The sequence below is a fragment of the Diospyros lotus genome, chromosome 5 (assembly GCF_014633365.1).
Source record: "Diospyros lotus cultivar Yz01 chromosome 5, ASM1463336v1, whole genome shotgun sequence".
In the NCBI taxonomy this organism is placed as follows: Eukaryota; Viridiplantae; Streptophyta; class Magnoliopsida; order Ericales; family Ebenaceae; genus Diospyros; species Diospyros lotus.
In genome coordinates, this window is record NC_068342.1 from 9289609 (window position 1) to 9575427 (window position 285819).

General features: G+C 36.5%; 26 protein-coding genes across 63 annotated transcripts in view; 12 read left to right on the plus strand and 14 right to left on the minus strand.

Moving 5' to 3' along the window:
* Positions 1-1251: 1251 nt before the first annotated feature.
* LOC127801374 (UTP--glucose-1-phosphate uridylyltransferase-like) lies at positions 1252-18252 on the plus strand. 2 transcript variants are annotated; one of them, XM_052336408.1, is made up of 20 exons: positions 1252-2293; positions 2988-3079; positions 3184-3301; positions 4597-4657; positions 4745-4822; positions 4904-4954; positions 5042-5085; positions 13972-14041; positions 14186-14243; positions 14361-14407; positions 14480-14545; positions 15922-15954; positions 16125-16162; positions 16244-16319; positions 16404-16460; positions 16542-16625; positions 16744-16842; positions 16927-17031; positions 17654-17725; positions 17840-18252. In XM_052336408.1, the coding sequence occupies exons 1-20, from the start codon at positions 1626-1628 to the stop codon at positions 17864-17866; spliced, it is 1944 nt and encodes a 647-aa protein (XP_052192368.1). In that variant the 5' UTR covers positions 1252-1625; the 3' UTR covers positions 17867-18252. The 2 variants fall into 2 exon arrangements, with proteins under 2 accessions (XP_052192368.1, XP_052192369.1); XM_052336409.1 differs by having other exon boundaries at positions 1253-2293; positions 3211-3301.
* A 425-nt stretch (positions 18253-18677) lies between these two features.
* LOC127801375 (50S ribosomal protein L3, chloroplastic) lies at positions 18678-20280 on the plus strand. Of its 2 annotated transcripts, XM_052336411.1 has the most exons (3): positions 18678-18837; positions 18874-19396; positions 19920-20280. In XM_052336411.1, the coding sequence occupies exons 1-3, from the start codon at positions 18781-18783 to the stop codon at positions 20207-20209; spliced, it is 870 nt and encodes a 289-aa protein (XP_052192371.1). In that variant the 5' UTR covers positions 18678-18780; the 3' UTR covers positions 20210-20280. The 2 variants fall into 2 exon arrangements, with proteins under 2 accessions (XP_052192371.1, XP_052192370.1); XM_052336410.1 differs by having other exon boundaries at positions 18695-19396.
* Positions 20281-28098: 7818 nt separating this feature from the next.
* Positions 28099-82071, minus strand: LOC127801501 (chromo domain protein LHP1). Of its 2 annotated transcripts, none has more exons than XM_052336708.1 (6): positions 81626-82071; positions 81408-81433; positions 81214-81300; positions 80320-81081; positions 46768-46828; positions 28099-28205 (listed from the first exon to the last, which is right to left on the minus strand). In XM_052336708.1, the coding sequence occupies exons 1-6, from the start codon at positions 81959-81961 to the stop codon at positions 28155-28157; spliced, it is 1323 nt and encodes a 440-aa protein (XP_052192668.1). In that variant the 5' UTR covers positions 81962-82071; the 3' UTR covers positions 28099-28154. The 2 variants fall into 2 exon arrangements, with proteins under 2 accessions (XP_052192668.1, XP_052192667.1); XM_052336707.1 differs by lacking the exon at positions 28099-28205 and adding an exon at positions 45839-46294 and having other exon boundaries at positions 81626-82070.
* Positions 82072-89412: 7341 nt separating this feature from the next.
* Positions 89413-92769, plus strand: LOC127802325 (protein TRI1). The gene is made up of 2 exons (XM_052338069.1): positions 89413-89955; positions 92419-92769. Exons 1-2 carry the CDS (start codon positions 89671-89673, stop codon positions 92542-92544), a joined length of 411 nt encoding a protein of 136 aa, XP_052194029.1. The 5' UTR covers positions 89413-89670; the 3' UTR covers positions 92545-92769.
* A 683-nt stretch (positions 92770-93452) lies between these two features.
* Positions 93453-99205, minus strand: LOC127802324 (GPI inositol-deacylase). 2 transcript variants are annotated; one of them, XM_052338068.1, is made up of 7 exons: positions 98923-99205; positions 98531-98703; positions 98384-98436; positions 95502-95616; positions 95202-95324; positions 94005-94176; positions 93453-93842 (listed from the first exon to the last, which is right to left on the minus strand). In XM_052338068.1, the coding sequence occupies exons 1-7, from the start codon at positions 99082-99084 to the stop codon at positions 93810-93812; spliced, it is 831 nt and encodes a 276-aa protein (XP_052194028.1). In that variant the 5' UTR covers positions 99085-99205; the 3' UTR covers positions 93453-93809. The 2 variants fall into 2 exon arrangements, with proteins under 2 accessions (XP_052194028.1, XP_052194027.1); XM_052338067.1 differs by having other exon boundaries at positions 93453-93858; positions 98923-99203.
* An 8186-nt stretch (positions 99206-107391) lies between these two features.
* Positions 107392-115356, plus strand: LOC127801967 (uncharacterized). 2 transcript variants are annotated; one of them, XM_052337545.1, is made up of 8 exons: positions 107392-107781; positions 108529-108636; positions 108754-108829; positions 113054-113133; positions 113268-113317; positions 113425-113509; positions 113656-113754; positions 115030-115356. In XM_052337545.1, the coding sequence occupies exons 1-8, from the start codon at positions 107536-107538 to the stop codon at positions 115261-115263; spliced, it is 978 nt and encodes a 325-aa protein (XP_052193505.1). In that variant the 5' UTR covers positions 107392-107535; the 3' UTR covers positions 115264-115356. The 2 variants fall into 2 exon arrangements, with proteins under 2 accessions (XP_052193505.1, XP_052193506.1); XM_052337546.1 differs by having other exon boundaries at positions 108580-108636.
* A 1084-nt stretch (positions 115357-116440) lies between these two features.
* On the plus strand, positions 116441-122467 carry LOC127801968 (glycine-rich protein A3). Of its 2 annotated transcripts, none has more exons than XM_052337547.1 (3): positions 116441-116676; positions 120952-121292; positions 122035-122467. In XM_052337547.1, exons 2-3 carry the CDS (start codon positions 120977-120979, stop codon positions 122253-122255), a joined length of 537 nt encoding a protein of 178 aa, XP_052193507.1. In that variant the 5' UTR covers positions 116441-116676; positions 120952-120976; the 3' UTR covers positions 122256-122467. The 2 variants fall into 2 exon arrangements, with proteins under 2 accessions (XP_052193507.1, XP_052193508.1); XM_052337548.1 differs by having other exon boundaries at positions 116441-116667.
* A 1593-nt stretch (positions 122468-124060) lies between these two features.
* Positions 124061-128766, plus strand: LOC127802720 (uncharacterized). Of its 2 annotated transcripts, XM_052338705.1 has the most exons (4): positions 124061-124413; positions 125954-126621; positions 126965-127596; positions 128609-128766. In XM_052338705.1, exons 2-3 carry the CDS (start codon positions 126011-126013, stop codon positions 127593-127595), a joined length of 1242 nt encoding a protein of 413 aa, XP_052194665.1. In that variant the 5' UTR covers positions 124061-124413; positions 125954-126010; the 3' UTR covers position 127596; positions 128609-128766. The 2 variants fall into 2 exon arrangements, with proteins under 2 accessions (XP_052194665.1, XP_052194664.1); XM_052338704.1 differs by lacking the exon at positions 128609-128766 and having other exon boundaries at positions 124062-124413; positions 126965-127847.
* Positions 128767-140544: 11778 nt separating this feature from the next.
* Positions 140545-149257, minus strand: LOC127802730 (B3 domain-containing protein Os04g0386900-like). 8 transcript variants are annotated; one of them, XM_052338725.1, is made up of 5 exons: positions 148930-149167; positions 148707-148780; positions 142671-142928; positions 142158-142422; positions 140545-141832 (listed from the first exon to the last, which is right to left on the minus strand). In XM_052338725.1, the coding sequence occupies exons 3-5, from the start codon at positions 142926-142928 to the stop codon at positions 141810-141812; spliced, it is 546 nt and encodes a 181-aa protein (XP_052194685.1). In that variant the 5' UTR covers positions 148707-148780; positions 148930-149167; the 3' UTR covers positions 140545-141809. The 8 variants fall into 8 exon arrangements, with proteins under 8 accessions (XP_052194685.1, XP_052194680.1, XP_052194681.1 ...); XM_052338720.1 differs by lacking the exon at positions 140545-141832 and adding an exon at positions 149178-149257 and having other exon boundaries at positions 141879-142422; positions 148930-148977; XM_052338721.1 differs by lacking the exon at positions 140545-141832 and adding an exon at positions 149178-149253 and having other exon boundaries at positions 141879-142422; positions 148707-148784; positions 148930-148977.
* Positions 149258-156696: 7439 nt separating this feature from the next.
* Positions 156697-158131, minus strand: LOC127801099 (xylulose 5-phosphate/phosphate translocator, chloroplastic). The gene has a single exon (XM_052335955.1). The coding sequence runs from the start codon at positions 158059-158061 to the stop codon at positions 156817-156819; it is 1245 nt and encodes a 414-aa protein (XP_052191915.1). The 5' UTR covers positions 158062-158131; the 3' UTR covers positions 156697-156816.
* Positions 158132-166138: 8007 nt separating this feature from the next.
* On the plus strand, positions 166139-185367 carry LOC127801308 (pentatricopeptide repeat-containing protein At3g03580). 16 transcript variants are annotated; one of them, XM_052336287.1, is made up of 9 exons: positions 166139-169108; positions 169194-169259; positions 170716-170817; positions 179452-179589; positions 182642-182743; positions 183714-184074; positions 184636-184824; positions 184930-185060; positions 185220-185367. In XM_052336287.1, the coding sequence occupies exon 1, from the start codon at positions 166330-166332 to the stop codon at positions 169003-169005; it is 2676 nt and encodes an 891-aa protein (XP_052192247.1). In that variant the 5' UTR covers positions 166139-166329; the 3' UTR covers positions 169006-169108; positions 169194-169259; positions 170716-170817; positions 179452-179589; positions 182642-182743; positions 183714-184074; positions 184636-184824; positions 184930-185060; positions 185220-185367. The 16 variants fall into 16 exon arrangements, 14 of the variants coding, with proteins under 14 accessions (XP_052192247.1, XP_052192250.1, XP_052192248.1 ...); XM_052336290.1 differs by lacking the exon at positions 183714-184074; XM_052336288.1 differs by lacking the exon at positions 179452-179589.
* LOC127801312 (probable glutathione S-transferase) lies at positions 169915-171067 on the minus strand. Its single transcript, XM_052336299.1, has 2 exons — positions 170759-171067; positions 169915-170504 (listed from the first exon to the last, which is right to left on the minus strand). Exons 1-2 carry the CDS (start codon positions 171065-171067, stop codon positions 170142-170144), a joined length of 672 nt encoding a protein of 223 aa, XP_052192259.1. The 3' UTR covers positions 169915-170141.
* Positions 172424-173606, minus strand: LOC127801310 (glutathione transferase GST 23-like). The gene is made up of 2 exons (XM_052336297.1): positions 173292-173606; positions 172424-172944 (listed from the first exon to the last, which is right to left on the minus strand). Exons 1-2 carry the CDS (start codon positions 173604-173606, stop codon positions 172573-172575), a joined length of 687 nt encoding a protein of 228 aa, XP_052192257.1. The 3' UTR covers positions 172424-172572.
* LOC127801313 (probable glutathione S-transferase) lies at positions 181973-183006 on the minus strand. Its single transcript, XM_052336300.1, has 2 exons — positions 182685-183006; positions 181973-182430 (listed from the first exon to the last, which is right to left on the minus strand). The coding sequence occupies exons 1-2, from the start codon at positions 182991-182993 to the stop codon at positions 182068-182070; spliced, it is 672 nt and encodes a 223-aa protein (XP_052192260.1). The 5' UTR covers positions 182994-183006; the 3' UTR covers positions 181973-182067.
* Positions 185136-186318, minus strand: LOC127801311 (glutathione transferase GST 23-like). Its single transcript, XM_052336298.1, has 2 exons — positions 186004-186318; positions 185136-185656 (listed from the first exon to the last, which is right to left on the minus strand). Exons 1-2 carry the CDS (start codon positions 186316-186318, stop codon positions 185285-185287), a joined length of 687 nt encoding a protein of 228 aa, XP_052192258.1. The 3' UTR covers positions 185136-185284.
* Positions 186319-188152: 1834 nt separating this feature from the next.
* On the plus strand, positions 188153-193447 carry LOC127801194 (pentatricopeptide repeat-containing protein At4g02750-like). 3 transcript variants are annotated; one of them, XR_008022972.1, is made up of 4 exons: positions 188153-190368; positions 190452-190620; positions 191456-191558; positions 191907-193447. XR_008022972.1 is itself a non-coding variant. In XM_052336101.1 (1 exon), exon 1 carries the CDS (start codon positions 188438-188440, stop codon positions 190370-190372), a length of 1935 nt encoding a protein of 644 aa, XP_052192061.1. In that variant the 5' UTR covers positions 188153-188437; the 3' UTR covers positions 190373-191436. The 3 variants fall into 3 exon arrangements, 1 of the variants encoding a protein (XP_052192061.1); XR_008022973.1 differs by having other exon boundaries at positions 193124-193447; XM_052336101.1 differs by lacking the exons at positions 191456-191558; positions 191907-193447 and having other exon boundaries at positions 188153-191436.
* A 2558-nt stretch (positions 193448-196005) lies between these two features.
* On the minus strand, positions 196006-197638 carry LOC127801287 (F-box/kelch-repeat protein SKIP25-like). Its single transcript, XM_052336252.1, has one exon. The coding sequence runs from the start codon at positions 197421-197423 to the stop codon at positions 196260-196262; it is 1164 nt and encodes a 387-aa protein (XP_052192212.1). The 5' UTR covers positions 197424-197638; the 3' UTR covers positions 196006-196259.
* Positions 197639-204878: 7240 nt separating this feature from the next.
* Positions 204879-205319, minus strand: LOC127801591 (uncharacterized). The gene has a single exon (XM_052336838.1). It carries the CDS (start codon positions 205317-205319, stop codon positions 204879-204881), a length of 441 nt encoding a protein of 146 aa, XP_052192798.1.
* A 3916-nt stretch (positions 205320-209235) lies between these two features.
* Positions 209236-212224, plus strand: LOC127801828 (amino acid transporter AVT1H). Its single transcript, XM_052337263.1, has 3 exons — positions 209236-209575; positions 209894-210501; positions 211422-212224. The coding sequence occupies exons 1-3, from the start codon at positions 209320-209322 to the stop codon at positions 211956-211958; spliced, it is 1401 nt and encodes a 466-aa protein (XP_052193223.1). The 5' UTR covers positions 209236-209319; the 3' UTR covers positions 211959-212224.
* A 13864-nt stretch (positions 212225-226088) lies between these two features.
* LOC127801829 (uncharacterized) lies at positions 226089-234277 on the plus strand. 2 transcript variants are annotated; one of them, XM_052337265.1, is made up of 5 exons: positions 226089-226286; positions 226424-226473; positions 226598-226703; positions 226810-226868; positions 233929-234277. In XM_052337265.1, the coding sequence occupies exons 1-5, from the start codon at positions 226158-226160 to the stop codon at positions 233978-233980; spliced, it is 396 nt and encodes a 131-aa protein (XP_052193225.1). In that variant the 5' UTR covers positions 226089-226157; the 3' UTR covers positions 233981-234277. The 2 variants fall into 2 exon arrangements, with proteins under 2 accessions (XP_052193225.1, XP_052193226.1); XM_052337266.1 differs by having other exon boundaries at positions 226164-226286; positions 226414-226473.
* A 143-nt stretch (positions 234278-234420) lies between these two features.
* Positions 234421-237774, plus strand: LOC127801830 (uncharacterized). Of its 2 annotated transcripts, none has more exons than XM_052337267.1 (4): positions 234421-235035; positions 235135-235206; positions 237262-237331; positions 237442-237774. In XM_052337267.1, the coding sequence occupies exons 1-4, from the start codon at positions 234952-234954 to the stop codon at positions 237498-237500; spliced, it is 285 nt and encodes a 94-aa protein (XP_052193227.1). In that variant the 5' UTR covers positions 234421-234951; the 3' UTR covers positions 237501-237774. The 2 variants fall into 2 exon arrangements, with proteins under 2 accessions (XP_052193227.1, XP_052193228.1); XM_052337268.1 differs by having other exon boundaries at positions 235135-235188.
* A 1495-nt stretch (positions 237775-239269) lies between these two features.
* LOC127802808 (uncharacterized) lies at positions 239270-245406 on the minus strand. The gene is made up of 4 exons (XM_052338838.1): positions 245234-245406; positions 243096-243222; positions 242912-242984; positions 239270-239843 (listed from the first exon to the last, which is right to left on the minus strand). The coding sequence occupies exons 1-4, from the start codon at positions 245259-245261 to the stop codon at positions 239577-239579; spliced, it is 495 nt and encodes a 164-aa protein (XP_052194798.1). The 5' UTR covers positions 245262-245406; the 3' UTR covers positions 239270-239576.
* Positions 245407-247698: 2292 nt separating this feature from the next.
* On the plus strand, positions 247699-253728 carry LOC127801957 (DNA-directed RNA polymerases II, IV and V subunit 8B-like). Of its 2 annotated transcripts, none has more exons than XM_052337509.1 (5): positions 247699-247728; positions 249816-249926; positions 251263-251420; positions 253114-253208; positions 253486-253728. In XM_052337509.1, the coding sequence occupies exons 2-5, from the start codon at positions 249854-249856 to the stop codon at positions 253595-253597; spliced, it is 438 nt and encodes a 145-aa protein (XP_052193469.1). In that variant the 5' UTR covers positions 247699-247728; positions 249816-249853; the 3' UTR covers positions 253598-253728. The 2 variants fall into 2 exon arrangements, with proteins under 2 accessions (XP_052193469.1, XP_052193470.1); XM_052337510.1 differs by having other exon boundaries at positions 247714-247728; positions 251247-251420.
* A 66-nt stretch (positions 253729-253794) lies between these two features.
* LOC127801956 (BTB/POZ domain-containing protein At5g17580) lies at positions 253795-257971 on the minus strand. Its single transcript, XM_052337508.1, has 4 exons — positions 256370-257971; positions 255759-255874; positions 255599-255671; positions 253795-255512 (listed from the first exon to the last, which is right to left on the minus strand). The coding sequence occupies exons 2-4, from the start codon at positions 255797-255799 to the stop codon at positions 253905-253907; spliced, it is 1722 nt and encodes a 573-aa protein (XP_052193468.1). The 5' UTR covers positions 255800-255874; positions 256370-257971; the 3' UTR covers positions 253795-253904.
* A 146-nt stretch (positions 257972-258117) lies between these two features.
* Positions 258118-265096, minus strand: LOC127801955 (uncharacterized). Of its 4 annotated transcripts, XM_052337506.1 has the most exons (3): positions 264545-265096; positions 263609-264436; positions 258118-260517 (listed from the first exon to the last, which is right to left on the minus strand). In XM_052337506.1, the coding sequence occupies exon 3, from the start codon at positions 260494-260496 to the stop codon at positions 258319-258321; it is 2178 nt and encodes a 725-aa protein (XP_052193466.1). In that variant the 5' UTR covers positions 260497-260517; positions 263609-264436; positions 264545-265096; the 3' UTR covers positions 258118-258318. The 4 variants fall into 4 exon arrangements, with proteins under 4 accessions (XP_052193466.1, XP_052193467.1, XP_052193465.1 ...); XM_052337507.1 differs by lacking the exon at positions 263609-264436; XM_052337505.1 differs by lacking the exons at positions 263609-264436; positions 264545-265096 and adding an exon at positions 260952-263602.
* Positions 265097-284896: 19800 nt separating this feature from the next.
* Positions 284897-285819, minus strand: part of LOC127801592 (uncharacterized) — a 2038-nt gene continuing 1115 nt past the window's right edge. The window contains exons 2-3 of the mRNA XM_052336840.1: positions 285693-285819; positions 284897-285620 (exon numbers count right to left, since the gene is read on the minus strand). The exon at positions 285693-285819 is cut by the window's right edge and continues 435 nt beyond it. Coding sequence (XP_052192800.1) covers positions 285043-285620; positions 285693-285819 — 705 coding nt within the window. The 3' untranslated portion in view covers positions 284897-285042. The remainder of the gene's footprint in view (positions 285621-285692) is intronic.

Consider the following 285819-nt stretch of genomic DNA (forward strand, 5'->3'; position numbering starts at 1 on the left):
TGTAATTTTTAGTTTATAGCTTTAAAAAAGTGGGTATGTAGTGTTTGTTTTAGCTTTTAGAATTCTATTTTATAGATTCTACTAGATTTTAGAAGGGGTAGAAGATGGCTTTTTCAAAACTAGGGTACCCCAGCTTCTACAACTTCTGATTAAACAATTATATTTTTTTGACAATTTTGCCCCTATTTTTAACAAAGAATTACTCTTATATCCACGCAATCAAGGGTCTCTCTTCTCCATCGCCATCTCCATTTTCAAATCTCTTCTTTTCTCTCGCCATCTCCATTTCTCTCTATACACTAATTAATTTTTTTATAACACTTGAAACTTATACATATACACTAATTACTTTTTAAATTATCATTTTATAACTATTAAGGGTATTATGGACAATTATACAAAAATAAGTTATTTTACAGCTTATGATATCAAACACCATAACTGTTTAATTACAACTTCTGAGAAATTGTAACGAATAAGTTCACAACTTATTATAAGTTTTAGAAATTATAATCTAAGAACTTAGAAATTATAATTTCTTTAATTAAACTGCAACAAACAGGACCATTGTCTAAGTGCAATCCTTCTTATACCTAACTCAAAACCTCGTAGCCATCCATTTGACTACCTTTGCCTGTACATTAGGTAGGAAACTTATTTATACAAAGATAAAAGTGAAGTAAGTATAAAGTGAGATACAAAGTATTATAATTTTTTTTGTATAATATAAAGCATTCTCGTATTCTTGTTTTTATTCTTGCCTAAGAGTGATCCTTCTTGTACTTAAGTCCTAACCTTAAGGCCAAGTCGAATGCTGACTTAGCATAAAAATCATGAGGGACGAACGTTTGAAGACAGTAAGATTAAACGATATTTAAAAATCACCAAACTTGTGACATTTGGCTTTTAACACCTCCTTTTATTTTAAATTTAATAATAAATTAAACATTTTACTAATTTGACCAACCTAAATAACAAAAAAATATTATTAAAAAATAAAGGAAAAAATTTGGCTCCCAGTGTCTCAATTTGGAATGCCTTTCCTTGATATTGAAAAATGCTTGGTTACACTTGTAATATAAGTTAATATATTTAAGATTAAGATTTACATTTGACAGTATTGTATACAATACCGTCCACGTACAGTTTATGGTGAAGAAGGTAAAAAAGAAAAAAAAAAAAAAAAAATAATGATTGTTCTTCAAGTTTGAGTTATTTTCTTCCAATTTTTCGTGTAATTTTAATTTTAATTTGAATGGAGCAAAAACTTTCATCTTCTCGCTTTCTTCTGTAATCTCTCTGCAAAATAATTGGTTTTCACATTTTATACGAAATCCCGCTTTCTTTTTCATACGGATCCTTTCCATGCCCTTTCTTTCACCGCTGGCCCGTCGCTAGGTGAGGCAGCGCCGCCCAAGTCCGCCGCGCCTCCGCCTTCATTCGTCATTCGCCACTCAGCAGTCACAAACAGCCGCCGGAGTCTACGAACACACACAGCTTACATACTCACTAGCAGAAAGAAACAAACTTGACACAAGCATGGTGAAGAAATCCCAGAACTGAAGCAACAACAAGAGAATCAAATACTCCCAGAAACCTAGTTCGTTATTCGGTAGAGCAAAACAATGACTATACACTCGGTTATTATCCAAAAGCTCCTGAGCACGAACGGCCATTTGGGCCGCCGCGTCGCCGCCCACCACTTCAAGGTCTACACCTACGGCTCGCGCAACGCCATGACCATTATCGACTCCGACAAGACCCTGATCTGTCTCCGGAACGCCTGCCAGTTTATCGGCAATTTGGTCCGCCACAAGGGCCGGTTCCTGTTCGTCAACACCAACAACCTGTTCGACGAAATTATCGACCAAATGACGAAGCGAATTGGCTGCGGCAAAGACACCTCGTGGCGGCTCGGCGGCTTCTTGACCAACAGCGGCAGCCCCAAGAAGTTTCGCTCCCGGAACAAGAAGCTTCATCTCGGCGCCACCCAGCCTCCGGACTGTGTCGTGATCATGGATACTCAGAGGAAGTCATCGGTAATATATGAAGCGGATAAGCTGCAGATTCCGATTGTGGGTTTGGTGGATTCGAGCATGCCCTGGGACATATACAAGCGCATCACCTACCCGGTGCCGGCTAATGATTCGGTACAGTTTGTGTATTTGTTCTGTAATTTGATCACCAAGACTTTTCTGCTGGAGCAGAAAAGGTTTGCGGCCGCAATGGGAGCTGCTGCGAGAGAAGAGGAAGTGACTACTCAACAATTGGACCAATCAAAACCTGAAACTGAGTAATATTATATTTTACAATCTTGTTTTAGTATGTTAATCTAATAATTCAAGAATCATATGCCACTAAATTGTATGTCTTATGCAGCATTTTGCTCTTGCAATAGTTATGAATGCTATTTAGCGTTTCAGTCCCTGTTTGCTGTGCAGTTTCAATCGTGTAAAAAAAATCTTAGCAGTTTTGCATTATATATTTCTTATTGGACTATTTTCATCGTCTACTGTGATATTGTAGAATCAGTAACCTAGTCTAGTTAACTGAAATTGAACGTGTCATCCTAAAGCTCTGCATTGTACAATTACTGTCTTGTTTAACTGCATCCCTCGTCACATTCACAATATTGTATAAAGTAATTCATTTGAAGTCAGATGTTATACTATGAATGCAGTATTAGTTGGTCTTATTCCAGTCTTTTAATCCCTGACTTCCCAGATTCAGTTATGCGGCTCTTTTTGATTGTATTTTATTCTTGTAGAATGTAATGAACTTTGTCAGAAGTTAGTTTTACAGCATGTTTTACTTTTTCGCGATGTGAGGTTTGAAATATTTGTAACTTCGTTACAAGTTTCTTATTTCACTTGTTTCTTTTATTTAATCATACCAAGACCTTTTTCAGGCTGATTTTCTCTCCTTAGATTCTGTTGAAATGTTTTTCACTTTTAATTTTTCCGTTTTCATACAAAAATTAATTCCAGAGTTGAACCAGAGAAAATCAAGCAGAAGACCAGTAGCATGGAAAATGAAATCTTTGTTATTCCTTATGAAAGCCTAGCTATCACTCCTGATGGTAATATTTTTCTCTGTTGATATATTGCTTGCTCACTCATCTTCAATTTTCCTTTGCCTGTAAATCCACTTTCTTCTTATGTAATGCTTGAGTGCTCTTTTTAGGAGGCTGTTTTGACATTTACAATGCAGATCCCTTGGACACCAAGAAGTTCCTGGACAAGCTTGTTGTCTTAAAGCTCAACAGTGGCTTGGGGACAGAAATAGGTTTTGATGGTCCCAAGTATGTGATTGTCTGATTTAGTCTAGCAACTTTTCTTATTGTGTTATTCTGCAAAAACAATGAAGCCTCCAATGCTCAGTACTGACATTTGATTGCTTCTAATTTTGTCCATTTCAACCCCTTCCCCCCCGCCCCCCCCCCCCCCCCCCCCCCCCAAAAAAAAAGAAAAAAGAAAAAAAGGGAAACAGAAGAAAGAGAATAATAGAAGAGAAAACAGAATGACAGAAAATTAACCATTGGAAACTCTTACTTTAGTTGCTTGGTGAAAACTCTTATTTTTGAACATGCAGTTAAAATTGCAAGCCTCTAAGATCTAATATGGTAACTTATGAACTTGAACGGATTTTCTGCCAGTTGATTGGATTTGTTTTCTTTTTAATTTATTGTCTTACCTTGTAGTGACCCGCTTTGTGGAAGTTCTGGTCATGAAGAATTTACAGAAATAGAGGGAGTTGAGAAAAAGTTTCATCGTTATAGTTTTGCGAAGAATGGTTTGAAAATTATGTTTATGGCATGTTTCTATATCAATCCATGTGGAAGCTCAGTGAGATGAAAGTTGTTTGACAGTTAGACCAAATAATCTCCAAATGCACAGCTAGATATCTGGGCTCCATGGAAAGATTCCCATGGTTCCCTTCCCCCACAGATAAAAGAAGGTGGCAAAAATTGCACTATTACTATAGCTCATACCTTTTCTGAAAGTTGCTCGGGGTCCCTGAAGGAAAAGGTTCTGGATTTAGGTCTACATCGTTATTAATTTTCTCGTCATAGATCAAACAATTGGAAGAGCAATCTTTGAGTTATTAGGTTGTTTTTTGTTGTACATAATTAGGATACTTTCTTTGTCATTTTGTTTCTTACTTTTGTTTTCCTTTAAGCTAGATTACATTTTCCTGTAAAACAATAGATTATTGCTTCCTAGTGCTGAAACAGTACAATTCACACCCTTCCTTTGAGTGACATTTGTTTTTGGTGGATCATTTTATTGGTAGGTCTTCCTATGAAATAAGTGTGGATGATATAAGTTTAGTAAGAATATAAACCCTAAACCCTAAAGATGACCAACTATAATTATGCTTATAATTGTCAAACAAACTGAACGTTTAGTTAGCAAGCTAAACTAGCATATTGTTTGCATTGGCATGCTTAATATATTTTTGTTCAGATGCTATATCAAATTAAGCTTCATTAGAGTGAATTACCTGTTCAATACTTGTACGCTGTTTCTATTACTTTTTTTTAGGTGCTTTTACAGCGAGATACTGTATCTATCTGTGCTTTTATTTTATGTGCAGGTCTGTGATTGAAATTTGCAATGGACAAACGTTTCTAGACTTGATTGTTAATCAGATTGAGGTTTGCTTATGTCTGTCTGGTTGTAGAATATTTTAGTTTCTGGTCTTGGCTTTCTGACTTCCACCCCCCACCTTTATTTTCTTGCAGTCTATCAATTCTAAGCATGAATGCAATATTCCCTTGATCTTGTTGAACTCAATCAGGACACATGATGCCACGCTGAAGGTGACTGTTTTTGCCATTTACAATTGAACAATTGACTTAAAAGTGTTTGCAGAGCCTGATTGTTGAACCTGTTAAATGAAGGTGGTGGAGAAATATTCCAAGAGAAATATTGATATTAATACTCTTTGTGAGGTTTGTCATGCATTATGTGATTCTTGTGTTGTGTTCTAGATTTTGAAATTGAAACTTTATTTGAAACATTGATTTTGCTTCATACAGAGACAAAGTCACCCAGTTAACAAACAGGACAGCAAGAATGAACTGTAAGCCCCTCTTCAGATTTTTGGCATGTTTTTTTTTTATTCCTTGACCATATTACATAGCAGAGCAACTTCAGTGGGTATGTTGAGAAGTAATTGTACTTTTTTTTTTCTATTATCATTATTTTTTTCACAACAACAATCTAAAGCCTTAATCTCACTAGGTGGGGTTAGATATATCTTTATTTTTTGTATTTTTTACGATTATATTAGGTTTTCATTTTTTCCTACTTCCATTAGTGTTTAATGAGTTTTGTCCAATAAGTGAAGTGTCTATGTCTTGCTTTACATGATTGGCTCATACATGATATGAAGGCAATTGGCCTTTACTTTAGTAGTAACAGACCACAATTGTTGCAATCTGTTATGAACTAATTATCTAATGAAGACTCTTTTAGTATTACCTGAAATCCTGAAGTCATAACAGTTATCCTTCTATTCATTCATGCTTACTAGGATACACCTTTTAACAGTGATATTTGACCCCCGAATATCATTCCTATAGATGCTTTATGATGTGTGTGGCTTTCATTATGGGAGAAATAATATTTGCTTAATTTTCAAAGCCAGCTATATGAAGAATGCATGGGCCATTTACGTTAGAGAAACCTTGAGTGAGTAAGATATTCCTTAGTCACATGCTTTATCAATAGATATCCTATACAGGCTTTGTGTGCTATCTTCGAGAGGAGTATTCCTAATGCTTGTTATTGGGTTAATGGCTGGACTACATGCATAAGTACATTGCCTGCCTACAAGAATAGATGCCTGAGAGAGAATCTTTTGGTTTTGGTTTTTTTGTCTGTATGAAATGGTGTCTTGAGGTTGAGGTGAACAGTTATAGTGCTATATTTGGCTTTTTGGAAGTATAGTCTTGTTTGGTGTGCATCCTGTATCTTGTTCTCCATTATTCATTTGGTAAGTTGGTGTGGCATAGCCCTCATCAAGGAGGATGAGCCAAACACTTGACATAAGGCATGGATGGGCCATGTGTATGATTCTTAATAGCATTTAACTCACAAAATAATAATAACTGACATGTATGGTCATGTGTCTTTGTGTTCTTGCTTAAACTTTTGACTTAATGGCTTGTATAATAGGGGGTCTTGATTTGACTTCAAGTTCTTGTTCGAGGTCATCAATCCAAGCTTTAATGAAGTGATAAAATCTCAACAAGACAGAGGGATAAGTAATTTTATTATTATTATTATTATTATTATTATTATTATTTTTGTTAATGACGAGGAAAGTAGCCACTACCCTTTGGTTGCGCACTAGGTAAACCCTAGGTGCATGCAATAGTTCACAAACCATAAAAGCCAGGGTTGCAATACCACCCCTAGTATTGCAAATTGGGTTGAATGTCCCAATTCGTGGGTCAAAAGCAACCTAGGTCATGAATTGGATTGCCAAAAATGGCGAACCCGATTTTCAGCTTGGTTTTCAAAAGGTTTTGGGCTTGTAGCTTGATTTGTCATCAGAGGAGGTCTTTTTTTGTCAATATGGAAGCATACTCACATAGATCGAAGAGAGGTGAGCCTGCTGGTGGTCGGAAGTTTGTTGGACATGTCACACGTTGGCAACATTCTGTACATGACTCTCACTCACCGTTAAACAGACTGCACATGTTGGCACGTGGACTTGATCTCCAATGACCTGCTTTCACCGGCAGTGTTGCCAGAGGAAGGTGACCCACCTTTGGTGACTATTCTGTTTCTTGCAATCATTTGTTTGGCTTGTCACTGAGAACAGATTGTGCGAGGGGCTACATATTCTTTTTTGTTTTAGGTAAGTATGGGGGCAGTGTATTCTGCAAGTAAGAAGAGTTGTTTTGCAATGCTCTTTAATGCTTTGTTGTTTTTCAATGCTCCCTTAATGTTTTGTTTTTGTTGATTTCCATTAACTTTCTTTTACAATTACTTTAGTTTTTCTTTTACAATTCTTGCTATTTCTTTTGCTATTTTTCAATTACTAAAGTTATATCATATTAATATTAATTAATACAGTGAAGAACTCAATGACCACAACATTGACAAAGAAGATAAACATCAGCAGGATTATTTTATTTAAACAATTATAAGATTATATTAATTTAGCTAATACAAATTTAATATCAACCCTAGTTGATATTCAAAATGTACCACGACCCCAAATAGCATACCGACTATGGCTACCCCCTACATACTCTTATTATACTAAGTTGCATACCCCAACCTCCTGACCCCTATCATACTGCAATCCTGGCAATTATGCTGCAAACCATGCACGCCAGGTAAGCCAACCAAAGGTTGACGGACTCATTCAAGGAAGTTATTCCTCTTTTAACTTGACTCCCAATTGTAATGAGATTATGCATTTGACTTTCCCTTAACGTTTTCAAATGCTGCAGTGAGCTTATATGGAAATATGGTTAAATTCCAGCCAAAAACATTTTTATTGGATGGATCAAATGTGAAGGCTACCTAGATAATCTTCAATTCCCTGGCATTTGTTCATAAAATCTACTTGCTTTTGTCCAACAGCCCGTCCTTTCCTCATCCTGGCACAATTGCCTTGGACGATATTTCTTCATGAAACAGATCATAGGAATTGCTTTTATGATTTTTTTTCCAGCTATCACTAACTCGAGTGTCAATATAAAGTTGTTTAAGTTATTTTTCCACAAATTTCTGTAGCCATCCATTTTTCTTTCATATGTGTATATATAAGTTATTTCAGTTTGCTGTTGGTAGGAGTGGAGTGAGTTGGTTTCCACAGGGACAGGAGGGGTTGATTAGCTATTTCTTTCCAATGCTTTTGCTACTTTGTTCATTTCTTGCACTCTTGAGTTGTTTATCATTTGTGCCATTGGATAGCAGCCGGCGCTAGTAATCACGGTAGTCATGTTAGTAATTTTCTTTTCTTTTGACGCAGCATATAGTGCGTGTGTGAAGAAAACACACCAAAATAAACTCTTGAAAGAACAAACTTCAATGGCCGAAACTTGGCTTTCAAGAAGACGCAAAAACAAGACTGTTTTGCTAAGAAAAGCCAAATAAGTTGCTGAAATTTGATTAAGAAAAACTTGATTACAAACTCTAGATCCTAGGCATATTTATAGTATTTGGCTAATCAAACTCCAACTAGAATCCTAATAGAAATAAATCATAAATAAAAGTTAATTGGAATCCTAATAAAAATAAAACCCTAATCAAATATGAAGTAGAATCCTAAATTAAGTAGAAACATGAAGTAGAATCCTAAATCAAGTAGAATTCTAAAACTTAAGAAGTATTAAAGTAGAATCCTAAACCAAGTAGAATTCTAAAACTTAAGAAATATTAAAATATTGTTCTGGCGTGGTCGGGTCGGCTTTGGGCCGGGTCTTGATTGGTGACCGCATCATTCACCTCCACTTGAGAAGAATTCGTCCTCGAATTATGATCTGGGTATGACAACTCAATGTCCGGCAAATACAAAGAAAGATCGGCAACATTGAATGTTTTGGAAATACCCATATGATTTGGCAAATCCACAACATAAGTATTATCATTGATCTTCTTTGTAATCTTATAAGGATCATACTTTTTTGGCTTGAGCTTGTTCTGTTGTCTTGCAGGAATCCGTTTCTTCTTCAAGAATATCATGATTTCATCTCCAACCGCAAATACCTTGTGTTTCCTATGCTTGTCAGCTGCTGTCTTGTACTTCTTATTCGCCTCGTGCAACTTTTGCTTGACATCTTCCTGAACTGCTTGAACGTGTTCGGCTAAGTCACTAGTTGTAACACTGAAACCTGGTACCTTTGGCAATTTTACTAAATCCAATGCATGATTAGGAACTTTCATGTATATGATAGAGAATGGTGATCTTCTTGTTGAGCTATGCACGACGTTGTTGTAGGCAAATTCCGCTTGAGCTATGTCTAGGTCCCATTGTCTTGGCTTGTCTTTGCAAACACTGCGAATCAGATTTCCTAAGGTACGATTCACCACCTCTGCCTGTCCATCAGTCTGGGGATGTGCTGTGCTGCTGAAATTCAAAGATGAATCGAACATTCTCTACAAGGTAATCCATAAGTGACTCAAAAACCTTGTATCACGATCCGAAGTAATAGTTTTAGGGACTCCATGTAGTCTAACAATCTCCTTGAAAAACAATTTGGCTGTAGCTATTGCATTTGCCGTCTTCTTGCATGGGAGAAAGTGCACCATCTTGGAAAACCTGTCAACCACTACAAAAACAGAATCCATACCTTGTTGGGTTCGCGATAGACCCAACACGAAGTCCATAGACAAATCTTCCCAAATAGCATCGGGAACAGGCAATGGCATGTAGAGACCAACGTTAGAAGAGTGCCCCTTAGCTGTTTGACATATATAACACATTGCCACAATAATAGAAACATCTCTCCTTGCTCTTAGCCAATAATGCCTTCTCATAACAGCTTCAATAGTCTTGTCTCTGCCAAGATGCCCTGCTAAGCCACCACCATGTAAATCCCGAATAATTTTCTCACGAAGAGATGTGCAAGGGATGCACAACTGATTTCCCTTCATGAGAAACCCATCATGCACATAGAAATCTCTTGATGGTTGCTGAGACATGCATTGTTCCCACACATGTTTGAAATCCTCGTCTGTCGCATATAATTCTTTCAATCACTCAAACCCAACAATCTCAACACTAAGGGTCTTGATCAAATCCACACGCCTACTCAAAGCGTCCGCCACTCGATTATGCTGTCCCTACTTATGTACGATTTTATATGAAAATTTATCAATAAAAGCAGACCATCTAGCATGCATATCACTCCTCAATTGCCTTTGGCTACTCAAGTACTTAAGAGCTTGGTGGTCCGTGTAAAGAACAAATTCTTTGGCAATCAAGTAAGGTTCCCATGTCTTAAGAGCCCTCACCACTGCATAAAACTCCTTATCATAAGTAGACCACTTTCTTCTAGCTTCACACAACTTCTCACTGAAAAATGCAATTGGTCTCTTCTCTTGGGACAACACAACACCTATACCCACTCCACTCGCATCACACTCAACCTCAAACAATTTGTCAAAGCTTGGCAAAACTAAGACAGGAGCGGTACATAATTTCTCTTTTATCAAGGTGAAACTTTGCTCTTGTTCTTCACCCCAATGAAACTTTCCTTTCTTTAAACACTCAGTAATTAGAGCCACTATACTACTAAAGTGTTTGATAAACCGCCTATAGAAAGTCACTAACCCATGGAAACTTCGCACATCACTGACATTTTTAGGGGTTGACCACTCTCTAATAGCTCGCACTTTTTCCTCATCTACCTTTACGCCCTCTTTGCTTATAACAAAGCCCAAGAACAATAAGCTCTCACTCATAAAAGTACACTTCTTCAAATTAGTATAAAGTTTGTTTTCCCTCAACACACTCAACACCTCTTGAATATGCCCCTCATGCTCATTAATAGACTTATTGTATATCAAAATATCATCAAAATACACCATAACGAATTTACCAATGAAAGGGCGTAATACTTGGTTCATTAGTCTCATGAAAGTGCTTGGTGCATTGGTTAGTCCAAAGGGCATGACTAACTACTCAAACAACCCATCTCTCGTCTTGAAAGCTGTCTTTCACTCATCTTCAGGTCGAAATCTGATTTGATGATAACCACTTCTAAGATCAATTTTGGTAAAAATCACAGCCCCATCAAGTTGATCAAGCATGTCGTTGAGCCTAGGAATTGGAAATTTGTACCCAATAGTAATTTTGTTGATGGCTCTACTGTCAACACACATCCTCCAACTCCCATCTTTCTTTGGTGTCAATAATGCTGGCACTGCACATGGACTCATGCTAGTCTGAATGTGCCTTTTTCTCAATAATTCCTCTACCTGCTCACACAAAATCTCATTCTCCCTAGGACTCATCCTGTAGTGTGGTAGGTTAGGTAAGTTAGCACTAGGAACCAAGTCAATGTGGTGTTGAATATCTCTCATAGGAGGTAGCTCATTAGGCAACTCCTCAGGAATCACATCATGAAATTCCTCCAACAATCCTTGCACCTCCACCGGAATTTGATTCACTTTCAGTGGCTCACTCACACTCTCTCCCTTGATAACCAATAAGTGAACCTCTCGGGTATCCTTACACTCCCTCACAAACTCAGTGTGTTTATGTGTAATGGTAAGAAAATTTCGCCCCTTCACTTTAGAAGCTTTGGTTTGATTCTTTTCCACTATGGGTAACAAAGTATAACGCACACCTTCTTTCTCAAGCTGATATGTGTTCTTCCTACCCGAGTGCTTAGCATCCACATCAAATTGCCAAGGCCTCCCAAATAAAATATGGCAAGCATCCATATCAACAATATCACAATAGACTTCGTCGGAGTACTTACCAATAGAGAAAGGCACCCTGCAACGTTCATCCACATGTATGCCACCAACTTCTTTGATCCATCCAATCATGTAAGGGGTTGGATGTTTTTTAGGAGTTAACTGCATATTTGCCACCACGTCTCTTCCTATGATGTTCTCCTGACTTCCACTATCAATAATTAACTCAAAGATTTTTCCTTTCACTGTACACCTCGTGTGAAAAAGCTTATGCCTTTGAGTAGTATCTTCATTCTTTTGAGATAGCATTAACTTCCTCACTACACAGGTATATTCTCCATGTCCATAATCTTCTTCGTCATCCTCCCCATCAGGCCCGCAATATACTTCTTCTTCAGCAACATCTTCCTCTTCCTTTTCTACAATGTTAATTGTTTTACTCCTTGGACAATCACTAGATCGATGCCCAACCTCATTGCACTTGAAACATTTTAAAAGAATAGGCTTTCCATAAGGATTAGGGAATTTTGGAAGATTAGAAGTAGTACCTCGAATGTTTCCCCCCATTGTAGCCTTATTAGGGTTGACTGTATGGGGTGGATTGGAAGGTTGCGCTCCTTGAATCGATTAGCCTTTATCAAAAGTTGCTTGTTTATTTTCATTCCCACTATACCGACGATAGTTGTCATTACGAGATCTCTCACTCAACATTAACTCAGCCTTTAAAGCTAAGTTCCTTACTTCTTGCACACTCAGAACTATCTGAACCTCAATTTTATCACGAATAGCAGGCTTCAATCCATTCAAGTAACAAGCTGCTTATTGATTATCACTTTCTGACAATTGGTTTCTTTCCGCCAATCGCAGAAACTCAGAGGTATATTCATTCACACTCTTCATTCCCTGTGCACATCTTTGATAAGCTTCAAACATATATTGTTCATAGTCAGGGGGCAAAAACCTACCTCTTAACAGCTGCTTCATTCGTCTCCATGTCTAAACTGGTTGTCGGCCTTCCCTCAATCTCATTTCTCTTAATCGCTCCCACCAAACAGATGCACTGCCCTTCAACCTGTAAGCCACTAACTTTACTTGTCGTTCATCTGGGATCTCCATGTATAAGAAAAAACGGTCAACCTCAGCGATCCAATCCAGGAACCCCTCAATATCAAGATCTCCACTAAAGGTAGGAATATCAACTTTTAATTTATACGCATCGTTGCCCCAGTGGTTGTGTTGATGCACATTCCTCCTAACCCCTCTACCACAAGGGTTAGCTATTGCTCGACCAAAATCATCATCTTCATCGCTATCTTCAATCATTGGTCTTCTAGGATTAATAAGGACATGATTAATGGGTGGTTTTCCCGCTCCGGCTTGATTCACCCCATTATTTAGGTTCCTATCATCATCAACTCGTAGTAAGGTGCCCAATTGGTTGCTATGTTGCTCCAATCGTTGCTGGATAGTACGAGTTATTTTTCGCTGTTCATCAATTGCTCTCCAAATTGCGGACAACCCCTGATCACCGTCACGAGGCTGGTTGCTACCATTACCTTCAAGATTGGCCATCGGATTGGTTGATAAACCGTTCTAATACCACCTGACGCAGCGTGTAGCACTTGTGAAGAAAATATACCAAAATAAACTCTTGAAAGAACAAACTTCAATGGCCGAAGCTTGACTTTCAAGAAGACGCAAAAACAAGACTATTTTGCTAAGAAAACCCAAATAGGTTGCTGAAATTTGATCAAGAAAAACTTGATTACAAACTCTAGATGCTAGGCATATTTATAGTATTTGGCTAATCAAAATCCATCTAATATTTGGAAAACAAAATCCAACTAGAATCCTAATAGAAATAAATCATAAATAAAAGTTAATTAGAATCCTAATAAAAATAAAATCCTAATCAAACATGAAGTAGAATCCTAAATCAAGTAGAATTTTAAAACTTAAGAAGTATTAAAGTAGAATTCTAAACCAAGTAGAATTTTAAAACTTAAGAAGTATTAAAATATTGTTCCGGCGTGGTCGGGTTGGCTTTGGGCCGGATCTTGATTGGTGACCGCATCATCTTTAGTTTTACTTTCAGATTTAGTTTGGAAGGTGTTAGAAAACCTTATACACATTGTGGAGCCCTCAGCAAATTGAGATTACTCTTTAGAAGAATTGATAACATAGCTTCCAAGAGATCTTGGCTTAAGTCTTGGTAGTGTTGGTTCCCCTTTATTTATGTTTTTCCTGTACTCTTGTTTTGTTTATATTTGCAAACTATAGTTAAACCTGTCCATGTGCAACTACATGAGCTGAAGTGTTAAACAAGATTGTATAAATCATTGGGACTTTTTCCTAATAGTTTAAGCTTAAGTTTTTAATAAAAGTGGTGACTTAATGAAGAGAAAGATACTTTCTTTGGATATTTTACTCACCAAACGTCTGTTCTTCCCCTTGCCCCAACTTTTTGGGACATATCAGATGTCCATGTTGAGGAACCTCTCAATCTTATATGTTTCCATGTGGCAGTGCACAACTGACTCCCAGTCTGATATGTTAATCTAATTTATATTGGTGGAAATAGGGACTTTGATCACCAAGAGCTGTTCCTTTCCTTGAAGAATAGTGGTACACTTGATGCATTATTATTGCAGGTAGGCAGGCACTGTGTGCCATCTGTGATCTGACTGTGATATTTTGATTTATCCTTTCTTATTATAAAATGCATAATTATGAGAGAGACAATGTACAGTTATCTATTAATATCAGGGTTACTCACTTCTCTAATTTGTTTCCAGGGTAAGGAGTATATCCTTGTGGTGAAATCAGATAACTTTGGAGCAGTGATTGACTCAAGTATCCTTGTTTTTTAGGAGATATGGTTGGTTGTACTGACATAGTGTTGATATGAAAGAACATGAATTGCAAATGGTGACCCTTTTTGTTGTTGTCCTCCTTAATAAGATGTTTAAGAGATTCTAAATCATCTTATCCAGAACAGGATTCAATACTGTATGGAGGTACAATACAGGAACTGCTACCTATTTGCTTATTTGACTCAGTGTTGTTTGTAAATATTCATGATTTTTCAGGTGATTCCCAACATTTCCTCTGATTTTGAAGGGAGCATCCTTCATTCCCATGAAGGGGAGTTTCAGGTTGGTGCCTGTATTTTTTATTTCCAAATGTTTTATCTTCATAAACCTAAACAGCCCATTATTGCAAAATTTAGCTCCATCATATTCATGGCATAGTCAATGAAAATGTTTACTATAAAGTGGTTGGTTTACTTAATTGGAGATGATTCAAATTATTCCATCTTGTCTAACAACTAGAAGAAGTAATTTGATTCCTTACTGCTCATTATCCATCTTTTCAGTGAACTTATTTTGTTCTTTTCTGAATTGCTTGTCTTATCATAGAACTGGTTAAGTACTTTACCTCTTCCCCTGATAGTTTGCAAAAATAAAATTTTCACCATGACCGATCAATCTTACTAGCTTTATAGGGTTCACCACTCTTTGCAACTTTTTTATAATCTCTTGACAAAAAATATTGTAGTAGATGTATGGGAATGGGCTTCTTGTTGAGAACTTTGTTTTCTTCATCAACCAGCAGATAAGCAACTAGTGTTAGCCCCAAATTTTGGGGTAGTAATTATTCTTAGAGACTCCATCTGAGGACAATATTGGCGACCCACTTCTCAATGGACACTTACCTGTTCTGATCACATTTACTGTTTTGTTAGAAGACAGGCATTTGAACATGCTTAACATTATATTTCTTATCGAACTGCAGACTGCTGTATTTAGGTTTACTACCAATAACTATGCTTTGGCTTGAAAAATAACCAGTGCGTAAATAATCAAGACTTGAAGGAAAAATTTCTAACAGTTTTAATTTGCATGTCTTTTATTCTCAACTTTAAATACTTTTCTTTGCCCTACATGTTGCTTTCATGGAATTTTGTGTTGAGTTCTTATCTGTCAATTATGCAAATTTCTGATACCGTATAGAATTTGGGTACTGCCTAAGATAGGTTCTTAGTTGGATGTTCATGATCATTGCCTATGAATTATACTCCAAGTTATTGTGAAAATTTTAGTTGAACATACAAAATAAATAAATGGATAAAATAGCTGCTGCCACTTTGACAACTTGAACTTCCAACCTGAAATTGTTGAAAGCACATATATAATTCAGCCATGTATTATCAGCTGAATCAAAATATTTAAAGAAAGCTCCCACTCAGATGAAATAAGATTCAACCTGAAATTGGCTAAATCCTGATTTGAGTTCAATTTTATTAGGGATCTATTAGGGTAGCTATTTCTTTGAGACCCATTGTTGAACCTAGGCAGGCTGACTGGTTCAAAAATCCTAAACATTGGTCAGATTTATGATGTATATGAGGATCAATTGAAGTTGAATACACTGTTGAGTGGATCTGTAGTCAGGACATCATTAATTAGTTCTCTACTGCACATTTGATTCTAGCCTTGACTGATATTTTTCTTCTCGTTGTATGATGCAGCTCTCAGATATTGCACAGATGCCTCAGAAACATGTATGGCCTGACTAACTTGGCCCACTCCACTTCCTTGTGTTCTTTAAATTCTTTTTCTTTTGTTAGCTGGATTTATATGCGTTGAATGATTTTCCATGAGATTATTAGTCAATTTTTATGTCATCTAACTGGTCGTCACCCTCCATGTTGGTCCCGGCTAAAAATTCAAGTCTCTGGAGAAGTTCAAACTTCTTGATACTGGTAACTTGTAAGTGAAGTGTGTCCTCTTGTTCAATTGTTCTTATATCCTAAATATACTTGAAATCTAGATCAATGCTATTTTGTACAGGTGGATGAATCTGAAGGCTGTGAAAAGGCTTTTTGAAACTGATGCACTTACTGTGGAAAGTTATCCAGTTTCAAAGGTATCATTCCTTTGCCTTTTTTTGAGGTTGCAATACTAAAAGCTTATTGAAATATGATGGTTCCAAACTTATTCTTGTTCCCAGAAAGTGAGTGATGATGAAATTCTTTTGCAAGATAGACGTGCTACTTCAGCAATGCGGGTATTTATCATTACTGTGCTTAGTCTTCTTAAATATTCTACTATCCACTGCTGATTTTATTCTCTTTTATATTTGGGCCAGTTCTTTCATCGAACCATTGGTGTCAATGTCCCGCAATCTCGTTTCCAACCACTGATGGCAACGTCAGATTTACTGCTTGTCCAGGTTAGTCAGAGAGAGAGAAAAAAAAAAGGGGGGGGGGGGGGGTTGTGTCATTTTTGTATATTATGATCATGATTTCTGATTCAAGCCTTTTCTATGTAATCGTTGCTTTCCTGCACAGTCGGATCTATATACCTATGCTGAGGGCATTTTAACCCGAAACAATGCTAGAGTAAAACCTGCCAATCCTTCTATTGAATTAGGACGTGAATTTGAGAAGGTGAGAATAACTTGCAACCTTGCAACTTACCTTTTATCAATGTGGTGTGGTTTTAATTTTCCTTTTCTTCTTCTTTCTTCTCAGCTTAGTAACTTTCGGAGTCGTTTCAAGTCAATTCCTAGCATTATTGAGCTTGATAGCTTGAAGGTGACGGGTGATGTTTGGTTTGGGGCCGGCATAACTCTTAAGGTATCATATGTTAGCTAGTATCATTTCACATTGCTTTATTAGCAGTTTTACTCATTTTATTATTTGCTATTTGGGTGAGGCATAAGCTTTTCAAGCATGATACAATACAACTTTAAGACAAACTCTCTCTGTAATTTCTCGGTTTGGCCCCTTGAGGCAGTTCTTTGTGTCTTTCTTGATTGCTTTCACTTTAAAGAAAAAAAAGAAAAAAAAGAGAGACAGGCAGATGGGTTGCACGCCCTATGATTTTTTCAATATTTTTTCATTTTCCCACCAACAAATTGCATTCAGATTGTGGAAGCTCCTTTTAACCAAAATATTTTATGGTAATATAATTTCTCGTAGAGCTCTTGAGCCACTTGTGGCTAGTTCAATTTTCTGTTATTTCTCGGGGAAATGCATCTCCTCTGGTTTAGGCACACTGCATATATTTTCAATGGCATTGATGTGCTGCATTAATGTTCTGGAAAATACATGACAACCGTGCCGTGATAGTTAACGAGGAAGGTCGATTGAAGGAATGTTATATATTCCCCATCAGTCTTCTCATTGATGCAGAATTGGGTTAAATTCAATCTTCTTGAATTGTTCTCTTACATCTTTTGTCCTTTTGTTCTTGAAGGGAAAAGTCACCATCACTGCTAAACAAGGGATGAAACTAGAAATTCCTGATGGAGTGGTACTCGAAAATAAGGTAAACTGGTTCTGTTCTGTGTTGAATTTTTCATGGTAATTTCATTGCACTTTTATTTGGTCGAATTTAACATTGATGAACTCTAATTGACTTTTTCCCGTTTCCCATTTGCAGGATGTTACTGAGCCTGGTGATATATGAGAAGGATTTTTGAAACTTTTTCTTGTATACTAGCAAGAGAATCATTGGATGCTTGTAATGCATTTAGACAAGGTGGCTGATTCAATTCTTGTCTACTAAATTTTGTATCTAAATTATCAATTAGGCACATTCTTTTTGTATGGAATTAGGACATTGCTTTATAGAGAAACCTCCTAATAAACTTCTGTTATGTGCCTCATAACATGCCTTTTGAAGGCTATTGCTGTTTGGAGAGGTGGAATTTTTTGCTTGTGTTGATGGATGCAAGAATACGGAAGATCTGTGCTGTCTTACGTTATCTTTCTGGTTGATGAATAATATGTTTTTCTCAATTACTTGGATGAACAATATATAATTTTTATATATAGTGATTCAGAAGTTGATGCATGGCTCATGATGGCTTAGATTGAATGTTATGGATAAGAATATATAGTGTTTAAGGAGGAGGAGGAGGAGGATTGGATTGTTTCTTTTTATATATATAGCCTACATAACGTAGGTAGGTATTTCTTGGAATTTAAATTTATCTTTTTTTTTTTTCTAGTTATACTTAAAAAAAATGTTTTTAATGCATATTAACCCAAAAAATACATATTTTATATAAAAAATTGATTCAAGAAAATAGATTATAATTTTGTTAAAATAAAAGAGAGGCGAGTTTATTTACAAGGCTGAGTTTTATTGGTTTTTCATTGTTATTGAAGGGGATGCAAAGTAGACAAGAGAAGATGCAATTTCATTTTTCAGCTACAATAAGAGTGAATAACATTATGAACATATGTTATACATATATATATATATATATATATTTGTTGAGAGAGAGAAATTAATGTGAAATATGGTAATCCAGCCCCAGTGTGGATAAGAGAAAAACCCCATCTTCTCTTCTTCTTCTTTCACACTCCAACTCGAAGATGGCCACCGTTTGGCTATCATCCGCCGGAGCAATCTCCTCCTCCGCCAGAAACCACCTCCACCCTCCGCCACCCTCCTCCGCCAGAAACCACCTCCACCCTCCGCCACCATCTCTCCTCCTCCTGCCTCGCTCTCGCCGCACCTTCTCTCTGCATTCTTCCTCTTCCTCCCTCTTCGGCTTCACCACTAAACTCGCCAGGCCAGCCAAAATCAGCCCATTTTCCGCCACAATTTCCATGTCCATGGAGGCCGGTGTCGGCGTCATGGGCACCAAGCTGGGCATGATGACCTACTTCGAGACCGACGGCACCGTCGTCCCCGTCACCGTGGTGGGTTTCAAAGAGGGTAACATTGTGACCCAGGTCAAGACCGAGGCAACCGACGGCTACAACTCCGTTCAGGTCGGCTACCGGCGGGTCCGGGACCGGAAACTCACGAAGCCCGAGATGGGTCATCTCCAGAAGTCCGGCATTATCCCCTTGCGCCACCTCCAGGAGTTTCGATTGACGGCGGTGGACGGGTTCGAGCCCAACCAGCGGCTTGTCTTCGAGGAGCTGTTCAAGGAAGGAGACTTGGTTGATGTTTCCGGCACCACCATTGGCAAGGGCTTCCAAGGTCTGCTCTTTTTGCTTTCTACTTAGGAATTCAGAATATCAATCTTGTATTGCTATTGCTGCCGAATTAAATGTGCGCCTTGGAATCGTTCCTTTTTGATACATTACAATTGATCAGTATATCTTCATTCACCGCCAGCTCATGAAACTTTCCCATGGGAAAGTGTGTTGGAACTCTATCTCATCCTTCCCTCATTAGATGATTACATCAGGAAGGGCATCCAACATAAAATTTTGCCACAATATTCTTTTACATGGATTTGTAGTATCAATTTGACTTTTGAAAGTCCATTGACATTATGAATATCATGCCACCGACCCCAACTTGGTTAGAATAAGGTACAGTTGATTTTGATGATGATATCTTGAGAAAACTAGTTATACTTCTCATGTAGTCCATCTTGTTACTAAAATTTACATAATTGGTTATTGTCTCTCTGATTTGAGATCTAATTCTAATTATAAATATAGCTCTTTCCTTAGTGTGGAATCTTCTTTTCTGGTTTTTTTGATCTTCCTTTTAGGTGGTATCAAAAGACACAACTTTAAAAGAGGTCTTATGACTCATGGATCTAAAAGTCATAGAGCTCTTGGATCAATTGGTGCTGGGACAACTCCAGGGCGTGTTTATAAGGGTAAGAAGATGCCAGGAAGAATGGGAGGAACAAAGAGAAAGATCAGAAAGCTAAAGATCGTCAAAATTGATAATGATCTGCGTGTTGTGATGATCAAAGGAGCTGTTCCTGGTAAGCCAGGAAATCTTCTCCGCATAGCACCAGCAAAGATTGTTGGGAAGAATATTCCTAAAAGTTAGTCTGTGATTTTTTGGGTTGTATCCCTTTGTCTTTTGCACGATTGGTGATATATATTTACCTTTTGGTTAAACATGGTCTCCTCTTTAGTAATAGCTACTTAGATAGATCTGCGAGTTGATTCTTCTTTATGTTCAAAAAGATGCAGCTGTCTTTATGTTATGCCTTTTCTAAAGAATAATGATGTTGGTATGCTTGAGGCCTTTTAACTCAAATTAAGGGCCTTTGTCCTTATGGCACAATTGGATCTTGGCCTACAGTGCAGCAGTGGCATTTAACTGGAAACCTAGGTGTACAGACTGGGCATCAGAGTGCAATGAGCATCTGAGATACTGATCAGCTTTCATTTCTGATCACTGAATTCAAGTCAAGCTTCACGACCAGTTATCTTTTGGTCAGGTCATGTTAACTTTGTTGCATCTAATTGGTTGAACACAACGGGCATTGCTATCTTTCCTTGACTGGAATAGCAAATGAGTTCTTGATTTTTGAAATAAAAGTACTTCAGTACGCTGGTTGTCCTATAGACTATACATTATTCTGGTTGCTGTTTTCACTATATTGATTTTGTATGCATGTCTGGTCTGCCGTTCTGCTTGCTTATGTATAAAATATCTTTGAGTTTCAGAAACTTTTGCAGTATAGAGGTGTTTGTATGGCTTCTTCTTGAGCCTCTGTAAAGTATTCATGCAAATTACATTATAAACTCTGAACGCATGCATTGTTAGTGACTGAGTTACCTAATTCAGTGTTCAGTTGGCCTTCTTTTTGGTTATCTCATAACTAATCTTAGTTTGTTTTATGTGTTCTCTTTTTTCTTCCTCCTGATTTTTGGAAGCCAGTGAAAGTTGGAAAGGATTATGACTTGTGTGCACATGTGCAGAGGTGTTTCGCGTATATATTAATATTATGTTGATCTGACAAATATTCCTGTTTAAAATTTGTGTCATGACCTGTTTCATATACACTTATTATTGCACGCATGCATGCATCTCTAGTACCCTGACGTTCTGCTAAAGAGAGAATTATCTGGAACTGAAAGCAGTGATTTTTCCTGAGTCAATTTCAGAATTTCGTTTTGTGCATTTCTTTGGACTACACTTATTCTGCAAGATGTCAATTTCTGTTTTAGTTTTGACTTTTGAATCTTCATGCATCTACATGACAACACTTGGTTCACTTGTTTTTGAGAATTCAAGTAGTAGAGTCTTTTGATTGCGCTAATTCTCCAAGGAGTCTACTTTTTGCCTTTGAGTCTTAACTAATCTTCATGATGAGATGTGCTTTCAACCATTCATTTTGAGTAATTAACCTACTACTACTACATTTTGCAGTTTTTACTGCTAGTTACCTTTGTTCTTGAAGAAACAGAAGCAGAAAAAAAAAAAAAACATAAGGCTTGTGATGATGATGATGATCAAATACCCCCCTCCCCCCCCCCCCCCCCCAAAAAAAAAAAAAACAAAAAAATTCCACCTTGGAAATGTGAAATTGGGAGACCCAGACAAAAACTAAAAAAAATAAAAATAAAAGATAGCAATAGGTTCTTCCAGTTTCAGCTCCAGAATGATTAACCTATACTTGATTGCAGGAGATAGCAGTGATAGTAATATCATATTACCCACCATATGTTAGGAGTTGGAAGAGTTTTGGCTATTTGGATATAATTAAAAATCTGTTAAGTGTCTTTTTACAGGTAAGTGAAACAAATCTATTACTGTATAAACAAACACACTCCTACATGTACATATGGTTTCCTTGCTGCAGTGTTTAAAGGATGGAACTCTTAGGTTCTGCAGTCGGCATGTAAATATTCTTAATCTGTCAGTTGCCAATGCCGCTTGGAAGATCAGTCAGTTTCTTTGCGGTTGGTTCTCTCATGGCTCTGGGTTCAATGATTTACTAGAGATCAAGAGATTAAGATCTAACTCTGAAAATGTTGAGAACTGATAAGTTTTGGCATAGCAGAGGTATGCTCTGAGGCCTTATATTGTTATATTATTCTTTTCAATGACTATTTTTCTACTAGATTGGTTTTGTTCCATTCTTCCTACTCATAATATTGCCTTTAACTTCAAAAATCCATTCTATTTATTAAAGTATGTTATCTAGTTCTAAAAGTTCGATTTGAGTTGGAGTCCTCAGAGTCAGAGATACAATACTGTTCTATGCACAGAACAAATATCAACAAATGCCTCAAGCTAGGAGAATTATTTCATTTTGTTCCACCATGGAAATCCGGAAGTTCAAAAGGTGTGACCCCTTCTGTTGACCCCCTTTATATGACTGTTTTAATGTGTCCACAATCTTGTCCTGGAAGGATAAAATGAAACAGTAGGCTATTCTTTTCATGAATGATCAAGCCAAAATTTTGGGTAGCCACAAGAGGTATTCTTCCTTAGCCATCTTTTACACTTAAAAATGATTTATTCTCCGAAGTCACATCCACTGCCCCATATCACTTCTCTATACTCCTTTGCAGGCCTAACCTCTCTTCCCAAGTGACCACATCTCTCTGGCCTCGAAGCATTGTTCTTCTCTCATTGCAGAAATCATCTTTGTCCAAGGATGAAGCATCATTCTGAGGCCCCGCTGAACTCGTTGTCTTTCCAGGATTGTCTCCAGCTTATGAGGGTGCTAGAACAAGGCTAACCTCTGCAATCAAATGTCATAATATTGGTGTGTGACCTCATTTCATGTCTCTGGGCTGGTGTTGAATTACCTGACCTCCCGTGGATCTTTATTGCTGCCATACTCTCCTGCCCTTCAACATTTGCAAGTACTTTGGTGCAGATTGTGCAAAGATTATGCAAACTCCAACCAATTCCAGTCAATTTATGTATCAATCAAATACACCAAAGGGGATGGAGTATACAATTCAGAAGCATTTTCAGCAGTTTGGTGTTGTTTCACTTGTCATATGGGTTCTGCTTGCTTCATCTCTTACATCAACTTTCACTTTTTCTTGTCCTGATCATTTGGTTCCAAAAAAGAACAAGAAAATTTAGCCGCGATGATGGTAACATTTCCAGATTTAGGTATCCTCGGACAACTTGAGTCATTATTATAGGACAGTGTATGTACAAATCTTTGGTTTTCATCTGCAGGGATTCATGCAAAAGAAAGCAACCAGAAAAGTTTCATTTAGCTTCAAAGGAGGATAAAAGATAAATATCCTGTGACTGAATGCTAGCTTGAAAATGTGATTTCAAACTACTGTTTCAGCTTGAAGAGCTTCGGGTTAAGTATCTTCATCTCGTGTCTACTAGTTCAGGACTGATTCTGGAAATCAACTTTGATTTCCATTTAGTTTTTGCATCACTACGAGTTCCTTAATCCTATCCAAATCTATACTTGCATTACGAATTCTAGGTAAATTTTACATGGTTAGCAGCACAGTCAACTCATAAAAACTGCTAGAACAAGCTGCATCAAAGCCCTGTTTCATCAGCAGCTCACAGGAAATTATACAGAATGAAGAAGAGCACAACAAAAAGCAATGTTCCCAATCCAAACCCTTCACCATCGTAGCCAGAGCCATCGCCCCGCAGAGCCTGGGAACCGCAAAGGTTCAGCGTCGGGAAGAACACGGTGAGGAAATGTATCAGCAGCAACAACACAACCAGAAGAAACAGCACAATGAAGTTGATGCCACCTTCATCATCTCCCCCAAATAGCTCAATCAGAGGCTGAACAGTTTCAGCCAGCGATAGCATGAAGGGGCCGAAGACGACCAGGCTAAGGACCCCCACCATTAGAAGAGGAACCAGTGGCGATGGCCCTCTGCTTCTCATCTTCTTTGTTTTCTGGTAATGGTGGAAGAATTTAGGAGAGTAATTTACATATTGTGGTGTTGGTTGGAGGGGGCAGTGACTAAAGCAAGATTGGTGCTTTCACTTTGGACATACTGCTGAGTAGTTGATCCATAGCAACAACTTTTAAGCCCAAACAAAACCAACTTTGTTAAAATAATTGTAATGTCTATGAGTTGTTTTCTGAGCATTTGAACTGTTGTGCTTGTGGTTTATTGGGTTTGGAATAATCTTGTTTTTATGAAACGGTAATGGCGACCTTATTCATATATTTTAAGAAGATTTGAACATAGAGAATGTAGGAAATTTGTCACAAATCTGTGTCAATAAAAGGAAAGTTTGTCCTGAAATTTTGGAGTACCCCCCCCCCCAAAAAAAAGATCTTGAATTGAATAAAAAATCATGATTGGATTCTAAGGGGAAATCCAAAGCTGGGATTGAATGCAATTATGCAAAATGAACTAACCCCTTACAGTATTTTCATAAATTTTACAGATTTTGATTAACACTTGCATGCCCATGTACATGTTTAAGATACTCAATAGTGAAGGCTTTCATAATATATGTTAGAAAAATATGGCATACAAACACATAGGGTTTTAGGATCTAAAAGTGGAAGTGATTGATTTGTTTACTTTGTAAATAAAAGTTTTACTGTGGCACGCATTATTGTAAGAGTAATAATTACGATCAAAACTTAAGAATTAAAATAATCTTTCTAAATAGAGTATAGAAAGAAAATTTTAAAAATATCAAAAATTATGTCCATATTGCAAAATTACAAAGAAGAGAAGCCATATCTATAGATATTGGATTATTTTTTAATTACTTCATATAAAAAATCTAATTATTTGGCAATTTCCAATCCCCACACATTCTTATGTACAAGGCAGCAAATCTCCCATATTCATCATCTACTAAGTTGTGGATTTTGTCTGAATCCACGTGGTGGATGAATCAGACTCAAAGATATAATAAAATGAAATCTCTAAATATAATGTAAGATATTATGAATAAAAAGAGGGGTAAAATTAATGAATAGCCACTTAACTTAAAGTTGTAATTATTTGCTCATTTAACTTTAAATTGTAACCATTTACTCACTTAACTTTACTTATCGTTAACCATCCATCACTCGTTATAACTCTGTTAAATATTATAAACGAAAAATATTAACGGAATCTAACGTGACTAACGGAATCTAACGTGGCAAAAGTAAATTTAACAAACACTCATTGAACTTTAAAAATATAACTAATTACTCACTAAATTTTGCTCAGTGTTAACCACCTATCACCCCGTTACATCACCATTTGATCTTGAAAAACACCCGTTACATCACCGTTTAATCTTGAAACATATTAAAAAAAATTTATATGCTTTTAAGATCACTTACTTTTCAAATCAAAAGTCCAAAATTAAATTAATAATTTAAATTAAAAAAATTATTGATACAAATCAAAAGTAAACAAAAAATCAATTTAAATTTTTTTATCTTCATTACGAACAACAAAATTCACAAAAAAAAGTATTCAATAATGAGATCAAGAGCCAAAAACTAATTACAAAAATCGTATTTGTAAGAAAATGATATCATATGCATTTTTTTATATAGAAGAAATACGATTTTTGTAATTAATTTTTGGCTCTTGGTCTCATTATTGAATATTTTTTTTTGTGAATTTCGTTATTCGTAATGGAGGTAAAAAAAATTAAATAGATTTTTTTTTTTTACTTTTGATTTGCTTCAATAATTTTTTAAATTTAAATTATTAGTTTAGTTTTTGACTTTTGGTTTGAAAAGTAAGTGATCTTAAATGCATATAAAATTTTTTAATATATTTCAAGATCAAACGGTGATGTAACCAGTGTTTTTCAAGATCAAATGGTGATATAACGGGGTAATAAATGGTTAACGTTGAGCAAAATTCAGTGAGTAATTAGTTACATTTTTAAAGTTCAGTGAGTGTTTGTTAAATTTACTTTTGCCACGTCAGATTCCGTTAGTATTTTCCGTTTATAATATTTAACGGAATTATAAAGAGTGATGGATGGTTAACGATAAGTAAAGTTGAGTGAGTAAATGGTTACAATTTAAAGTTGAGTGAGCAAATAATTACAACTTTAAAGTTCAGTGACTATTTATTAATTTTACCCATAAAAAGAGACACAACGATATAATAAAAAAAATTATTTAAAAATTTTATATTTATAAATAAATATATTGGGATATAATTAGTTTATCAAAAATACTATTTTACCTTATTATCTTTAACTTTTTTACATCATACTTTGTAAATTATGGGTACATATATATTAATTTTAAGTTCTAATCTCTTGTTTGGCACATGATGTACTGAAGGGAAATAAAAAAAAAAAAAAAAAGCCAAAGTGTGGCAAGGCAAGGTTGTCGACTGTTGCCTACTGCCTCCTTCATGAGACATTTTTGTTTTCTAGATCACATGTCTCATGTATAAAAACTTATTATTTCAGCAGTCTAAAACCCTAAACCAACAACAAATGGTAGTGTTGTCATGTAACAAAATGGGACTCCAAAATGAGAATGAAAGCAATATACAATCACCATCACAAGAATAATATTATGGAAAAAGGTTCAAATCGACCACCAACTTTTTCACTTAGGATAATTAAGTCTAAAATAAAGTTTTAGTCCAAATAAAGCCAAATCTTTTATTTATTGACCAAAAAAAATCTAATTTTTGCTTGCTACCATGCGTTACTCACACGCTCTAAATGCAATGTATAAGAGGGGAAGAAGAACCCTTGTCAACCTATTTGTCAAAAGAGTCGACCATTTTTAGTCTTAGAGTAGAAACAATCAATCGTCCTTATGAAATGTCGATAGGGCATTTTCACATTGTAATTTTTGTGTAAACTCAAAAAATGTCGATCGCTATTGTAACATGTTAAAAGTTTCTCAAAATTGTTAACCTATTTGATAAAATAGTTGATCATTTACACGAAATTGTTGACACAAAACAAAATCTTTTTATTGAATTTTTAAAGAAACCAACCATTTTTCTAAAGATGTCAAAATTTTTCCCTAAGTCATAAAATTCTTGATGGAATCATTCAATTGATTTGAAAAATTACCACAGTTTCTACCTCATTTCAAGCAAAACCAACAATCACAAATATAATCCATGAACACAATAAATAGAAAATCAATACATAAACCCTTCACCTATATTTGCTACATTAATATTTTTCATATCGCACTATCAATACTTAACACGCTCCTTGTAGTTGAAGTCAGATTGATTGGCAATACTTAGCACACCTTTCATAGTTGAAATCAGACTGATTGTTATTGCAACGTCGTCTTGATGTAGTGGAAACACTTCAAGTCAATCTCCCCGATGGTCCATCAATTATGTAATCTTTGATTTTAAATGGAATATGAGAGAAGTTAAGGCTTTTGTTTGGATGAAAGATGACTTTTCTTTTCTTTATCTTTTTTTTCCTAAGGTTAGCAACATGTATAAGCTATGCATAAAAATAGGTAAAAAAAAAAAAGATTTATTTAACCTGTAAATAAAAGGTTTGGCTCTATTTAGCCCATAACTTAATTTTGGACTCAATTGACCTAAATGAAAAGGTTGAAGGGCAATTTGAACCTTTGAAACACCTAGATAACCTGAATTATATATGGAGGCATCTGTAACATGATCTTTTATATTGATAACCCTGAATCATGAATGCCTGAGAGAACTGAAACAGATGATCCAGCCCTGCATTTTCAGATATTACTGCAGAGCAAATGGAAGAATTGACAACACCTAGCCTAGAGGGAAACAAACGGTCACCATCATCTATGTGTTAAAGACACCATTTTCATGTGAGATTGCCCAAATAATACCATCAAAAAGTAGGTCAATAAGCCTGGCATTCATACCCATTCAGAAGAGGGGAGAGGGGAGGTGGGGCTGAAGACAAATAAACAAGAATTTTCTGCTGTACAAGTCAGCACTGTGCTATCTAACGCCTGGCCAAACTGCATCGGTTAACCTGTACTACTAGTATCCAGCTACTAACTACAACACTAAATGTGAAAGAAGCCACAGATAGCCCGATTTCAGCATCCACATATTCTCGTTCATAATGGTCTCTGTGCTCATGGCGCAGCGTTGTTGTAGCGGAGATGTTGCTCATAGAAGTTGATCAACTGATACCATAGAGAAGAAATGGTTACAAAGAAAACCTCATTAGCGAGAACATATGCGAGGAGCATCAACTGTCAGACAATTAATACAAAGAGAATAAACATAACAAGTGGGACTAGGGAAGAAAAGCCCCCAGCCCATGGAACCACTTGCGAAAGGCCTTCGAATTCCAGATGAGATCGGGCTGAGTGGGCAATACTCCAACAGAATCCCAACAGTATAACATTCCAAACAGACTGGTTAGCACTAGTCTTTTTTTTTTTTTTGGTCACCTGATCAACCACATAAAAAGTAATAACATTCCGAAAAATTCCTCTTTTTTCTTTTTCCTTGGGCAGGATGGCCACAATACTAATCTTGTAGGAGTACTAAAAGTTCTGGAGGAAAAGGAAAATAAATGTTCTTATGTGCATGTAAAAAAGGTATGCACATAAATTATTTCTTTTTTTTTATTTTCTTTTTTTATTGAAAAATCTTAATTCCAAACTATAACATCTCGCATCGAACGATAGGAAGGATCGGAACAATTTATCCTGATGGGCTTACGCAAACTTCCCAGGGGTCACTCATTCTTGGATTGCCCCGGGTCAAACACACTTAACCCTGGAGTTTTTTGTCTACATTCAGTCCAAAAGATATCCAGTTGGTGTTATTTTCTTTCTTATACTATCCTCGATATATACTAACTTTTATGGGCTCTCGAGATATTACAATCTCCCCCCTTAAGCACATGACATCCCCATCATGCGACCTTACAATTGGTCCCAGACCTTCTCCTCTTTGGAGGTTGCCATCCTAGAAGCCTGCCAAGAGCCGCTCCTTGATCAGGCCTCGCCCCCCGGCACCACTCCCCACCCTCATTGGACCGTTTTTTCCAAGGGTCGGCTCTGATACCACCTGTAACATCCTGCATCGAGCGATAGGAAAAACCGGAACAACTTACCAGATGAGCTTACGCAAACTTCCTAGGGGGTCACCCATCCTTGGATTTCCCCAGGTCAAACACACTTAATCTTGGAGTTCTTTGTCTGCATTCAGCTCAAAAGGTATCCAAGTGGTGTTATTTCCTTTCTTACACTATCCTCGATACGTACTAACTTTTATGGGCTCTCGGGATATTACACAAACAGATGATAAATGCCCAGTGCTAAAATGAGTTATCAAAATACAACAATAAAATCATTAAGAGAGCTAAAAAAAAAAGCTAGCACATGAATGAGCACTTAATGTTCTCTGGCATAAAAGAATATAAGCAAAGCTTTAGTACAAGCACCAAGTCTATTATGTACTCGATGAAATAAGAAAAGAAAGAACATACATATAAACTCCCATGTTTGGACCAAAAATCAGATAGGTGTAATCCAACTAATTTACACAAAATTCTTACCAGAAAAAGAAAGAAAGAAAGAAAGAAACACAAAATTTGGTGCATAAGCATTATATTCCTAGATGAAATATATAAAACTTACAAAGTCAACACAACAAACCAAATATGTATAACTTGATTTTGTAGGCAGTCAAATGTCTAAAGGCTAGTAAACTAAAATGCAAAACATGAGACTCTTAACCTTGACATGAATATCCTGTGTCCTGACAAACCTCAGCACACACCAATTTTTTTCCTTTTTCATTTTTCTCCTGTTCTCCAGAAAAAAGTGCTCTCTCAAGCACTGAATCACTATCTTGATAAGAAAAAAGATTGCTGGCTCCTTATCCAGATCTAACATAAAACTGAGTGCATACTACTAGCAGAATAAATTACCTTGATTAAAACAAATACATGGGGGTAGGACGGAATTGTTTCTAATATTAAGTGTTTAGTCATGCACTTCAACGAGTATATTGCCATAAATAATTTTGCAGCAAGCAATTACCAGTACAGTTCTTAGTCTCCAACACTTAGAGGATATTATGATATATACATATGGGATTCCAACCTTCTATGGTTTGGTTTTTTTTTTTCCACTGAGACCCACCATTATTTTTGTCCTTGAAGGTCTCTGTTATATACCTTTTTGGCTCAGACATCTGCTCTGTTAATCTTAAGCACAAACTAATTAAAGTCAAATTAAATTGAATTTAACCATCTTTCTGTAATTACAAAAGAATAATAATAATAATAATAAATCCAAGAATAGAACAGTGATGGATCTAGGACCACTGGAACCGTTCTGATGGTTCCAGACAAAAAAAAAAACCTGAAAATTTTGCCTCTTGCATCAATAATAGAATATGTATGATATTCTCCTTCCACCACAAGAGATCTTCAATATTCTCACCATCTTATTGTTTTGCAACCAAATAAGGATACTGGATTGAATAATAACTCACCGCAACAAAGCAAACAGAAACAACCAGTTACAGATGATTATGGTGAAAACTTTGTTGTTTCACTGATGGAGGTAGCTAGACAACCAGTAGAAGACATATCGCCTGAATGGACCAGATTGGGAGTGAGCTTTTGTCACCAGAAAAGATGCTTCTAGAAAGAAGAAGATTTTGATGGAGGAGGTGATGCACGACCAGATTGCTACCAAGCAGGAGACTCCCAAGTCTTGCTGGAAATTATTCTTCCTCAAAGAACAAGCCATGATGAAACATTGTGTTGGAGAAGATAATAAAATCACTTACCAGTAACAGAGGAGAAAGCTGATATGAAATGGAAGCATGGCTGGTTCCCTTGTCGATGTTCTGTTCTGTTTGTTTTTTGCTTCATTTTGGTTAAATTTAATTAATTCGATTTTAACTGATGCCTATGTGCTTAAAACTAACAAATGAGGTGTCTGAGCAAAAAGGACAAATCACAAAGAAGACAAAAATAAACCACAAAAGGTCTTCATGCAAATGACCCAAACTACAAGGGTTCTATGGTCAATTTACCATACAACTTGAGTCATTATTATAGGACGGTGTATGTACTTTCATCTGCAGGGATTCATGCAAAAGAAAGCAACCAGAAAAGTTTAAATTATTTAGCTTCAAAGGAGGATAAAAGGTAAATATCCTGTGACTGAATGCAAGCTTGAAAATGTGATTTCAAACTACTATTTCAGCTTGTAGAGCTTCGGGTTAAGTATCTTCATCTCGTGTTTTTGATCTACTAGTTCAGGACTGATTCTGGAAATCAACTTTGATCTCCATTTAGTTTTTGCATCACTACGAGTTCCTTAAAATTACAGTTCTTTCATCCTATCCAAATCCATACTTGCATTACGAATTCTAGGTAAATTTTACATGGTTAGCAGCACAGTCAACTCACAAAAACTGCTAGAACAAGCTGCATCAAAGCCCTGTTTCTGTTAGTATTTTATGGACTTCTTAAAGCTGTATTTTATTGATATGATAGTACTTATTTATATAACTTATTTAAAATAGAAAAAAAACATAAAAAGTGTAGTCAAATCTGTTGCACGTTACATAATAGAGACTTCCTAAAAAATAGTTGAAGACAAAATCAAGCCTAACAGACTTTTGACAACTTCAATTCCATGTCAGCAACTCTTGAGACATGTCATTCAACACTCCTCCTTAGCTCGGGAGATATAGACTCAAATTTTTAATTTTGGCATATCTTAGATATAAGCATATGAACATTTTATGGTTTATGGTTATGAGACATAAGTATGGTTATGGGGCATGGGGCATAGACATGAATATGATTTCGACTAGAGTTAAAATAACTCCTCCTCATCCGGTTGGCTATTCATCATTGTTGCTTTGGCTTTATTTTGTTGTTGATTTTTGCATACCTTCTCCATATGACCCAATTAACCACATTTATTGCATTTGACATCTGATCTCCACCAACATTTATTCTTTGGATGATTTGTCTTTTTACAGTAAGGACAAGTATGATGATTTTCACCATTGTTCTTCATAGACTTTGCTTGAAAAACCCCTTTAACATATCCTTCTTTCCTCATCAATCTTTTTTGTTCTTGAGCCTGTAAAGCATTAATTAACTCTGTCAAGGAAATGCTTGACAAATCTTTAGCATTTTCTGGAGAAGAGATGGTAGCTTCATACCCCTCTGGAAGTGTAACAAGTATTTTTTCAATGATTCTTTGATTAGGAAAATCCTTACCTAACAACCTCACTTTATTAGCAAGACAAAAAGTGTAACATCCCACGTTCTCGGGCATGTCATAACTTAAGAAATTTGATATATATATATATATATATATAGCAACATAATGTAACTTCCAAAATTTCTACCCATCTATCTAGCATGGAAAAACATTATATATCAAATAAGATAGACTAGGCATTCATAAATAGCGGAAGCAAAGATCAAACCTAACATCTCAACATTGGTCATAGATTAGTTTTTACACCATGGACTTTCAAAACGTTCAGAGTTCAAGTAGTAGAAACTTAAATAAATAATTTTCATAATCAATTACATTATGCACTTAACAAATGCCGTCACATGCATCTTCCGTATCTGCATCTACCACAACAACATCTAAGACGTTTGAATATTTCAGAGGCAAAGTCCAAATTAGATGATGAATCATCTAAGTAAGGGAACAATAAACATATCTTGTGCATGGATGCAATTATGCAAAATGTCTTATTTCTTTTCTTAGTTTGAGTCGACCGCACCCAACTGTGCTCCCCATTTCTACAACCTCCTTACCAGGCCGAGGTGTATGGGTACACCCATGGTAGAGCAGCAGTGCCAATCCACAATCCCAAACCTTCATGCAATGTATAATCAATAATATCATCGTGAACATATACACATTTTATCACAATATGTAAATGCAATCTACATGATCTATTCATGTTAATACATGATAAGATGTTAAAATCATTTACATTAAATTTGAGTTTGGTAATTAAATTCAGTTGAGAAGTACCCCTTACCTTTTACAAAGTTTAAAAAATCTTGAAAAGCGTGTACCACCTTGATTTTCGTGCCAAATCTCAAAAATAGTACCAACTACTTCACCTCAAGTCCTAAAGCACCTTATCCAAGATATTTATTTAAATAATCATCAAAACCTATTTTTTCATAATTTTCTTACCTTTTTCTCCAATTTTTTTCCCTAGTATTTCAAAATAAATGCCTAGATCAATATTTTTCCAAATATTTTTACATGAAAATTCCTAAAATTAAATTTGGAAAATATTAAAAAAAAAATTGAAAAAACTTGATTGGCCATGCACCCACACGCACTAGGGCGAGTGGCTACGCGTGAAAGTTGGAGCGTGAGCTTCACGCGCTGGTCATTTTCTCCGACGCTGGTACACTGGCGATGCTCAACTCCTACACTGGTCGATTCCTCTCCCTTAGTCGATCCAGATAGCATGCTTGGTTGCCCGAAAGAAGCACCGAAGATGCCTTAACCGAAGCTTCAAACTCTCGGCCAGACCACCGGCTTCCACTTTCCGACGACTCCTCAAAACCTTATCAAATGCACACGAAAACTCTCCATTTTTTCCAGAATTGATCCTCACTAACACAAAAACAAAATTCCTCTATTACTTGGTCTCGATTCGCTCCCAATCATGCCCGATTTCGAGCTTAAATTAAGAAATTTTTCAGCCACCATGGATCCCTTTTTATACACCGAATCGAGTCACAAAACGACTAATTTCTCATAACCCAATGCCACTAATGTCTCCACTTACCCTATATCCGTCCAAAACCCACCGAAAGCAACCCCAAATTCTCGATTTAAGTGACCAACTTTTCGGCCGAAAAGTTTGGCCATTTTCGACCATGCCAAGACCGATTATTGGCCAAGATCAGTCCTAGGGCCTTGCCCCGAGGTCCCTTGCCACTTTCTCAGGCCTCCCATGGCCGAATTTAGTGATGGGATGGAGCTTGGTCGGCCATGGCTTTCAAGCTCTTTTGAGAAGTTACACTATCACCTCCTCTCATTTTTTATTTGCATTTTGGCCCCTTTCCACAAGGCCCATGGGTTTTCCAATATTTTTTATGAGACCCTCATGTTTTAAATTTCTCGTTTGACCCCTGAGGTTCCAGGAAGCAAGTCATTTCGACCTCCCTCGGGTAATTTTAAAAATTACACTTTGGCCCGGACTTATGTTTTGCTTGCAAAATCTCTCTTGTTTTACCCCGAAACCCCATAAGCGTTGTTTATTAGGCCCAATTTGACTCTATTAAGAGTTTCATTAACTTTTTAGAAGCCTCCTACGACGACTCAATTTTTCTGTCTGATTTGAAGCTGTATCGAAAATCATTTCAAATCTGACTTTTCTCGGCACTAAAAATCTTATTTTAATATGCTTGCTACGAATATTTCTTTCCTTTAAAACATGTACGTTCTGGGTTACTCCCTTCTATCGATTCGGCTATTTTGTACTCTTAAACTGTCTCCTAGATTCCATTATTGCCACCAAATATGTTATATTTCATGAAATAATTATATATTTATTCATTTTTTACTCGGGACATTACATTCTCCCCACCTTACAAAAATTTCGTCCTCTAAATTTGCTCACTTACATCCATTCTACCTACTGATTCTTCGAACAAAAATGGAAAGTTACTTCTCATATCCACTTCTCGTTCCCACGTTAACTCCTTGCTTACTAGATTCCTCCACAGCACTTGAACTAGTGGAATTGACTTGTTCCTCTTAACTTGATCTTTTCAATTCAAATTTTTGACTGGTTTCTTGAGATAAAAGAGATTCTCCTATACTTCAGCGACTTCTGTTGGCATTACTTGAGATGGATCTGGCTCATACTTCAGGAGCTGCGATACGTGAAACACATCGTGTAGATTGGATAAGGTCATGGGCAAAGCGAGTCGATAAGCCACCGGCCCAATTCTTTCTATGATGTCGTATGATCCAATATATCGGGGACCTAACTTATTCTTCTTGTGGCTCCGAGTTGTCATCCTTAGAGGGGATAACTTTAAGTATACTTTGTCGCCGACTTGAAATTCTAAGTCTCTTTGTCTGACATTAGCATAAGACTTTTGACGGCTTTGAGCCTCTCTGATTCTGTCTTGAATGGTCTTTATCTTTTCGGTAGTTATTTGAACTATCTCGGAACCTAATACTTGTCGTTCTCCAACTTTAGTCCAGCATACCAAGGATCTACACTTGCCTCCACATAACGCTTCATAGGGAGCCATACCAATACTATTGTGATGGCTATTATTATAGATGAACTCCACTAATGGCAGTTGTTTTTCCCAACTTCTGGAAAAATGTAGAGCACATGTTATCAATATATCTTCTAAAGTTTGAATGGTTCTTTTTGATTGACCATCACTTTGGGGATGATAAGTCGTACTTAGCCTAAGCTGAGTGACTAAGCACTTTTGCAGACTACCCCAAAACCTTGAGGTGAACCTCAGATCACGGTCTGAGACAATGCTTACTGGTACGCCATGAAGTATAACAATTTCGTTGACGTATTGTTGGGCTAGCTTATTTATAGGTTGACTTACCTTCATAGCCAAAAAAAGAGCAGACTTGGTTAGTCTGTCTACAATCACTCATGTAGCATCATTTCCTTTGGGGCTTCTTAGTAAACCTGCCACGAAATCCATGGTGATGTGTTCCCATTTTCATTCTGGAATTTCTAATGGTTGTAAACTTTCGCGCGGTCTTTGATGCTCGATTTTAACCCTCTAACATATATCACATTGCCCAACGTATCTTACAATGCTCTTCTTCATTCCAGGCCACCAATACACGGTCTTTAAGTCTCTATACATCTTGGTACTTCCTGGGTGAATCGAATATCTAGATCGATGGGCTTCTTTTAAAATTGTTTCTCTTAGTTCCTTCATTCGTGGAACATATATTATTCCCTAAAATATGAGTATGTTGTCTCTTAATTCAAATTTTGAGGTCTTTACTTGGCCTTGCTAGTTAACCCATAATTTTACTCTGTGATCTTCAATGAGAGCTTGTCGTATATGTTCTATTATTTCTGACTGGACGGTGAGACTGGCTACGTAGGCTGAATTTCCTTTCGGAGCAACTCCTACTATCATTAGACTGAAAGCTTCAACAAACTCCCATTCGGACACCATCATTCTAACCATACACACCGGTTCCTTCTACTTAGGGCATCGGCCACTACGTTGGCTTTACCCGAATGATACTAAATGATACAATCATAATCCTTTAGGAATTCCATCCATCGACGTTGTCTCATGTTGAGATCTTTCTGGGAGAATATATATTTTAAACTCTTATGATCGGTGAAGATTTCAAATTTCTCGCCATATAAGTAGTGTCTCCAAACTTTCAAGGCGAACATTGCAACAACTAATTCTAAATCATGAGTCGGGTAGTTTTGTCCATGCCTTTTCAGTTGCTGAGACCCATAGGTGATTACTTTTTCGTACTGTATTAGCACGTATCCCAATCCATTCTTTATGGCGTCAGTGTACACCTTATAACCTCCAAACCCATTTAGCATGGCTAGAACTGGAGCGATTGTGAGTTTTTCTTTGAGCGTCTGAAAACTCCTTTCACATTACTCGTTCCTTTCAAACTTCACACCTTTTTGAGTTAGTTTCGTAAGGGGTGAGGCTATCTTCGAGAACCCCTCTATGAACTTTCTATAATACCCAGCCAACCCAAGGAAACTTTTGATTTCGATAACGATACTGGGCTGGTTCCATTTCCTTACTGTCGATACCTTTGTTGGGTCAACGGATATTCCTTCAGCTGATATGACATGCCATAAGAAAGCCAATTAACTTAGCCAAAATTCACACTTGGTAAACTTGGCGTACAACTTATGTTCTCTCAACGTTTGTAGTATAATCCTTAGGTTGTTTTCGAGTTCTTCCTCAGAAGATGAGTAAACCAAAATGTCGTCTATGAATACTATTACAAATTTGTCCAAATATGGCTTAAAAACTTGGTTCATCATGTCCATGAATGTCGCTGGTGCGTTAGTCAATCCTAATGGCATGACTAAGAATTCGTAATGACCATATCGAGATCAAAATGTTGTCTTGGGTACATCGTAAGCTTTGATCCTCAATTGATAGTACCCCAATCTCAGGTCTATCTTTGAAAAAACTTTCGCACCTTCCAACTGGTCAAATAATTCCTCAATTCTTGGAAGCAGGTATTTATTCTTGATGATCACCTTATTCAACTGCCGATAATCTATTCACATCCTTAAACTTCCATCTTTCTTCTTAACAAAAAGGATCGGCGCTCCCCAAGGTGACATACTGGGTCTAATGAATCCCTTATCCAACAATTTTTGAAGCTGGATCTTCGATTCCCTCAATTCTACAAGAGCCATCCTATAGGGTGGTATAGAGATGGGGTTAACACAATTTCTATTAAAAATTTAACGTCCCGCTGCGGGGGCAATCTTGGTAATTCCTCAGGAAACACATTTGCAAATTCTTTGACAATTAACACATCTGTTAGTTCTACAGGGACTTTTATATTTTCTTAAATGTGTGTTAGATACCCAAAGCTCCCTTTCGTAACATTTTATTTACCTTTAGGGTTGAGACCCATTTCTTTTCATTTATTTCACCTTGTCCCCGAAATTTAATAATCGAGATTCCATTCTTGAGACTAACTACCTTGGCCTTACAATCCAAGGTGGCATCGTACTTGGTTAAGAAATCCATCCCTAGAATTATATCGAAATCTCGAAATTCAAGGAGGATTAAATCTACCAAGAACACAGTTTCCCCTATCTGGATTCTCTTATTTTTATATCTTGACAAGGTTTCTAGAGGCTTCCCCATAGGGGTTGCTACTATCATTCAACAATTTAGATTTTTTGGTTCTTCCCCTAATACTTCAGATAATGCATGCGAAATAAATGAATAACTTGCTCATGAGTCTATCAAAACATGCATAGGAAAACCAGAGGTAAACATGGTACCTTGAATGACGATCGGGTCCTCATTCGTGTCCTATCGGGTCAAATTGAACACCATTCCTTGTTGGATTCTTGGGTTTTCCGTTGGTCCTTGCAGTTGCCCTATCTGCTTTGGCTTCGAACAATTACTTAACAAATGTCCCACCTAACCACAATTGTAGCAGATAGGTCCCTTCTTCGGGCAATTGTGGTTGAGATGACCTACTTCTCCACAATTGTAACAAATGTTCATCCCTTGCCTCCAGAGCCTTCCAGTGTGTAGTTTGCCGCATTTCACGCAGGGCTTGCCAAGTTTGAACTGAACTTTCTTGGGGTCCAATTTCTTTTCAAAACTTGACTTAGAATTGGGGGCTTGCTAGTTGGCTCCTTGAACAGAGTCAATTTGATCCCAATTAGCCTCGGTAGCCATTGATTACCATACCACCTCAGCATAGGACTCCGCACTTATATTACTAAGGGCCTTTTAAACCCTTAGCTTTAGCCCTCCTAGAAACTTCTGCGCCTTGATTCTCTTGTCCGTCTCATATATTGGCATGTATTTAATCAGTCGGGTAAAGGCGTTCTCATATTGAGCCACGTTCATGTCTCATGTCTGCTTCAGATCCATGAACTCTCTCTCATTCGCCATCCTCAAGCTAAGCGAAAAATATTTATTGTTGAATAGCTCCTTGAATTGCTCCCAGTTGACATAGGGTGAACCCGCTAGTGTCGGGGCAGCCATAGCTCTCTTCACTCCCTTTCACCATCGTTCAGCTTCGCCTTACAGCATGAAAGCCGCACAATTCACCTTCTCGTCCTCTCCATAGTAGAGGTGGTCGAGTAATTTCTCAGTCTGCTCGATACAAAACTCTCCCTCACTGGGATAGACTCCCAGTTTTCCTTGAAAAATGGGTGGATTTTGTCGGCGATATAGGTCCAACATGCAAGATGGACGTCAGCCTTGGTTCTGCATCCCTTGCATGACCCCTGCCGTGCTTCCCACGATTCTCTCGATTTGGTCCAAACGGTTTCCATTTGCTCTCTCTTCCTCCTGACTTGAGCTACCCTCAGGTATGCTATTGGTTTGTCCCTCAGTACCTCTTTGGTGATTTGGTGTCATAGATTGTATTGCTCGCCGAGTGTTTACCATCTAAAAAAAAAAAGACAATATCTCATTCCATGGAAATTTCTTTAAAAAAAAATTTCTTCATGTTCTTGAGTCCAGCATTCGACATTAGTTAAGGCAACAAGATAACAAAACACACAATCGATACACTATTAAATAAGAATCGTCCAAGGCTTCTTCTATGAACTGACTGGTTTCCAAATCCAAGAATCGTCATCCATTGCCTCATCTTCAGACTCGACTTCTGGTCCATTAGGATCATCGAGTACAGTCGCCCCTTCCTCCTCATCATTAGAGCTGAAGTTATCGATGCCCATCTCGTTGGCCAAGGTTGCCTCATTGGCGTCCCATTCCACATCTGAGTCTTCATCTTCTATTATGGCCTCCTCGTAAATGAGGGCGGCGGCCTCATGGAGTTGCTGACAGAAAAGATAGAAAGACACATGAGTGCTTTCGTGACGGATCCCTTCAGCTAAGGTTCTCCAATCACCCTCCAAGTGATTGATCAAGAATTCCATTTGGGCATGTATCAGGCTTGGTCGTGCGTAGCTGCTGGGTGGTATGTCCTTTAAGATATCCTCGAGGACATTTAGGCTGTCGAAGATGTCTTCTGCCACCGGTTTACTATCGACCCAACGACTGATCCAGTGAGTCACCCAAAACTACTCGAGGTAATCTCCTGCCATTTTGTCATTTCAACAATTATTCAGATTTCAAGGTTCTCCTAAACCTCGAGTTCATAGGTTCCTAATGATCTTTCTTAAGTTTTCATTAAAGTTCGCTCTTATACCAACTGTAACACCCCACGTTCTCAGGCATATAACGCAACATAATGTAACTCCCAAAATTTCTACCCATCTATCTAGCATGGAAAAGCATTATACATCAAATAAGATAGACTATGCATTCACAAATAGCGAAAGCAGAGATCGAACCTAACATCTCAACATTAATCATAGATTAGTTCTTACACCATGGACTTTCAAAACGTTCAGAGTTCAAGTAGCAGAAATTTAAATACATCACTTTGATAATCAATTACATTATGCACTTAACAAATGCCGTCACATTCATCTTTCGTATTTGCATCTGCCACAACAACATCTGGAATGTTTAAATATTCCAGAGGTAAAGCCCAAGTTAGATGATGAATCATCTAAGTAAGGGAACAATAAACATATCTCATGCATGGATGCAATTATACAAAATATCTTATTCATTTTCTTAGTTTGAGTCGACCGTACCCAACTGTTGCCCCTCATTTTTACAATCTCTTTACCAGATCGAGGTGTATGGGTGCACCCGTGGTAGAGCAGGGGTGCCAGTCTATAATCCCAAACCCTTATGTGATACATGATCAATAATATTATCGTGAACATATGCACATTTTATCATAATATGTAAATACAATCTACATGACATATTCACATCAATACATGACGTGTTAAAATCATTTACATTAAATTCGAGCTTGGTAATTAAATTCAGTTGAGAAGTATCCCTTACCTTTTACAAAGTTCAGAAAATCTCGAAAAGTGTGTACCATCTCGATTTTCATGCCAAATCTCGAAAAAAGTACCAATTACTTCACCTTAAGTACCAAAGCACCATATCCAAAATATTTATTTAAATAATCATCAAAACCTATTTTTTCATGATTTTCTTCCCTTTTTTCTCTAATTGTTTTCTCTAGTATTTCAAAATAAATGCCTAGGTCAATATTTTTCCAAATATTTTTAAATAAAAATTCTTAAAATTAAATTTTGAAAATATTAAAAAAAATCAAAAAAACCTGATTAGCCACGCGTCTGCACGCGTTAGGGCGAGTGGCTACGCGTGAAGGCTGGAGCATGAGCTTCACGCGCCGATCATCTTCTTCAGCACCGGTACACCGACGATGCTCAACTCCTAAATTGGCCAATTCCTCACCCTTAGTCGATGCAGATAGTGTGCTTGGGTGCCTGAAAGAAGCACCGGAGATGCCTCAACCGGAGCTTCAAACTCTTACCCTGACCACTTGTTTTTGCTTTCTGGCGACTCCTCAAAACCCTATCAAACGCACACGAAAACCCTCCATTTTTTTCCAGTATTGATCCTCACTAACACGAGAACAAAAACCCTCTATCATTAGTCTCGATTCACCCCTAATCATGCCCGATTTCAAGCTTAAATTCTGAAATTTTTCAACCACCATGGATCCCTTTTTATACATAAAATCAAGTCACAAAATGACTAATTTCTCATAACCCAATACCACTAATGTCTCCCCTTACCTTATATCCATCCAAAGCCTTACGAAAGGAACCCCAAATGTTCGATTTAAGTGGCCAACTTTTCAGCCACTTTTGACCGAAAAGTTTAGCCATTTTCGACCATGCCAAGGCCGATTGTCGGCCAAGATCAGTCTTAGGGCCTTGCCCCGAGGTCCCTTGCCACTTTCTAAGGCCTCTCATGGCCGAGTTCGGTGATGGGATGGAGTTTGGTCGGCCATGGCTTCCAAGCTCTTTTGGAAAATTACATTATCACCCATCTCATTTTTTATTTGCATTTTGGCCCCTTTCCACAAAGCCCCTGGATTTTCCAACATTTTTTATGAGACCCTTATTTTCTAAATTTCTCGTTTGACCCCTGAGGTTCCAGGAAACACATCATTTTGACCTCCCTCAAGTAATTTCAAAAATTACACTTTGACCCGAACTTATGCTTTGCTTGCAAAAACCCCTTTGTTTTACCTCGAAACCCCTTGAGGGTTGTTTATCAAGCCCAATTTGACTCTATTAAGGGTTTCGTTGACTTTTCGAAAGTCTCCTACGACGATTCGATTTTTCAGTCTGATTCGAAACTATACCGAAAATCGTTTCAAATATAACTCCTCTCGACACTAAAAATTTTATTTTAATATGCTTGCTACGGGTATTTCTTTCCTTTAAAACATGTGCATCCGGGTTACTCCCTTCTATCGATTCGGTTATTCTGTACACTTAAACTATCTCCTAGATTCCATTATCGCTACCAAATGTGCTATATTTCATGAAATAATTATATATTTATTCATTTTTTACTCGGGACATTACACTAAGCAACATATCAGTGTACTCCTTCACAGTTTCTGACTCCTTCATTCTTTGCATTTCAAACTCTCTGATCTAGTTTAACACTTGCATATTCTTTGCTCGTTCATTATCTTGATATTCTTCTTTGAGATATATAATACCAAATGGCTTTTGTTGAAGGCAAGTTCATGATTTTTGTGAAAATATTGGGAGAAACTGCAATATACAAGTCATGGCTTTAGCCTTCCTTGTCTTCCTCTCATTGTGAATCTTTATTTAGTTCACAGTTGGATTGGCTGGCAAATCAGCAACTACGTAATCTTCCTCAATTGTTTCCCAAAGATCATGTGTCTTGAGATGGACTTTCATTTTAATAACCCATACCTGATAGTTGTCGTCACCAAATATCGGTGATATCGACATTCCGTGACTTGATTCTGCTTCCATCTTTGCAGATTGTTGGCTTGAATTTGAGTGTTTGTGAATATGTTTTTTTGGTTTCTCTCAACTCACAAGTACCTCAAGATATACGCTCTGATACAATTTGTTAGTATTTTATGGACTTCTTAAATCTATATTTTATTGATAATCAAAGCACTTATTTAAAACAGAAAAAAATTTAAAAAGTGCAACAAAATTTGCTGCACGTTACATAACAAAGACTTCCTAAAAAATAGTTGAAAACTAAATCAAGTCAAACAGAACTTTGACAACTTCAATTCCATGTCAATAGCTCTTGAGACATGTCATTCATCAATTTCATCAGCAGCCCACAGGAAATAATACAGAATGAAGAAGAGCACAACAAAAAATAATGTTCCCAATCCAAACCCTTCACTATCGTAGTCAGAGCCATCGCCCCGCTGAGCCTGGGAACCGCCAAGGTTCAGCGTCGGGAAGAAGTCGGCGAGGAAATGTATCAGCAGCAACAACACAACCAGAAGAAACAGCATAATGAAGTTGCTGTCACCTTCATCATCTCCCCCAAATAGCTCCATCAGAGGCTCAACAGCTTCAGTCACAGATTGCATGAAGGGGCCGAAGACGACCAGGCTGAGGACCACCACCATTAGAAGGGGAACCAGTGGCGATGGCCCTCTGCTTCTCATCTTCTTTGTTTCCTGGTAATGGTGGAAGAATTTAGGAGAGTAATTTACATACTGTGGTGTTGGTTGGAGGGGGCAGTGACTAAAGCAAGATTGGTGCTTTCACTTCGGACATACTGCTGAGTTGTTGATCCATAGCAACAACTTTAAGCCCAAACAAAACCAACTTTGTTAAAATAATTGTAATGTCTATGAGTTGTTTTCTGAGCATTTGAACTCTTGTGCTTGTGGTTTATTTGGGTTTGGAATAATCTTGTTTTTACGAAACTGTAATGGCGACCTTATCCATATATTTAAAGAAGACTTGAACATAGAGAATGCAGGAAATTGTCACAAATCTGTGTCAAGAAAAGGAAAGTTTGTCCCGAATTGAATTGAATAAAAAATCATGATTGCATTCTAAGGGGAAATCCAAAGCTGGGATTGAATGCAATTATGCAACATGAACTAACCCCTTACAGTATTTTCATAAAGTTTACAGATTTTGATTACCACATGCATGCCCATGTACATGTTTACGATACTCAATAATATATTAGAAAAATATGGCATACAAACACGTAGGGTTTTGGGATCTAAAAGTGAAAGTGACTGATTTATTTACTTTGTAAATAAAAGTTTTACAGTGCCACGCATTATTGTAAGAGTTATAACTGATATTACAACTAAAACTTAAGAATTAAAATGATTTTTCTAAATATAGTATAGAGAGATTTTTAGAAATATCAAAAATTATGTTCTCATATCGATATTGCAAAATCACAAAGAAGAGAAGTCATATCTATAGATATTGGATTATTTTTTAATTACTTCATATAAAAAATCTAACTATTTGGCAATTTCCAATCCCCACACATTCTTTTCTACAAGGCAGCAAATCTTTCAGGTATTCATCATCTACTAAGTTGTGGATTTTGCCTAAATCCACGTGGTGGATGAATCAGAGATATAATAAAACGAAATCTCTAAATATAATGTAAGATGTTATAAATAAAAAGAGACACAATGATGTAATAAAAAAATATTTTATTTATAAATAAATATGTTGAAGTATAATTAGTTTATCAAAAATACTATTTCAGCTTATTATCTTTAATTTTTTTACATCATACTTTGTAAATTACGGATGTATATGTATTAATTTTAAGTTACAATCTCTTGTCTAGCACATGATGTAGTGAGGGGAAAAAAAATTGAAGTGTATCAATAAGGCAAGACTGTTGGCTATTGCCTGCTACCTCCTTCATGAGACATTTTTGTTTTCTAAATCATATGTATCATATACAAAAACTTATTATATATTTCAATCGTCTAAAACTCTAAACCAACACGAATGATAGTGTTGTTATGTAACAAAATGGGACTCTAAAATGAGATTAAAAGCAATATACGATCACCACCACAAGAATAACATTATAGAAAAAGATTCAAATCGACTACCAACTTTTTCAATTAGGACAATTAAGTCTAAAATGAAGTTATACCCCAAATAAAGTCAAATCTTTTATTTAATGGCCAAACAATTCTAATTTTTGCCTGCTCCCATGCATGACTCACGCACCTTGAATGCAGTGCATAAGAAGGGAAGAAAAAACCTTGTCAACCTATTTGTCAAAAGAGTCAAACCATTTTTAGCCTTAGAGCATAAACAATTGATCGCTCTTGTGAACTGTTGATAGGGCATCTTTACACTTTGTAATTTGTGTAAATTTAAAAAATGTCGACCACTATTGTAACATGTTGAAAATTTTTCAAAATTGTTAACTTATTTGATAAAATAATCGATCGTTTACATGAAACTGTCGAGATAATGCAAAATATTTAGACTGAATTTTAAAAAAAACAACCATTTTTCTAAAGATGTAAAAAGTTTTCCTTAAACCATAAAATTCTCGATTGAATCATTCAACCGAATTGAAAAATTACCACAACTTCTACCCTATTTCAAGCAAAACCAACGATCACAAATATAATCCATGAACACAATAAACAGAAAACCAATACATAAACTCTCCGCCTATATTTGTTACATTAATCTCTTTCACACCACAATGAGAATACTTAACACACCTCTTGTGGTCGAAGTCAGACAAATTGTTATTGTAGCATCGTCTTGATGCAATGAAAAAATTTCAACCCAATCTCGCCAATAAGTCTATCAATTATATGACCTTCAATTTTGGTTGGAAGATGAGAGAAGTTTAAACTTTAGTTTTGGATGAAAGATAAGAAATTTAGGACTTTTCTTTTCCTTATCTTTTTTTTTTTTTCTTAAGGTTAGCAACATGTGCAAGCCATGCACAAAAACAGGTAAAAAATTAGATTTATTTAACCTGAAAATAAAAGATCTGATTTTATTTAGCCCATAACTTAATTTTGGACTCAATTGACCTAAATGAAAAAGTTGAAGGGTAATTTGAACCTTTGAAACACCTAGATAACCTGAACTATGGAAGCATCTTAAACATGATCCTTTATATTGACAACCCTGAATCATGAATGCTTGAGAGAACTAAAACAGACGATCCAGCCCTGTATTTTTAGATATTACTGCAGAACAAATGGAAGAAAACTGGGAATATGACAACACCTAGCCTAGAGGGAAACAAATGGTCACCATCATGTCTGTGTTAAAGACACCATTTTCATGTGAGATTGCCCAAATAATACCATCAAAAAGTAGGTCAATAAGCCTGGCATTCATACTCATACAGAAGAGGGGAGGGGGGGCTGAAGACAAATAAACAAGAGTTTTCTGCTGTACAAGTCAGCACTGTGCTATCTAACGCCTGGCCAAACTGCATCGGTTAACCTGTACTACTAGCATCCAGCTACAAACTACAACACTAAATGTGAAAGAAGCCACAGATAGCCTGATTTCAGCATCCACATATTCTCGTTCATAATGGTCTCTGTGCTCATGGCGCAGCGTTGTTGTAGCGGAGATGTTGCTCATAGAAGTTGATCAACTGATACCATAGAGAAGAAATGGTTACAAAGAAAACCTCATTACTGAGAACATATGCGAGGAGTATCAACTGTCAGACAATTAATACAAAGAGAATAAACATAACAAGTGGGACTAAGAAAGAAAAGCCCCCAGCCCATGGAGGCACTTGCGAAAGGCCTTCGAATTCCAGATGAGATCGGGCTGAGTGGGCAATACTCCAACAGAATCCCAACAGTATAACATTCCAAACAGACTGGTTAGCACTAGTCTTTTTTCTTTTCTTTTTTTTGTCACCTGACAAACCACCTAATAAGTAGTCACATTCCGAAAAATAATAATAATAACCCCCCCCCCTCTTTTTTCTTTTTCCTTGGGCAGGATGGCCACAATACTAATCTTGTAGGATTACTAAAAAATCAGAAAACAAATTGACTAAACTCCAAGAATAATTATGAAGAAGAAAGAAATAAACTAGCCAGGATAAGTAGTTACCAGAAGTGGATAGTTAGCCTTCAGATATTTATTATCCACCATCACTTCTTTCCCATCCGACCTATAAAATATTAACACTGATTATAGTGCCATTTAACCAAATAAATGACTACACATTATTGTCCATAAGATCATGAAAAATCACCAGGCACAATGGATTAATATTACAGTGAAACAGCATTATTCAAATAGCTAACAAGCAGTCAACATTCCCTGATTGATACTGAAATTAGTAAACTTGGTGATTGATAAATGTTCATTAGCCAGGTTACTTTCAAAGCACTAAATTAACAGCATCGCTTCTAAAGGTTTTTGAGTTTTCAGGTTTTACTAAGAAAAGGATATACTATTATTGTTAATTATTACAATTTGGAAACAACCACATAGACAGAGACACGCAGTTTTAGGAGATGAAAATAAGATTGACAAGATATGATACAAAGCAATAACAAGAATATCAACAACTCAATAGCAAGTGGGCCACCAAAATTTTGTTCTCCTGACCATGCTTCAAACTAAAAGTTCTGGAAGAAAAGGAAAATAAATGTTCTTATGTGCATGTAAAAAGGGTATGCACATAAGTTATTTCCTTTTTTTTCATTTTCCTTTTTCATTGAAAAATCCTAATTCCAAACAGAGGGTAAATGCCCAGTGCTAAAATAAGTTATCAAAATATAAGAATAAAGTCATTAAGAGAGCTAAAAAAAAGGCTAGCACATGAATGAGCACTTAATGTTCTCTGGCATAAAAGAATATAAGTAAAGCTTTAGTACAAGCACCAAGTCTGTTATGTACTTGATGAAATAAGAAAAGAAAGAACGTACATATAAACTCCCATGTTTGGACCAAAAATCAGATAGGTGTAATCCAACTAATTTACACAAAATTCTTAGCAAAAAAAAGAAAGAAAAAAAGAAAGAAACACAAAATTTGGTGCATAAGCATTATATTCCTAGATGAATATATAAAACTTACAAAGTCAACACAACCAACCAAATATGTATAACTTGATTTTAAAGGCAGTCAAATGTCTAAAGGCTAGTAAACTAAAATGCAAAACATGAGATTCTTAACCTTGACATGAGTATCCTGTGTCCTGACAAACCTCAGCACACACCAATTTTTTTCTAACATTAAGTGTTTAGTCATGCACTTCAACGAGTATAACTTATTGCCATAAATAATTTTGCAGCAAGCAATTACCAGTACAGTTCTTAGTCTCCAACACTTAAGAGGATATTATGATATATACATAAGGGATTCCAACCCTCTATGGTTTGGGTTTTTTTCCACAGAGACCCACCATTATTTTTGTCCTTGAAGGTCTCTGTGATATACCTTTTTGGCTCAGACACCTTCTCTGTTAATCTTAAGCCCAAACTAATTAAAGTCAAATTAAATTGAATTTACAAAAGAATAATAATAATAATAATAATAATAATAATAATAATAATAATAATAATAATAATAATAATAATAATAATAAATCCAAGAATAGAACAGTGATGGATCTAGGACCACTGGAACCGTTCTGATGGTTCCAGCCAAAAAATAAAAAAAAAAGCTGAAAAAATTGCCCCTTGCATCAATAATAGAATATGTATGATATTCTCCTTCAACCATATGAGATCTTCAATATTCTCACTATCTTATCGTTTTGCAACCAAATAAGGATACTAGATTGAACAATAACTCACCGCAACAAATCAAACAGAAACAACCAGTTACAGATGATTATGGTGAAAACTTTGTTGTTTCGCTGATGGAGGTAGACAACCAGTAGAAGACATATCGCCTGAATGGACCAGATTGGAAGTGAGTTTTTGTCACCTGAAAAGATGCTTCTAGAAAGAAGAAGATTTTGATGGAGGAGGTGATGCACGACCAGATTGCTACCAAGCAGGAGACTCCCAAGTCTTGCTGGAAATTATTCTTCCTCAAAGAACAAGCCATGATGAAACATTGTGTTGGAGAAGATAATAAAATCACTTACCAGTAACAGAGGAGAAAGCAGATATGAAATGGAAGCATGGCTGGTTCCCTTGTCGATATTCTGTTCTGTTATTTTTTTGCTTCATTTTGGTTAAATTTAATTAATTTGATTTTAACTGATGCCTATGTGCTTAAAACTAACAAATGAGGTCTCTGAGCAAAAAGGAAAAATCACAAAGACCTCCAAAGACAAAAATAAACCACAAAAGGTCTTCATGCAAATGACCCAAACTGCAAGGGTTCTATGGTCAATTTACCATACATATAGATAAGTACATGTTCTGTGGCCATCAAGGTAAGAAACTAAAAAAACAGTTTGTTCAACTAAGCATGAAGTTTGAATAACAAATTTGGATTGCAACATCACAATCCTAAATCCACTATATGGGGGTGGCTACATGAATTCTGTCAAAAGTGGCTGAAAAATCAATCTCATTCCCCTTGTAGGGTTGCATGAATATATATACAAAATGTTCTACCACAATAGACAGTTTCCTAATCTAGATTTGAAAATATATACAATCTAGGATACAACTAGAACATATAATCAAGATATGATCTTCTAGGAGGTTTAGCACAAAAATATATAAAGATAGATCAAGCATATCAATCCCAAAATATAGACAAGAGTTCGTGGTAGTTTCCAACACACCCCCTCAAAATTGTGAGTGAATATCGTGCATTCCAATCTTGCTTAGTAATCTTTGACACACAGCTCCTGATAGACCTTTTTGTTAAGATATCTACAAGTTGATCACCCGTAGGTATAAATGGGGTGCAAATCAGTCCACTATCTAGTTTCTCTTTAATGAAGTGCTTATCCACTTCAACATGTTTTGTTCGGTCATGTTGAATTGGATTGTGAGCTATGCTAATAGCTGATTTATTGTCATAGTAAAATCTCATAGGTGCTGTCCACTTGATCTTTAGGTCATCCAATAGTATCTTAATCCATAGTAATTCACAAATTCCTAAGGCCATTGACCTGAACTCTACTTCAGCATTTGACCTAGCCACAACATTTTTCTTATTACTTCTCCAAATCACAAGATTACCTCCTAAGAATGTGCAATATCCTAATGTAGACCTTCTATCAACCACGGACCCTGTATAATCTACATCTGTATAGGTTTCAAGAGACAGCTCTTTCCCCCTTCTGAATAGTACACCATTTTCGGGAGTCCACATTAAATAATGCAAGATCCCGTATACTGCTTTTAAGTGAGTTTCCTTAGGGCTGTGCATGAACTGATTGACTACACTCACTACATAAGCAATATCTGGCCGAGTATATGCTAGATAAATGAGTCTCCCCACTAGCCTCTAATAGAACCTTTGTCTACCACCATCCTCTGGGACCTCTCCTAACCGACGATTAGGCTCAATAGGTGTGTCAACAGCCTTGCTTCCCAACATCACAATTTATGTCAATAGATCAAGTATGTATGTCTGTTGGGAAATAAAAATTTCTTCCATAGAATAAGCCACTTTTATTCCCAAAAAAAGTACTTCAATATGCCCAATTCTTTTATTTCAAACTCCTTGACAAGACATCCTCCCAATGTTTCCATTCCTTCCATATCATTACCGATTACAATCATTGTTATTAAACTCGCGAGTCAACTCGTATAAGTTTACAAGTCACGTAACTTTAAACAAGTCAACTTGCCCATAAACTCAGATTTTCATAGAATTGGAGTTGACTCGCGATTTAATATTGTAAACTTAGTACACTCAGTGGTAAACTCAACAAACTTTAAACAAGTGATAGCAAAGCCCCCCAACTTTATTCCCCATACGAGCTACCAAATCTGCCGGACTGCCCCATTAACTTCCAATATAAGGGTTGCTCACTCTTATGGTCTTCCTTGTCTATTTAATGAAATCATATTCTCCTAAATTAATCAGTTTCCAGTCCACATGAAGTTAGATGTTTAACAATTTATGTTATTTTTATTTATATTAGGTTAAAATTGACTTATGAGAATTTACATTATATATAAATTAATGTTTGAAATTTTGATTATGGATGAATGATGACAAATGATGGACTTAAGATTTAGAAATTTTATATTATTTAGTATTTTTGAAATTCACAAAAAGTTCAATAAAAGATGACACAACAATTAGCATCCGTGGTGAGCTTTTGGATGGACACAAGGTTTGCAAAAAGTGAAGCGACATGAAGAACATTTTTAAGGGTGAGATGCCTATTTATAAAGACATCTCCTTGGCAAACCACAGTGGTTAATGATCCATCTCCCATAGTTATTTTTCTTGAGCTAGAACATGGTGTACAAGATATGAATCGGTGTGAAGAACATGTCATATGGTCTGTAGCTCCAAAGTCAAGAATGGGTATTTGGAAGGGTTCTATCTAAAGCATGAAAGGTAAGAGAAGATGAAGATACACCAATGAACACTAGAGTGTATGCACTTGTCCCAAGTTCCTTTTCCAATGACTCCAACATATTCCTCGGCTTCTCAATCTCTTCCTGATTGAGCTCCATTGCATCTATCTGATCTAGAGCTTTTCCTTTAGTAGGTTGATGGCCACTGGCCATAAACACCTATCCTTGGCTCTTTGATTGTCCACTCTTGGGTGGCTTACCATGGAGTTTCCAACACTTCTCTATGGTATGTCGGGGCTTCTTGCAATAGGTGCACCACAGTGAGTCCCTATTGGTCATCTTGGACAAGTCTGACACCTTCCTTTCCTCTTTAGGCAATTTATCCAGGCTAGAACCCAAGGTTATGAGGGTTGAGCTATCTATAGGAGAAGCATAAAGCATCACTCCTTTCTGTCCTCCCTTTACACACACAATGGAGATTGCCTCATTTAAAAAGGGCAGATCTTTCTTTCCAAGGATCTAGACTCTCACTGCATCACACTTCAAGTTTAGTAAACCTGCAAGAAAGTCATAAGTTCTTTCTTTTTCGACAAACATTTTTTGTAAAGCCGCATCTTCGCTGCATTTCATCTGAATGCATTGGTAGTGATCCAACTCTTGCCACAATGTTTGCAAGAGATTTGCATACTCAATGATGGACCGAGAGCCTTGCTTGGTGCCTACTACTTTGGTCTTGATCTCATAGATCTTAGCAGCATCGTGTACTTTGAAGTAAGTGAGCTTCACAGCATCCCAAATCTCCTTAGTAGTCTTAACAAACATAACTATGTCACTAATCGCTGGCAGCATGGAGTTCCAAAGCTAGGACATGACAAAAGAGTCCTCTTCATCCCAAGCTACATACGTAAGATCATCCTCCTTAGGCCCGATTCCAAGTAGGTGATTTAGCTTCCCTCTACCCTTCAAAAACATTCAGATCAACTGAGACCACTTCAAGTAATTCCTTCCATTCAGTTTGTAGGCTGCTTGAATGTTTTGTAACCCCCCCCCCCCCCACAGAGGATTGCTTCCATTTAGCCAGTTCCATTTGTTTCATCTGGGTGTCGTCTGCCATCAGAAGTGAGATCATGATTGAGATCGTCGGCCAAGGACCTTGCTCTGATCAACTCTCCTAAAGATCGAACAACAATCGCCTAGGGTTACAAAGTTAATTCTCTACGGTCGCCTTCCTGAATCGCGACTGCAACAACCAAAGTCTGTCAGTTCTATCGCGTTAATAAAGTACGACGAAATCACAGTCAAAACTTGCTTGGCTTGCTTCTCCTTCAATTTTGAACAAGAATGAGCAAAATTTGTTGTTATGAATTGATTAAAGATCGCCTAACTCTGCTAGCTGTCGAGATCGCTGAATCGCCTAGCTCTGCTCCCTGAGGACCGCTTGCTCGGTTTCGATCTGTCTCTTCTATCTTCAAGTCAATTCGAAATTCACACCGAGAACCATTAGAAATTAACAGTCAAGGAACAACAACTTAGATATCAATTTGTCACATACCTAGGGTTTCAATAGGAAATTGGAAGAATCCGAGAGAAAACAGAAGGTAGGGAATAACTAGAAGAAACAAGGGAGATATCAGAAGAATAACGGAAGATATTCAAAAAAAACAACAAACGAGGGAGGGATTAGAGAGAAATGAGAAGGAAATCAAGAGAGAGAATTCCTACAGGGAAATGACTGAATTCAATTATCAATTCAAATATGACAATCTCTAGGTGATACAGCTTATTTATAGGTTGTTCCAACCTATCTAACTGAAAGGTACAACTATTCTCAGCAACCTAGAGTATAATATAGTAAATGCATGTAAACTAACTACTATTATAATGAACAATTATAGCCTTGGGATCCTTAGGGTCTTGACACTATACTTTGGTAAAGGTAATGTTTCACGCATCTATGATGTCAATAAGGAGTTTTTTTTTTTTTCTGTAAATATCTATACGGAGTTTTATCGGGCAAAAAAACAAGATAGGACTCTTAAAAAATATTTTATGCCTCCTTGATTTCTCTTCTAATTTACTCTATGTTAGCAAACTTACTCGTATCCTTAACTGTTGTGTCTCATTTTTTCCTACTCGTTGTGTCTTTCAAGATCTTATGACAAAGAAGATTATTAGTCATGGGTATGAATCCGAGGACCTGTATCTTCTTGACGCTACTTCTACACCATCAGTCCCACAACCAGTCGCTTGCTCCAGTGTCCTCTCCCCTCTTGATCTCCATTATCGTCTAGGACACCCTTATCAACTTTGAAGAAGTTGTCTCCCCATTTTCCTCCTCATCTCATTTAAAATGTGAGTCATGTCAGTTTGCTAAAAATCACCGTATGTCTTATTTCCCTAGCAACAAATAATCTTCAAATAAAAATTAAGGGGTAGAAAGGAATGGAATGGAGAAGGACAGACAAACCAAATGTGGAGGGAAATTGCTAATATCCTGAGAAGCACGGCAAAGGTAGCCCTTGGAGAGACAAATGGTAGAGCCCCAAACCTTAAGGAGTTTTAGTGGTGAAATGAAGAGATACAATTGAAAATTATAAATAAGAAAACTTGGTATAAGGCTATATATCAATGCAGCAATGAAAAATACCAAAAAAAATTATAAAGCCAAAAATGCAGCAAAAAGAGCTGTTAATAAAGGAATGTCAAAAGTATACGAGAATCTATATAAACGACTTGATACAAAAGAAAGAGAAAGGAATATATATAAATTAGCTAAAGCAAAAGAAAGAAAAACAGAGTATCTAAACCAAATGAAATGCATAAAAGATGAAAACCAAAATGCTTTAGTGAATGAAGGAGCGATTAAAGAGAGATGAAAGGAGTTGTCATGTCCCTAGGAAGATTAAAAAGGTAATACTATGATAGGGATATAATAAAGGGGTAATATTGTTATATGCTTATATTAGTTTGTTAGGAGATATTTGATTGTTTGTTAGGAGCACATGGATACTGTTAGAAATTAGTTAAAGAGCTACCTATGCCTATAAAAATGCCCATTGTAAAAAGAGATGATTATGCTTGAATTGATTAATGAAACTCTCATTTTCCTCTCTAAATTTCTCTTCATTCTCCCTCTCATTTCACTTAACTTTCTCCCTAATTTTGTTCAATCTCCCCCCTCATTTCTTCTCTGTTCTTCCCCAAATTCCTTCCAATTCCTTCTAAGACCCTAGCTAAATCCTAAGGTCATGACAAATGATATCAGAGCAGTCAATCCTTGGATGTGGATTTGATTCCAATTGAAGGTGAATTTCAGTGACGAGCTAGCCAGACGAATTCCGATTGGGTCGGGGCTATTGCTTCTAGACGTGGGTAATTTCCAAGGAAAGACTCACGGTGATGAAATCTGGTGAGTACGAAGGTGGTTGATCCATTACGTTAGGTGGTTTTGATCCGCAATTCAGTTGTAGATTAGAGACACTATTGTTCGATTTTTGAAGATGAAGCCGTCTCTTGAATCTCGAAATTGATTCCGACGCACGAGGAGGTGAGTGTCGGCTCAGATCTGAAGGAGTGACTTCAGCTAAGACTATGGTGGTTGAGTCTAAGGACAGTATCTAGCTAGTGATTCTCATATCCGACCGTGATAGAGGAGGTGACCAAAGGTCGACACTAATGGCCAGGAGGTGGCGACTGGTGCAGGAGTTCCAAGCGATCGCGGTCTGATCAGGCAAGGAAGTGGGTGTTGCAGCTGAGTTAATTGCAGTAGGTCTGGCGATTGTGCAGCGAGTTCCTCACAGTGGTGCAATGGGTGTCGCAGCCATTTTCAACGATCGGTGATTGGGCAGAACCAAAGGAAGGATCGGAGGTGATTCCAGCAGTCTGAGCGAACGGATTGAACACCTCCAATAGGAAATATCGCCCAATCGAGATTGGAAGGAGTTCCATTGACTCTCGACTGCAAATCTCGGTAATTCTTGCTCGTAACTGACGTGCAAAGTGGGTCAAGCGATTTCTGGCTTAAATCTGACAGTGTATCGACTGCATCAGAGTCGATCAGCATAGAAGATGAATTCCGTTGGGCGATTCTGAATTGGAAGGTGATTGAGTGGCGACCGGTGCAAGGAAGGCACTATCAGACTTGAAATTGAAAGGTGATAGAGATTGGGTCAAACGTGAAATGGGAGTCATAGCCCGTAGGGACGGTGATTGGGTTGGCGACTTCCCTGGGCAGTTAACGTGAAGCGATTGTCGTCTGTGAAGCTAGGCTCTCTTGTTCGAATCTTGAGAGGGGACACAGGTAGTAGCTTCGAAGCTGGAATTTCGACAATCGGAATAGATAGCAAGCAAGTCAGGACAATTGGTAGCTTTAGGCGACTCTAGAACCTGCAATTTGCCACCTCTTGGATCAGCTTCAGAGGTGACTGTTAGAGGTACATACTGAAGAGAAGTGAGGGATTTAGGATGTCCAAAACTCATGTTTATTGGCCTTCGAGTTGTCCTGCTCGTAAGAAGTTTGCTAGGGGCAGTAGTGCAAGCACAAGGACATTGGAGTCTCAATCGCAGCAGAAGGGTGCTGCATTTTTAGGGGGACAAACTAATCGTGAGGCCATTGGTAGCAGTGAGCCCTAAATTGCAACAAAAGAATGTTTCATTTTCAACTGGAATGGAGCCTTAATGGCAGCCAAAGAATGCTGCATTTTCAGTTGACAGTAACAAGGATAAGCAGCAGTGTAACTGGAAGAATCAAACATGGGGAAAGAAGTTTGAGAATGAGTCTAGCCGAAGGGACAAAGGAACAAGTAGTGGGATTCATGAAGAGTGCAAGAAATTTGGTCATATGTTCCACGAGAAGCTATAGGAGTTTGCAATGATACTAATCGAGAACTATCATTACAACTTTCCCATTGAATACTTCGATAATTATCGCAGGAGTTTTAACAAGGAGGAATTCCTTAAAGTGGAGCAGCTGAAGGAGGACAGCCTTACTGAAAGTAAATCCTTAGTGTACTCCAACTACCAGCAAGTAAAAGTATTTCCATTGGAGGAGGGCCCTACTGAGGATATGAAAGTGTCTAAACATACTACTCCCTTGGTCTTGGCTATGGAGAAGGCTGAGGAGTACATGGAAGAAAAGACTGGGGAGGAGAAAGTGGAGGATGACACTCAATCAATTAGCAGTCTCTCAAGCATTGCTACTAGTGCTGAGACTCCTGATGCCATTGATCTCCTGAAGCAGCAAGAGAAGAAGCCAGAAAAGCCACTTTACCAAGTACTTGAGGAGAAGGAACAAGGGATTGCATCGAGCACCTAGCTTGGAACATCTCACATGCATGTCATTGGCACGGGCACACAAGACAAAGCAAAGGTAACATTGCAGCAAGAAGAGTTGGAGGATGGGGTTGTAGGGCTGATGACACATTTGGAACCATTTTTAATGGCACTAACGAAGAGGCGAATGGCTGAAATTGGTGTGGCAGCAGGACATAATGATGTTGTTGCTAAAGAGAAAGAAAAGAGAAGGCAAAAGAAAAGGAAAAAACAAGATAAAAAGAAGAAAAAACGAAGAAGAAACTACTGAGTGAAGATGGGCATTGGAAAAAGACGCAACGGCTAGGTAGTAATAAGTTTCTTGGGGACAAGAAACATTTCAAGGGGGGGAAATTATCATGTCCCTAGGAGGATTAGATGGGTAACATTGTGATAGGGATATAATAAAGGGGTAATATTGTAATATGCTTATATTAGTTTGTTAGGAGATATTTGGTTGTTTGTTAGGAGCATATGGGTGCTAATAGAAATTAGTTAAGGAGCTACCTATGCTTATAAAAAGGTCAATTGTAAGAGGAGATGATTACGCTTGAATTGATTAATGAAACTCTCATTTTCCTCTCTAAATTTCTCTCCATTCTCCCTCTCATTTCTCCTAACTTTCTCCCTAATTTTGTTCAATCTCCCCCTTTATTTCTTCTCTGCTCTTCCCCAAATTCCTTCCAATTCCTTCTAAGACCCTAGCTAAATCCTAGGGTCAAGATAGGAGTATTTCACAAAATTATTCAATGATGGTGGGGACACAAGAGTTAGGTCGAGACATCTTAGTAACTCTGAAGAGAACGAGACCTATACATTTTATCAACGCATAAGCTCAAAATAAATAAGGCAAACATTAAAAAAGATGAAAAATCATAAGACGGTGGGACCGGATAATATATCAATAGAAGTATGGAAATACATGGGAGAAGAGGGCATCTCCTGGCTAACAAAATTATTTAACGAGATTCTTAAATCAAAAAATATGTCAAATGAGTGGAGGAATAGTACTTTGGTTCCTATATACAAAAACAAAAGAGATGTTCAAAACTGTGAAAATTACAGAGGAATTAAGTTAATAAGCCATACCATGAAACTCTGGGAGATATTAATAGAGCAGAGACTTAGAAAAGAAACAGACCTCTCAGAAAATCAGTTTGGTTTCATGCCTGGTAGGTCAACAATTGAAGCTATATACCTACTAAGACGCCTAATAGAAAAGTATCGGGATCATCAGAAGGACCTGCATATGGTGTTTATAGATCTAGAAAATGTCTATGGTAGGGTCCCTAGAGAAGTATTATGGAGGGTTTTAGAGAAAAAAAGAGTTTGAATAGCCTATATATAAGCTCTTAAAGACATGCATCACGATGCAGAGACAATGGTCAGAATATGCGGAGGGGATACTGAATTGTTTAAAATTACAATTGGATTGCATCAAAGTTCTGCACTAAATCCATATTTATTTGCTTTAGTAATTGATGAACTCACTAAACACATTCAGACATATGTGCCATGGTGTATGCTATTTGCAGATGACATAGTGTTGGTGAATGAAACCAAAGAAGGAGTGAATACTAAGCTTGAGTTGTGGAGAAACAATTTAGAATCTAAGGGATTTAAATTAAGTAGAAGGAAAACATAATATATGAAATGTAAATTTAGTAAGAATGTAAGAGTGAAGGATGTTATAATAAAATTGGAAGATCAAATCATACAGAGAAAAGATCATTTTCGATATTTGGGATCAGTGATTTAAAAAGATGGAGAAATTTACGAGGATGTCACGCATAAAATTAAAGCAGGTTGGCCAAAATAAAGAAATGCATTGGGGGTGTTATGTGATGGTAAAATCCCATTAAAACTGAAAGAAAAATTCTATAGAACAACTATAAGACTAGTTTTGTTGTATGACTCAGAATGTTGGGCAGTCAAATACCAGCATGAGCAAAAAACGAACGTAACGGACATGAGGATGCTAAGATGGATGTGTGGCCGGCCATACAAGAAAAAATAAAATTAGAAATGAGGTTATTCGTAATAAGGTATGAGTAGTGCCAATCAAAGAGAAGATGAGAGAGACTAGACTAAGATGGTTTGGTTATGTGAGAAGAAGACCAAGACACGCTCATGTGAGAAAAGTTGATGAAATGGAACAATTAGTCAAAAAAAGAGGTAGAGGTAGACCCTATAAGACTTTGGTAGAGACATTAAAATTTGATATGAAATGTATGGGCCTAAATAAAGATATGACAAAAGAGAGAAATACATGAAAGTCTAAAATTCATATAGCCAACCCACATAATGGGATAAAGGTTGGATATATTGTTGTTGTCGTCGTCTTATTTCCCTAGCATTAATAAGCACACTTTGTCTCCTTTTATGTTAATCCATTCTAATGTTTAGGGTCCATGGCCAAAACCTTCTAAGTCTGGATATCAGTATTTTGTAACCTTTGTTGACGATTACCTACCACATGGCTTTATTTAATGAAATCTCGCTCTAGATTATTCTCTATATTTTCTTCCTTCCTCGTTGAGATTTGAACAAATAAGAAACTTAGGTAGGAAGACTCTAAGTGAAACGGGAGGTGAACAAAATGAATTATTTTTCACACTTGTATTTGATCTCCTACGAGATATATAAACATGAGCAAACCTTAGTTTGCTCCTCAAATATAGGAATTCAAAAACAAATTTAAAATACAGTACAACAGATATTGTTGAGACTTGGATCTGATTTCTCACACAATTAAACCCTCTCTCACACCCAAATACTAACCTGATAGAGATAGAAACAAAAGAAATGTAAAACAGAACACAATAACAAGCAAAATCAGTAAAAGAACAAGAAGTCTTATCCTGGTTCGGGCAAGAAGTTGCCCTACATCCAGACTACTAGATGATGCCGACAGAATCCACTATCAAAGAAACAAGAATACAGCTCTTCCTCTCTGATCTCTTCCTCACACACACTTAGGCTAATAATCAATAGCCTCTCTCAAGAAAACAAGGATCGAGCACTAGCTCTCTCTCAATTCTTCAACTCCTATGTGTGAATACAATAGAAGGATTCTATCATCCCCTCAACAGAACCTATCCGCCACTATTTATAAAAGATAGAGGGGGTTACAACTTAAGGACTAAAAAGCAATAAAAGGAAATACAAGGCTTAATCGAAAATAACCTAAGAGATATTTCCGTTATATTCTAAACACATAAAACATAAGAATAAAAACATTTCCTAACTAACAAATCTGCCCTTTACAGAAACTAACAGCTATACTAATACAAATTCTAACAAATATGATAAGATTTAAACTTGAAAGGAAGTTTTCTCCTATCTTTATGGAACTACTTTATCTGTAGCTTTAAGTCCTTTCTTTATCTCCTCAATTGTCTTTAATTTCAAACTCTTCTCCTTATCATCTTGTCTATTTTATCATATTCCAATCTGCTCTTATCGTTATTCGGCCGGAATTCTTCTTCTCATTCCCAACTTGCCTTTAATTAATTCAAACACTTGTTTAGTCATGGCCTTGGTAAGAATATCAGCTTCTTGTGAACTAGTAGGGATATAAGTAAGGTTGACTCCACCATCTTCAATTTCTTGTTGAATGAAATGTTGATCAATTCTTAAATGTTTCATCCAGTCATGTTGAACTGGATTATTCACAATACTTATGGCTAATTTGTTATCGCCATATAGCCTTGTAGTGATAGTTATAGGTATGCAAGTCTTCCATTAACTTCCCAAGCCAAATTATCTCACATATACCTTGAGTTATAGCTCGGTACTCTACCTCGGCACTATTTTAAGCTACCACACTTTATATCTTGCTTCTCTATGTAACAAGATTGCCCCATAACTTAGTACAATAGCCGGATGTAGATCTGTTATCCTTAATAGATCCAACCCAATCAGCATCTACAAAACCCTTTATCCCTCGATCTTCATTTTTCCTAAACAACAGCCCCTTCCTAGGAGTTCCTTTAAGGTATCTCAAAATATAACAAGCAGCATTAAGGTGTTTGCTAGTGGGTGAATGCATAAAATGGCTCACTACACTCACTGCATATGCTATGTCAGGTCGTGTAAAAAATAAGTAGATCAATTTGCCTACTAACCTTTGTTATCTTCCTTTGTCTACTAGATTTCTTGTGCCATCATATTTAGTCTTCCAGTTTGGTTCCACTAGTGTGCTAGTTGGCTTACAGCCAAGCTTGCTCGTTTCCTTCAGTAGATCCAATGTGTATTTCCTCTAGGAGATAAAAATGTCACGACCCTAGGATTTAGCTAGGGTCTAGAAAGGAATTGGGAAGGATTCGGGAGGGAGATATACAACAGAAATCAAAAGAAATGAGAGAGAATTAGAAAGAATGAGAGGGGGAAAGTATGGAGGGAAAATATAAATTCACTATGTTATTTCAGCATACCTTTCTCTACATACTATGGCCTATTTATAGGTTGTTCAACTAGAAATAGAGTCTAGGAACAACACCATGTGCACTACAACAGAACTAATAGCATTTCCTAACCAACAATGTAACCAATTACAGCTTTAACCCTAAAATACCCCAAGGGTCGTGACAATTCCCCCTCCTTGAAAGGTTTCTTGTCCCCAAGAAACTTATTACAACCTACCCGATGTTACTTCATCCAATGCCTCTCTTTACCAATTGGTTTCTTCTTCGTCTTTTCTTGTTCTTCTCTAGTATTTCTCTTTGTTGTTGCTTTCTCTTTTCCTCTTTCTCAACAATAACAATATTATGACCTGCTGCAACACCAATCTCAACCAGACTTCTTCCTAATTGCCATTAAAAATGGTTTTGAATGAGCTGCCAATCTTGCAACCCTATCTTTTCCCATCGTAGAGATAATTGCAAACCTCTTTACATGCAGAAATCTGTACAATTCTTCTGGCTGCAATGTCACCTTTGTCTTGTCTTGTGTGCCCATGCCAATGACATTTGTATGAGATGTTCCAAGCAAGTTGCCCGGTACAATCCTCTCTTCTTCCACCTCCTCTTCTTCCTCTTCTTCTTCCTCCAGATCACCCCAACGTTTGGTCTTATTAACTGATACTTCCTCATAGTTGGGCTAGTCTTATCGCAGAACCCTAGAAACATCACTATCGAGCAGACTACCATATTCATCAGCAAGAGGTTTGCCCCAACCTCCTACTTGCTGATTGGTGAAGTATACCCTAGGCACACTTTCAGCAAGTATTTCCTCCTGTAGAACCTTAGTCTCTTCTTCAACAACTGCCTTTTCTTTCTTGTCGTTCAGAATTGCCTTATTCAGCTCAGGTTTTTCCTCATTCTTTGTAGCTACTATTCCCATTGTTATGACCTTGTCAATCTCATACTCCGCCTCAGCTAAATGTACATCATCTTCCTTTTCCACTGCTACTTTATCAACTTCTTGCACTACCTGATTAGTAGTCTTAGAAGCTCCATTAATAGCATAGGTATTGGTCCTTTCTCCAAACTGGTTACACAAGTCGATCACAAACTGTGGCCAGCTCAACTCCACCCTACCGTGGCTCCAATTCTTAAACCAAGCATCTGTAACGTCATCTAAATAAACTGCAGCCATGTGCACTTTCTCCCTTTCAGCTACTCGGTATTGGTAGAACACCCTCTCGCACCTCCTAATCCACCATTTAGGTCTATCTCTTTCAAACGCTGGAATCACCATCTGCAGTGCTGGGGATGTGGAAGGGCTTCCTCCAACTCTTCAGACCACATCTCCCTCCTCTGCCTCCAACCTCTCCCCTGCTTCCATAGCATCATTAGGCCCTTGCCGAGATCTTGGCATCGTTAGAATTAGCAACGATGAAGCCTTGGGAGTGAAATTTGTCGAAAGACTGGCATTAGGTTGTTGAACTAACCTGCTAAAGGCTACATGTAACTGCTGGCTGATTTGCTAGCTTAATCCAGCAATTTCCTCCTGGAGTCCGCTAAAGGCTCGATCCAAATGGGTCACACACTCCGATCGATAGCAACTTGCCTCCACTTGGAGCTGCTTGACACCAATTACTAGATTGTTTGTCTCGGTTTCCAATCGTTTCATTCCCATCCCCTCTGCCATGGCCAATTACCAGGTTGCCCAATCAGATTCTCCTCACCGAAGTGGCAGCCACCGCAATGCACCTAGATCTGAATCTCAACGCCTCAAATCTGAGTCCTCTCCTTAGATCGCCTGAATAGCTTGGCCTTGCTTGCTGCCAAAACTCACCACACCAGCCAACCACCTGCCTCTAATTTCCGATAAAAATAAATTGCTTGGTGATAGACCCAGCCCTCGCCTTCAATTAGGAACCTCTTACGATTGGGACAAGAGAGGCCGAAAGTCACGAAGTTGCTCCGTTGCAGTCCTATGAGGAATCGACTTGAATAACACCTCTCGTGTTACTTACTGCAATCCTTTCTCTTATTCTCCATCCAATTCCGAGCCTCAACCACATGCAGCAAGTTTGCCGAAATCAAAGTGATTCAAGGATCACCTCCGTCTCGCTCATTCACCGACCTCTGCTTAGGATTCCCCTGAATTCTTGAATCGACCACTGTCTCCAGAATTCCCGGAATTTGCTACTCTTGATTTGCCTCCTAATTCCACTTGATATCCCGTTGGAATTCTTTCGGCCTGCGTTGTCTTCACTCCTGGGCTGAAGTTGTTTTGTTCGGCTTCGCTTTTCAAATCCGAACTTGCTTTACTCAACTACGCCTTCCAATCCGTGTTCAATTCTGCCTTGCAACTGTTCGTCGGGGTTGGATTGCCTAGCCCGCTCAATTTTGGTTCATCTCTTCTACTTTCGAGTCGACTTCTCCAAATTGACAACATGAGAATCGCCGCTAGTGGAAATCCGCTTCTGGACAATTTCCGATCTCAAGGGCCTAAGGCTTTGCTTCTCATCACGACTTCCTTCTCGTTGGATTCGGTGCCTTCTTCTCTCACTCGATCACCGTCCAAGGCCTAGAGAACCACTAACTTTGCTGCAATCTTCTTGGAGTCACTATCGCCACCCAATCACCGACCAAAGCTCCGTAACCACCAAAATTCGTTACCTCTGCCTTGGCTCAAAATCGCAGCACTTCGCTTCCAGATTACAGCTCTCGACTGAATCAAGTCAAAGATCACCTGGCCACAATTTGCCCTTCCACCTTGAGCAAGACTTACCGAAATTTGCAGCCGGACGTCCTCCTCTTGCTTCGCCTTCCAAGATCGACCGATAGTTGCTTGCTCGCTTGGTTACAATCGACCCTTGGTTCCTTCGGAATCGGATCGGAAATGTTGGCCAATTTGATCTGTTGAAGCTCCTCGAGAGTTCGACTATATCACTGGCAATTCACGACTAAGGATTGATCAGCCTTCTTTGCCTTCGGTTCCGAGCCAACACTCACCTCCTCGTGTCTCGGAATCAAATTCCGAGATTCAACCGGAAGTCGAAATTGCCTAGCCAAGTCGCCTTCAAATCCCGAACTAGAATTACAGCCAATAGTCGATCAAAATTCACCAGTGGATCTCGATTTGGATCAATCCTTGTTTCCTTCCTACTTAGATCTGAAATGCAGACAAAATCGTTGCTCGAACTCGCCTGAACTACTGGTTCCATAATCGCCTCTGCCTCGTCTTCGCGTCTAGATTGATTGAAATCACAACCGAGGAACAACGGCTCTGATACCAAATGTCATGACCCTAGGATTTAGCTAGGGTCTAGGAAGGAATTGGGAAGGATTCGGGAGGGAAATGGAGAAGAATTGGAGGGAGATATACAGCAGAAATCATAAGAAATGAGAGAGAATTAGGAAGAATGAGATGGAGAAAGTAAGGAGGGAAAATATGAATTCACTATGTTATTTTCAGCATACCTTTCTCTACATACTATGCCCTATTTATAGGCTGTTCAACTAGAAGTATAAATAGGTTGTTCAACTAGAAGTAGAGTCTAGGAACAACACCATGTGCACTACAACAGAACTAATAGCATTTCTTAACCAACAATGTAACCAATTACAGCTTTAACCCTAAAATACCCCAAGGGTCGTGACAAAATTCCTTCCTTCCTTCTTGCCACTTCCATTCATAGGAAATACCTTAGTTGTCCTAGGTCTTTAACTTCAAATGCTTGTTGTAACTGCCCTTTTAAGTGCCTTTATTTCTTGAATATTATCACCAGTAATAATAATATCATCCACATACACTATTAGAATAGTTTTTCAGCCATCTATTGTATGTTTAGTAAACAATGTATGATCAGCCTACCCCTGCTTATACCCTAACTGGTTTAAAGTTCTACTAAACCGTTTAAACCACATCCTAGGGGATTGCTTAAGTTCATACAAGGACTTCTTCAACCTACAAACTTTTCCTTTCCTGCCTTCTATCTCAAATCCTGGAGGAATTCTTGTGCAGATTTCTACTTCTAAATCACCATTGAGGAATACATTTTAAATGTCCAGTTGGTGTAATTTCCAATCCAAATTAGCTACAAGAGACAGCAAGACATGTATAGAATTTACTTTTTGCAACCGAAGCACAGGTTTCTTCATAATCCAATCCTTGTGTTTAGGTGAAACCTTGGGCCACCAATCTTGCCATGTAGTCTGTAGAAAAATTGTGGTAGTATAATGACAAATATGTTGTAGTAACTCAGATTCCAAGGCACAAAAACTCGTTTTCCTTAAAACTTTGTTTGTCCCAAAATACAATGCACAAAGGATCCAAACGAGCCTCCAAGATACAATGGAATCAAGAATAATGTTTGTTGACGAATGTGCAATTTCCGACAACCCACCCGAGCACACAGAATTAATAACAAACACAAGAAGCTTTGTATTCTAATTCTGCAGTAAAAGAATACAAGGAATTGGTTTTTGTATGAACAAATATTATGAAGTTTTATGTAAGAATGTAGGAGAAGAATAAGGAGAGAGAAACCATATGAATTCTCAAGTGTGTTGATCCAACAACACACCAATCTATTTATAAATAATGTTACAACCCTTCACCAAAGGTACAACCATTCATATGTATTACAATCCTTCACAAAAGGATATAACTAATTCTTATGTGTTACAACCCTTTACCAAAGGTACACCCATTCACCAAAGGTTATAACCACTTAAATTAAATTTAAAACAAGTGAGACACAACCCTTTACTAAAGGTTATAACCATTCATGCGAGTAAATAGAATTTGAAAGATTAGAACCTCTAGTTCCTTGACTTTGATCTCTTCCCAAACAAGCGAAAGGTTACAACTATTCTTTTGAAAATCTCTCCAACATAGTCAAGACTTTTATCAGATTTATATTTAACAGTAAACATCCATTGGCTACCTACCACCTTCTTGTCTTTAGGTAATGTCACAATTTCCCATGTGCCATTTTTTTCCAATGCATTCATTTCCTCCATTATGACAATCCTCCAGTGTGCATTTTGTAATGCACCATGGATATTTGTAGGAATTTGAATATCATCAACCTTTGTAGTAAATGCCCCGAACTGTGAAGACAATCGGGAATATACCAAATGATAAGATATGAGATACTTTGTACATGATCTCACCCCTTTCCTCCAAGCTATTGGAATATCCAAATCATAGGTTTTTGCAATTTCTGTCCTTTGTTCTTCCTCAACAAGTATTGTCATCATCTCAGCTCCTTTAGGTTATAGTCTTCCATCCTTATCAAGTATTGGACCTTCCTCTTAAGGAGATAACTGGCCTTGCTTTGGGTCATAAGTCCTTCGAGAATAAACCTGCGGTGGTGGTTATTAGGAACTTGGACCGGTTGTTCTCCTCCTTGATCTGTTACATAACTAGGAGATGGTAACTGCTTCAGGACAAAACAAAGAATCCCAACCTTGCTCTGCACTAGAGGTCTCCCCCCCTCCCCCCAAGGCAAAGATATGGGAGAATGAAAGTAGTGATCCTCAAAAAAAGAGAAATCACAAGACACAATAAATTTCCTAGTGTTAGGACAATAACACTTGTAGCTTTGTTGTGTTGGGGAGTATCCCACAAACACACACTTCAAGGATTTAGGTTCCAATTTGGAGTGATAATTATGCACAAACGCCAAACAATGAATTAAGCATTCAGATAAGGAGGGGATAGCTACCAAGAAGAGTGCTCAAGGGAGTCTTAAAATTGAGAACTCGGGCAAGAAATCTATTGATGAGATAAGCAACTATAAGGATAGCCTCTCCCCAATAGGAATAGGAACCGAGCTTGTAAACATCAAGGATCGAGTAGTTTCAAGAAGACGTCGATTATTTCTCCCAGCCACTCCATTTTGTTGTGGGTTATAGGGACAAGTACTTTGATGAACAATCTCATTTTCACTCAAGTAGTAATCAAACTCATTTGAGAAGTATTCCCTTCCATTATCCGACCGAAGGATATGGATTGATGTTTGAAAAACATTGCATATTAAAATCTCCTCAATCAATTACAAGATCTTATCTCTCCCAATCTCGATGATTGCAATTTGTTCAACAAGAAGCTTGGCTTTGCTTCCAATGAAGCATGTGACTATGGAGGATTTTCGAATGGTTTGACAACATTGAGCAATAGTGATGGCAAATTCTTGTAGTGTGTTAGAAGTGGCGAGCAACGAAAATGTCATGCTCACTAATTCAATGGTTAAGATGATCGACAATAATAGAGGTTTCCATCTTTCAGGAATCAATGGTTAGGTTGCCTTCCTCAAGTTTGTAACTTTCACCAGTGGCAAAGATGGATGTTTGTAGTGACCCCTGTTCTAGATTTGGCATGGTTACATCTCTCTATTGCTTCTCCAGTGAGTACCAAATGTCATCTCTAACTCAAATAATGGGATTATCTCTAGCAAACTCTTATACCGTTGGTCATCATGGACAATGGTGATGGCTATCGACCATGGTTCCTCCTCCAACCAATGATGGAGACGACAATTGGGATGGGGTTTTGTTGGAGGAGAGAAGGGAGGAGAAACCCATCATTGTGGTGGGATTTCAAGAAAACTGATAAGATTCCAATTAAGTAAAGGAATTCACTACTAGTATTTCAACTCCAGATTACAAGGAAAAATGTAGACAAAGGAAAAGAATGGGCATTCGAGAGGTCCAGAACTCTCCTGTAGAATCTACTCAATTTCTTCACACTTTTCTCCAGATTATAGGCTGTTATTCTCCCTCCATAACCGCATCTGGTTATGCACATGCTGGTTTGTTACACAAACCAACCAAGTTCCAATTCTACCCTTGGTTCACATGCTAGCTATTATGCAAACCCAGTTGTGTTACCATCTTGCCCTTGACTTCTGAAGCGCCTTTGATAGGTCCACTGCACCGGAGGCCTATCATTACTCCCCTCCCCAACTTTCACCTTGTCCTCAAGGTGGAAAGTGGGAAATTGTTGTTGAATTAGGTTGTAGGGCTCCCAAGTAGCTTCCAACAGCGATAACCCCTTCCATTGAATTAGAACATCCAATCCACGTAAATTATTGCATGTTCCAGGCCGAACTCCCAACACCGCCTCTGGCTCTACCAGCATCACTAAATCTACACTCAATTGACTGGGAATCTCCACAGTGGCTTTCAATGCCCCTTTTGCTTCACGTAGTTGGGACACATGGAAGACAAGGTGAATGTTGCAATGTGACGGCCATGTTAACTTGTAGGCTACAGGCCCTACCTCATTTTCAATTTCAAATTGACCATAAAATCTAGGAGCCAACTTCTCATTTGAACAAGCAACCAATGTTTTTCTGCGATAAGGCCTTAGCTTCAAGTAAACTAAGTCCCCTACCTTGTATTTCACCTCTCTTCTTTTCATATATATCCCCTTCTTCATTACCACTTGGGCTCTTAGTAGTTGTGCCTTTAGTTCCTCCAAAATTTGATCTTTTTCAATCAACTGTTGCTCAACCACCGAAACAAGAGTGGATCCCTTTCAAACCTCAATACTGTTGGTGGTTCTCGCCCATACACTGCCTGGAATGGGGTTAGCCTCGAGGCTGTGTGGTATGAAGTGTTATACAATAGTTCAGCCCAAGGCAGCCACATGTACCAAGCTTTAGGTTTGGAGGAAGCAAAACAACACAGGTATGTTTCCAAGGTCCTATTAAGTACCTCCATTTGGCCATCTGTTTGTGGGTGGTAAGCTGTGCTGTGGTGGAGCTTTGTGCCTTGGAATCTACTAATGAAAATCTTATCCCTATCTGATACAATGGATCGTGGTAGACCATGAAGTCTCACAACTTCTTTGATAAAAACCCCTGCCAGCTCTCTTGCTATAAATGGATGCTTAAGTCTAATAAAATGTCCATACTTATTAAGTCTATCCACCACCACCAAGATTGAGTTCATTTTGCTCGACCTTGGTAAGCCCTCAATGAAGTCCATAGCAATGTCATCCCAAATTTGATTTGGGATAGGAAGGGGCTGCAAGAGTCCTTCTGGCGTTAGGGCCAGATATTTGTTGGCTGGCAAACATCACAATTACTCACATACTGGTGGATGTCACGCTTCATTCCCGACCAATAGACATAGCTACAATCCTCTTGTAAGTTTTCAAAAATCCCGAGTGTCCTCCCACACTTCCATCGTGTCCCTCATGTAGTAGCAACAGAATGAGAGAAGATCTCCTTAGTAGGTACAATCGACCCTTGTAAAGGAGGTGGCTGTCCGCCAATTGGAGATTGGGTCGAGAGGAAGGATCAAATTGGAGGTCCCTGACAACCCTTTGCAGCCTTTCATCTTTTTCTACTTCGCGAGCCAATTGATCAAGTTGGAGCACCTTAGGAACTATTAAGGCTAATAGGGTTGCAGAGTGGTTGAATCGAAACAAGCCATTTGTTGCGTTATTTTCTAATCCTGGTGGTATTGTATCTCAAACTGAAATCCCATTAATTTCACCATCCACTTCTGATATACTAGACTCACTAACCGTTGCTCCATCAAAAATTTGAGACTCTTTTGATCAATTCGAACCACAAACTTCCTTCCCGTCATGAACCTAGGGTTTATAACAAGGTTGGATTGGCAATCGGAATGATCTGATTGAGTAGAACTGATAATAGAACATTTAGAGGGAAATTTGGACAGAAATAGGGGAAGGATGTAAAGAGAAATGAGGGAGAGCAATAGAGAGAAACAAGAGAGAGAATGAAAAGAATTGTACGGAGAGAATCAAATTTTCATTCATTTAATTCAAGCATATCCTCTCCTCTTACAATTGGCCTTTTTATAGGCATAGTAACTAGTTGCTTAACTAATTTCTAACAGCATCCTGACAGCACTCATGTGCTTCTAACAACTTGTAAAAATATCCTAACAAACCATTGCAACCCTATTACAATGATGCCCTTCTATTATTCCTTGGGTCATGACAATTCCCCCCTCCTTGAGAGAGTTCTTGTCCCAAGAACTTGCAGCAACTATTCATTGCTTTTCATCCAATACCCGCTTTCTCAATCCGTTTCATTCTTCTTTCTTGCTTGCGTCTTTTAGGCCTCTTCTTCTTCGTTCTTAGGTTTCCAAGATCCATCCCAGGCATACTTTGGCCTAAAACTTCAATTGAAGAAATCTAATCGAGTTCAAGTTCGATGCCCCCACCTTCTGCAATAGCTGGCCGACCAAAATCGGTCTCCCTGTCCAATACAAGAATGGATAACAAATCTACAACCATAGCTGCCTTTACTGTATTCCCATTCAACCCATGGCCAAGCTCTATTGCAAAAATATCGACAACATCCTGGAAATATAGCGATGAAGAGTTGTAGAGTTGCCTTGGGTGCTCAGACCAGTGTTGTATGTGAGCATTAGAATTAGGGGCTGCTATGATTTCAATCCCAGCCACTAGCTCCTTAGTGGCTGCCATAAGGCCTTCATCCTGGCCTTCTTTCCCTACCTGATTTGCAGCCTAATTATCTGATGAAACAATATCCCTGCCCGGACTATCAGATATATGGAAGCCATCTATGTAGTAGTTCTTACCTCCAATTTGTTGTATAAACTGATTAGCACCCGATTTATCAGCGTCCAGCTCTTGTAAAGTGTGATCTATACAGATCTCCTCATCAAATCTACTTTCATGTTCTGAATCCTAAGTTACCATTGATAAATAGGCTTTGATTCCAGCAACAACTTCCTTAATATTGACTGATTTTTCAGTTGGTTCCTCTTGATTCCATGCAAATAATTCAACAGCTTCTTTTCCCCGCATTTGTCGAGATATTTCTCTACATGCACTTCTCCTTCAAAAAGATCCGTGGGCTCCTTTTGATTTGCTACCCTATCAACCTGATCAACATAATTTTCCTCGAGATTATACTTTTCACCACCAAAATTACTCCCAATATTGCAGCCATCCTTCTGGTCACTGCTGCCTCCATCATAATGCTTCTTTTTCTACCCAAAGTCTAGAGTAGGCAGTGAATCGGTCATCTGTAATCTTGCCTCATCCTTCGGCTGCTCCACTCCAAGGAATTCCTCCTTGTTTAAACTTCTGTGATAATTATCAAAATATTCCACCGAAAAGTTGTAATGATACTTCTTAATAAGTATCATCGCAAACTCTTGCAACTTCTCGTGTATCATAAGACCAAATTCCTTGCTCATATCATGTAACCCACTACTTGCTCTCTTGTCCCATTGGTTGATCTCATTCCATTGGTTGATCTCATTCTCAAACTTCTTTTCCCCTGTTTGTTGCTTCTGTCAATTGAAAATGCAGCACTCTTCTGCTGCAGTTGAGGCTCCATTTGTTTCATGTGCGCACCCATTCCCATGGCCGATTCCTCATGAACAAGACACTGCGAAGACCAAGGAGTAGGAGTTCTACACATACTGGATCCCACACTTCCCTAAGCTACTCAACCCTACATTAGAATCCCTCAATGTAATTTAATAGCCTAAAAGCACCTGCTCCTCTTCGTCTTGCCAATTTGAACAAGTTAACCAGATTTTCAAAGCCAAAATTTAGAGTTGCTCACTGTAGTGGTCTATTGTACCACTTCTAACTTAGCAATTGGTTGCTTGAATCCGATGTGTTGATTAACCAACCACGAAATTTACCATATCTGTTTTTCCTTTCCACAAATTTGAACTAAGAGCCGTCGAGAAGTAACAGTCTATGAACAACCAAAAATTAACCGTCAAAGAGCGTTGGAACCCCTTTCCAATCAAGGTGGGCAGCTCGCTTCACTCATACGGTCAGAATTGCTTCTCGGCCCAAAAATCGCAGCACCATCATGCCTTTCGATCTAGTGGCCACACCCATAGAATTCCGAATGGAATTCCCAATCAAAACTATAACACCACAGTCGCACCTGTAGAAAGCTTATCAGTATGGGTCGGAATGGTCTTTTGGTCTAGTCGCAACTCTCTAGGTCGTCCGCTTCACCTCTGGCGGACTCGCGCTCGCCTCAACCGTCGCATTTCAATGGTCGTAAACCACCCTCCCTTCATTGCCTTCCAGTCGAACCAAGAATCACCTTCAAGGATCAAATCTATCACCATCCAAAATCACTATCGAGGACCACTATTAACCTAAAGATCACCGTCGACTCTTCGTTGCCTCCCAAGGTCAAGGATCACCGACTTAGCGACCCAGACCCAGTCGCTCCAGAATCATTGTCAAAGTTGCCTTAGGTTAGTTTTGCCTTCACCCGCCTTCCTCAGTCAGTCTCCTTCTCCACTCAATCAATTGATGCTTTCGATCGAGTAGGGTGTTCAATTCATTCACCCGGAACTTTGTCTTAGGCTGATGACCGCCTGAGTTCCAACTGATCGCTAGGAATCACTGCACCCAACCACTATCAACTATTGTTCAAAATCCGCTTCACTATGGATCAGCAAACGAGGTTTGCACCCAGGTTGATTAACATGTTCAGAGTGGCAGAACCAATCGAAGAAGGTGCAGAGCTTGATCGATCAAGGAAGGCAATTGTGATGCAACCAGGGGAATTTTCCAAAATTGAGAATCGATGGCTGTGGTTTCTTCGAAATTCACCTGCAAACAGCTCCGAGGATAGGAAGGCCTTACTCGTCTAAGAATTCCAATCAACTGGAACTCCCCTAAGAGTCGCTTGAATTCGCTTTCCATGACTGATTTGCTCTACTTCGAATCTAGCTTGCTTACTTCAAATCTGATCAGACTAAATTGATTTTCCAAACTCACAGCCGAAAAATGACTGCTCTGATACCATTTGTCATGAACCTAGGGTTCATAACAGAGTTGGATTGGCAATCGGAATGATCCGATTAAATAGAACTGATAACAAAATGTTTAGAGGGAAATTTGGCCAGAAATAGGGGAAGGATGTAGAGAGAAATGAGGGAGAGCAATAGAAAGAAAATGGAGAGAATCAGATTTTCATTCATTGAATTCAAGCATATCCTCTCCTCTTACAATGGGCCTTTTTATAGGCATAGTAGCTAGTTGCTTAACTAATTTCTATCAACATCCTAACAACACCCATGTGATTCTAACTTGTAAAAATATCCTAACAAACCATTGCAACCCTATTACAATGATGTCCTTCTATTATTCCTTGGGTCATGACACTTCCCAACAAGTAATGTCTCCATTTTTGTATCGCAAACACAATGGCCATCAATTCTCGTTCATAAACCGATTTTCTCCTCCCTAACTGACTAAAAGCATGACTGAAATAAGCAATAGGTCTATGATCTCGCATTAATATTGCCCCCATGCCTTCTCCCGATGCATCCGCTTCAACCACAAATGGCTTGCCAAAATCCAACAAGGCTAAAACTGGTAGAGACATCATTGTAGCCTTAAGCCGTTGGAAGGCTTGCTCAGCTGCCTCATCCCAGAAAAAAATGTTCTTCCGTAGTCGCTCTGTGAGAGGCCATGCCAACCTGCCATAGTCCTTAACAAATCGTCAATAATACCTCGTAAGCCTGAGAAAGCCTTTCAATTCTTTTAACGTTGTAGGAGTGGGCCAATCTAACATAGCTTGCACCTTGCTATGATCAGCTGAACCCTGCTATGATATGATGTGACCCAAATATTCAATTTCTAGCTGTCCAAACAAGCACTTCTTCCTATTCGCAAACAACTGGTTATCTATCAGCACTCTCAAAACACAACATAAATGTTGTGTATGTGGTTCAAAATCCCTGCTAAAAACCAGTATATCATCAAAAAATAATAACACAAAATGCCTCAATTGCTCCCTGAAAATGTCATTCATCAGCAATTGAAACGTGGCTGGCGCGTTCGTCAACTCGAATGGCACAACAAGAAACCCATAATGGCCTTCATGCGTCCTAAAGGCAATCTTCAAAACATCCTCAGCTTTGACCCGAATCTAATGATAACCAGACTTAAGATCAAGTTTGGAGAAAACCGTGGCCCCACGTAGCTCATCCAGCAGCTCCTCGATTACAGAAATTGGAAATTTATCAAGGACTGTCACCTTGTTCAAAGCCCTATAGTCCACGCAAAAACGCCACCCCCCATCCTTCTTGACAAGCAACACCAGACTAGAAAAAGGGTTGGAACTCGGTTGTATAATCCCCATGGCTAACATTTCACCTACCATTTTCTCAATCTCATTTTTCTGAAGGTAAGGGTAACGATAAGGTTGTACACTGATCGATACAGTGCTTGGAAGTAGATTGATTGCATGGTCCTTTTTCCTAGGAGGTAGCCCTTTCGGTGTTGTAAACACCCCCTCAAACTCAGCCAACACCTCCTTTAGGAACAGAGGAACTTCTCCTTAAAGGCCTTCATCATAGCCTTCAAGTATACCAAGGTTTTGCTCAAGATGGGGTCTCCCTGCAAAGTCACGACCATTCCCCCAACCTGAAACTTCATAGTTAAGGCCTTCCAATCCACACTCATCTTTTCCATGATAGCTACCCACTTCATCCCAAGGATTACATCAGAGCTACCTATCACGAGACCAGGAACCAATTGTTTGTTGTTGTTAAATTTTGTGCTAGAATCAGATATTACCTATATGTACTGTCTTTTTATTTTTTATTCTCTTGCATGCATTTGCTTTCCACCTAGGTAGTTTATTATGGTTTACTTTCCAACTAGGAAGATTGTTATGGCAAAATCTGCCAGGTGTCCAAATGCTAGAGTAAGGACAAAATAGTTGGTTAGAGGTGGGTGTGATCCGCTGCGGCAGCACCCATAGCCACAGGCCAAGCTATATAAGCTTATTCTCTCTTCTGTAAAAGGCATTCAAGAATTCAATCAAAGATTCTATTATTCTCTCTCTCTTATTTCTCTTTCTCCCTTCATTTCTCTTCTATACTTCCCTCTCCCTTCTTCTTCCCTGTTCTAGCTGTTACCTCGATTCACGTTGAATCTAGGAAGTTGTTGATTGTCACAACACCGCCGTGACACTACCCAATTAAAGGGGCAGGAAATCTTCCACAATTTGCAAATTTTGGAGGGTAAGCTTCACCCCTTTGCAAATGCCCACCCCTTGCACTGCCATTCCGATCCCCAATATCACCCCATACCATGTTGTTTCCGTCCTATGCAGACCCAACTGCTGCACCAATTTTGTTGCAATGAAATTGTGGGTGGCTCCTCCATTAATGAGTACCACTACAGGCTGCCCTTCTATTTGTCCCCTAAGCTTCATTGTTTGTGGAGTAGTTAATCCCACAACCGAACTCATTGAAAGTTCAATTACCTCACCTCCATGTGCCACCTCTCTTTCCTCAGTCTCCAATGTCTCCTCCTCAACCCCTGTTTCTCCTAACTCTTCATCATAGATCATCATGACCTAGAGTTCCCGATTTTTACACTTGTGGCCTATAGAGTACTTCTAATCGCAGCGAAAACATAAGCCCTTTTCCCGCTTGGCTCTCCATTCAGCTTCACTAAGTCACTTAAAGGGGGGATTACCGCTACCACTCGCGACCTGTGGTCTATGTCCCGGTGGGGTAGCCAATTTGGGGGGAAAATAGGACCCCTCGCCTAAACCGAAGAGGGTCGAGTGGGGTTTGATGGGGAGATGAGAGGATACCTACCCCTTATTGATCCGACAGAACCAAAACATTGTTGGAGAGCTGCATTCTTATGCTCAATGTTTTTAAGTCGTAGTCATGATCTATTCCAATCCCAAGGACTATAATACTCGAATCTCAGCCCTTATCTCGATTTTGAGGCCATTGATGAAATGACCTTCCAAAAACGCATCAGAGACTTCTGCCACTGGCACGGCCAATGTCTCAAACAGCAATCGGTAGTCCCTAACAAACCCCTCTTGTTGGAGAGCCAAGAATCTCTCCTCCAACATCCCCACTTGTGTGGAGCGAAACTGGTTTAAGATCCCCTGTTTAAGCTCTTCCCAACTTAGAACTCCCTTCTGTCGAGTCTCCCATTGAAACCACGCCAAAGCCCCTGCTTCAAAACACAGAGCAACTAACTCGATTTCCTCCTCCTCAAACAACTAATTGATAGAGAAATATCTTTCGGCTCGAAAAATTCATTCATTCGGATTTTCCCCTTCAAAAATCGGCATCTCCAGCCTTCTTCCTCGCACTTCCGGCCACCAACTCCCTCCAATTCCACCCTCTAACTCCCTGCCTATTCTTATTCCAGGTGATACCTCGAAATTCTGGGTAAATTCTGAAAGTCTATCTTCCTCCTTTGCTTTGCTCTTCCTCTCCCGTTCTTGACCCCCCGACTTCGTCTTCAAGTATGCGAACTGGTTCAACATGATTGCTACATTCCTTTCCATCGATTGTACCTCCCCTCTTATGGCGTTGATTCCCTTCTGCATCCCCTTCATCTTCCCCTCTAACTCCCCAACTCTGTTCGACAAATTCACCATTGGGATCATTGGACTCTGATACCAAAATTGGTGGGATCTCAAGAAAACTGATAGGATTCCGATTAAGTAAAGGAATTCATTGCTGGTATTTCAACTCCAAATTACAAGGAAAAATGTAAACAACGGAAAAGAATGGGCATTCGAGAGGTCCAAAACTCTCCTGTAGAATCTACTCAATTTCTTTACACTTTTCTCTCTCTCTTCTATTCTCTATTTATAGGTTGTTATTCTCCCTCCATAACCGCATCTGGTTATGCACATGCTAGTTACACAAACCAGACAAGTTCGATTCTACCCTTGGTGCACATGCTGGCTGTTATGCAAACCCAATTGTGTTACCATTATGCCCTTGACTCCTAAAGAGCCTTTGATAGGTCCACTGCACCAGAGGCCTATCACGTTGCAACTCCCCCCCCCCCCCCCCCCAAGCTTGTTTGCTAAAGAAGCTAAAAGTTGTTTGTTTAACTAAATAAACGAGCTTAAACAAGCTTTAATGGAGCTGAGCTTTGAGTCATTTATGAACAGATTTGCTGCTTATGTAGCCCTAGATGAGAGAAAGAGGAAGGATTTTTAAATGTAAGGACATTTTAGTCATTTTAAAATATTTATCTAAGGTTAACCAATGGCAAGGGGGAAACTGCAACACGCTTTACAGAATAAGGGTACTCACTACATTTTCTCAAGTGGCATGGGTACTGCCTGCATTTACCCTAAACCTCAAGGGCATCAAGTGTATTTTTCCTTAACAAACTTCAGCTACTGCTGAGTTTCCCTAATTAAACATTTGTAAGCAAGTTAAGCATTTTTAGTCCTCTCAAAAATTAACATAATTAAAAAGTTAATTCATCAATTGTGAATTCAAGTACAAAACAATTTATTTTGAACAGTCTCCAATCCTCTCAATATACAGAGAACATAATAAGGAGAAACTGATTTAACATAATATATATTACAAGTAATCAACTCTAGCAAAAACATATTCTACATATACTATCTGAAAGCATTCCACACAAACATACATGACATTTTAAAATTGACTGCGCAAGATAAAAAGAAAAAATCTCGGTGCAAAAGTGAGAAAAACATTTAAAATTAACTCTAGGGGAATGAAGATTTTATATACTAAAATTGATATCATCACATTATAAGATATTGAAACATTGTGTTCAAGATCTGAATCTCATTCACACAACTCTATCAAAAGATTGGACATCTTTTTAATTAGTATAAACTACAATACAAACATAAAGGCAGCACAAAGAAGAGTAACAATACCAACCATATAACCTGGTAACTCCAAAATGTAAGTTATACCACTGACAATGTCATCGTTCAAAAAACACTTGACTAGATCCTTCATGTGATATGAAAACCATAGAGTAACTTAATTTTAAGGATTAAATCTATACAGATATCAAAATTAGCAAGAATATATTGTAACTCCAAAAAGAATAACACAAGGACATTAACAATTGATAAAAGGAAAATAAATGTGTTAAAGAGGGTAAACTCACATGCAAACATAAAGGTGTTACAAAGAATAGTAACAATCTCAGTGACTAAGTATTAGCTAGTAACTAAAAAGTATTAAGTCATATCACTAAAAATTATTTGCTCATACAACCACCTACTCTATTTTTCATCACTATGTACAACTTGAAATAACTTAACAATTAATTCCATCATAATTAATAAAACTTTTTTGCAGCTCAATGGAAGTATACATAGACATTAGTATAGTATTCCAAGGATGGTGGACTGAACAATCACAGTATTGTTGTCAAAAAACAGGAAAACATGCCTCATTCCTAGTGATACCACCATGAGCTCCAAGATAAATTTATGTGAGTCATGCAACTATCACGTCCTTGGCAATAGAATTAATAGAAAAAATTAATTCTAGAATTGCTTCCACCACATCTATATATATATAATGAATAGGAGATTGTAATGACACTGATCCATCTATATAAAGATGCATGAAGGAAACAATATACTAAACTTGGATAGAACTGCAAGAAACCCAATTCTTGAAATCACAAGATCCATGGACAACGTAGGAATTGTACAGTCAGAAGACTGCTTGGTGCCAAAATTCTGCAGTCAAGTTCCAAAAATACCTGAATTCCTTTCATTCATAACATGCATTGAGATGACCCTCCCTCTTGCTATGTGTGTGCTTGGGTTGGGTTTTGTTGTGGGGGTGGTGGGGGGGCCTTAATGACTACCCTCATATACCAAAGTAACCAAACCTGTGTTCTTGAATGAATATTTATATCTTGATTAAACCTTTGAGTAGTTGGTGGACCTCTAGACCTTGCCCCATACACCCAACCCCACCACAAGGACCAGATGTGAATGGTTAAACAAGCAATTCATACATGACAACCATTCCAGGCATGTTTACAGCTCTTCAAGTGAAAAACAAAAAAAAAAAAACAAAAACGAACAAGGGGATTTTCTTATTTAGTCTAAGTATGCAAAGGAGCTAGCTTTTAAATTTGCTTTAACAAACACTAAGCATGATGCTGATGCAAACTTAGCCTAACTTTGAGATGGTAAGCACTAGGCTCTGGCTGCTCTACTAGTTGGGGGCATGCTCAATAGAAGGATGTGCAATTAAATCCTATTTCAATTACACAATCCATTTGATATAAAGAAATCATCTATGATCCGTAAACTTTGCTTTCCAAATACTGGTTGTACTACATTCTTTGTTTCTTGACAAGATTCATACATCAAAAGTAGGACGCATATACAGTTAAGTGGTCATCCACCTCCAATGCACATTTTTACCAAGGTATGTATATTTCAGATTTCAAAGAAATACACTTCCACAAAGATGCTTGTTACAATACATAAAGCACAAAAAAAGGGGAAGAAAATTTTGAAACAACACCAAGCAGGTAAAATTGTTAAGAAAAAGGAAAAATAAGTTCCCCAAGGACAGGGTGATGAGTTTTCCTTTCTTCATTGATTAAAGGGGGTGGAGCAAATAAAAATATAAGAAAGAGGCACTCATTAAATTAGAATCTCCCTTTAATCTTCCTCATCTTCAGATTTGACTACATATATTAACAATAAAAAAAAGTCTACTAGATGCCTATCCACAATGCAATTCTTATATGAGATCAAAAGGTTTCAAAAACTTCTTTTTAAGTCTACGTCTCCTCAGCCCCACAAAAAATTCTATAGGTCTGTTCTACCGCATTCATAGTCCTCACCACAATACCATTAGTCTGTTACCCCACTCCACAACCATCAAATTCAAATTCAACCCTCACACAATATTGCATAGTTTGCTTTAAATTTGTAAAGCATCACAAACATTGTAAACAATAGTCATCAACAAAAAATATATATATATAAAGAAAAGCTGCTCAACAAGATTCTAATAAGTATATAAAGAGGCTAGTAAGTTATTTCCTTTAACATTACAGGGAACTAAATTCGTCTAAATGACCTAGGTGGCATTCAAATCTCAGCATATTTCATCATACAAGGATACCAAAGTTTCTAGGTTAGCCAGATAACCCTGCCATCTTCAATATGTGAAACTTGATACTGTTTAACACACCATTGTCATGTACGGTGACAACTTAAAGCAGGGCTCTTTTCACATTATAGGAACCTTTCAAGAAATCTGAAGAAAACATTATATGTTCTCTACCAATTTTTTCTGTACACATACAGATTTCTTTTATTCCACAATAGGTAATTGCTCTTACCTAGTACATATTCCTCTAAGATCATTTAGCATTAGCATGTCAATTGATTGTCGAATTACTGGTAATTTCACATTATTATTAAAGAATTTTTCATTTCTTTATATATTATATATTTTCAGCTACCTCCACTTTCTAGTTATCATTTCTCATGCTGACAAATAAGTAAAAGACGTGGACACTGATACTGTAGGACAATGAAGCTTATGATCACAAACCTTATAAGATATAGTTATGTATAGTTATCATCACCGTATGTCTACTCATCAAAGTTAAAGTTATGTATAGAGTGTAAACATAAAAGCATGAGGCTAATTTTAAAATTCTACAAGGTGAAAGTCAGAGTTAGATTACAAACCTCATGGCCATGAAAGTTACTGACACGTCAAGAACGTCGTTTGTCACAGAAGATGAATAGCTTATAGGCTTTATGATCTCAGTGATAGGGTATACATTTTTTGAGTTATCAAACTTGATTTTGTGACCCGAATCATTACCCACAAAGTCAGGATTTTGACTCCCCTGCCATCCAGCTTGACCGCAAGCACCATTACTGGTCTTCCCTGTTGGATTTCCTACCTCATCTGATACACATGGGGCTGAATCTTGTGTAAACCTCTTGACAGAACCAGACTTCCTCCTCCTAGATCCAGTGCAGCGTCCAGGTTGAACTTGTTCACCACTATCAACCTTCAATAGCCCATTAGAAGGACCATCACCTTCTAAAGCATGGGAATCTTGGTGGCTTCCTGCCCATTGATTTACATTTTCCACATAGATAGTTGATGCTCCTCTCAGTTCACTGAGCTTTAAGTTCAGTTCATTTTGCTCTTTCATTCCTTCAACTTGTGTGGACATCACTCCAAACCCATTCTCTTCAGCTTGCTCCGAGGATCCAACAACATTGAGAGGCCCCAAATATCTCTCCACCACATTGGATATCCTGGAGTCGTCAAGAGGAACTATGGGCGATGGTTCGTCAATAATCCTGACTTTAACAGCTGGTACATTATCGGTAGCTGCAGAAGGAGAATTTCGTTGCTTCTTCTTGGGTTGACTGTGAGTAGCCCCAAACTTGCGCTTGCGCCTCCTTGATGACCTATGTTTCCCAGACCGCAGACTTCAACCAAAGAAGAGAAACAAAGAACTTGGTGTCAAACAAAGATACGACGAGCAACTTGATACTCAACAATTCAATTGAAAAGAAATCATCACTGGGGGGGGGGGGGGGGGGGGGGGAATGAGGGGGAACCTCTCTTCAAATGCATCAATAACATCAGAACAGGACAAAAGATTCTCCAACGGCTCCCACGTGTTTGCCGTCTCAGGCCACCCACGCCTTCAATACAAACAAACACGTGCAATTATTAGAATCCGAAGTTCACAAACAACATCAAATCACCGTATAAATGCAAACAGATGGCGTTACTCGAATAGAAAACGCACCATTTGATGAGATACTGAACTTCGCCCTTTTTTGCAGCATTCCAGAAGCGTGGCAGAGACAAACACCCGCGAAATCAGGCAGAAGAAAACGTATAACGATATCATCATTAACCTAGCGGACAGAAGAATAAAATGCAAAAGAAGAGGAGGGAAGGGACAAGAAGAAAGAACAACAATTGAAAGCAGAATGATAGATAGCGATAGGGAGAAAGAGAGACCTTGCGAACCCTTTTCTTGCGCACGGCTTCAATCTCGTAAAATCCTTCGGCGAGCTTGGGCCTCTCGGCCTCAGCCTCTCCTCCTTCGATTTGGAGATGCTCGAATTTGTCGAAACCCTTGTCTCCCTCCTCCTCTTCTTCGTCGTCCTCCTCCTCTTCCTCCTCGGCGCCATCCCCTTCCTCTCGCCGTTGCACCTCGTCTCCCTCCACCGCCACCGCAGCAGCCTCGCCATCGCCACCATGATCCGCCACGGCATCAGGTTCTCCGCCGCCGTCCTCGGCGGAAGCCGGCTGCTCGGCGTCGATCGGAGGGCCTTTCTTCTTCACTGACTTCATCTCTCTCTCTCTGTCTCTCTCTCTCTGCCAGGGATTTTTTTCTTTTCCTTCTATCTGGCTCTTTTAGATCTCGCAATTAAGCTGCTGCTGCTGCTGCTGCTTCAAGGACGAGTGTTGTACTGTCTCGATTAAACCTGACACGTTTATAGGGGAAATATATTTGTGCATTTAAACTCATTCATTTATTAAATATATTTCTTCCTTTTCAAAATCTACGATGATTTTGGTGGCAACCCCTACCTCGCCATTTGTTTCTTTTTTTTTTTCTTAAATATTTGGTTGGCCGTACATGCATCTGCATGTCTACGGTTCGGCCAGTGATGGCAAAAACTATTGGGAATTAATGCTTCCATATATGACTATATATTCCCCTGCTTTTTCTTTGTCTTTTTATACCAAAAATCAAATTATTATTTAAAAATAATTAAATTAATATAAAATTTTAATAATAATTAACATAAAATTTTGATATCTTAAATAATATTAATGTGATAATTCAAATATAATAATTATTTAAGATCACTCATTTAATTCTTTCACCTAACTTAATAGGGTGAGATTTGTATTATTATATTTAAATTACATAAATATGTTAGTAAGTATAATGATTTGTTTTTTTTTTTATTTTTTTAATGACGGCATTATGGAAAACGCCCCAATCAGGTAGGTCCAAGTGTTTTGACACTCTTGGCCGTCGCTTCTAACATTGTCCTTTATTAAAATAATAATATAAATTTTGGTTTACTTAATTAGAAAATTAAAATATAAATTATATTTAACAATCACTTTAATTTGGCGGCAAAAATTCAAAATTAGTTATGTATTTTTTTAAAATGACAGTGGCATCCCCTGTCGTACCATCACTAATAAGTAAATTAATTATATTGCCCTTATTTTTTAAACATTATTCTCTTTCTTTCTCTCTCTCTTTATGAAATAACTTTTAGGTAAATTATATAGTTAATTTCAAAACTTTAAATTTTATAATAAAAGTATCACGATACATTTTCATTTTATTAAAATTCAATCTCTTTTTATTTTATTAATTTTTATTCATAAAAAATAACATAATATACATTAAGATGAATTTAAAAAATTACTTACACTAAAATTCACCTGAACCTCACAGTGAAGTAATTTGGGGAACCCCATCAATGAAATGATAAAGTTTCTTCATGTTTTCTCATTTGTTTTTATCTTTATATTTGTTTTATTTATATCCTCTCAATCAACAGTGAGTCCATATCAATAGATTCCCCTTCACCCATAACTTAAATTTAGTCATGGACAAATCCACCAAAATCTTTTTTCTATCTCTTTCTCGTTATTATATTTTTATTTACTATCTCTTTGCGTTCATTATCATTTTATTTTTCACCTATCGTTCAACTCTCTTTTTTTTATTATTATTTTTAAATACATAAACTTCGTCTGACTAATTTTCAAAAGTTAACAACATTCTCCTTGATGTGCTCTTAGTATATTCACACCCTCTTAGTATCAACAATTTCAACATATCCACGTTGTCTTCCCTAATAGTAATTAATCTTTTTAGGATGCTAGTGAAATTTGAACTCCCAACCCTTGCGTTAATCTCTTATTGCATTGTTGTTATATTATGCCCATAAGAGTTCCATCACTCTTAACTCTTTTTTTTTTTTTTTAATACGCCCCATCACTGGTATCCCTAACCACCCCACCCCAAGAATTATACTAGAGAGGTAAATCGTGGTGTGCCTCGTCGTGGCCAGTGCTTAATCTCTCAACCAATTGCGACCTAGAGCACAACACATAGCAATCTTTTTGTGGGATCTTCCTTTACCATACGAGTTATGTCCCAGGGGTTCTATCGCTCAATTGTTGAACTTATCTATAGTGGTAGAAGATGAATTTGGCCAACAATTTTTTTATTTTTTATGTTTTCATAATTACATAAAAGAATGAAAGAAACAATAAATATAAAATAATGGTGCAAGAATTTACCCAAAAACAAACTATTATCATTATAACCAACAATTTAACAATCAAATTAACCCAAATTTGATTAGTTTGGTTCAAATTTATTCACTTCAACATAAATTAGTCAACCTATAACTCGCCTTTTAATGGCTCTTTTAACTTTTGTTATCAATTTTACAAATTTGGGAAATAAAATAGAAAACGATAATTAGTGTGTTAGTTTTGTCTGTAGAAATTTGGAAAGAAAATCCCAAAATGACAATTTTATATTTACTTTTTGTTTTCATTTGATTAATTAGACAGTAGCCATCACCTTTATTAAACTCAACTTTCATTAACCGATCAAATATTGTAAGCACCCCCGCCCGGATATCCCCAACCACCAGGACTACCCGAACGGGAGCGCCTACGGGAGGAGAAAAGTAATAAACACAGAGACAAAGACCACCCCGGCATGCATACGCGAAAAAAGAACAGCGGAAGCAAAGCTCAAGACATGCATGCACTATGGGTAACCCCGCTAACACAGCGGTCTCAACATAAGTAAAAGAATACAAACTCCTGTGCCGACACACACGAGACTCGAGAAAACACCTGGCACAGTACGAAATAATAGAGTAAATTCTACTAGACATCAGAGTGGATAGGGATTAACGAGACTGCCTGTACACCACACCGACTCTGCCGTTAAAGCTGATTCCCTTGCTATGGCCCACGCCGCCACTACCTGGAATGATGGAAAGCAAAGTGAGTCGAGAGACTCAGCAAGCATAAAGAAAAGAAAGGCTGAAGGCTAAACATAACCAAAAACTCTCCCCAAAATAAACCCCCAGGTACACACAAGCCATGAGACGCTACAACACAACAGCTCAATAGCATCATAAAATAAAAGCACATACCGGTCCTTGGGGCCCACATAAGACACTTGGCACCCAAGTCCCATACTAACCTGCCGCTGCCCTGAAAGGCAACAAATATCTGCAACAAACCTGCGCGCGCTGTCCCAGGCCGGTACTCCCGTCACCTGTATCCGTCGGTACTCCCGACAACCGAGCCATAGGCTCCCTCGGAACGGTACTCCCGTCCGAGAACTAAATACTATCAGTATCCATGCAATACACATAGAAATGCAATGGCGTAGTGAGCATCAACGTGATACAAGGCGCCCATACATCCAGGCATCAGGCTATGCTCCGCCCACATAGTAAACCACACGCCATGCATATGCTCGCGGTGGATGCAACCTAACCAAACTAGAATGTCCGTGTCCAAGCATACTCAATAAATGAATATCCCAGCATGCATCCCGTACCCATGTGCATATCAAATCATGAACAGTAATACAATATATCTAATCATGCAGTAAATCACATACCGGCAGAGCTAGTCAGCAGTGTCCGGCACCGGTCAACGGCCAGTGACTAGGGGTGTCCACCCGACGGTCCACATCAAGGCCGTACCATAGTCTACCCCAACGTCACCAACAACCGACCCCTGCCCCACTGCTCAATAGCTCTAACCGAACCATAAATAAATCTGAGAAAAATTGTAAGTAAATCCAATAAAATCGTAAATAAACCCTCACGTCTAGGAACCTAGTCCCCAAACCGGTTCAGCATCATTCCCGAAAAGAGTGGGGGCGGTACAAACCCCCATAGGCTCACAACGAATAAAATTATAGAAGCCTCGGATTTAATTTAAATTAAAACAAATGAATAATAGTTCAACCAATAAGGCAAGGTGCCGAATTAAAGTAAGGGAGGTGATAAAATACAGAAAATTACGGGGTCTTCCACGGGAATTAAAGATCAGGAAGAGAGGGTTAAGAACTTGCCTTTACACGGCCGTTCCTTGCTTTTCTTACGCACCCGCTGCGAAGTAAAACGTTCGCTGGCAATAAATAAAATCGCAGTTTAATTAAATAAATCTACCGTGTAATATAAATAATTTAACCGTCTAAAATCCCTCGTAAGCGCACCACAATTAATATCTCAACGAGTCTCATATTTATTTTAAATTAAATCACGCTAATAAAGCCAGCTTAATAAATTAAATTTAAATCAAACGACTCCAAACGACTCCAAATTCCATAATTAATAAACGAGTCGAAACAGACGAAGGGAAGGTATAAAATACGAGAAATCACAGGGTTTCTCACGGGAATTAAAGAATACGAGGAAAGGGATTGGAACTTGCCTGAAATCAGCTGATTTCGACCTCACTCGAGCTCCCAATGCAAATTAAATCATTTTCTAGCAAATAACACAATCGGGACCCAAATTAATTAATTTTAATCGCGAAAAATTTATAATTAAAATATAACATGCTTCTATTAATTTTTACCCACGTACCTGATCACTTCCTATGACGACAAAATCCCAAAATCGCCCCATTTTCTATTCTTTTCTTCTTCTTTCCTTTTTCTTTTCTTTTATTTTCTCCTCTTCTTCTTCTTCTTCTTCTTCTTCTTCTTCTTCTTCTTCTTCTTCTTCTTCTCCGCGCCGCTGCTCCTGCTCCTGCACACCATTTTTCTTCTTCTTCTCCGCGCCGCTGCTCCTGCTCCTGCACACCATTTTTCTTCTTCTTCTCTTCTTCTTTCCTTTTCCTTCTTCTTCTCCCTTCCTTCTTCCTTTCCTCTTCTTCTTCTTCTTCTTCCGCGCAGCCGCGGCTTCTTTCTTCTTCCTGCAACAGCGCACCAGCGGTCTTCTGTCGCGGCCGAGCTCCACCAGTCGCCGCCTCTGGCCAGCGGCACCACCGGCCAGCCCCGCCTCCAGCTCTGCCTTCCACGACTGTGCGCGCCACCGCTGCTCCGTGCCGCCGCCGCTGCCGATTGCTCCGTGGCCGCGACTTCTTCAAGCCGCAGCTGCTCTTCGTCGGCCATGGCAGCGGCTGCCATGGCCGATTGGCCTTCTCTCTCTCTCTCTCTCTCTCTCTCGCGGCTGAGCTCTTCCCCTCACCTGATCTCTCCATCTCTCACTCTCTGCTCACTTCCTCTGTCTCTCTTCTGCTCTTCTTTGCTTTCCATTTGATAGAAATGGCGTAGCCTCCAAGCATCGCCCACAGCCACAAAATAATACATAATTTAATTAGTTAAATAAATTTAATTTAGATAAATTTAATTTACACTTATATTATTTTTGGGATATTACAAATATACTCTCTTTATTAACCATCATTCATTCATTATTCAGCAGTCAACCACTGGGACGAATGCAAAGTAGGGGAACTGCCTTTACCATTTAAAAGAAAAAAACTATAATATTTGATGAATTTTTAGATTTATCATTAATTTATCCCATACCTTTTGCAATCTTAAAAAAAAATTATAATATTTTGTTTAAATTCAAATATGCTATTAAGAAAGCTTTTAAATTAAATTTTTAATTTCACTCTCGTCTTTTATAACTGGGTTATTGATTCTGTCTCTTCGTATTCGATTTTTACATTATCATTTTACTTTATATTTATTTTTAATCTAATTTGACAATCGTCAACGTTTTTGAAATATAAAAAGGTCATAAAGAACAATTATAATATGATAACATGCATCTATTTTGTAAATATATCTTAATTATGAGATTAGTTTTTATTTTAAATTCATAGTTAATATTAAAATATCAATAAATTTTTATGATATGTTAATAGATATTTATTATAAAAATTTGCTCCCAATAAAATAAATTTTGAGATCTGTCCCCGGTCAACCATGAATATTTTTTTATAGGATGGTTCCTTCTGAAAATATATATAAATTTTGCACACATATTTAATTATTTGATATGTATACAATATTTTTTTATTCCAAAGAGTATACACATTTTTTATCAAATATTACTTTCAATTTGTATTTAAAAAGTTTGAAGAAATGATAATGTTGTAGTGATGATGAAACTTGTAAACTAGAAGTAAAATGGGTACATAAATAAGAGAGAGTTTTAATTATAAGAGTTACTATTTGGGTGTTTTCGGATTAAATCATTTAATGAACTCATTCAATAATGACCACCTACATACTTATATTAGTGTCACCACACAAATAATTAATAAAATTAACCGCGCTCTTGTGAGTATGCATAGTCTATATCGGTCCGATCTTACTTGTACTATAAATGGCCAATTCTATAATCTTATGATCAATAATAGTTCAAGAATGAAATACAACTCATTCGGTCTCGTTAATATGATTTTATCATGTCCAATTGATATCGCTACACTCTTTAAACTTTATTTTAAATAGGAAAACATAAAAAAAAAACACGTAATCAAATATTAAAATAAAAATTACTATTATTAATCAAAATTTGTATGACATTTATAAGAACTCAGGTTATACGTATATCAAGGCAAACATTTTTGTGTTGATTATAGCTTGGCTTCCTTTTTATACATAGAGTAAATTACCTAACTACATAATCAAGAATGGGATGGTCAATATATAATAAGTCACAAACAATCACCATATTTAATTATTGAATTATTTTTTCACCAAAATCATTTATGAAATAGTATCATCATAGAGACATTGTATTTATAATTATAAAATATTATATATATACATCTATTTAAAAATGTACAAACTTTTAAAATCTTAAATTCTCCTACATCTAATGTTTGTTACCATTCTTATAGCCCATACAACAATGACTTAAATAGTGAAAAATTTATCTCTAGATAGCTAGAAGCTCGACCACCACATGAAAAGCAAGAAATTGCTTTTCTATTATATAAGTTTAGTTAGCATATGTCAGAGCGTATAAGTTGAATGATTGGATGAATAATATATCGGTATTAATTCGATGAGTTGCGAGTTTAATTCTCATCATGCGTAAGGCCCAAAGACCCGACTTATGATTTACCTCCACTAACATAATTGATGATACAAATATTGAAAATCGAACAAAGATGACCATCTCAAATTTAATTGGCATGCCATAGATCTAACTAACAATAATTATCATTACAATGTTTAATTTATACTTTTTAACAAAAATAATAAACACAAAGCAAATAAAATACAACAATAAATACTAAATGTGAACGCATTAACACACAAAAAAAAAAATACAATAATTGCATAGACACTAAACCATATGTGTATCTTTTCCTTGTGCTAAGCTATTTGGAATTAAACGAAATTGAAGGGTAGTGGGGGGAGGCAATGATTTTGTGGATTAGGGTGTATTCGATTAGTTTAATCACTTAAAAATAGAATGCTAGATAAATAAAAATAAAAACAATTGGGAGAGAAAGAAATTGCCAAACGGATCCTATCGGCCGATGACGGCGAGGTTTCCGGTCTGCTAGCCCAGCCCTTCTCTGCATTTTGGGCCCGGCCCAGCCCATCCTAAATTGAGGTTATGTTCCAATTTCAAACTATTAGAATTGCCAAATGCATTGTGTATTATTATTTCTCACAAATAGAATTGAAATATACACACATTATTAAATTAAAACATATGTACTTCATTTTCTTTTCATTTCCGTCAATCACCTGCTGTCGGAAGTTGTACGGTGATTCATGTCTGTCACGGTGACAATAGCAAAGCCCCTCCCACGGGGAAGAAGAACCCGATGAAACCCTAATTCCTCCCTGGTTTCTCCCGATTTAACACGGGCACATTCGCTTTCTCCCTCTCAAGAACTCAAGGCAGTGAAGTCATCGCTCTGCGTCCACAGTTTAATCAGAGACACTACTACTTTCTCTGCTCCATTTAGAGAGAGAAACGAGGAGAGGGAGGCCAACTAAGCCAATGTCTTCCACAGCAAGGGGGTTTGTGAAGGGCTGCAGGGCTTTGATGGCCCCAGCCAAGGCCGCTGCCTCCAAATCGTCTTCCTCTAGCGCCGCAAAGCCCAAGCCTCGTTCATCCTCGTCACCGAAATCGCCTTCTACTGCTCGTAAATTGAGCGCGCCGGGCGGCATCCTCAAGGTCTCGCCTGTCTCGCCGGCGCTCCACCAGTTCCTCGGCGCGCCGGAGGCGTCTCGCACCGACGCTCTCAAGAAGATCTGGGCCTACATCAAGCTCCACAACCTCCAGGTCCACCCGCTCACCCCCTCTGTCTTTCTATATATAAATATGTGTATGGAAATGTTGATTTTGCGTCGTATCGGTAGTTTTCCTCGACCATAACATTCGATATGATACTGCTTGTTTGTCTGTGCGCGTGCTAAGCCCTACGAATTTCAATGTTTCAATCTCTCCTTGTCTGGTATGGATGCAAACGTTTCGAAGTTGAGTGCTTTTATCCCTTTCCCTCCAAAGATAACAGTATGTAGGAGTGTTTATTTCAACATACGCACATATACGTGCATAAATGCAAGCTATTCCCTCTCTGTTTTAAGCATAGGACGGAGTTGTGCCCCCGCATAATCACCATGTTAGCTTCTTAGGACTGAAGGATCTCTTACCTAGATCAAGGCCTTAGTGCATACTCAAAAATAGATTACTGTTAGAACTTTGAGTATGCATTCAGGCCTTTGTGATTGCTCCTTTAGCCAAGAACCCGTAAACAAATTTTTTTTTTTTGTCTGGCCCTTTTACTTTGGTGCGTCTATTTCTTCTTGTGCAGCATGAACACTTTGAAATAGGTGTTGCATATGCTTATTGGACTGGTGTACTTGTTGGACATAGCAATAAATTTTAGACACGCCAGATGAAGTATTCAATGGTGATAATTTACTGGACACCTAAACATTTTTCATGACTTTGTTGAAGTTGGGTTGTTTAAAGTCTAAATTTGGAGTGGTGGAATAGTTTTGTAGTATAAAAACATTCCTCTTGTGTCTGTTTTATCAATATTGGATGCTGAGCATTACTTTTTTGACCCGTGATCTTTTCTATTTTTGATGAATAATTTATAGACTATGATACATATTTTTAAACTTATCAAGATTATATCTTACAGTAGAGTTAGAATGGTATAAGATTTATAAATTGTTATTATTTTTTGTATTTTGATTAATGCTTAAATCTATTTAGTGAAATATAGATAAAGGCTACTGGTGAGCTCTCCATGTAGTCAATCCCTCCTAATGGGATTAAGGCTTGGTGGTGTTGTAGTGAAATGTGTTTCACCCCACAGTATGTTTATTGGTTTGGATATTGTTATAACAGGATATAACCAATTAATATAAACATATTTTTTTGGATGTATGCCTACCATATCTATTTCTTCAGTTTCTCCAAATCACCATTTCTTATGTTCATGCTATTATGTAATGCCTGACCTAAATTGTCTTGTTTCTATGCTTGTTGATTCTGCAACCCAAACTCTCTCTCTCTCCACACACACAAACACACATTTTGTTTTATTTTCTTTCCTTTTTCATCCTTTTTTTTGGAGGTTGGGTGTTAGCACAATATCATGTTCAATGGCTCAAAATACTTGCAAATATCATATTTGAAAGAAAGAAGCAGGAAATGGGAAGTCACATACATGGACATGAGATGCCATCATCTTATCACATGCTGCTCTGGCCCACCCATAGTGCACCTTTTGACATATTTTTGTGAATCATATGTGCTTACTAAAAATTAAAATGAACAAGCAGAAAGAATGAAACACAATGCTTTAACATGCATATATGTTCTGAAGAATGCAAGTTTACTCCATAAAGAAACCACCAGGCCTCACTAACAAGCGCAGGTGTTTATAAGAATGCTTTGCTGGAAAGTCAACATATTGCCAGTATGCTGCTGTTGGTCCTAAAGGATCAAGTTTATCAAACCCTTATTCTATCTATGGTTTCCCTATTCTAGTAGGACACTTGGAAGCATTAACTAAGTTGTGTTCCTCGTGAAATCTGATGCAAGCGGCATCGAATGGGTACAACTTGATGGGAACTAATGCTTATGACCAAAACCTGAGGGACAAGCAGATTACCCCCTGTAAAAGCCATTCCTTTTTCAAACTATTTGAAGTCTACAATAGGCATAACATGTTGACAAAATTTATACTGGCTAGTGGCTAGATTTATACTGGCTATTGGGGGCAGCAGCCACGAGGTTTGTGCTGGTGTGCTTGCACTTTGTACATGTGGATGTATCTTTGTAGGACATGTGCACATACCCCTATGTGTGTTGTGTGCCGTGTGTTCGTGATGGAGGTTAGCGTGGCTGCATTCTGCTTGTAACATTTTAGTGAATTCTTGCATTGTCTTTTTACTGTATTTTTTTTTTTATAGGAGCTGTCTGTACCTTGATGCTCAACTTTGTTTCAATTATACCAAGGCATGATTGGGTTCTCGGTGTTGTGGTGTGTTTGAACTGGTCTATTTGAGAGATTTTTAGAATGTTGCAGTGAATGAATGTTAATTTTTCTTCCTTCCTTCCTTTCTTTTTTAGCTTAGGTGTTGGCTGGTTGAATTGAATGTTATACTGTGAATGCTTACCTTGACTCATAGAGACACTTGAACCTCCAATGTTGATATGAATGCTGACAGTGGAAGGCCATGTATCATGATAAATTTTGCTTAAATATGTGGATGCTTTTGACTGCAGAATCCTGCAAATAAGAGGGAAATTAACTGTGACGACAAGCTGAAGGCAATATTTGAAGGGAAAGACAAAGTTGGTATGCTCGAGATTGGAAAGTTTCTGTCACGTCATTTCGTGAAGACTTCCTAATTGCCGGTCAACCTCTAGAACTTCAGCATCTTGTAAAAAGTAGGTAGAAAACAGGGAGGTTCATCTTGTTGGTGTTTGGTGGTCTTTATGCAAGATGTTTTGAAGTTGTACTGCTAACGATTTGGGTTGGAAACTGTTAGGCATGTAGGAAAGAAGTTGGGGAACTGTGGTTTATATATCCTCATTGAAGCAGTTGATGTCCACTTTTTTGCTGTTGCGTTTCAATTTTATTCGCTGAATGGTTGGACCAAGATGCATGTCTTGCAGGGAAAACATATCTGGGCTTGTCAGCTTCCAATTTAGGCGGCTTAATGGTGTGGAATTTGGTTATATTATACTGTTTCGGAGCATCTTTTATCTTAGCAGGAGGCAAAATTTGCTGACCCGCAATTATGGTGATTATGTCAGAAATATGATCGGGGAACTTATGTATTTAATCGATAGTCATCACAAAAGTGGAATGTATCCATTAGTTGCCCGCCCTCAGTCGCTCGGATGTTTCCAATAGAGTTTTTCTTCCTGTTTTTGGGCTTGAAGTTTCCAATTGATATTTTCCGTTCTTCGGAATACGGCAGAAAGGATCTTCTGTGCGCCCCTGCCCATTCTCAAAGATTTCTTGGGAACGTGTTTGCTTCTCGCTCATGATAACTTCTTTTTTGTTTGCTTGATTCATTTTGTCATGATAAATTAAGAGGGTAACTTTTTTTGTTGTTGTTAAAAGAGTCATTTGAGGAAACAACATAACTTGATTCATTTTTAAAGGTGTGGACTTTATTGTCATATCATTCTACGCTACACTCGTGAACATGGAGAATGAGAACGACCACCCAAGTCATTGTCGAAAACCATACTTTTAATTTGAGAGTTTTAACTTTCAAGGGATGTCATTAGCAAACATATATGGAAGGTGCTTGCTAATCAGAATCTCCATTGACAAGGAAGAAACGTGACAGCGGAAAAATGTCACAAATGATGAAACTAGAAGGGAGAGAACTTCAAAATAATTTGAGCACTTCATCTCTTGACCAAGTTGGTCAAATAAAAAGAACGCTTTGCACAATATGAATGTATCGAGACTCCTTATGAATTGCTCGGTTTCCTCTGCCCTCGTGTGCACCTAACAGGAAGTCACTCAAGGAGATGGTGTATCCATTGCTGCACGATGGCAGGAGAGCCATACCACGGTCTCGATTCATCGTCTGATCCAACCGGCGAGTGGTACACTCCATCAATGCTAATGTTGAGAGCACCTTCCAGATGGGCTGCTACTTCTGGCACGACTCCATCCCCCCATACATCTGCTTGACCACAAACCTGATGCATTACCATACAGATTAGAACTTCAAGGGGATCTCAAGCTTCTGAATCCTGGATTAACCAGGGAGATGAAGATAACCCGAATAATGTATTGATAGGTAACTCCTGAGAAAACGGTTCTAGGTGCCAAGAAAAAGTCATACCTGCTTGTACCCTTGACCGATTAAGCGAGCTCTAAAAGGGGTTGAAGCGGATGCTGATGTGCTTGTTGCATTTACTATAGTAGCCTCGGATTTTGACTGGTCAAGTTCTATACTGACTTCAGAGCTGGAATTCAGATTTGAATCACCGAAGAATTGAGCCCCTTGAACATACCTGCATCATATGGGATAGCTCAGATTCCAGATAGATTCATACATTTGGTGTCCCCTGCAAAGGAGAAGATCAAAAAATAGAACGATCCCATTATAAAAAGGAGACAGAAAAGTGACAAGTAATGGGAGACTATGCTTATCAAGAAAGAGTATTCCTCAGATGCATTCTCCTTCTAGCAGAGTATGGAAGAACTCCATGATACAATTTCTCTTTTCTCACAGAGTGGAAAAAGTAATTTTTCATTCTCTTGTTGGTTTTACTCTCAAACATACAAATGAGTTGGACCATGCACCTTAACTTAGCTACAAGTTTTCAGATTCTTCTTACAATTGGATGACTTACCTGTTACTGTTATAGTAGTGTTGGTCAATCCAAAACAGTGAATGTGAAAGTATTTTATCCTTGTCATTGATGTAAGCTATTTTTTTTTTTTTCGTTTTGAATTTTCCATATTTAGAACACTTCCAAGTAGTTTCTCCAAAATGGGTGAACTATTGCCTTCATCATCAGCAATATTCATTCTAATTAATCGAGGTCTTGGTTGGACACCTAACAAGTAAATAAGAACGGCTGTAGGGCAGATCAATCAAGATTGCTAGAAAGTTAATGTCTTTGGATTCTTTCACATTTGATGATGAAAATAATACAACTTAAAAAGAAGAATCTGTAGATTAGGTAATTTTTATCTTGTAGTGTCATCAATAAAGGGAGCCAATTTGGATATCTAATTAATTTGCCTAGAACATGGATACTCTGTGGATTTACTTTGATTAGACTTGAGAGAAGACCAATATCATGCATTCGAAATGACATCCAGATTTTATTAACTGTAGTATCTTAGGAGAGCTTCTTTTATGTATGTATAACCTAATTTCCTGTTAACTAAATGGGGATTTTGATGGTCCATATTTCTCTGGTATTTTGACATATAAACCATAATATTATTAAATCAACTAAATCACAACAAAAAAAGTCAAGTAATTGTAGTAGTAATAGGGAAGCGGGATACGCTTTTTTAGGCTTACCTCCCTGCTATGCATACATATCTTAGTTGTGGAGTATAGACAGCTTTTGAGCAATGTTTTTCAACATAATTCAGGAGGCCCCTTGTTTGATCAATAACACCGGATAAACCTTTTGGAGGTGGCCTGAAAGGTTATACTGTCGATGATATACAACATATACTTCAAATTAAGCTCTTTAAAGATAGGAGAACCAAGTTTCTAACAAATTCCATGACACATGCAGCTGCAACAAGAGTGACAAAGATATAATAAAGGGATTCAAAAGCTAACAACAAGGTTTCCAAATAAGAGAATACATACAGGTGGGGGGTTCCTAGAGTCAATAACAAGGAAATATCAGAAGGCCCAAATTCTTCCATATAGACGCGTGCTAGCCATCCTCCTGCTGAGTGTCCAATTAAAGATAAACTGCTACCTACAATAAAATTTGCTCGATTATCAAACTGCAACTTCTTTTTGCCATATTCACAGTTATGTTGCTCAAACACATGGCATAGATTTGCAATTGTGAGGGTTCAAAGAGTTCGGTTCTGGATAGGTTCAACCGTGTCACTTCTATTTTTCAGGAAACAATGAATGTCAAAATATGCAGCTCACAGAAAGGACATTCTTTTAATAAGCGGAGAGAATGATACTTTAAGAAACTGCTGGTAAAGGGTCACCCTTTATATATCCCAAAAACAAAAATGAAGCTTATGCATTTACAGGTAAATGAAATTTGTCCAAAAGATCAACAAAAGAGGAAAACAGGAAGAGAAGTTCTCTCTCTACCATAAAGAAGGGGAAAAAACAAAGGTTCTCCTAGGTTTCTTGCAGACAGAATACTAAGTAATACAAAATGGTGAAACTTCGTGAGCTCATATAGCCTTCCATCTGGGGGAGCTTCAGCCCTAGAAAGCCCCACTGGCGAAGCTGGGATAAGTGATTCCATCGAAAAAAAAAAAATCATGTAAAGGAAACTCTAGATTCAACTCAAAATGGTGCAATAGGAGATTCATCAACGCACCCTGCCCTAGCACTAATTGAAACAATCAGGGTCTCCTCTTCCTTAAAATACCAGTAGTGATACCTCAAAAGGTGCTATCAATGTGAAAGGCACTCTTGATCCTGCCCAGGAAGAGATCTACAGGAGTATACCAAAAAGGAACACGTCAGAGTCCTGCAAAACTCATTTATATTCCCCTCCACCACAATGGGATTGTCAAGGGGCATCCAAAAGGAGCTATAGCTGATTCTAGTCTCCTAATCCTGCCAATTCTGCAAGGGAGATGAGAACCACACAATGTCTCCCATGGAAAAACGTCCTCACTGAGACATCCTTACAAAAATGAATTCCAGGGAAATACATTGGCTGACTTTAAAAGCTCTTTAACTTCAAGGTTTAGGGATTTGGGAAAGCTGTGACACATTTGAAAGGCATCTGATGGGTAGTATCCCAGCTGCTATGGAATAATAAGGTGGGGGCAATGATTCACTCCAATACATCAAGTAAGGTTCTGTGCGCAGCAAGTGAATAAATCAATGAGCTGTCCTCCAGGGATTGAACATATATCCCTGAGCTCCCTCCCATATGATTGACCATATCTCCATGATATCTTCATTTTACAAGCTTGTCTCCATGGATCAGCCAATGATACTTGGCATCATACAACATGCATCACTTTTTAGACCAAGTATTGGGCACTCTGGAACATCCTGAGTTTGGCCAATGGAACTCTCTGCTTGGGTGCTCCAATTTGCCTGCTCTATGATGCTCACCTCATGTCACTTGCTCCATATTGCTTGTTTACATTATCTCTCACCGTAGGATGAGTTTGACATCACAAGTTAGGCACAACCTAGGATCTCTCTTGCTTGGAACCCTTGGGGGTGTTACGTGGAGGGTAGAGTTTAAGGATTCATTGAGGATGAATCAGCCTCCTGGATTCTTCATCTGAATCTCTGCCTTAACCAGTTCAACAAGAGAGGGTCACCATAAGGCATTGGAGACAGTACATATAATCTACTCCTTTGATCATGCATGATCAACAGCGCTAATGATGTGCTGCTCCATGCCACAAGATCACTTCCATTGCTGGAGTATTACCTACAGGATGCAAGAGATCAAGATTCACAGACAACTCCATGCCACAAGACCACCTATTTCAGTCTTCAATTCATAAACCCGTGTTAGGATTAAAGTCCTAGTCCTAAATAGTAGAAGAAAAATACTTAAAGCAAGCATGAAGAAGATACGAGATGTGTACTGGTTTACTCTCAATGTGAGATCTACGTCCACAAACGCTTTCTAACCAAATTGGAGATTACAAGAATGTACACAGACGCTTTCTAATAACCACCTTAATATAAGCAAAATTAGGACAACGAAATTACATGTGAAAACCCAAAACTGCTCTTATTATAAAATTGCATATAAATTTCGCCAATCCATGTATTGACTCTGTATAGGGGTAATATGCACCAAGGTGATAATTAAGCTCCACACTAACAACCCACTCTCTTAGAAATTGAATCTACCACTGGCAACACGACAAGTAACAAGCACATCAGATTTATGTAAGCTCTCTGCTTCTGCTCTCTCCAAACAACATGACAAGTAAATGAGGATTCCTCCAAGAGAACTAATAGCTTGAGGGTAAGGCGCAAAGCAAGTCATCGTGGTGCACCTTGGTGAAGGTTCCTAGGTCTAGCCAAAGGGATGTCCGGGATGATCCAAGCCTTGGCAAGGATGCCTACTGGAGACTTTGAGCAAGGGAGAAAAAGATCATGCACATCACCTTCCGCTAATGTAGATAGTACAGAAGCTTGAAATTGGTCCATCTGTCAGCTAGTGAGGCTGACATGTGCAGACATATACAAGAAGGTCAAGATAATGTGGCAAGTTGTAAGAAGGATGGTACAATGCCCACACTAGCACTAGCTCAAGCTTGTGCTTTTGTATGGTTTAGTACACAATTGTGATGTACAATAAGGAAATCTTGGCTCGTAACATTTGGACAAGTAGAGCTTCCGTGAATAATGAAGCCCAACATAATACCCACAGATTCAGAAAAACAAAAAAATTAGACCGTGTACTGATGTAAGAGCCTACTGATGGTTATAAAAGCAACTAATAAATAACCTGACCTAAAAATTGTATTTCAAAGTTTTAAGAAAAGAAGCTCCGGCTGGGGATCACAAACCTCCGGCAAGTTCCCTCGCTTCAGTAACAGCATCATCAACTCTCTTCAAATACCTGCCCACCAGGTGCTAGCTTAATGACTGTAAATCACTGCCAGCCCAGGAGAACAAATACAAATTATAGTAAGATGAAGATCACAGGGAATTACCAATCAAGAACAGGGCGAGGACGCAAAGTGCCACGCCAGTAATTCGGGTCCACCAAACCAGCAGCATTCCTCAGCCAATCAATCCTTGAAACCTTGGCAACTACCGTAGGCACGCCGTACTCATTCAAGGTAACATCTAACTTCTTATAATCACTTGTGTTATTTCCTAAGCCCTAAAACAAGGTTCCATTAGGCAAATTCACAAACACATGACACTAATATCCCAAATGCTGCAAACCCATCAATCTACCACAAAATTCAAGTCTCTCCTAGACCCCAAAAAAACTTTCCCTCTTAGACTAAACTGGTTATAATGGCCACCAGGAACAACGATAGCAGCAGAATTTGATGCATACACAAGCAAAAAACAAAGAGAGAAAAAGATACTTAACTGGGAGAATAACGGCCGGGCGGTAGTTGAAGGAAGTAAGTCGGGAAGAGGAATTTTCTTGTTGCAGAGAGAGAGCAGAGCGGGAGGAGTGGCAGCGGCAGATGGGTTTGAGCAGTGGTGCTGATGGCCAAGGCAACGGTGGCAATGGCAAAGCTGAAGCCATAGATAACCACCAACGCCACCAGTCAGCCCACACCGCTAAGCCAAAGCAGGAATCTATGAAGGATGTGGCTGGAAATAATGAGTTTTTTCAACTTCCAACATTTCTAATTGCGTCAGGAGAGGATGAGAAAGAAGAAATACTAGTCACAAAGTTCTTATAAAAAAACTCATTCTTATAGTTTGTTAATTAATATATAGATAAAAAAAATAAAATATAAAAACTATTTTAAATTTTTATTATTTTTAATATATTTGTTAAATTTATTTAGTAATCTTTGTACTTGACATTTTATATTATATTTTTTAAATATATTTATTTCTCTTTCATATGCTTATGTTATTTAGTGTATTTTAAAAAAATTAACAAATAACTTGATAAAAATCTTAAAATATTTTTCATTCTTATGTTGATCATTTTATATCTTGGTTTGAAAAGTATTTTAATTTTATTTTGACACAATCTTATTTTGAAGATTTTAACAAACTTTATCTAAGAAATTAATATTTATATAATAAGATAAAAGATTGATATATTATTATTTTTATCATTTATTATTCTTATCTTGCAAAGTTTGTCAACTGCATGTATATGCATTAATATTTTTTAGCAACCTAATTTAGTATAAATGACTTTTGACTTTAAAATCTTTAAATAATATTATTTAATATAAATTACTTTGGATTTTTTACTCAAATATTTCTTGTGATTTAGTTTTAGTTAAACGTTAACAATTTCTACACTTTACTTAAATGAAATCTCCAAAACACCTTTTGTGTGAATAATACCGTCAGCTAAATACAATTAAAAATAAAATTAAATCTAATTTCACTATAGTTAAAAGAAAAACTAAAAATATAAATATAAAAAAAAAACGCCTTGTCAATACTATCATCTTATAACATCTCCAACGGTGACAAAAAAGAAGACGATGCTTAGGGGTGTGCAATCAGTCGATATAGTTATCGAATTGATTGAAAATTACTAACTGACACTAATCAAATCAAGATATATATAATTGAATTGAATCATCAAAACTAACCGAAATAACTAAAATCGAACTAATTAAATTTTGAACCACATTAATCAAATCAAAAATAGAAATAAATCAACAAAACCTAATTGAAAATCGAAAAATGAAATAAGACAGATAATCGGAAAAAAAAAAAAAACTAAACCGATAAAAATTAGAAAAAAAATAGACAAGAGAACTTAGACCAAACTGAAAAAAAGCTTATTTCAGTTCACCGGTTCAGTTATTAATATCTAAAAAATCAAATTGAATAATCCAAATTATTTAGAGAAATAATTGAACCTAATAACCGAACAAACTTGAATAACCACAAATTTTGAGAAAAAATAACTAAACCAAATCGTTACTGGTGAAAAATTGAATCAAACTAACAAATTTAATCGATTCAGTTCAGTTTATCCGAACTCTTGCTCACCTTGACAACACCAAAGAGGTAAGATGAAATAGGCAATAATGAATGAGTTTTTGAGTGACATTATGTAATACCCCATGTTTGTATGAGGTTACCACGTAATTCTGATAAGTATAGAATACTGGAAAATTGTTTGATAGCAGTTATAAGTATCAAATCGACTGTAGGGAATGCTTAGGAGTGAAATTGTCTAAGGAAAATAATATGGTTTCGATGAGTATTCCGAGATAAAATTTATGGTATCGAAAGAAATCAAATCGGGAACAATTTTCGGTATAGCTAAAATGCAGCTACCATTTAGGCTGCAAAACCGAATCTTTGTAGGAGGCTCTCGAAAAATTAACGAAACCTTAGGGGGGCTCCGATTTTGCGTAAGATTCAACCCTTCAGTGGTTTCGGGATTAAACGATAGCCCGGTGAGAACACTGGGGCGAAATCGTCATTTTCAATTAAGATTTAGATTATTAATTGTGAATTTTCAATATTGTAATGCAAATTAATTTGAGGTTTAAAGCCGTAGTTGCAATTAGGGAATTGCACTATTGTAATAGGGATAAAATTTGGGGTTTAATGTATAATTTTTTAAATTAATTATGTAATTTTTATATATATTAATGTAGTATATAATTAGGCTAAAGACATATTCAGCCCCCTCACCTTTTCTTGTTTAACCAATTGGCCTCTTAAAAGAGCACGAAAAATTCTATTCATAGCGAAAACTTTATTCTTCGAAACCACTTTTTAATATTCCTAAAATATTCTTAAATAAAAATTTAATTTTACCCTTATCTTCAATACTCAACCACCCAACTGACATACTACTGTATTCCACCGGCGAATCTCTATTATTCCTCAAACTCAACCACCCACCTGACATTACATCACAAGCAAATTTATTTTCTCTTCAAATTTCTCATCCCTCTTATTTCATATTCACATCCATACTAATTCATTTTCACTTAAATCCATTTTCTCTTAAAATACAAGCGACTTAGCCATTTTATGATCCATCATGGATTACTACACTAAAATGGATAATTGGAAAGAGTTTGAGGAAGAATAAAACAACGATTCCGAAAAAGAATATCATGTATAGGTAAACACACAATTTGTGTTTGTATTTATAACAATATCTATGAGTAAATATGTATTTATTTTTTTAAAAAATTAAATTATTTAAGTCCAAACTTATATAAAAAAAATTAAGTATAAAAAAATATGTTAATATAGAATATATTATATTAAAAAAATATGTTAATATAATTTCATAAAATATAAAAAAATAAAAGATGTGTTCCCCGAACCCATGAGTTCGGGGAATTATGGATTTCTCGAACCCACAAGTTCAGGAAATCATACTTAGATAAAAAAAAAATTAAGTAAAAAATTATATATTTATTTTTTTAAAAATTAAATTATTTGAATCCAATACTTAAATAAAAAATTAAGTATAAAAAAATATGTTAATATAAAATATGTTATATAAAAAATATGTTAATACAATTATATAAAATATAAAATATAAAAAAATCCATTATTGATATGTTCCCCAAACCCTAGACTTTGGGGAACTACGGATTTTTCGAACCCACGGGTTCGAAAAATCCATTATTAGATTAAAAAAATTAAGTAAAAAAATATGTATTTGTTTGTATTAAAAATTAAATTATTTTAGTGTAATGCTTAAATAAAAAATTAAGTATAAAAAAATGTTAATTAGCACTATTTAATTAAAAATTAAGTTTTTCAAATGTTTGTATAAAAAATAAAATATAAAAAAATTAAAGCCTCCAAACCCTAGGGTTCAGAGGCTTGGCCGCCTCCGAACTCCAGGGTTCGGAGGCAGCGCATGCCTCCGAAACCCAGGTTTCAGAGGCGGCGCCTTTGATTGCCTCCCTTCGATAGCAGTGATCGATCAAACCCAAGGTTTGGAGACTGCCGCCACCATCTCCGAACCTAGGCGGCCACCACCTTCGCCCATCCAACCTCTTCCTTTCTAGCCTCTAAGTTCAATCTTCCAACCAAAAAAATTAAAAAATGTAAGTAAAAATTACCTCACCAAGCACACAGCAGAGAGACGCGGCTTTAGGGAAAGCGATGGCTACGAGTGCGGCTGTAGGGAAGTGATGATGGCGAGTGGAGGTTGCAGAGAAGCAACAAATGCTGTAAAGAACAACGACGAGTCGCGATAGAGATGTATGGATATATAAGGGCAATTTTAGAATATAAATGGCTGTAACAAGTAATAATTCTAACTATGAAAAGTAATTATTAAATTTATTTTAATTATATCTACGAAAAATAAAAAGTGAGCTGAATAGAATTTTCCAAAGAGCACCTATTTCCCCCCCCAGCTTCTAATTTTAGACCGATCAGCTCTCTCATAATCTAATTAGCAATTCGTGTGGAATAACACACAATTGAGGCGCGTGAGAGATGAAAGTGATCTCTCCAACTCAATTTTGCCCTCATACTATTTCTTAATTTACAAAATTATCCTCTCCTTCATCTGGGCAGCTTGCTCGTTAATGGCGGACGAAGGGCTAGATGGGCAGCGATTGACGGCGACGAGGGACAGACGGCAGGCGAGTATGAGGCCCAGAAGATTGCGATGCGAGATCCACCGACGGCGGGAGGGGAAGCGATAGTCGTCGGTGACTGGCAGAGGGGGCTGCTGCGACAACCGAAGAAGACGAAGGGTCGCCCAGATCTCGCTGAAGAAGACGACCAGAGGCAGTGACAGCGAGGATAATGGCGGCGTCGGCGACTAATGGAGGTGGGGTCGACGGCGATGGCGATGATAGAAGTCGGTCGTCTTCCTCGTGCAGCCGTCGCCACCAATCAGTCGATCGGTCTTCCTTGCCATGGCCGGTCTGGTTCCCTCTTCGCTGCCATGTTGATTGTCGTAAAGTTTTGTTAGGCCGCAAAATTGATGTGTCTAAAGTTACCATGGTCAAGGGACACAAATAATTTCCATCAGCAAACCATTTCTCTATGGCACTTCTCTCAAATGTGTGCCCAGAAGAAATCTCAATGGGATACACCATAACTTTAGTGATCATTGGGCAAATAAATGAATGGAGAGGATCAAGTGGCTGGTTGCCCAAAGAATCTCGCTTGGCAATGTACCTGACTTCTCTCTCATTTGGGGAAGAGGTAGCATCTGCTCTTTCGAGCAAAGAAATAATTTGATCCATTTGTATAGCTTCCGCTTGGTCTTTCCTCAGTTTTTCATTTTCTGCCTCTCTCTTGAATTCTTCAAATTCTTTCTTCAATGCTGAAGGTTCAGTTGAAATTCCAAGAGCCTCTGCAATCGAAAAAAGCAAATTATTGACATATGAGTGATCAGCATTCCTCTCCTGTATTCCTGACTCTATTTTCTCCAAAATCTCTTCTTGTTCTATGGCTGCCTTGAACTCTGCAGTCTGTCTCCACGCAATTGTTGTAAATATGTAGAAGAAAAAGGAGAAGAAAGGCGCAGCAGATGAGAACGACAATGGAGGAGGCGGCGGCGGCTGCACTACCGCCAAACGATGATGGAGGTTTTGATGGCGTCTGCGGCGAACAATGATGGAGTGTCGGCGACGGCAGCTACAAGGTGCCGACAGGGTAGAGAGATAAATGGGTTTAGTTGCACGACACGTGGCAATATTTCATTGATTTTATTATATCTCATTTGACAATATTTTATTAATTTTGCAAAAAAATAACGCGTGTGTGGCACACAAAATTTAAGGTGTTTAATTAGTCCCAAATTAAAAGAGGAGGGATCTAATAGGTTCTTTCTTGAGTTTAGGGACACAAGTGGTTAAACATGCAAAGTTGAGGGGCATGGATATGCTTTTAGTCTATATAATTATATACATGTATATACGTAGCAGGCGCCCTGTAAATCCATCCCCATGCCCTATAAATCAGCCATGCTTTTGTATCCGCGATTTGCACAAATTCCATGCCTCTGCAAATCCATGGTAGCAAGTTGAGTTTGTCAGACGCGATGGGGCATGGCAGTGAGGGAGCAGCTAGGAGCTTATAAATAGTAGCAAGGAAAAGTGAGGAAGGCAGGAGTTGAGCTTGGCTGAGAACTTATAGTAGATGGAAAGATAGGGCAAGATCGAGGGAGAGAAGGCGAGGCCGATAGAGAGATCTAGAGAGTGAGGAAGCTAGCCACATCAGGCACAACCACCATGGCCGCAAGCCGCGGCCATGGCAGCTGAGCAGCAACCAACGAGGTCATGGCAGCCACGGCAACAAGCGGCCGAGCAGAGTAGGGCGGTGGGCGAGCTAGTGCAGCGCGACCATGAGCAACGGGGGTTGTGCGGCGGTGAGATGTAGCCAGCAGAGGCAGCGGGAGCTGGCGGTGGCGGGCAGCCATGCGCAAGTTGCAGGCAACGCGCATGGCAAGAGCTGTTTGCGCAAGAAGAAAGAGGAAGAAATAGGGGAAGAAGAAGAAGGGAAGGAAGAATAAGAAGATGAGAAGAATAAAGAAAGAAAGAAAGAAAAGAAAGAAAAAGAAAAGAGAAGAGGGAGTTGCAGACGGGAGCAGAGGAGCTAGAGGAAGAAGATGAAGTGGAGAAAGAAAAGAAAAAGAAAATAAAAGAAAAGAAAGAAAAAGAAGAAAAATAGGAAAAATTCTCGAAAAAATCTCAAAAAATGGGGTTTGGATATTTATTAATATTCTGGAGATTTTGGATACAAAAAATGGTTCGGGCACGTGTTTCAAGATCATGACACCTGTATTGAGGAAGTTAGAGATGCTAAATTAAGGTAAGTAAAATTTCTTAGAAATTTTCATAAATTCAATAATATTATTTTATGAATTGTCGTAGTGAAATATTTGAGAAAATATTTTAGAAATATTTAGTTTGCATTTATTGAGAAAAAATAGGAAGAAATAGAGAGAAAATTAAAGAAAATGCAAGAAATTATGGGAAAATAGGTTATAATGTTTATTTAAACAAATATGGTAATTAAGATGCTTTGAAGCTTAAAGTTGAGGTGACTTGTGCAAATTTTGAGGTTGACAAGCAAATTGAGGCGATGCATGAATTTCGAGATAGGGCACGAATATCAAAGTGACCCGATTTGCTTGAAAAGGTAAGTGATACTTCCCAACTAGATTTAGTTTATGGAAAATGTTTGGTTGTAGGTGATTTATATTTCAAACTCTGATATTCGGGAATGCTTACATCATATTGACATATCCTGGTATGCACCAATCACATAAACTGCATACATGACATGCTATGAAATGCATATGTACACGATGATATCATTGATCACATGCATTGAGGCCGTAGGGAGTACGAATTGGCACCGCTACCTCACCAAATGTGCTCCCAGACACCCCAGCTTCGAAAGAGGTGGCCGTAAGAATGGTAGGTAGCATGAGGGGTGCAGTTGACACCTACGATGAGTAAGACATTACATATACACATGATAAAGCATTATATACCCTTACTTAGATGATTCATCATCTAACTTTGGATTTGCCCCTAGAATATTCAAACGTTCCAGATGGAGATTGTAGCAAATACAAGGATAAATGAGGCATGAAATGACACTTAGTAGAGTGCATAAGAAATTAAATGTACGTTATGTAGCCCATGTATTCAAGTTCTGTTACTTTGAAATCTGAACGTTTTAAGGAATGATGATGTAGGGTTAATATTGAGAACTTATGCTGTGTATTAAGTTATGTTGATGTACGATAATGTAAGAATTGATTTATGATCAATATTAAGATATCAGGTTTCTATCATTGCTTCCATATTTGATGTGTATAGTGATTCTCTTTCGAGAAAAAATAAATGGGAATTCTGGGATGGATTCAAGGTATGATGTGGTTTAGTTTTAAGTTTGAAAACAAAAAATTTATTGTCCCAAGTTATAACGCGCCCAAAAAAAGGGACTTTACACATTAGCTCAAATAAATTTGACGAGGAAGAGGTGCTTTAGATTTAGTGACTCCTTATCTTTTGCAAAAAGCAATAATGATGGGTATAGTGTAGTGGTAAAATACTTGAATTTTGACGTAGAGTATTGGGGTTCAAATCAGTGCAACAATTTGGAAGACAAGTTTGTTGCTGGAAGGCAACATTTAATTGGAAGATAATAATAAAATTGGAAAGTAAGTCTCGTATGAATTACGTCGAATGTCTTGAGTGTGTATAAAACGTGTTTGTATCAGATTTATTCATGCGGTGCATAAGGGGGGAATATCGTCCGTGTTTGAAGATTAGTCAGACGAAACTTAGACATTTTAAATAAATAAATAAAAAATGATTTTTGACCCCTATCAATAATAATATGTATTAATCAAAAGAAATCTTGTATTTATATTTAGTAATTGGCCAAAAAAATTTAGTCTCCTCACTATGTTAACTTACTAAATTGGAGTCAATTTGTTCTTCTTGGAAAAATAACCCCTCAATAGTAAAGATTATTCACAAATCACAAATGTAGTTAAACATTTTCTTCCTTTAAATTTTGTATTTCGATAAAATGCTTCATTTTAAGGTAATATTTATTAATTAAGATATAAATTAAAAAAATAAGTTATAAAAAGTATTCTGTATTTTTATTATTTATTAAACTTATATATTATTTAAAAAAAATAACATAATTTCTTATTTAATATTTTTTAAATATATTTATATTTTTCTTCTAGATAAAAAAAAATAATGCATATATCATCTAATATATTTTAAAAAATTTAATAAATAATTTAAAAATTATTAAGATATTTCATAATTTTATATTAATTATTTTATATATTAATTTAAAAAATATTTCAATCTTATCATAATATAATTCAATCTTACCCATCTTGATAAACCCTAAAAGCTACCTAAATATTTTCAGAATTTTTTGAAATTACCCCCTTGCGCGGTCCCGCCGCTCGTGCACTCAGCGTACCTTTCGAGCAAATTCAACGAGCGACCGAGAATCAGTATCTGTCGTCTGTGTCTATATATATATGTGTGTGTGTGTGTATGTATTGGCGTAAATGGCGAGCCTTCGATGCGCTATGCCCAGAACCAGTGAGGCCTTGTACTGTATACTGTCCTTTCGCTTACAGAAACCCATACGAAAACTTGATCCGTTTCGGTCAGTACCCACGGCTCAAGTTCTTCACCGCTTTTGCTGTGGCGGAGCAGCTGTTTCTGTTGCCAAACAGGGCCGACTGCTCACTAGCCAAGATCTCGTCGCCTTGGAGTATGCCGACCTCAATCTCTCCGGTAAAAATTCCGAGGTAAAAGTCTAGGCTTACAAATCCGTTTTAAGGCATGTTTCATTTGTATTTCTTGATGTTTTTTTTTCTTTTCTTTTTTTCATGTTCTCATTTTCCTAGAAAAACAAGGATGAAAGTGAGAGAAAACAGACCCAAAAAGTTTTCGGTTCATGCATACATGTTTATCAAGAAGCGTACTTTATATAGGTGGGTGTACATCTGTATAAATGCGTGGGTTGATGTATGTAAGTTCTATTTGATTTGGTGATTTCATTACATAGCGAGGAGATAGAAGTAGAATAACGGGTTGTCAAATTGAGCAGTCCTTGTTGTGTTGATGGATTTGCTTATTCCATATAAAGATTTTGGTTTAATAGGTAATGCAATTGGGCTATCATGGTTGTCTTGGTAACTTTGCTCGTTGTTTATAAGGAATTCGGTTTAATCCATTGTGCAATTGGGTAGCCAGTGTTGTTTTGATACATTTAAATCCATTCTTTATAGCAAGTTTGGTTTGTGATTTGCACAATTATGGATCCAAATGGTGAACGTGTCTTGTTCCTTAGTTACATGCCTGTAGCAATTATGCAAAATTGTTACATTAATGTTCAGTATTGGTAATTTTACTTGATATAGTGAAGAAAAGGAATAACTCCTATACATACCTAGCCAAAAAAAAAAAAAGGAATTTTATGATGGGAATGTATTTAGAAATAAATAATCGATATGGTCATCTTAATAAAATTTGCTCATTCTTTGTGGTTTCAGTCCCATATATTTAAAATGTGGAACCAAGTGGTCAAGGTGTGCTTTTTGCAGGACTTAGGTCATGTACGAATCAGGCAGCATGTCAACCCTCTGAGTGCTTCATTCTCTGTAATAATCTCTCTCTCCCCCGTCATTGGCATTTTTGTTACTATAAACATAATGTCTCAAATCTTAATAATGAGCTTTTTTCTCACTCATCTGTGTGTTTTCTTAATTGGTGGCCAGGCGCCAGCACAGGTGCCAGACTGGAATAAAGTATACAAGGACTCAACATTGCCACTTATGGTGGACATAGGGAGTGGTAATGAGGAAACTTGTATTTCCTGTTTCTGTCTATATTCTTTCATTGTCATGTATAGATTTTATGAGTTGAATTCTTATGTTTATGATATGTTTTATATGTGATGAAATGGTTCAACTGGTCAAGAAAACTTGCAGTTGCGTCCAAATTTGTGTGAACTGTTTTAATTCATTCAACATAGTTCAATCCTGATGATTTTCCTCTGATGGTTGATAAAAGGGTAACTCAAATAACTCAACGAGTCCATTTTTTGTATTGTTGCATGTTGCACTGCAGGAATCCTAATTGTTTACAGTGCTTTTCTATGAAAGCTATTTGTTCACTTCCCTTGCCTTTTAGTCTTTTGGATCCAGTATTTCCTTGAAGGCTATGCTAGTTTGCACTTGATTTACCATATTGTGGTTTCAGTGCACTTGATAACCAGTGAAGTGAAAATGCTAGTTTTACTTGTATGCCTTTTTGGTGTTTTGGTCTTTGTGCTAATTATTGAAGTGGAATATATGTTTATTTTTAATGAAAGACAGTGAGTGGCAATTTCTTTTCTGCAATGTCTATTTCTTTTCAAACCATTGATGTTGGAAGAGTTTGTTAGTAGGCAGTTATCATGAATAACAAACAAATTTCAGCTTTTTATATTTCAATGTCAAAACATAAAGTTAAGTTTAAAAGAATATGCACCTTTGGATTGGAGGTCATGTCCCTGGGCCTGTTGTTCAAAGATATAAGATAATAAGAGTAATGATAGAAGACACATTCATAAAGGAGGGAGTAAGGTACACTAAGCAGTAAAGGAGCAAAAACTGAAACTGCTGTTTATTTAGTAAGTTGCATACCTTGGGCGTAAGAAATGACAGGAAAAAAGTGGAGACTTATATCAATTAGTTAGCAGGCAATGATCCTAGTGCATTAATTGCTGATCTACCACTAGGTATTGAGAAAGTTTCTATTATTTCAAGTGAAAAGCCATGGTGCAAGGTTCCTTTTCAAGATTTTAGCTTGAAGAATTAGTCTTCCATAATATCATTCTGCCATTATGTGCTAGGCTGTTTGTTGGTTGTGGTAAATGGCATGGAAGCAGACAGGTTCTTTAGCTTAATAGCTTTTGCAGCAGATCGCATTGATAGTTATGTTTTTGAGATTAGCACTTAAGTGATCCAAAATCTGAATAAAGGCAGCAGATGTTGGCCTTAATGAGTTAATGTGAAATGATTGTTGAACTGAGGAGAGGGTGCATGAGGTGGGGGGAAAGGTGTGATAGCCTCTAGTTTCTTGTTGTCTAGAGCAGGTTCATCTACTGGATGAATGTTTTAATGAAGCATAAAAATGATCCTGAAGTACTCCCTTTTTATTTGGCATTTGAAGGAAATGGGAAAAGTATGTAGTCATGTGAAAAAAAAATGGCAAGGGAAGGTGGAGCTACAATATAAATGAGATCAGAAGATATTGGACCAAAACCAAGTTTTGAATTATCTATTCTCTTACCATCATGAATGAAGCATCAATACTGAAATTTGTAGTCACAAGAGATTGTGTTATGTTTGGCATCTTCACTTTGTTGATGAAAGAAGTCCATTTCCATATTTGAGGAATGTATGATGGCCATGATTTTTCCTCATTCTTTTTTGTAGGTGTTCTTATCCCATGACTTTTTTATGGAGGAAAATGTCCTGGATTGACATTGATCTCTGGAGATCACATGTATTTGATTTGTCCTTGGGGTTGCCTTGAACTATTTGAGTTATTCTTTAGTGGGACCTTAAATCTTTGTCATTTCAAGATCTCATCACTTGAAAGGTGTCTACGTACTATAATGGATTTAAGAAACATATTTTTCTTTTGGAGAGATCCTCCCTTCCTCATTTCAACATATGCTAAGTGACCAGAACTAATGTAAGAGTTTGTAGCTGGGTTTCAGGATGCATTGTACAACAAATCAATTATTTCTTGTCTCAAAGGCTACAGTGGTGGAGAAGCCAGTTTGGCCTTTTTGGTTAAGTTCTTATAAAAGTGATTGTGAATGTTTCTTACAGAACAAAACTTGACATTATGAGGTGCTGATTCTAACTTCATATTGGCACATTGCTTTAGAATTTAGTCTTTGCCCTTAAAAACCAATATTTTAATTGCTTCAAAAGTATAGACTGCATGGAGCCTTTCTCAAGAAATAAGTGGTTTCTTTTGGAATTTCACTACTTTGGAGATTCAATTGAGCAAGGTGAAGCAATTATGAACCTTTGTCTAATTTGCATGAAATATTTTGGGGATTGGAAGAAATGGAACATGGTAATTAGTTTCACAGGTGATTTTTTTTTTTTTGGTTTGGGAAGATATTGATTGTTCTTTCAGCTATATTGATCTGAAATTTATACTCTACTTGTATGATTGAGTTTTTGTGTTGGTTGTTGATCAAGTGAATCAGCATGATTAACCACCTACCACTATTTTAAAATGCAATCTACAATGAAATTACTCAAATTTTCTATGATCAGATAATCTGAATATACAATGGCCCTGTTTGTTGCAGCTTAATTAAAGAAATTATAGCTTATAGCTTCTTAGATTATAGCTTCTAAAACTTAGAATAAGTTGTGAACCTGTTTGCTGCAGCTTCTTAGAAGTTGTAGTTAAGTAGTTGTGGTGTTTGATACCATAAACTGTAAAATAACTTATTTTTATATAATTGTCCATAATACCCTTAGTGGCATAAAGGCTGGATATGTTGTTGTTGTCCATAATACCCTTAGTAGTTATAGAATGATAATTTAAAAATTAATTAGTGTATATGTATAAGTTTCAAGTGTTATAAAAAAATTAATTAAAGTATAGAGAGAGAGGAAGATGACGAGAGAGAGGAAGAGATTTGAAAATGGAAATGGGGGTGGAAAAGAAAAACCCATGATTGCGTAGACAAGAGAGTAATTCTTTGTTAAAAATAAGGGCAAAATTGTCATAAAAATGTAATTATTTAAGCAAAAGTTGTAAAAGTTGGGGTACCCCAGCTTTGAAAAAGCCAGTTTCTACCCTTTCTAAAAACTAGTAGAAGCTATAAGTTAGAATTCTATAAACTAAAACAAACATTACATCCCAACTTTTTTGAAACTAGAAACTAGAAGTTGCAACAAACAGGGCCAATATCAAGATCACAAGTTAATTGATCATGCTCCTTTATTTTTTCTTTTTCTGAATGTTCTTATTCAATCAAAACAATACTTTTACAAGTTTTAAGCAACACCATTGTGATCCTCTCCTTGGTAACTGCTTGCTTTGGGTTCTATAAATCCCACTGAAGCACATAAGAGTGAGATCAAGCTGTAGGCTGCACCAATTTTGAGTAAAGCACTCACTCACTAAGCTGAATGGTCTGCCAACCTACTGAATTTGAACTGGCTGTGTGTGGAAAAGATTAGGATTGGTATGAATGGCTCCCAAATTTTGACCTTCCTGTCCCCCAAATGGTTAACAAATTACTCAGTTTGGACTTTCAAATCCTTTGCCTATTTGGCTAGAGCTTCTGGATCAGTTTCCTCATTAACGTTGGATTATCGAAGCTGGCTTCTGCAGTTTCATCCTTACCCGAACTGTTATGTGAAGTGCTGGTTTTATGAAAGGAGTAGCATACACTTTAAGCCTGTACAGTGGTAGCAGAAACAAGAATAAACATTGGAAGGGAGAAGAACTTCTGGAGTACTCAGATGTAGTCCTGTTAATGTAGGTTGGTTTTGAATTGGATTTGGATCACTCTTGCTGTTACTTATATATGTGCTTAATAATATAATACAGCGGTAAAATCTTTGAGGGGGAGGACATAGTGTGAGAGATAACATGCATTCGCTCAGCAATATGTTAAAGTTTGAAATATAGTCCATATGAAAACATGTAAGGCTGTTCTTTTGTGACTAAAAGTTCATGGGTTTGTGGAAACAACCTCTTTGCGCAAAGCAACAATAAGGCTGCATACAAATACGACTTTCCCTAACCCCTGCAAAAATGGGAAGCCTCGCGCATTGAGGATGCCTTTACATGCAGGTCCAAATGTATGGTTATCGTGTGTTGTTGCTGAGGAATATACTGTCGACATCTAACGTATTAAATGTAATGATATGCATTTAATTTCTGCTCAAATTATTGTTAATCATCATTGTTCTTAGGTGAGGTTAAATTTGTAACATGGACAATATTATTACTTTGTTTCTTGAATTCACTCTGATGGCATAAAGAACCCAGGTAGTGGCAGGTTTCTCATGTGGCTTGCAAAAAGAAACCCACATTCCATGAATTATTTGGGATTGGATATACGGCAAAAGGTATGGCAACATGTGTCACACCCTTAGAGACCCCTGGAATGTGACAACATGTTCCTCAGGTTACCTTAAGTCTTTCTTTAGAATTCTTTCTGTTTTGGGTTCATGCATAATTGCTTATCCTTTTCCTTGTGCAGTTGGTTAAGCGTGCCGAGCACTGGGCAAAAGAGCTGGCATTGAGTAATATGTAAGGTTTCAAGATCCAAAACTTGGTTATATAATTGAATTCTAAAAAGAATGAAAAACAAAAAGGTGAGTTTTATTGGTTATATAGTGATGTATAGTTTGATACAGATATTTCATGTTTGCGAATGCCACGGTTTCTTTCAAACAACTTGTAACCATGTATCCTGGACCCTTGATGTTGGTGTCCATACTGGTGAGCATCCTTCTTATTTTCAACCTTTCTACGTGAAATTTTCTTTTTTTGGGTCTCGTCTGAGAAGAATCCTGAATTTTCTTTGATGGTTAGGCTATATTCCTGTTGTCTAAATTTGATGTTTGTTGGTTCATGCTTATTTATAGTGTCCAGACCCTCATTTCAAGAAAAGGCATCATAAACGAAGGGTCTTGCAGGAGCCTTTGGTCAAGTCTATTATAGATAACTTAAGTCCAGGGGGACAGGTATGTGCTCGAAATATTAATTATCTTGCAGGAACATTGATATATTCATTTACAGCTACCTTATGCAAGTTGCCTAAATGCTTCTTTCTAGATCCTGGAACAAATTATTTGTTTGATTATCAGGTATCTGATTAGAACCTTATTAACTGGAAAAGTATGCAATATCCTTTCCTTTTAATCTATATAACTGACACATTATCACAAATAATGGCCAATGGACATCCTTCTCAGAATTCGGACATGGCTTAACATTGTCTAGAGCATGCTAAAAAAATTATTGTTTAGGCCCTCTCAGAATCAGAAGAAAACAAACTGCCACTCTAGTAGTAGCGGCAACAAAGCCAGACAAGAATCCACATTTGTCCTAATATATATTGGCTTTATGATCTTTAGCACTATCACCGCCAACCATTTTCACATTACCAATCAACTATTATCTCAACCCATTCAGGCATAAGAGGATCCCATTTGTCTGGCAAATTGCAAAAATACCAGTGTTGTTTGATTTCCTTTAAGATCACAGAAGCATCAGTTCTTGAAGGCTCAAATATACTTCTGTTCCTCTCTCCAATTTCTTTCCATCAGTACAGCAGCAGACGAACGAATTTGGTAGTATTCAGAATTATAATTAATCTGAGAACACGAGGACTAAGTAGAACACTTACCCATTCTGGTGCAGATCAAAAGCCTATAGATTCTTCTGTATGAAAATTTGAAACTGCAATTGGTGATGCCTTTTACATTGGACATAGGAACATAAATGAATATTTGATTCTTCATACCCCACCACAGATATACATCTTGCATCCTTAATGCGAAACCTTCCAGCAAGGGTCATTTTTGTAGAGACGGCATCAGAAATTACCCTCAGTTCATATAATATAACCGGGTTCAGTCCCCTATTGTTGTGATAATGGCTGAAACTCTATGCTATCCTTTTGCTCCTTTTCCACCTTCCTTGCTCTTCTTTGTTTTTATTTTCTTTTACGTTTCCTTTTGCCTCTTTCTTCTGTCTTCTGTGGGTCGGGGGTGTAAGTAAACATGTAAAACAAAACGAGGCCATAGCACGGAAGTGCGCGTTATGTTGACAATTTGAAGGAAACAGGAAAACGCGTTATGTTCATCTAAATGCAACATTCTTGCACCGTGACATTGGCATTAATCATTGGAGCGATGATACTAATTCATTAATCTCCTAGATGATTGATGCACAAAACAATGATGGAAGGTAGCCATCCCGCCATCTCTTTACGCATACGTGACTGTTTTGCACAGGTATTTATACAATCGGACGTGCTGGATGTGGCAGTAGACATGAGAAATAAGTTTGATGGGCTCTGTGATGAGCATGAGCTCCTACAACACATCGACAGAGTCGACAGCAGCATCCCCTGTGACGAGGAGGGCTGGCTATTGGGTAATCCGATGGGAATAAGGACCGAGAGGGAGATCTATGCAGAGTTTGAAGGTGCAAAAATTTATAGAAGGCTGTATCAGAAGAGGACTTGACTCCTCTTTTGTGTGGGAAAGATATTCAGTACAAAGCTGTTACTTAGTCAACGTTATAACTTTAATTACAAAATAGCTGTTTAATTTTGTGTTCACCCCCCCCTTAGATACTCCCTTTCGGGTCCAATAAAATTTGTAAACCTCTAGGGTGGTGTACCTGCTCTCTTGGCCTGGCTCTAAAACACCTTTAAATGCTTAAAGGGTAAGATGTGTAGGAGATGCTGAAAGCACTCAAAACATGTAAAAGATAAAAAATGAGATACAAGATTAAGAACAGTGTAGAGAACGATATCTACACAGATGTCTCTATAGATTGTAAGGATTTTAATTTATAGACTAGAGAGATAAGAGTCCATGATTTGTTAGAATTTGAAATGTGATAAATTTGTGATTTCACATGATCTTGGTGCAATTTGGGATGTATTTGAATTAAGAAGCTTTATTGGCCAAGTTCTAAAAGACAAATCAATTCATTAAAATAATTATCGATAATCATTAAATAAAATTTCATTTGAGTTGATAAGAACATAACTGTGCCAATCCTGTACAAAATCTTATTTTATTGATTGACAATTTAACAAAAATGGAAGGCCACCAAATGGGCCAAAAATATGTCACGTAGCCCACGTAATAATATAACAATTAGTCCAGTCAGCGAAATTATATCGTATCCCTGGTAACCTGCGCCGTGTCCAATGGCTTCAGGCAGTGGAAGGTGTTTAGAATAATCTCAAATAACAAACAATTACGGGTCAAAGATTGGGACGCCAAACTTGACCCATAATTTTCACATGGAAGGTGCCATACATTTTCTGTTGGTGTATTGTCCTGCTGTCACGACAAAATTACAATTGTTATTAGCCACCAAATTTTCCACCGTTACAAGTAAGCTAACCCAAATGCCATGCAAGCAATTACATTTAACTATATTCCTAATTAAAGATAAATAATAAATAATGGACAATTTAATAACTAATTTAACTTAACATCAAATAATATAATAACTTCTTAAAAATACAATAATCAATTTAAGATCTAAAACTAAATTACAAGAGCTTCACACTTAGGGGCCCGGGTTGTGTGATCAGAGTGTTCGCACAGATGATATATCCAAAAACATATAAATATTAAATACAATAAAAAAATAAATCTTAAGGGCTAAGATTTGAGGCCACGAAGTAATGCAGTCTGAAATAGAAATATGACATTATTGGAATTCGTGAATTCCAAGGAAGAGATGAACGCGTCGAAGTGACGCCTGCGAATTTCCATACAGATCGCTTCTCCGCCTCATATATATATATATATATCCACGCCTTCGGATCACCGCCAGAATTGTTGGGTTCTGATTCATCAACCCACTTCGAATTTCAGAAAGCCTCTCTCTCCCTCTCGATCGATTCGGTAAGCTTGGTGCGTTCATCTCTCTCTGTTCACTACTAGATTGTTTTAGTCCTTGTTCTTATGGTGGGTTTTTGTTTTGTTTTTTTTTTTCTTTTTTTCTTTGTGGGGTTTGATTGCTTGTTCGTCTTGTTATGTTCTTCGGCATGTTTGTCTGTGCGGATGTATTTGGTTGCTTTTAGCATGTTCATTGATCACGATTCCCAGGGAAAAAGAAAAAGAATGAAACCCCCTCGTGGATGTCTTTTAAGGATGATTTAAAACAGTTCTTGATATTGAGTTACTTTTTGCTACGAGCCTTCGCTTTTATTATGATTAGGACCATCTTGAATGTATAATTTAGATCCAATTTCCATTTTTCCTAAATCTGTTTTAGATAGATCCACAAGAGTTGTGAATTTTCTTGGTTGTCATGCATAGAAAAACATCCTCTTAGTGTTATGAACCGGCGTACTAGTACTAGACCAGGTTCCCTGCTTTGTGATGGTTGGAAAAGAGTCGTTTTTGTACACCTTTGTGTTGCGAAAAGTCTCTGTATCTATTACTTCAACCTGTGACCTTCTGGTCGCAAACGTTAAAAAGGGCATACCAGAGCAAAATAAAAACGGCATACTAGTGCAAAAGCTCTACGCTTTGTGGGATTTGGGGAAGAGTCGTGTTACAACCCTTGGGTAGAAATCACCGTCAAAAGCTAGCTATTAAGAGGAGAGTGCCCAAGAAGTTATAATCCCCACACTAGGAGCCTGAATTTTCAATGTGGGACAAGTTCCATACCCTGCAGCGGACTATAATATACCACCATACTTTGCAGCCCGGTGCCTACGACGACAGGCTGTGCGTTAGCCACTGCTAGTCCCTAGCGAATACTGCAATGTCGGCGTCATCTCCGTTGCTGCTCGCTTGCACTGGGAATCATGGGGTCGGCTCTGATACCACTGTTACATCTCCTAATCCACCAACGAGGGTTTGTCCCATCGAATAAGGGAATTTCCAGCCTTGGCATGGGTAAACCATGCAGATTGTGGTTTACCAACGCCTTCTGTTGTCGTTCCCATCTGGCCTCCCCTGGCTCACCTTGATCTTCTTCGCTAACCAACATCTCAGCGGTCCTCAGATTCCTTCTTCTCCCTGGTATCATAGGATCTGTTCTGCTTTGTCTGGGTAGAATCAAATCTGTCCTCTCTCGAGGGGGAAAATCAGGTGGAATGCTTACCTGATGCTGCCTTGCAAACACCACCATAAATCCTTGTAGCTCTTCTTGGATCTGTGTTACCGGCACATCCAGTTTCTTGTCCATGGCGATGATCGCCACATGGTTCCTATCAGATCCCAACTTCAATTGATCTACCCTTGCTTGCAAGTTTGCCATCGAGGATCCGCATTGTTGCACTTGAGCCTCCAATCCTTTCATCCGTGTGCCTTCAGCCATTGATGTCTCCTTCGCTCACAAGTCTCAAAATTCGGCTCTGATACCAAATTGTTAGATCCGCAAGGATCTGGCAATGTTTTAAGAACTGATCTCTTCTGAGTGGTAGAGATCATAACAAGAACGAGAAGGATCTCGTAAAAGGGAGGAAGAGAGTTAGAAGAATAGGGAGAGAAATGGAGAAGTAGATTGAGAGGGAAATTTAGATTTCATTCAAAATTCTCAATAGCCCAAAGAATATGGCCGACCACAATTTATAACCTTCCTTCACATGCTACATCTCCCGCCCAAAATGACTGCCTAAGAACATAGCTGACTATTAACCCTATACAATGATTTATAGGATTTTCTTCATGTTGGTCCCTTAAGGTATGGCCACTCAAGAGAGGGGGGTGAATTGAGTGTTTAAAATTTTTTTCCCTTTTAATAAATATTATTGATTATTTATTTTCTCTAAGAATATATAAATTATTTTCTTTTAATTAAATTCTTGTTATTTAATTTTAAACAAATTAAGATTTTATAACTATATATATATGAGTTTGAATGGAGAAGATTGGATTCGATTTTGTGATCTCTTTTTCTCCTCTTGCCTTGTGCCTCTTCGGTGGATGCGCAATAAATCTTTAAGAGCTTTGGAATATTTGGAAATTAGCTTGAGGGTTTTTGGGAGCTTTTGAGTGTTTTGGATAGGCAATACGAGCAAAGAATACTCTCCAAAATGAGTTTGGAGCTATTTATAAGCATTCTGGAAATTACTGTAGCAGCATTGTAGTAACGGTCAAATTAACTGTAGCAACGATGAACTTCACTGTAGCAACGGTAATGTGTTCTGTAGCAACGGTCAAAATTTTGATCGTTGGAGGGGCATAGTAGCGTCACTGTAGTGGTACTGTATCAAAAGTGAAAAATTAATTTTTTTGGTCCAAATTTAGCAAAATTATTTTTTATACATTTTAGAAATACTTTGAAAAATAATTTTAATGGAAAATAACATTTTTAAAAATACATATACTTATAAAAAAATATTTAATAAATTAAATTAAAAAATATATTTTTAATAGAAAATAATATTTTTGGTAACACATATACTATAAAAAATATTTTATAAATTAATCTAAAAATTATATAAAAAATATTTTTAATAGAAAATAATATTTTTGGTAATACACATGTTATGAAAAATATTTTATAAATTAATTAAACATAATTTGATACTATAATTAATATATTTAATAAAAATACTCTTTTTGTTAATAACTAAAAATACTATATTTTGTATATTAAAAATTCTCTTTTTGTTAATCATCAAAACTTTATTAATTTGAGCAACTTGGCTCAACACTTACCACTATTTTTATTTATTACAGTATGCCCCAGGTACATGACAAGTTGTTTCTCTACACCGTTGTGTTGCAAAAAGACTGTTTTTATAACAAATGAAACCATCTTACCCTTGCTACCAAGGATTTACCTTATTGCTTTGGGTGTTCTGTAACCAAAAATATTCTGGGTTTAAATGTGTTTTGCACCCTCGTACTTTCACTTCAATCCTACTTTACACTTATGCCGTCATTTATTCAAACTTACAAAACTACTGCAGTTATATTTTTACACCACCATGGCCTCGATGTGAATTTCTGTTATATTCTTATGTCACATGCAGCTCCCATAATTGGAAAAAAGATGATTCTTAAAGGATTAACTGCACTTTGCCCTCTTCATTTTCACTGGAATCTCAATTTCAGGCTCATAAATCAAGTTTATTAATTAGATTGATTCTTGACTGCATAGTGGTGTGGGCAAAGAAACACGTGTTTGCAATTTTTTCTTTCCCACTCACTGCTTTTTTCTCTCTTCTGGTGGCTTTTTCTTGAGAGCTTTCCAAATGAAGAAGAAAGAGACGAGGTTTTCTTCTTCATTAGAGCCGCTTGTACCACAAGCGGCTATAACTTATAGCACTTGGCTCTAAATCTCCCTTAATTGTACCACCACTTGGATGATTTTTGTCTAAGGGTTCAACAAGCATTGCCTGTGGCACAGGTGGTTCTGTGTTGACAAAGCAGCGATGTTGACTCCTGCTCCAGTGTGGCATCCCCAGGTGGCCAAGAAGGCAGTATTCTAGTAATTATTTTGAAAATGGGTTATTTTGCCCTTTTTTTTTAAATGTGGAAAATTAGTGAAAAATTCTGGTTTTTCTCTGTTATACGGGTAACTCACATACTGGAAGGAAAATGCCTCTATTGAACTAAGAAGACATATAACAGTTTCCTTGCATGAGTTGATTTGCTAAATCTCTGTTCACTATACTTAAAGATAATTGTTGGCCCAAACTTGAGCCTTTTCCAGATTATTAATGACTATTCTATTTTTGGGTCTTTGGTTTATTTATATCTTTCTAATGAAATTATAAGAGGAATACTGCTTAATTACTGAAAATTTTGTTTAACATGTAAAATTTGATGCGATTCTATTGTTGGTCAGAAAGAGAAACAGATGCGTTCTGCACATAACTGTAGAATTTGGACCACTTCATTTGGCTATTCATGCTTTCATGATGTTTCTATTTAACAATATAAACTCCCTTCGAAATAAGAAATCGCAACACTCCACAAGGGTGAGGAAGGGGATGAAAAGTGTATAATGTCAATTCTGAGCTTAAATGTAAATTTTTTCTGTCTGAAAGATGGATTCACAGGGAACAAAATGATCAAATCATTTGATGTTGATTAGAAGTATTAGATTGTACATTATGAGACCATAATTTACTTTGCGATGCATCTCTTTTCTTGTCTATTTTAGAGTCCCTGAAAAGGAAAATCCCTATGTTCTAGTCCCAATGAATTCATTTATATTTTCAGTTTATCAATTTCAAGTTGAAGAGAAATGGGTGGTGGAAATGATAATCGCGATGAATCTAGTGACAAAGGACTCTTTTCTCATCTTGCGGGATATGCTGCTGGACACTATGGTCATCATCATGGGGCATACCCTCCACAAGCGTATCCTCCTCATGGATATCCCCCCCAAGGCCACCCTCCAGGAGGATATCCGCCAGCCGGATATGGTGGATACCCTCCAGCCGGATATCCTCCTCCTGGTGGATACCCTCCATCTGGGTATCCTCCCCCACCATCAGCTTATCCTCCAGGTGGATATCCCCCAGCAGGTTATCCTGGTCCATCAGCTCCACACCATTCAGGTATTTTTATGCACGATTTTGATATCCTGAGCTGTATTTAAGATAACATTCTCCAATAAAGGGACCTCACCATAGAGTTTTTTTTGTTGTCTGTTAATATTTGAGTTGCTCTTCAGTGTTAGAATATGTTTTTCACCATAGAGTTCATTCTTCACTTGTGAATGTCTTTCTGGGCCTTTCTTGTCATTCTTGCTTTCTTGTGTTGTGATGCATGGAGATAGTGGCAGGGGAAAAAAATATTGAATACTATTAGTTGACAGAAGAAACAAGGACCGCCTATATTTATGATTGGTTTATATTTCTATCCAGTTCTTGAGCCCAGAAAATAAAAAAAAAAAGAAAAAAGAAAAATTGGCAGAGATCTATCAAGTGCATCATCTCCTAAGATGTGCTCAAATAGCCACAAGTTATTGCTTTTTGATGATTTTTGGAGTCAAAAGAGTTGCAGAAATTATCTTGATTCTTGCAATGAAGATGTCCAAAAATAGAAAAAATTGATGGTTCGTCGCTTAATTCCCTGACAGGTCCATTTTCATGTGAATTGTTTTTACGACTTCCCTTTCACGTCCAATAGTTTAGTTTGCTGTAAAGTATTCCTGTTACTAACTCTCTGCTAGTTGGTGGTGGTGGCTTTTGACTCTAATCATACAGATGTGTAATTCTTTTCACGTACGTAGTAGTGACGTCCTGGTACTCCTCTTTTGTTCAAGACATTTAATCCCTTTGCTAACGATGCATACAGGGCATGGCGGTGGTATGGGAATGGGATCACTTTTAGCTGGGGGTGCTGCTGCAGCCGCGGCTGCTTATGGCGCGCATCATCTTGCACACGGGAGTTTTGGCCATCACCACGGCAAATTCAAGCATGGGAAATTTAAGCACGGGAAGTTTGGTAAGCGCTGGAAGCACGGAATGTTTGGAAAGCACAAGGGAAAATTCATGGGCTTCAAGAGATGGAAGTGATGGTCATATTAATGCGTCTCGATGTCAATGGGTCTGGGTTGGACATCACTTTAGTCTTCTTCCTTTTTAACCTTCTTAGGGATTGTGTTTTTCAGTCAGAAACTGCGGAACTGTGCTGCTGGCATGCTCATGTAATTAGAAATCTTTATGTGATAACTGGTGCTTGTTTTTATCTGTTTGGATGAATTAGATATTGATGAAGTTGTTGCTAAGTTGTTTCATAGGGCTTTAAGTGGGGTGTATATGGTTGGTTCATGGCCATTCATGCTGCAAACACTTGTTGCAATGAACGGGAAGAGTGATAGATAAAGTTAAGAATCAGGCTAGGAAGATGGAAGAAATGCATGCAAGTGCTTAAAAAATGCCTCTTGTTACCAGTCTTATGTTTCTTAAGAAGTGGATGTGCCTTGCTTGTCAAGTGAGGATTATATACGATGAACTTGTGAAACTTTTTACAATACAAGCCAATTACAATTCTCATTTTGAATGCGCATGATGCACAATAGTTTACATTAAAACGAAACAAAGGGAGCATCCATTTATCATCAATGTATGTATTTATATCCAATGGATCCTAATCACACCGAGCAAACAAGCTGTACTCCACCAATGACACAGCAAAAATGTGGTTGTTCTTGGCAAAGCATTTTATGGATCACACAGGATAGGATAGACCAATAAGCTAGCTCAACTTCAATGCGTTCTAGGAGGAGTTGACACATGTTTATCTTTTCAAATGGGTGGTGCTATCTTTCTTTTATTTCTTATTATTATTCTTTTTTTTCCTGATTCTCGTCAACTTATCCTCTGTAGCTTCATTATTTTGCATCTGTTAGTTGTTTCTTCTCTACAAATTGCTTTGTTTTATATTGTGGCTCGTGGATTATTATTATTATTGGTCACTCACCAACTCCACCATACACACTTATCACTGCATAAATAATATTATTATAGAAATAAAAGATTAATTGAAAATAAACCTTTTACTTCCTCCAATTTGATCCCTGATATCAACACCGAGTGCTTTTTCAATAAATTAGATGGGATTGATTGTTACGTAAATATAAATTCATTTTTAACCAACTCTTAGTCTTAGATGACTAATTAACATAAAAAAAAAAAAAGAATCTGAGTGCTGTGCTGTAGCAACAATATGCATGTGGATACGTGCGTGTGTGTTTATATATAAATAATAATAATAATAATAATATTTTATATATAATATATTGGAGATAATGAATGGGTCCATATCAAAATAAGCTGTACTTGATTTTGACTGTGAAGACAATTAAGTGACCAATAGTCGGTTGCCTTAGAACATGGGCACTCAAATAATCAGAGGACCACCGTACCACTTGAACATACCACTTGGGTTGGGCCCCCCCGCCGTTCATCAAAAAATTGTCAATATTACGACTTTAATGTTTAACTGTAAATTATGCTGCCATTCAAATCATAATAATATTATCAATCTCCTAACACACAACAACAATTCACACCAAATAATAACATCATCTTGTGATTAGTATGAGCAATTATTTATGATTGAAATATCATCATGAATATTGTATTGGTAATTTTAATATTATAACACTATTAATTAATATATATATATATATCTTTTCATCAACTGTTCCATTCTCAATTAATAAAATTGAAGGCTATTTCATGATTCGTCCATCATCACCTCATTTTCATCGCATTTGGGTCCCCCTTTCTTCGTCGCTGTACAACTCCCCCCCCCCCCTCCACTAAATTGATGCACACATATATATATATATATATATATAATATAAGCCGCTGTTTAGTTTATTATTAATCCTTTGCTTTACCCCTCTAGATTTTGTTCTTCCCAAACAATTCACACCGTTTTCTTCCCAGATACAGAGTTCACGTATATGTAGATGAACTTGTAGTTTTTACGCATATCGCAGAAAGCGTTTCTCGTGATCCACGCGACTTTCTACGTGATGTAGGAAGTGGGTTTTCAGTTTAATCGCAAACCCACCTTCGATCATTGACATTATAATTAGATCTGGAGAGAGAAACGCAGATTTTCGGGGTAATGTTGTTCTCAGGGAATCCGTTTCCACTCTTTGGAGTGGAAAGTGGTGGTGATTTTCAGAGGCTTTGAAGAAAGGGAAAGGCTCGTAGAAAGGTGGGTTTTTACTCTAATGGCTAGTTATGTGATTTTCACGTTGTCTGGAGTGTGTTAGTGGCTTTGACTTTGCTTTATCTGTTCAATTTTGGCCTTTTTGGTGCAAGAAATAGTATAGTTAGTTTGTGGGTTGTGTTCAGATTTGTGGTTGCTACGTTTTATTCTTGACAATTTTGCTTGGTTTTCTTTTAAATTTTAAATTGCAGTCCTGAGGCTAAATTGAAATGCAAGAAAGCTTAAGTTTTGATGATTTCTCTTCAGTTTGTAGCATAATTGCAAGACTAAGATATTTTTTCATACTGCAACAATACAATGGAAGACACCAAGATATAGGATTTTCTTTTTCCCTTTGCTGGGTTTAATAATCTTAGGCGCCAAACATCCAATTATGACACTCATAAAAAATACTTTAACAAAACTGGAGATAATCTATTATTAAACGTCGGTATAATTGAACTTACCGTTCTTTGTTGATGCAAATACTCTGTCATTTTTTGTCAATCATTTGCATATAATTTTTTGTATAGAACGAGATGAGGGAGAGGATGTGCTTAACTACTCTCCAAGGGGCTTTCATTATTACTCAGTTCTCTAGCTTTTCTTTTCTTCGCTGGCAATTCCTCAAGAATCAAGGAGAGTTGGAGATGGAAATAATATTTCCTTCATATCATGTTTGAGGGCAAACTGGCAAAGAAGAGAAGATAGAGAGCAAATCTATAGTCAAGATGCCTGTAAACTTATACACAGGATGAAGTTGTATTGGACAACCTTTTCCACGAGATTAAATTCTCTCATTTCATTATGCAATATTTGATTTAGTCTATTGACCATTAGCTCCGTCTTGTTATGTATAGCTTTTGCACGGGATCTTAGCTGGGATGAAGACTTTTGCTCTATCAATGACTGTTGATATTTATCCAAACAACCGATTCTGACCTATATGAAGTAACTACTATAACACAAAAAATAGAAAAAACTATAACTTTGCAAGATAGGTTACTAAAATTGTTGGAAAAGCTCTGGAATTCCTTCCCATATCCAAGGAATATTATTATTGTTTCCCTATGCATTTTCTGATTGGAAGCCGAGAGACTCATAGTTTATAATAGAAAATAAAATAATGCCCCTTTAATGTCAGTGTGAAGCTGTGTTCTCAAGGTGATCCCTGTCAGAGTTTGTAATGTTAGAGCTAAGAAGCCCTGCATGTAAGCTTGTTAAATTACTTAATTATTTGGACAGAACAATTTCATGAGGTTTCTTCCTGAACAAAACAGACTTCTATATATACCTTGTGCATTGTCTGTCGAGGATATGTACCTCCTATATGCATGTAAATTAAATATTGGAATTCATATGTCATGGTACAGGTGTGGGCTGTCTCCCAATAAACAAATCACTATAAGAGAATTTTGGACAAGAATATAACAAAAAACTTGATCTACTTTTGCATGCTCATGCGAATCCTCTTACGATGCTGTCTTGCTATTAAACCCTTCAATTTGAACTGCCCATTGATGATTCTTTGCTACGGATGTGACAGGCTCATTTGTCTGTTTAAAGTAGCAACTTTGTGATCCATGGCGAGTTTGTGACCCAGATGGATCCTCAGGCGTTTATTAGGTTGTCAATTGGTTCACTAGGATTGAGAGTCCCTGGACCAGCTTTGACTGCTGCTAAATCTGGAATCCATGCATTAACTCAATGCTCATGCAAAATTCGTCTTCGAGGTTTTCCTGTGCAGACAACATCAGTCCCCTTTGTGTCTTCTCCTGAAGCTATGCCAGATCCCCAGAGCATTGCCTCCAGCTTTTATTTTGAAAAATCTGACTTGAAAGCACTGTTGGCACCGGGGTGTTTCTATGCTTCCCATGCTTGCCTGAAGATAGTCGTTTATGCAGGACGAAAGGGACCATCCCATTGTGGGGTTGGTGTCAAAAGGGAGCGGATAGGAACTTTTAAGTTAGAAGTCGGCCCCGAATGGGGTGAAGGGAAGTCGGTGATTCTTTTCAATGGGTGGATAGGCATTGGTAAAGGCAAGCAGGAGAGTGGTAAAAAGCCTGGAGCAGAGCTCCATTTGCGAGTTAAATTGGACCCTGATCCGAGATACATTTTCCAATTTGAGGATCAGACTAAATTGAGTCCTCAGATAGTTCAGCTTCAAGGCAACATCAAGCAGCCTATCTTCAGTTGCAAATTTAGTCGGGACAGGTGATGCGAATTTCACACAATATCTTTATCTTTTTATTCTTGCTCTAATTTTATTATGTTTTTTAGGTGATCCAACCTACTGGTATTGATTATTACATGATGCTCAAATTGGATGGAGAAGCAGAACGTTCTCTCACTTTCATATGACAGACCCTGTTTCTGCCCTGTGAAATAAATAATCCACAAAAAAGCTCCTCCTATTAATTATGGAATTTTGAACCTGTTGTGCTGCTAATTTTTGTCATTAGCTAGTAGATAGTAGTCCATGTACGAGAAATTTACAGGATATCCCAGGTAGACCCTTTGATTGCCTACTGTTACTGATCATTTTCTGCTCTGATAGATCTGAACAAGAAACGGAAAGGAGAGAGAGGAAGGGATGGAAGGTGAAGATACATGACCTCTCTGGCTCAGCCGTTGCTGCAGCCTTCATAACCACTCCCTTTGTTCCATCAACAGGTTGTGATTGGGTTGCCAGGTCCAACCCAGGAGCTTGGTTGATCGTTCGCCCAGATGCCTGCAGGCCCGAAAGCTGGCAGCCATGGGGGAAGCTCGAGGCGTGGCGCGAGCGTGCCATCAGAGACTCAATTTGCTGCCGTTTCCATCTCCTCTCCGGAGAGGAGGCCGGGGAGCTTCTCATGTCTGAGATTTTCCTCAACGCCGAGAAGGGTGGTGAGTTTTTCATCGACACAGACAGACAGGAGATTCGCACAGCTGTGACGCCGGTAACCAGCCCACAGAGCAGCGGTGACTTTGCTGCCTTAAGCCCAGTCACAGGCGGGTTCGTCATGAGCTGCAGAGTGCAAGGGGAAGGGAAGAGCAGCAAGCCGTTGGTACAACTGGCCATTCGACACGTGACTTGCGTGGAGGATGCCGCCATCTTTATGGCTCTGGCGGCTGCCGTCGATCTCAGCATCGAGGCGTGCCGGCCTTTCCGCAGGCGGATCCGGCGGGGGAGCCGCCATTCCTGCTGAGGTAGGTACTTGTAAAAATAATATATATAATGATCTATCTCCTGGCCATGGTGATGAACTTCCATTGAACTGAGGAAGCCCCCCCCACTTCCCCCAAGATTTTTCTTCTGATTGATTGTTGTAAAATGCACCATTTGGCCTGTACGTGATCTATTTAGCTTACAGCTCTCCTTAAGATTTGTTTTCAACTCCTTAAAACTGAGCTACTAATTAAGCAGCGTGACTTAAAAGAAAAGACACATTGAAGCTCGAGTTAGAAACTCAAAAATGTTACTTGTTAAGGTAGGCTTGCTTCTTCGTCTTCTATCTTCTGTGTTGCTTTGAACTGAGATTCAAATAGCCTGGGCCCTGGGTGGGGTACAGTACAAATATGAGTTCGTTTATATTTTTGGCAAAGTCAAATCTGTATCATTATTTCATTTTAACAAGGAGAATACTAAAAAGCATAAGGCTCAATTTTAAGACGTTACTACTCTTCCAATCAAAAAACCAACCCAACCTACATATACTCAATACATAGTTTGAGACTTTTTTCTACCTACATAAAATGGTTTCTATAAATTTGGACACAAAATTGATTCTAGGTAGGTTTAGACCATGTCCATGGGTGTCTGCACTCCACTCCACTCAAATCAATTATCATATTATAGAGGCTAAATACACATCTATGCTCCTGGACTTGAGGTGTGTTTAACCAATTGTGTTCCTGAATTTGAAGGGAGATCTATTGTGCCCATCAACTTTCAAATTTGAACCTATTATACACTTCAAATCTCAAAATTGTGCTTGTGACACACGCTTCTATAAACTAAGGGGATGTTGTCACGTGAGATGCTGATTGTGTAATGAAAATCAATAGGATATTATCATGTGTCAGTGCAAACCAAATCCATTTCTCTCTCTCTACACTGTCGCCATCGTTGTAGCTGCCGCTATCATCAACACCTTGCTATTCTCTCTTGTGTCTTTCTTCTTCTTCTTCTACACATTTACAACAATTGTGTGGGTGGCAGGTCTAGTTGTCGGAGGCGTGGAAGGCAAGTGGTCAGTCAATCGCTTGCCTTCCTCGTGTTGCCATCACCACCATGGAGGTCTGTTGCCATGGGTCTCTCTGACCTGCACTATTTACACGTCGCCCGTGGCCAATGGGATGGTCCAATCGATCATGGTTGTATGGATTTTTGTAGCCGTCGATCAATTGGTCTTCCCTGCTATGGCCGATTAAGTTGCATCTTCACTATCATGGTCAATCGATTTGCTTCTTCTTGGCCATGGCTATTAGGCTTCTTCTTCCTTCTTCCTTTCAATTGGCAACCCTAATGGTTGTCATTAAGAAAGATGATCGTTGTCACTAGTACAAGGAAGGTGAGAGGTTGCCGGCGCTGGGAATGAGGAAGAAGAAGATGATGGTGTTATCTTCACATATTTTAATTGTGCATGCAACTTTCGCGTAATATTGACTGGACAATGATGTGCATGATGGCTTCACAATTCATAATTGAGGTATGTAATATGTTCTAAAATACAACTTGAGGGGCTAAGTCCCCTTCAAAGTTTGGGAACACAAATAATTAAAAGCCCCAAATTTAAGGGCACAAGTGTGTCTTATGCCTATCATAGAAGCTTATTAATTGTTCACAAAATGAGTTGTTCAGTAGGGCTTTGTTGATACACATTTGGGACTTTAAATGAGTTGTTTAATTTTGTTGGATGCATATTTTTCAATGATACGTAAAGTTATTAAAAAGATATTTCTGGTGTGATTTGGACGTAAAGTTATTAAAAAAGATATATTTCTAGTGTGTGATTTGCACACAAGTCTTGCGACAATCACCCAATTCCATCACACTCCATTTTATTTAATTAAATCCAATACATCTCGCTATGGCCTTTTATTTTCTAATCCAGTAGTTGATTTGGGTTTCAAATTATAAATTCATATACAATCTAATTGAACTCAAACTCAAATTAACTTGACTGATGATGAAGATGGACACTCTTAATCGATAAGATAATAAATTCAAAATGATGGATTAAGAAAATTAATTTAAGATATGTTAGGATCTCACATTTCTTTCAATCTCTAGTTGTTACAGGACTTGAGGCGCTCTTAGGATCTCACAATTGGCTTGTAGAAGCTCTCCAACATCATCTCAGAGACGTCCAAGCGTTTCAAGGAGATTGTTGCTGAGGGCTCAAAGCACGCTGACCAGATCAAGTCCCAAATTGCCTCCACCTCCGCACTGTTGTCTCTCGTCGACGCTTAATTGGAGACGCCTTCCACGGTGGCAGATCTCAGTTTGGGATCTTGGATGAGCTTGAGAGATTTTGTCAAGGGCATTACAATCGATACTTTTTGGGACTTTCCATTGGAAGGTAACTTCTTGAGCTGTGTTTCTCTTATTTTATTTATTTTTTTTGTTCTATTTGATTTATGCAAACATGTAGCAAGAGAAATGCAACTCTGATATTGACTCCAAAATAATTAGTAATTTTGTAGCCCAATAGACTGAATATTATTATATGTCAATGGTTAGTCAGTGTTAATTTTTTTAACCATTTTCGTTCCTGGAACTTTATTACACGATTTTACTTTTAGCATGAAATCGCATCCAACTGCACCGTATTTTGGAGTAATAAAAAAAATCACACATGGTTTAGCATATTAAAAATGGCTTAAACTGGCCAAATCACACCATGAACACCCCTAAAGGGATATGGAGTAATCTTAATTAATTTGATATTAAGATTATTGTAGATAACGTTTATCTTGATTTTTTCTAATCTTGTTAGAATTAGAATTCTTATAAATAACGTTTGCCCTGATTTTTCTTAATCTGACGAGGATTAGAATTCTTATAGATGATGTTTATCTCAATATTTGAAAATTCTTTTAAAATTAGAATATAATTGCTTATTATTTTCTTAAAATATTTAGAAGAATTTTTGAATGTCGGAATTATTTAATTTGTGTATTTGTATGGGACGTCTCGCATATGAAAAATTTAGGCTGCGTTCTCTTTACTATTTTCAAGTTATTTCTAGTTTTTGATTTTTTTAAATAATAAAAACGCGTTCTCTTTGTTGTTTTTAAAAATGTATTTTTGAAAACAAAAAAAAAATTATAAAAAAAACTCAAAACAACAAAAAGTTATTTTAAATGTTTTTATTCAAAACAAACTCTAAACTCAAAATATATTTATTTATTTATTCATATTTTATTATTATAATAAAAAATATTACAAAATCCATTAACTTTAAAATGTATATATTTTTTTAATAATATATTAACATTAAATATTTTTAATTTACTGAATAATTAAATTTATTGAATAAAATATTATTAAAAAATTATTTTCAAAATTTCAAGAGAATGTATTTTCTAATTTTCTGTTTTGATAAATAATTTTTCAAAATGACAAAAAGAACGTATTTTTAATTTTTTAAAAACAGACTACTAAAACAAAAAACTGAAAATGAATTCAAAACTTAAAATTAAAAAATAAAGAGAACACATCCTTATATTTTTAGTTTAAGAAGTTATTTTGGATTTTTGCTTATAATATAATAATTATAAATTAAATTTATAAAGTTTAGATGCGGGTTAGATCATATGTACTTGATGTGTTGGACTTGAACTATTTGTGTAAACAAAAACAAAGAGCGTTGCCTCAAGACTTGGTTAAGATAATGCGTCTTTAATATTTAAGTCAATAAGAGATTTGATGGAGTATTGAAAATTACGGTAATTATAATGATTTTGTATCTTCGGCTTATTTCTCGAGATCTTTTTATATCTTAATTTGAATAGGAATAGTGATAGTGATGATGGTTCCTTTTATTACACGTATTCAGCATTAAATTAAATTGTGATTATCAAGTATATAATTATTATTATGAAATTAGGACACATGAGCTAAAAAGACTTTCCCAAATTCTCTATAGTAGATTTAAATTTATTTTCCTTCCAAATGTGAAAGATTTTCCGGGGTCAAAGACTTATCTTGCAACGGAGTCGAAGACTTCTCTTGCTACGGATCTCTTTCCTGCTTCGTCTTGATTTTTGAATGATAGAGTAATGTTATTTGTATATTTTTATTAACACTTATGTTGATACTTCATTAATCAATTATTAATAAAAAAATATTATTATTACATCACGGTGGACATCTTGTGTTACGTCACAATGAGGCGAGGGGTATATTGATAATATTAATATAAATACCAACAAAAATAACAACATGATATATAATATTATTCTTATTAATTGACGCCTAATTGTGGATTTAATGTTACCCTTTTTTTTCAATCAATTTTTACGCCAAACCATAGGGTAGGGAAGCCCTAAACGACGTCGCCTGCCTTGTCACGGACCAAAAAATGCTCTATTTTATTATTATTATTATTAAATATTATTGTTACAGTTTTGGTTCAAATATAGACAATGTATTGAGTGGAGTGTTGCCATATATATGTATGTATGATGATATATTCTTTAATATTATGTAATCTTTCCATTTTTTGATTTCTGTATCTATTACTTATATAATAATACAACGTATTTTTGTCAATTAAAAGATATGACAAGTTTGGGAATTTAATTAATTGTGATTCGATCTCTTTCTGAACTTGTTATTCTGTCAAATGCCAATGTAATATATTACACATTATCATATAATATCTCATTTACTACTTTTAACCCATTCAGTTAGAGAAATCACAACTTACTTAGCTTCCTTCCGTTCATGAACACCACAATTAATGAATGAATGAATAACATTGTCCGAAAGAAAAAATGGGTAATTCAATTGAGCTCATTTACAATTTTAACCTTACACAAACAGTCATTGCGATTGTTTGTTGGAAAGTTGGAACAAGCGTAAAATGGTAAAAAACCCCCCTCTATTGATCGACTTTTTCGGACGCTATATGAGTGAATGAATGAATGTCCCTCCCAACCAACAATGCCAAATATTGTATGATTCATTCATGCATTGGTTGGTCTAATTGTTGGCAAGTAAATTTTATCATAAATGCGAAATGCCTGCCCACTTCTCAACGCACAATTATCACAAACCATGTATAAATAGACAAGCCACCCTCCCCGACTGAATAGAATATAGGCCAAAGATGAGAGGACTGCTAGAAGGAGAGCCTTTCGTGTGCGTGCCGTGCAATTGCGTTGGTAACGCATGCCGCAACGAGCCATACCTGAAAGGTAAAATTACTAGCTACTGGTCGAATGCAAGATGAGAGTGGTCGGAATTATCTATGATCTCATGATAATTTTAATCACTTGGCCCCTAATTCGGACTTAAAACTGCCACTGTTACTGTTTCTTTTGTCATCTGTTCAGTAGTTTTTTTGGGGGGTTGTATTTTGGAACTAATTTTAGCCGTGTGGTGGTGTTTATATATGTATGAATGGGTGAAGGGTGCGGCGACTGCAAGCTGGAGTGGCCGGAGGTGGTGGGTTGGAAGGAAGACCTTGCAAAGACTAAGATACTGAGGGACAATCCTCTGGTGATGGTGATTCCGATTTACAAGGGCCAGTTTGGGCTTCCACCTTACTGTTCCGACCGTGTTTATCTCTTTGTTGACAAACCTGGGGGCGTAGTCCTTCGTGTCCCAATGGTTGGCTAAAATAAGAATTGATCTCATCTGTGATCTTAATAAGTTGCCAAATAAGAATTGATGCCGTATCATATCATGTGCGTGGTTACTTTTCCAACCAAATTATAATCAATACTAAATAAAACTTACCTTATTATCATTATAGACTATACATTATGTCTTTAAATGGACTCACACTTTTAAATTGTTTGTTTGAGAAACGAGAATGGTGATGTATCAATAAAAGAAGTATCATGTTATTTGTATTTTTTGGATTACACAATACATTATAAATGATAAAAATACTCATCGTGCTTCACCATCTCTTCTCATCGTCTTGGATGAGGGATATTTTAATAATATGCCTCATTGTCTTAAGCTGCCTTATCGTCTCATCACACCTTACCTCCTTAAGTAATGAGTATTTTAGATATTTTGACTATATTATGTAATATAAAGTATAAGTCATGATATACCAATAATATTTTTCATAAAAGAATGGGGATGAATCGATTTCATGTGCCCCCAGAAGGCAAAAGAGTCATTTTGCATAATCACCCAAGATTAATCTTGTGAAATCCTAATAATAATAATAATAATAATTAAGTTGAAGATAGTGCTTGAGGTTACCATTTTATCCTACTCAACGTATTGCAAGTGTGCAAGCACATGGGTACATAAATTTTGGTAAGTTTTTATAAATTTCAGTTGCAATTTTAAATTTGGGTTTTAATTTCAAGGATTTAATCTAATACTAATAGAATTGAATCAAAATTTCAATTTAACTTTGTTAATAAATTCGACATACTTAAAGAAGCAAATTTCGGGGGCAAAATACCCACAACCTTTATTTTTTTCATTCTTTATATTAAGAATATTTCAAGAACTAATAAAATAGGTCGAACTCCAACTCTAGATTTATTTTAAAGATACAAATTTGTGAAACTCAATTAAAAATCTTCTTTGTTAAGTTTAGTTGGGGTTTAATTTTAAAATATTAGACAATGTATATAAAAGAAGAAGAAAATGCCACACCCACCATAAAGAATTGAGAGTAACACCATGGGCATGAACATGACCATGATATTATTTTACAGATTTTTGGCCAACCATGGTCCTTGGGGACACAAAGAAGGAAGAGAAAAACACAGCTGCAGCAGATAAGTTGGAATATATGGAGAACCTTGAAGCCCCTGTACCCTGAAATCACAGTCACCTTTGGATTATCTTTCTCATTTCTGAATCTGAATGCTTTTGGGAGAGCCCTGTACCCAGCCTTCATCCAAAATTATTAAATAAAATATAAGTAAAAAAAACTACTAGTTTAATTAAACAAATTAATCATATGATCATTGATAAAACCCACCAATCATGTATGGGCCGGCCCGGCACCCATTTCCAACCCTCCATCTCTTGGGTTCCTCTTGGACTTGCTTTCTAAGCAAAGGGGAGCCGGGTGGGTGCGATTGCCGACTGCCGACTGCCTTCTCTATTTATCTCAACCCAGTTTGGAAATGTCTTGTGCTGTGTCATGGATAAAAGTTTATTAATTCTTTTTTTTAAAAAAAAGTTTGAAATAATATTTTTAATTAAAAAGGTATAAATTTTTACTTAATTGGGAGAGTTTCACACAGCACGTAAATCTATAAAAAGTCTCAAAGTAACTAGATTTAGGATTGTTCTATTATATTTTATAAATAAGCAGTTATTCATTTCAAAAAATGTACATCTCTGATACTGGTGAAAATTATACTCTATAATTTTTAGCATTCTCAATGTCTGAGTTAAGTATCGAAGTGTTTGCATGGAGATCCCTTTGCACATTCTAATTGTTTTCTTGCTTGCAGTCTTGGACAACATCAAGTCTCGGGACGATATCAGGTCTCAGAACAAAGGTCTCAGGAAAATATTAGGTCTCGAGTTGACAGCAATCTCAAGTAGTTTGACGGCAATGTTTCAACTTTACACATTCATTGTTGTATTTAAGCAACAATAATTGGCGTCTTCTATGAGAAATGTCCAAAAAGCTTAAGAATACTATAATGGTTCTCACACTGTCCAACATACATGATGAGGAGGGTCCTGACGTCGACATTCCTCCTAACCCAAGACAACGAGAGATCTCTTCAACAGAAATTCTAGGAGCCTCTAAAATAGTTCCTCAAACTGTCCCACTTAGTAAGTACGAAGCACTTAAGCAACACCATGAAAAAAATACTAACTCTCTTCGAGAGATGGGCAAGTTCCTCCAAGGTGCCTTGCCACAAACTACATCACTCCCCATACTACAAAACTACATATCTTAGTGGATCGTCCAGGCCCAATCTCGACCCAATCTGATCTCTTTTTTGGACTTTGCTTTGGCCCAGCGCAAGCCTTCCACAACATCATTACAAACCCACTAGATATCCTTGCAGCCGTCTCAGATCTCATCCTCATTAATAACAGATTTCATCCACATTAATGAGGGTTTCGTCGGTACCATGCTACCACTTGGGAACCTTCATCGGCGCCGGATAGCCAATCTCATCACCTGCAAGCGCATATCTCATGCATGCAGGAGGACATCTCCTCTTCCTATATCAACCAGTTCTCTTCAGAGCCAATGTATGTTCTCATCTCTGACCTACTGATACACTACCTCATCTTACTCTCTTACTCACTCGATTGTCGGAGTGCTTGCAGGTGCAAGCCGCCCCCCGGACAGATCCGTAGTTAGAGCCCACTCGCAACCTCCAATTGTCCCCCTTTTGGTAAGGAAGGAACACTTAGCCTCTAGAAAGGAAGTCCCAACCTAGGAGGTCTTATGGAGGTCGACAGAGGTCTGTGGGAGGTGGTACATCCCAAGGCTCCGTGAGAAAGAGAATCAGGCAAGGAGTTTCCAAGAGAATCCCTACTAGGAACTGCTTCGAGAAACTGCCTCCCCTTATGAAGGCTTCTGAGACCGTTTGAACCAATTACGGGGAGCGCCAACCCAAAATGAGAGAGTTCTTATCCCTCATGGAAAAAAATATCACGAAGTAGTTGAAAATACAACTCTAGGAGTAGCTTTTAAGCATCAACCAAATCAATCCAATCTTATTGCTTGGGATGCTGAGGATATGAAAAGGATAGTGAAGCAAGGCCTAAAAAAAGAAAAGAAATTAGTGGCTGCAGAAGAAGATTTAGACAGAATGAAAATTCCTTTTACCCTAGAAATCATGGAAAAATGACTCCCTCACAAATTTAAGATGCCCTAAATCAATCCCTACTTTGGCAAGACAAACCCTTATGACCATCTACAGAATTACTAGTCTATTATGATGCTCCATGCTGGGAAGACGCTATTATGTGTTGAGCTTTCTCATTAACTTTGACTGACCACGCTAGAATTTGGTACAACAACCTTAGCAAGGGATCCACCTTCTTTTTCAAACAATTGCAAAAAAAGTTCTTAAAAGTTTTTGTCACAAATTTTCAATGCAAAAAAGATCCTACGTACCTACAAAGAATTTGAGAAGGAAATAAAGAAACTCTAAGGCAATATGTGGATCATTTAGAAATGTCACTTTGGAAATATGAGACTTACATGTTGGCATAGTACTCACAATGATGCTTCAAGGCACTAAGACTATACTGCTGTAAGAATCCTTGGCCTTGAGACAATCAACGTCATTAGCTGACCTGTTTGTATGCGTCAATGAATATATAGTGCAAGCTGAAGTAATGAAAGGGTGTTTGGACAAACGAGCTACCACAAGTTTTATAGGCATACAAAATCATAAGCAAAGTCTCTACCGGTGAAATGCCGTTCAACCTGGTCTATGGAACATATTCGTTAATCCCTGTTGAAATTGGGGTAGAATCCCTTCGGTGGAGTGGATTCTGGACTTGATTGACGAAAAAAAGGACCAAGTTGTTCTCAAGATGACTACTTATCAAAGAAGAGTAGCCAATTACTAAACTCAAGGGTGAAAGTCAAGCTATTATTCGAAGACGACCTAGTATTGCCGAAAAGGACAATCATGAACGCATTTCGAGATGAAAGAAAGCTACGAGCCAATTGGGAAGGACCGTATAGAATTAAGAAGATGATTGGGCCAAACACGGGCAAACTTTACATGGAGATGACGTTAACAAAATGTCAAACACCCACCACTTGAAGCAATACTTTCCTTTTAATATGGAAAACAAGTTAAAGTCTCATAAATCGAGAATGAAAAACCTATTTGCTATCACTAAAATTTGATTAAGTATACCACGGCAAAATGATTGTCAAGGAAAGAAGACTGTTAAGATGTTTGGGGGTTACTTGTATTGACAGATGAAGGACTTGCCTTGGGCACATGTGGATTAAAAAAAAGACCATTAAGATGCTCTGGGGTCATTTGCGTCGACGAATGAAGGACTTTCCTCGGGCACATGTGGATAAAAAAAAACAGTTAAGATGCCCAAGGGTTACTTGCATCGATGGAAAAATGACTCGCCTCGAGCACATGCGGATAAAAGAAGAACGTAAAGATGCTTAGGGGTCACTTGCGTCGACGAACAAAGGACTCACCTTGAGCACACACAAATAAAAGAAAATCGTTAATATGCTTGAGGATTACTTGTGTTGATGGATGAAGGACTCGCCACGGGCACACACGGACGTTAAGATGCTCGGGGGTCACTTGCAAATACGGATGAAGGACTAGCCTCGGGCGCATATGTATTACAAAGAAGATTGTTAAGATTTTTGGGGATCACTTGCGTTGATGGACAAAGGGCTCGCCCCAAACACACGTAGATAATAAGATGCCTACAAACCCTCACGGCATTTAGACACGATTAAACGCCTTGTCAAAGCCAAAGGACTGAGGAGTGGCAATGTAATCCTATCTAATGTGAATTCTTGTAACAAACCAGTCCACTTAAAGGACTGGGGAGTAGCGATGCAATCTCCTTCGACTTAAAGTCCTATCCATAAACCAGTCCACTTAAAAGACTGGGAAGCAGTGACACAATCTCTCTCAAGTTAAAGTCCTATTCATAAACCAATCCATTTAAAAGATTGGGAAGCGGCGACACAATCTCCCTCAACATAAAGTCTTATTAATAAACCAGTCCACCCAAGGGATTGGGGAGTGATGAAGGAATCTTCCTAAATGCATGAAGATCATCAATAAAATTTCACGACAAAACCAATCCACTTGAAGGACTAGGGAATGATGAATGAGTCTTCTGAACAATGTCCTTTAACAACCTTAGTTTCCCCCCAAAAGAGTTGGGGGCAGTTTACATAAATGTGCAAAAAAAAAAAAAAAAAGCAAGCAAAGCAAAGAAATAGCAATGTCACCAAACAACAAAGTTAATACAAAAAGAAAGTCTTACAAAGAAGAAATTATTACACCAAAAGAAAAAAATGTTTGTATAACCCAACACAAAATCGAAAGGGAATAAGGACGACTCAAGGGACAATTATATCGTTGAAACAATTTGCAATCGGGAGTGGAGAAAGAGCCAAAGATGTGGAAGAAGGAGTTAGGGCACCACTTACATCAATATCTAAACCCGAAAGGGCATCAATCTTCTCAGGAGCTCTTGGCTCGCCTTCACACGACTCCCAAGAACTTGTTAGATTCTCCTAAAGAAGAAAGATTACTCGACAAAACACTTGAAGAAATACTTTATAGAGGATTAAAATGTCAAAGGAAATTAGAAACAACTCCAAAAAAGAGCTATGGAGGCCAAGTCTTACCTCTAGGAAAGCTACGAACAAACTTTCAAAAAATTGGCAACGACAATGATGGATCAGGAAAAAGTAATGGCAAACCATAACACAGTCTACTTTTCGCACAGACAGTGCTAATTGTTGTCGTTCAAACACTAATGAATTTGTAGAATGGAAACATTGTCATCAAGCTAACTGAGATTATCGTCGACCCAATACCTTCTTCGTCTTGAGATCTAATGTTGTCTTGAGGCCTTTGTTCCAAGACCTTCATCTTGAAACCTGATTTTGTCCTAAGACCTTCGTCTCGAGACTTGATGTTGTTGAAGACTGCAAAGAAGAAAACAATCAGAGGGTGCGAGGGGATTCTCGTGCAAATAGTTTGATACTTAAATCAAACATTGATCATGCTAAAAATTGTGGAACATAATTTTCATCGGTATTAGAGACATACTTTTTCTGTAATGAAGGCCTGATTATTTATAGAAGAGAATGTGGCAATCCTAAATCTCCTTGGTTTGAAATTTTTTTATAAATGATGCTTATCTTTATTTTCTAATATCTTATAAGAATTATGATTTTTACTAGATAATATTTATTCATTTTGTACCAACGTTTTATTAAGATTTCTAAAGAATAATGTCTATCATTTTTATAAGACCCTCGAGGGAATTTGTAGATATTGGAGTTATCTAGTTTACGCATTGCATAAAACTCCCCTAATTAAGAGAAAATTTATATATTTTTAGCTCAAAAATATTATTTTGAATTTTTAATGAATTTTTGTCTATGGCATAACACTATAATGTATTCTATAATATTGCGTACTCTTTCTATTTCTTTCTTAACTTTCTTGTAAATTTCTTGTAATCTTTCCTTCTTTATTTCTTTGCTACAGCCTATTTGGAACCCATTTCACTGGATTCGAAAGTAGCTCGTATGATATCAAATCTCTAGTTGCATAGTTTTATGTTTGGAATGAATAAATTTGGAATGTGTAATTCATTTTTAAATGAATTCTCACGATTGGTACAAGACAATTTAAAATATGTTATTTAATTAAATTCTATAAATTTATGTTTGGAGTAAGTCTAGAATTGAAGTTTTACGTATTTTTTTAAAAATATACTTTACATAATAATTGAGAAAGAGATGGAAAAAGAAAGATCATGCCTATTTTTGTCCATAAAAATTGTTTGTTTATGTTTGTGGAATTCATTTACAAATTCCCCTCATTTTAAGTGAATTTTGTCTAGTTATGTTCGATTCTATATAATTAAATTCCTAAAATTAAAATTCAAGTTTTTTTTTTTTTATTATTGTGGACTTAAAAAGTTTAGAATTAGAAATTTTGTGAAATTCACTCAATCCAAAGAGGGTATAATGATTCCAACATGGTATTAGAACTGATTTTCAATTCTTATGTTTGGAACCAAGATGAAAATGGAATTCAATAAATAATTTAATCATATTACCCCTAACAACTCAATCCAAATCCAAATAAAGGTTAATATATAACATTAAATACTTAATTTTAATTTTTAAATATTCTTAACTATATCATTAACAGTTAGTTACATATTTCTTATATTATAGAAAAACTTTAATCAAGATATTCAATACCAAGAATATGATTACATTGTCATCAAATAAATAGTTTAAGAAAATACATTAAACCCAATGATACAAATACATCAAGAGGCCATAATCTTAACCCGTTCCATTACCATTTCTAAAGTTGCACGACATTTTCTCTTATGACTTGGCATTTTCTCTGATTTAATAGAAAATCATAAAATTTCTAAATAAAAATTTATGATAACGAACAAACCCCACTTCACTTCTGTTGTAGCATAGCCCCTGGGACAGTTCTTCTTGGAGAAGTCCCCGAGAAAGTTGCCCATAGTCCTTGAAAAGCATGTCTGTGGCCGGACGTTCATCCGTCAGCATACCGCCCTTTGGAGCCAAGGGAAAAAGGCCAAAATTATCAAGAAATATAAGGAAAAGGCATAAGGCAAGGTGGCCTGCCCATGGCCTTGTTAAAGGGTCTTTTTGGCCTCTTGTCTGCGCAAGGAAGGAGTCTTCGGGAGCTCTGGAAGACTCGGACCCTTCGAACCATACAAAAGACTAAGAGTCTTCGAGGAGAAGTCATCGGAAGAGGCCCAGCAGAAGGGTCAGCCACGGAAGCCTCCCAGCCGTGCGCTGAGGGCCGGCCGCATGTGCTGCCCACCCGGCCGCGCGCGGGCACCCCGGCCAGCCGCGCGGACCTTTCTACACGGCCCTGAAGACTTATCCGGAGACCCAACCCCGAAGAGTCTCCAGCAGACTTAACCGCGCCCATGTCGCACCTACGTGGCCTCATGCCACGTGCATATCTTTCACATGTATCCGCGAATGACTCTCTCGGGCATTCGCGTAAGTATTTGGCTAAGTCTACGGTGACCTCTCGGGTCACCTAGGGACCCCCAAGGATCTCACCCCTTGTCACCTCATGGCGATTAGGCCAGCCGCGTAATGTTCTCCATGCATGCCTAACCCCAGGACCCTAGGGTGCAGCAGGATAGTTTCATGCTTCCTCCATCTTTGTCATGTGCTAACCATGTGTCCCAGTCACGCCATCCTGACTGCCCAATCTATCTCTGTATCTTTCTGTATCACATACATGAGGAGTCCAACCTAGAACACTCATGCACATGAGCACACTGCATCATACTATATATCTACTTTTTCATGACCTGTACTGACTTAGTCATAGGAGGGCTCACGCATGAGAAATTCCCGTGGGCCCCTTGACTGTCTTCTGTCTTGTAGACTGCTCCTTTGGTGCTTCGCCCTTCTGCTCTCTCGACCAGTGGGTCGAGCCCTCGACTGTCAATCTCCTCTGGTGGTTCTCGGCCTCCGCTTTAACGCCTAGACTCTGTCTGAGTTGTTCCCTGAGATAAATAAATGTAATTGTTGTATCCATACAACAACTTCAAATTGAGTAGTAAATAGTAATCCCTTTATAGAAGGGGTTGAAGGTATATATGGGAAGCAAAAAACAAGAGTCTCGAAACCAGGCTAAACAGTAAAACCGGCCTTTTCAAGAGAGAATCTAGACCCAAATATTCATTCATATTTGCCACACTATAGTAGCAGAGGAAGTCTCCCTGGATCCCTGGTTGCCTGCCCATCAGTCTACTAGAAACCAATAAATCTACAGAAACAGCAGTTGGTACAAATTCTATTCAAGGACTATAGCTGAATCTGAAGTTTTACCGTCCCTTTCCAGCAATTCGGCTGGGAAGTCGCCCCTAAGAATCTGAACTCTGAATTTTAGTGCTGGGTTGCTCTCCATGAGTTCAAAAATACAAGCATCTCCCAGCTTCAGATCGTTGTCATTTGCAAATTTTCTCCATTTGCTGTCAAATGCTTTGTTGTTGCGATCTGCATTGTACTCCATCTCCCAGCTCTTGCCACGGAAAGTGAGTACCACCGGGGCAGGATTGGGAGGCAGGTACGGAAGCATTTTGTTTGGAAGGTACTGTCAAGTCACATGAAACTTCACACAAATTATCATAGGCCCAAAGTAAAAGCACCGTATATTTGTGTGGAACTAATTAAGATCTTCCTGATTAAACCGTGAGAAGTGTCTGTGAATTGTAATGCAGGTTCAGAACTTGTTGAGAGATAGGAGAAGAAAGGACTCCATATATGAGTACAATCACACTTGTTTTTTTTTTTTTTTGATCAACTAATAATATCACACTTCAACTAGGGGAAAGTGATTACCAGATGATAAGCAGGCTTGATATGGGTTTTAGCAATAACTACACTGAAGTATGGCTTCCCTGAAAGTGGCCAAAATTCATCGCCATTTTGATCAATCCATTCAGAATTTGAAACAGGTAGAACCTGTGGTTTCTCTGACTGATGATGTTCAACATTTTCCACCAACCATAGTTTTTTAGTTGTTTTCACCGGAACAGCCCCTGGTTTCACCTTTGGTGACTTTTCAGGTTCCTTGCCTGCACATGCTGATGGATCCATCTAGAGATAGGAGCAAAAATATCAGGAGCTATTCTAGATGGATTACAAGAAAGTAGAGATAAATCAGAAGTCGCCCTGGATAACTAAAAAGTGATATAATTTTATCTCATGTACAACAATATATCCAAGTTACAGCAAGTGTTCAAAAGTCTGATCTTTTTTGGCTTGAAAACTGAAGAAAACAATAGCTGTCATTTTCTATGTTCTTTTACAATTAATTTGAATGAATAACAATTAGACTGTGTTTACTCCAACAAAGTAATAGTCAAAATAGCTATTAAAAAAATGGCTATCAGAGTATCTTGGATTGGCATAATAATACATACGAGTATTACTTATATCATACCACATTTTGGAAGATGTAGCATATAATATTCCAATACCCATTCCATGTATCAGAATTATCTACACATATCAGGTAACGTAGGATACAACAACCAATAAGCACAGTATGGTGACTTCCTTTTTCCGCCAAGATATTGGCAAAATATGAACCGAAATCATATAGAAACGATTAAAACAACTCCAACTGATTCCTTATGGACACAAATCTTGCCATCCAGTTGGAGCCCCAAGTTGAACACAAAATGGAAAACAAGTTTTAAGTTTTTTGCTAGCAGCAACAAAGGTTATGTAGATACTGAACGAAAAGCCAAGAAGCAGTTTCTCCCTGTCTGTGGCTCCTGAAACAGGACTTGCCCATACCATTTCACGGATTTGAAAATAAACCAAGCAAAATGTTTCAATCGTGGATATTTATTGCTTGGGTGTTTCATATTCTTCTTCATATTAGATGGAACTGCATTCCTCCAAATGCAGAGCATTTACTGTTCAGTCAGGTTCATCGTATAAACACCAAGATCATTACCATAGCGTCCTTTCCTATTTGCACCATTCTTTATCATCTTTTTCAGGGAACAAGAAGGGGAAGCATACATATTCAGTTAGTCCCAGGTCACCCACACATGATTAGTACAGCAAACATTTGTCAACCTATTTCTGAAGCTACCAAAGATTTTAGCTCAAGACAGAATACAAATAGTGCTAGCACACAATTTGCACTCCATACAAGATATTTCCACCTATACTTTTTTTTTTTTTCAGCAAGTATTACCACCCATACCTTATGGTGCGAGTTACACTTCAGGACCTGATTCTGATATGTCATACACTCATTGGTTTCAGTGCAGTTCAACCGTCAATTCCATTAGAAATTTTGTAGAAAAAACATGTAAGCGCTACATACTTTCTTTGACAACAAAAAAGATATCATGTGTAGCTTGTGTGGGCCCTATAGGCTGACATGAGCCTTTCATATGGGTCAAAATTGAACTTGCGGGACCAACGTGAAACTTGCCCAAACTACAAGAGTGAAACTTGGTTCTCAATGAGATTTTTTTAAAAATATATATATATATATTTTAAACAAAATTATCAAACAGTACTATGTTGAAAATAATTACCAATCTAGTATTAAGGAAGGTTAAAGGCATAAACGCATTTGGCAAGTGCAATTCGTTTTATGGAAACAATAAACACGCTTGCCAAGGGTTTTTATTGCTTTAACTTTTATCAAAAAGCACACTTGTCAAGTATGTTTTTTGATGGAAGCAAAGTTATTAAAATTGGTGACCGGACCGGTACTAGATTGGTATTTCTTTTTAACCCAATATTTTTTCAATAATTTCTTTTTAAAAAAAATATTATTTAAAAAAAACTCTGCCAACCTCTATGTATAAAATGGTAGAATCCGAAATATTTCTAAACCCTAAACTTGTCCATACCTATGAAGCATGGACATTCCAGAAATGGTTCTGTACCTGTATCCAACACTGACCAACAAACAAACTCATCAAACATGTTAAAGTATATGCTGGAGATGCCAGATGGTGATTGTCTGTATCTCAATTCAAAATTCATGTCAAATATGATACATGACTTGTCCAATAGAGATGAGTTGGTTGAAGTTTGTAATGTTTCCTTGATATTTCTTGTTATTTTTATGAACATCAGATGTTTACATAGGATTTTACATTCATGATTTATACATATTTCATGGGTAATTTTCAAATTGCCAAATTTGATGATCAGAGTGGTTGACAGAAGGATTTGGTTTACCTGACAATGTTGTGCATCATTTACTGGCCAGTACGGTTGGCGGCCAGTGTTTGAGTTGGTGGCATATAGTGGTTGCCGGTGGCGGGATTAGGAGGGTGGTGAAGCAGGATTAGTCCAATTAGGAGTTTGGGTGCACAGTAGTGGTTGTCGGCAGTGGTGAAGCAGGGTTATGCTCCAATTAGGAGTTTGAGTGCACAATTTTTGGTACTGTAGTGGGGGTGATTGGGATGGGGGTGGTAGGTCTAGTCACCATAAGGGTAGAGAGAGTGATGTGGGGGAAAGGGGATAAAAGAAGGGAGGAAGAGAGGAGAAAGAAAGGGAGGAGAATGTGGTGGCTGAGGAAGCGGGAAGGGGATGCCGCTATTGCATATAATGATTGTCTTATTGCCAAAGGTTTACACAACTTACATTGACTTATTATCAATGCATAAAGCATTTATCTAGAACATGTTTTGGCAATAAAAGGCAAAACCTCATTTATCTCAGATGTTAATGAACTCTGAGAGGGGTCTTCAATGTAATCTTTTGACATTCTAGGGTATTTTTGCTGCAGCAAGAACCTCAACAGTGACCCATGTAATTTTCTGGATATTACAATACATCACTGATGTGTACAATATAATGTGTTATATTACCTATATGATATGACCTAGGCAAGAAGTATCTTGGTCTTTACGGTCACCATTTTCTACACACCCCATCATTAGGGGATTGCCCATTCAAGGCCATCAAAGCCCCTCCCAAGTTTTTTTTTTTTTCTGAATTTAAGGAACCCTTTCAAGTAATTATATATAGAACATATCCAAATATATATAAGCTGTGTCTATGTCATTCCATCTCCAACCAGTAACACAAATATTGTTGGATGAGATATATTATAAAATACAATAGCACAATTTACCTCGGTGTCCTCTTTTTCAAACAGAAATGGAATTGATATCAGCTTGGCAATCACTAATACAGTTTGAGCCAAAAAGTCAAATAATTTGATATAAGCATCCATTCCTTCTTGTACTTACATGTTTAATGCAGTAGCCTAGTGTGTATACATTATCATACTGAAATTGGCCATAGAAACATGTAACAGATCAGGAACAATATAATCTATTTTTAAAGATACATGAATTTGAGATCCAATATCCACGCTCATCTTATATAGTTAGCTCAAAAAGAAGGATGCTACGAGAAATGTAATCCATTTAATAACCAAAAAAAAAAAAAAATCTGTCACAGATAACCCAAAAAAAAAAAAAATCTGTCACAGATCAGGAAGTCTACAAGAATTCTGAATGACTAAAGCCTAAAGGGCATGCATTTAAGAACTCGATCATAGATGACTTCTCAGTGATGGATAACAAAAATAACTGTTAATATCTACAAATATATAGGAAATTAAAAACTTAATTTGTGGAACACTGAGTGAAATTGAAAATGTGTCTTTTTATCTCTGGTTGAGCAGCATTTTAAGTACTAAATGTTAACTGAATCAGAAATATCTGGTACTCATATCAAGATTGTTTCTTGTCCTACCAGCATTCCACACTCGACAATGGAGGGTATAAAAAGGTTATGGTGAAGTTGGTAACAAGAAGAGACAATTATTTGTTTGAACTAATGATGCTTTAAATGTCAGTTTTCATTCTATTGATAAACTGAAAGCCAGATTTGCACAAAGGATATATGCCATAAATGAACAATTTGTAAGACCAGTGATAAGATAATATATGGTTATCTTTTAAGCCTTATTTAGTATTGCTAGGTCTGAAAATAATTAGTACACTTTAAATAATATCACCTAGTTCCTTCTATTCTGTTTTGGATAATTTCTCAAAGACTTGCTCGACTTGTTTGCTTGTTAGTCTTCTTGTTGCAACTCTACCCTACCTCTTTAACATATCATGATAATGTGCCTCAATATTTCGTAATATTGAATTTATTTGCACATTTACTTGACTTGTTTGATTCTAAGTCTTCTATCTTGTTTGATGAGACGTTTAGCAAAGAATTTTCCTTCTAGCCAATTGCATTTATGGAAGGTGATAAATTTCATTATTCCACATGCATGCAAACTGTAAGAGCAGGGCTGATGTTAGACCATACATTGGAACAAGATGTGTCTAGCCTGAAAATACATTGTCAACCTGACATACTCAATCTCCCACAAGTCTTTCATACCAGATATAAAATGGATAAATTAAGATGTTAAATTAGTTTGGAGGACTATTCCTTTCAGTGTTTTGAAACACATTAACACGAAGAGGAAGAGAGTTTAGAAAGGAGAAACTTTTCATATTAAGGGAACCGTTTCTTCTCATTTTTTGTGCGTGAGGTAGAACCCCTCATACCAGAATCTTTACATCATCTCATTTTATATATGACTTGTCTTTCTAAGAAAGCTTTCAGGATTTCTTTCTACAGGGTTCACCCCTTTAGGCCGTTCTCTTTTTATATACTAAAGTGAGGTATCCTCTATATGTGTCCTGACATGAAACAGTCATTTTGGTGTCCAAAACCATCCAAAATTTGCTAAATACAAGCAGAAATGCACACACAAATTTTCAGACAAAACGAAGTCAAATATTTTATATATGCTTGGGCGTGAATTAACTCAAGAGTCCCTACGGGGTTGTTTAGTTGTGTAAGGCAGCCCTAGTTTTTCAGAAAATTACTCTACATAAAATGGGAAATTAGAAAACTAATTCAAATACAATTTTTTTTTCAAATCACCTAAACTTGGAAAACACTTAAAATGAGTTTACCAAGTTCTCCTTAATAATTTGGAGTGGAAAACATGGTTTCCCCCAAATCATCTCCATCTCCTCTTCTAACACAAGTTACACAAAAGAAATTAACACATCCCTCCCTTTTTTGAACATATGTTCCAATTTTCTAGATTGGAAATTAGTTTTATGTATTCCTTAACATTTGAACGTGTTTTTCCAAATTTTCTAAGAAAATGAAGTCCAAAGATTTTATTAAAAATTGGAGATAGAAAACTGGAGATAATTTTGTACGACTAAAAAGACACTGACAATTTCTTAGTATCCTGTGAGTTAAAGAATAAAAATAAAGGGACAATTTCCATGTTTGTGTCTCTTGTCAACTGCAACTGCATTCTGATGCCAAATGAAATGCAAGCATGAAACCCAGGAAAACCATCATACTATCTCTCGAGAAGATATTGAAAATAAGCATGACACCACGTGGGCTGATGTGGTGTCACAACCTAATATCATCTTGCCACGTGTATAAAATTGTACAGATTTTGTAGAACAAAGGCAGATCAGTTTTTTAAAAAACTTGAAAAAAAAAATATAGATTTTTATCCCCTACTGCCTGCCATTTACCCTGAAAAAAAAACTGTAGAATTTTATTCACGGGGCAAGATGGTATCGGATGGTCGCACCATGTCAGGTGTCACCGTGAAATTCAATATTTTCCCCTCAATTTTATAAGTACTTCGTGCATGGATGAGAGGATCAGATAAAAATGAACAAAAATTCATAGACAAAGACATCAGTTGGAGCATATCTAAATTCTAAATCAAGAATATCACCAGAAACCTCCGGCTTTGCATTTGAGTAATCGGTAACAGGTTTCAAATTAAAACTCAGGCAGTGAAATGGGAAGTACGGAGCAGTGAAATTTGGGGGAAATTACCTCTTTGATAGTGCTTTCAACTATTCCCAAATCAATACACTATACGAATTCCATGGGGGGGTTTGCCAGTCTTCCTAGCTGACCATCCGATTCAAAGGAAAAAAAAAAAAAAAGGTTCAGTCAGTGAGCTTAGACATATGAACGATCAACACTATCAATTGGACATCAGAATCGTAACACAAATCATGATGGACAAGAGAGATGGAGGCAACGAGTCCTTTACCAAAAAACAGAGAGAAAGAATAGATGCCTTGTTTGGTTGACAAGAAAACTGCAAGGAAAACGATGATGATCATTGATCGGTACTAATATAACTGGCCATCAAAATTGTAACGTAAATGATGATGATGACTAAAAGTAAAAGGTGGAACAAACGGGACGGAAGAAGAAAGAATTCAGAGAGAAAGCGCGGCCTGTTTGTTTGCCAAGAAATTGCGAGAAAGATGAGAATGAAAATGAAAATCTCCGCACCTGGGTCACGACGTTTTCGACCCCAGCCCCCGCCTCCTCCACTACTGAAACCGCCACTTGCCCGTGAGCTCCAAATCCAATGGGGGATAAATTATTTGGTACATGTGAAGACGCTTTATTAAATATTTTTTTTTACGATTTTTCGTTCTTTTATTTTTACTATTGAATTATTATTCTTTAAAAATTTTAATAAAAATGACTGCACAAGAAACAAAAAAAAGTAATAAAAAAGAGTGTTAACATAACGTTCTGTAAATTACTTTCCGCTAATTCGATCTTATCACATAATCACGTTTATAAAAAATATTAAAAACTAATGATCTAAAATACAAAATTTAACCTCATTAATAATACTTCTTAATAATTAATTGACTAATGACTAGATAAATACATTATCGGTTCAAGTCTTGTTATGTTGATAAATTTTTAATATATTTTTAAATTTATTTTGATTTATTATTTAATTAAAGTATATCTTAATAATAATAAAAATTAATTAATTAATTTATATTTCTGCCAAATTGAGATGATTTTTGTGCACGTATGGCTGCATCCTGATATCAAGGAGTGGGGCCCATCCTTTTCATTTCAGACCATGCTATTATTACCTCTTTACATTTTGAACTACACAATATATATAAAATAATAAAAAATTCCTCACCTCACCATATCGCACCGTCCTTTTACATTAAGTGAGTGATAGTTTAGTCATATTCCTCATCACCTCAACGTCGTGTCACTGCATATTTCACCGCCTTATCTCTACGGATAAAGGATAATTTAGTCATATATATCATCGCCTCACACTGTTTTATCATCTTAGAAGAAGGATATTTTTATTGTTTTATATACATTATATAGTTCAAAGGGTACTAGTAGCATTTTTCTTTCATTTATACCGTTCACGCCATCTTTGTTTTCCAAAACTGCGTGCGACTTCTATCTTTCTGTAAAAAATCACGTTTGTGGTTTTTGTTTTATGAGAAATGTTAATTTACAAATATTTTTTTTATAAATTCACGTATTGTTTATAAATGTATAGTAATTTAATTAAAATTAATAATATTGAGTAAATTATTTTTAATAATTAAATAAAATTATTATGAATTTATATGTATCATGTTAATTTATAATAATTGTTTATTAAACTTATTTATGAATGTAACATCTCTCTTTTTTAAAATATAAGAATAATATTTAGTTATTTTATTTGATAGGGTACATTGATTGCTAGTGCCGTGTTTGGCACGTATTGAGAAAGTATAAAAAGTTGTTTTAAGATGAATTGAAGAATTTTTTTTCTTTTTTAAATTTGATTGAAATAATAGTGAGGAGTGAAACAAAAGAGAGAAAGAGGGGGAGGAGAGAGACCTATAGGCATAAAGTAAAATCTTTATTTATTTATAAACCATGTTAGTTTTATTTGGCAAGATTTGATAAAAAATCAAAAGATGGACTGAATTATAAAAAAAAAAAATTCAAAGTTTAGTGATAATAGTGACAAAAATTGAAGTATAATAAATAATTTATTACAAAGTATAAATTTTTTTTATCCCACAAATACATTTTAAGTCTATTACTTGGTAGTTTAGTGGTGGAGAAATCTGAACCAATAATCATCACTTTTGGGAGTTTGATAGTGTGATTTACAATTCTTAAATTAGCTAATACATTATATAAATAAAAAATTGCCAAAATACCAAAGAGATATCACTCGAGAGATTTCTCCAAAAACTAAATGCAATAACTGTTACCAAAGCAGTTTATTGAATAAAAGAACAATTCCTTTGGGTTTATCCAAAGGGTTTTAATCATTACAAAACGTGTTGGGTTTTAACTTTTAATTGGGCCTCCAAAGAGTTAGGCTTAAACTTTCATTTTTGTCCTTTCCCTTCCCTATCTCCTTTCTTTTCATGATTTCTTACATGTAGAAAAAATAATAAGTTTTGCCTCTTCCCTCATAATTCTCTCTCTTTTCCATTCACATTTTCTAATATCACCTAATAGTTACATTTTACCTTGTTGTCTACACTTTCTCTCTCCTTTTGTCTTGTGTTTTTTTATACCACTCAAATACGATATGTTTTGCCTCTTTGCCTTTTTATGTTTTCTTACATCATCCAAATACATCATGTTTCACTCATTTGCCCTTTCACGTGATCTTACATTATATTTTATCTCTTTCCCTCTTCACGTTTTCTTTCTCCCAACTACAGTACCTTTGCTTCTTCACACGTTACTTTTTTTCTCAATGGCTAGCCGATTGAAAGCCAATTTTCAACAAGCAAATTAAGGCCTCTTCTATAAAGTCACCTTCCTCGTCTTCAATCTCAAAGCCATCGATCACTAATCTCGCATTTGGTTTTCAAGAAGATTGAGGCTTCTTCATGCTCAAGTGTGTAATTTTTTTCTACTTTTGAGAATTGAATTCAATTTGGGTTCAGAGGTTTTTTTTTTTTTTTTTTTTTTTTTCTAGGCAATGAGAATGGAGCTCAGGAAATTAATTACCTAGGCCCAATCTTGTTAACTATGTCCAACTGAGGACTTGTTCACAGCCTTTCGTAATTGATCTCAACGAGGCACCCTTGCCGTTGCATCGCGAAACCCTCATAGAGTGTAAATTCATATGGAGCAAACAACGAGCTGCATCGTGGACATCTTGGTGTGCCATGGTTGTGGAAGAAGAAGTGTTTGCAGACGAAGGAAAAGCTGATGAAAAGAAAGTGCTTCAGATGTTTGTTTAGCAATGGGTGAGATAGCTTGCAGAGGGGGACTCGAGATTTTGGATATGAATTACGCTGTCGTTGTGAAAGGCAAACAAAGAGGCCTTTACTGGGACATGTAGAGCTCAGGCAAGGAATTCAGGTAAGAACCGCAAAGCACAATGGTTGTTTGGTTTTATAAGAAATAACCAAAAAGAGTAACCTATATTGCCCATTGTTAAATAAAGACTTGAAGCACTTCAATTCCTTAGACTTTGGGGCTTCCTTCATCCCCCAGCATCTCTTGTGAAATAACCATGGCACACCAACATGTTCCCCTAGTTGCTCTACATAGACCACGTGTTGGAGGTGTTTGGCGAGGCTAGGGAAAGGGTGCCTTGTTGAGATCGATTTCGAAAGGCTGCGACTGGGTCTTAGGTTGCGCATTGTACATGGGTTTGGGCCTAGCTAAGATCCTAAACTCCATTTACATTCCCTAGAGATGAGACTTTGAACTCGAAATAGATTCAATTCTTAGAAGTAGAAAAAACATTATACGCACAAGCACAAAGAAACCTCGATTTTCCTAAAACCAAATGCGAGATAGACAATATGTGGCACCTTTTTGGTGTGCAAATGACATTTTCTCATCTCAAGATGTTCCGATGCTAAATTGAGTGGGATCCAAAGGTAGCTTTACTATTGAAGGTGTTAATATTGTGATTCAAAATAGATTGATATGATGTATGTAGCATATGGCATATTGTATTATATTTTGATATTAAATATATTAACAAAGTTTATACTGATTTTATCATATATTTTATTTGGATCAAATAATTAAATTGGGTTATATATAAATAACTGGGTTGGGCCATTGGTATCTGTAACCCAATAAGCCCAAACCCAAGCTTATTGTATCAAATCTATTTATCACATTCATGTACTTGACTCACACACACACACACACACACATATATATATATATGGATGAATTTGAGGAAATCAGAAGAGAAGCACTTTGACACACACACTCGATCAGAAGCCTTAATCGGGCAAGAAGAACAGTGCACACGAAGAGCTAGTTGCAGCAAGATTGGAGGAAGGCGCTCGACGATCAAAAAGAACGAAGACTGCAAGGCGTTTTTGATCTCGTCTCACGGTAAGTGTATCACTTGGGGTGTTTCTTTGTGGGAGTGATTGAAGGTAGAATGGTGGGATTGCTCGGGGATTTTGAGCGTTGTACTCTATATAGTTGTCTTGTATTTTTTTGGTTTGGTTTCTGATTTGTGAAGGTTGTGATGATCTTGTGCATATATTGCTGTAAATCCTTTGATTATCATTATAGTGGATTGACTAGAGGCGGAGTCTTTGCCATGAGTAGGATCTTTTGATCCGAACACGTACATGCGGTGTTCATTGTTTCAGTTTCTGTTGTGTTGTGTGTGTTGCGTTTATTTTCATTTTTCGTTTTGTTCGGATTTTTTGGATCGTTGGTACTGCCGTAGTTCTTGGTTGTGTGTTGGTTTACACATGAGATTTCTCAACAGAAGAGAATTTTCGAAGACCTCTTTAGACTCGATATTGTGGGAGCTAGATGAGATCACAAGCAATGTGCTTGATTATCTGCCTAGTCTTTCTAGGAAGGTTATAGCTAAATGGCTTCCTTGCTCAAATGGTAACTTCTCTGATGCCTTGGCTTTGAAATGCTTTCTCTTGAAGGTGCTAAGAAGGCCTGGACACCCTTATTTTGGTTTACTGTGATTCTTTCTACTACATTTATATTGTGGTAGTAATTAGCAAGCGATTGAGTACAATTGACCATATCACTTCTTTCCTTTCTCAACCAAATCACTGTGCCTTATTCAAGGAAGACAATCGTGAACATTTATTTTTTACTTGCCAATGTTCATGAGAAGTTTTGAAGTATGTCAAGAAGATGACTTCTTTCTATTGGCCAAATAGGTCAAGCTTGGAGGGTGTTGCCTCCGTAGCTTCAAGATGGCATTCCAAATCTGTTTGGTTGATTTGCTATAGGCTTATTCTTGCTACTATTTATCATCTATTTGGATGAAAAGGAATGGATAAATCTTTAGCAAGTATTAATGTATGGCGACTTCTTTATTTAACTAAATCCTTAAGTTAGTTAGGGATCAATTTATTTTCATTACATTTAAGCATTTTTTTAAAGTCAGACTCTTATTTAATTACAAGTGAAATTACCTCTTGAGTGCATTAGGAGTTAATTGCCTTTATTTTGTTGGTGCTTCTGTTGGCATATAATTTAAGTGTTTCATTCAATAGTTTTGGTCGTGGTCAAATGCCTTGTATTAATTTTTTTTCTTTGTTTTAATGAAAGGTTATCTAGTTTCATTTTGTGATAGGGATATTATTTGCTCATTTTTTATTATTTGGAGATCTTGGAATTTAGAGGTTTAGCTTCCATGCCTAGGCTAGAGAGTATCCATAGTTATCAAAGGTGCGCCTAGGCGCGAGGCGCCTTAAGGCGCCAATTTGGCTCCTCGCCTGGGCCAAGGCGAGGCGAGGCGATTTTGGTGAGGCCCTCGCCTTGTGCGCCTAGGCACGCCTCATGAAATCTAGGTCTTCTAATTAAATGTCGCAGCCCAGTCGCTCCTCACTCTTCCCGACTCTAGCATCTACCGCGCTTGCCTCTCCTCTCTAGCTCGTTGCTCGCTCGCTCGATCTTCCTCTTCATCTCTAGCCTCAGCCGCGCCTGCCTCCTCTATTCCTCTCATCTCCAGCGATCTTCTTCTTCCTCTCCTCTCCAGCCGCGAACCCCCATTTCTTCCTCTCCAGCTCGCCCGATCTTCCTCTTCCTTTCTAGCCCCAGCCGTGCCTGCCTCCTCTCTTCCTCTCCTCTCCAGTGATCTTCTTCTTCCTCTCATCTCCAGCCGCGACCCCCTCATCTCTTCCTCTCCAGCTCGCCCGATCTTCCTCTTTTTCTCTAGCCTCAGTCGCGCCTGCCTCCTCTTTTCCTCTCCTTTCTAGCTCGTTGCTCACCCGATCTTCCTCTTCCTCTCCAGCCCCAGCAACGCCTGCCTCCTCTCTTCCTCTCCTCTCCAGCTGGCTCGATCTTCTTCTTCCTCTCCTCTCCAGCCGCGAACCCTTGATCTTCTTCTTCCTTTCCTCTCCACTCTCCAACAGCCTCTCATATCTAGCCACGCCCACCTCCTAGCTTGTTAATTTCCTCTCCAGCTGCGCCATCTTCCTCTATTCTCCTCTGCCCACGATTTTCTCCTCTCTTCCTCGCCTCTCTTCTCATCTGCTCTTCAAGTTGAAGCTGCTAAGCTGCCCACGGTCTTCTCCTATCTTGTAAGTTTTTTACTTGTATTTTATTTGTTTATTTCTTGCATTCTTGCCTAATTTCTTTTGCTGGCAGCTGGTTGCTGATATCTCTTTTAAGTCTTTATAGTTTATTTCTATCATTAGGAGAATTTTGTGGAAGTTGAAACTGTGTTGCAACAACCCAATAAATGTTGTCAACCACTTCCAAAACGGACCCGGCATGGAATTATTTTGAAGCTGATCCGAATGATAGAAATACCACCACATGTAAATTTTGTCATAAAGTAACAAAAGGTGGTATATTTCGGGCGAAACAACTTTTTTATATTGATTGTGGACTTGTAGTGTTTATGTATTTGTTTAGAACTTTGCATTATAATTGATACTTGGTAAAGTTTGAGACTTTAAGTTTGAACTTTGATGATATTTTTAGTTTAGAATTTGCATGATGAATGAATTAACTTTGATGTTGTTAGTTTATAGAATTTGAAGATAATGAATCATGAATGATACGAATGTGTTATTATTGATAATTTAATAGTTATTTATGATTTTACAAGATTTTGAGTTTTTTTCCTAAAAGATGCGCCTCGCTTCGCAAAGGTGCGCCTCGCCTCGTACGCCTCTTGCCTCAAACTCTAGGACCTTTTGCGTCTCGCTGCGCCTCGCGCCTTTCAGAACTATGAGAGTATCCTATCTTTGTGTACTTACACTTAGTATATCCCACCCAGTATTGGTCTTTTTGTAATTTCTTTTTTTATTGTGGTTAACACCTACATTATCAAAAGTTTAATTTTTTATTCAATAAATTGCTTTGGTGGTTTATTATTTCTTAAGAGAAATCTCGTGTGAACAATTTGTTACCATCGTGAAACTCGCGTCTTTGTCACGTGATCTTGGTCACAAATTCCTTTAATTTTTTACAAAAATTTCTACATAAGACAAAATTACCAAAAGTGATGTCCTTTTTTAAAGGTAAAACATTGGTCGTAATTTTTACTTTATTTTCTAAAAAGTGAATTCACAGTTTTCTTTTTTCATTTTGTTTGGCCAAACTAATTGTTATGATCGATTAGGATTAAGACTTTTGAATAGAGTTTTAATAAGAAAATGTTTAATTCGAATTTTCTTTTATTAATTTATATTAAAACCAATCACAAATATTGAAAAAACTCGTAACTCATAATAAACTCTAAGTCACCTAATTTTCATGGCTTAAGGATGATAATCAATCTAATTTCAAAGATGATTTATACTTTTTATGTTTAGACAAAATTTCAATTCTCTTCTCAATTTTATTCTTATAGTCATAGAAATGGCGATTGAGTAATGGCAAATGGTAAACTTTCCAGTAGTTCGTCCTTGCACAGCACAAATAAAACCTCTATCAACCTCTATCCTAGACATAGCAATCTGAGGCTAAAATAATCTTTACAAAGTTCACTAAAAAATCTAAACCACAAAGGTAGAACCAACACGTTATGGTGCAGAAAGGAAAGGGCGATCAGCAATGAACAAGTTCTTTTGACATTGATGGAATTTGAGCTCGGGATACAAAGAACAACACAAGTTCAAAATTTATCATATCAAACAAATTAATTAGGAATTAAAAACCATCCAGTTAATTCCTTCTAACTATTCTTTTCACCTTCAATTTTCTTTTCAGCTTTCTTCGAAGAGGCCTGTGAGTACAAGAAAGTTCCAAGTATGGCGATGGCGGATCCAAGCGCGTTCAAAGGCCTAACAGGGTTCCTGAAAACCAACACAGTAGAGACAATCACCACCACCCTCTTCATCGTATTACCAACTGAAAACGTCAGGGGGCTAATGTCATCAAGAGCTTGGTAAGATGATTGGTTATAGAGATGATAAAACACCCCAGATAGAATCACCCAAAAGTAAAATGTGGAAGGTTTTCCAATGGCTTCAATGGCCTTATGATAGCCTGCAACCCATTGAGACCCTTCAACAAACACTGCCACTGGAAACAGATAAAGCAATGAGATTATACTGATCCATCCATACAAGTTCAATCCATTCACTTCCATGAAGCTCTGTAAACTCTTTTTAGAATAAATGTTGCGGAGAACGAAGCCGACATTGCTAATCAAAGCCCCCCAGAGGCCTTGGAAATTGAAGGAAACTTCAGTGATGGCGGCCAGGGAGCAACCCAGAACAATGGGGAGGATTGAGAGCCAGACCTTTAGAGGGTATGTGTCGCCGAGAAAGGACAAGAAAACGACCGAGAAAACGGGCTCCGAGGATTTGATGACGTGGGTGAAAGAAACGGCGACTTTAGAGAATGAAACGCAGGCCGAGATGTGGCCGATGGTGTGGAAAAGGGCGGGGCCGAGAAGGGCAAGAATGAAGGGTTTGGTGATTTTAGGGTATGGTTGGAGCCTGAAAGACCAGAGAAAGAACATCCAGACAGAGCCCACAAAGAGCTGAAAAGAGGCGAGAAGCCATGGGAAAGGGAAGATGTTCAGAACCTTCTTGTTGTAGATGTTGAAGACGATGTTCTGGAAGTACCAGAGGCCAAAGACCACGGCCAGTTGGAGGGTTTTGTTTGGCTTTGCAGAGTCAATTTCTCCACTTGGGCTGGCTTCCGAGTTGCCGGCGGCCGCTCTGAGAGAAAACCCAAGTGGGTTTCCATAGATCTGAGATGTGGGTTTCGAAGAAGCTCTGAGTAAGAGGCCGTGGCGGGGGACTTTAAGCGCGGATTCGGGCAATCGGGAGATGGATTTGTTGAAAATCAAAGACGAACTGGGTAGGTTTCTGTGATTTGGAAGAAGAAGGGAGGCATTTATGGGAGGATATCTATGGTTGGGTTTGGGGAAAGTGACACCTGAGGTGGGAAGAAGGTCTAAAGGAAGCATCTTTACAGAGAGAGAGAGAGAGAGAGATTCTGCGAAGTGCAAATGAGGAAGCAGATGCAGATTTGAGGAGGAGATTTTTTATTATTCGGTGGCTATAAAGTATAAACTCCAAGTGCCACAGTCTATTGCTGCGAGGGACCCAACGGTACTCCGCCGTGTCTTCTGGCTCCTGCTTTTGCATGATTGCATCCATATAAATAAATTAACGGCACACTTAAGATTAAATTGTTAGTACCTCTCTTCTGATTTGATTTAAGTTTTTTTAAAATATTTTTATAATTTATTTTTTTATTAAATTAGTTTTTAAATTCTTTAAAATTCTCAGAACACCTCTGTTATTAGTAACATCTTTAATTATATAAAACTAAATTAAAATCAATCCTAAACTATATAATTAGATAAAGAAAATTTTAAAAAAATGTGGGAGAGTCACAGATTCGATAAACATTTTTAGCAACATTTGCTGAATCAAAGCTGGGCTACTAGGCCCACTAGTCTTTTGTTTTTGTTTTTAATGCACTAGTTGTGTATATTTGTATTTATGTAATTAATTATTTATCTATCTATATATATATATATAAAGATTAATCTAGAGGATTAAAAAAATCACATACATTAAATTAAACTCTAAAATAATTTATATTATTAAAGATCTTAAATTACATGAAAATGATTTATACAAGTGTTCTTTCATTTTACTATTCTTTTATTAAAAAAAACTAGTGTTCACCAGAGATGTAATCATAATAAATTTAAAAATTAAATTTTAATTAATATTAAAAAATTTATATATTAATCTTAAAAATATAATATCTTAAATTTTAATTATTATTAAAAAACCCATGCATTAGTCTTGCATTAAATTAAAGGTAATAACTGATTAATTATTAAAGTAAAATTATTTATTATATTATATATTTATTTATAAATTATAAATATAAATATAAATTAAAACTCATAAATGTGAGAAAATATGGATTTTTTAATACTAATTAAAAATTTACTCAAAATTTTTAATTTTTGATATTGAAATTTAACTTTTGCAGTGATAACAAAATTTTAAAAATATAATTAATTTTCTTCCATAGTCTTCCAAATGTGATATGTTAAATCTTAATTAATATTGAAAAATTCATACATTAATATTTATTTTTTAATAATTGAGGAATTAATCAAAAATAATATTATAAATATTTTGGATTAATAATATTTATAAAAAATATTTATTTTTAATTCATTGAGAAATTATATATCTTCATAATTAATAATTTAAATTGTCTATTCAAATTTTCTATTAATAATATTTATTTAATTGATAGTGAAAAATTTCAAAATATTTTATAGGAGATCTCCAATTGCTTTGAAATAATAAGTACTAAATGTAAATTATTTTTATTTTATACAAATAAATAATTTTCTATAACTTAATTAATAGTTTAAGTTGTCTATTCATATTCTTCAAAAATAATATTTATTTTTGATTGATTGAGGGATTAATTGAGGAATTAATAAAAAATAATATTATAAGTATTTTTAATTAATTGATGAGAAGATAAATTGAGTTTAAAATTAAGTTATAAATAAATATTATAAATAGTATTGGAAACCATGCTTAATTTTTTACTTTAATTATTAATTATTACTATTTTTAATTTAATACAAATTTTAGAGGTAAAAAATACTTTGGCAGACTACTAGAGGAAAAAATGCTTAGCAAATTATTTAATAACTAAATATTTATATACACATAATAATGCATTGAAAAATCCATGTTTAGAAGTTAACTAAATAAATATTTAAACGGGTGGATAAATAATATACACATTATAAATAGTTTTTAATCATTTTTCAACAAGTAAGTTGAAAAGACTATGAAAAATCAATATAAAAGTGATATTCTGGCTACATCTTGTGTAATTTCTTGGTGTGTATCTATTTTTGCAAATTAAAAATTGTCTACGTGTATATGTATATTTATCTATTTAATTGTGTTCACAACAAATTATTTACTAACTAAATATTTAATATACACATAATAATACATTGAAAAACCTATGATTAGTATTGAAAAACTCATATTGTAATACCCTATGTTTGTATAAGGCCGCCACGTAATTTTAATAAGTTTAGAATATTGAAAAATTGTATTGATAGCAGTTATAAGTATCGAATCGACTGCAGGGAGTGCCTCAGAGTGAAATTGTCTATGGAAAATTATATGGTCTCGACGAGTGTATCGAGATAAGATTTATGGTATCGAAAGAAATTGAATCGAGAACAATTTTCGGTATACCTAAAATACAGTTGCCATTTAAGTTGAAAAATCGAATCGTTGTAGGAAGCTCCCGAAAAATCAATGGAACCTTAGGGGGGCTCCGGTTTTGCATAATGAACAACCCTTCAGTAGTTTTGGGATGAAACAACAGCCCAGTAAGGACACTGGGGCGAAATCGTCATTTTCAACTAATAATTGGATTATTAATTTTGTGTTTTCGGTATTGTAATACAAATAAATTCAATATTTAAGGGCATAGTTGCAATTAGATCATTATTTAAGTGAAATAGAAATGAATTTTTAGAATTTAAATATATAATTTTTATTATTGCAATATAATATAGAATTATATATATATGTTTATAAATGTGTTGTGCGTGCAACTGCCCATGCTCTGCAAATGTAATGGCTTCGCGAAGCTTCTGTGAAGCTTTAATGGCCGAGATTTTGACCGCAAAATGGGGAGATTGTGGCAGCGAGATTTGAAGGTTATAGCAGTAAGATTTGTAGAGATTTTCATATTAAATGATGTGCGTGGTAGGCAAGCAATTCAACAGTGATATTTATGTGGAGCCACTGCCTATAAATTGGCAGTGATCGTGGCTGAGGGAGAGGCAGTGCTGGATCGTGGGATCGAGAGAGATAGAAAGCAAGGGAGAGAGAGAGAGGGATAGAGAGAGAGAGCTGGGTCGTGAGGGAGTTGGAGGCAAGCAGCCATAGCCGCGAGCTTCGTGCGCAACCATGGCAGGACGCTGCAACAAGCAAGGAGGTTGCCGCGGCAATGTTCACACGATGCGGCGACGACTGAAGGGCTTGGTAGAGGCTCACGAAACGGCCGCAAGCAAGCAGCCGCGGCCATGGCAGCCATGGTCGTGAAGCTCCAACAAGCCGTCGCGAAGCAGGGGGCGATCGTGGTGGTTGCGGCTGTGTGCAGTGGAGCCGGACAGCATCGGGTGCGCGGTGGAGACTGCGGTGCACGGGGACGAGGCCGGTAGGCGGTATTGGCCGCGAGGTAGCCATGCGCAGGAGGCGCACTGTGTGCGCTTGGCAGGGGCGAGAGTTGCAGAGGAAGAAGAAGAAGAATTAGAGGAAGAATAAGGAAGGAAGAAAGAAAGAAATGAGAATAAGAAAAGAAGAGAAGAAAAAGAAAGAAAAGAAGAAATGGAGGCATGGTTGCTGGAGAAGAAGTAGAGGCGCGAAGAAGATGAAGTGGGGAAGAAAAAAAAAAGAAAAAGAATAAAAGAAAAAGAAAGAAAAAAAAGAAAAATAGGAAAAAATTAGAAAAACAAATCCTAGAAAAATCCTGAAAAATAGGATTTGGATATTTATTAATATTTCAAAAATTTTGAACGAGAAATCAGTTCAAGCACGCGTTTCGAAAATATGACACGCATATCTAGGAAGCCGAGTTAAGGTAAGTAAAATTTCCTAAAAAATTTTAAAAATTCAAGAATATTATTTTATGAATTTTTGTAGTGAAATATTTGAGAAAATATTTTAGAAATATTTAATCTGGATTTATTGAGGAAAAATAGGAAGAAATAGAGAGAAAATTATAGAAAATGCAAAAAATTATGAAAAAATAGGTTTTAATGCTTATTTAAATAAATATGGTGATTAGGATGCCTGGGGATTAAAGTTAAAGAGATTTGTCCAAATTTTAAGGTTGGCACGTAAATCGAGGCAAGACACGGATATCGAGGTAGCCTGATAAGATTGAGAAGGTAAGTGGTACTCTCCAATTAAAGTTAGTTTTATGGAAAATGCTTGGTTTGTAAGTAGTTTATGTTCCTCGAAAATGTTTTCATCATATTGACATGCCCTGATATGTATCCATCACGTAGACTACATACATGACATGACTATGAAATATATAAATACACATTGATGTCATTGATCACACGCATATGAGGCCGTAGGGAGTATGAATTGGCACCGCTGCCTTACCAAGGGTGCAGTTGACACCTACGAGGTAAGACATTGCATACATATATGACATATGATTATGTACCCTTACTTAGATGATTCATCATTTAACTTGGGTTTTGCCCCTGGAATATTTAAACGTTCCAGGTGGAGATTGTAGCAGACTCGAGAATAAATGAGGCATGAAATGGCACTTAGCAGGGTGCATGAAGAATGAAATATATGTTACGTAGCCCTTATATTTGAGTTATGCTATTTTAGATTCTGAACATTTTGAGGAATGTTGAATTTATTTATGATTAATGTTAAGATATCAGGTTTCGATCTTTGTTTCAGCATTTGATGTGTATAATGATTATTTTCGAGATTAATGAATGAGAATTCTGGGACGAATTCGAGAAATGATGCGGTTTAGCTTTAGTGTTTGAAATAAAAAAATTATTGTCCCGAAATTGTCCCAAATTATATAACGCGCCCGGGAAAGCGGGGCGTTACACATATATTGGAAATTTTATTATTAATTTTATAGTAATTATTAATTACTACTACTTTTAGTAATAACAATTTAATTATAATTAATACAAGTTTTGGGGGGAAAAATTATTTTGCAAACTATCTTACTTTATTATGTATACTAGTGTTCACCCGTGCGATGCACAAGAGGTATAATCACAATAAATTTAAAAATTAAATTTTAATTAATATTAAAAAATTCATATATTAGTCTTGAAAACATAATATCTTAAATCTTAATTAGTATTAAAAAACTCATGCATTAGTCTTGCATTAAATTAAAGGTAGTGATTGATTAATTATTAAAGTAAAATTATTTATTATATTATATATTTATTTACAAATTATAAATATAAATATAAATTAAAACTCCTAAATGTGAGAAAGTTTGGATTTTTCAATGCTAATTAAAAATTTACTCAAAATTTTTAATTTCTGATCTTGAAATTTAATTTTTGCAGTGATAACAAAACTTTGAAAATATGAATTTTGATTTATTTTTCTTTCACTGTGTATTAATTTTCTTCCATAGTTTTGCAAATGTGATATGTTAAATCTTAATTAACATTGAAAAACCCATACATTAATATTTATTTTTTAATAGCTGAGAAATTAATCAAAAATAATATTATAATAATTTTTGATTAATAATATTTATAAAAAAATATTTATTTTTAATTCATTGAGAAATTATATATCTATACATGACATAATTAATAATTTAAATTGCCTATTCAAATTTTTTATTAATAATATTTATTTAATTGATAGTGAAAAATTTCAAAATACTTTATAGGAGATCTCCAATTGTTTTGGAATAATAAGTACTAAATGCAAATTATTTTTATTTTATACAAATAAATAATTTCTATGATTTAATTAATAGTTTAAATTGTCTATTCATATTCTTTAAAAATAATATTTATTTTTGATTGATTGAGGGATTAATTGAGGAATTAATCAAAAATAATATTATAAATATTTTTAATTAATTGATGAGAAGATTAATTGAGTTTAAAATTAAGTTATAAATAAATATTATAAATAGTATTGGAAACCCATGCTTAATTTTTTACTTTAATTATTAATTATTACTATCTTTAATTTTAATACAAGTTTTAGAGGTAAAAATACTTTGGCGAGGAAAAAAATACTTGGCAAACTACTTAATAACTAAATATTTATATACACATGATAATGCATTTATCCATGCTTAGAAGTTAACTAACTAAATATTTAAATGAGTGGATAAATAATATACGTATTATAAATGATTTTTAATAATTTTTTAGCAAGTAAGCCGGAAAGACTATGGAAAATCAATATAAAAGTGATTTTCTCGCTACATCTTGTGTAATTTCTTGGTGTGTATCCATTCTTGCAGATTAAAAATTATTTACGTGCATATATATATTCATCTATTTAATTGTGTTCACAACAAATTATTTACTAACTAAATATTTAATATACACATAATAGTGCATTGAAAAATCCATGATTAGCATTAAAAAACTCATGTATTGGAAATTTTATTATTAATTTTATAGTAATTATTAATTACTACTACTTTTAGTAATAATAATTTAATTATAATTAATGCAAGTTTTGAGAGAGATTTTCTCTTTTGCAGACTATTCTACTTTTATAATAATAATAACAATAATAATAATAATATAAAGATAAAGATAAATATAAAGATAATTTAATTATTATTAATGCAAGTTTTGGGGGAAATAATTCTTTTGCAGACTATCTTACTTTATTATGTGTATATTAACTAAATATTTAATATATACAAAATAATGCATTGAAAAACCCATAATTAGTATTGAAAAACTCATGTATTGAAAAATTCATTATTAATTTTACAGTAATTAATACTTTTAGTAATTAATGCAAGTTTTGAGGGAAAAATTCTTTGCCACACTATCTTACTTTTATATATATAATATATATAAAGATATTAACTAAATATTTAATATACACAAAATAATGCATTGAAAAACCCATAATTAGAATTGAAAAACTCATGTAATGGAAACTTCATTATTAATTTTATAATAATTAATACTTTTAGTAATTAATGCAAGTTTTGGGGGGAAAAAACTCTTTACCAAACTATCTTACTTTTATATATATAAAGATAAAGATATAAAGATTTGTAGGCTTAAATAAATTTAAAGAAATTTGTAAATTTAAAACAAGAAAGTGATGGAATCACACAATATAACTAAACCCATCAATGATGAAACCCAATTAATTAAATTCATAGATTGGATTTCAATTTTCAAAATCTATATAATAGAATTGAAATTTTATAATATACTATTAATTCTGAAAATAACAATAATCATTTCATTTACACAAACAAAGTTTGGTTTGACATAAGGTAATAAGATTTCAAGAAAAAGAAAAAAACATAAACAAAAACAAATATGCTTGCTTGTTTCTAACAGCTAGTTTGGTAATGTAGTTTGACCATTTATAAGTTATTAATTTAATATATAAGTTATGAAGCTTATTTTCTTATATGTTTAGATCTTATTAATAGCTTAAAAGTCAAGGAGCTTAATCAACAGCATTTTTGGAAAGCCATCACCCACCCGTTTTTGCAAAAAAACTCTTTGAAACTTTTTGAGTTGACCAGTCCAATGACTATTTCACCATCCAACAATATCAAAATTTACAACCTCATATCCCTATATCTTCCCGAGCCTCATTACTGTCACCATCTCATTCACTTTACTACTCTCATATTCCCTAGCAAATCGCTGCCATCGCTAGTGTCGCAAACTTCCATTGCCACCCAACGTCGCCATCATCGCAAGTCGCCCATCGCTACCATTGTCGCAACCCGCCTTACTACTAGATCGTCGCAAGCCTCCATTACCACCCTACTACCAGATCATCGCCAGCACCCATTGCGTCGGCGGTCATCCATCGCCTTTATCTCCTCCGCGTTACTACCATGGCCAAACTATATACATAACAATAATACATAATAATATATATTATTATATAACATATATAATACATATAATTTATAATCTTAATATATTTTTAAATTTTTTATAATTTATTAATATATAATTGTAAATATTTTAGTAATTGGGCATCAATTTATTTTTTAAAAAAATTATATTTTTAAAATTTTATTTATATTATCCAGTGTTATATCCATTTTTATTTTTTTTTATCAAATTTTAACAATTTATCAATTTTTATAAATTAAACACATAACTTTACACTTATAACTTAAAAATACATTTATTCAAACATGCTATCAGTTTAAATTTAAATGCTACTCAATTCAAATGTTATAACTAATTTAAACACTAGCCAACTTAAAAGCTTAAAAAAAAAACGCATAGCCAAATCCAAGCCAAATCATAGCCCTAATTCTCCAAGCCAAATCCGGCGAAGCTTCCGTTTCCGTAACCGCCAATGCAAAGCTTTGCAAACTGTGAACAGAGCTCTCCAACAACTTTGCTTCAGTTTGGTGGTTTGCTGATCAAGCTTCGGCAAACAACATTAACAGTAATCCATTTTAACTCATGAAAGCTGGAAATTTGGGCAAATTAGGCCAACGAAGCCGAGAACTGCTTTATGCTTCGCTCTCTAGCGCTTTGTCATCGGCAACAACCTCCAGAGAGCTCCACAGAGTTCACTCGCTGATCATCACTTCGGGACTCGATCGGTCCGTCTTCTTCTCCGGCAAACTCATTAGCAAGTACGCGCAGTGCAGGGACCCAGTTGGTTCTTTATCGGTTTTTTGTCGAGTTTCGCCCGCTGACAACGTTTATCAGTGGAATTCAATCATAAGAGCGCTGACTCATAATGGGTTGTTCTCTGAGGCTCTGTATTTTTACTCGCAATTGCGGAAACTGGAGCTTCAACCAGACACATACACGTTCCCTTCGGTTATCAATGCCTGTGCCGGCTTGGCAGATCTTGAGATGGGCAGGCTTGTTCACAGTCATGTGTTGGAACTGGGTTTTGACTCAGATTTGTATATTGGTAATGCTTTAATTGATATGTACGCAAGATTCAATGACTTGGGGGGAGCACGGAAAGTGTTTGATAAAATGACTTGCAGAGATGTTGTTTCTTGGAATAGTCTGATTTCAGGGTACAGTTCAAACGGGCATTGGGAGGAAGGACTGGAAGTGTTTCACCAGTCGAGGATGGCTGGTGTGGATCTGGATTCTTTTACTGTCTTGGGTGTTTTACCGGCTTGTGGAGCCTTGGTTGCTGTTGAAGAGGGTCAGATGGTCCATGGATTGGTTGAGAAATTGGGGATTAAGACGGATGTCACCATAAGCAATGGACTTCTATCTTTGTACTTCAAATTTAGTTGCTTAAGAGCTTGTAGTATTATTTTTGATGAGATGGTAGTCCGAGACACTGTCACTTGGAACACTGTAATTTGTGGGTACTCCCAGTTGGGCTTCTTTCCAGAGTCAATCAAGTTGTTCATGGAGATGAGGCATGATTTTGAACCAGATCTTCTAACAATCACCTCTGTCCTGCGTGCTTGTGGTGAAACTGGAGACCTGGAGTTGGGAAAATATGTTCATGACTATATGGCTAGAAATTGCTATGAGTATGATACAACAGCAAGTAACATTCTCATTAATATGTACGCAAAGTGTGGTCATTTATTGGCCTCAAAGGAAGTTTTTGATAGAATTAAATGCAAGGATCTGGTATCATGGAACTCACTCATGAGTGGTTATATTCAGAATGGTTGTTATGAGGAAGCACTGAAGCTTTTGAATGTGATGAAGATGGACCTAATACCAGATTCTGTCAGTTACTTGACATTGCTGTCTATTGCTGGTCAATTAGCTAACACAGATTGTGGGAAGCAAGTACATTGTGATATTGCAAAAATGGGATTTGATTCTAGTGTAGTTGTTGGTAATGCACTCATTAATATGTATGCTAAATGTGGTAAAATGGTAGATTCGTTGAAACAATTTGAGTTCATGAAAGGTCGTGATATTGTAACCTGGAACTCAGTTATTGCTGCGTGTTTTCACTCTGAGGATTGTAGTCTAGGATTTAAAATGATCAGTAGAATGAGAATTGAGGGGATGATGCCAGATCAGGCCACTTTGCTAGGGTCCCTACCTATGTGTTCCTTAATAGCTGCCAAACAGCAAGGGAAAGTGATCCATAGCTGCATTTTCAGGTTACGGTTTGAATCAGATCTTCCAGTTGGGAATGCACTGATTGAAATGTACTCAAAATGTGGTAGTTTGAAGCATGCACTCCTAGTATTTGAGCATATGAAAACAAAGGATGTAGTGACATGGACAACCTTGATCTATGCATATGGGATGTATGGTGAAGGTAGGAAAGCTCTGAGAGCTTTTGAGGAGATGGAAGCAGCAGGTGTTGCTCCCGATTATGTCGCCTTTGTTGCCATCATTTTTGCATGTAGCCACTCAGGTTTGGTGGATGAAGGCCGGGGTTACTTTGACCTTATGAAGAAAGAGTACCACATTGTGCCAGGAATTGAACATTATGCTTGTGTGGTTGATCTTCTATCACGATCTGGTCTTTTAGCTGAAGCAGAGGAGTTTATCCTTTCCATGCCAATGAAACCAGATGCGAGTATATGGGGATCTTTGCTTAGTGGTTGTCGAACAAGTGGAAATGTTAAAGTTGCAGAACGTGCTACTAGACATATTATAGAATTAAACTCAGATGACTCTGGGTATTATGTGTTAGTGTCAAACTTATATGCAGCCTTAGGAAAGTGGGATCAAGTAAGAATGATAAGAAAATCTGTGAGAAATAAAGGACTGAGGAAAGACCCTGGATGTAGCTGGATAGAGATTCAAAGCAGGGTTTATATATTTGGCACTGCGGATAGGTCCTTTGAACAGTATGAAGAGGTTACTAGGTTATTAAAGATACTCATTGGTTTAATGGCCAAGGAAGGTTATGTTCCCGATATGCAATTTGTTTTACATGATGTCGAGGAGGATGAGAAGAGGGATTTGCTTTGTGGACACAGTGAAAGGCTTGCAATAGCATTTGGGTTGTTAAACACAAAACCAGGGACACCTTTGCAGGTGATGAAGAACCTTAGGGTTTGTGGGGATTGCCACACTGTGACTAAGTATATATCAAAAATTGTGCAACGAGAATTGTTAGTTAGAGATGCTAATCGTTTTCATTTGTTCAAAGACGGAATCTGTAGCTGCAGAGATTACTGGTGAGGGATCTGTTGATCAGTATGCCTTTAACTGGGCAAGATAGATGCCCGCAATAGAAAAATGTTCGGTGTATTTGTTTCATGGGATCCAGATCCAATGATGAAAGGTCAGACTGTCTTGACGTGTTCTCAGTTTCTTCTTTTAGCAGAATTTAGTATGCTATATTTTTTAATTTTTCTTCTTTCGTTCAGTAACAGGTACAGCTACTAGCATTTGATTTACCAAGTCCCAGTACATTATGCTGTGTCAGTCGTATGGTGAGTGTTTTTGCTGCTTGTCACATCCCATGTTTCCCACGGATTTTTGAATCCTAACATGGAATTTTGTTGTGGTGAATCATATAAACTCATTTTCTTTCAGTCAAGCTTTTCTTATATTCCAAATCATATGGAGGGTGAATATTATTAAAATTTTCCATTTAATGGTCCTTTTCATTTGTCTCCCAATGGTTAATTGTAATGACATCATCACTGGGCAATCCCTAAAGTTTTTCTCTCGCTCTCATCATGCATATATGCATATATATGTCTATCTAATTTGTGGGTTAGGGGGCTACCTGGGAAGTTAGTGTGTGTTGATTACTTCTGACAGCTGAGCTTCTGAAGAGAAACTTTCTTGAGTCAGCTTAATGAATTGATGGAAGAATTTAGGGATGCCTGGGTGGATACAGGTGAAGCTGATCACGTTTTTGTTTCCTTTTGGAATTCTTAAATAGATTGCTGATAAAGATGCTTTCACGGATGTTTAAATATCTTCTTTTGTTTTATTATTACCCCAAATATTCTGGAATATGGACTTTGTAGAACTTGATTTCACTTCTTCTGCAATAAATAAATATTCATAATCCCTATCAAATAATGGTGTTCTTTTTTGTGCGAAATCAACTACCCTCCCCATCAATCTCACTTATATCCATGATAAAGTTAGCTCCATCATATGTTGTGTAGCTTGATGGATACAGAAATTAGTTTACGTAGTTTATAAATTGATAAACAGAGGACAGTCCACATTGATGATTCAATTAGTGAAGGCTGATGACAGACAATGATTGCCTTGAAATAGGAACTGTATTATTTGGTCTGCCTACACATGGCTTTTTGAACCTTGAACTCCTGAAACATCAGCTTTATGAATTGGTTTCATTTAGGCACATCTGCTGAAAGGTATGACTCACGGATGGCTCTGAACTTTATAACTAGCTTATCATGCGGTGGCCAGCTTTCTTTGATTACTGGAACATCTGAGAAGTTCTGCATCCACCCAAATAGTAATGGGAATTTGTCTGCACCTATCAACTTTATACCAGTAATCTCTATGAAAACGCTGATCAAATTAGCAATCCAACCAATTGTAATATCTATTAGTCCAATTGTCTGTCCGCCAAAAAATTTCTTTCCCTTTAGGTCTTCCTCTATAAAGCTCAGATTTTCTGTAGCTGCAGGAATGGCCTCCTCTTGCTCTTTCCCTTGTGTAACAAAAACCTGCCATATGGATGGCGAAAGCTGCACTAGGAAAGAAAATAGTGAGGGTTGGTGAAGATGAACTGAATAGGCGAAATTTCATATGTGACGATTGGGTTGGGGTAGTACTATAAGCTAAGCTGATTAGTATGCTGCTCAACACTCTCCTTAAATGCAAGTATTTCATCGTCTCAAATGCAGTTATTTGAGTAACATTATGAAATTGATGTCCTGATGGACTATTTTGTTTCAGATGAAATTGGATCAAGCCATGCATAAGACATTGGTGACTTTACCTTGTCATCGTTAAATTTTTCCCAGAAGCGAGCTGTGGCTTTCTCGTACGGATCTTCAGGTAATAAAGGAGTATCTTTCCATGTATCCTCAATGTATTCAATTATTACAAGAGATTCTGAGATTGCTTTTCCATTGTGCACAAGGACCGGAACCTTTTTGTGAACTGGGTTGTACTGGAGGAGTAGCTGGCTTTTGTTTGAAAGATCCTCAAATATGGTCTCATAATCTATGCCCTTAAGCTCCAATGCCCAAACTATTCTCAGAGCATACGGACTTGACCATGTCCTGAAAAGCTTAACTTTGGACATTAACTCTTTTTTGATTGTGAAACTGTGATTGTTGCGCTTTTTTGATTGTGGAACTGTGATTATTGAGATTTTTTATACATGAGATAGAATGCTCTTATCCTGCTCGGACTTTTCTAGATATTCGGATATTCTCTTTTCTCTTAGTTCCAAACTTAAGTTTCTAGGTTGAACAGGTCATCAAGTTATCCCCCTGTAAGATGAGTGTTTGATCATGTGGAGTTCTTTTATTCTTTGGACAGATGCGTGTTGGTCTCTCATAGTTAAAAGATTCTTTCCTCCTAGATTTTACCATAAGTTTGTCCATTAGACATTGTTTTAGCTGTCTGAATTTATGTTATTGTCGTGACGGGATTTGATGCTAAGTATTATATTAATTATTTGGATAAATGTCTACATTAGTAATCTATTGAGGAAATCTTGGGTATATTATTAGTTGTTCCCATGAACCCATAAGTCACCTTCAACTAGCACTTATGGATAAGGACATGTTGTATTATAAGTGGTATCAAAAGCCAATGCAGAATCACTATCGGGTGGGTGCTAGCCAAGAAAGTATTTTGGTTAGATTGAGATATGAAATTTTTAGCTTGGCATAAGAGGAAGGGAGTTTTCCATGATCCAATTTCACATCGGTAGTCTATCAGTGAACTCTTGAATATATTACTTGGTCCTATAAATTAATAAATCATCTTCAACTAACACTTTAAATACTCTCAGCAGGTGGGTTTCTTTCTTTTGCTTCCCAACATAAATTTCCTATAGACTTTACTTTTGCTGTATAATTGAAGCCGGCCTGGTTTATGCTCTTAGTAAGACGAAGGTTGATTATTGTTTGTTATTTTGATTCTTTGGACAGATCGACATGTTTTGTTCTTTCATTATGGCTGCTTTCTCATTAGGACGGCAGGGCCTAGATGTGATGTAGAAAAATGCTCCACCCGTTTGCAAGTGAAATTAGGTCCCTTCGATTATCACACCACAGGCCATGCAAACATCTGGTGATTTAACCTTCTCTTCAGGCAGAGTCAGGACCTTAGATGAGAAGGTTAAATCTGTATATTGATTTTTTTTTCTAATACACTATTCTTTTTGGTTCTCTCTCCCATCTTAATTGGTGTTCTTTAATTACCTTTCATCTTTTTTATTTCAGAGGAGTTAAATGTTATAGAACATAGTAATTTATACATAAAATGAAGCGCAATGATGGGCAATTTTAAAAGTTGGGGGTGGGGGAGGGGGATTGCCCACCCTCGTGAAGCTGTAGCTCCGCCCTGTCTTCAGGTAACAAAGGAGTCTGCTTCTAGGTATCCTCAAGCTCTTCAAGAATTTTTAAATGATTCTGAGATTGGTTCTCCATTGTCCACAAGCACTGAGATCTTTTCATGCACCTGGATTATTTAATAAGATCATCTTAACAGATAGAGATTATTTTTCCCGTAGGATGAAATGGAACTCTATCTCTATTCCTTGATTACATGAACAAGAAGACTTGTTCCCAAGCTGGTTCATTTAGATGTTGCTTCTGCTGCAAGTGCAAGACGTTTCTCGCGGAAGGCCTGATACTTGGAGACGAGCTTCTCACGAGGCGGCCAGTTCTCTTTGATCAGCGGCACGTCGGAGAAGCTTTGTAGCCACGTCGATATTGCCGGAAATGCCTCTGCATCTGTGAGCTTGAGCCCGGTAACCTCCTCCATTACACTTAACAGATTAGCCATCCATCCATATGCAATGTCCGCGAACCCAATTGCCTCTCCTCCAAAGAACTTCTTCCCCTTGAGTTCTTCCTCGACGCGCTTCATGTTCTCCATGTGCTGAGCAAGGGCCGCCTCCTGCTCTTTCCCTTGAGTCACAAGAACATCGGCCACTGGTGGAAGGACCTGCAATCGTAACAGACTGATGAGAAAAATCTAGTGATTTTGCCATAGAATTTGAAGTTGACTGTTAGACAACTCAAATCCTGAACCAAATGGGATTGTGCTTCTCAGTAACACCAAAACTAGGCATGTATGCATGGAAAATCTATCCCAAGGGGGAACAGGGAACACGATTGGTATAGGTTTTGAGTGGCCACAACTTAGTAATTGATCACTACAACATCTTTGATTGAGTGAATTTCTCCCGTGATTATGGGATCGTAGACGTAAGACTATTTTCGTGTCTTCTTTCTCTTGATTTCCGTGTGTGATAGCTTAAAGCATAGATGAAAAAGTGGTGAACTTCTTACCTTTTCGTCGCAGAATTTTGCCCAGAAACGAGCCATGGCTCGTTCATAAGGATCTTCAGGCAGCAGCAAAGGAGGCTGCTTCCATGTTTCATCGATGTATTCAAGAATTACAAGTGATTCCGAGATGGGTTTGCCATTGTGGACGAGCACGGGGACCTTCTTGTACACAGGGTTGTAGTGAAGGAGAAGATGGCTTTTGTTGGAGAGATCCTCAAATATGGTTTCGTACTCTATGCCCTTGAGTTTCATTGCCCAAATGATCCTCAAAGGAAATGGACTCGACCATGTTCTGAACAGCTTCACCTCTTCTGCCATGGCGGTTTGTTGTTCAAACCTGTGAAGCTTAGGCCTTTTATGAGCATGGCAGTCCTCTGGGATTTCTTTTCAACTTTGGCGTCTCAATGGTTGACCAATAGTTGTTTGCTTTTCCAGGAAATTAGGATTAGGGAAATTCTATTCTCAACCTTACGTTTTGCTTTTCACAATTTATTTTTAATATTCTTAAAATATCTTGAAATGAAAACTCATATTTGTCCTTCATTTAAATTTTTGACACTCAACTACTCATCATTACTCTTCACGCGTATTTATTCACTTTCTCAATCACGATCACCATAGCCACTTTACTCATCCACTGAACATCGCACAACCACTATTATTCAATACTTAGCATTACGTAACCACTATTATTCAATACTAAATATTGCTCAGGCTAATTTTCCTCGCCATAATCAATTATCAGTATTATCAGCAGTTACTACTAGCGATGGAAGATTATTATTCATTATTATTTACGTAGAGTTTGACGAAGAAGATAACGAGTATTCCTATTCCTGTTTTCTCGAGAAACAACACAATTTACAACATCTATCACTAGTTCAATAACATAATTTACATATACATAGAAGAGGGATGAATTAAAAAAATAAGATTAATTAAAAAATAAAAATACGCCTTGAAACCCACCTAAACTTCGGGGTTCGGGGTTGGGGGATGCCCCCGAACCTCGGGATTCGGGGGCTAGGGGATGCCCACCCTGGTGTTCGGGAAATCTTGAATTTCAGAATTCGGTAAGCACCCCGAATTCATAGATTCGGGAAAATTTTTTTCTCCCGAATCCATAAATTCGAAAAAAATCATTTTTCTCGAAATTATGAATTCGGGAGAGTTGCATTATATAACATATTATATAATTAATATAATGTTATATATGTTATATAATAATATATAATATGCATACTATCCATTCTCCCGAACTTCAGGGTTCGGGAGAATGTAAATGTGTATAATATATTATATATTATAATACTATTATATATATTATATAATATATGTATATTATACTATTATATATTATAACTATATACATATATATATATAATGATTTTATATAAATAATTTCAAACGTATATAAATTATTCTGAATGATCGTGCCCCAAATATTTGGATTAATATTATATTTTTTTTGAATTAATGTTGCTTTAATTTTAATTTTTTTTGAGTTAAATACAAATCGTAATAAAATTATATTTATTTTTATTTATATTAAATTTATGACATTTTATTATAAATTAAATAAAGTTAATTTAAATAAAATCTAACAGCAAATACTAAAATAAAATATTATTACAATGGGATAAAATTATTAAATAAAGTTAATAAAATATTATTACAATGAGGTTCGGGGAAGCCCCAACCCCCCCCTGAACAACGAGTTTCGGGGGGCTGGGGCTCCCCCGAACCCTGTTGTTCGGGAGTTGGGGGTTCCCCCGAACACTGAGATTCGGGGGTGCGGGTTCCCCGAACGCCTAGGTTCGGGCGGTAACCAAGCATCGACCGGCTTCTAGGAACTCCGATGTGTCCCAACACTATCGCATCTATATGAAATCAAACTAGAAGGCAAATTTTTTATCTGGTTATGCAATTTGGGGGATTCCAACAGGCTATACGAGACAAGCAAAGTGGGCGAGGCAAACAAAATCGGCGGCGCGGTCACAGAAGAAGAAGAAGGAGAAGGAGACGGAGAAGAAGAATAATAGGATTTGATGCGCGTGGGCGTAGTTTTTAAGGGTTGAGTGTGTGAAGGGCATATTTGGCATGTAAATGGTTGCAAAAAATAATAAGTGTGGCTGCAAATAGTAAAATTTAATATTTTAATTAGACTGGTTACGAATAGCAAATTCTATGGTTGCAAATAGAATTTTCCTTAGGATTATGCTACACGTCCGACTTTGTTGACAATGAAATTACATATCAACCCTGAATGTAAATTACAAATTCGCCCTCCACCAAATCACCTCTCTCACTCTCTGATTCTCTCCCATGTCACTCTCTCTGTCACGAAATTCTTGCAATCATACGTTTTGCTTTTCACGACCCACTTTTAATATTTCTAAAATACCCTAAAATGAAATTTCATATTTACCCTTCATTTAAATCTTTGACGCTTAATCACCCATCATTACTCTTCAAGCGCGTTCACTCACTTTCTCGACCACGATCACCATAGTCACTTTACTCACCCACTAAACATCACACAACCACTATTATTTAACACTTAATATTATGCAATCACTATTATTCAACACCAAACATTGCTCAGGCCAGTTCTCCTCGCCATAACCAATTACCAGTACTATCAGCAGTTACTACTAGCGATGGAAGATTATTATCCACTATTATTTACGTAGAGTTTGACGAAAAAGATAACGAGTATTCCTGTTTCAGTGAGAAACAATACAATTTACAACATTTATCTCCAGTTCAATAACATAATTTACATATACATAGACGAGGAATGAATTAAAAAAATAAAATTAATTAAAAAATAAAAAATACGCCTTGAAACTCACCCCGAACTTTGGGGTTCGGGGGCTAGGGAATGCCCCGAACCTCGGGGTCAGGGTTGGGGGATGCCCCAGAACCCCAGGATTCGGGGGCTAGGGGATGCCCCGAACCTTGGGGTTCGGGGAACCCCGAATTTCAGGGTTCGATAAGCACCCTAAATTCATAGATTTGGGAAAAATCAATTCTCCCGAATTCATGAATTCAGAAAAAATTATTTACCCCGAAATTATGAATTCGAGAACCTCAGGGTTATAGAGAATGCAAATGTATATAATATATTATAACTATATTCATATATATATAGTAATTTTATATAAATTATTTTAAATGTATATAAATTATTCCGAATCATCATGCCCCAAATATTTGGATTAATATTATATTTATTTTTTCTTGAATTAATATTGTTTTAATTTTATTTTTTTAGTTAAATACAAATCTAAATAAAATTATATTTATTTTTATTTATTTAAAATTTATATTAAATTTATGACATTTTATTATAAATTAAATAAAATTAATTTAAATAAAATCTAATAATAAATACTAAAATAAAATATTATTACAAATAATAATAATACATGTTAAAAAGTTAAGAAAAGAAGAAGGAAGAGGAGGAGAAGGTTTGATGCGTGTGGGATGTCTTTTTTGAGGGATAATATTTGGAGAGTGTATTTGAAATAGAAATAGTTGTAGAAAATAATAAATGTAATTATAAATAATAAAATTTAATATTTTATTTTACATTGATTATGAAAAAAAAAAATAATGATTACAAATAGTATTTTCCTTCACTCTCACCTTTCGACGGAGACCCCATTTCCACCGCACTCTAACTCTCTCTTTCACTCTTAGCTTTCGAAAATCGCCATTACTGCCACACTCTCACTCTCTCTCACTTTCATCTTTCGGAAACCCCCATTACCGCCACACTCTCACTCTCTCTTTCACTCGCTCTCTCTGCAACGCCAGATCGACCACTACCTTTCTCTCGGAGCTCAGCCTCACTGCCTCCTCCAAGTCGGCCACCACCTGATTCGCCCTCCACCGACGGTTCAACACCAGATCGGCCACCCACACTCTCACTCGTCGGTACTGGAAAAAGATAGTGAGCCGACCTGTAATTTTTCTGGCTTCATCTGTCATTGTCGCCGACGACGATCTTGAATGCACTTCACCCCCACTGGCTTTATCTTGCACCTCGCCGATCTCTCACAGTTTGCCCATGTCTTATAGTGTAACAGCCTTCTACACACATTAGATTCAATTTTTATTTTGTTATTTAACATTAGACTTAACCAGATTTTATGTTCAGTTGTTAATTTTTTCTAGATTTGATGTTAATTTTTATTTAACAGTTATTAAAATAAAAAATTAGTGATGTTAGCTAACATGAGTGATGTTAAATAAAAATTAGATTTGATGTTTCCAGATTTGAAGGTTGTTAGCTATAGGGTTGTTAAATAAAAAAATTAATAATATTATATTTTTTAGATTTGATGTTAGCAGTAGGGTTTATGCATGAGTGATGTTAATGACCAAATTTTGTGTTTAGTTGCTATTATTTTTTATATTTTATTGCCGACAATCGATTCTATTTTAGAAAACGAAGAAAACCAACAATGAGTGACATAGGTATAAATTTTTCTCCCAAATCTGGCACAACTTCCTCAAACTACAACCATATAAAACAAGTTTGTTAAAGGAATGTATGTGGATAATGTAAATTATAAATCTAACATTATATTCTCATATGATCATATCTTGTTTTGAAAATTATACTGTGCTTGTGGAATCATTCAAACATAATGAGAGATCTTTGGTTGATAATGAGCAAATTATCGAAGATAATAAGTGTCCTGTATTAAATGACGAACTATTAGGAGAAGATAGTGATCTTATCTCTAAGATTGGAATGAAGTTCAATGACGAGAAGAAAGTTTTTGAATTTTATAAAAGATATGTTTACCACGTGAGTTTTTCTGTTAAAAGTAGTTTGAAGAAGGGCGATGATGGGGTGGTAAGATATGTGGGATATGCATGTAATCGAGAAGGCAAAAGAAATATTAAAGCTAGCACCTCTTTGAACTCTCAACCAACAATTTAGTTAGGGTGTAAAGCTAGGATGGTAGCAGATTCAGATGTTTTAGGGACATGAGGAATAAACATGGTCCATCTTGAGCATAACTATAAAACAAGTCTAACGAAGTCTAGGTTATATCGATGCAACAGACAATTAAGCAAACATGTGAAGCGACAACTTAAAGCGAATCATATAGCTGGAATTCCATTACCCAAAAGTTTTAATTCAGCTATTGTTAAAACTAGTGGATATGAGAACCTGACGTTTATGGAAAAAGATTGCAGGAATTACTTTGATCAAGTGAGGAGTTAAGACATGGGAAATGAGATGTTGCTGCTATTCAAGCTTACTTTTGAAGATGCAAGCCTTTTATCTGGGTTTTTACTTTAGTGTGGATTTGGATGAAAAATGTTGATTGAAGAACATCTTTTGTGCTGATAATAGGTGTAGACAAGTATTCAAGGAATTCAGTGATGTCACATTTGACATCACATACCTGACCATTAGGTATGATATGCCGTTTGTTTCATTCGTTGGTGTAAATCGCCATGGACAGCTGACACTGCTTGGATGTGGTATAATTTTCAACAAGGACACCAAGACTTTCGTGTGGCTTTTTAGGACATAGCTTGAGTGTATATGGAGGATTAGGCCCTTACAAGAATAATCACTGATCAAGATAGGGCCATGCAAAATGCTATTGAGATAGTCTTTTCTAACACAAAGCATAGATGGTGCTTGTGGCATATATTAAAGAAGTTACCTGAAAAATTTGGGAACCATAGTTGCAAGGCTTATATTCTTTCGATCGTACATGACACGGTGTATGAATTACAACAGTTCTGGAGAATTTGAGTAGGCCTGAAATTCAATGATTGAGCAATATACATTGCATGACAACGATTGGTTGTATGGACTTTATAGAGAAAGAAGTTGATGGGTCCCATGTTTCTTGAAAACTAGTTTTTGGGCAGGGATGCTAACAATGCAGCGAAGTGAGGGTATGAACACATTTTTCGATGAATATATACACTCGAAAACCTCGTTGAAGCAATTTGTTGAACAATATGAGCGGGTAAATGAGCCCCTAGGAAGCTTCGCAATAAGGGCCCATTGAAAACAAGTACCAAGAAAGCGAATGTATGTTTTTTTATATTTTTTATTTACCTCAAATTGATTATGTGCTAAATTTCCTGATTGTAATGGTTGTTACTTTCATTTGATGTCTAGATAGGATCCTCGAAATCAAGTAAAGGCAAGGTCCTGAGGCAAAACATTATTTAAGATGCTCAAGCATTCAATCAAACTTTTCCACAAGATGCACAATATCACGCGCTTCCACCAATCTCCCACTCACAACAATTGATGGTAAGTAGTAGGATATTAGGTTAATAATATAACTTGAATTTAATAATTTTTCGCAATCTCTTTTAGGTTATATCCTATGTTTTGCGTGTATCTTTCTATATCTAATCTCTTTCGTTGCTGGCTACTCCCTATCAAACTTGGAATGCTACTCACCGAATGCCTATGCTGCCTACATTTGGCACGGTTCAGCCTTTTATGCCAATATACCCGCCCCACCAATAACCTGATGATAATCTACCAGATTTTTGAGATTATAAGACTTATACGGTTAATTAACTATACAAATGTCTCCTGAAAAGTTTTATACATGGTTAATATGTCAGTGTATATTTTAACATGGTTAATATGTCGGTGTAGAAATGCATTAGTGCATTGAAATTATTCATTTTTTAAATTTTTATAAATTTGATTATTATTTTTTTTAACATTTATAGTTTCTTAAATGTTTAGGCCGGTGCTTGGTGCGACGGAGGAGAAAATGGGAGCGAGGGGGTCGAGGAGCGCGAGGAAGGTGGTGGCTAATGACCAGACCTAGAATGATGCTTTATTTCTTGCTTCCACCCATACCAAGCTGCAGATCATATTCATGTCTAACTTTATACCAAAAGAATTATTTCATAGTTTATTGTAAATAAAGTTGGCATTTGGTAAATAATATAGAAGTAAGTTGTGTGAAAAGTAAAGCCTGAAGGATTATCTTGATTTTCCCGAGATAATTGCATTTTTTTGATAAAGTAGGGCTGGCTTTACTTTCACATTGGTGATAGATGATTTGTGAACTTTTGGAAAGGAAAGGCAAACGGTGAAGCACGTTTCTATTCAAAACTTGGTGAAATCTTTTTTTGCCATTTTAGAGATGGATGATGATGTGGTCAGTTTATTTTTTGAAACTATGCTCTATCACTGGCATCCTCAGCCACCTTACCCCTAGAGTTATATTGAGGAGATAAATCGCAGGATGTGACCAAGTGACTAGGGTGGTAGGCCTTTGGCCCCTTACTGATGTCACCCCCAAGGTCCTCCCTCAGAAAGAAACATTATGCTTCTCCAGGAATCGAACCCACACTGGGAGCCCTCAATCAAGCTTTTCAGCCCCTTGCCACTTGGTCACTTTATTTGCATTAATGTTGATGGAGCAAGGTTTGTTTTCATCTCGCTTGTTGCATTTCTGCATATACTTATTTTTGGTTTGTAATTTTTGTCTACATGGAACATTTTAATGTTTATGCTATCAAAGCTTAATCATATCATTGGAAAAAGAGTAATGCTATTTGGCCATTCTCAAAGCCACCCAACGAAATCTCGCGATATTTTGATGAGATATTGCGATATATTTTCAATGAAAAGAGCTGCCCAAAATTTCAAATTTGTCTTCTCTCTCTCACCCTCTCTCGTGTTCCTTTCTGTTCATCCTTCTTCTTCCCCCCCCTCTCTCTCTTTCTCTCTCCCGTCCGTTGCACGTCTCCATTGGCTCTGATCTAGAAGGAGGTAAGTCTTTTAAACCTATTCACAATGAGTTTCAGCACGAATGCATGATATATACGTATATATGCGCTATTTGGGTTTGGCCGAAACTTTAAACTTAGATCTACGGAGTTTCGACCGTTGGATCTTATTGGTTTTTGGGTATGTTGGTTGATGGGCCTTTGGGTGTCGGGTGGTTGCCTCTGATCCTAGGAAAGCACCAGCCACGGTGGTCGGTGGCCACTGACAGTGCGTATATACGCGTTATTGGGGTTTGGCTGAAACTTTAAACTTAGATCTACGGAGTTTCGGCTATTGGATCTTGCTGGTTTTTGGGTATGTTGGTCGATGAGCCATTGGGTGTCGGGCGGTTGCCTCTGATCGCTGGAAACCATTGACCATTGTGGCCGGTGGCCACTGATAGTGCGTTTTGAAGTTGTGATCGAAAATTAAAAATTAGATTTACTAAAATCCAACCGTTAAATTTTACTCACTTTTTTATATGTTAATCCTCTTGACTTGGTGTTTCTAATGGGAAACTTCGATCGTGAGAATCTTCAGCGAACGATGGTCGTTGGAGGCCGCTGGCAGTGGTGTCGTGACTGGTTAGGCTATTTACATACATATATTTATATATATTTTTATATTTTCCTTTCTTTTATTTGTTTTTTTTATGAGGGTGATTTGGTTTTGAAGGGGAAATTAAAAAACTTGATTTGGTTTTTAATTGTGTTCTATGAATGCAGATGCGAAATCAACTACCCTCCCCCATCATTCTCACTTATATCCATGATAAAGTTAGCTCCATCATATGTTGTGTAGCTTGATGGATACAGAAATTAGTTTACGTAGTTTATAAATTGATAAACAGAGGACAGTCCACATTGATGATTCAATTAGTGAAGGCTGATGACAGGCAATGATTGCCTTGAAATAGGAACTGTATTATTTGGTCTGCCTACACATGGCTTTTTGAACCTTGAACTCCTGAAACATCAGCTTCATGAATTGGTTTCATTTAGGCACATCTGCTGAAAGGTATGACTCACGGATGGCTCTGAACTTTATAACTAGCTTATCATGCGGTGGCCAGCTTTCTTTGATTACTGGAACATCTGAGAAGTTCTGCATCCACCCAAATAGTAATGGGAATTTGTCTGCATCTATCAAATTTATACCAGTAATCTCTATGAAAACGCTGATCAAATTAGCCATCCAACCAATTGTAATATCTACTAGTCCAATTGTCTGTCCGCCAAAAAATTTCTTTCCCTTTAGGTCTTCCTCTATAAAGCTCAGATTTTCTGTAGCTACAGGAATGGCCTCCTCTTGCTCTTTCCCTTGTGTAACAAAAACCTGCCATATGGATGGCAAAAGCTGCACTAGGAAAGAAAATAGTGAGGGTTGGTGAAGATGAACTGAATAGGCGAAATTTCATATGTGACGATTGGGTTGGGGTAGTACTATAAGCTAAGCTGATTAGTATGCTGCTCAACACTCTCCTTAAATGCAAGTATTTCATCACCTCAAATGCAGTTATTTGAGTAACATTATGAAATTGATGTCCTGATGGACTATTTTGTTTCAGATGAAATTGGATCAAGCCATGCATAAGACATTGGTGACTTTACCTTGTCATCGTTAAATTTTGCCCAGAATCGAGCTGTGGCTCTCTCGTACGGATCTTCAGGTAATAAAGGAGTATCTTTCCATGTATCCTCAATGTATTCAATTATTACAAGAGATTCTGAGATTACTTTTCCATTGTGCACAAGGACCGGAACCTTTTTGTGAACTGGGTTGTACTGGAGGAGTAGCTGGCTTTTGTTTGAAAGATCCTCAAATATGGTCTCATAATCTATGCCCTTAAGCTCCAATGCCCAAACTATTCTCAGAGCATATGGACTTGACCATGTCCTGAAAAGCTTAACTTCGGACATAACTCTTTTTTGATTGTGAAACTGTGATTGTTGCGCTTTTTTGATTGTGGAACTATGATTATTGAGATTTTTTATACATGAGATGGAATGCTCTTATCCTGCTCTGACTTTTCTAGATATTCGGATATTCTCTTTTCTCTTAGTTCCAAACTTAAGTTTCTACGTTGAACAGGCCATCAAGTTATCCCCTTGTAAGATGAGTGTTTGATCATGTGGAGTTCTTTTATTCTTTGGACAGATGCGTGTTGGTCTCTCATAGTTAAAAGATTCTTTCCTCCTAGATTTTAACATAAGTTTGTCCATTAGACATTGTTTTAGCTGTCTGAATTTATGCTATTGTCGTGACAGGGGATTTGATGCTAAGTATTATATTAATTATTTGGATAAATGTCTACCTTAGTAATCTATTGAGGAAATCTTGGGTATATTATTAGTTGTTCCCATGAACCCATAAGTCACCTTCAACTAGCACTTATGGATAAGGACATGTGGTATTATAAGTGGTATCAAAAGCCAATGCAGAATCACTATCGGGTGGGTGCTTGCCAAGAAAGTATTTTGGTTAGATTGAGATATGAAATTTTTAGCTTGGCATAAGAGGAAGGAAGTTTGCAATGAGCCAATTTCACATCGGCCGTCTACCAGAGAACTCTTGAATATATTACTCGGTCCTATAAATTAGTAAATCATCTTCAACTAACACTTTTGTTAATTGTGAAGCTCCAAACGGTGTCGTCTCTCTTTGTTGACTGGATGGCTGCACGTGGCAACCATCAGCTGACCCTCAGCTGGCGCCTGATCATGCTCCCTCATCCTTTGCCCGATCATCTCCTGCTCTCCTGCTCCTCTCCCGTTTTCTGTTGGGATTATAATCGTGCTTGCACGATTTGATCTGGTCATTAATCCTCACCTTTTTGAGGCGCAATCCCAGCCGCTCTTGATCGCTTTTAATTGCTGCCTCGAGATATGAACTTGAGAGAGAGGCAAAAGAAAAAGTCGGAAGGAAAATCAGAAAGGGTTTCTCTATCGGGTTGGTTCTTGCGGGTTGAAGGCTCTCGCCTTCTGGCTAGGGTTCTTTCTGGTTTGTTCCCGAATTCTTTTTCTGTTCATGTCTGTATAGTTTTAGTGGTTCGATAGGTTTGCCTTTAATCTGTATTAAGTGATTGATCGGCAGTTTTGTGTTCTCGAACCATTGATTGTTTGAGGGTTTTGTTTGAGGGCTTATGAGTGTGTAATCCGATTTTCATCTCATAGTGCAGTGAGCTCTTCTCTCTCGAGCTCAACGTGGATGTAGCCTCAGTTTGAGGTGAACCACGGTAAAAACTCTTGTGTCTCTGTTCTTATTTTTTGTTTCTCTGCGTTTATAATTTTTGATTCCAGCACTATGAATGTTTGTTTCATTTAGACCATCAAATAGTTTGTGATTGCTTAAGAAAAACCCTAAGTTTTCTGTCGAGTCTCAACAACTTTAAAGTAAGGAGCCACGACGTTACAAATACTCTCAGGAAGTGGGTTTCTTTCGTTTGCTTCCCAACATAAATTTCCTAGACTTTACTTTTACTGTATAATTGAAGCCGGCTTGGTTTATGCTCTTAGTAAGACGAAGGTTGATTATTTTTTGTTATTTTGATTCTTTGGACAGATCGACATGTTTTGTTCTGTCATTATGGCTGCTTTCTCATTAGGACGGCAGGGCCTAGATGTGATGTAGAAAAATGCTCCACCCGTTTGCAAGTGAAATTAGGTCCCTTCGATTATCACACCACAGGCCATGCAAACATCTGGTGATTTAACCTTCTCTTCAGGCAGAGTCAGGACCTTAGATGAGAAGGTTAAATCTGTATATTGATTTTTTTTTCTAATACACTATTCTTTTTGGTTCTCTCTCCCATCTTAATTGGTGTTCTTTAATTACCTTTCATCTTTTTTATTTCAGAGGAGTTAAATGTTATAGAACATAGTAATTTATACATAAAATGAAGCGCAATGATGGGCAATTTTAAAAGTTGGGGGTGGGGGAGGGGGATTGCCCACCCTCGTGAAGCTGTAGCTCCGCCCTGTCTTCAGGTAACAAAGGAGTCTGCTTCTAGGTATCCTCAAGCTCTTCAAGAATTTTTAAATGATTCTGAGATTGGTTCTCCATTGTCCACAAGCACTGAGATCTTTTCATGCACCTGGATTATTTAATAAGATCATCTTAACAGATAGAGATTATTTTTCCCGTAGGATGAAATGGAACTCTATCTCTATTCCTTGATTACATGAACAAGAAGACTTGTTCCCAAGCTGGTTCATTTAGATGTTGCTTCTGCTGCAAGTGCAAGACGTTTCTCGCGGAAGGCCTGATACTTGGAGACGAGCTTCTCACGAGGCGGCCAGTTCTCTTTGATCAGCGGCACGTCGGAGAAGCTTTGTAGCCACGTCGATATTGCCGGAAATGCCTCTGCATCTGTGAGCTTGAGCCCGGTAACCTCCTCCAATACACTTAACAGATTAGCCATCCATCCATATGCAATGTCCGCGAACCCAATTGCCTCTCCTCCAAAGAACTTCTTCCCCTTGAGTTCTTCCTCGACGCGCTTCATGTTCTCCATGTGCTGAGCAAGGGCTGCCTCCTGCTCTTTCCCTTGAGTCACAAGAACATCGACCACTGGTGGAAGGACCTGCAATCGTAACAGACTGATGAGAAAAATCTAGTGATTTTGCCATAGAATTTGAAGTTGACTGTTAGACAACTCAAATCCTGAACCAAATGGGATTGTGCTTCTCAGTAACACCAAAACTAGGCATGTATGCATGGAAAATCTATCCCAAGGGGGAACAGGGAACACGATTGGTATAGGTTTTGAGTGGCCACAACTTAGTAATTGATCACTACAACATCTTTGATTGAGTGAATTTCTCCCGTGATTATGGGATCGTAGACGTAAGCCTATTTTCGTGTCTTCTTTCTCTTGATTTCTGTGTGTGATAGCTTAAAGCATAGATGAAAAAGTGGTGAACTTCTTACCTTTTCGTCGCAGAATTTTGCCCAGAAACGAGCCATGGCTCGTTCATAAGGATCTTCAGGCAGCAGCAAAGGAGGCTGCTTCCATGTTTCATCGATGTATTCAAGAATTACAAGTGATTCAGAGATGGGTTTGCCATTGTGGACGAGCACAGGGACCTTCTTGTACACAGGGTTGTAGTGAAGGAGAAGATGGCTTTTGTTGGAGAGATCCTCAAATATGGTTTCGTACTCTATGCCCTTGAGTTTCATGGCCCAAATGATCCTCAAAGCAAATCGACTCGACCATGTTCTGAACAGCTTCACCTCTTCTGCCATGGCGGTTTGTTGTTAAACCTGTGAAGCTTAGGCCTTTTGTGAGCATGGCAGTCTTCTGGGATTTCCTGTCAACTTTGGCGTCTCAATGGTTGACCAATAATTGTTTGCTTTTCTAGGAAATTACGAGTCCTACTACAAAGCCACATGTTCACCGAGTGCCTTATAGGGAGTGGATAAAAAGATAAAATTGATCTCTCAAACTTTGCAAAGTACTGCCCCTGCTCTCTCCTCCCTCCCCTCTCATGGCCGCACTTCCGCCGCTTTCTCCTCTCCGCGGCGCCTCGTCGCCTCACGGTCATCACCTCACGTTGCCTCTCTGACCGTTGGAAGATGTCGCGATAGTCAGCGAGGCAATGAGGCATTGCGGAGAGGAGATGGCAACGAAGACGCAGCCATGGGAAGGGAGCGAGGAGAGAGCAGGGACAAGGGCAATGCTTTGCAAATTTGTAAAGTTTGAGGGGGTAATTTTATCTTTTTGTCCCCTTTCTGCAAGACTTTTAGTAACCCTCTCGGGCTCCCAAAATTTTTTCAAAAATTATTGTGAGTGCTTGCCCACTGCGGGACGAAACCAATGGAGGGGGCACAGCAATCATAAAGCAAAAGGATAAACAGCAAAATCCATGAGAAAATGGGAAAAATGGACCTCCTTATAAATAATTCGTTCTTTATTTTAGTTTCATCTCAAAAATTATATTTACTTCAACAATACTTATTTGACTTTATATTTTATTTATTTATTAATAAATTTTAATTCTACTTATTTTATATACCCATAATCAATAATCAAATATATATATATAAAATTATTTATCAAATATATAAAATAATCACATACACATATATAAAATTAATAATTAAATATGCAAAATAATAAAATACAAACAATATCACTCATCTAATATAAAAATAAATATAAAAAAATTTCAAAATAACAAATTAGACTGATTTGCTTGGAGAAGATGCTACCACTACTATTGCTAGTTTTGCTCACCGTCGCTCGTCGTTGTTGTCAAATTTGGTATTTGCAATTCGTTTTCTAAATTATTTGGTCGATTTTATTTTTGTCATTATTTGTAACTTGTCTTCTTTTTTTTGATCGATTTAGTTTTCACATGTCTGTCAATTTTTTCCCGCATTGATGTGTGTTGGGGGTGGGGGGATGGCGATGTTGTAGTTGTATATTTGGATCGTCACAGTTGACGATGCTTTTGAGATTTGCCAGAAATTAAGCGAAATAATTTGGTGATGACAAGCTCTCTTGGAGGCATAGTTTTGGGATTGGTTCCTAAATTTGGCTATGGATCAAGCTGTTGGAGTCAGTCAGCCTACACAGCGCCGTAAGATTGTAGGTGCTGTGTCAAAATTCTTGAAACATTTGTGGTGATATTGTCCGAAGAGAAATGTTGTTATATTTACCGTAAGCTACAACGATTGATGTAGAATTGATATTATTATGTTCCTAATATTAAGTAACACATTAATTCTAGTAATTTATATAAAAAAAGTGAATCAAGCATCAAAACGCTGTAGTTTAATAAGTTATCTGAATTGATGGATGCTAACGTGATTTTTAACTGTCATATATTTTTATAATATAATTTTAATTTTTGAATAAAAGAAAAAAATAAATAAATATTACAGTCCACTTCATGTTTTCCTGCCCGTCTCATCTGCCAAACTATTATTTCATGTCAAGAGTTAACGGTTTCTAATAACATTTTATAATTATAATAAATTATAAAAATTAAAAATTCCATTATAAAGTGTAGTTTGTTAAATTATAATGGGCCTTAAAATAAGTGGTTGGGTCGTCGTCTATAAACTCAACCTCAGACTCAGAGCACAGGCCCATGGGACCAAACCAGTTCATTCTCTTCTTATTCCAGTTCTTTTTCCCGCATTTTCTCTAACGACCAAGCGGAGCATTGCACTGCACAATGCCGAGGACCATAGCGAAAGAGCAATGGCGAATGCTTTACACACGAACTTTATTTTTGGGTCTGCCTTCATTTTGTTCAATCGCTCTTCTCGCAGGAAGTAACTTCTGGATCATCGTAATTGGAAAATTTTGATCGCCTGTGCTAACTGGTCATATATGTGATGAGCAGATTTAAATCGAATGTTTCGCTATTTGTCCACTCACTTTAACTTGATGTGTCGCCATATTAACTTCCGTCCATACTCAATCTATCAGTTGAATTCTAGGATCACGGGTTGTTTCAAGCGCGGGGAGGTGGAGTCTGCACAAATGATATTTGATGAAATGTCCCAGAAAAATGTGGTGACTTGGAATTGTATGATATCTGGCTATGTTAGGAATCACATGATCCATAAGGCTCGTGAAGTATTCGATTGCATGCCAACTCGGAACATTGTGTCTTGGACAGCAATGTTAAGTGGGTATGCCAAGTGTGGAAAGTTGGAAGAAGCCCGTAATCTGTTTGATGCAATAAAAAATAAGAATGTGGTATGTTGGAATTCTATGATATCTGGGTATATAATCAATGGAAGGATGAATGAAGCGCGGGAATTATTTGATGCAATGCTAGTTAAGAATGATGTGTCGTGGGTGATTATACTTGAAGGGTATTTCCGCCATGGGCTTATTCACAAAGCTGAGGAATTGTTTAATTCTGCTCCTGTCAAGAGTGTTTCACTTTACAATGCTATGTTATCTGGTTATGTTGAAATTGGATGTCTGGAAGCTTCACAGGAACTATTTATTGGAATGCCCGATCGAGATGTTGCATCATGGACCATGATGATAACTTGCTTGTTTAGAGCTGGGCAGATGGAGAATGCTAGGAGCTTATTTGAAAATATGCCTAAAAAGGATGTAGTTGCTTGGACTGCAATGATCCAGGGTTATTTGCATAATAATAGGATTGAAGATGCTCTGAAGTTATTTAATGAAATGCCTTCCCGCGACACTGTTGCATGGAATTCAATGATTGGAGGTTATGTTCAGAATGGAAGATTGGAAGATGCCATTGAACTGTTTATGAAAATGCCAAGACTGAATATTGTGTCTTGGAACTCAATGCTACAGGGGTATGTGCTACAAGAGGATATGTTCAATGCTAGGAAGTTTTTTGACCAGATGCCATACAAAGATGAGACTTCATGGAATATAATGATTGCAGGATATCAAAGTGAGGAAGCTTTTAATCTTTATTCTCGAATGTTGCAAACTGGATTTAGACCTGATCAAGGAATACTTAACACTGTAATCTCAGTATCTGGTGCACTTGCTGCACATGGTTGGGGAAGATCAATGCACCTCTCTGTGATTAAGATTGGTTTTGAAAATGATACTGTTGTTGTTAGTTCAATAATCTCCATGTACTCCAGGTGTGGATTTCTGAATGATGCTACTTTAGTGTTCGAAAGGATGAGCAATAGGGATACAGTAGCTTGGAATGCCCTAATTGTGGCACATGCATGTCATGGTTCTGCTGCTGAAGCCCTTAAGCTCTTCCTTTTGATGATTGATGTTGGATTTGTACCAGATCATGTGACTTTTCTTGGCATTCTGATTGCCTGTGTTCATTCAGGTCTGGTTGATGAAGGATGGAACTATTTCAAGGCCATGAAAAATGAATGGAACCTGATTCCTAAGCCAGAGCATTATGCTTGCATGGTTGATCTCCTTGGCAGATCAGGATTGGTAGCTGAAGCTTATGATTTAGTTAAACAATTGCCTGTGGATCTACCAGTGTACACATGGGAATCATTATTAAGTTCTTGTAGAGTTCATGAAAATCTTGGACTAGGGAAACTTGTTGCGCACAAGCTTTTGAATTTTCAACCTTTGAATAGGGGGATGCACATACTTGTATCAAATTTATATGCAGCGAAAGAGAGGTGGGAGGACGCAGCAAACATCCGGGCATCTGTTAAATATGGTGAAGCAAAGAAGCAGTTGGCATTTAGTTGGATTGAAATAAAGGGCCACGTCTTCCAGTTTATGTGCAATGACAAATTTCACCCTCAAATGAAGGAGATCCACACTGAACTAGAAAGTCTTTCTGCAGTCATCAAGGAGTTAGGGTAACAACACACTTTTTGGGACAACATCAGATCTTTCTTCTTGTAAAAAGTAATCTACATATGTTTTTCATTCTCTGTGGCAGTGGCTCGTGGTTCAAATGAAGGAGATACACACAGAACTAGAAAGTCTTTCTGCAGTTATCGAGGAGTTAGGGTAACAACACACTTTTGGGACAACATCAGATCTTTCTTCTTGTAAAAAGTTATCTACATGTATTTTTCATTCTCCATGGTAGTGGCTCGCGGATCATGGTAAATAGATATACTAAACTTCTTTAAAGGCACAAGAGTTTTTCTTTTTCTTTTCTGAAATTGTGGTGAAGGAACTTAAATTTGGCCGTCTTCCATGGATTTAGTCTGTAAAATTCAAATTTGGACCTCAATTGTGACATGCCAGTTCTACATTTTGATAAGGCTGTTTATACAAGCGCCAGGCTCTTGAATGCCTTTGTGATCAGCGAGAAGTCCTGTTTTCTTTTTGTTCTTTCTCCATCTACGCTCCTTTCCCAGCACCTTCTGCTTGGTTAGGCCTAGTTAGCTATGGTTTTGTCTTTTGACACTGACCTGCTATACTATAATCACTCAGTTTGTGAAGGTTGGCGGCTAAATGACAATATCTCTTACTTAAATCAGTAAAGAATCAAGAAAGAAATCCTTCCAGTAGTCCTCTGTTTTCTAGACACCTTAAACATCACTTCATTTGCAGACTCAACAAGAACAAGAATCACAAGCCTTAATTGCACTAGTTGGGATCAGCTACATGAATTTATGTCTCCAAGGCTTCAATCATCTCTATCTATGGCCACATCCTTTGTAATGCTATTGTATCCTATATCACGTTTAAGAGTTTCCCAACAAGTTTTCTTTGGTCTTGCTCTCCCTCTTTTGCTACAAACTTCCTCCATTTCATCCCCTTCCTTGGCAGGTGTGCACGTACCAGTCTTACTTCCCCTACAGACTCATTTACTATTTTCATAAACCAGTTTGTTGGGTATAATTAGCATGGAAACCTATGGTTTCTTCCTGTCAGTTATTGTTCCCTCTCATTTTAGAATAAATGAATTCCCTTCTCTGTGTTTGAATGCAGTATGAAGGCCAGCATCACAGATGCACCTGCACAGAAATATGGAAAGCAGTAAACTGTTATAGCTTCACTGACCAGAGCATAAACAGTATAACGTAGTTAGAAGGTATTCTTTTTTCATTTCCGTGTCCAATTTCCCTTTCGATGATTTTGTTTGTTTGTTTGCTTGTTGGTGTTTATGGCTTTTCTGTTTGGAAGAATTTTACATAATTCATAAGTTTTAAATTAAAAAAAAAAAAAAAACACATAGAATACGTTTGGAACAAATATACTATTATCTGTGAAAATGATCAATTTACATGATGCACAACGATAAGAATAAATGTAGAATGAAAAAGTATCAGAAAGCCAAAATAAAAATTTCTCAAAATAAGATAAAAATCCTTCATGCAACTTCTTCCACTCATGTACCATATTCTTCCTTCAACATGGTCATCTACTTCATATTTTTCAGGTCCTTGGGAATCTCCTCCTCTCTCTCAGGGCTCAAGAAGGATAACGGCCAAGGTAGCAATAGAAACTGTGACAATCAACAGGAAAATAATAAGATGCTTAGGTATTAATGTTTCAACTTCATAAGAAAATGAAGCAATATATTTTATGCACCCGACAGCAATGTTCAAAAAAAGCAACAAAAATGGAAACACTTAAAACTTTTTTAGGTTCAATCACAGCATACAAAGTAGTTATATTTTCTTACAATTGAATAACTATTATTCACTTGATCATTTAAACTCAAAATATATACTCATGCATTTTGTACGTTGTGCTGTGTGTTTGCTCATGTAAATTTAAAAATTCTACTCAATCTCATGGAGAACAAAGCTTTAGCAAAGTGAGTAAATTAATCGATTGTTAGAGGTCATCGAGTTTCCGGATGAGAATGAAGGCAAGGAGTTGCTTTGTGAAAAATGAGCATCTGGTGAAAGTGGATAAGAAGGATGAGTTGAGCAGCTTCTTGATTTCAATGGAAGTGAGGTAGTTGTTGAAATCTGAAGAAATACTTGTTAGATAAGAGATTAGGAATTATAGATACTGTTGGAATATTTTCAAAATTAAAAGCATTACTTTCCAAAAAGTCATATTTCTTGATGAAAAAATATGACCGGTTGTTCATTAACTTCTAATTACCCAAATGACTACTCAAAATAGTTACAATTGCAGTAAAATACCTCATTGGTTATGCTAAGAGTTACAACTCTTAATCATGAAGGTATATTGCTCTTGATCAAATAGCAGCTACTTGGTGGTTGTATTCAATAGTCACAATTATTCATGAAGAGGGATATATATATTACTATCCTAATAATCACAACATTACATGAAAAGTATCAAGGAAAATTATGATTGTGACTACTTGGAAAAGTCATAACTTTTCGGAAAGGGTATAAATAACTCTATAATGCATGTGTTGTAGAGTTCTGTTTTTCTAAATTTTTATCGCGTTCTAACTATTCACTTCAAATACTTCAAATCAAATAAAGATATCCTGAAGGCAGTCTTCAGGTCTTGGTGTCCTGCAGGCTGAGTAGACTTTATTATATCCTGAGGGTGATTAATTTGTCACTAATCCTACAACAATTCAAAGGGGGCAATATCACCTTAAAGAAAATGATTCATTCAGGCCTCAAAGTCTACATTCTAACATTTTCTGGATTGCTGTACGAACAGATTCTTCCATAGGATGACTAATGCTCGCAAGGTGCCTTGTATAGCTTGCATGGTGAGAAATCTGCTGATCCAGATGGCTTTTCCACGGCCTTTTGGCCTTTTTTATACCAATCGACATTACTATAGTTGCATGGGGAAGGGCATTCTATGACTCACCCGTTTGAGAAAAGTTGACTTGGAAGGGTAAGATTGCGAGACAACCAAAAACCAAGCTTTTCAAGTTAAATTTCTGACAATTACGAATATGAAAGCCATGAGACCAGCTTATCTGGTAGGTGAAGTCTAGGTCTAATTATGGCATACTCAACACAACCCAAAAAAAAAAAAAAAAAAACACAACCCAACCCAACTCAATAGTGCATGCCTTGTGTTCGTTCAAATATCAATTTGATTTGGACTGGGCCAACTGCATATTTATGATGATCTTACAGCTATAGTAGCAGGTTACCGCTATATGGGGCGTGTGCCCATTCTGACCTACGGCAATGGCAATCCCGTGATCGCATGTAAATATCAAGCAAGAGGACCAGATTTCAGACTCTGTACCAAGCAAGAGGACCAGATTTCAGACTCTGTACACTGAACCACTGTGCGCAATGACTCTTTTTTTTATAAAAAAAATCAATTTTATTTTGCCCTTTTGTCGTTTCTTTCCTTGCCACTGAATAATGCCCTATGGGGGGCTATGTTACATAATCTGTAAAGAGATAAATTTTTCTACATTTTTTCATTGTTATAGAGAAATTAGATAATAGTGTATAATCTTGTAGATGCAACAGTTGAATTGGTACTTGGAGTTTATGGTGTGATTCCATGGAAAATTTGCTTATTGTAACTGACCTTCCTAAGCTGAAAAATAGTAAAATATAAAATGATTAAAGTTTTAGCTCAAGGAGCAAGATCTTATACTGAAAGTCATTTTTGTTGTTTCATTAGCTTCATTTATACAACCACTCAAAAGATTTTCAAGATTTTAAGTGAACCAATCAAATTAAGGAAGATTATGGAATTTCCACAGGTTACTGTAAGTTTTTACTTGCATAAAGAAGCTTAGGGTAAAAATCATTGGTGGTCACTAAGAAATTGGGGTAAATTTCAAGTGCTTCAGTAAGCTTTATTTGTACCAAATTTTAGCACTGTACTTTCAAAGTATCACATCATTCCTCACGTTAACAAATATATATGGGATATTTTTTTTAGGACGTTCTAACGTGTTGTTTTTGTTTAGATGAGTTGAGAAATTAATTAAATGCCCCCTATTATATATATATATATACACATGCATAAAACATACATAATAAAAAATATTTAAATATTTTCGCACCTTATCCTAATAAAAAAACATGAAAGCACGTCTTGGAAAATATTTTTTCTTGTATATAAATAAAGATGAGAAAAGCTTAAATTAGTCTACGCTATCTTTTCAGTACTCCAAAAGTTGGGTCCATTCAAGGTGCTGTAGGAACTTTCGTGCAGTTATTCCATGCGACCCGATCGAGGATGAAAGGCTATAATGAACTTTAGTTGGTGGTAGCTGGAGAGGGAGACAGAAAGAGAAAAGGCAATAAATTGGTAAAGGTAGGAGTAGCTTAAGGACAGGAATTAATGAGGTGGGGGAGTGGTTGGAGAGAGTTTTCAATTGAGTGGTTGTGCTTCAGAAGAACTCAGCCTTTCTCCTTTCCTTGGAATTCTCAACAGCTTGTTACTGTCGAAACCCAAAACATACTTTTTCATTCGGCACTATCTTTATTCTCCTCATGTGGACCTTTACATTGATGATTCTTTTCATGTGATTTTGTCTGTTTCTTTGTTATTAAACTTGTACTTATTTTCAAGTTTTACAATTACTTTCCCTTCCTCCACCAAACCCTGGACTCTTTCTGTGGACTGTTTACATGAAACTTTTTTTGGGTTAAAAAAGGCAAATTACCCTCAGCACCCCCGAGGTTTGGTACAAATAATGGAGTATCCCTCACTTTTCAAAAATCACACTAACTATCTCTAGTGTTCAAAAGTTACATCATATTATCCCCTGAAATTAGATTTATGTTACATGAGGTCTTCTTGAAGTTTTATAAAATTACATAGATTTCTTATCTAATATTTGACCTTCAAAAAAAATGTAAGGGGTAGACGTTGTAATTTAATGAAATCTGGGGGGGAGCCAAGTGTAACTTGCCAACAAAAAGACACCTTTTTTTGTTCTTTGTTCTTTATTCCATAAAAATTAATCTACTGTTATCTCAGTGGGATTGATGGATATTTAAACTTATTAATATGTCTTACTGCTACCCTTTCCAGGAAACTATAGCTACATACCAAATCTTATTTGCCACTTCAGAAATAATTGATGTCAGGTATGAAGCTCTTCAATTGTCAGTAGCTGTGAAAATTTTACTACGAATCAAATCTCAAGGAATTCAAGCTCACGTCACTAAAAAAATTGCAGCCTTTTTCTGTTTGTAGTTTTGGTCACAAGTTAGGACGTAAAAGTTCAAACAGGCAGCAAGTTTTATCCACGCAACTAATTAAGCTGAAATGATGCATGCGGTCTACTTACTAGTCACTCTTATTTACTTTTTCAATTATTTTTCTTCCAAATGCATGAGTATTATTATTATTATTATTATTTTTGTGGAATTTATGTTTGCATCGCACAAGCTGATCCCTTAAACCCCCTAGTTGCATTAAGCCGCCTTGCCTCTTGAATCTTGGAATTTATCCTGGTAGCCAGTGGGCTACAAAGCAAATATATTCCTGGGGCCTGATTAATGTTTGGTGGAATTGGGAATTCTCCCTAGTTGATGGGAGACATTTTCTATAGAAGCCACATGATCAAATAAGTTGATGTGGAATATCATCAACTGAGATCTCTCCAACCAAATTCTGGACTGTGGATTTGATAAAGACGGTGTGAATGAAGTCATTTGAAGTAGTACTTAGTGTTGAGAATGTTAATGTTGTTAATATGTTCTCTACCTTTTCTTACTTCTTGTTGGTTTCAGATCATTTTTCAATCCATGGATGAAAAGATAACAGAAGAGTAGAAGCTGACACGTAATTATGTAAATCCAAGCTTTACCATTCTATCTCTCTATCTATCTATCTATTGATATACACATCTAAGCTTCTATCTTTATTCTGACAGCTGGTTCATCCTGGGCAAAATATGAACGGAAATCACTTCCATGCCCAACGGTGGATTAACAACCCATGTTCTCGTTGGCCTTGCCACCACATCCACCACCACAATCTGCCTGCCATTGGCACACACCACACAAACTCTCCCCCTTCCAGCCGCAATCTGTTCAGCACCTTTCAAGTGCTCCGCGGACTCAACCAGCATTTCCCAGGTATCATTGTTAGGATCATACTTGCTCAGCACGCCATTTGCCTCATCTACCACGTACATTTCTTCCCCGCCATCCATGGTGGCTGCTGCTGGCCCGTTCCACCCTGCCAGCATTCCCTCGGGCATGTCTTCCCACTGGTTCACTGCTACGTTGTAAACACCGCCTTGTTTGATGGCATTGCCCTTCACATTCACCATGCAGAGTTTCCCTCTATATCCAATAGCTGCAACAGCTTCTCTGCTGAACCTACCATCTTTAAGCCCTGCCATCTTCTCCCAGAACCACTCCTTATCCTTCATATTCATGTTCCATTTCTCCACAGACCGTGCCACGTCACCCTGGTAATGCGAACCAACCCCACTTGCGACATAGACAGCGCCACCGATGGAGCCAGCAGCGCACCACCTCCTGGGAGCAGCCAATGGCGGGCCGGAGAACCAGTGATTGGAGTTGGACAGGGGATCAAAGACTAATGGACAAGAGAGTGCAGGCAGGAAGTGGTCAGTGGTGGCAGCAATAAGGACGAGGCGACCAGAGGCTGTCACGGATTGGATCGGAAGGTTCCAGGATATGAACGACGGGTGGCGATGGAGCAGGCGGAGTGGCGGGTCTGATGGAGGGCTTGGGAGCTGCCGCCAAGCCGAAGAGACAGGGTCCAGGGACAAGAACTCAACAGAATTCGAGTACTGGCGATTCGCAGCTGATGCCGGGGATGTTGATGAAAGAAGAGCATACAGAGAGAAGAAAGGAGGGCAACAAGGAGAGTAGAGGAGGCGCCGCCAGGGACGGCAGACGGCATAAAGGAGCGAAGGATGCAGAGTTGAGAGGCAGAGCTGGGCAAGGTGATCAGGCAAGCCTGGAAGTAATATAGACTCATCATCTTCATCATTTTCAGTGGGGGAAGATGAGTTGCTGGTGCGCTCGGAGTGATTGGGAGCTGTGTCCATGGCTGTGGAAAGAGGCAAAGAGAGAGCTAGACGGTAAGGAAATACCTTTCTGGAGCTTGTGCTATCATCATTTTCCTGGGGCCTGGCCTTGCTTGTTATTCAAGTCCTCATGGGGCCATATACTTTAAGGCAAGTTGAGCAAACTTTGCTTACCTGTAGGGAACCTAACCCATTGTCTGCTTCCGTTCTTTCTTGTCTGTCTTGCTTCTAATTCCTTATAAAGACAGTCCCATGACAAATAGAATAGAAAAAAGTCCCTTCTGGAAAGTAATCCATCTCTCTATCTCATGATAACACACGAATTCTAGAATTTGCTCAGTTAATTTCTTATATAATTAACCTTCACGGGTGATGATCGAAACCTCAAAAAAATAACCTCCAATTCACTTAGTATTTTCATAATTTAACTCTCAAAATTACCAAATGACCTACACTTCGGGTTGAAAGTAATCAATTTCTCTGTCTTTGACGTTTGCATGTCAACTCCAACGCTTGCTTCTGTTCAAAGCTTGTTAAATTACACTCATGCCAACTGGCATTTATGTAAAGCAACGGCATTGTTGCATCATTATGCATCATCACCAAAGTTGTCTTTTTCTTTGTTTCTCTTACGATAAATTCCGCATAAGCTCCTCTATTTTGAGTTATTGTAAAAATCCAAACTGTGTGGTTTTCTCCAATATTGATGTCAACATAGCCTAGTTTAAAATATGTTTAGGAGAAAAGGCTAATTTGTTTTTTACCGTTAATCACTGTTAATTTCTGTTAAGTATTAATTTGACCTAATCTTTGAAAAGTAGTATTTCATGGTCCCCTGCCAGTGCAGTAAATAGGACTGAGAGTCTGAGACCTGCCACCATCCTGGCCATGTTGGGCCGATCTAGCCCATCTTCCCTACATCCATTAGGCCTTCAATATATGTGTGTGTGTAAGATCTGACGGGCTTGGCCCCTGGGCTTTGTAAACCGGGCTGGGCCAACCCTTTATAGGCTTAGCACATGACAAGAATAGTTTGGCCGAGTCGTACACTAGGACACATCCATCGGTTTCCACTTTCCACCTACTGCCATACGTTCAAACCAGCACACACTTAATTTTCCCTTTCTTCCTTAATTAGTTTATCATGCATACACAGGTCTATATCCACACAAAACTGTTATTCCTCTCTCTCTCTCTCTCTCTCTTATAAGAAAATAAAGGAATATATATACACATATTGGGCATTGTACAGTAACCATAAATTACATGCAACAGGTTATCATAAAAATTTGAACCTTAATAATAGAGAACTAAGAAGGCCACTATATCCCTTGCCGCTTTTACCACTTTATCACAATGATTTTTTTTATTGATGAGAACTGCAACGAGTACCTTTCATGTTTAATGCTTGTTATATATAATTAAATATATATATATATATATATGCTATTCAAACTTAAAAGTTGATTATATATATTGCATTTTTGCTTTTAAGGCTTTAGACAGTGTGCACGTTGCATAAATATTTACTAACTATAGCATTCCTAACTATTCGTGGAATTAATAATTCAATATGTTTCGTACGTTAATATATATTAATTATTAATATCCAATAATCTATGTTGTTTAATGTTTTAAGTTAGTTGGGGACGGCTTGTTTATATAAAATATCTAAGAATCTTTTTCATAATAGTACTCTTCATAAGTGGAGGTAGCTTCCCTCGAAGTGCATTAGAAGCTAGTTGATTTCGTATGATAGTTTTCAATTATTAGTGTTTGCTAAGTAATGGTTGGTGTTTCATTCTACTGTTTTGTTAAATAGTTTAATCTAATTCAAAAAATACCCTGAATTAGAATTTTAAGTTTCTTGAGATATACCCTCACATACATCGATGGATCTGCAAATGAATAATCTAGATTGTTTTAAGGAATTTAAATATAAAATACCATAATTTAGTTAAATAAAATCACATGTAATATAACTATAAAAATCAAATTGAATTTAGAAAATTGACAACGACGTATATACTTAAAAGTCAAAATCATACAATTTTAAATATATAAAAAAGTTTTTTTTTTCGACCAACAATCTCCCTTTCCTCTCTAGGGCTCTTAGAGTAGAACGCGTTGTTCATTGTTGCTACGGTCTGCCCACTTTGATCCTCATCGATTGCCTATTCATCGTCGCCATCTGCCCCCTATTTTGGACTTTGTTCTTGATCTTTAAGGGGCAAACTGCACAAGCATTCAAATCTTCTGAGATGAGGCTTGAATCTAGTAATTTGGCCATTGGAATCTGCGATAAATTTGGTGATTTGGCCTTTATTCACAAAACCTAATCCACATATATAGAATCATACATGAACCTTGAGCTCGCATCAAGGCCACGTCGATGGTGAACCTTGATGCTATCAATGGCCTTTTTGGTCTAGTAGGTATAACTCTTCTTAATTACTTGCCTCTTTCCCCATCTAGCGGTCTCTTGAATTTCTTTCTTTTGCTATTTTTTTAGTAATCATGGCCATTTATCCAGTATGCAACGACTTGTATTGGTCCTTTACATATCCTTTTAGGCAATCTAGAGCTACCTATCATAGCTCCCCTTAATGGACTTTTATCCTGGGTTCTTAATTAGACAAGTACTAGTGGAAATGTTGGATGGAATAGATGGGTTTTTTCTTGTTTCACTTAATATTGCCTTCACCGGTGATTCTTGGCACAATTAATGAGTTTTCTTGCAAATCTATGTATCTTTATGGGTGCCGATGGTTGGATTAATTACTTTTTTGATGATCATGATGTGCCCGAGTAGTTCAATTTGGGTGTTAGATCGTTTATGGACCTTTACTTTGTTTATCTTTCTAATTGGTCTAGTTTGGAGTTTGTTGTAGGTCTTGTTATTCTCATTCTATAATTTGTTGAATCCTTTGTCATGTAAGGATTGGTTGTGTGTAATGCTGCTGGCTAGCTAGGTTGCCTTTTTCTCAATGTTTTACTTCAAAAAAAGAAAGACAAAAGGAAACAAAAAGGAAAGATAAGAAAAATAGTGAAGAGATGAGAGAAAGAACAGGATGAGTGAGAGGAGAAAAGAAGCAAATTAAAAAGGGAAATGGTGTGAACTTAATTTTACCTAGGGGACAAAAAAGAAAAAGAAATGGTGTGAGAACGCATGATGGAAAGGATTGGAGAGTGAGGGTGTGTTGACTGAGCTAGTGTAGATAAACTTGATAACCTAATTAACCATATTAAGGTAATTGGGATAGTTGGGTTTTATTTATTTATTTATTCAGTTTGATTTCAGTCTAGGTCTAAAAATTAGACTTAGTCGATAATATAGTACATATATATAAGTTTAGATTCAAACCCTTGGTTCATATATATAAGTTACTTCATAGAATTAATTGACTTGAACTAATTACTTCTATAAAATGGTGTCCAAATTTTTAACACTAGCTACCTTAATTATACCCTCTTGAAACTCTCAAACTTGTTCCATTGCTCTCACATTTGCCCTAAGTTATCATGTCGGTCTCTCAATTTCAATCTCAATCTCTCAGTCTCTAAAGGTCTGGTTAGTATTATTGTGTTATTGTTGTTATGCTATGAAAGTAATGCTGATAAAAAAGTGTTTGGTAACTGAGTGTGGTGATGTGCTTAGTATAAGTCTTAGGTTAACAATATTTTACTAGTAATTTGTAAAATGACTAAAAAAACACTAAGAAATTAAATAGCTATTTTAAAAATTGGTATAATTTGAATAGAAAGAACGATTATAAAAGTAAGAAACCTATTAATCATTGTGCGATTCATTAAAAATGGTTTTTTTTTTTTTTTTTATAAAAAACAAGGTTTATTGCTTTTGCTTGAAAGCAGCTTAACTTGCTTTTTTGGAAGAAACAATTGTGTTTTAAAAACACAAACAATACTTTATCAAATTATAAAAAATTATCAATACTAAATAGGCTCTAAATCTCTAACCCTTCCCATATTGTCAATCTATATCTTACTTTACAATTAATCTCTTCTGGTGAATCCATATCGTTATTGTTGCTATATAAAGAACTTTCAAATGCGTGTCTTTCAATATTCCTCAATCTGTGTTTCCCTTGTACTCTCTGTCATTGACCCCTATTTCAGTTTCTTAACTAGAATCCATAGACATTTTTGCTCATCATCTTTGTTATAGTTGGAATTCTATTGTGTAATGGAAGATCTAGATCATGCATGTCAAAGTTTTAGGCTATTATTTATGGTTAATTGCTTGTTACCAGTTCTTGTCTATCAATTCTTTTTTTTTAGGTTAAAAGGTTAATTTAATTCCTATATATGTCAATCTCTAGTTTAATATTTATTTATTTTTATCAATTAAGTACTTAAATGTGCCAACTTAATACATGTCGTCAGTCAGTCGTTAATTTCCATTAATCAAACCAATAATTGACTCAGTATTTTATTACCCAATAGGCACAGTAGCCAGTGCATGTCACTATAAATGATAGGTTTGTGTTTGAGGTTTAGGAGCATTGTTTCCTTCTGTTTCATGTTTAGACACAGAAGCCTCAAAGCTGGCGACGAAATTCAGCTGTCGTGCTCTCAAGGAAAAATATACGGAGCGAATTAGCAATGAATATTGAATATGTGACGCCAGTTACACAAAGAATCATAACTAGGGATACATTCGATATTCATTGCTAATTCACTCGAGAAGGCAAGAGAGAAGTTTAAAATTTTGCTTGCCAGTGCTATCATTATGAGGCTTCTGCTGCTAAAGAGGGCGGAAGGAAGCATAAAATGGGCTGAAACAAGACAACGCTCCCTAAAACCCAAATGCATAGCATAAGATTTGCCAGCCTTCCTGCATATATGATTCACAAAGACACGCACAGGCATGTCATCTCAACCTGCTCCTCCTCCACTGTCAACCACTTGTTGTTACAGATAAATGCTCCAAAAAATCCAGCTGGTATTCGGCCCTTCTCCTTCTTCCTCGCGTGAAATTTTCTTTCTCAGTACGAGATAAGCTCATCATTGTTTTCTTCCCATATGGGCTGTGAATATATATATATATATAGCTCATCACTGCCGAATGTCATATAGAATATTATCATTTTGCAGTGCCCAAATAGCATTTCCTTGTATACATAATTGGCCATAGAAATGTTTAATGAGTTTGTGTTTAACTGCCAATTCAGGAGGATGAGTGAGCAGTCAATGGTTCTGTAAATCCAACTACAATAATAAGCCTGGTCAAGGATGAGGAATGAGCCATACATAAAATTTAGGAAGTTTATGTATGGAAAATCCATATTAATTATTAAGCAACTCATTGCAGTTAATTCACCATGAAGTCAGAAAAACCCTCCATAAATATAAACCTTAGAAATGCATTTGAATCTTCCTATAACCAGATACATGATAAATAAAAAGAAGGTGAAAAGGCAAATTTGGTTCTTATATACTTTATGTTGTAATGTCCAGTTTAGTATTTATTTCTTTTTTGATATATAGTTGAGTATTTAAAATTTTAAAATTGCATGTGTTAACTTATTAAGGTTAATTATACCAATAATCACTCAACTTTGTATTTTGTTACTGTTTGATCACTAAACTTTAAAATGTTACTTGTTAATCACTAATATTTTAAAAACTATTACTGTTTCATCACTGAACTTTAAAATGTTACTTACAAGTCATTAATATTTCAAAATCATTTCTTATTCGTCACTAAACTTTAAGTTCACGAGTGACGAATGAGAAACAGTTTTGAAATATTAGTGATTAGTAGATAATATTTTAAAATTTAGTGACTAAGCAAAACAGTTTTAAAATATTAATGACTAACAAGTAATATTTGAAAATTTAGTGATCAAATAGTAACAAAATGCAAAATAATGATCAAATAATAACAAAATGCAAAATTAACTAATTATTGATATAATTAACCCTAACTTATTATTCGGTCTCAGTCAACCACTAATTGTAGTTAGTCATTGTTAGTCAAACTAACGATCTTAATCTACACATTTTAAAAAAAATTAAGAATTAAACTGGTTTCATTTTTTATTTATATAAAAATTTGTATTATTTAGTATTTAATTTTTACCAGATTATTTTATTTTGCTTTTTTTTCATGTAATGAGAATATGTCAAGTTTGAATTATAGAGAAATAAACTTAAACTCAAATCTAAAGAAACCAATTTTAGTTGAGTCTTAATATTAAATATGGTTACCTGATTACCTAAACTCAAATTCAAAATTGATTACATATATCATAAACCAATAGATAGTATTAAATATATTTATTATTTTAGCATTAATATATTATGTAATTAATTTAATATATATAACATTAAACATATTTAATGTTTCATTTAATGTATAATATTAAATATCAAATATATTAAATATAATATATTTAATCTGTTATCCATATCTAAACTATTTATGACATATGTAAGTTCGAATTCGGGTTCGAGTAATCAAATTCATGTTCAATACAATATACGATTAAATGAATTAAATTTTGATCCGCAGCCAATTCATTGACAAGTGTAATATATAGATAATTCAAATCTTTAAATTTAATTATAGTTTTAGTATTTTATAATTTAAACTAGCTTGTTATAATTTTTTAATTTTTAATTGTGAAAAATAAAATAATCAATATGGTAAAAATTTAATGTGAATGAATGAATGGTTAATTCAAATAATGAGAAATTTAATGTGAATGAATGAATGGTTAATTCAAATAATGAGGTTAACGATTAACTAATTAATTAACGGCAATGAATGGAAAGACGGGGTATTAGGAAGAGGTAAGAGAGAGAAGCCTATCTAGAGAGACTGGCTTTATCAGAAGGACCAAGATTTGTTCATCTTCCTTATTTGAGGACTTTGATGCAAATTGGTAACAAATTAACATAATTCGTCTTCCACTTTTACCCTTTTCAGTCCTCATCTTTATTTGGCATAACCAGGGTTCCTATTGTAATTAGATATACAAAATAATCCATATTAACGATGCTGATTAATTAAGCCATGTTAACGATCCTCATTCAATTTACTCTGAGATGTATCAACCAGATATATTTTTGGTATTACCTTGAACTATGATTATATATATATATATAACTTTTTTTTTTTTTGCCATCTTTGTTAATCTATCTGCATATAATTAAAACATGAACATGCAAACGAACTTGAGCATAAATATATGTTACGGTAAGATTATTTTTTTTTATAAATTTTTTTCCAAGGAAAATTTTGAATATCTGTCGCTATATCTACTTACATTGACCATGCATCACCATCATCAAGCGCATGCTGCATGCAGCCATGGAATTCTCAAATCATCCCTCCCATTAAGCCCTTTAATACTTCATTGGAAGCATTTTCGATCCCATCGATCCAGAAGACGAGTTGCAGTCTACAATTTCTTATATTCATCTCCATCTCCAATTTGGAAACAACTGTAGTCAAGATAAACCCGACAAGTTTAACGGCTGCTCGGACTCCTGGGAGGAGGCAACCGAAGACTCCCGGTCGCCGCCTTGATGTCCGTTCTGGTCCAGCGCGTCGCCATTGTCCATGACAACCACCGCCCCGAAATGCACGCGGCGTTTGCCTTCGGTAGAAGCGACCGGCGAGTCGACGGGGGAGGTGGGGCTCTTGGAGGTGGCTTGGGAGTGGGAGCGCTGCAGGGTGGCGGCGCGGCTGCAGCGGTAGCGAGCTCGGATGCGGGCTTTGAAGAAGGTGTAGCAGCAGGTGAGGAGCCAGAAAATCCAGGGGAAGCCGATCAGAAGCAGCGCAAGGACGGGGAACCATGGGCGGGAGGATTCGAGGTCGAGAACCCATAGAACGAGAAGGGTTCCGCCGGTAATGCAGGAAAGGAAGATCATCAAAGAGATGATCGTCATTCTGCGATCTCCATCTCTGCAGTATTCCTCAAGCATGTTTTCCATGCAAATATTATATATACCCACAAAAGAGAAAACCCTCTCTCTCTCGGATTGGAGATGAAGGAATTTCACACCACAATTTCTCGATTTCGAGTCTCCTCCAAAATAAAAGGTCTGATTTTGATAAAAGGGATTCAACTCTCTTCCTCTCTCCTTCCCCTGTTATTTTCTTTATCGATTCCTAGGAGAGATTGAATTGAGAGATACAATGATCCGTTTCCTCCTTGGTCTCTCTCTCTCTCTCTCTGCTATTTTCTCTATTTTTGTCTCCGTAGGTTTGAGTTAGAGGAGATATCCATGGAATGTGGTAAATTAACAAACTAAAAACAGAAGGGCAAATGAGCGCAAAAAGGTGGGGAGTTAATTAATTTAACAACAATTAATTAATCCCCGTTGCTGTTGGGTCAAATATTACTAATTCTTCTACAACATTTCAACATTATTTTATACCAAATCTATTATATTATATGTCTGTTAATAATGTTAGGGCAATGGGGGAGAAAGTGTTTTTAACTTACACAGAAAATAAAAATCATTTCCCCTTAGATGAAATTTTTTATGAAAAAAAGCCAAAAACATGCTTTAATGGTTGCACCATAGAATTGAATTCCATGAAAAATATAATGTGTCAAATACCAAAAATAAAATTCAATTTATTGAATGAAACATTTTTCATGCATTTTCTATGCTATCAAACACACCCTTAAACTTTGATTATCCACCCCCTGCAGAGTTGAATGACAACACATCTCAAAATTGTGCATGGACTAATTATGTTTGAATAAGTACGTTTTGATAAATGAATACAATAATCTATAAAAGAGATAACATTCATTATTTTTTTAAATGAACACAATTTTTTCAAAAGACATAATTACGTATTTATTAATATATAATTTTATTATGTTATTTGCGTTGAACAAGATAACATTTGCTCGACGAAAACAAAGGACATGGGTTCCATGGGGGTGGTGGGGTCCACACACCACCCCTTACTAACCGCATTGGGCAAATGTTGCCTGCATAGCAATTTGTATTAACATGTAACTCTAATTGATTAAACTCAATAAACACATCTCTTGGGGAATATACATAAAGTAAAGTAAATTGTTTATTCATCAAAAAAATGTGTAATAAATTAAACACAAACCTTTTAAAAGTTTCATTCACCAACAGGTAATCTCTTTTGAATAAGTGTACAACAAAAAGACATGATTAATGAGATTAATCTCATACATACGTATATATATAATATATAGTTACACCATTATACAATCATTTACCCTCTTTAATCGTATAACCTATCCGAATATATAACAATATCAACATAAAATCCGTTATGTATAATTGCGGGGAGAGCCATTTTAAGCTTTAGTACTACTAATTGTTTATGAATTACGTTATTCATGTGTTTTTGGTTTCGGATATTAAATAATACTTGATTCTAGAATTTTCATTTTATTGGTGAAAAAAACAAACAAACATGTCACGTCTTCTAAACTTACACAATATGTACTCCAGAAATAGGATATCGATTATAATGATCTCTAATTTATTTAGCTAGCTAGCAGTGCATAATAAAATGCATGCATGCATGCATGCCAGAATATATAATTTTCAACAAAATTTTAATTTCATTCTTACCAAAAATGATTCACAACCAAACAGTCGTAATTAGTTACAATTTCTTCTTGAAAATTTTCTATAATTAAAAATAATTCTAATTTCTATAAAAAAAGTACTTATAATTTCATGAAAATAATTTATTTCCTAATTTAATTTTTGACTTGTAATATATATACTGTTGCTAGTGCCTTGGGCTCTTAATTTGGTGTTGGGAATCTGGACTCCTCCCTACGCGTCGGGGTCGGTCCCTTTGGGTCACCTCTGATCTCTCCCTAAGGTGTGGTTTAAGTTGATTAGATAACTCCCTTATCTTACGAGGATAAAGTGCTTATGCCTTGCTTGCCTAATTAAAACCCCCAAGTGTCCTTGGTATCTCCCTCGTGCATGGCTCCTGCCTTGATGTTTTCTATTTACCAAAAACAATAAAGTACCCAAAAAGCATTACTTTTATTCAGTCATGGGTTAAAATAATGGATTAAGAGTGTACAAATAACATTAATTACAAGACTTCTGTTATTTGCCCACTGTTGAGAGGATTAAATGTGCATTGTTCTTAAACATCCATATTTATTATAAATTAGTTTAAGAGCAAAAAAATTTCATTAGTTGGTGTTAAGAATAAAAATACATTAATTTATTACAATAAAAAAACTTAATTCCTAAACATAAATATAATAAATACACGTTAAATATAACGTTAATTAATGCTCATCTCCTTTAATTAATAATATTGTCATTATGCTCGCGCGACACAAATCGCAAAGGTTGTAAAGCTTAGAACAATTGCGTCACACTTGAATCTCGGCCAAGAGGTAGGCAGCCATCGCAATATCACACATATACATGGGCATCGAACAAATTCCTTTGGCATTTTTTTTCCCCTCTTTTAGTCTGTACGTACGTTCTCTAGAAATATGGGGATTCTAATTAATGAACACAGCAAATTAGATGGAAGTGATGTCATGGGAATAAGAGCAAACAAGTCCGTTTGCATACCCGAATCATCAAAGCTAATTTTATATTAAGTTGATGAACAATGATATGCATATGTATATGTATGTCAATTTGTCAACTTAATTAGTGAGAATTGATGATAGAATCCTTGAATAAATTAGGGTATCTTGTCTAGTTAATTTATTAATTTAATTAAATAAATTAGATATATAAAATTGCTATATAAATTGATTAATATTCACGTTTGGCTGATTGTATTTTTTTTTTTTAAACTGACCTATATATTTAATAATTTTATATATAACATTCTTAACCAAAATTTATCTATTTATTTTTAAGAATATAGTTCATGCATGCACTATTAGTTGAATTATTCCCCAATTCTATCAACTAAGGTGGATTAAAAGCACTTAGTGACTTCTACCACGTGGAGTAATTGCAAATTAACACATTCATGTACAATCACAAATTTATTATTGAAGTCAAAAAGTAAAGATTTCAATTCTCCTCAAACCACATTCTCACGCAATATCATTTATAATATTATATAAATAAAATTTTATTTAAATAATATATTTTATATATATTCAAAATTTTAGAATATTTAATCACATCATACGTCAACCCAAATCTCTCTTTTAAGAAATTTTGAGTAATTGCAAAATTTAAGAGAGAGAGGGGAATGATATTTTGTATTAATTTTATTTTTAAATATAATCGTTGAGGGTTCTATAAAAATTTCGTTTAGAGTCCCTAAAATCTCAAAGCCGACCTTATTATATATTATGACAAATATTGACCAAACCACCACTTTTAAGAGATGAACTCAAACATATAAAAATAATTAATTTATGAAATGTCAAGTAGAAAAAAAATGCCAAAAAGAAACACAAACACAAATATTGTATTGATGATATATTCTTTTGGTTTAGCTGTACTGATAATATTTTTTAATCAAGGCTGAAAAGAGATATCTTACAAGCAAACCCCAATTAAACAAGTATTTGCAACACTTGGGGGGGGTATCTTAAATGGCAGATGTGGGATTGGGACCCCTCACCGTTCACATTTCACTGCATCAAATTCACCTGATGAGACAGCCTCCAAGAAGTTGGCGACTCTGTGGCAGATTCGCCGCCCACCAAGGCGGTGGGAACCACTGCCACCCCCAACCCACCACCACCACCTTCTTTTCCCGGTATCTCCTTCAACATTGTTCACATCCAAAAGTCAGATTAATTATTGTTCTTTTAAGACCCACTTGGTGTACGTTATAAAATGCGCCCACCTCGTTCCAGGCTTAAACCAAGCGCCTTGAGAAGGAGCTTGATAAGTCGGAAGATTTCTCATATTTCTTGGCAAAGAAGAGTATATAACAATGAAGAAATTGCCTTCTCCAGACTCAGATAACTGTTTGCCTCAAAGGAGCCGAGTTGCTACCGAGACGGAGGGTGGTGCCGGGCCAAGCTTGGCCGTCTGCTGCGGCGGCTGCTTGGAGGAAAACAAGGTGTGCAAGTGTGGCGCCATCCATGGCGGCGGCGGCGGCATTGTTGAGGAAAAAGCTTTTGGGAATACTGTGAACGCTAATAGCTCTTTTGTTCATGCTGTCATCAACATGAGTGGAATGCTCATAGGTAAATCCTTCAAGCCTTCATTTTTTTTTTTCAAATTTCTTTTTGCTGGCTAAGTAAAATAATTGGAGTAAGAGGAAACATCATGGCATCGATCCATAAAATTAAATAAAGATCACATCGGTAGTAACGAAAGAGAAATTCGTTAAACTGCCACTTCTAAATTAAAGGTTTTTGACCTCTTATCTGCTGACTGAGTTCAAGACTGCATATTTCATATTTTGAGTCAATTAATTCGAAACAGGTTTTTCTCGACATTAAAGTTCCCAGCATTATTATACGCTGTTTTTATGTTAATTAACTTAATTCACTTCGAAACAGGTCTGGGGCAACTGTCAACCCCATATGCCCTGCAAAAGGGGGGCTGGACCTCTGCATTTCTGCTTGTGGGCCTGGGCATAGCATGCACTTACAGCTCCCATCTTCTCGGAAAATGCCTGGACAAGTACCCAGAGCTGATGAACTACGCAGATATAGGGCGCCATGCCTTTGGAGCGAAGGGCAGAGTTCTAGCAGCGTCCTTCATCTACCTGGAGATTTTCATGGCCCTAGTTTCCTACACCATCTCACTTCATGACAACTTGAACACTGTGTTCTTGGGGGCTCACCTGAAGCTGCCGGCCACCGGCCTTTCAACCTCTCAGCTGCTAACTGTGATAGCCGTACTGGTGGCGCTGCCCAGCCTGTGGCTGAGAGATCTCTCTTCCATCTCCTTCCTTTCGACCGGCGGCATCCTCATGTCACTCCTCATTTTCACAACGGTGGTCGGAACTGCCATTTTTGGAGGTGTGGGAACAGACCAGAGGATCCCTGTTCTTCAACTCCACAACATTCCGGCCATATCTGGCCTTTATTTCTTCAGCTACGCTGGCCATATTGTTTTTCCTAACATTCACAAAGAAATGAAGGACCCCTCCAGGTTCACCAAGGTACTGCATATATATTATTATAGTTTGTGTTGTTTTCTGGACATAATAATTGACTAGAAATGTTCCCGAATCTGCAAAATTAAAAAAATAATCCTTTAAATATTTCAATGCTTCACTCATACATTGAGTATGATGAAAAAAACTGTATTGAAACTAGTATCAGAAATGTTGTTATATCTTTTCAGGAATGAGTGCCTACTTATTTATAAAGAAATATAGAATAGTCTTTAGTGTAACAAAATTGAAATTCTTATAGACAACATTTATCTTAATTAATCTTATTGTTATGAATGACATATATCTCTTATTATGGATGACGTTTATCCCAATATTTCAAAATCATTTCAAAATTAGAATTTTTTATGAATAATTAATTATCTTTTTGAAGAAATTTTCGGATATCGGAGTTTTTTTGTTTGTGCATTTGTGTGGGACTTCCTGCGTGTGGAAAAGCAAAATATTGTTTTGAACTCTTGGACTTTTAACGAGTCTTTACTTATGACACAATAATTTGAAAATAAATAGAACTTAATTTTTTATGTTTTATTAAGAGAAAAAAGTTAAAAGTAGCCAAAAAAAAAAAAAAGTTGAAAAGTTCACTTAAAAAATTGCTAAAGGAAGTTAATTTTTGTTAGTCATCTTTTCATAATAACTTAATTATAAATGATAAACAATTCCTCTAATTAAATAAATTGGTTGTGATATAAAGTAGCAAAATTTTAGGAAATATATTTTCTCACTTCCATTAATGAAAAAACCAAAAAAAGAAATTACTTTCTAAGCTTGTTTTTGTCTGGAAAACTTACTTTATTGCAAAACTAGCATTAATCTTCGATACCCTTATTATTATTATGTTTATGTTTATGTTTTGACGAGTGAAATAAACTTGTATCAAACTCATTCGTGAATATTTATTGCAGGTATCAATAGTGAGCTTCTCACTGGTGACAATGCTTTACACGGCCTTAGCTTTCATGGGAGCCAAAATGTTTGGGCCAGAAGTGAGTTCCCAGATCACTCTGAGCATGCCCAGACACCTCGTGACCACAAAGATTGCACTCTGGGCAACAGTGCTGACACCAATGACAAAATACGCATTGGAATTCGCGCCATTCGCGATCCAACTAGAGCGAAACCTGGAGGACCATGCCGTGAAATCCAGGACAAGGATGATCGTAAGGGGCGTTGTGGGTTCCTTCTTGCTGCTGGTGATACTGGTGCTGGCGCTTTCTGTGCCGTACTTTGAGTGTGTTCTTGGCCTCACCGGCTCCCTTGTGAGTGCCGCAATTTGCCTCATCTTTCCCTGTGCCTTCTACATCAAGCTCTTTCGGCCCCAGATTTCGAAACCTGGCTTGATTTTGAATCTGGTTTTGATTGGTGTTGGTTGCTTTCTTGGGGCGTCTGGAACCATTTATTCTTCCAAGATGCTTATAAGCAACCTGCATAGAGCCCACTGAGATCACAGTATGAAATATATGTATACATATTTTATTATTGATCTTCATCCAAAAATAACAAAGTACGGATGGTTTCATATATGTTGTGTTACAGTCACAGACCAAAGATCTTTTAGGCCTTTTTAATTTCCTGTACTTTACAATGGGTCACCCATGAATAATTACCCATGTGGGTGCTATTGTAATGAGCTAGATTTCTACTAATTAAAGGCATATCATAAAAGATTTTTGTTTTTGGTTATATATCACTTCTAGTTGAATGACTCAATCTGCATAATTTCTTGATGTACATGCTCCTTGTAAATTTACTATTGTTTTTATATATATATATATATATATATGTAGTATGAGAAAATATTAATTAATTAATTATATAGGTACACCTGGTGCATGGTAATTAGGTTAAGATTTTTTGCTACATCAACCAAATAATTCAAATTTAACTTCTATATATCGAAAGGCAATCTTAATTAATTAATTTCATTTCTTGTGGCTACTGAATTTTGGTCTAGAGAAATAATAGAAAATTGATTAAGGCCTATGGAAGCCAAAGTGAACAGAAGATATATTTGAGTTGGAGAATGAGAATTTACAATAGAAGGGGATCAAATCCACAGAATTTCTCTTTTGATCCACCAGACCAGCCTATTATATATATTCTTCCTGCAAGATCTCATCTCTCAATTTTATATATAGAATCTCTATACAACTATTCCCCACTATTTTTCAACCACTAATATATACAAGCCTAGTCATGTGGCCTTAAATGGATGGTTTTTATCGCATAATTAATTAAACTTGCATAAAAAAGTCACAATAAAATTCCATTCAATATATATTATGGGTGAGGTGGCCATCGTTGATCATATATAGTTGGTTTTATGAAGTCGAGAAAACCAGTTTCATCCGGTTCTCTCTTCAACCCTTACAAGTCATTAAATAAATTAGTTAATTTTTTTTCTCAGTTGATTTTTAGATTTGAGTCAGATTTGTTAGTGTTTTTTTACTGAACTTGTTGACATGTTTGGCATTTTAATTAAATAGTGTGGTCTTCTCTTTTTGCAAGGTTCAAATAGTGGTCTTCTATTTTATGTCAACGTTACCCAATAAAGCGCCTAAGTAATTTCATTATATTATCTCGTAAGGATGAAAAAGGAAAGAATTATTAAATTTACAACATTAATGAATGAAATATATAGACATAAACCAGCAAAAGATTATTGGAGATATGATTTTGAAGTATTCGATACTTCTTGTCAAGAATGAAAAAACATGAAGGCATCTTATTAGAACCACATCATGCATGAAACTATATATATATATATAGAGAGAGAGAGAGAGAGAGAGAGAGAGATAGAGAATTGATCGGTTATCTGCAGGTATTTTTATGTTGGCTGACGCGAGCCCCTTCTCCACCATCACCCAATTTCACCCCAGCACCCCCCCCCCCCCCCCCCCAACCCAATTATCCCCCGTACTTGCATGCACGGATATAATTTTATATTTTTTAAATATTATTATAAATTATTATCTAAATAAATTGTTAACTCTAGTATGTTTAGTTAAAAATTATAGTTATTTTAATAATTATAATTATTAATTTATTTAATTTTTTAATCATAACAGAATTTATATCTATTTTTTTCTCTTTTTTAATCGTATCTGTCAAGTAAATGTGCAACAGAATCAATCAAATTACTCAAAAGGTCTAACGTGATTTAATTTGGGAGGGGGAAGGGGCAAAATGAGGGGTTTAATTAGAGGGAGATTTTAAATTTGTTACTAATTGAGCTATGTTAATGTCAGACAATCTAAACGGTTCAATATTTTTATTTTTTTTTAATTTTTCAATTTGTTTGATTTGAGTATCTATTCGATCGAGTTGGTTCGATTTAAAAAAAAAAATTGATCTGTTCAATTTGAGTAATTCGATCGATTCGGTTATATCCATATTTAACTAGATTGATCAAATAAATGTTCAAATAGAATAAATTAAAAAATTTAAAAAATTAAAAATATCAAATCGTTTATTTTGCCTAACACTAACGTAACTCAACCAATAACAGACTTAAAACTCCTCCTCCAATTAAACTTCCCCCCTCCCCCACTAATTAAATCACGTCATGCCTCTTTATATAATTTGATCGATTTAGTTACACTTTTATTTGAGAAATATAATTAAAAAAGACATAAAATATGTATAAATTCTGTTATGATTAAAAATATATATAAATTATTAATTATGGTTATAATTATAATTATTAAAATAATTATAATTTTAATTGAGGAGACTAAAATTAATAATTTATTTAAATAAGAATTTATGATAATCTTTATAAAATATAAAATTATATATATGTATATATGTGGGGATAATTGGGGGGATCGAGGGGAATTGGGTGATGGTGGGAATGGGGCCGCGTGAGGCAACACAAGAATGCTGGACGCGGGTAATAGATCAATTTTTTATATTTATATATACATCTCCATCTGAGAATATAAAGTGCGTGGATACTTTATAAATTGAATATTTCCTTTTGCCAATCCCAGAGCTGGATTATTCGAATATATATATATATATATAAAGCTAGATAGGATTTAATTTCCAGTGGCTCAATATATATATGCATGTGAACCTTCATGTGAATCAATATATGTATAGTATATAGTGCCAACAGAATGGGAATAGATCCTGTTGCACCCAGCCCCGCCCGGCATCCATCCAATTCATTAATTAGTTTATTTCTGGTTTTTACTCTCTCTCTCTCTCTCTCTCTCTCTCTCTCTCATTCATATATATATATATATAATATTTCATTTCTTGATGCTCTTTGCCATGCATGCGTCCTTACTTTTTCCCATTTGTTGGCAGTATTAATTATATTCTTAAAGCATTTTTTGGCTCGATCCATGCCATGATTCTGATGTATGTTTGGAGGAATTAATGTCCCATCATGCATATATATATATATATATTAATATATATGTATAGAATATTATAGTTTAAGGCTTTAAGCGTCAGCTGAATATTATTGTAATCTCTTCTTTATGTGATTCCATGAGATGAGAGCATCCATCTTTAGGCAAGTTCAACTGTCCGACTTCTGATTCCCATTTCTAAATTTGTTTTCAGGGGAATCAAGTTGATCATTATTTTTTTTTTCTTTTGATCAATGACAAGTATATAGAAAGTTACAAACGTTCATATCTTAAAGAGATAGTTTAGCATCAGGGGTGATTTTGGGTTGAAAAAAGCACTCCGCCCTCACGTCAGTGAGTGTGCCAGGGATTGAAATTGATTGTTGGGTTTCTTGATTTACATCTCCTACTGATATCGTAGGGTCGAACAACAGATGACGTTTGTGATGGTGTGTAACCCCCAAAAAAAAAAAAAAAATCACAAACGTTCACATAATGTATTAGGAAATTTATTTTGGAATATATTGTAATACTAACGTGCAGGGTTTGACGTTTTATATTTCAAAAAAAAATAACATCTCCTATTTTTAATGACACAAAATGATCATTTTATCTTTAATTTTTTTCATCTTCTCTCTCTCTCCTTTATTTTTAAATTTTAAAAACATAAAAATAAAAAACAACCCTTGAATTAAACAAATAAAATCTAGGCTCATCTAAGTTGTCCAAGAAATCTATGTTTTCTTCAAGAACGAATTAAAGAAATAGCCTAAAATTTGGGTTTTTCAAAAAATAAAACTTTGAAGGTTGAGAGATAGGGACTTGATGTTGCCAATGTCTTCGTTGTACTATAGTTATTATATGATTCTCGAATTAACGACTAAAACCTATCTTTCTTCGTGAAACAAAGAATTTAGATTTTTTAAGTCTTCGATCAAAACCAAAGCACCCATAAAATTAGGCTCTTCAAAAAATAAAACTTCAAAAATTAAGAAAGAGAGTTATTATTTGCTCTACCTTTGTCTGTGTCTCTATTGTGCATCACTATCATTGTGCCATTATTAAACCAATAATGAAAACCCATCATCTAAGTTAGATTTACAAACTCCAACCCATCTAGGTTGATTTATTGTAAAAGAGATAGAATGGAGAGAGAGTAGTTAGTGTCACTATAAATTACCTTGCCGTTGATTATTGCCTATTAAAGAAAAAGAAACAGTGAAGAAAGTTGAGAAGAGAGAGAAAGTAAAATAAAAAATGAGAAAAAATCTTTAAATATTGGAATATTTTAGATACTTTTGAATGTTTAACTATACTTCACTAATAGTAGGCAAAAATTGTAATATAATAATATTAAACCTCAAATTCAATATGTTTTTTCAAATGTTATAGATAATTTTTATAATTATCCTAAATTTTAGAGGTACTAGATGAAATTCTTCTTTACAATTATCTTAAGTCTCACATGTATCCCGTACTTTTTCCAAAAAAATTGTTTGGCCTTTTATTAGGATCGGGTCTAATTACTTGTTAATCCTTGTAAGAGCAAAACGAGCCATGCCCTTCTCCCCAAATGTACCATTTATAATTTATTTATGGTTTGATAGAATCATTTAACCATATGATTTGAAATTCTAAATTTATTATTTGAATGCACTTTAATTAAAAATAAAAATAAAACAATTTGAGACGAGATTTAAGTAGAAATAATTTTAAATATCAAGATTTGAAATTTAATAATATCATTTAAGAATATCTGTATCAGAATGCAATCTTATTATGCTTATAATAATTAAGTTAAAGTAGAAAGGAGAAATTGCATTACCAATTGTTTTGTTTGTTATTTGTTAAGCGATGGGACAGTGAGACAAAAGGATGGGAACCAAAATTTATATGTATTCAGGAGTGAGATAATATATGGGATTGAGGTGATTTTGATTTCTAGTGATAATTGAGTGATCGTTGGTAATATATCATTTATAAATTTAAGTGTAGAAAAGTTCATGGTGACACATTAACACACCTTAAACAATATAAACCCAAATGGATTCGAAGATCTAGAACGAATATGGATCAAACCCAAAGTTTACCGTTCTTTAATTCGGTGTAAGAAAATCCAGTCTTCCATTTTGACAATTTCATAGATGATGGCAATAGATGTGCAATGCCAACGGTCAGATTTCTCTCTTTCTCTTTCTCTCAACTAGAAATATGTTTTCAGGTCTTTGAGTTTTAATTGCTTGAACCATCTTTTGATGGATATGTTCCAAATGTAATTATTTTTTTTTTATAATAATCACGCAAAACGATAAGTGATAAATACAAATATAATTTTTGTCTTTTCAAAGTACATTGAATAATTTAACTTTAAAACTAAAAATAATAACTTATTTAAGACTTTAACTTTTCAAATGCATACATGTGTTAAAATAATAACTCATCTTGGCTTGAAATATCAAAGCTATAATCAATAGGGAATTGAGTCTTGAGTTAATTGAGGGATTTTTGGGAAATGGAAAAATGCAACGACCCGTCTCCCGGAACTCTGCTAGTATAGAAGATCCGTGAGAGAGTCATTACTAAAATGATATCGAACAACAACACAACTACAAATCACACACAACCCTTATTAAATCATAATATTTCTTTATTATAACATCTCAAAATCATATTTACAAAACCATTTATCACTTGGGCCCACCTAGGCTTACATAACATACGTCAATCTCAAAACATAAACATTAATCTTAACGTAGGCTCAATGACACCTAGGATTTATTTTGGAGAGAGCTCTGCACTTGCTATCCTGACTAGACGATCTGGACCCAACTCTATCGTACACACCTGCGATCTCGGGATACCCTTACCTGGAATGATGTAAAAGCAAACGTGAGTCGCAAGACTCAGCAAGCTCATGAAAGAAAGGATATAAGGTTAGGATAGGACTCTTCCCATGACACCCCATGCAATTCATACCAATGCAACGTCATGTCATGCCATGCCCAATACCTGCCTTATTTGCATATGTATAAACATATAATAAACTTCACATAAACGGTCTTTGGGGCCCACATGAAACACACACTGGCATCCAAGTCCAACACACAAACCTGTTAGCAGTCTTTTATAAGTTGCCTCAATACCATTTCCCTTACATGTCCATTATTGTCGCTCACATCATAATCTGTTGTTGTGGGTCTCACCCCAAGGTCTTTATGTTGCCGTGGGTCTCACCTCAAGGTCTTTTTATGGACCACGCCGCCATAGGTCTCACCCAAAGGTCTTACCACGACCATGTTGTGGACCACGCCGCCGTGGGTCTCACCCCAAGGTCTTACCGTGACCACACCTATCACCCATACTTATCACCTAAAAACGCACATTCTCACTATACAGTGCAACAAATAGGAGATACAATAGCTTTTGTAGTATAAACGTGATGACAAGGCCCCCATAAACCAAGCATCAGGCCATGCTAACGCTGTTGAGTTACATAGATCTTATCATATGCGCAGCGGAAATTAAAATTTAATTTGGAGGTATCCCGTTTTTCAGAAATTATGGTTTAATAAAACGAAGGCATAATCGAAAAATACCTCTTTGATGAAATCTTATTTCACCGTTAGATTTCCCGCCGTATAATCCTCCAAGTGTAGGATGCCGAGTCGGTCCACCCGAAATCACTTCTATTCAAGAATATCAAAGAGAGAAGATAAGTAGAAGAAATTTTTCACAAAAATTTCTAACTTACCTCTTGGATTCAAGAACACTTCTCCAAAATTCTCTCTACATTCAAGTGAATCAAGAAGACACTTATGAGAGAAAATAAGAGTTTGGAGCTATTTATAGTTCCAATTAAAAACTATTCTTCATTAAATGGATTGGGCTTCTCAAGCCCATTTCATTTAATGCAATTGGACCAAGCCCAATCCAATGGAATTTATTTGAATCCAATAGTGCCATTGGGCCAAGCCTAATGTACTAGCAAAAGGCCCAACCCAATCTATGATTAAATAATTACATTCATAATATAATTATTTAATTATTCTTATTTATCCAATAAATAAATGCACTATAATTAGTAATTATAAAATTACTAATTTATTTATTTTCTCTTTGAAAGTAATTTCTTTTGGGTGGGACTTTCTGGGTCCACAAATAAATTGGCAACAAGAATAATCAACAATTAATTCTCGTAAATCATGAGTGACATCTAGCAATATATCATGATTACCCAATTTATTGTGAAGCGGGTATTGTGAACCTTTTACTACGTTACCATACAATAGGGTCCTTCTATCATCCTATATCCCGACAAGATATGAGATCATGGTCAGTAGGTCGAATCTCTTAATCTTGTCATATGACCAAATCCAAAATCAATCTTGACAAATTATGACACAACCCGTATGGAACAAATTCCATCGTCATATTACCTCGGCCAAGGATTTATCATCAAGTGATTACTGGATCGCATAGGATATCTTCCTCATAAATCTCGAGGTGATAGATTCCATGTCTAATGCACACATACCTCATGTATCACTGAATCAGGCACATAGATACGTATGATTATCCTTGATTAGAACAACCACATGATATCGTTGATATCCTAATCCACCAATACACAGATATCCATGTCATCTCAGGTCTAAGGACTAGTTGTAAAATCGCAGCTAACATTAAATCATTGACCCGTGAGAAATAACCCATGTGATTTAATGTTAACAGTCCCGTTCAGTGAACTCGTTCTTGTAACGAGCACCCACTTATCTTCCTTCTATAGCTCATACAGAATGGCACGAGACTCACCAACCTTATCTTTCAGTATCTCATACTGAAACAAGGAGGAAGACAATGTGCTGGCCTTTACGAGTTGCTATCATCCATGATAGGAATTCTATGGCCAGGAACATGTTTATAGTATAACAAATTGTGGATTATCCGTAACTCGTATTCTTAACACTTAAGAATGGTATCCACTTCTTATTATACTAATGGATATATGTTTTATAATTTAAATCATATTGCAATTTAAATAAAAACATAAACTTGCCATTTAAATAATATTTAAAGAATTACAAAATCGAATCCCTTTGTGTCACTGGAACTGGTCTTTAGGACTCATATCTAACAAACGCCAATATAAGAATTCACACTTGCGAAATGCCTCTAATGCACCGGCTCACCTAAAGAACCCATGTTAGCTCTTAGACCAACCGGGTCATGCAAATACTCACACATCCCATCACACACAAAGCATGTCCCCAAGTGAATGCAACCCAAACCCTATGCAACACACACATCATGATATGCACAAGCCAAGGCAGGAATCTGGAGTACCAGCTCTTCTGGCCGTCTAGCGCTTATCGTAACAACCGATGACTGGCGCCCATACATCCAGCCATCAACTGCCACGACCCGTAGTCGACAGTCAGTGGCTTTGTATCCCATACCCTTATACACACTTATTGACACTATTAACTTTATATCCTCTAAACTTAACATTACACAACATTTCTCCATAACTCTTCATGTACATAATCCCATGAACATTATAATACCGTTCTCAATCTCATCTAGTATAAACATGGAAATGAATCACTCACTTTTCCAATTAAACTCTTTAACATAACCCCATAAATCATACCGACTCTTCTAAGAACCTAACCCATCAGGTTCGGCATCATTCCCAAGAAAAATGGAGCAATACGAAGCTCCGTAACGGTCAAAATGAAAAACACCAAGATATATTTGCTTAACTTATTTCATTCCATCAACAATAACCTCATTAATAAAATATAAATCATATGGTGGTTGCCATGTGAGGTATTATTAGTAATGCGTGGAACCGAATCAAGATGAGGGAGGGTTTTGAGTACAAGAAATCTTAAAAACTTTCACGGGAAATAAATAACGTGAGGAGAGAGTTAGAAGCTTGCCTGAAAATAGCTGCTTTCAGCCCCTCTTGTGCTCCCGATGCGAATTAAAACATTTCCTAGCAGATAACACAACCGGGACTTAAATTATAACTTAAACATATCACTCTTTTACTAATTTTTACCCACGTATCTGATCACTTTTCGTGCCGAAAAATCCCAAAATTCCTTTATTTTTTCTTATTTTCTTCATTTTCTTTTCTTTTCTTTTCTTCCTTCTCCTTCCTTCTTCTTCTCCCTTCCTTTCCTTCTTCTTCTTTTTCTTTTCTTTCTTCTTTCTTCTTCTTCTTCTTTCCCGCGTCCGTTGCTCTTCTTCTTCTCCATGGCGCGCGCACCAGCTCATGGCGGCAGCCGCCGCTGCAATCGGCCGCCCTTGCTCACCCTTAGCTGGCCACTGCTGCCGACCATCGAGCATCACCGGGCCTGCTGGCCCGCTGCTCTGCCTTCGCCGCCACTACTGTTTGCTCAACTGCCATGGCCAAGCGAAGCTCGGCCAACTTCCATGGCTCCCACACCTCTCCCTCCTTCTCTCTCTCTCTTTCTCTCTCCCCCTCGGCTAAGCTCTCTCTCTCACCCGATCTCTTGGCCACTAGCTCTCTCGCGAGCTCTCTTTCTCTCCATCCCTTGTTTCCATTTTTATGAAATTGGCCACTGTAGAATACTTGGAGGCCAAGCACACGCACACAACCACATAATTTAACATTTTAATTAATTTATTTTAATTAAAATTAATTTGGTTTATTCTTTTATTATTATTATGAATATATATTTATATATTAATTCGTTAATTTAAATTAAGTTAACATAATTTACACATTTATTATTATTATTATCATCATTATCTATTTTATTAACATTATTTTTTCTATTATTTGTTTACCTCAAATCCTCAAATACTCAATACGGACTTCAAATGCCTAAATTTAATAATTATTATCGTCTCCAAAATTTCAAGATATTACATTTCTCCCCTCCTTAATAGAATTTTATTCTCAAAATTCGCTCTCAATCCATTTCCTCAAGACACGCTCGCAACTCTCATGAGATTACTCAATAACACCTTTGAAACATTCCGTATCATTATCTTCCAGTATCTCCACAAGTCCGAAATTACTACATATCTTACTTGACTTAATACACCAATACATTTCCCCAATCTATCACCTCTATTAAGCCACGTTATGACCACTAATACATTTACCAGGTTAAGGATCATCACCAATCATACTATAGAAATCAACGAGGTTTTCTTATTATAATATCATAATCCAACCATTGTACTTACGACACATAGGAGCATGGAAACAATACGACATACTCAATCAAGAATTCAACAGTAATATCTTTTAGTCTAACTTTTTTCAACTAATTCTTAACCAAGTATACAGCATTTTCTTGGCAGTACTTTCTCCCACAATTTGCCACGTACACTCGAGATCCCGCCGTCTTGTCCTCTAAACCTCCGCTTATTTCCCATGGCTAACCTCAACACCCACGGATCTCCAAACTCGTAACGGTGCCAATTAAAAATCTATTCTTGGCATTCCTAGCACCTCTGACTCTCAAGCTAGTAATTTTCTTTCCTTAGCATTCACTTCCCTACATTAGCGACCATACTTAGAATTCCAGATTCTAACTAAATTCACCTCGCACTAGGAATACAATCCTAATATTACAACCCTTGACACTCGCCTAACTCTACCCGATCGTCCTATGTGTGCAGAGTCTCCTTCCTTAAACTTTAACTTGCTCTGATACCAAACTGTAACGGCCCACCTCCCGGAGCCCCCGCTAGCATAGAGGATCCGTAAGAGAGTCATTACTAACATGATATCGAACAACAACACAACTACAAATCACACGCAACCCTTATTAAATCATAATCTTTCTTTATTATAACATCTCAAAATCATCTTTACAAAACCATTCATCACTTGGGCCCATCTGGGCTTACATAACATACGTCAATCTCAACACATAAACATTAACCTTAACATAGGCTCAGTGACACCCAGGATCTATTTTCGAGAGAGCTCTGCACTTGCTATCCTGACTAAACGATCTGGACCCAACTCTATCGTACGCACCTGCGATCTCGGGATACCTTTACCTGGAATGATGTAAAAGCAAACGTGAGTCGCAAGACTCAGTAAGCTCATGAAAGAAAGGCTATAGGGTTAGGATAGGACTCTTCCCATGACACCCCATGCAATTCATACCAATGTAACGTCATGTCATGCCATGCCCAATACCTACCTTATTTGCATATGTATAAACATATAATAAACTTCACATAAACGGTCCTTGGGGCTCACATGAAACACACATTGGCACCCAAGTCCAACACACAAACCTATTAGCAGTCTTTTATAAGCTGCCTCCATACCATTTCCCTTACATGTCCATTATTGTCGCTCACATCATAATCTATTGCCGTGGGTCTCACCCCAAGGTCTTTATGTTACCGTGGGTCTCACCCCAAGGTCTTACCACGACCACATTGTGGACCACGCCGCCGTGGGTCTCACTCCCAAGGTCTTACCACGGCCACATTGTGGACCACACCGCCGTGGGTCTCACCCCTAAGGTCTTACCACGGCCACGTTGTGGACCACGCCATCGTGGATCTCACCCCAAGGTCTTACCGTGACCACGCTTACCACCCATACTTATCACCTAAAAACGCACATTCTCACCATGCAGTGCAACAAATAGGAGATGCAATGGCTTTTATAGCATAAACGTGATGACAAGGCCCCCATAAACCAAGCATCAGGCCATGCTAATGCCCACATAAGAATTCACACATGCGAAATGCCTCTAATGCACCGGCTCACCTAAAGAACCCATGTTAGCTCTTAGACTAATCGGGTTATGCAAATGCTCACACATCTCGTCACACACAAAGCATGTCCCCAAGTGAATGCAACCCAAGTCCTATGCAGCACACACATCATGATATGCACAAGCCAAGGCCGGAATCTGGAGTACCAGCTCTTCTGGTCGTCTAGCGCTTATCATAACAACTGATGACTAGCGCCCATACATCCAGCCATCAACTGCCACGACTCACGGTTGACAGTCAGTGGCTTTGTATCCCATACCCTTATACACACTTATTGACACTATTAACTTTATATCCTCTAAACTTAACATTACACAACATTTCTCCATAACTCTTCATGTACATAATCCCATGAACATCATAATACCGTTCTCAATCTCATCTCGTATAAACATAGAAATGAATCACTCATTTTTCCAATTAAACTCTTTAACATAACCCTATAAATCATACCACTCTTCTAAGAACCTAACCCATCGGGTTCGGCATCATTCCCAAGAAAAATGGAGTGATACGAAGCTCCGTAACGGTCAAAATGAAAGACACCAAGATATATTTGCTTAACTTATTCCATTCCATCAACAATAACTTCATTAATAAAATATAAATCATAGGGTGGTTGCCACGCGAAGTATTATTATTAATGCGTGGAACCGAATCTAGATGAGGGAGGGTTTTGAGTTCAAGAAACCTCGAAGACTTTCACGGGAAATAAATAATGCGAGGAGGAGGTTAGGAGCTTACCTGAAAATAGCTACTTTCAGCCCCTCTTGTGCTCCCGATGTCAATTAAAACATTTCCTAGTAGATAACACAACCGGAACTTAAATTAATTAATTCTAATCGCGTAAAATTTATAATTTAAACATATCACTCTTCTACTAATTTTTACCCACGTATCTGATCACTTTTCGTGCCAAAAATTCCCAAAATTCCTTTATTTTTCCTTATTTTCTTCATTTTCTTTTATTTTCTTTCCTTTTTTTTTTTTTTTTTCTTTTCTTCCTTCTTCTTCTTCTTCCCCGCCCCTGCTCCTGCACGCCTTGCTTCTTCTTCTCCCTTCCTTTCCTTCTTCTTCTTTTTCTTTTCTTTCTTTCTTTCTTCTTCTTCTTTTTCTCCATGGCGCGCACACCAGCTCGCTGCCGCCGCTGCCGCTACAATCGGCTGCCCTCGCTCGCCCTTAGCCGGCCACTGCTGCCGGCCATCGAGCATCACCACGTGCCACCGTGCCTATTGGCCCGCTGCTCCGCTTTCGCCGCCACTGCTATTTGCTCGATTACCATGGCCGAGCGAAGCTCGGCCAGCTTCCATGGCCGCTGCGCCTCTCTTTCCTTCTATCTCTCTCTCTCTCTCTCTCCCCCTCAACTAAGCTCTTTCTCTCTCACCCATTCTCTCAGCCACCAGCTCCATCGCGAGCTCTCATTCTTTCCATCCCTTTTTTCCATTTTCATGAAATTGGCTACTATAGAATACTTGGAGGCCAAACACACGCACACAACCACACAATTTAACATTTTAATTAATTTATTTTAATTTAAATTAATTTGATTTATTCTTTTATTATTATTATGAATACACATATATATATTTATATATTAATTCATTAATTTAAATTAAATTAACATAATTTACACATTTATTATTATTATTATCATCATTATCTATTTTATTAACATTATTTTTTTCATTATTTGTTTACCTCAAATACTCAATACGGACTCCAAATGCCGAAATTTAATAATTATTATCGTCTCCAAAATTTTGAGATATTACAAAAAAATGTAGAGATATGAGTGAGTGCTAAAAGGACTTGGAAATGTTAAATGTTCATGAAATTTATATATTTTATTTACAATAAATTTATCTAGATAGAATTATTTTTTTGATCATTTTAATTATTAATGTTAAGATAATTAAGTCATTTATCATTTTATTTACTAACAATATATTTTCTAGTAATAACTTTTGAATTTTTTATAAGATTAAAATTATCTTTTTTATTTTATTAAATATTATAAAGTAATATAAAACAAGTATTAAATAGAAAAGTCCTTTCATTTATACATTTAATTTTGGTTTATTATATATTTTAATATTATAAACACACTCCTGTATTCTTTGATTAAATGAACCATCCCAGTAACCAATGGGATTTTGCCAACGACCCAGCAATGGTTAATTGAATTTGAATCTCAGCCATCATTGGGATTCCACATATCCACGGCCAAAAAATGGTTTGTTTTTTTTTTTTAATTTTACTAAAATGACATGGAAAAAGAGAGAAAATTGTAAAATTATTTTAGCTTAATTTTAAATTATAAAAAAGTATTATCATTTCTCAATTTAAAAAGGTGATTTTAGTAATTAATTAGGCCAGCGTGGTTAATAATGTAATTTAATCTAAAATAAAACATGTGTTTCCCAGGAAAGACCCGCTGGTTCAGAGTTGAACATCTTACTGAGAAAGCTGCTCTCCACTTCAATTTCGATTCCAATCATGGCTATTGGCGCAAGAACTAATCGCAAGTCCTTGAATTCAGTATTCGTCTTCTCTGCAATTTGGGCAATCATTTCCCTTTCGATCGCTCCTCATGAAGCTCTGGCGAAGTCTCGCCGCCCAATTTCAGTAAGCATTTCCTCTATTTTCCGTCAATCCAAACACCCCCTTTCCTTCCGGCTCCCTTCTCCCTATATTTGTGTATTTTCATTTCAAGCCCTAATTCTTTCTTCTATCGTTGCTTCCCTTTTTGCCGGGAAACACAGGACGCTGAGATCAGAGAAAGGAAAAACCAGTGCTATTCAGACATTGAGAAGTACGTACTTGTTTTATATTTTCTCTAGAAAAGTCCTGCTGTAGAGTAGTGTAAAGAACTAAGACCTCTTTTGATTGGGTTACTTTCTGGCATGTATACAAGATTGATCTATCTAATTCAACAGTGGATTGTGGGGTTGGGAATGCAAATCCTCGATGATAGCCAAGGAGAACTGCGCTTTGCGGTGTCTTTCACCTGCTTGTTATGAGCTACTTTATGAGGGCGACCCGGTAAGAGACAGACTAGTTTTACATATTTCTGGATTCATATAGGACCCTCCCTTGGTCAATTATTGATTTTGTTTTAATTTTTCCCAATTGTGGATTGTGTTATTAGTTGGAAGAAGGAGAGAAAGACATTGTCAGAAGCCAGGAGTATAAATATTGTATGCACAAGTAAGTGAGAAATAATTACACAGTTCAATTTTAATGTGAATAATAGAGAAATAATTACACAGTTCGAGTTTTTATTTGTTCATTAGAGTTATTTTACTTTTTATGATTCCAAGATTGCTTTAGTAATAGAAGTCTTATTCTGGTACATTTTACTTAATTTCTTTGGGGGGAAATTTAAAATTTATTTGATAATTGCCATGAATAAAATTAAGAAAAGAGCACCAATTCTGTTGTTTGCTGTCAACTGCATACAAGGGAGGGGTCGAGATTTGCTTACGTATTTATCAATTGTGAGCAAGAGTTTCTCTAGCTGGCCTTTTACTAGTTCATTTTTGTATTTACCAGTGACTGGAAACTTTGACCTAGGAGTGAAGCATGCCGACGGGATAGTTTGTTAACTCCTCAAACAGGCTTCTTATTTGCAATTTTTAATGTCTATAACATGGACCTATTACTGGATTCTTTGTGGAGGATACATGTACCAAATCAACAGCTCTAACTAGCAATTCTCAATCAGACTGTCATTGGAATAGTTTGTCGTGCACTTTTGTGTGAATAGGAAAATGACTTAACGGATTTTGAATTAGCAAGTCATCTTCCCCCGAAAACTTGCAAACAAATGGAGCCTTAAACCCCCCAAAATAAGCTTTAAAATCAGCTGCTTACTTGAGTTTTTACCTGCTTCTATCAGCCCACCCATCAGTTGACTTTCCTCATTACTGTCAGCTTTTGTGCAGTAGCTGCCCCTAACATCAACTGCTCATATCAACTCTCGAGTCTCCCTTCGCTTCTTTCCCTTTCATTTGCTCATATCAACTCGGGATGTCACTTATCTCACATTTTGACCTCTCACAGCATCATGTTTCTTTCGTTTGGTAAGTACCCTTTCATTTTCAAAAATTAGGTAAGCAATTCAGAGATATGAATTGGAAATTAGTGATAGTTGTTAGAGTGTTGTCTCAAGTAATCCTGAATTATTGGCAGTAAGAATGCATAAGAATTTAGAGGGTATAGATAGGCGGTGACCAACTTGTATTTACAATTAAGTTGGGGGTTAAAACCGGTAATATCTATACCGGTTATAAGGTTCGTAGAAGTTAACGTCCTATCTTCTATAAATAGAATAGTGGTCTAGGCATAGGCGATGAGTCATTCTCACGAGAAAGTGAAAGAGGAAAGACTGTGTAATAGAATAGTCCTTTGTAATCTTGAAGGCTTGTAATCGTGAAGGACTGTACTGATCGCATTCTGGTAATCGAAGGAAGGCTGCTCTCGGGAGGTTTTAGAGGCTGGATGTAGGGTTGTCCTAAGGGTAATCTGAACCAGGATAAAGGCTTTGTGTTCTTCTGTGGTTTGATTTAATTTATGTTAATTTTCATTCTGTTTTTCTTTCATATCGATTTGATCTTTGTATTTGTTCAAACTGTGAGTGCGCGCGCTTGTGAGGCAGTGAATTTTGTCTTAGTAAACTAATTCTAAGTGCTCCCAAGATAACAACTTGGTATCAGAGCTGGTCTTTAGGATCAAGAAAGCCAAATATTTTCATTGTTTGAAGTTTATGTCATAGAAATAGTGTCAAGAATGTTTGCCACTAGATATGATATTGAAAAGTTTGATAGCCAGAATGATTTTGGCCTCTGGAAAATGAAAATGAGGGCTTTACTAGGGAACTTAGGATTGGAAGAAGCTTTAGACGGTGAATCAAAAATGCCTAAGTCATACTCGGATGAATAGAAAAAGGAGATTATCAAGAAAGCCTATAATACCTTGATATTTGAGTCTAGGGGATAAGGTGTTGCAGGAGGTATCAAAACTGAAAACCGCAGCAGAAATTTGGCTTAAATTAGAAAGCCTTTACGTGACCAAGACCGTATCAAGTCGATTGTATTTAAAGGCTAAGTTCTTTACTTTTAAAATGAATGAAGGTCAAAAGTTACAAGACCATATTGACAGTTTTAATAAGTTGTGCCTTGATCTGGAAAATATAGAGGTTAAATATGATGATGAGGATAAGGCATTAGTCTTGCATTCTCTCCCAAAATCATATGAGATTTTTGTAGATATATTAAATCACGGTAGGGACACCCTAACCCTAGATGATGTAATAGGGGCATTAAATTCAAAGGAATTGCAGCATAGGGTAGATGGGAAGAGCACAGTTGGGGATGTGCTAACAACTAGGTCAAGACCCGACAAGAGGGATCCCAAGCAAAAGGGAAGATCTAGGTCTAAATCCAAGAATGGTAGGAGAACTATAAAATGTTATAACTGCCATGAGGAAGGGCATATTAAGAGAAATTGTCCTAAGAAAAAGAAGGATTTCTTAGATAGACCTAGGACTGAAAGTTCCTCATCCATTTGTGAATATGACTATGATAGTGCTGATGCACTTGTAATATCTGAAAATATAGATAAAACTGTATGGATATTAGATTCCGGGTGCTCTTTCCACAGGTCACCCCATAGGCAATGGTTCTTGAATTTTAAAGGAATAGAAGGAGGTAAGGTGTTGTTAGGAAATAATCATGAATGTAGGATTAAGGACATAGGAGATATAAATATCAAACTGCATGATGGGTCCATTAAAACATTGAATTCTGTAAGATATGTTCCTGATTTGAGAAGAAACCTAATTTCCCTTGGAGAATTAGATAGAAATGGCTACTCCTATAGAGGAGATGGTGGAGTCCTAAGGGTATCTAGAGGCTCTCTAATAAGCATGAGAGCAGTCCTAAATAATGGAATCTATGTGCTACAAGCCTCCACAGTGTGTGGAGAAGCTGTAGCCACTGAGTTAAAAGCCTGGGATAAGACAAGGCTTTGGCATTATAGGATAGCTCACATTAGTGAGCAAGGCCTTAGGGAATTATCTAAACAAGGGATATTAGGTGAAGGAAAAGTTACAGATTTAGATAAATGTGAGTCATGCACATTTGAGAAATCAACTAAGGTAAAATTCTCCAAAACTGCCATACATTCATCTAAAGCACCTTTAGACTATATTCATTCTGATTTTTGGGGTCCTACTCAAACATTGACTCATGATGGAGCTAGGTATTTTCTATCAATTATAGATGACTTTTCTAGGATGGTTTGGGTGTATGTTCGTAAGTCAAAAGACCACACTTTTGAAGCCTTTAAAGGCTGAAAAACCATGATAGAAAACCAAAAAGGCAGCAAAATTAAAATCATTAGGACTGATAGTGATTTAGAATTTTGTAACAAGGAATTCTCTCATCTATGTAAAGAAAATGGAATCCTAAGACATTTAACAGCCCCTGGAAAACCAAAGCGAAATGGGCTTGCTGAAAGGATGAATAGGACCTTGCTAGAAAGGGTTAGATGCATGATTTTTCATGCTAAATTACCCAAAACTTTTTGGGGAGAAGTTGTAAATACAGCAGCTTATATTATAAACCTATCTCCCTCAGCTGCTATAGGTCTTAAGACCCCATAATGTGGACTGGACATAAACCTAGTTTGGATCACTTAAGTGTTTGGATGCTTGGCTTATGTCCATGTTAAGCAAGGGGAACTTGAACCGAAGGCTAAAAGATGTATATTTATAGAATATCCTTCTGGTGTAAAAGGGTATAAATTGTGGAGTCTAGAATTGGGGTTTCCTAAGACAATAGTATCTAGGGATGTGACCTTTGATGAAAACTCCACTATAAAAGACATAAATTTAGATATATCTAAAGGAAATGAAAGGAAAACTAAAGCAGTTGAAGTTGAACAGCATTTAGGACCTTCAGAAAATGTCTTAGATAGCCCTATGAACTTAAATACAGAAGAAGAGATGTCTGAAAATTCACAGACAGTCCTATAGGTCAAGATTCAGATTATAGTAGAGAGAGTGAAGAGCCATCTAGCATAGAAAGTGAGCAAGACCATGAGAGGTATAATATTGCAAGAGATAGGCAAAGAAGAATTGTAAGACCTCCAGTTAGGTATGGATATTCGGATCTAGTTTCCTATGCACTTTTGAGTGCAATGGAAGAAGCTGGTGAGGAGCCTCTTACTTTTGAAGACACAATGCACTCTAAAGACTCCAAGAAATGGCAAGCTGCCATGAAATCTGAGATGGAGCCCCTTATGAAAAATGAGACTTGGACTTTAGTAGATAAACCCTTAGGGAAGAGGGTGGTGGGTTGTAAGTGGTTGTTCAAGATTAAGGATGGTGCTGGGAAAGAAGATAAGCCTAGGTATATAAGGCTAGGCTAGTGGCTAGGGGTTTCACTCAAGTACCCGGTATAGATTTTAATGAAGTATTCTCACATGTTGTAAGACATACTTCAAGTAGGATCTTGTTAGCCATAACAACACACTTAGACTTAATGCTTGATCAAATGGATGTCACAATAGCCTTTCTACATGGAGAGTTGGAAGAGAATATTCTTATGGAGCAGCCTAAGGGATTTGAGGTTAGAGGGAATAGAGAGCAAGTGTGTTTGCTTAAAAAGTCTCTCTATGGATTAAAGCAATCCCCTAGGCAATGGTATAAGAAATTTGACTCTTTTATGATAGTCCGAAGATTTAAAAGGAGTGCATATGATAGCTGTGTATATTTCAATCATATGCCTAATAAGGTATCAATATACCTTCTCCTATATGTAGATGATATATTGATTACAAGTCAGTCAACCATAGAAATCCACAATTCAAAGCTGAGATTAAGGTTAGCCTTCGAAATGAATGAATTAGGAGAAGCTAGAAAGATATTAGGCATGGAAATTAAGAGAAATAGACAACAAAGACAACTTATCCTATCCCAAAAGACGTACCTTAACAAGCTAGTTAAGAAGTTTAAAATGCTGGATGCGAATGAGGTTTTTGTCCCCTTCGCACAGCACTTTAAACTCTCACATGAGCAGTCTCCAAGTAGTAAAGCAAATATGAGAGAAATTAGTAAGATTCCTTACTCAAATGCAGTGGGCAGTCTAATGTACATCATGGTCTGTACAAGGCCTGATTTGGCTCACTCTATAAGTGTATCTAGCAGATTTATGGCCAATCTGGGTAGGGCTCACTGGGATGCTGTGAAATGGACACTGAGATATGTAAAAGGAACATTATATATGGCTTTGGTTTATGGTGGAGCAAAGCTAGGAGAAGAACCTTGCATTATAGGATTTTCGAATGCTGATTATGCAGCAGATCTAGATAGGAGGAGATCCTCAACCAGATATGTTTTTCAACTATGGAACTCTACCATAAGCTGGAAAACCAACCTGCAGCTTGTGGTGGCTCTTTCCACCATTGAGGCTGAATACATTGCTGTTACTGAAGCAATTAAGGAAGGTCTTTAGTTAAAAGGGATTGTGGGTGAACTCCTAGGAAGAAATGTTAAGGTTGAGTTAAGGTGTGATAGCTAAAGTGCAATTCATTTGGCTAAGAATCAATCCCATCATGAAAGAACCAAACATATTGATGTTAGGTATCATTTTGTTAGGGATATCCTTGAGAAAGAGGAAGTAAACCTAGTTAAAGTTGTTGGAGAAAATACTGTGGCTGATATTTTTACCAAACTAGTTCCTTTGTCCAAATTACAACATTGTTTGAATATTCTTAATGTTTGTTTGTGTTGGTGATCAGGTGTATATCATGTTGAAGCCAAAGGAGAGTAGGTCAAGGCTTTGATGGATGAAGAATGGATTGGATCTTACTCAAGACAACAGTGGAGATTTGTTAGAGTGTTGTCTCGAGTAATCCTGAATTATTGGCAGTAAGAATGCATCGGAATTTAGAGGGTATAGATAGGCGGTGACCAACTTGTATTTAGAATTAAGTTAAGGGTTAAAACCGGTAATATCTATACCGGTTATAAGGTTCCTAGAAGTTAACGTCCTATCTTCTATAAATAGGACAGTGGTCTAGGTATAGGCGATGGGTCATTCTCACGAGAAAGTGAAAGAGGAAGGACTGTGTAATAGAATAGTCCTTTGTAACTTGAAGGCTTGTAATCATGAGGGACTGTACTGATCACATTCTGGTAATCAAAGGAAGGCTGCTCTCAGGGAGGTTTTAGAGGCTAGATGTAGGGTTGTCCTAAGGGGCAATCTGAACCAGGATAAAGGCTTTGTGTTCTTCTGTGATTTGATTTAATTTCTGTCAATTTTCATTCTGTTTTTCTTTCATATCAATTTGATCTTTGTATAACTGTGCGCACGCGCGTTGTGAGGCAGTGAATTCCGTCTAAGTAAACTAATTCTAAGTGTTCCCAAGATAACAATAGTCATGACAACACTAGGTGAAAGGAGTCTTGGTTAATAAATTTGGGTTGCCCCACTTGCTGCACTTAATGACTGGGAGACTGAGGGGTCATTGCTTGGTCTGATTGGGCTGCCTAGCGCGGGAGTCCTGAAGTTTGAGTCCGATAGGAACCACTTTGTGTGTATTCCTGTCAAAGGTTAATGAATGACCGGGAATTGAGCAGGGGCCATGTCTGGGAAAATGATTCTTTGGAGTGACCACTGGCAAATATTAGCAGGCTGGCAATGTCGAGTACTACAGGCTATTAGTGCTGCTTCTGTTTGAAATTTTTATGATTTGGGTAATATATGTTAGGTGAAGTTTCCCAAACAGACCCATGATCTGTGAGATAGAAAGGATGACTTCTTCTTTTGGTATTCATTATGCTACGTCATGTGGAACCGAGGTGTGCATGTCCCCTCTAAAATATCAATTGGCTGCTAAATGCTTCATGCACTTGTTTAAAACGAGACTCGCTCAGTGGAAGGTACCGAATGAACTAAACTTGGTAATCTTGTCTTCTTTTGTATGATGAAGTGTAGAAAAGAATGGGGCAAACTCTGCACAAAATAACTGTAGTCTACTAACAACAAAAAGTTATGAACCTGCTATTGCTACAAAGGCTTGCCTTCTAACAAAGTGCTATGACCAAAACCAGAAAAAGACACGGGGAAGAAACACAATTCTCCTCCAATCTCCTTTTTCCTTTCGACTTCATTGTTGCTACATGGTAGGTTCCCAGCGTGAGTGATTGAATTGTTATGTAACTACTAAAATTGTTGGCTTTATTTGTATTCCGATCCTACAGGTTATCACTTGGGGAGAGTCTGGATGGTGTCAAAGGCTCCTTCAACTATTAGATGAACATAATAAAAGCGGCAGTACTTCAACCTGATTGTGTGCTGCCTGGATGCCAGAGCTTTTGTTGGAAAACACCTTTCTTTTCTTTTTTCTTTTTTCAATTTCTTGCACTCGTCTGAGTGATGATGCTCCAAGTTACTTTGTGACATTTGAAGCATCCTTTGGTTAATTAATTGACCCACTCTAGGGCTAGGGCTCAGGCAGATGCTTGTAAAAAATAACTGCGGGGTTGCTGCTTCATTTATCTCCCGGATCAACCATGGGATTAATGTTAAATTGTGGTGTTCCTGCTTAAACTTTTGCTAGCTAGCTGGGTCGGTGAATAGATCGAGGGTGACAATGCATAACAATAATACCAGTGGACATAGAGTTTGATCCAGTGAACCACAATAGAGCAAAAATTAGTGATTTTCCCAAAAACCTAAATATAACTATACTATAGCTTAATAGCATCAATTTTACTCATGACTTGTGATGCTAATCATTTTTGTATACAAATTTAAAATGGGATTGGACTGTTTCTGTTCTCATTTTTGTATACAAATTTAAAAAAGATTAAGTTGCATTTTAAAATTAGAATGATAAGATGGGTGGGCATTCTTTTAGGAATTTTTCATAAAAGTTGGTTCTTGATAAAAGAAAATTTTGGATTAAATGTTCCTAATCATATGCAACCGATATGTTTAATATTTCAGTGGTCAGCCAAACAAAAAATCAATTATATTCTAAAGAGTTGATCGATTATTACTGACTTGGCAAAATTGATCACTGTTGAAGGGTATCAATTCTGTTATTATAAATAAGAAAAAAAAGAACAATTGGAACAGGGTATTTATTTATTTAATTATTTGTGCGACGAGAGAGGGGGCCGAAGGGCAAAGTTATATGTTCCTTCCAATTTTTATGTCGGCATAGTTCTTTGTGTTCTTCACAAACACAGCGTAATTTTTTCCGGCGAAGAGAGGGAGAAATGGCATCTGCAGCGGCATCAACTCCGGCTTCGTCCTCCACCTCAACTTCTTCCGTAGATTCCAGTCGCGATCTCATGAAGCAGGCATCTCTCTCTCTCTCTGGAGTATGGAATCACATATGCTTAATATGTGGTGGTGTTCGTATTCAAGATTTCTAACGTGTCCATTCATGGTTTACACAGATATGGAGCTACGAGGTTGCTATAGCGGAGCTCAAGAGTCTTCCCTCCTCTCGGGTCTGTAAATTCACTACAGTAAACCCCCTTTCTCTATCTTATACATTTTGAATGTATGCAATTCTATATGTATATGTGGTTTTTGGCTCTTCTCTGCAATACCCACGTGCAAACTGAATTTTCCGAACAAATATCATAGCAACCCTTTTGAATTATTAGAAAAGGAAGGCTAAGCATAACTAGAATGTTCTGATTGGGATTTTTAGTTTAGTGTGTTAATTGGGCAGTTTACCTAAAATGTAGAGGGTTTTCCCAGTTGAAACCATGATGCTAATTAGTCAATCTAGGGAGTATATATTTATCTATTTTAAGCACCTCGGGTATGGCTTTTCCCCAAATTTCTTTCCCGTATCTTCGTGTGTGGTGTGGAGGATGACATATCGATATGGAGCTTTATGGCCAATTTGTATTAGTTGGAAAATTATAGTCCCTCATATTTCAAAATTATTCAAAATTCTAATTATAATTATCATGAATAATGAAAAGTCCTCTCTTGAATTGTCAAACATCCCTACTTTCCATTATGCCAATGAAATCCATTGTAAAAATTAGAAATCAACAGACAAAGGAAAACAAAAGAAAAAATAAGTGGACCTGACCCATTAAATCATGACTATGTTCGCAATTCTGATATTAAAGTTCGATAGAGATGAAACTGGACCAGTTGACCCCTTTTTATTTCATTTCTTTGGACTCCACAAGAATTTGTTGATTATTAATGGGCATATGGGTTTTCTGCACGGTGTACTAATCTCTTCAAATGATGATGATAAAAGCTGAACAGTGATGTGAAACATCAATAGACCAGAAAGAACTTGGAAGACATTCCAAGAAATGCTTTGGGACAGATCATGCTGCTCAAGCAGTGTGGAGTTTAAAACTCTGAGCCTGACCAGTGTATTTATAGGCTGGTTAATATTTTTATGGATGCTTGTAAATAGCAAAAACACTCAGAAATTAGTATTAGTGAATTGTGAAAGACATTCATTTACCATGTTCCTAAGAGTAGGGGCATTGTCAGCTTAGCTATGATTGTATCACCTAATAAACATCAATTCGACAGGAGAAACTAGAGGAACACTGGCGTATGGTTATTACCTTTTTTTTTCCCCCCTTTTTTGATACTGAGGTATGGTCTTACTTTTTAGGTCTTGTAACCAATACCTTGGCATTAGAAGTTTTTCAAGTGCTTTGGATCATCCACTTTAAAGAGCATTTTTCTCAGAAAAGAAGCAACTGGATGCATGAATACCACTTGACCATGAACGTATCTCCAGTTGATACGCCCTAGATCAATTTACAATTGATGGAAATTTTTAACCAAATCATTTGGCAAGGGATATTCATATGAATCGGAAGATGCTTGTAACTTGCTGCTAATCTATCAGAAGCACATAAATTGCAGAAATTGTTGTTCAGAGTGTGGACGCATCAATAAGCTTTGAATTTGGAGTAGAAAAGTACATGCACCATATTTATGTTCTGTTGGTTAATGGTGGGAAAACAGTTACATACTGTAGCAAAGCCTTAGGTGGGTTATAGCAAGTACTTAAATAAACTAGTATGAAGCTATCATTCTCATGGTATTCTTCTTCTTCCCATGCTAACTAGTGATAAATTTTGACATTTTATTAATTTGTTTGCATCAAATTCTTTAGAACAACCACCACCAAATTACTAAAAGATGTGAGGAATTATGCTTTAAATTATTCGAACTTTAGCCTCCTAAATACAGGATGATCAATTTTGAGCCTGTGAATGAGATAAAGCTAAGCTTAGCCTTCAGCCCCTTTCCAGACTAGGCACTTGCTAATCACTAATCAGCACAAGAGTGCATGTTGACAGCCAAAAACAGCCAAGGCTCAAAAATTCATATTTGAAAGAACAAATGATATCATGAGAGTGACTGTTGTGTCATGGCACATCACTTATTGGGCCTTGTCCCTGATTTTGTCATGGATGATAAATTTTTGAACTTGTGGCTACTAGTGTATGATATATTGTTTTGCTAGGTTTATCGTTTACAGTTGACAAATTAATTCAGTTGTAAACACATGCATTACTTGACTGTAGGCTGTGTATCAGAAAAAGGGGAACATATTTTTCCGTACCAACATCCAGGAAGCAACATCATTTGAAAAGAGTAAGGAATTTCTTCTGCTTCCTTTACATTTTTTTTTTCTTTTTTCTCTTTTGTGATAGTAATTCAGTAATATATATTTCTTCTCGTCTCTTCCTGGTTTCTGGACACAGGACAACTTGATGCAGCTAAAGCTGAACAACAAAAGTTAAATAACTGGACTGCACCCTGATTATGGTTTGAGCTCTCCATGGTCTGCCATTTGTTTTGTCGCCTGGTGTTACAGACTAAAATGCCTGTTACACCAACTATTTGCTGTGAACACGACAAATTGTGTATCTTCTTGAGGCACTTATTTTGAACAGCTTGATATGTACATATGGATTTTTTTAGTCTTTTTTTGGGAAATAGATAATCATCTCTCACCGTAATGAAAAGGGCATCCCCAGTATACAATGCTCTCCTCTTTGGTTTGCAAGGGTTGGAAAGTTGTTTTCTTGCATGTAGCTTTACCCTTTTTTTGAAAAGAAACTATATCAGCAATAATAATAATATTTTTATCTTGCATACCTCATAATTGACTATAATTGACCACTATGCTTTTTAAACCCTCAAGACTGTAATTGACCATATAATATAAAAATCTGCTAAATTTTTTATCTTGCATACCTTATATCAATAGGAGAAAATTTCAAATTTCTATTTTTTAGGGCAACTTACGCTCAGCATCATTTAAGTTTGATAAAAAGAAATAAATATCCTGACATCTAAAAAATGACAGAATTCTATTATTATTAAAAAAATTAGTTTACCCTACAACTTCTTTTTTTTTTCTTTTTCTTTCTCACTACAATAGCCATTTGTTTTTGTTTTTTTTTTTTTTTATCTCCAAGCGATAAAGGATTGGCTCCTTTCTCTCCCTCTGACAACCCTTTTCTTTCTCTCTTTATGAATTGCTTAATATCAATTTAGGCGGAAAATTGAAGTGGTTTTTTGTTAGACTTTAAAAATATACAGTGTAATATATACTATATTTTTAGAAGAAAAAATTCTTTTCACCATAGTAGTTTATAAATTATTTGCAAATAAATTGCTCAATATAAATTTAGTATGCCCTCGACTCTGTGGGGAGGAGGGATCAGAAAGTAATTATCAATACTTTGGGGAGGGAGGTTGAATGCAATTTTGTCTGAAAAGTAATCAGCAAGACGACACCATGATTCAATAATAGCGGGCAACAGGGCAAGGGCAGGCGCCGTTCAAGCTCACCAGAGCTTTCTTAATTAATTGCTTTTGACCCTGAAAGTGAAAGGGGTGCAAATTAACCTCCATTAATGGGTTGCTTCTAATAATGGGTTGCTCTGTCAATCTCAATCTCAAGTTAAACTCCATTACTAATTGCTAATTGTTGCTTTCCTTTCTCTACAATCAGAGACCAGGGTGGGTCTCCCTTTCTTTAATGTTTATAGTTATGTCCTGCTCCTGCAAAAGCCAAAATGCTCCACTCCACTACCCAGAACAATACTGCTTTTCCGATAAGTGGAGTATTATTTTGGATAAGTTATATTGTTACCTCTTCTTAACACTTGTTATCTAGTAAAATTTAGGTGTCAGTTTATAATTTAAAATTTAGAATTGAATGGCAGACATGAGTAATGATCACAGCAGCTAAGTTTTTTATGTCAAATAAAAAAAAACATCATTTTAGAAGGAAAAATAGGAACCAATTAAAGTGCAATGTGTCAGCATTCGTCTGCACAGGGACAGGGTGGAAGTCTTTGAAAGTTGATAGCATTCTGAAAAGCATAATAGACAAGGTGACAGACGTGTCCAGACTCCAGAGGAGTTGATTTTCATCATTTTTAAGCAAGATTAGTTTCATACTGATGTTGATGTAAAGAGGATCCAACTCAGCCCCAGAACAGAACAATGCTCCTCAACAAAAGAACATTCCTTTCCTTTCAGGTGATGAAACCACAGTAGAAACACCCATCAAAAAAATAATAATAATAAAAGCAAACTCTTATCTCATTCCCAACAAATTCTATATCGGTTCACAGATTGTATAGCAGATAATCAGTTGGCCGAATAAACGGCCAATTGGCGATGCCTATACACAAATCTGGAGCCATTAATTCGTGTGCTTGAAAAAGGCTTATTCAATCGCCTGGCTGGTTTGAACATCACAAATAACTTAATACATTCGTTCACTATTTGTAGCTGATAAGTTTGCAGGGCTTCGATTATTATAGCATGCACACAGTCACTGCTTATACACGACGTGCAGCAATTCATGGCACCCAAGGGTTCATTCGATTCCATGCTCAGCTTGGAAGGTCACAACTGCAAGGGTCACAAGCGATGCATAAACTGAATTTGGTAACCTCTGCACCACCTTGCCCACGCCCGGGATACCCTCTGTTGTCTTCTTTGTCATCAATGCTACCACTGGAGCTACGGCCAATGTTATGATCAGTCCCTGACTAACTGCGATGACTGTATCTGCCGTCAATTGTTGAATAAATTTTGCAAATTCTTCACGATCAAGTTCTCCATCAAGGTTCAGATCATAATCCTGAAAGAAATAGTAATAGTAACAGTATAAATGATAATAAGGAAGATAGGAACTGATGAACAAAGGAACAATAGAAGTAAAGGGTGGGTAAATAGCGGGGGAGTGTGATGCTATGTTATAGTCAAAGTTGGGTAGAACTGCACATCCATTATATTCCGGTGCTTAGAATGTGTCATTGTAAAATGATAAAATATACCACACAACAACCATAGTAACTCGAGACAATTCATGCAGGCAGCTTCTTTCATTACAGTTACATCCACTCAGAGATTGGACAACTCAATAGCATCATCCACAACCTAAATAGGTTGAGTTACAGCTTTCCCAGGCTCATTGGACTACATGGGCAAATACTCTAAGCTCGAGAATTTCTATCCTCATTAACCCATGGAATTGGGACAGAATTTTGGCATTATTCTAAAATATAAGATCACAATTTCACATTCTGAACAGTCCTGTAACACGTAACAATTTGTTAACAACCAAATTTGCCGAGTTGATCTACAATATCTGGCTATTATTGACAGCATTCAATACTGTTTGTAGCATCTAAATAGGGTGTTGCCCATCAGTTGAAAAGCAAGGATACAGAAGTGTACACAGGCACGTATTATACAGATAAAGACTTGGTGATTTGAGAAGAAAAATGTTCAGAAAATAACACCTTGTCAAAATCAAATTACCATTCGACAGTGTCAACCAATAAACTTATTCCATCAATGTGAAAATGCAACGCTCCCATCAAGTCTAGACATTACACCCCAAATGTGCAGTTAAATTAAATAGTGAGCAAGTCATCCATCAAAATATATAGTCACAATTGAAAACAATAATCATCTCATAGAGAATTACAATCTTAAAACGTCAATTGGCATTCAACGTTCCCAAGAGAAAAAAGAACAAGAAACAGAATAACAAAAACAAACAAACAGACTAAGTATTCCCAACTTCCAGGTCAGGCAAACTATGTCTTGCCACTAGATATGCCATGCAGTGTCCCAAGTGCATTTTCATTTGTCCAACAAGTATCTATGTCCCCTTTTTTGGATAAGAAAAGTATCTATGTCCTTTATATTGAAGACACAGGGTCAGAAACCCATATTGGAAACCCATATTGGGATGTTTGTGGTTTCTAGTCCATCAGTTAATATGCCATATATATTACATATATTAATCAATTAGTTAGAGCTTGATACCCTATACAGGACATCATTTTCATTGCAAATTTCATAAAATTTTTCCAACTGGTGGCATAAATGTGCAAGCTTCATGGATATGTTCATCCTTCAAAAATAGAAAAGCACATTTGATTTTGCTAAATGACTGTCCACAACGCTATTGTTGTGCAGTTCCTCTATTTTATTCTATTCGCACAAGTTTCTCTGTATTAGATGGGTGTTGCAATGAAAGCTCCTAAAAGTGGCAATTCCTATAGCATAGATCACCATAACCTGTTGTACTAGGTCGTGTCTTTGGAGAGGCACTAATTACTTCTACACATGGCAACTGCAAGCCTCTGTCAATAAATCTCTTATGTTTGTCTATTTTATTGTTTAGGAGCTTTTTAATCTTCTATTTTTTTATTAAAAAGAATTGCTAATAGCTGAAGATCAAATTATGACTGGAGTGTAACTAATATGAGCCAGCAAATCCGACGAGAGCCTTTCTTATCTTAACAGGAGAAGAAACTCATCCTCAACGCCACTCTTGTTCACTTCCTCTATTTTATTCTATCCACACAAATACACACACACGTTTCTTTGTATTAAATTGATAATGCAATGATTAAGAGGCTCCAAAAAAGTGACAATTGAGCCCTATAGTAAATAAAACACCATGGGTTCCACTCAAAAGTGCCACTTGGGTTCACGAGACCAAGTAATATACCCAAGACCACTCCAGTAAACTACCAATGTTGGATTGTGCTGTGAAAATTCCACCCCCCCCAATTTAATACTTGACGTCCTCACCAGGCTAGAAATCTCAAATTGCAATCTGACCCAAATCAGTCTAAAACACTTTCTTAATCTGCACCCACTTTATAGTGGTCCCATGTTGTCTTTGATGCAGCTTTTAACACCATTGTTCCTCATTACAAAGTGCTACCTGAAAGTGCCTCTTGGATTCATGGGACAAAGCAACAACCCAAGACCTCCCCAGTAACCTCCTTATGTCAGATTGGGTTGTGATAGCATAGATCACAATAACTTGTTGTACAAGGTCATGTACTTACAGAGGCATGAACGACTTTTCACACAGCAACTACAAGCCTCTGTCAATATCTCTCTTTATTCTAGTTTATTGTTTATGAGCTTCTTGATCTTCTAATTTTTACCAAAAAGAAAAATGTTGAGAGTTGAGGATGAAATAATGAGTTATGACTGGACAGGAGTATAACTGTTAAGAGTCAACAAATTCCACAAGAACCCTTATTTATCTTAACAAAAGAAAAGGAACTCATCACACATACCTACATGCTACAATGGAGAGCTTAGGGATTTGACACAATGTGAAGATACCTAGAGAATGAGTCATTTGTTCTCAGAATGTAATTAAGCTTTCATTTCATACTTGGAAACACTTCCAGTTACCATAATTTTTCACTGGTCAACTGAACTACAACCAATTTAATAGCCAAGACTTCCCTGGTCATCTTAAAAAGTCACTTAGTTTACCACAGCAACATCCAAGGAAAACCAGCCAAAGAACAACCCTTCTGAAGAGGAACAAATTGATGTACATGCAACTGGGGATGTCCATCATGTACATTAACCATACAAAAAAAGTATATAAACTGAAGAACACGTACTAAACTCAGGTATTAAATTACCGGACACAACACAATATCTAGATGGCTGACACATGTAAAGGTCCAAAGGATGACAAATAACACTTCACCACTCTCAGAACCATTCAGAGAGATTGCAACCACAACTTGACAATTCATAGGGAACTGACAAAAAAGCAGTTCAAATATAACAATGTTTCTTCTATATTAATTACTGTCATTCACAACCAAAGCTACTCTAAGATGTTCCAATTTCATCATACAGACAAATGGAACATACCTGCATCATGGCTCTAACTTGCTCCTTGGTGGGGGGATCAAAATGAGGACCAGGCAATCGCTTATTGATTTCACTAGAGAAAAGAAATCGGTCTAGGTAAGACTTTGTGTGTAAAATATATAAATGAATGTATAAATCTGTTGTGATACTTGAACAATGCCCATAAAGAGATACAAGCTCTTACTTGTACACAAGTAGTACAGAAATGTACAGATCTTCAAATGTCAAATTAGCTCTTCCCGTGTCATTCTTTACACGATCAAAAGCATTGTTTATGATCTTTCTCATTTGTTTACGCCTCCATTCCTTACCTGCACAATGAGAGCTAGCATGTATAAGGTCGTTCAAAAAACTTTAATCACCCTAATAGTAATTTATCAGTTTGAAAAGCCTCCTAAAGGAAGGGACCATTATCAAAAAAGTGAAATAAGTGGACTCAACTACAGTCTACAGGAAACAGATAACACTTTTCGAGTTCAATGACGAGGCCTGAAGTATCTAAATTCAATTATCTCAAAGTTAGATTTTCCAGTCTTGGACAAATCCTTTCGGTCCCCTTCTGACTTCAAATACACTAAAAGAAAAGTAATATTAAAAAGGGGTAAATTACACAGCTCGCCCCTGAGCTTTGCACTCTGCAACAAATTGGTCACAATATAATTTGTCACAGTAGCCACTAAACTTTGATTTTTGCTAAAATTTAGTCCCTCTTTTAAGGTTTCATCAAATTCTATTAATGAAAACTGCTGTGATATACATTAATATAACCTCCAAAATCATTTGATTAGGGATTTTGGATTAATTTTAACATTAACTGATTTTAGAATTTATATTAATATATATCACGTCAGTTTTTGTTAAAAAAATTTGACAAAAAAATCAAAAGAGGGACTGAATTTTAACAAAAATCAAAGTCCAGTGGCTATAGTGACAAAAATTGAAGTATAGTAACTAGTTTGTTACAGGGTGCAAAGTTTAGGAACCAACAATGTAATCAACCCTATAAAAAAGTCCACAAAATAATCATAGCTATGAAATCCCAACAACAAAAGGGTAATATATGCTAATAGCTATCCATATTATTAGGGGAAAAAAAACTCTTGTTCATTCTCCAATGACTAATTCGACAGAGTTATACCCATACATTTAATGCTCCCCCATGCAGTAACAATTTATGGCCCAATATTTCATCCTAAAACCTTCAAACAATTAAGAACCATGAGATACATTAAGTTAAACAGAGGCTCCTAATAGAGGTTTCAATGACCCTGTTTACATCTTGAAATGAGTCTCATCAGTAAGGCATTTCCGTTGAGAGCCGCTAGAAAACCACAGCATACAGAAGAGCATTCCGGTGGAGAAAGAAGAAGAGATGTAACAACTTTACCATAGGATTGAATTCTTTAGAATGTAATAACTGTTGATATTAATTAACCAAAACAAAACAAAATTGTTGATATTTGTGTGGCCAATAATCAATTATGAAAATGTACAGGGATTTTAATATTGACCTTTTCTAATAGAGCAATCAGGACCAGATCATGGAAATAAATTTTTAATCATAAAGGAAGCTAAATAAAAACACTTTATTATGCTTTCCTTCCATGGCCTTCATGCCTTGTTATACACAAGCAAAACCTTTGTGCGTCCGTCTTGTGAGCAAAACAATTAATAGTAAAAAACCAAAAGAACTTTGAATCTAATGACTTATTTCAACTTGATTCCAGGAAGACAAAAAATCACTCCACAGCTAAATCATAATTCTAAATTGATTCAGGATTCAGTCAATAAACTTAACGAGAATTCTTACACTTCATTTTGATCTGGGGACAATTCTTTCCAGCTTAGAATTGATAGTGCTTTTGTTCCTTTTATCGTTCATTAGATGTTGAATTATCCTTAACACGTATAAACTACCTCAAGAAAAAAGCATCCTTCGCGTTACTTGTTTTGCGTTTCTAAAGGAGAAACGCTCACTAGCCAACTCTGTCACTGACCATAACTCAACAAATAATTGAGATAGAATCCTGAATAGAGTTTCTAAAGGTCACCTTTCTTTTGATTCAATAAAAAAAAATTTCTAAAATTGAATCTTTTACACTATTAACATGAAAAGATCATTGGTATCTCATATTTCCTAGTTCCTTAACCAATCCCAAAAATGCTAAGAATCAACAACAGCCCAGAAGAACGGAAGACACACTCGCAGAATAAAAAGTACCACTCCACTAAATGAAAACCCAAGAAATAGAATTGACAATCTCAGGGTGTTTTAGTTTTACATAGAAATTGCTCAGAAATCAACACAGATACGTGATTTACCTTGAAATTTCTCCAGAGCTTGTCCCATGGCTGCGGAGCACTGATTGCGCAACTCAACTGCTGGATAACGGCAACGGGAAGCTCGTATTTGAGAGAGAGAGTGGGGGAGGCGGAGGCACCGGAAGTTTCGTCACCTGAATATGATTGAGGAAGTTTCTCAGATCCATTAGGATCCTCTGCAGCCGTAGATTTCCAACTGGATTGCGACCCTTCAAAAAATACAAAAAACATCTCTAGCACTCTTTGTACTGTGCACTGCTTCTTGCCAAACTATCAAATTTTCGCTCTTTTTTTTTTTTTTTTTTTTTTATAATATGACATATCTTTAATAATTAAAAATTATGATTATTAATTTTTTATATGTAAAATATTAAAATTTAATATTTAATTATTAAAAATTATTATTTTAAATTCTTATCTTAAATAAATATTAACAAGTACATGAATATATTTATTTTTATAAAAGAATGTTACGTTATTAAATACAATGTCAATGTGACAGATCAAATTATGCTTGACAATAAATATGACATTTGGTATTTGAATAATTAAAAAAATTGATATTTAGTCTTGAAAAAAATTACTAAATTTGATAAAAATAAATACGTAAATTTCATAAAAAAAACTTAAAAAATCATAAAAAGACATAAGAATATTTAAAAAAAATAAATTTCATAAAAAAACTTAAAAATTTCATGAAAAGTCCTTAAAACATCTAAAAAAATTGATGGGGTTTATTTTGTCACTTCTTGTTTAAGATCTCGTTTCATAGTTTATGAACAAAATTTATGGATTTAATAAGTTTTTATTATTTTTCATTTAAATTCTTGTTATCACAATTTTCTATTAGATTTTTCATGAAATTTGGTCATTTTTTAGTATTTTTTATGAATTTTTTAGCTATTTTTATGAAATTTAGGCATTTTATAATATTTTTAGGTATTTTATGTGAAATTTAAAATATTTTAGGTATTTTTGTGAAATTTTTAGGTTTTCTATGGAATTCATGTATTTTTAAATATTTTAAGTTCTTTTTTTGTAATTTTTTTTATCTTTTTATGAAATTTGGTCTTTTTTTGAATATTTTAAATATTTTTATTAAAATTAAGTATTTTTAAAATATTTTTAATTTTTTTATCAATTTTTTATTTTTTAATCAAATTTGATTTTTTTATGTATTAGAGATCAAATGTCAAAATTTTTAATTATTTAAAAATTAAATATCATATTTATATATTAAATCTATTTAAATATGTCTCACTGATATAATTTTTTTTTTATGTGACATCTTAAGAATATTTATTTATATATTAAGTTTTTAATTTTATTTTTTATATTTTATTATGTGATGCAAGTAGATTGACACGTTTCAGGATATTAGCGCATCACGTGACTTCGTTTCTCTATTAATCAAGTTGGTTTTGTTCGTATAATTCACAAAATATCTAATTTATTTATTTTTATAATTTTTTTTATTTATTTAGAATATTTGAGTTTCTCTCGACTAATTCTCAAAAGTGGGTTATATTATCTCCTAAACTTCTCAGGTAAATCTGATATAAATACAGTCTATACATACTCATATCTAAATATTTGGTATAGTTCACTTAACTTTCAGACTTAGTGCCGTTTTCTAACAATAATTTTGTTTTTTCAAGTCGTCGCACTGATTTAAATTTTGATATTTTATATGAATTCCAAATACTTTATTACTGTACCATGCCGTGGAGCAATTTCTATAATATTTTTTTTTTTGGTTAGCGCACCATCAAGAGCGCTCCTGCTATTCGACCCTATGATTTCAGTAAGAGAGGTAAATCAAAAAATTTAACAGTTAGGTTTTAACCCCTAACACAACTACAATTTGTATAATCTTTATACATAGGATAGGTGTGGCCACGGAGTTAAAAAATAAAATAAAAATTAAAATAAAATTTTATTAAGTGATAATTTGCGGTTATAATTTAATATTAATTATTATCTTCATTTATGAAACAATAACTGCGCATTATTTAAAATAATATACACCTTTATTTTTAAACTCAAAATAATTTTATTAATTAATGAAATGTTTTTAGAAATGGCTGAATTATAAAATAAAATACGTACTTTTTACTTTATTTTTAAAATTTTAATTTTCTTGATATTTATTAATTGTTAATATGTCATTCTTAATAAAATGACTTGATTTTAAGAGTTAAATTAGGCAAATAAGGTGTCTTAAAATATTACATAATTTCTTTTTAAATCCATTACATGCTAAATGTAATGGATCAAATTAAACATTTGGGTGATATTAATTTAATTTGATATTTTCAACAAAGTGAATATATTCTTTCGATATTTGTAATTTTTGAGTAGTAATTTAGGTATGATACAAGGGGTAATATTGGAATATCACAAGATACCGCAAGCAAGCAGACAAGTTTAAAACCCAAATCCAACGCAGTAGGGATTTGCAAAGGACCAAGACCGGCAAATTTTGTCCCGACAAGGTTAGTGTAATCCCTCTATGCACGCCATATTCATTAAATCTTCAACTCTTGTAGACCAGAAACCCAGTTTTCTGTGATGGGTTCAATAGTTTAAGCCGTTGAAAGTTTTCTTTTATGCGTACAGAGTGGTTCAAAGATTTGGTTTTTCTTACCTTTAGAACGCCTGTTTCGTACCAAGTAATGAATAGTGAACTCTGCGCCGATTGAGAAAAGCCTTGGGACGGGAACTGCCCACCTGTTTTCTCTGTTTGTTTGCCGAGAAAGTTTGGGAAAGGAAGGGGAGATTGAACTTTTTAGATTTGTTTTCTCTCGACATGTCTGTTTTCTTTTGCAATTCAAGTCGACCAAACACTGCAGTTTTCTTCCATGCTCCCTTTGTTTTCTTAATGCTATATTCATTTGCAATAATTTTGTGACCCCCCCGCTCCGATGGAATTCTGGTTTCTTATTCATTTGCTCTGGTGCCGCTGCTGCTGCTTTAGAGAGGGAAAAAATTCCCTCTCTAAATGCGAAGTTTAATTTTTTAGAAATGAAAAAAATTCCGAATCTGAATATTAAATTAATATTTTATTATTTTTATGATGGAATTGGAAACCAATTATTAGACAAATTCTGAGACGAAAGTTTATAGATCAGCGACGGAATCTTTCCCATCTCTAATTAGATACAGAAATAAAAATCCGTCTCTGTCCGGTCAGCGATGCCGTTTTCTGATACGATTGATTTTCTATCACTGATTTGGCCTCAGAGAGACGGACCAGTTTTTTTTTTTTTTTGTAGTGCATCATTTCATTTACACTCATGTTCTGTACATATTGGTGCTTTATTACCCAACATTTCCTGCTATAACATAGAAGTGGAAAAAATTCTGTATTATTTTGACTTAATGAAATATAAACATACTTATATTGTAAAAGATGATGAGTTATTATTTAAAAAAAATGATTTTTGTTACCTTGTCTTTACTGTGTAGCATGGCATCATGTCTTTCTAGACGTTACTGTATTGATATGTTCATTTCATGTAGTATGTATGTCCCGTATCTATATTTTTGCTTCTTATGCGGTAGGTTTCTTTTTGATAATTGATATAATGGATGAGATTTCAGTTTGTATTGTGTAAACCAATTTGGATGGAATTGCATTTTGTGAACTTAGTTTGTCATGTTGTTGATGCCTATTCAGGGTAAGGGATATCTGGATTTAGATTGTGAAATGGTCCAGGAACTGATTGTCATTAGTTATCTAAAATCAAATTTTGATGGATCATCTCATTTTATAGACAAGATTGCCCCAGTCATTCGGGTTTGATGATTGTGAATTGTGAGAGAACTTGGAAAGTGCTTTAACTGTTTTCTTCTAAGAAGCTTGTATTTAATGGTTTTCTAATTAGTTGAATTACTTGGTTTTTTGCTGTTTTTAATCTTTTATATTAGATTTTTTATTTCTCTAACTGCAGAATAAATTTCTAATGAACAATTTGCTTATTTCTAAGTTGCACAAGCAAGTGCATGAAGACCAATGGAAGACCTGTTTATGTCAATGCTTTGGGGTGTTGGAGTTTCAAGTTAAATTGTTTTTTTTTCTTCTCTGTATGTTTGGAAGGCTTAAGGGAGAAATATCTTTGTTTACTTGAAAGTGGCTCCTTTTTACCTTACAAAAGAAAAGTGGCTCATTTTTTGGCCATTGCATGTTTAGTAGAAATAGAAAAAATATATCTTTAGATACAATGGCCTTCCTTCCAAAGCCAAATGAGACTTGTGCCAAGGATTTTTTATTTTGATTTCATCATGTGTACCACCATCCATATTTTGATAATTAAGATAAATAAAAAAAACAATTCATTTACAATACAGGTGGGTGTTACTTTTGTGAGTTTTTACTTTTCCTCTTTAACTAGCATCCATTTGTCATCTTCCGCATATGACTTACACCCCAAAATAAAACATTAGAGGGAGGGAGGGAGGGAGGAAGCTGGAAAAATATCTATAAATCATATGCTTCTGTTTAGAAAAATATCCAATTTCAATTGCCATCTGACCCTGCATTTTTCTTTTTTTCCCCTCCTTGTTCTTTCTATTGCTCCAGGCATATATTTCCTTGCTGGATATATAGTTGCAGTCAAGATGGTAGATATTTTGTTTGATGATATTATTAAAGTTGACCGACTAGATCCAGATGGTAAAAAATATGACAAAGGTATGTTATGAATGCAGATTATTCATCTAGATTCTGGTTGTTCCTTTGATTCCTTGAACGATGTTTAAAAACCATTTCTCTCTCTCTCTCTCTCTGTGTGCATGCCATACTCCTCAGTCCTCTCCATCGCTTCTTATGAAAGAAGGATTTGTAAACATGTCAGTCATATTGTTCACATGCTTTTGGACACACAAGGATATAGGGTCAGCAAAGATTCTGGTATAAAAATGAATTTTACCTTTAAAAAAAAAGATTCTGGTACAGAAAAAGGCATCAACATGTGGAGATGATACCCTCTGCATGCCAGGTGTAAGACCCATCCTCAGAGGGTATAACATGTTAATATGCCTGGTTCTGGTGTTTAAGCTGACTAGAAGGTCCCTCTTGGAAATAACCTCTTCATCAGTTAAGACTTTTCTTCTTCAATCAATAATTACATATTGTCAAGTATATGATAAGTGACCTCTTTGTCCAAGTGATTTTCAGCCATACAGTAGCAAGCATGTTTCAGATTGCGTCAATAGCTATTTAGTGCCTGAACAATGTGCCATTGTTGCATAACTTTGTTGGTGGAGCATATTTATTAACTTATAGAGTGTTTGGCTTTGCTTAAACTGTAGAAGCTTTAAGCTTTAGTTCTTATAAGTTCTAAGAGCTTGTTCAAGTAGGGTATTTTGGTCTTTCACTTGGTCAGCAAGAGCTTTTCTTAGACAGCTTATAAGGTTCCCAAAAAAAAGAAAAGTTAGGGGGTACCAGCTTTTTAAAAAAGCTGTTGAAAGAGCTTATAAGCTACCTAACTTATAAGCTCTTCCAGCCTTACCTAACAGGTAAATTTAATAGATGACTTATAACTGCAGTACTGTGGTGCACTTTTCCTTGAGGCTACCTCTGGAAAATTGTGATTGCTAATGTATGGTGGTTTGTCTATCAAAATACTCAATAGCCATCTTTTTCACACCTTGTGTGGAGATTCCTGAAATGAGCTTTTTGACTGATTAATTGTAGTATGAGAAAGCACAGACACCTCTGTGAAGGTGCAATATCTTGTTGGACTTCCATGTTGGGCATCGACGCTTGTTGTGCACTTCCAAATGTGTTGAGCCTTTCAAACTATATAGCATTAATTTGTTGATTTTCGTTTACTATTAGACACTTGGGGCACTTGTACCAATAGCATGATCTCGTGCATTCATCACTTAAAATAAATTTGAACCATATTGTATCTATTTTGCTGTGTCATGGTGGAGTTTGTTGTTTTGTTTTTCATGCTTCATTATCTTGCATTGGAAACTACTTCCAGGTTTCACCTAATGATTACAGATAAATGCCTCTTCAGTTTCTCGGATTGAAGCAAGGAGTGAGGAGTATGGTATGGAGATGCAGCTAGATGTGCATACAGAAATATATCCAGTTCATGTTGGGGAAAAGTATAGGATGGCATTGGCTCCTTCTTTAAATTTGGATGGAACAGCTGTCACCAGCTATTTTCCCGAGGTAACTTAATTTCTCTTGCAGTTACAGTTGTCTTATCTGTTCAATGGAGTAGTTTTTTGAGCTTTCACCTTGCATCTTCCTGATGTCATATCCTCATATCTATTACTTCTATTTCAGATTTAACATCAGTTTGTTGTTTAAAATTTCAATTTCTTCAGAAAATTCAGTTGTCAGCTCTTCCAGTTTTGATTCTTTTAAAGTTTAATGATCATGCGTCGCCTTTATTTGTTTTATATTACTTCCAATCTGTTGGGTTTGGTTATTTGTTTTATATTACATCTGTTGGATTATGGTAACTGTTATATCTTATTTAACTTAAATCAAGCTTGGAATGGTGTCTTGCTAAACCAACTAGTTTGATTATTTATTTCTTAAATCCATTGATTTTCAGCTTATTTCCCAGACATCTTAGAATCCTGTTTTGGAGATGTGATTTTTTGATTTAAGAACTTTACTTCTGACTTCAATAAACTTGGTTTTAGGACATATATTGAAAAAAAGTTGGTTTGCGAAATTTCCTATACCACCTGGTTTTATAAAAAACAAACTCAAATTCCACATTCAGCACTTGTAAAGAAAACTGCATTTGTGTAGGAATGTGATATCTTTAGAATGCTGGCGTATCATACCACTCCAGGGTTGATATTCTCTGTCCATACCCGGTGCGCTTAAAAATTAATAAGTTACAGATATAACTTAGCAATAGCAATTGTTATTTTATTTTAATCATAATAGTCAAATAATATAAAGGCAGATCCAGTGCACAAGGTTCCTGTCATTACGATGTTTTGGGTGGCTTGTGTGCATAAAAGCTATTATGTTCCTTATTTATTGTTTGTGCTAACTTTAACTGCTCTTTTACAAATGGGTTACCCATAATCCTTCTTATTTTGATGACACAATGTGTAATACAGGCAAACGCTGGATGAAACTAGGTCCGTTGTTTTATTTAAGAATTTTTGGAGTGGAAATTAATTATGATTGCAGATTCAAATTCCTTCCAAGCAGTATGCTTTAATACAATGGATACTAGATCATCATGTTGTGCTACATGCAGACAACATATTTGCAAAATGGTTTACCTGTTTTTTTGGTGGCCAATTTGTTAGACAACATGCACTAGACTTGGAATGGTTGCTGTAAAAGACTTCGATTGGTTGCATTGCTTCTTGGTCACCTTTAACAACCTCACACTGATACCAAAAGGTATAATCCTTGGGAGGGATGAACATTATGAAGAGATACAGCTAAGCCTATAAAAAAAGGACATGTGCTTGGTCATTCGGAACTAAGTTAAGAGAAGCAATAAGGGCCTTTCAACATCAAGTTATTTTCTTCTTATTTTCCCCTGCATTCTACTGCAGAATAGCATCAAGTATCTCGGCAGGTTTGTAATTCTGTAATTTGATATATTGGCCTATCTTCTTTAGTGTCCAACGGCAATAGGCACTTCATATTTACTTAACATGACTTGTATCTGCTCAAATTATATAATTTCAGAGTTACAGTTATAATACAGATACTGAAAGTGAGGACAGTGATGTTAAAGCATCACCTAGAGATACGAAAGAAATATGGAATAAACTTCTCTATTATGTGTGACATAATCTGTATTTGCATATGTTTCAACTTTTTCTTTCTTAACTGTTGAAGCCTAACGTCATTAGTAAAATTTACTCCACTCCACTTTCAGGGTGGCTCAAAATCACTTGCTGACAAATTTGAGTATGTCATGCATGGGCTGTTATACAAGATGTCAGAGGATGCATCGGGATCTAATGCTAAAGTGTATGTCTCCTATTCAAAATTTTTAAGAATTTATTATTTGCATCTAGCCCCTGTTGGCGAACACTTTTCTAGAACATTGCATGGTGATAGTGCATCCTGTAGATAGTTCATTGTGAAGGGGTGTGTGTGTGTGTGTGTTTTCTTTCAGATAGAAGACATTAACTTAATCTCTTGGTGAACATAGACTTCCATAGAAGAAATTAAACTTTTTCCTGAGTTTGGATGGTTCTTCCCAATTTTGGGCTCTCTGTTGATTGATTTTTCTTTCGGCTTTCAGGGTTGTATACATGTCTTTTGGTGGACTCCAACTGATGCTGAAGGGTGATCCGGTCAACATGGGTAACTTTAAGCTTGATCAGAGGTTATTTCTGCTTATGAGAAAAATGTAAGATGAATCTGAAGGTCCCAATGAGTTTACTTATCTTGTGAATGACTCAGGTTCCAAGTCGTGGCTATCTTTAAACTGTTTGCTTTCACCCCAACATTACAGTTGATATTTGCTTTTATCCTGTTTTTTCTACCCCTCCGTGGTCTCTGGGTTTTTATGATCTTTTGGAAGAAGTAAGCAGGTGTTAAAATTGCAACATATGGTTTTTGAAATATGTAAGAACCAAATTGATTGAGTTGAGAGTAGAAAATTTTGACTTACTACTTTTCAAAATTCAAACATTGGATTGATTAAACTAATCTTCATTTTCACTGCCCTGAATGTACCTTCTTCTTCTTGATATGGCAATCACAATCACGCATACCACTCATGCACCCAAATTTCCTCTTCACATCTCTCCACATCCCACCTTTCTGCTTCTTCACTTTGCTGCAGCTTTCACTCTGGATCTCTTTCCTCATCATGTAGCATTCTTTCTCCAACTCCATTACCTTGCTGCCCATTTTCTGCATCTCTGTTCGCCCTTCTTCTTCCCAACTGCTCACCCTTGCCATCTCTTCCTCTTCCTCTGCCTCCAACTTTCTCAATCTATCATCTGAATCCTGCACCTCCTTTGTAATGGTGTCTCTCAGCTGCAGCTGCCCCACAAAGAGCAGCTGCACCACCACTCGCAGTGGCAGCCGGTCATTTTGCACGGCATGCTGGCAAGCTTCCGGGGACATCTTATTGCAATCCAGTACTCCGCATACCTCTTCTTTCTCTGATTCTGTCAAATGACTGTGCTTATCTAAGTAGATGTCAATGGCTCTGTATATTCCGTCAGAGCTTCTTTGTACTCCCATGGATACCGAAGTCGACATCTCTGCGAGCGATAAAAAATTGCTTATCTTCAGATCCTCATCACTCGCAACCTCTGCCAAGAAATTTTCCACAAGCTCTGCCACTGTAATTAGCCCAGACATGTCTGAGCGTTTGTAGTTGCAGTAAAAGTTCTTCAAAATCCTTCTCACGCATTCCAGGTCATATTCCATCTCTTTAGCATACCCTTTTGAAGGGATCAACAGATCTTTGACTGTAGCCTTGTCAAGTTGTTTCCCGATTCGAATCTCGAATCCTTCTCTACAATCGGAGTTGGCTTCCAGCAATATTGCAGACTGCAGCATTTCAAAGAAGAGTGTGCAAGGTACGATTCCTATCTCATAAGGCAAAAGTCTTTCCACTGCTTCAATCACTTCTCTTTGGGAGTTCCTCTTGTGAATTGACATTCCATCCCTTCTTTTGCTGCAGGGAAAAACCCATTGCTTTGCATATTGACACAGAGATGCTGCAGTATACTCTGGAGGGACTCGTCGCTGAATCATTGCCTGAATGAGTGGCTTGTAAAGCTGCAGGCACAATGTGACCAAATCCTCCAGCTGCTGTTCAAAGCCAAAAAGCTGCCTCCTCGCATTTTTCTTATGCACGTTTTCCTTGTCCTCGCTCTCATCATCATTGTTCAAACCCCCTGTTGGTTCCCCAAGAAGGGTGGGATTAGCCAGCACCTTCGTGATGATGGTCTCAGCACAGGCATCGATCAGGCCAAGACTCATTGCCTGTTGAAGAACACTTTCTGAGGCCCTGAGGGCCTTAACCGATTGATTCCAGCTAGGAAGGATTCTCTGCTCAAAATAGGTTAGAGCTTTCTTCAGTAGGTTATTGGTGCTGTGAGTTTCGGTCATCTCAAGAAAGTAAGCAAGACAGGTGAGAGGTACAACATTTTCAGCTGCCAGCTTCACTTCAACACCATGACAGAATCTCACAGCAAGCTCAAAAGCTTCTGGACCAGCAGGTATGTCTCTTAGTAAATTAGAGGCATCTTCATTGGGATTCTCTTCAAGTAACGCGGTAAATTTGGCTGATTTTGCTGCCAAAAGGTCCTAAGCATAACCAATGATTATCGAAGAAGTAAATGGATTTATTCTAGAAAATCAGAGGTGGGATAAAATTTAGGTGATATTCATACCCTGTCAACAGTGAAGAGGATGCCGTCAATTCGGATTTGGATTTGTGTTGAGAATATTGTAGGTTTTGGCAACCTGGAAAACAAACGGAAAAAATAAGTCAGAAAATAGGTTTTCTATGGGAGAGAAATGATCGGAAGAGGGAGGATGGTGCTAATTTACCAGGATGATGATGATGATTCCGTTAACTTTCTTGTGGCCATCTTATTTCGATTCTTTCTTCAGCTACCTCTCCGTGGAATAAGTTAAATGTTACAAGCAGATGAATCAGTCACTCCCTGCAAAGAATCCATCGCCAGGGTTGATCAAAATTAGGTACCATATATGCCCCACTCCTCTTTCTGTCAACTTCATCGATGAATTTATACTACTAGCAGGGAGACAGATTACTTCTTTCTTCCTATACTGGGGGGAAAAAATCTAAATATTAATCAATCCAATCCTGCGGGAAAACTCCTTTAGACTGGTGCTATTTGGGTTGGTTCAATCCTTAGGCGCCCTCAAAGGAAGAAATAGTTGTTTTGGGAAACACTAAACATCATTATTATAAAGAATGCACAGTGAAAGCATAAATGAGTGAACGAATTAACCGATTTGGCTTCTTGCTTGAACGAAAAGAAAATAGCAGTTGATTTAGAAAATCAGGTCCATGGGTGAGAAAGTTCTTAAAAGTGAACATGCTTACTGTGGCAATGGTTTTGGACGATATTAATGCAAGCCTTGTTGAAGCAAATAAAGAAGAAGATGAGAAACGAAATGTGCAGAGAACTTACAGGAGAGCAACGGCTATCGTTTTCGGAGTATTAGACGAAATACTGTTTTCTCTTTCTATAAATCTCCAACGATCACCATCCTTCAAAAATGGAGGCCGGTTATATTTTGAAAATGCTGCTGTTAGATTCTGATAAGGAAGGTAGGTACCAGATTTACCCCCCGATCCAATTTATATGGGCCAGACTGATTTTGCCACATCATGGGATGGGCCCAATATCTGGGGGGGAAGCCCTCCAGAAAACAGTCAGTCTAATCCTTATAAAGTAATTTCATAGTCACAAATATTATGATTAATAATTTGTAATGTTTGTATTAGTTTTTAGAAAGGAAGAACAACAGTGAAAGAAACCAAGCAAGGGCAAAATAGGTAGTTTACTCATCTCCCTACTATTTGTGTTAGGGTCACAGTCTCGGACTGTATTATGGTCCAAGGAAAACAGCAAAAGAAATGGGTATATATGAAAGACCAAGAGAAGAGATTCGGTGCGTAAGCCGAATGGGATGAAAGTTCTATTCTACCTCTCTACGTTTATGTGAACGATGATGGTACTATCTCTTTGTTATCTTTTATGTCTATGATCTCACTGAATATAAAAAGCAAACAAGATATCTGTCTACCTGGTGTTTGATAAAAATACTCACATACTTTACACACCATCATGGTTTGGTTCATATTAGTAATGGCCTGGATTGTTATACGAGACAATGCCTTGCCCGTAATGTTTGATCGTAGTTCATTATGATGCACTTGCAAAGGAGCAAATAATTTGATTAGCATAAGGTTTTTTTGGAGAGGGCTGGAACAAGGTTTGATGAAGAATACGACACAATAAGTCTACATTACGCTGGAGACAACATTCTTGTGCACTTACATAGTTGCACCACATTAAGCCATCAAATTATTTTCAGAAGCATATATATATATATATATAATACCGATAGATAGATAGAAAGTGTCACCAAGAGAGAAGCAATCCCTATTGTGGAGCATCGATAAATAGGATCACCGGCCCAATTAGTATCTAAATAGGCACACAAACGGTAAGAAAAGAAGAGGAAAAGTAGTGAAGAGGGTAGAATAGTGGGTCTTTGATATAACGAAAAATGTAAATAGAAACATAATAAAAGGAGCGATAAACAATCATAAATTGATTGATCAGATGGATTAACAGAGACAATATTTAAACGTGTGACAGAAACAAACTATTCGCAAATCATCGATAGAGATGAGGATACTCAAATAGGGTGCCATCCAAAGAAGTGAGACGAGTAATGGGCTGACTTGGATGGCTTATGGCTAACATGGGTGTCTTTTTATGGGCTAATTCATTTCAGGAAAATTTTGGACTTCCAAATCCTTGCAAACTAATGGGCAAAAGGAACTAGCTGGCTGTCAAAAATATGTGGTGGGCTGGGTGTTGAAGTGTAAAATAAATGATCGCATTTCCATCGGGTGGGACCATCCCACATTCTTGCATAAGTAGTGTTCCCACCTTTAAGCTGGCTCAATAGTTTTCATAAAATTAGGCCACTACTAGTCCAACCCATAACTCTTTTCTTCTCTTCCGTGTTTCTCATCGGAACAACAAAGCAGCTCTGTGATTAATGCATGAAGGGTTGGGCGAGAACGGAACCAGGGTTTAAGGGTCAACTGCATCTTCAACATTCCTTGATGTTTGATCATTGTGTATTAAGCAGCAATTAATTATTTTGATGAATATAGGCGGGCGAGGATAATGCGCGGGGGTGCTTAGAAACAAGGTTTGATTATGAGTTATATTCCGAAATTAAGGATAACAAGAAAGGAAAAAGAAAATACTTCAGCAGGCTTCACACAATCATTTCGTTAACAGAAAAATGGAAAAAAAGACTAGTAAATTACTTTCCCATACTGAAGCTGGATAATTTGGAAGGACTGTATTACGTGGGATTATCATGTAGAACCACCTTAAAAGCTACTGAGTTCACAGCCCTCAAAGAACGTTGATTGTGTGACATCGTTGAAACCTTTGATTCCTTCCTGCGCACTGGACCTTAAATCTGGAGGTATAATTCTCTCTTGGTCCCCATATATGCCAAAGTGCATGAGTAGCAGCCACACATGAGTCAGAAATTCTCCGCCATGTCTAAGCTCTTGGGCGTGGTATTTCAGTTCACACTCCTTCGCGGCATGGCACAGCATCTCCACCCATATACTGCTAATGATCTCCCATCTTTCCTTGTTTGGTTTCTGCATCAACGCACTGGCAAGATCTTTCGCACGTTTCACTGTGATACTTTTGCATTCCTTGCGAGGTTTCTCTTTCAGGCGCTCACATGCATCAGCGAGTGTAAGTTTCTGGTTCTTAAGAATTTCCATTATATCGGTACAAGCCGTCGAGAAGTTGCCATCCGTGTTGCAGAAGGGTAATGTATTAGGACATATGAGAAGAAGATGCATCATGTAATATGACAATATTTTGGCTGCTTCCGACTCATCTGTAGGTTCTTCATCTTTAGAGTGATAGCAGATGTCTGTGGCAAGGTGCCACACAACAATAGCTTCGCCAAAGTCTCTGACCCTCTCGAGCGCTTGCTCCAATCCGTAGTTAGGAAGGCTCCGCTCATCTGCTTTCATGGATGATTTCTGGGAAGGTTGTCCTGAATTCTTCTGTGATCTCTCTCTAAGCTGATTGATGATTAATGCTTTTATAGTCGGATTTGCTTTTCTCGAAGGCAAGCTGAAATTGATGCTTAGAAGTTTCCTCCAGCCACACACAGCCCGCACCATTCCATTGAACACCGTCGCCTCATATTTGGTGCAATAGTTCAGTAAACTAAATTGTCCCACTTCCTTAGACCATCTGCTGTGAGAGATTAGATGTTCGTGAACACAAAGTACTGGACTTGACAACTTGCTCTGGTGCTTCCATGCCCAAACCACTGCCCAGTCTGAAACAAGTTGAAGAAGAAGTCCAACTATCTCCAAGAAAATGGCTCCAAGTAGCAGAATGATGGTGATTTGGACATCATCTTTCAAATCTTTAGTACTAGACTTGTCAACCATGAAGAATCCCACCAACACACAAACTACACAAGATAAGGTAATAAACCGGAGAATGAAACCCCATGCTGTAAAAATTGTACCTACCTTGCTGAAGAGCACATCATACATGAACCCCAACTCAATCTCAATCTGTTTGAAAATGTCCTTAGGATCTGTATCCTCTTTGATGAATTTGGCTAGCGGCCTCTTGAGCACATGATAGCCAGGAATATGAGGCTTCAAGGTCTGGAAACAGATATAACCTTCAACCACGAGCTGTGTTTTTTTTTCGAGCTCAAGCTTCCTGTTCGGTGAAGAAGGACTAATGCCAACAAAATCCATAACGGTGCAATCATCTGGTTGAAGACAACCTTCAGAGATTGCCCGGGCTCTTGACTTGATAACCCATGTTCGCTCTGCATACTTGATCATTCCAGAAATCCACATGAACAGACTCAGAACAGAGAGTCCAGAAGGAGTCCAGGTCTCAATCAAAACGAAACATGCTCTTCCGCCTTGTGTTAACAGCGATATTAGGTGTTTCAGCCACAGCTGAGTTTCTTCGATGTATAAGAGAGTTATTGTGTCTGGACCTCCAAGATAGAACAGGATAACCGGTGCCCATAAACCCCTTAACAAACTTTCTGGTTTATCAGGGTTGCACATTTCATCTGGCTTGAATTTTGGAAAAACCGCTTCTTTATTAAGAGTGCCTTCGTCTTTGACTTTGGAGAGCTTCCCGAGAGCAATAGCTGCCAACAAGTCAGCAAAAATATACAGCAACGACACATTCAGATTGATCAAGAACTTCCTTTTCGATCTCCTCCTAAAGCGTCCAAAAATGAGGAGGTACAACTGAGTATAGAGGATGTATAGAATTAGAATCCTGAGGTCCCATTCTTCCCAGAATTTCCGTAGTCCAGCACCGAAGCTGTACTCATCAACCGGAGACCCCGTATAGTTGTTTACAGCCTCGACAAGATTGTAATAATATTCTTGACATCCAGAAGAAGAAGACAATGCTGAGCACTTGGGACACTCGGGAGGATACAGGGTGGGATACTTGGCACATATGGGATACCTTGGGGCTGTGCTGCACATGATCTCTCTCTTCTATATCAACTGCAAGGATGGACGAAAACAGGAAAAAAATAGCGACATGTACAGAACCAAACTATATTGAATAACAGAATTTTAGTTTGAATATCTCACATATGAACATGATCCATAATTGTTGTAAATAATATTCACTAATAAGGTAAAGTCATAACTACAACATTTGGAGATGCTGAAACTTTTCCAATTACAATCAGATTACATAAACGAGGAAATGTGTTTACTTTTGTTTCAAAATCCAGAAAGCAAAATTAATTGTAAAATTCTACTGTCACTGTGAAAATTTTCTCGTTTCATGTTGCTACAGCAAGGAGGAGGGCGTTTTCATTTTAAAATTTCAAAAATTAGGAACATGATTGTTGCAAAGATATAGATTGCTGTACCTTAGAACCACACGCGACTCTAAACGAAATGCACAGATATGGAGCTAAGAAGAATACCTCGAAGCAAATCAAGAAACGAACTGCAAATAAGAAAATAATCAGTACCGGGGAAAGGTTTGAGGCCCCAGAGAGAGAGAGAGAGAGCAATAATGTAGTTTATTGCTGGGAAATGTCCTTTATATAGACGTGGACTGGAACAATTCATTGAGAGAGAGAGAGAGAGAGAGAGAGAGAGAGCAATAATGTAGTTTATTGCTGGGAAATGTCCTTTATATAGACGTGGACTGGAACAATTCATTGAGAGAGAGAGAGAGAGAGCAATAATGTCGTTTATTGCTGGGAAATGTCCTGCAACAATTTATTTCTTCTACTATTTGAACAACCATGAGTAGATATTTAAATTATTTGTAAGAGAAGATGATTGAGATGACGAATGAGGAATGACGAGAGCAAGACTATGTAGAAAAGTCTCTAAGATAGATAGGATCCAAAGTGAGTGGCAGTGTGAAAGAAAGAGCAGCTTGCAGGTTGCAGACTTGCAGTTTGGACCTTTCATTCAAGTTTACGGTTGAACGAATGGTTTAGTGAAATGGGTAAGTGCGGTTATCATTTATCGGAAACTATGGGTGAAGTGTGCAGCGTGCAGTGTGACATACCACAACCACTACCACTACCTTTTCCTCTCCATCCAGACTCCGGCCAGCTATATGTAATATATGCTGCTGTATTATGGGTATACCAAAGAATATTAGAATATATTATATGGCTTTGAAATCAAATCTAATCTAACCTAACAGGTAGGTAGGGATCATTTATTTTAAGTTTTAGTGTCTCTTCAATTTGTTTGATCATTTTAAAGATGAAACAAAGAAAAACCTCAATTAAACAGACGGGGGCAGGGCTGAAGCGCTTTTGTCTTAGCTAGAATTCTCATCAATCAATTATGGTTTGGTTTGGGGCCCCCTGCCCTGCCCTGTCAGCACTCAAATTAATTTATTACAAAGAAATTAACAAAGAAAGAAAAAAGCAAATGCACACACTAAAGTAAGAATAATCACTTTTGCTGTATTTCAAAAAGGTAAAGGTGGAAAGGAATCACCTTTATCTGTTTTCTATTCCCCACCAATAAAAATGTTGAAAAGGTCTCTCAATAATTGGCATAACAAGTTTTAAATAATGGAAAGCATATAATGCATCTCTCTCTCAATTTGATACGAATACGAGTCGTGGACCAATCACATGATTCTATTCCAATTACACTATGCATTTGCATTTGCATTTGCTGCCTAATTTCATGTCACAAAATTGATTCAATCCCATAATATTTTGTTCTTAATTATTGTAAATTTTCGTCACAGACTTATATTGGCAACAAAATTATTTTTATCAAAATGTATCATTATTTATTAATTAAATTTTTTGTGACTAATAATAAACTAGCTATTTGCATCGATAACATACTTACTATAGCAACTAAAATATCTCTATGTTATTTTATAATCTAAAGATAGTCTTAGCAACTGGCACAAAAACATTTGATGTTATTTGTGATTTCGCTGCTTTGACACATACATCTATGAATAAAATTCTAGTTACATTTCATCACTAAAAAATATTTTCCATCTTCGATTTAATAATTGCAAAGTTACCAATTTTGATCCATATTATTAGTATATTTATCACTAAAACTATAATAGTCTATGATTTATCCAATGCTTCCAATTCTGAGTCATACTATTAATTCATTCTCATTTGACTAAAATATAAGATAATAAATATTAGACATAAATCTCTCATACATAAATAACACGTCTTCATAAATCATTTATTAATTTTATTATGTTTGACATAATTAAACCTATAAAAACAAAAAACAAGTATAAATATTAATTATGACGAGCAGAGTCAATGGGGGCATAGGTTGTGACTAGCACTTCCAACTAAGTCGTTATTAATCTACTTGACACGGCTAGTTACCTAAATTTAAATAAGAATTTATAGGTATCAATTTTAACTATTCATTATATGATTTTTCCTAATTTAAGAGATGTGTGTATATATATAGTTTATTAGGTAAAAATGAGAATATATATTGCTGACTTTTGAATTTTGACTTAAATTTTTAAATATTTTTTCTTTTCTTATAATGTATTAAAAAAAAAATTGACTTGCAGGCTAGTCCGTATATTTTATCAATTTTTGATGACTATAAAAAAAGACAAAACATAAAACATCTATAATAAATTATTGTCTAACATTTACAGTAAGTTCCAAGCAAAAAAAATATTTACAGACTAAATCTCCTTGAAAAGAGATTAATGGTGGCGGCCAATAGGGTTTGAACCATTTTTAATATTTTTAAAAAAATAAGAATCGTAATCGAACCATATGTAAAATCAAACTATGATCAATCTGTCACATCAGATCGGTTTCGGTTCGATTTTAGTTCTATCTAATTAACATTTAATTTTTAAATATTTTGACAAAATATGAAATTATAAATAAATTTGTTAATTAAAATAAACTCATAGCTTCATTAATACTTTAAGTCTTGAAGTAAAAGCAGAACAAAATAATTCATAGACTACCTTATCAAATGAGATTATATCGATTATTTAGTATAACAATAGAGTATAAAAGTCTAGAAATAAAAGAGTTCATGAATCTTGTTAGTTTTCTAGAAAATATAACAATAAGGTCAAAGCAGAACATACCTTAGTCTCTGATCAGGCTAGTTTATATAGAAGAGAAAAAAGAGAGGAATCCTCCTGTATACATGCTTGCCTCGATGTAGCAAAGTAATGGAACTGTGATATTCGACATTGGCCAAGCTCCTTAACAGAGACGTGGTGTTGACAAAATTGACAATAAATGCGGATGGAATTTGCAATAAATGCAGATGGGGTATGGGGGTGTCAGTATGCAATGGTGATAATGGTTGTCACGGGTTGAAGTTGGGCCGAGGTCGGGCCGTCTTTGAGTCTTCTAAATTGGGCCAGATCTGGTTTGATCGGGACGGTCCAAAATCTAATTTAAATTCTAATCGTTTATCCTATTATATTGTTAAAATTTACATATGAACATGAGCCATAATTGTTGTAAATAATATTCACTAATAAGGTAAAATCATAACCAAAAAAAAAAAAAAAAAAAGTACCGCATTAGAATTTTTTGAAATTATGAAAGATTAATAGTTTATTCTTCTACTAACAAGTAAAATGGATTCTTTTATTTGAAAATGAAGTCCAGAAAAACAAAAGTAACTTTACTTGAGGAAATTATATACGATTTCATTTCTTTACATAATTTACGCATTACAACATTTGGAGATGCTGGAGGAGGGCGATTTCATTTTAAAATTTCAAAAATTAGGAACAAGATTGTTGCAAAGATATGGATTGCTGTAATCATGTATTCATAAATAACTGGCTATGCGAGATGGCTGAAATGAATGAGAGAATCGCCTGAAAAATTCAATAAACTTAAACTCCTTTAGAACCACACGCGACCCTAAACTTAAACGAAATGCACAGATAGAATACCTGGAAGCAAACCAGAATCGCATCAAATTTCGTATTTTCAACCACTGCGAAACAAAAGTTCTTAAACAAAATCAAGAAACGAACTGCAAATAAGAAAATAGTCAGTACCGGGGAAAGGTTTGAGGCCGCAGAGAGAGAGACAGAGAGAGAGAGGGAGCAAGTAATAATGTCGTTTATTGCTGGGGAATGTCCTTTATATAGACGTGGATTGGACTGCAACAATTTATTTCTTCCATTATTTGAACAACCATGAGTAGATATTTAAATTATTTGTAAGAGAAGACGATTGAGATGAGGAATGAGGAACGACGAGAGCAAGACTACATAGAAAAGTCTGTAAGATAGAAAGGATCCAAAGTGAGTGGCAGTGTGAAAGAAAGTGCAGCTTGCAGTTTGCAGACTTGCAGTTTGGACCTTTCATTCAAGTTTACGGTTGAACGAATGGTTTAGTGAAATGGGTAAGTGCGGTTATCATTTATCGGAAACTATGGGTGAAGTGTGAAGTGTGCAAGTGTGAAATACCACAACCACTACCACTACCATAATTCCTCTCCATCCAGACTCCGGCCAGCTATATATAATATATGCTGCTGTATTATGGGTATACCAAAGAATATTAGATTATATTATATGGCTTTGAAACCAAATCTAATCTAATCTAATCTAACCTAACAGGTAGTGTCTCTTCAATTTGTTTGATCATTTTAAAGATGAAAGAAAGAAAAACCTCAATTAAACAGACAGGGGCAGGGATGAAGCGCTTTTGTCTTGGAATTCTCATCAATCAATTATGGTTGGTTTGGGCCCCTGCCCTGCCCTGCCCTGCACTCAAATTAATTTATTACAAAGAGATTCAGAAAGAAACAAAAAAACAAACACTAAAGTAACTTTTGCAGTCTTTCAAAAAGGTAAAGGTGGAAAGGAAACACCTTTTTCTGTTTTCTCTTCCCCATCGTTCCCAGTAAAAATCTTGAAAAGATCTCTCAATAATGGGCATAACAAGTTTTAAATAGTGGAAAACATATCTCTCAATTTGATACGAATCAGAGTCGTGGTCCAATCACATGATCCATTTTATCATCATTAAGCTTCTATTCCAATTACACTATGCATATGCATATGCATTTGCATTTGCATTTGGTGCCTAATTTCATGTCACAAAATTGATTCAATCCCATAATATTTTGTTCTTAATTATTGTAAATTTTCGTCACAGACTTATATTAGCAACAAAATTATTTTGTCAAAACGTATCATTATTCATTAATGATTAAATTTTTTGTGACTAATAATAAGCTAGCGACAAATTTATTTGCATTGGTAACAAATTTACTAGCAACTAAAATATCTCTTTATTATTTTATAGTCTAAAGATAGTCTTAGCGACTTGGCACAAAAATATTTGATATTATTTGTGATTTCGCTGCTCTAACACATACAATTATATATAAATAAAATTCTAGTTACATTTCATCGCTAAAAAATATTTGCCGATTTAATAGTTACAAAATTACTAATTTTGATCAATACTATTAGTACAATTATCACCAAAACTATAATCCTATGATTTATCCAATGTTTCCAATTCTGACCAATACCATTAATTCGTTCTCATTTGATTAAAATTCAAGATAATAAATCTTGTACAGAAGTCTCTCATATATAAATAACACGTCTTCATAAATCATTTGATAATTTTATTATTTTTGACATAATTAAACCTACAAATGCAAAAAATAAGTATAAGTATTAATTATAACGAGTATTAACATGGCATAGTTTTGGATCATCACGAGTCAATGGGGCGTAGGTTGTGACTAGCTCTCGTTACGTAAATTTTTATAAGAATTTATAGGTATCAGTTTTAATTATTCATTATATAATTTTTCTTAATTCAAGAGATGCGTGTGTATATATATAGTTTATTAGTTAAAAATGAAAATATATATTGCTGACTTTTGAATTTTGCCTTAAATTTTTAAATATTTCTCCTTCTCGTACTGTGTATTAAAAAAAATGGTTTGCAAGCTGATTAGCAGAGTATATTTTATTAATGTTTGACGACTATACAAAAAAGAAAAGACATAAACAATCTATAATAAATTATTGTCTAACATTTATAGTAAATTTCAAGTAGAAAAAATATTAAACCATGTTATTGGTACATATTGAGCTACAGGGCTACACATATGCACACAAATAACAAAAATATCTCTCGTACAGTCTCATCACCTTGAGTATAGGATATTTTAGTCATGCGTTTCACCATCTCACCGTTTTACCGTCTTAAATAAGAGATATTTTTATTATTTTACATGTATTATATAGTTTAAAGTGTAATTCAAAGAGTACCAATAGCATTTTCTAAAAACATTTACAATGAGTTATAAGGAGACTAAATCTCCTTGAAAGGAGATCAATGGTGGCGTCCTGTAACACCCGAGAATAATTTTGAGGATAAAAATGATATTGGATAAGGGGCATAATTGGAATTTTGGAAAAAATAGGACTATAGGGCACACTAACACAGCTTTGGACGACCGAATTAATCAGAGGGAGTACCTCGGACTCTAGATAGCCAAGGAAAATGATATAGTATCGATGAGAAATTAAAATTATGATTTTTAGTGATAAAAGAAATGAGATCGAGAACAGTTTTCGGTACAGCAAAAATACAGCTGCCAATTAGGTCGTATTACCGAATTATTGTAAACGACGTCCAAAAAGTCAACGGAGAGTGTCAAGGACTAGTATTCGATGTATAGAACAACCCTTAAGTGGTTTCAGATTGAATCGAGTGGATTTGAGGTCAAATAAACCAGTCGGGCCTAAGTGTAATTTCCAAAAATTGCCGAGGGAGGTCTAAACGGCAATTTTTCAAAAGTTTCAAGGGAGAAATGAGAAGTACTAATCTTGAGAGTCTTAGTGAGGGTGTTATAAAGATCAGGGGCTTGAGGTTAAGGGCCAAAATGCAAAAGAGAAATTTCAAAGGGCCAAAGTGCAATTTTCAAAAAATTGTACAAGCACGGCCGATTTGGCCATAGATTTGGCCGGAAAATCCGGCCATTTGGCAGCCTAGGACCATCAGGGAGTGGCCTAGGGAGGTCTAGGAGGCGTGGGGAAGAAGCTTTGGCCTGAAATTAGCCACGTGGGGGTCGGATTTTGGCTATAAATAGCCAAGGGTTTCGGCTGAATTTGAATCATCAAATCGCTCGAGTTTGAGAGCGAATGGAGGGAAACCAATAAGGGAATTTTGATCCTTGAGGGAAGAGGATCATTTATGGAGATTTTGAGAATTTTTGGGGTAGTATAGAGGGTGTTTTCGCATATATATACATTCGGCCGTATATATATATATATACATTTTGCGTGAAATACCAAATCGGGTTTTAGAGTGATCGATCGAGGGATCTAATAAGGGGATTTTGTTCGCAAGGTGATGGGTAACTGATCTGAAAAGTTTCGTGCCAATCGGAGTTCGAATCGAGGGTCAATTTGATTCGCCGGAGTTCGGTGGCGGGATAGCTTCGGCCGACTGTTTTTGGCCAAATCAGAAGGCTTCCGGTGGTTTTTTCCGAGCAAGATTGGTACCATTGGGATCGACTAAGGGAGAGGAACAGCCTGGTGTCGTCGCTTCAATTTTACGGTGTACCGTCGCCGGAGAAGATGATCGGAGGTATTTTTTTTGTATTTTTTAAATACTGAAAATAACGAAAATTAGAGAAAAAATATAATTAAAGGAATTAAAATTTTGGAAAAATATCCAGAAATTCTAGAAAATGAATAGTTTATTTTGATGAATTTTTATCTTGGAAATTTCTTGAGAAAATAATTATTTTTGATTTTTGAAAGGAAATGTAAATAGAAAATAAATAGGAGGAATTTTTAGAAAATTCTGAAAAAATTCCAGAAGTATAAGGAATTTATTTTATGAGTTTTGGTGATTTTTTGAAGTATATTCGAAGTAAATCGATAAGAAATAAATTTTCTCAAGGAAAAGTAAATTATGGAAATTTGAGAAAATAGGAGAAAAATCTGAAAATTTCTTGAAAATCCCAGAGGCTTATAAATATTGTTTTATGAATTATTATGTAAAAATATTTGAGAAAATAGTTGTGTAGATATTTATTTTGGATTATTAGAGAAGAAAATGGGAGAAAAATAGGAAACTTGTGAGAAAATTATAATTGTTGGATAAATGTGATGATTAGGGTGCCTTGAGGGTTGAGACGAAGTGACTCATGCGAAGTTCGAGGTAGGCATGCAAATCAAGGCGTATCGCGCTTGTCGAGAAGAATTTGAAATTTCCCCAAAGATGAGTGTTCGCCCCCAACTTTGTTTTGACTTGTGAGTGGTTCTACCCAAAAAAAAAACTTTAAGTGACATGTGAATGGTTTACTGTGAATGTTCATCCCTATGGCTTGGTTTATTATGGTTGTCCAAACAATTATTTACATATGCATTGAATTTCGTACGGTAAATTGCATACATTGAGATGTTGATTTTATGCATGTTATGATTTTTCGGCATTGGCTTGTTTTGTGTCGTCCATGTGGGACATGGGTTGGTAACTTGTGACGTAGCCCAGAGTGACAGCACTCGGGATGCGTACCTAGGATTAATGCTAGGTGACCTGTAACACCTCGCCCTATACAGGCGTGTCACTATAAGGAAATTCTCGGGGTTTCTTTTTTTTTTTTTTAAAATCCGATACTCACGGCGCCTGTGAGCACAATCTTCACATGCAGATGAAACACTCGTCGTAAAACTACAGCCGGCACCCGCAATGATCTTAAGAACAGTCTCCACATGCAGATAATATACCCCGAGAGATCCAGTCTTACTTGTTTAGTTAACAATAACAAATCTTAACCGAACGAAACAATATAAACACAGCGGAATACTTAATTAATCAAAGTGACGTGGCCTACCACGTGTTACACACCAAAATGTTCCCATGCCGTCATATGTATACAACATCAATACTAATTATTACAACATCGTCAAGTGATATATAACATCAATGCTTCCAAATTTATATAACAACAACAACTATCAAACAAACACCACTGGCTCATCTGTCATGTCCTCGACCTCGCTGTAGTCCCTGACTGGAACGTTGAATGTTCCAGGGGCATAACCCATGTTAGATGATAAACCATCTAAGTGAAGGAATGAAACAGTTATACAATGCATGAAAGACATACGAGCATGGCATACTATACGACAACATGCAAGACACGTCTAACTCGAGATATCACCTTGACATACTTAATCCCTTGAATATCCCACTGTGGCACACGTTCACCTGGTCCAACGTTAATCCCTCGGGTGCACCGTCGTGACACCCGTTCACCTGGTTTAACATTATTCCCTCGAGTGCCCCAGTGTGACACCCGTTCACCTGGATTAACATTGTCCCAATCTCAAGTAGACCCCATACCGCCTCATATGGACCCAACGATGCAATTAGACTTGACCCCACATGATATGAAAATTTACACGCCATGCACCAATATTTTAAAAATAAACAGTTAATGCAATGTAGTGAATATCGACACAACGAATGTAAGTAAATGCCTTGTAAAATAAGCTAAGTCTAGGAGCGTACAATTACTCACAAGAACTCACCAAAAGCACTTAAAAACACTTTCGAGTCAAGATAAGGCTAAAATCAAACCACTCACCTTAATTCAGAAAAGTCTGAATTTCGCCTCGAAAAACGTGCCACACCTAAAAAATTGTGTGATTCTTCTTCCAATGACCCAATTGATTCCTATTTCACCATTTAAGACCTTTGGAATCAATATTTCTATTTTCCCACAATTTCTCTATTTTTATTTATTTTTTAAACATTTCTATCTTCGAAAATTCATTAAAAATACCTAACATCAATTTTCACAAAATATTTTTCCATGATAATTCTTAAAATAATTTTACCTAAATTCTGAAATTAAAAACAAAGAAAAACATACCTCACGCGCCCTCACGCGCCACCCAGAGGTCCCGCGAGTGGCTGCCACGCGCCGCCGCACAGTCTTCTTCTCCAGTTGTCTTCTCCGATTCCGACGACGTCCAATGCCCTAAATTCTTATAGGGGCTTGTAGAGCTCTTCAAGGCGACCTCAATGGTGCCCTTGATCGTCGGAAAAAGTGGCCGGAGGTGGGTTTAAAACCCAGTTGCAGGTCGCGGCGGCGGCAGTTCGATTTTCCGGCCAAGCTTCCAAAACCCCTCCAAATCTACACCAAACGCTCCCAAATGCTCCAGAAATGATACTCTCAACCCAAGGAACAAAAGCCCCTTATCCCTCAAGCTCGATTCAAGCAAAAACACAAGAAATTTGAGCGATTTTGTTTTTGAAACCCTCGGCCGAAAACCTCCTTTTATACTCGTTTTTTACCCGATTCCCTACCATATCCGGCTCGTTCTTATCCCTTAAACCCATATCCAACCTCTAAACCAATCGAGAAGCCCCAGAACGCGAACCTAAGCCCTCGAAAGATTCGGCCAAATCGGAAATTTTTTCCGCCATTAAAACCGGTCACCTCAATGCATTTTTCGGCCAATGGTAAGCCCCTACAGCTTCATCATCGCCTGAAGCTAGTCTAGCACCTCCCAGGCGACCTTCCCGACGTCCAGAGGCGGCTGGACGGCGACCCATGTGCGGCGGTCGCGTTCACACCTTGGAAATTTTGAAATTTTGCAGTTTAGCCCCTAGTTAAATTTTAATTGCATTTTCTCCTAACCCTAAACACCCTTGAACTATCCAACACTTTCACAACAGCCCTCAAGTTCTATATTTTCCATTTCCTTTTGGAATTTCTGAAAAATTCGTCGATTCGACCTCCCTCTGATATTTTGCAAAATCTGCACTTTTGCCCGAACTCTCCTAATTGCGTGCTTTTGACTTCAAACCTTTGAAAATCTCTGATTTTTATCAAATATCATCTAACTGTGCCATTTCTCGTTAATTGGCTCATCTTAACTTAGTCATTCTTCTTTCGTTTAAGTTTTAAATATCGCACTTAGGCCCGAAACTTTGCTAAATATCATTTTTGACCTATATCTTCAAAAATTCTCTTATTATTTAATACCGGGTATTACATGACCCACTTGGGACGGGGCTGAGACGGACTTCACCCTACGGGACCCAAGTGGCGGGGCTGAAAGTGGACACCACCCCGGTTGTTGGCTCAAGTGGCGGGGCTGCGAGTGGACACCACCCCAGGTTCCTTTGAGCAATAACATTAATGCCGAGGTGACGTCGATTCCGAGGATAGTGCTGATGTGACACTCTTGGGGCTAGGGTTGCGTTGGGTTTTGGATTGCTTTTGAGTTGGAGCATAAAGCCTAACAATGACAATGGGGTGATTCCCGGGTTCATATGTCGAGGTTGTCCCTCTTAAGCAAGATTGTTTTGCCAATGGGCCGAAGTGGTTGTGTCGCCTTTAGAGAGATTGCATTTTTCTCGGTTATGATTAAGTGCTATGTGGGATTCTCTTAGACTGGTGCATGTCGGGATTTATCGATTTTGTATATGATTTTTCATATCTGCATGAAAACATTTTTGAACTCTCACTTAGATGATTCAACATCTAATTTGGACTATGTCCCTAGAATATTCAAATGTTCCAGGTGAAAGCAGTGGCGCCAAGGGAAAGAATACCATCGAGATGTAGCGGCTATGTTTAGTTTTCGTAGGTTTTGTCCATGATTACGATGTTCAGAGGTTATGTAATATTTTGATATTTTCATGTGAAACATTGATTTGGTTATTGTAAAGGAATTGTCGGTTATATATCATTGAGGTTTCGATCTTGCTTCTGCTGATGTGATTGTTAATACCTGTCTTAGTTTGTTTATTATTAAATTTTGATATGCTAAGAAGGTATGATCGGGATTATCGGGAAATGACTATGATGAAGGTATGTATGTCGAGAGGCTTGTGTTGTGATGTGAAAAAAAAAAAAAAAAAAAATTCTCGAAATCTCGAGTTAACGCTCGCTTGGGAAAGGTGGGGCGTTACACGTCCAATGGGGTTTGATTATTCCTCCAGAAATTTAAAATACGCAATAATATGTAAATCGCTTGCACCAAGTAAATAGAGATAATATGAGCTCATTTTATTGTAAGGAGATTTTTTAATCTTGATTAACCTAAAAAAGACCTTGTGTTTACCTTTAATATAGAATAATATTATGAGTCATAATTGATGACACTGTCATCAATTATGTAGTGCCTCCTCGTTATGAGTCATAATTGATGACACTGTCATCAATTATGCAGTGCTTCCTCGTTAGAGGAGACTAAAGAAATCATATGTCATTCTTATATCTTCTTAACATGTTTTTTAATGAGGATGTGACACACGATTGTTGACAATAAAGAGGTGACACATGACTAATAATACCGTTATCTGTCATGATTCTTAACATTATTCTTTAATATATAGATGTGTTTGTTTTTAAATCATATGGTATTAATTACTTTTATAATTAACATAATACTTTTTATAATTAACCACTAGTAATTAGGAATGTGCAATTAGCTATAACTGAACTGCACTGTTCAAAAATTACTAACCGAACTGAATCGCCCCACATATAATAACTGTTAAATAATTGTCTTAAATAGGTTGCAATTACATTTTTGGTTTTATGAAATATATATATATATATATGTTTTGTGTGGGCTCATATAAATTGTTATGCAGTGTTTTGGACTTTAACGGATTGGGCTTATTTGATGTTGGCTTGCATATGCTTTGGCCCACTTTTGGACTGCCGTGTTTTGTTGGCCCTGCCATATATATATAGTTGCTGTGAGAAAGCCAAGATATATACTGTTTTCAGCTGCCTTGATAAAATCAATCGTTTGACAGAAAAGAAATTAAGGCGTGAGGAACAAACCCTAACCTCCGTAATCCGATCCATGCTTTCTTGATGCCATGCTGTGATTTGTAAGTATGAGATATGAAGGTAGGAGCATTGTATTAGCTTTGATGCATGCTGTAAGTGCTCTGTTTATATTTTCATTGATTGGTAAACTTGAAATCGGTAGGTTATATAGATCTTGAGATCTATCTTGTATCTATGTTTGTTCTCTCTTGTATAACTGTCTTGATCATTGATCTAGTGGATTGACTAGGGGTCTAAAGCCCCTGTCGTGAGTAGGATTCTATTTCGAATCCGAACACGTAAACTCCTTCGTCTCTTTGTGTGCGTGTGTAAGCGTTGCTTTATTGTTCTTGTGTATCTGTTTGCTTCGATCTTGTGGGTGTTTGGTTTTGGATATTCAAACAGGTTCAACAAGTGGTATCAGAGCCCGTGTTGGTACCAAGATTGAAGGAGACATTCGGATTGTCTCAAGATCAATCAAGAACACACACGAAGAAAGAACTGTGACGGTCAGAAAGATCCGACAACCGAGGGGTTTCAACGACTGGCATTTTTTCCTTGATTCGCCAGTGTCATCTTGAAGCAGTATATCGAACCTATTGGTGTTCTTCCTGTTTTACTAGAGTATTTTCTTGGTTGCTGTGTTTTTTTTTTTTTTTTTTTTTTTGTGTTGTGGTTGCGCAGGAAAAATGGGATCATAAGACTTGAGATCGACAAGTTTGATGGCCATGGGGATTTCAACCTATGGCAGATGAAGATGAGGGCCATTCTAGTGCAACACAAATGCATTCAAGCACTAGATGATGTGATGACAGTGAAGGAAGAGAAGGACAAGGTAGAATCCACTCCCTCCTAAGAGATGAAAGAATTGCAACAATTAGCATTCAATTTGCTGATTCTTAGTTTGTCTGACAATGTGCTCAGACAGGTAAGTGTAATTAGGGATTGTGACTTCTATTTTCTGAGAAATGAACTATTCATATAGTGTGGCACTGTGGCATGGCCATCTGATTGTTATTTTTTGTATTTTCATGCACTGGTAATCACTTTTGAATTGTCATATTGGGTTAAGTACCATTTAAAGTTCCAAACATTCATATCTTAGAAGAACAAACTTTCTTTGTTTCTGGTAGCATTTGGAATGAGTTTGTTTTGGCATCTGTAGAGAACCCAATTGGGATTGCCAACAATAGAGCCATATCTACATTTAAAATTGTGCATGGGTTATTATGTACAGTTAATTCCCATTTATAAACTCTTATTTTGTCCATGTTCCACGGATAAGCTTTTTACCTTGAGATGGTTATACTTGCAACCGTAGTCTGTAGATTATATTTTGTATATGTAAGTAAAACATGTCTTTCTATATCGAGCCTCCATTTGCAAATACTTGACTGGGGATTAGGGATAATCATCACCTCTTACATTGGAAATTAGTTAGAGCTGTTATCCATACCCCTGCATTTGTTAATGAGGCCAACCAGAGTGGGTTGGCCATCAGCATCCTTCATTTTGGTGTTTTTTCTTCAGAAAACCCATTTAGATGTGGATTTGAAGCTCCCAGTTAAACAAATGGGGATTATTATTGCAGGTCAAGTTTTTGAAACATGAATATCAGGTATGCTGGTATTGTTTCTCAGCAGAGGCCCTGTTAATGCTTTATGCTGCCACTGATCTTTTTTAATATCATCTCATAGCCACATGACATTTGAAATTATTTATTGTTTAAACTTTCCTAAAGAAAATTAGTTTAGTGGGGGGGGGGGAATACACTTACAAATATTTTTTTTAAAAAACCAATAGCAAAAAAGAAAAAAAAAATACATATCTATAATATTTCTTTACAATATCTTGTACTAAATATCTATAAGTTTCTTTACCTAGTAAACATAAATCTTCAAGATTTGAAACTTGGAATGAATGAAGAAAATGAGGGTGAAAACATGTAAAAATAGAAATTGTGATGAACCAAAAAAGCCATCTCTTGATAGATCAAATCTCCCTCTTTAACCCTACAAGGTAAGGAGCCTTTAAAACTATCGAAACATAGGAGAGAGAGAGACAAATGTAAATAGCCTCATTGATCTTTCCATTAAATGGATCTCAGCCTTTAAATACTAGCCCTAAAACTAATACATCAAAATTACCAAAGTACCATTGTTCAAAACAGCATATCGTTCAAAACAGCAATACTAGAAATGAAATAACAGAAACAAAAATACAATGAAATGAATTAAAAATCAAATACTCTGTTATGCCCCCTCAAGATGGACCATGAGGATTGAGAATGGCCATCTTGGACAGTAATGAAAAAAGGTGAGAACGAGGCAAAGCTTTGGTAAACATATCTGTCAGTTGATGGTTAGACCGAATAGGGAGAAGCTTGATCTGACTAGTTAAGACCTTGTCACGAACAAAATGGCAATCAAGCTCTATATGCTTGGTGCGTTCATGGAAAACCGGGTTAGTAGCAATATGGACAGCAGCTTGATTATCACAAAATAGGATAGCAGGTGCAGAAACAGAAACTTGAAAATCTAACAAGAGCTGGGTAATCCAAGTGAGTTCACTAGCAGTGGCAGCCAAGGCACGATACTCAGCTTCAGCTGAGGAACGAGATGCAGTAGCTTGCTTTTTAGAGCGCCAAGATACCAAACAATCACCAAGAAATACGCAATAACCCGTGATTGAACGCCGGGTATCTAAACAAGAAGCCCAGTCAGCATCTGAGAAAGCCCTAAGCTGCATAGATGAAGTTGCTGGAAAAAATAAACCTTGGCCAGGAGCTGCCTTAAGGTATTGCAGCAAGTGATAAACAGAATCAAGATGGGATTGGCAAGGACTGGATACAAACTGACTGAGTTTGTAAACCGCAAAAGTGATATCCGGCCGGGAAATAGTAAGATATAACAACCTGCCTACCAATCTTCGATAAAGAGAAGAATCCTCAAGCAACTTACTATCAGAAGCACTAAGTTTCAGATTGGGTATCATAGGTAGAGAAACAGGCTTACTAGCCAAGAGACCAGAATCTTCCAACAATTGCAACGTATAATGTCTTTGAGAAAAGAATATACCCTTTTCAGATTGAGCAATCTCCAAGCCAAGAAAATATCGCAATTTTCCAAGGTCTTTAAGTTTGAATTGGCTGTGGAGAAACAACTTAAGATCATTTATAGCTGTAAGATTGGGGCCTGTGAGGATGATATCATCCACATACACCAAAAGAGCCACAAAAGAAGATCCTTTACCCTTAGTAAACAATGAATAATCAGATTTGGACTGGACAAAACCAAATTGAAGGAGGGCATTAGAAAATTTTGAAAACCATTGCCTTGAAGCCTGTTTTAAACCATAAATTGATTTATGTAACCGGCAAACTAATTTCTCCCTTGTTGAACCAACCGGGATTGGAGGCCTATATCCAAGAGGCAATTCCATATACACTTCTTCAAAAAGATCCCCATTAAGAAAAGCATTGTTCACATCTAATTGCACAAGAGACCACCTATTCATAGCCGCAAGAGCCAGCAGAATTTTTACAGTAACCAGTTTTGCTACAGGAGAAAAGGTGTCCAAAAAATCCAATCCTTCTTGTTGGGTATATCCTTTTGCAACCAAGCGAGCCTTATGTCTCTCTATAGACCCATCAGACTTGTATTTTATTTTATAAACCCATTTACACCCAATGGCATGCTTGTGCGGAGGCAAAGAAGTGACTGTCCAAGTGTGGTTAAGATGCATAGCATCTAACTCAGCTTTCATGGCATCTCTCCAATGGGCATGGGGAACAACTTGATGATAGAAGTGAGGCTCAAAATCAGCTGACACTTGAAGTAGAAATGAGCTATGGGCTGGAGAAAAATTTGAATAAGAAAGGTATTGAGACAAGGGATAAGGACTGTTGGTTGAAGGAGGTGTCTCGTGAGAAAGAAGGTTGCAATGAAAATCCTGAAGGTATGTAGGAGGTCTAATCACCCTAGTAGATCTGCGAACTGAAGTGACAGAATTAGGTAAAGAAGGTGGACTATCAATAGGATTAGGCAAAGAAGAGGAAAGAGGGTCAATTGTAGAAAAATCTGAAAGAACAACCGGCAATGGAGCATGGGAAGAAGGCAAGTCAGTGGCTGGGAATGGAAGCACCAAATCATGGAATGGGTCAACTACTTCATCAGGAAGAGTGACAGAATGAAAAGGGAAAATGTGCTCATGAAATTGCACATCCCGGGAAATGAAAATGGATTTGGTGTGAAGATCATAAAGTTTGTATCCTTTAATATTTGGAGGATAACCAACAAAAATGCAGGCAGCAGCCCTAGGATGAAATTTTGATCTATGAGAGGACAATGTCTACAAAGGCTACCAAACACTCGAAGAGGGGTATAATCAACTGGTGACTGATATAACAGTTGATAAGGTGTTTTGGAATGCAAGAGAGGAGAAGGAGTTCTATTTATCAGGTAAGTGGCAGTGAGAATACAGTCACCCCAGAACTGAATAGGAACCCTAGATTGAAAAAAAAGTGCTCGTGCCACATTTAAGAGATGCTGATGTTTCCTTTCAACCACTGAGTTTTGTTCAGGCCTCTCAACACATGAAAACTGGTGAATAACTCCTTTAGAGGCAAAATAATCAGCAAATTTAAGTTCAGGAGCATTATCTGACCTAAACCTTTTAATCTTCTTATTGAATTGAGTTTCTACTAGAGAAAAAAACTTAGGGATAATGGCCTTAGCTTCTGATTTATTTCTCATAAGGAAAACCCAAGTGTATCTCGTGCAATCATCAACTAAGGTCAAGAAATATTTATATCCAACATAGGTAGGCACATGATAAGGATCCCAAGTGTCACAATGAATCAAATCAAAAGCATTCTGTGATAGGTGATTATGAGATATAAAAGACAGTCTCCTTTGTTTAGCTAAGGGACAAACAGAACAAAAATCATGATCAGTAGTATGGAATTGAAGTTGAGGCTTTATTAAATCCAATCTCTTGAAAGAGAGATGCCCTAGCCTGTTATGCCAAGTAGTCTTACTAACATGAGCTACTATGGCCACAGGAACCCCAGAATCTACTACACCAGAAATAGCATCCAAAACATATAATCCAGCAATCAATTCAGCCTTGCCAATCATCTTCGAAGTGTGTGCATCCTGTATTGTACAGGAATGAGAGGTAAAATTGAGACTCATAGAATTTTGTCTTACTAATGCACTCACTGAAATAAGGTTAAACTTAAAATAAGGCACATATAGAACATTGTCCAACACTATATGTGGAGTAAGTTTAACACTGCCCGTGTATTGAACTAAAATCCGTGTGTGGTCAGGTAAAGTAACATAAGCATCCTGAATAGGCTTCAACTCAACAAAAGATGCAAAATTAGAACACACATGACTTGTGGCTCCAGAATCCAACACCCAATGATTAGGATTACTAAGCAATGAACTGATATTAATAGAAAAACAGATACCTGATGCCTGACCAGAAGAAGAAGGGGCATCAAAAGGAGTAGACTCAGCATTTTCTTGCTTGACAACTGAGAGGTGAGAACTCAGCATGCTCAAAAGACTCTGATATTGCAGTGGACTCAGGGACTGCATAAATCCTTCTACTCCTTGAGTTTGAGAGGAGCTAGAGATAGATCCTGATACCTGACTCACAACGGGATTTTTATTCTGATTATTAACAGCCATGTGACCAGAATTATTTCCTCGTTGTCTAGGCTTATAACCGGGAGGATATCCATGGAGTTTGTAACACTTATCTATGGTATGTCCAGTAAACCCGCAATGAGTACAAAAGGACTTCTCCCTCTTCTGATTTTTACCCTGACTAGACTGATATGTGTCATTCTTGACCAATAGTGTAACAGGATCAGAATTACCAAAAATATTATGTATGTTTCTTTGGTTCTCCTCTTGTGTAACCAGGGCAAAAACTTTATTGATAGGTGGAATGGGGTCCATCAACAATAATTGTCCTCTAACTTGAGAATAAGTGTCATTTAAACCCATAAGAAAAGACATGACATACTCGGCATGATAATATTCAGCTAAAGACTTCAAACCACCACATGTACATTTTCCACAAGAACAAGTTGGCCTATAGCTGCTAAGTTCATCCCAAATGATCTTTAATTTGGTAAAATAGGCACTTATTGATAGCTGTCCTTGTTGCAGGTTCATCAATTCTCTCCTAAGTTGGAAGATTCGAGGACCATTAGCTTGTTGATATCTTTCTTTTAAATCATTCCATATGCCATAAGCAGAATCAGAAAAAATAATACTTGCCGAGATTTCTTTAGAGACAGAGTTCAATATCCATGAAATCACTATGTTATTGTTCCGTATCCAAGAACTGAGAAGTGGATCATCACCTGATGGCCGAGAAATCAAGCCATTTACAAACCCTAATTTGTTCTTTACCGAGAGTGCGATGAGCATGGCACGACTCCAGGACGAGTAGTTGTCTCCCGCCAAAGGTTGCGACACCAGCAATAGTCCAGGATTGTCGGAGTGGTGCAAATAGTAGGGGCTCAAGACATCGTCAATGGCAGATGAGTGACTCATTGACGGAAAAGATATTTCTGGAAACATATTCGCCATAGAACAAGTATGGACGATCGAAGAAAAAGAAAACAATAGCAGGAAGCTGCCACGGAAAGAGATCGATTTTTGGATCTCCGATCAAAAGATATAAAGGAGGAAAACTCCGAACAATAGAGATTCACAACGAAGAGAGAAAATACAGCGAAGAGAGAAACGTACCTAAGACTCGTTGAGCTCGTCGGAGTCGAAGATCACCGGAGAAAGGACCGTGATCGATGGAGACGAAAGCGCGAGCCTAGGGTTTCAGAAAGCGCTCTGATACCATATCGAAACAGAGGAGAGAGAGAGACAAATGTAAATAGCCTCATTGATCTTTCCATTAAATGGATCTCAGCCTTTAAATACTAGCCCTAAAACTAATACATCAAAATTACCAAAGTACCATTGTTCAAAACAGCATATCGTTCAAAACAGCAATACTAGAAATGAAATAACAGAAACAAAAATACAATGAAATGAATTAAAAATCAAATACTCTGTTAAAAACTAAAGGCTTGAACTGCTCAACTTATTCGCATGATGGCATCAAACTAGAATACTAAAATTATTTAATATATGACAGTACTTGATAACTATTATAACTACACGTTATAATAGTTTACATGTAACTTGGACCAACATCTACGTTAATTGTAATAATTTATATTTATTATAAATAGTTCGAAGAAAAGGCCAATCTAAATTGGTCTAACAAAATAAATAATGTAAATAATAAAAATTGCTTCAAATGTTAGTGGTATTTGAACCTGCGCTGCCTCATTGTAGAACCAAATCTTAGCACTTAAAACAGCTCAGCCATGCTGCCACTCTTAGCAACTCTTACACATTTAAAAGGTTATATAGTTAATTTAAAAGTTAATGTCACAACAAATTAATTAATTTAAAAGGTAATATAGTCATCCGTTGCTATTAATGAATTGAGTTGATGGTTTTATTATGGTTTGTTCTATATCATCTCTATAATGACCTCCTTTCGAATATCCTATGCTAGCGAGAATATTCGAGAATGGATCTTACAGAATCGATCAACAAACTCTAACTAACCGAAACCTAAGCCATGATAACTGAACCAAATTGAAAATCAAACTAACTTAGAAAATAACCAAAGAGACCGAACATTAGTTCTACCATACTGTTGTCGCCGACCACCTGGCTGACCGGTGATTCATATATCCAAAAATGAGTTTGATTGGACGGTTGATTTTTTGTAGATCTAAAAATTAATTCTACAGTTAAAAAACTCAAAACACGTTTTTGGAAAAATGTCGTCGGCACTATCCATAGAAGATTTCGATAATCGGAATTGATCATTAGATTCACTTTGACTCATTGACCCATATATCTAAAAATTAAAAGTATCTAATGGTTAGATTTTAGTAGATCTAAGTTTTAATATAAAATAGAAATTGTCGAAAACTTACCAAAGGGGCCATCGACGTCGAAAGAGAAAGAGATGTAATTGTCGTCGACGTTGAAGTCTGTGTTGTTGTAAGTGTCGGAGGTCCAAGTTGGCGTCGATGTTAGAGAGGAAGCGTTGAAGGTAAAGAGGAAGCGATAGAGGTGGTTGCTTCAACGAAAACAACAATAGCTGGTGTCGGAGGTAGAGAGAAAGCATCGCATCAGCCTCAACGTCGGCATAGGAAAGCGGCGATGGTGCCGTCGTGCCAGAGGTTTGGTTCTTTGAACCTTCTTTCAGCTAGCATGGAGAGCTTTGAAGGGGAATTTTTTTTTCCCATACGACAACATCTTCAAATCTCATTAAGACTCTTTACTCATGTGCATGCAGCTTAGAGATAAGTTCTACAATAGTAAGAGTCCTCAAGTGACACGATTTTTCTATAGCTAAAATCTTGGACTTAAATTTATCAAGAAGGCTTTTCATGAGCTTTTTCCACCACCTTTTGATATGAAATAAACTCACCATGGAGTTTAATCTGATTAACGTTTAGCAGCATAATCTTTAATACTTTCAGATTTCTTTATCTTCAAAAGTTCAAACTCTAAGAGTCAAAAGCCTGATTACCTTAACCCTATCACTTCCCTCAAATTCTTCTTTCAATTTGTCCCAGTCCTCCTTTGCTGTTTCACAGGCCATTTATCCTGGCAAAAATAACTTCTGATATTGTAGAATGCCTATAGAATGAAGGCATGTAAGTGCCTTGGGACTCTTGGTTTCTTATGCTTCTTGATTTCATTCAAGATCTCATTTTCTCTCAGAGGTGGAACATGTGCTACTCCTTGCTTAACAAAATCCCACAGCTTAAGAGTTGTCAAGTAAATTTTCATTTTAATTAAGCCTACATTTGATAATTCTCACCGGAAAAAACTAGAGGATCAGATGCAAAGAAGCTTTTTGATGCCATAATATACAACTTTCAAATTTTTAATTTAGTGAAAGGATGATTGACTTGTTTTCTCTCAAACACACAGTATTTCATCCCCAAGAACAAAGAAAAAAACAAAAGATTATAGGGAAATTTGCAAAAATAGGACTTTCGGTACTAAACTTTTGAAAGATAGGACACTTTACAAATCTTTGCAAAACTAGGATTTTTGAATGTGTATTAGATAAAAATACTCTTGCTTTTCAAGTAGTTTTCTCGTTGTTCTTTTTTTCAATGGCGCTTCTTCTTTCTTACTAATTAATTTGCTGAGAAAATTTTCAAAATCTACCACACACAGCAGCTGTGCCTCTTGCTTTCTACGCCTAAACTACTATTCTATTCTATTTTTTTAATTCTTTTTCAATGACACTTCTTCTTCCCCATTGATTAATTTGTTGAAAAAAATTTCAAAGTCCGCTACACAGCAATTGTGTGTCTTGCTTTCTCCACCTAAGCTGTTATTTTATTTTATTTTTTTATTCTTTTTCAATGGCGCTTCTTCTTCCTCGCAAATTAATTTTTTGAAAAAAAAATTAAAGCCCGTCACACACAGCGGCTGTGCGTCTTGCTTTCTTCGCCTAAGCTACTATTTTATTCTATTTTCTTTTTATTTCTTCACTTTTTGCAAGTTCTCCGTCAAACAAGTACAAAGGTTGTTTAAAGATATAAGTTTTAGATATTGGTTCAAAGATATCGGTTGTTGATAGATATCGGTTTAAAGATATCGGTTCAAATATATCGTTTGTTGATAGATATTGATTTAAAGATATCGGTTTAAATATATCGATGCAAAGATATCGATTTAAATATATCGATTGTTAATAGATATCAGTTCAAATATATATATTTCAAAGATATCAATTAATTAAATATATATCAATAATAACAAAAATTGCATATAACACATGAAATGGTTTCTGTTACAAAGTGGATGAAACATACAAAGTAGCATTAATTTTTTACAACTTGTTCTTCACTTTTATGGAACAATCAACTTTAAGTGTTATGTATGGACCAAATATATTAACAACTTTTATAGAATAGTCCACTTTAAGTGTTATATATGGACCAAAGATATTAACAACTAGTTTTTCTACTTGCAGAAAAGTTCGCATTTTGGACCAAAGATCCAGCAGCAGTGGAAGATGTTTGGGTCCCGTAGATTTTTGTATCTTTGGGAGAAGCTGTCTCTGATGACGTCTTCCATCATATGCAGTGATGAATGGTGGTGGTGTAAAGAAATGAGAATTAAAAATGGAAAAGAACAATGAATTGATGAGAAAGAAAGAGACAAGGTTATTTTTGTTTTTGCAAATTTCAAAAATCCTAGTTTTATAAAATAAAAAATAAAAAATTAAAGTGTCCTATTTTTCATTATTTTCTCCACAAAAGTCCTATTTTTACAAATTTCCCAAGATTATACTCACAACCCATAAGAAAATAACTCTAATACTACTGCTGGAATTCTCTCTCACACATAATAAACACAACTTACAAAACACAGAAACTCAAAAAATAGATATAAGAAAAGAGAACTCATTAGAACCATTGTTGTTAAAATCCTGATTTTACACGTACGATTTTACGATTTTACGATTCGAAGACCCCCAAACGATTCAAATCCCATGTAAAATCCAATTTGGGATAAAATCCTATAAAATCTCGATTTTACAGGTACGATTTTACGATTTTACGCTTCAGAGATCCCCAAACGATTTTACGATTCAAAGACCTCCATTGATTTAAGTTGTAATTTAGAGGATGCTTCCAACGTCTCAATGTCACATAGCATCTGACATTGGAACTTATGCAATGAATTGTTATATTTTGCCTTTAAATTGGAACTTGATTTAACATTGATTACATAAGTTCCAATGTCACATAGTATCTAACATTAATTGCATAAGTTCCAATTTACTTGATTTAAATTATAATTTTTACTTGATTTAATATTGATTGCATAAGTAAATCAAGACAAATAAGTAATTAATTAATGGACCACCCAACCCCAAATCGGGATATTACTTGATTTAATCAATGTTAAATCAAGAAAAAATTGCAATCTAAATCTAATGGAAGACGTTGGAAGCATCCTCTAAAGAATTTTAAGCTATATTTTACCTCTAAATTACCTATATTTTGCCTCTAAATTGCCTATACCAACCTGTTAGTTTTTGAGCTATATTTTGAAAGTATCATCTTTTGAATTATAATAAGGAATAATCAGGTTATTAAATGATATTAATTCATTTTCTACAAAATTATGTTATTATAAACATATATTTACAAAAATTAAAGGGTATTTTTAATTATCTCTAAAATCTTACGATTTTACGATTCGATTTTACGATCCGATTTTATGGACCCTTTGTCGATCCCACTTAAAATCCCGATTTTAACAACCTTGATTAGAACAACTCTTTTCTTACTTTTTTTTTCATTAACAAAGGCTGTATTGACAAGATTTACCTTACACAACAATTCAAATATTTCTTTACTTAAACAACATTCTTAAATTTAAAGACATACACTCCTTCCCAATTAACACTAAATTTCTTCACCGCAAAATATCTCACATTCTAACGCACACAATCACTTCGTTAACAGCAAAATGGAAAAAAGTTAAAAAAGACTAGTAAATTACTTTCCCATACTGCAGCTGGATAATTTGGAAGGACTGTATATTACGTGGGATTATCAAAGCAACTGAGTCAACAGCCTTCAAACTTCATTGATTGACAGAGATCGTTTAAACTTTTGGCTCCTTCCTCCGCATCTGGCCTTAAATCTGGAGGTATAATTCTCTCTTGGTCTCCATATATGCCGAAGTGCATGAGTAGCAGCCACACATGAGTCAGAAATTCTCCGCCATGTCTGAGCTCTTGGGCGTGGTATTTCAGTTTACACTCCTTCGCGGCATAGCACAGCATCTCCACCCACATACTGCTCATGATCTCCCATCCTTCGTTGTTCGGCTTCTGCATCAACGCACTGGCAAGATCTTTCGAACGTTTCACTGTGATACTTTTGCAGCGCTCCTGAGGTATCTCTTTCAGGCCCTCACATTGATCAGCGAGTGTAAGTTTTTGGTTGTTCAGAATTTCCATTATATCTTCACGAGCGGTCCAGAAGTCGCCATCCGTGTTGCAGAAGGGTAATGTATTAGGACATATGAGAAGAAGATGCATCATGTAATATGACAATATTTTGGCTGCTTCCGATTCATATCTAGGTTTTTCATCTTTAGAATGATAGCAGATGTCTGTGGCAAGGTGCCACAGAACAATAGCTTAGCCAAAGTCTCCGTTCATGATCCACATGAGCGCTTGCTCGAATCCGTAGTTAGAAAGGGTCCACTCACCTGCTTTCATGGATGATATCTGGGAAGGTTGTCCGGAATTCTCCTGTGATCTCTTTCTAAGCTGATTGATGATTAATTTCAAAGTTGGTTCTGCTTTCGTCGAAGGCAAGCTGAAATTGTTGCTTAG

Excerpts from the sequence above, each read along its gene's own strand:
- LOC127801967 (XM_052337545.1), top strand. The coding sequence starts at position 107,536 with ATGGCGAGCCTTCGATGCGCTATGCCCAGAACCAGTGAGGCCTTGTAC. Across the intron at positions 108,637-108,753 it reads CTCTGAGTGCTTCATTCTCT|GCGCCAGCACAGGTGCCAGA; the intron begins GTAATAATCTCT and ends ATTGGTGGCCAG. Across the intron at positions 113,755-115,029 it reads ACTTAAGTCCAGGGGGACAG|GTATTTATACAATCGGACGT; the intron begins GTATGTGCTCGA and ends TGTTTTGCACAG.
- LOC127801828 (XM_052337263.1), top strand. The coding sequence starts at position 209,320 with ATGAAGAAATTGCCTTCTCCAGACTCAGATAACTGTTTGCCTCAAAGG. Across the intron at positions 209,576-209,893 it reads CATGAGTGGAATGCTCATAG|GTCTGGGGCAACTGTCAACC; the intron begins GTAAATCCTTCA and ends ACTTCGAAACAG. Across the intron at positions 210,502-211,421 it reads ACCCCTCCAGGTTCACCAAG|GTATCAATAGTGAGCTTCTC; the intron begins GTACTGCATATA and ends TATTTATTGCAG.
- LOC127801375 (XM_052336410.1), top strand. The coding sequence starts at position 18,781 with ATGGCCACCGTTTGGCTATCATCCGCCGGAGCAATCTCCTCCTCCGCC. Across the intron at positions 19,397-19,919 it reads CATTGGCAAGGGCTTCCAAG|GTGGTATCAAAAGACACAAC; the intron begins GTCTGCTCTTTT and ends TCTTCCTTTTAG.
- LOC127801308 (XM_052336287.1), top strand. The coding sequence starts at position 166,330 with ATGAAAGCTGGAAATTTGGGCAAATTAGGCCAACGAAGCCGAGAACTG.
- LOC127801829 (XM_052337265.1), top strand. The coding sequence starts at position 226,158 with ATGGCTATTGGCGCAAGAACTAATCGCAAGTCCTTGAATTCAGTATTC. Across the intron at positions 226,474-226,597 it reads TGCTATTCAGACATTGAGAA|TGGATTGTGGGGTTGGGAAT; the intron begins GTACGTACTTGT and ends CTAATTCAACAG. Across the intron at positions 226,869-233,928 it reads TATAAATATTGTATGCACAA|GTTATCACTTGGGGAGAGTC; the intron begins GTAAGTGAGAAA and ends CCGATCCTACAG.
- LOC127801591 (XM_052336838.1), bottom strand. The coding sequence starts at position 205,319 with ATGACGATCATCTCTTTGATGATCTTCCTTTCCTGCATTACCGGCGGA.
- LOC127802324 (XM_052338067.1), bottom strand. The coding sequence starts at position 99,084 with ATGGCTTCAGCTTTGCCATTGCCACCGTTGCCTTGGCCATCAGCACCA. Across the intron at positions 98,437-98,530 it reads CCTCGCCCTGTTCTTGATTG|GTATTTGAAGAGAGTTGATG; the intron begins GTAATTCCCTGT and ends CCTGGTGGGCAG. Across the intron at positions 95,325-95,501 it reads ACTCTAGGAACCCCCCACCT|GCCACCTCCAAAAGGTTTAT; the intron begins GTATGTATTCTC and ends ATAACCTTTCAG.
- LOC127801194 (XM_052336101.1), top strand. The coding sequence starts at position 188,438 with ATGTTTCGCTATTTGTCCACTCACTTTAACTTGATGTGTCGCCATATT.
- LOC127801830 (XM_052337267.1), top strand. The coding sequence starts at position 234,952 with ATGGCATCTGCAGCGGCATCAACTCCGGCTTCGTCCTCCACCTCAACT. Across the intron at positions 235,036-235,134 it reads GTCGCGATCTCATGAAGCAG|ATATGGAGCTACGAGGTTGC; the intron begins GCATCTCTCTCT and ends TGGTTTACACAG. Across the intron at positions 237,332-237,441 it reads AGCAACATCATTTGAAAAGA|GACAACTTGATGCAGCTAAA; the intron begins GTAAGGAATTTC and ends TTCTGGACACAG.
- LOC127802730 (XM_052338720.1), bottom strand. The coding sequence starts at position 142,928 with ATGGATCCATCAGCATGTGCAGGCAAGGAACCTGAAAAGTCACCAAAG. Across the intron at positions 142,423-142,670 it reads TCAAGCCTGCTTATCATCTG|TACCTTCCAAACAAAATGCT; the intron begins GTAATCACTTTC and ends GTGACTTGACAG.
- LOC127801968 (XM_052337547.1), top strand. The coding sequence starts at position 120,977 with ATGGGTGGTGGAAATGATAATCGCGATGAATCTAGTGACAAAGGACTC. Across the intron at positions 121,293-122,034 it reads ATCAGCTCCACACCATTCAG|GGCATGGCGGTGGTATGGGA; the intron begins GTATTTTTATGC and ends CGATGCATACAG.
- LOC127801501 (XM_052336708.1), bottom strand. The coding sequence starts at position 81,961 with ATGAAGTCAGTGAAGAAGAAAGGCCCTCCGATCGACGCCGAGCAGCCG. Across the intron at positions 81,301-81,407 it reads GTTCAGTATCTCATCAAATG|GCGTGGGTGGCCTGAGACGG; the intron begins GTGCGTTTTCTA and ends TTTGTATTGAAG. Across the intron at positions 28,206-46,767 it reads AGGCTAACTATCCACTTCTG|TTGATCAACTTCTATGAGCA; the intron begins GTAACTACTTAT and ends CTATGGTATCAG.
- LOC127801287 (XM_052336252.1), bottom strand. The coding sequence starts at position 197,423 with ATGGACACAGCTCCCAATCACTCCGAGCGCACCAGCAACTCATCTTCC.
- LOC127801955 (XM_052337507.1), bottom strand. The coding sequence starts at position 260,496 with ATGTGCAGCACAGCCCCAAGGTATCCCATATGTGCCAAGTATCCCACC.
- LOC127801312 (XM_052336299.1), bottom strand. The coding sequence starts at position 171,067 with ATGTCCAAAGTTAAGCTTTTCAGGACATGGTCAAGTCCGTATGCTCTG. Across the intron at positions 170,505-170,758 it reads AAAAATTTAACGATGACAAG|CTTTCGCCATCCATATGGCA; the intron begins GTAAAGTCACCA and ends TTCCTAGTGCAG.
- LOC127801313 (XM_052336300.1), bottom strand. The coding sequence starts at position 182,993 with ATGTCCGAAGTTAAGCTTTTCAGGACATGGTCAAGTCCATATGCTCTG. Across the intron at positions 182,431-182,684 it reads CAAAATTTAACGATGACAAG|CTTTTGCCATCCATATGGCA; the intron begins GTAAAGTCACCA and ends TTCCTAGTGCAG.
- LOC127801374 (XM_052336408.1), top strand. The coding sequence starts at position 1,626 with ATGACTATACACTCGGTTATTATCCAAAAGCTCCTGAGCACGAACGGC. Across the intron at positions 4,955-5,041 it reads ATATTAATACTCTTTGTGAG|AGACAAAGTCACCCAGTTAA; the intron begins GTTTGTCATGCA and ends TGCTTCATACAG. Across the intron at positions 17,726-17,839 it reads GAGTGGTACTCGAAAATAAG|GATGTTACTGAGCCTGGTGA; the intron begins GTAAACTGGTTC and ends TCCCATTTGCAG.
- LOC127802325 (XM_052338069.1), top strand. The coding sequence starts at position 89,671 with ATGTCTTCCACAGCAAGGGGGTTTGTGAAGGGCTGCAGGGCTTTGATG. Across the intron at positions 89,956-92,418 it reads TCAAGCTCCACAACCTCCAG|AATCCTGCAAATAAGAGGGA; the intron begins GTCCACCCGCTC and ends TTTTGACTGCAG.
- LOC127801310 (XM_052336297.1), bottom strand. The coding sequence starts at position 173,606 with ATGGCAGAAGAGGTGAAGCTGTTCAGAACATGGTCGAGTCCATTTCCT. Across the intron at positions 172,945-173,291 it reads CAAAATTCTGCGACGAAAAG|GTCCTTCCACCAGTGGCCGA; the intron begins GTAAGAAGTTCA and ends TTACGATTGCAG.
- LOC127802808 (XM_052338838.1), bottom strand. The coding sequence starts at position 245,261 with ATGGGACAAGCTCTGGAGAAATTTCAAG. Across the intron at positions 242,985-243,095 it reads TCTGTACTACTTGTGTACAA|TGAAATCAATAAGCGATTGC; the intron begins GTAAGAGCTTGT and ends TCTTTTCTCTAG. Across the intron at positions 239,844-242,911 it reads AAGTTAGAGCCATGATGCAG|GATTATGATCTGAACCTTGA; the intron begins GTATGTTCCATT and ends TATTTCTTTCAG.
- LOC127801099 (XM_052335955.1), bottom strand. The coding sequence starts at position 158,061 with ATGCTTCCTTTAGACCTTCTTCCCACCTCAGGTGTCACTTTCCCCAAA.
- LOC127802720 (XM_052338705.1), top strand. The coding sequence starts at position 126,011 with ATGGATCCTCAGGCGTTTATTAGGTTGTCAATTGGTTCACTAGGATTG. Across the intron at positions 126,622-126,964 it reads TGCAAATTTAGTCGGGACAG|ATCTGAACAAGAAACGGAAA; the intron begins GTGATGCGAATT and ends CTGCTCTGATAG.
- LOC127801311 (XM_052336298.1), bottom strand. The coding sequence starts at position 186,318 with ATGGCAGAAGAGGTGAAGCTGTTCAGAACATGGTCGAGTCGATTTGCT. Across the intron at positions 185,657-186,003 it reads CAAAATTCTGCGACGAAAAG|GTCCTTCCACCAGTGGTCGA; the intron begins GTAAGAAGTTCA and ends TTACGATTGCAG.
- LOC127801957 (XM_052337509.1), top strand. The coding sequence starts at position 249,854 with ATGGTAGATATTTTGTTTGATGATATTATTAAAGTTGACCGACTAGAT. Across the intron at positions 251,421-253,113 it reads TCACCAGCTATTTTCCCGAG|GGTGGCTCAAAATCACTTGC; the intron begins GTAACTTAATTT and ends CTCCACTTTCAG. Across the intron at positions 253,209-253,485 it reads TCGGGATCTAATGCTAAAGT|GGTTGTATACATGTCTTTTG; the intron begins GTATGTCTCCTA and ends TTCGGCTTTCAG.
- LOC127801956 (XM_052337508.1), bottom strand. The coding sequence starts at position 255,799 with ATGGCCACAAGAAAGTTAACGGAATCATCATCATCATCCTG. Across the intron at positions 255,672-255,758 it reads GAATCATCATCATCATCCTG|GTTGCCAAAACCTACAATAT; the intron begins GTAAATTAGCAC and ends TTTGTTTTCCAG. Across the intron at positions 255,513-255,598 it reads TCCTCTTCACTGTTGACAGG|GACCTTTTGGCAGCAAAATC; the intron begins GTATGAATATCA and ends GGTTATGCTTAG.